Source organism: Polypterus senegalus, chromosome 1 (assembly GCF_016835505.1).
Source record: "Polypterus senegalus isolate Bchr_013 chromosome 1, ASM1683550v1, whole genome shotgun sequence".
NCBI classification, from domain to species: Eukaryota; Metazoa; Chordata; class Cladistia; order Polypteriformes; family Polypteridae; genus Polypterus; species Polypterus senegalus.
The window spans coordinates 165,079,476-165,317,518 of record NC_053154.1 but is presented as its reverse complement, the minus strand read 5'-3'; the positions used below and the strand labels follow the sequence as shown (position 1 = coordinate 165,317,518).

Here is a 238,043-nt window from a genome sequence, read left to right as displayed (position 1 = left end):
ACAGGCCTCCATTTTCAATTGCCCAGCTTAAACAAAACATTTCACTTTTCTCTGTGTTGCTCTGTGTTATGTTACATTCTGCTCCGCTCTTACCAGTTGAGTGTTGCCTATCCTCGCTACTTGCTTTGACTTTCCAGGTCAAGTGGAGGGCTCCATTTTAAAGCCCAACCTGAAAGTACTTCCAGTGCACAGTTTATTGCCTCCGGGAAGCACATCTAGGTCAGACAACACCACAATGGTCCTTGTGCTCTCTGTATTCGACCACTCACCCTACTGCGCTCCCCCAGAATCCGACAGGGCATCCCCATGGGTCCATAACTCCCATGCTGCCCTGAGGGTGCCCATACTGGTGCTCATTAGATAGAATGCTGCCACCTAGAGTACAGAGGGATGCTTTGCCCATAGCAGTCACTCAATATCCTGTCCTCCTAGACTCCCAAGCCAGTCCAGTGCATCCTTTTTTGACTGCAAGGAAACCGGCCACAGTGTGACTGCTGCTGCAGTGTCTTTCTGTAACTACATTCTGACCCAGAAGGGGAGTATTACAAATCTCTCGCTGACCTTCCCTAATCAAGGCCCACTTGCCAGGCAAAGGAGCTCGGTCCATCCTGGCTGGGATGCCGATCCGCCCTCATAATATATATATATATGCATATACACAAGGGTTGGCAAAATGTAGGTTTACAGTTGTCAGTGCGCAAAACACAGAGTTTATTCCTGTATCATTATTTATTTATTTATTATGGTATTTTTTATTTGTATTATTTGTCTTTTTCATATTATTAATGTGTGCTTAAATGTGTAGCAATCTTAACCTGCCTGTCTTTTCCATATGAACAACTGTAAATCTACTTTTGCCCATCCCTGTGCATATATATATATATATATATATATATATATAGATATATATAGATATATAGAGTACCTAATACAAATAGTACATGACACATGTTTTATCCTAATTCGGGCTCATCACCTTTGCTTCCTCTTGCCGGGATCGAACATCATGCATCACTGTCTGAAAGCCTCAGATGTTGTGTCAAGGTGGCTGGTTCGCTTACTTGACAGTGTGTAGGAACGGAGTATTATATACATAGGTCTGAATCTCAATCTGATTTATTGACTTGGTCACCTACCAGGTAATGCTTGTGGTGGGTCAGCCAATTGGCAAACATCTGCCACACCTTCTCCGTTAGAAGAAGCAGATCATAGGCATGTTATAGAATACCTATCTATAACATGCCTATGATCTGCTTTTCACAACTGTGAGGTCATGGCGAATGTGTGCTGACTGGCCAACCAACCACTGTAAAAATCCCAGGGTCCTAGGAACTATTGAAATCATCAGAAAATAAATTGAAAATCTGAGATGTCAGATAATTGAAAGGAACGAATACTGGGCGTCACTCTCCTAGGAGGTTTCATTTTGCTGGCGTGCTTGCCTCGCTTGTGTATTAGCGGCAGTAGGAAAAGTAAAAGGGATTTGTTGATATGTTCACCTTGCTTCTGTATTAGCGACTAAGCAAGTGACTCTTTGGAGATTTCATTTTGGCAACGTGCTCAGCTCGCTTGTGTATTAGTGGCTAAGCAAGTTTGTTTCCTTGGAGGTGGAGCCCATACCCCGATTCCACCTCTCACTTCCGGGCCGGACAGACAGACACCACACAAGGAATCACTGTCACTGACAATATCACTTCCTTTACTTCCCACAGCCCTGAGAAACCGCCCATGGAGGGAAACTGACTCCGCCCCATCCAGTCCCTCTGCCACTTCCCAGCATGGCACTTCTAATTCTAGATAGATATGGCCACTGAGGGAGGTTCCCACCCAAATACTGACTGATCAAGAGAGAATTGCAACACCCTAAGTTTGTTTTGCTTTGCTACATTTTACTTTTTTTATACCTTGTTGCATCTTTGAACACTTGTTTTTTTTCTGAACATTATATATATTAGGAGGGGTGGCGCCCCAACATTTCATCCTGTGGACTGTGAATTTTTTTGGTTGACTACACATATATATATATATACTGTAACAAGATGAGACTTCAGACATATAAAGGTTTGGGGTAGCCACCCGTGTAATATGTTCCTGGCTGCAAAAAGTAAAGAATTTATAAGTGAAAGGCAGTTTACAAGACTGAGTCCAAAACAGAAGTGAGCTCCAGAGGAAGGGAGTGAGATTTTATATGAAGTCCAGGGGAAGTGATGTCGTCCTCGGGCCCGGGACTGGAAGTGGCATGTCCTGAGTCGAGGCAGTGGTTCCTGGTGGGATTTCCTGGGAAAGGTCTGTAGGGAACTTAGAAAGAGCATTAGTGCAACCTGCCACCCCCGGGCAGATGTGTTACCATTATTCTCCAAGACCTTCAGCTGCCTCCTATTCATACTGTGTGACAATAGATAGATAGATACATAGATAGATAGATAGATACTTTACTATATATACATATATATATATGTTTGTGTATATATATATATATATATATATATATATATATATATATATATATATATATAAACTGCTCAAAAAATTAAAGGAACACTTTGAAAACACATCAGATCTCAATGGGAAAAAGAAATCCTCCTGGATATCTATACTGATATAGACTGGGTAATGTGTTAGGAACGAAAGGATGCCACATTGTTTGATGGAAATGAAAATGATCAACCTACAGAGCCCTGAATTCAAAGACGCCCCAAAAATCAGAGTGAAAAATTATGTGGCAGGCTAGTCCATTTTGCCAAAATTTAATTGCAGCAACTCAAAATTGTACGCAGCACTTTGTATGGCCCCTGTGTTCTTGTATACATGCCTGACAACATCGGTGCATGCTTCTAATGAGATGACAGATGGTGTTGTGGGGATCTCCTCCCAGATCTGGACCAGGGCATCACTGAGCTCCTGGACAGTCTGAGGTGCAACCTGGTGGCATTGGATGGACCAAAACATAATGTCCCAGAGGTGTTCTATTGGATTTAGGTCAGGAAAGTGTGGTGGCCAGTCAATGGTATCAATTCCTTCATCCTCCAGGAACTGCCTGCATACTCTCACCACATGAGGCCAGGAATTGTCGTGCACCAGGAGCCACTGTACCAGCATAGGGTCTGACAATGGGTCCAAGGATTTCATCCTGATACCTAATGGCAGCCAAGGTGCCTTTGTCAAGCCTGTAGCGGTCTGTGTGACCCTCCATGGATATGCCTCCCCAGACAATCATTAACCCACCACCAAACTGCTCATGCTGAATGATGTTACAGGCAGCATAATGTTCTCCATGGCTTCTCCAGACCCTTTCACTTCTGTCACGTGCTCAGGGTGAACCTGCTCTCATCTGTAAAAGCACAGGGCACCAGTGGTGCATCTGCCAATTCTGGTATTCTATGGCGAATGCCAATCAAGCTGCATGCTGCTGGGCAGTGAGCTCAGGGCCCATTAGAGGACATGGGGCCCTTGGGTCACCCTCATGAAGTCTTTCTGGTTGTTTGGTCAGAGACATTCACACCAGTGGCCTGCTGGAGGTCATTTTGTAGGGCTCTGGCAGTGCTCATCCTGTTCCTCCTTGCCCAAAGGAGCAGATACTGGTCCTGCTGATGGGTTATGGACCTTCTATGGCCCTCTCCAGCTCTCCTAGAGTAACTGCTTGTCTCCTAGAATCTCCTCCATGCCCTTGAGACTGTGCAGGAGACACAGCAAACCTTCTGGCAATGACACGTATTGATGTGCCATCCTGGAGAAGTTGGACTACCTGTGCAACCTCTGTAGGGTCCAGGTATCGCCTCATGCTACCAGTAGTGACACTGACTGTAGCCAAATGCAAAACTAGTGAAGAAACAGTCAGAAAAGATGAGGAGGGAAAATGTCAGTGGCCTCCACCTGTTAAACCATTCCTGTTTTGAGGGTCATCTCATTGTTGCCCCTCTAGTGCATCTGTTGTTAATTTCATTAACACCACAGCAGCTGAAACTGATTAACAACCCCTCTGCTACTTAACTGACCAGATTAATATCCCATAAGTTTCATTGACTTTATGCTATACTCTGATTAAAAAGTGTTCCTTTAATTCTTTTGAGCAGTATATATATATATATATATATATAAATTTTATATAGACCAGTTTAGACATATATACATATCTGTTCAGATGCATTTTGCCATAAATGCTGTGCATGTTGACATACTGTAGATACATCCTATTTTATATATAGATCAATTTAGAAATACACAATCAGTTTAACTACAGTAGAGCAGTCTGGATTTACAAGAATAAACATTGTGTTACATCTCAGTTTTATTTTTCATTGCTGGAACATATTTGACACTGTTCTATATATTTTACATACCTGTTGTGTGTGTTTTATTTTGAAAATCATTTTGGACTAGGTTGCTCATTTATTAAGCACTTTCTTTTTCTTTCATTATTTTAGCAACTGCATATATCCCTGTCTCACTGAGCTGCTGCATTCCACTACGGTTTGTTTCACCTGCCTCTCTCTGTGTCCTCTTTTCTGAAGCTGACTTTTGATATTCTCAAAAAAGATATGAAATTATATTTTAGGAGACATTACACAAGATGTGATTACACTGTACTTTAACTTTAGCTTACACATTCCCTTTTTAAAACTGATCTTTCTAACATTTAGTTTACTATTGCTCATTTGTATGCTAACAGAAAATCTAATCAATTTTTGATGGAAATGTTTTTCACTGCAAACTTCTTTATTAAGTGTTTTAGAAAACTAAAGTATAAAATTAGAATATGCAAGAAATGAATAACATGTACATATTGTCCAATTCAAATGGAAAAAAATATATTTTAAAAGGGCAAGTAGAATGTTCAAAGTGTTTGGCAGTTTTAGGGCAGTTTTAAAATAAATGATAACCATCAGCAGTGTTGGTTGTTTCAGATTGCCCATTTGGAGTTTGTTTACTGGCAGTAGAGTTTTATTATTAACTGCACAACAAACACAATTTCCACAAGCTGACCGTGGACTTTCAGCTAGAGACATAGGCTTTAAATTTAGCAAAGTATCAAAATGTTGTACTGGTTCATAGGTTTGTCACTTTGTTTACCCGTTAATGGGTAATGCCTATTGAGAGCATCTAAGAAAAGGCAGAAAATAACCCCACACAGGGCACCAGGCCACTATGAGGCATACAGTCCACATTTTGAGTTTGCAGTCATGCTGACTTGCAAATGGTTGGAAGTTTGGAGTAAACTGGAATAATCAAAGAATCCTTCAAATATTAACAGAGAGTAGCAGGACATGAAATAGAAGAGCAACAGCACTCTAACCACTGCATCACCATACCACTTGTGATTTTCTAAAATTTGAAACAGAAAATAATATATAACATTAACAGATTAGGACAACAGGGTACAATAGGAAATGAACAACACTTCATATTAAAAGTAGAAAATGGTTAGTCCACTTGAACACTCACTGCCTTCCTAGCTAGACTTTATGCTAAGCCACCACATTCAGAGTGGAGAGATGACGGTCAGCAGGTTTCATCTTCGCTTCCCTTTTCAGGCTTTACAGAATGTATTCTAAAATGCACCCTTGTTCACTAAATACAATTTGTTTACATGGTGGTTGTTGGCAGTGGGACTGTGGCCAGCATATTAAGGGCTGCCCCAACCAAACATTTACAGAATGATGTGTGTGTGTGTGTGTATTAGCTTAGCCACCTACTCAGATCTGAATCAATTCATATATCAGTGGCAGCAAAGCAAAGTCCACGGCACCTCACAGATAGGATTTTCTTTCTCTACAGTGTTTGTAGTGAGAAGTCAAGCAAAATGACACCTTTTATTGGCTAACTAAAAAGATCACAATATGCAAGCTTTCAAGGCAACTCGGGCCCCTTCTTCAGGCAAGATGTAAGAAGCGGGAACAAACCGGTAGTAACCCAAGCCAAGAAAGCCTGCACCTGTTTCTTGGTACTCGGACGGGCCATTCTAAGATGTCTTTAACTTTGGAGCTCTGTGGCGCACCTGTCCTTGTCCCACGAGGTAGCCTAAATATTTGGCCTCCTTTAATCCAAAAACACTTCCGGGGTTTATGCGGAGGCCGGCTTTAGCCAGTGTTCGGAGGACAGCTGCGACCTGCAGTAGATGCTCCTCCCAGGTGCCGGAATAGATGACAACGTCATCCAGGTAGGCGGCGCTATAGGACTGGTGGGCTCAGCACTCTATCTACCAGACGTTGGAAGGTCGCGGGCCCGTGCAGCCCAAATGGGAGGACCTTGTACTGCCAGTGCCCGCTAGGGGTGCTAAAGGCCGTTTTCTCCTTTGCGGATGCCGTTAAAGGAATTTGCCAATACCCTTTTGTCATGTCAAGGGTAGTCAGATATCGAGCCGTACCCAGCCGCTCAAGGAGGTCGCCAATGCGGGGCATGGGATAGGCATCGAACTTGGAGATCTGATTCAGACGTCTAAAGTCATTACAGAACCTCCAGGAGCCGTCTGGCTTGGAGACGAGGACAATAGGGCTGGACCAGGGACTATGGCTCTCTTCAATTATGTCCATGTCCAACATACGTTTCACCTCCAGTTCGACCTCTGCGCTTTGCCTCCGGAGTCGGTAGGGCCTCTCCCGGACGATTACCCGGGCTCCGTGACTATATCGTGCTCAATCAGCGGTCCGGCGGGTGACTCGCTCACTACCTCGGGGATGGCTCGGAGTGTTTGGGCTAACTCCTGCCGCTGCTTGGGGGTCAGCTCTTACGCCGAGGTTAAGGGCAGTTGTGCTTGTGAAAGGGAGAGTGACCTACGGGGCTGGGAGCTCCTCTCTATCTCTCAGGGCTTTAACAGGTTGACATGATAGATCCTCTCACTTTCGGTCGACGTTGGGCTGTTTCACCAAATAGTCGACGAGTCCTTTCTCTCCTTAACCTCGTAAGGCCCTTGCCAGTGGCGAGCAGCTTCGAGTGGGAGGTCGGGGCGAGCACCATAACTCGGTCCCCGGGCGGAACTCCCTGAGGGCGGAGTTGCGGTTGTAACACCGGCCTGCGCTGCTTGCGCACGAGTCACGTGCTCTTTTAGGAGGGGGCTGATCTTTGTGAGTCGGTCGCGCAGTTGCGCGACGTACTGCCACATATTAGAGGAGGGAAGAGCCTCGGCCTCCCAGCCTTCTTTTAGGATGTCGAGGATTCCCCGGGGTTGTCGCCCGTATAGTAATTCAAAAGGGGAGAAGCCGTAGAGGCCTGGGGTACCTCCCGGTAGGCAAAAGCACGGCGGGAGGAGCTGGTCCCAGTTCCTGCCGTCCGCGCTGACTACCTTGCGGAGCATCTGCTTAAGCGTCTGATTAAATCGCTCACCAACCCGTCAGTTTGCGGGTGATAGACTGGCGCTTTCAGGTGCTTTATCTGCAGTAATTTGGCCACCTCCTTGAGCGTATCCGAAGTGAAGGCGTACCCTGGTCCGTGAGGACCTCCTTGGGTATGCCCAGCGTGAAAACAAGTTAACCAGTTCCCGTGCGATGCTTTTAGTATTAGCGGAGCGCAGGGGAACCGCCTCTGGGTACCGGGTGGCATAGTCCACCATGACTAGGATATACTTGTGGCCACGGGTTGAGGGCTCCAGGGGTCCCACCCAAATCGACCCCTATCCTTTCAAAGGGATGTCCACGAGGGAATAGGGACTAGAGGAGCACGGTCCCTCCTAGGAATCTGGCGGGTCTGGCACTCCGGACAGGATTGACAGAACCGCGGACCTCCTCATTGATCCCAGGCCAGTAAAAGCGGGCTTAATCCTCTCCAGTGTTTTTCGCCCCAGGTGGGCCTAGGAGGTGAGCATGTGCCAACTCGCATATCTCCCGCCCGGAAGGTGCGCTGAATTAGCAACAACTTCCGCACCTCGCCCTCATGGGTAGCCACTTTCGGTACAACAGATCATTTCAAGGACAAAGAAGGGTTCCCGCGGTGTGGATCCGTCCGCTGTCGAGCTGTTAGGCAGAACAATCGCGTTCCGGGCAAAGCGCAGGGAGTCATCATTCCACTGCTCCCTCTTAAAGGAGGCCGGCGTGGACCGAAATTGATGGTCCAGGCGCGAGAGGGTCTTGGGGCCTGGGCCCGGGGAAGAGTTCCCTGGCTAGTCCCTTCTCCGGCGGAATCTTCGGGTCAAGGTCCGTAGCCACGGAAAGGTCCCCCGAGACACCAGCGCCCATAGGGGCTGCCCTTGTGCACGGCGTGGAGGCCGCGGGAGGGTTGCCTTTTCCCCTCATGACAAGATCCAACGAGGCCCCGGGAGCGGCGAATGGCTTACCGCTGATTCTTTTAGACCAGTCTTGTCCCAGGATCACTGGGAAGGGGGGGTCAGGTAACACAGCGACCGTCATTTGGATTGGTTCCCCCTTCCAGGTAAGATAGCAGTGAGCGGAACGATATGACCTAGTCCCCCCATGTACACAGGTAACCAACAAATGTTGCTTTAACCACTGTTGCGGTAAGACAAGCGGCGAGCAACAATGGTAATGTTGCTGCGGAATCAAACAAAGCCACCACGGCGTGCCCATTTAGCAACACCACTCCCGTATTCGACTCGCCAAGGGATGCGGCGGGTACAATACCTCTCCGTGATGTCCAGCTGCAGTCCATAGGCTCCGGGGTGTGTGATGGGGCAGTTTGGCAGCAGGTGGCGGTCTCGCCACACTTGAAACAGCGGCGGACCCGGCCTCTCTTTGGCTCTGGCTGGCGCTTCTGCAGCGCTGCCGAGGGGCTCGGGGTGGCCGCCCGTCCCTGCGGGTTCCAGCGAGCAGGCTTTTCTGACCCCCAAGTCGGAGGACCGCCAACTGACGCTCCAGGGCGCCGAGGAGGCCCGACATGTTTGATAGGCGTGCCCCCGGACCTGCTGGGCGAGGGAACTGGGCATTGCGTTGACCAGGCCTTCACAGGCCACCCGCTCGACGACTTTCCGCCCGTCGGGCTCTCTGGCGTAGCCAGCGGCCCATCTTGCCCCAGAACTTCGAGCGCCTGGGCGCGAAGGGCTTTTCGGGTCAAAGACCCAGTTCCGCCATTCGCCGCCTGCTGGCCCGGCTAATGCCGTAGCGGGCCAATATTTCGGGCTTGAGGAGGTCGTAATTAGCCTCCTCCTCAGGGAGGTCATAATAGGCCCATGCTGGTCCCTTTAGGTATGGCGCCAAGATGGACGCCCACTGGACCGCTGCCACTTTCGTTCGGGTGGCCGCCCTCTCAAACATGCCCAGGTAGGCATCGACGTCCTCGAAGGCCCCATCGGCACCATGGGAGGAGGCGGCTGCCTGGGCGGGTCTGGTCTCGCCCGTTGGGCTTCCACTAACCTGGCCTTCGTGGCCTCCAGCTCCCGGTTGGTAGCGGCTTGCGCTTGCTGCAGGGCCTGGAGCTGGGCGTTCATTCCCTGCAGCACGGTGTTCAGGTCCTGTCCCTCCGTCATTCCGGGATCTCTGAATCCTGCCGACTCGCCACTTGTAAGGACGAGAGAGACAGTAGCAAGGGTTGGGGTTTTCCGGCCCGTATATTGCAATCAAACAAAAACTGGTCAAATTATAAACAAACAGTTCATAATGCGCGCCGCCGACTCCTGGCGTCGCGGCCATTTTATTGGGGAGGAGCCGGAAGTGGAGGAATGTCGGGAAGGACCGCAAGGGAGGATGGGAAGGATGACGTCAGGGCAAGATGGCGGAGGAAGGGCGGAAGTATCGCACTGCGGTCATCCATGCCTATGGTGCAGGACGGTCTTTTTTCCTATGAGGAAGCAGAGGGAGAAAGTTAATACCCCACCATTCCCTGGCGAGTGGTTTCCCAGGTGCTGTCGAATCAATCCATGACCTCCTACTGCAGCGTGCGTGACAATATATATATATATATATATATATATATATATATATATATAAATAATTTAATATAGACCAGTTTAGACATATATACATATCTGTTCAGATGCATTTTGCCATAAATGCTGTGCATGTTGACATACTGTAGATACATCCTATTTTATATATAGATCAATTTAGAAATACACAATCAGTTTAACTACAGTAGAGCAGTCTGGATTTACAAGAATAAACATTGTGTTACATCTCAGTTTTATTTTTCATTGCTGGAACATATTTGACACTGTTCTATATATTTTACATACCTGTTGTGTGTGTTTTATTTTGAAAATCATTTTGGACTAGGTTGCTCGTTTATTAAGCACTTTCTTTTCTTTCATTATTTTAGCAACTGCATATATCCCTGTCTCACTGAGCTGCTGCATTCCACTACGGTTTGTTTCACCTGCCTCTCTCTCTGTGTCCTCTTTTCTGAAGCTGACTTTTGATATTCTTAAAAAGATATGAAATTATATTTTAGGAGACATTACACAAGATGTGATTACACTGTACTTTAACTTTAGCTTACACATTCCCTTTTTAAAACTGATCTTTCTAACATTTAGTTTACTATTGCTCATTTGTATGCTAACAGAAAATCTAATCAATTTTTGATGGAAATGTTTTTCACTGCAAACTTCTTTATTAAGTGTTTTAGAAAACTAAAGTATAAAATTAGAATATGCAAGAAATGATTAACATGTACATATTGTCCAATTCAAATGGAAAAATTATATTTTAAAAGGGCAAGTAGAATGTTCAAAGTGTTTGGCAGTTTTAGGGCAGTTTTAAAATAAATGATAACCATCAGCAGTGTTGGTTGTTTCAGATTGCCCATTTGGAGTTTGTTTACTGGCAGTAGAGTTTTATTATTAACTGCACAACAAACACAATTTCCACAAGCTGACCGTGGACTTTCAGCTAGAGACCTAGGCTTTAAATTTAGCAAAGTATCAAAATGTAGTACTGGTTCATAGGTTTGTCAATTTGTTTACCCGTTAATGGGTAATGCCTATTGAGAGCATCTAAGAAAAGGCAGAAAATAACCCCACACAGGGCACCAGGCCACTATGAGGCATACAGTCCACATTTTGAGTTTGCAGTCATGCTGACTTGCAAATGGTTGGAAGTTTGGAGTAAACTGGAATAATCAAACAATCCTTCAAATATTAACAGAGAGTAGCAGGACATGAAATAGAAGAGCAACAGCACTCTAACCACTGCATCACCATACCACTTGTGATTTTCTAAAATTTGAAACAGAAAATAATATATAACATTAACAGATTAGGACAACAGGGTACAATAGGAAATGAACAACACTTCATATTAAAAGTAGAAAATGGTTAGTCCACTTGAACACTCACTGCCTTCCTAGCTAGACTTTATGCTAAGCCACCACATTCAGAGTGGAGAGATGACGGTCAGCAGGTTTCATCTTCGCTTCCCTTTTCAGGCTTTACAGAATGTATTCTAAAATGCACCCTTGTTCACTAAATACAATTTGTTTACATGGTGGTTGTTGGCAGTGGGACTGTGGCCAGCATATTAAGGGCTGCCCCAACCAAACATTTACAGAATGATGTGTGTGTGTGTGTGTATTAGCTTAGCCACCTACTCAGATCTGAATCAATTCATATATCAGTGGCAGCAAAGCAAAGTCCACGGCACCTCACAGATAGGATTTTCTTTCTCTACAGTGTTTGTAGTGAGAAGTCAAGCAAAATGACACCTTTTATTGGCTAACTAAAAAGATCACAATATGCAAGCTTTCAAGGCAACTCGGGCCCCTTCTTCAGGCAAGATGTAATCATAAACAAACACACATATCATTCTGTAAATCCTTGGTAGGAACAGCCCTTAATATGCTGGCCCCTGTCCCACTGCCAACAACCACCATGTAAACAAATGGTATTTAGTGAACAAGGGCGCATTTTAGGACACATTCTACAAAGCCATGTCTACATTTATAATGGCTAACACGGTACAACACACTAGTACTACTCTACAGTGTTTGAAAGAAACAGACTATACAAGGGCATCACATCCTGTGTGTGATTATATAAAGTAACCTCTGCATTTATAACTGGCACCCTACAGAGTAAATATTTCAGAAATGTATTAAGAAAGCAAAAAAATGTACATTTGATTAGAGATGAAGACAGCTTTGTGAAATATGGCCACCGTCACCAGCTCCTCTCTGCCCAATGCCTTCTGCTTCACTTCCATTAGCTTTACATAAAGAACATTTGTGCAAGTGAGTGAAAACCGACAGGAGTAGAGCTATGACAATTTAATTACCTGGATTATCTGGTAAACATAATGATTACAGCATGAAACAAAAGACATTGTAAAACCAGCAAGCCCCTAAAGTCTTTTGTGTAACTTTATGAAGTGGAGATGTGCTGCATATTGTTACACAATGTTATGTGATTAAGTAAAGAAATATGTTACATTAAAAAAAGAAAATGGAAAATAAATCACAATAATCTTTTTTAAATAAAAATGCATGCACATTGTGAAGAGGTCTGTGTTTATAGCAGCCATTTTCTCAATAAACAGATTTTTTTTTACTTTATGATGACCATGTTGCCACTTGGAAAAAAAATAATTTAAACTTTCACATTGAAACTTTTCTACAGGAAATAATTTAGACGCGTCCCCAAGATAGATTTTCAATTTTTAATGGCATAATTCCTGGGCTGATATGAGCCAAAATTGTCTACAAAAATAGCTTTTTGGGTAAAAAAAATATGTTTTCCTTATGGAATGAAAATAAAATAAAATATAATCACTCATAATATTGTGGAAAAGACCATTTTGAAATTAAATTTCCCTACTACATAATGTGTGATATTTCACTATACACCTTAATAAAAGCATAAGTCTCTGTGTGGCTGTCCTGTTGCCATGTCTCTGTCATAACAAAAGATGGCACATCACAAATATTTTTACTAATAAAACGCATTACGTTTGTCATTCAAACAAATGGTGCTTCATAAACATTAGCACTGCTTTGATGAATCACATACCAAATGTGATGTACCAGAGAGATGTGCACTGCAAACATTAGCGCTGAGGCTGACTTAGATTTCAGCCCATCATAGTTGGGTAGCATAGCTATTTTTTATAATTTTTTAAATTCATTTTGTGATGCAAGGTAGTGTGCAGCATGGTAATGCAGTGGTTAGCACAGCCACCTCATACATACAGTATCATTAGTTTTAATCCTGTGCCTCATTTTTGTCTACATGAGTCAGGGAATCAGGTAAAGCAACTGACAATTCCTTATTGGCCCTGTGTATGTGTGTGCTGTGCGACGAACAGGCACCCTGTTCAAGATTGCTTTTCTGCCTTTCCTTAAAAGTGCAGCCAGGATCTCTGCCCACCCCGAAAATAACCTGCAACCCTGAAGTAGATTAAGATGTTTTAAGAATGAAGATGAAATTTGAACATTCTCCCCATGTCTGCATGGACTTTTTATATTATACTCTGAATATTGACTTATTGTTCTCTGAAATGTTTTGCTCCTCAATATCTCCAGCCTTTGGTCTCTCCATTTGTTCCTTCAAGAACTCGCTATTCTGCCTGTGCCTGTCTGCTAACTGTCACTCTTGCAATATGTGCCAAGACTGGATAATGCTTCTCTGTTCTTGTTTCAAAGCTGCGGAATGATCCCCCTTTGTCTTCTTGAACTGCAATTACTTTACTTGTGTTTAGGCATCTCTTGAAAACACACCTTTTAATTAAATATTTTGGAACTGCTTAGTGTCTCTTTTACATGATAGCTGTTGTTGTAATGATAAAGGGCCTCATGTATAACAATGCGTGCAGAATTCACACTACATGGTGTACGGACAAATCAGGAAATGTGTGTATGCACAAAAAAATCCAGATGCATAAAACTGTACATACGCCAAGTTCCATGCACTTCCCCTTTATATATCCCAATGATTGTGAAATTTAACATATGTACACACGCCTACAGCCCCAACAAGACTCCTCCCAGAATTTTGATTATTTGAAAATGCAAATCAATATAAATAGCCCCTTCCATTCAGTGCTTTGTTAAAAGACAATGGCAAAAGCATGTGAAAAAAGAAGACTTTCAGCAACTGCGAAGTGGAGGCAAGCAAAACTTTCTATTTGTTGGCTTAAGCAGTGGGATAAGTAAGAAAAGGAGGTTATGGAGTGATACAGCGTGGCATAGAACATTAGAATACTCTAGATGAGAATAGGCCATTCAGCCCAACAAAGCTCACCAGTTGTATCCACTTGTTTCCTCCAAGAAAACATCAAGTCGAGTTTTGAAAGTCCCTAACGTCTTACTGTCTACCACACTACTTGGTAGCTTATTCCAAGTGTCTATTGTTCTTTGTGTAAAGAAAAACGTCCTAATGTTTGTGCAAAATTTACCCTTAACAAGTTTCCAACTGTGTCCCCGTGTTCTTGATGAACTCATTTTAAAATAACAGTCTCGATCCACTGTACTAATTCCCTTCATAATTTTAAACACTTCAATCATGTCACCTCTTAATCTTCTTTTGCTTAAACTGTACAGGCTCAGCTCTTTTAATCTTTCCTCATAATTCAACCCCTGTAGCCCTGGAATCAGCCTAGTCGCTCTTCTCTGAACCTTTTCTAGTGCTGCTGTGTTCTTTTTGTAGCCTGGAGACCAAAACTGCACACAGTACTCAAGATAAGGCCTCACCAGTGCATTATAAAGGTTGAGCATAACCTCCTTGGACTTGTACTCCACAGATCGTGCTTTATATCCTAACATTGTTAGCCTTCTTAATGGCTTCTGAACACTGTTGGGAAGTTGATAGCTTAGAGTCCACTATGACTCCTAAATCCTTTTCATAAGGTGTACTCTCGATTTTCCAACTGCCCGTTGTGTATTCAAACCTAATATTTTTACTTCCTATGTGTAATACTTTACATTTACTGACATTAAATTTCATCTGCCACAAATCTGCCCAAGCATGTATGCTATCCAAGTCCTTCTGTAATGATATAACGGATTCCAAATTATCTGCTAATCCACCTATCTTGGTATCATCTGCAAACTTAACCAGCTTGTTACTTATATTCCTATCTAAATCATTTATATATATTAAAAATATCAGTAGCCCTAGCACTGACCCCTGTGAAACACCACTCATAACATCGGCCAGTTCTGATGAGGTTCCTTGCACCATCACCCTCTGCTTCCTGTGTCTGAGCCAATTCTGCACCCATCTAAAAACATCACCCTGAACTTCCACTTCTTTTAACTTGATGCCCAATCTCTCATGTGGCACCTTATCAAATGCTTTCTGAAAGTCCAGATAAATAATATCATAAGCTCCACTTTGATTGTATGCTTTTGTTGCAACCTCATAGAATTCCAACATGTTAGTAAAACACGACCTCCCTCTTCTGAACCCATGCTGACTGTTCAGAATAACTCCTGTCCTTGCCATGTGTTGCTCAATCTTATCCTTAATAATTCCGTCCATTCATTTTCCTGTGATGCATGTTAAGCTTACTGGCCTACAGTTGCTTGGATCTGCCGTCACCCTTTTTATATAGACACTTGAATGTTCGTTGCACAGTGCTCAAAATAAAAAAAAGAAATGGTCAGATATTATAGTCATCGTGAAAATGCGAGTCACAGTGCACCATCTGTTTATTCATTTTCAGACAATATCCAGATGATAATGGTGCTGCTGTGCCCAACACATCTTCAGGTGCTGGCTGTACACACACTTGTGCCTCAGAAACTGCTGAGTGACCATCTGGCTGTGTGCTGGCGGATGCTGTTCTGGAGTAACAAAATGCAATAGTGGATGTTGTAAGAGATGTAGCCAATGAACTAAGGAATATGAGGAATGTACTATGTGATATAGACCACAAATTAAATTAATTGCATAAAAAATAAATACTGCATCTGATTACCTGTTTTAACATTCTGCTAATTACATTCAAGTAAAGTTGTAATGCTGTTTCATTTGGCTGATCATTTGGTGGGTCAGGGTCAGATTCATTAAACTGCATTTCTTCAGGTATAGGCAAGCCACGATTGTATGCCACATTACGCAGCAGGCTACATGCTTGCACAATGCAACACACTTCCTGTGCACTATAGAGCAGCAAAATAATAGAAATGCTTTATATTTGCATAAGCAAATTAATTCTCTGAAGGCGCCTATATAGTGTAGTGTCGGCACCAAGTGCCACAACAGACAGATTCTCTGCTCTTTACATGGCTCTTTGAGATGACTTGCTATCCTTAAAGGGGCTGTTTCCCTTTTGCCACACTAGTTGGAAAAAATACCTGTGACTGTGCAGAGTTGCCGTTTTTATAGGCTCTCCTGCTATAGATGATGTAATACCAGCTTTTTTAATACCAGTTTATAGTAGTAATAATAGTAGTACTCCCTCTTGCTCATTTTTTCATCTTGTTTTCTGTTGCTTTTAATACTTCCATCCATCCATTATCTAATCCACTATATCCCAACTACAGGGTCACGGGGGTCTGCTGGAGTCAATCCCAGCCAACACAAGTAGCAAAGCAGGAAACAAACCCCAGGCAGGGCGTCAGCCCACCGCAGGGTGCACACACACTAAGCACAATTTAGAATCACCAATGATCCTAACTTGCATGTCTTTGGACTGTGGGAGGAAACCGGAGTGCCTGGAGGAAACCCACGCAAACACGGGGAGAACATACAAACTCCACACAGGGAGGACACAGGAAGCGAACCTGGGGCTCTTAACTGCGAGGCAGCAGCGCTACCACTGCACCGCCCAGGTAGAATATAATTATTTTAAAATTTGCATAGTGTTTATATAACTTTTTTTTTTCCTTTTGGCTGCTCCCGTTAGGGGTTGCCACAGTGGATCATCTTTTTCCATTTCTTCCTGTCCTCCGCATCTTTCTCTGTTACACCTCCCACCTGCCCGGGTCTCCTAACTGCGAGGCAGCAGTGCTACCCACTGCGCCACCATGCCACCCACTTTTAATACTTGCACCTTCTAATCACTCTTGGATGTATTATAACATACCTTGTAAGTCACCTTGGATAAAGGTGTCTAATTAGCAAATTTGTTTTAGACTCTTAAGTTAGCAGAGCATTAATGTGCATGCATGATTGAATTTGATCGATGTTGGACTGGTGCCCCGTCTAATGTTGATTTCCACCATATGCCTAATGCTATTGGTATTTGTAAGAACTGTGGCTCTTTTATGTATGACTGAATCCAGTTTTAAAGCACTACAAAAAAAGGCAACCCACTGTCTATGGTGGTTAATAATAATGGTGTGATCTGTCAATAATATGAAATTCAGCACTTAGGTCTAAGAAAACAAAGATTAATAATGCTGTTTAGATCAACATTAAGTCTTAGGTCATTTACCTCTTTGATCAAAGCCGTTTCTGTGCTATGATCAGACTTGAAATCCGTGCTCAGGGTTGCCAGGTCCCTAAAAAAATTATAGCCCAAGAACAGTTTAAAAACAGCGAATTTGCTCATAAAAACAGCCTAGTGTCTGTAGGACTAAATGGTTAGGTGCATATAACCGAAGCTCAGTGGGTGGGGAGAGGTTCCCCTCAGGGATATTTCAAGTGATAGAATAAGTACATAGGGTATACAGGTATACCATCACACAGTGTGGGGTGTTCTTCCTCTGAAATTTTTCAATGGTAAAGAACATATACAAGTGTAGATAGCAGGGGAAGGGTTACCCAATGGATAAAAGACATGATAAAAATGTGGTGGAGGGTGGAAAATAGCCGAAAATACCATATTTGATTTGTAAAAAAGTAGCCCAAAAAACACAACCCGTGAAAAGTCCATTTTTTATCGATGACGATCAAAAATAGTCCAGTTAAGCGAGAAAACCACAGACCTGGAAACACTGCCTGGCTTGCACTTTTTAAGAATAGTTTTTTTTTTTTTTTAACTCTAATAACCATTTAACTGCTGAAAACACTTTTTTTCTAGAATTCTGCTCAAAAAGGGAGGGAGGTAGGTAGAGATGAAAAATGTGAAACAGGACACAAAATGACAAAAAAGGGTACAAGGCCTCAGTAAAAGAAGAAAACGTAGCCCAAGACCTTCATTGGTCAGCATCAGAAACATGCCATACCCTAGGCAGGCTTAAACAAAAATTTCCTTTAAGAGACAGAAAGCCATTCACAAGCTTAAAGAACAAGATACATATTTATAAATAATGTATTCAAAAAATATAAAAAAAATTAAAAAAAGACAAACAACAATTCAACAACAAAAATCTAATAACAAGAAGCAATATTTAATAAACCAGGAAAGGCCAAAGCAAACAAAATCCACAAGAAAGCTCTCTACTTGATGGACTCGTGACAGAACCATCTGCTCAACCTCAATATAAAGGTTGAGGGTGGTCTTACAGTAGCAATGTCATGGTAGCTCCCCCCATGGGATTAGACCCACAAAACACAAGGAATAAATCCAATGTAAACACAGTATATGTAAATATTATCTAATAAAAAGACAGAGCAGTATTAACAAATTACATAAAGGCTAATGAAAAATAACTCAGTCAACAAAAATAACAATAAAATGGAAAATAAACATAAGCAGTTGAAGAATTCTTTGAAAAAGACTGCAGGAACTGGAAGAACATTTCTTGGAGTTTATTATATACGACCAACACCAGTTTCACTGCCATAATCTTTGACTGCCTCTTCATTTTGTATACAGTATTTCAACAGACTTACCAGGTACATATGCTGGATTTTTAAATTCATTCATCTCTTTTCTAGGCACACTTATCCATAGTAGGGGCGCAGGGCAGCTGAAGCCTAGCCCAGCAAACATTATATGTAAGGCAGAAATAATCTCTGGACAGGATGGAGGTTTATCTTGAAGACAACATTGTTATATGCATATGTAATATATATATGAATATGCAGTGCTCTGGGAGGTCCACGTTTTCACATTTTAATTTAGTTTATTTTTGTTTAGTGCTCTTCACTGAGTGTAGACTCAAGGTGCTGTAACAAGTCCACAGGTGGAATATATCCATCCATCCATTTTCCAACCCACTGAATCCGAACACAGGGTCACAGGGGTTTGCTGGTGCCAATCCCAGCCAACACAGGGCACAAGGAAGGAACCAATCCTGGGCAGGGTGCCAACCCACTGCAGGACACACACAAACACATCCACACACCAAGGCCAATTTAGAATTGCCAATCCACTTAACCGGCATGTCTTTGGACTGTGGGAGGAAACCGGAGCAAACCCACGCAGAGAACATGCAAACTCCACGCAGGGAGGATCTGGGAAGCAAACCTGGGCCTCCTAACTGCGAGGCAGCAGCGCTACCACTGCACCACCGTACCGCTCAGGTAGAATATAATTATTTTAAAAATTGTAGTGTTTATATTACTTTTTTTTTTTCCTTTTGGCTGCTCCCGTTAGGGGTTGCCACAGTGGATCATCTTTTTCCATTTCTTCCTGTCCTCCGCATCTTGCTCTGTTACACCTCCCACCTGCATGTTTTCTCTCACCACATCCATAAATCTCCTCTTAGGCCTTCCTCTTTTCCTCTTGCCAGACATCTCTACCGTAGCATCCTTTTCCCAGTATACCCAGCATCTCTCCTCTGCACATGTCCAAACCAATGCAATATCACCTCCCTGACTTTGTAACTAAACTGTCCAACCTGATATGACCCACTAATGTACTCATTCCTAACCCTGTCCATTTTCGTCACACTGAATGCAACTCTTTGCATCTTTAACTCTGCCACCTTCAGCTCTGTGTACTATTTTTTTGGTCAGTGCATCCTTCTCTTACCCATTTATAATAGTAGGTCTTACTACCATCCTTTAGACCTTCCCTTTCACTCTTGCTGATACCTGTCACAAATCACTCATGACACTCTTCTCCACCCATTCCATCCTGCCTGCCCTCTTTTTCACCTCTAACATTCCCCATTACTCTGTACTGTTGATCCTAGGTATTTAAACTCCTCCGCCGTTGCCAACTCGACTCCCTGCATCCTCACCATTCCACTGACCTTCCTCTCATCCACACACATTTATTCTGTCTTGTTCGTACTGATTTTCATTCCTCTATGCTCTAGAGCATATCTCCACTTATCTAGGGTCTCTGCAACCTGCTACAGATCACAATGTCATTAGCAAACATTACAGTCCACGGGGACTCCTGTCTAATCTCGTATCTCAACCTCACCATTTCAAATAATAAAGGGATCAGAGCTGATCCCTGATGCAATCCTACCTCCACCATGAATGCATCCATCACTCCTACAGCAGACCTCACCACTGTCACACTTCCTTCATACATAACCTGTACAACTCTTACATAATTCTTTTTCACTCCTGACTTCCTAATACAATACCGCAACTTCTCTCTAGGCACCCTGTCATATGCTTTTTCCAGGTCCACAAAGATGCAAAACATCTCCTTCTAGCTATTACTGTACTTCTCCATCAACACCTTTACAACATTACTCTTGACATACTGTTCCTTTAGGATAATCCCTACCCCATTTGTCCTACCATCCACACTATGATAGAACAATTTGAGCCCACCTCCAATCAACCTGGCTATACTCCCCTTCCATTCAGTCTCTTACATGCACAATATATCAACCTTCCTTCTCTATATCATATCGGCTAACTCTTTCCCCTTACCAGTCATACTGCCAACATTCAAAGTTCCTACCCTCAGTTCCACTCTTTACCTTCCTCCTCTCCTCCTGCCTCCGGACATGTCTCCCCCCTCTTCTCCTTCTTCGGCCAACAGTAACCCAATTTCCGCCAGCACTCTGTTGGCTAACAGTACTGGTGGTGGTCGTTGTTAACCCGGGCCTCGAACGATCCAGTATGGAAATCTGTATTGATGTCTTCATATTGATCTGGCAAACCACTGGATGCCCTTCCTGATGTAAACCTCCCCATTTACCCAGGCTTGGGATCGGCTTGAAGAAACACACTGATTTGTGCATACCCTGTGGCTGGGTTTAGTGTATATTTATAAAAATACAAATTAGTTTAAACACTTTGATAACCCAAATGGATTACTCACTGGTAAATAGTTCTGTTACCAAAAAGAAAACATAGGTGAAAGTGTGCACAGGCATAACAGGAGAAAAGAAGTACACAGTGCTACCACCACAGATATGGAGGAACATTTTTGGACAAAAATGAAATAAAGTACTCTGAAATGCGACAATAAATAAAGAAAAAGAGCATGAAATGTGAGTGTAAAATAAATAAATGTGTCACAATGTTTTTTGTTTTTAGTTTATTAATCACTACAGTCTGCCCTTTTGGCTTTAATGAGTGAAAGTGAGTTTTAAATTCAAGCCATATTGCATACTGCGTTTGGAGGAATATTGGGGACAAAATTAAAAATAAATAGCAACAAAAACACATTTATTTACATTATATATGCTCACATTTCATGCTCTTTGTTCCTTGACTGTCATATTTCATAGTATGTTTGTTTATTTGTATTGTTGTTTAATTTTGTCTTAATATTTCTCCATACACAGAAAAAATGATGAATTATTTTTTGTCAGCAAACACTGCTGTATGATATGTTGTGCTATATTAAATTTCTCATTCTAGTTTTAAGTCCTTACATAGTTTTGAATCCAATACAGGATAATTTGAAGGGAAACTTTTCGTTTCATGGCAAGACGGACTTTATGCCAGATTGAAAAATACATTACATTTGAAAGTGAACTCATTATTCATTTGTAAAAAGCTGCCAAAATGTATTTAAAAAATCAGGGATGATTAAAGTACAGTGACATCTGATCTAACAAAACAATGACAACTTTGAAAAAGAATGAAGCTGGAAAATATGAAAATAGCACAATAATGTTCAATAATACAAAACATTGCAAATAATATAATAGTGTCTAAAATAAAAAAGACTAAAATCTGGGAAATAAAAGTTTCACAAGGAACATACATGCAAAAATATAAATCTTTGTATTCCAAATGTATAATGTTATTAATAACAAGGGAACTAGAATTTGGAATGGGAAGTTTGTCACTACAAGCTTTGGTTCCTTATACTGTCATAAGGAAATAGTTGTATAGTGGAACTTTTCAAGAATTTCTGTACACAAAATTGTTAAAAGGATTCTGAGCCAGCCGGCTTATCTCTTGACAGTACAAGTAGGGGGAATAATAGAAGCCACTATCTCTCATCCTGGTGATCAGCTAATTGTCAATAACATAACCAGGATGAGTCAGTGTAATGAAGACACATAATAAGCAAAGGGTGGTGTAAACGTGCAAAGTGCCTTTATTTTCATAATCCCAAAAACGGCTCAGTGCTTTAATAAATAATCCCAATATTTTCATAAAAACAAGTGCACATCTGTGACAATTAAAAGTCAATCAATAAGTAAATCCAAGAATAAAAATTAGATTAAAACCCATGTATCTATTGGGTTCCTTTTTTTCCCTTCTTTCTCTTTTGCCAAGTCCAGCATGTCTTTCACTCTCTGCATCCCCAACTCACACATCAGGTATTCTCAGTTTGCAGACATCCACCTTCCGGCTCTCACCCCGATCACCTCCATTAGTGACTGCCATGATACTTAAAACTGGCCCTGCCTCTTCCACCATGTTTTCCTGGCATCTATTGGATCTCTAGGAAGAACTTCCCAGTTGACCTTGCTATCTCCAAACTAATTAGCAGAGTACAATCCAACCCTGGATAACCAGTTGCTTGCTCCCCCATTGGGTCACTGACTGCCTGCTACTTTACCATTGTGTTTTCCTCAAGATACCTCCAGTCTGTCTCCTTTTCTACTCTTTTCCTTTCACAATTTTTCTCTTTCATCTCTCATGTTCAGGCTCTCGTTTATACCTTGGTGGATGTGGCATTCTAATTATGACCTATGGAAAGTCATTGAGAAAATCGGAATCAACCACACCCTCGCATGCAAGTGTGACCAGCCCCAATATCTTCATTCAACTTCCCAGGGCCACACAAACATGCACAATCACACTGGCATCCCATCTTCCACCGGTTTCTGTAGGATTAACTTGTGTTTATATGCGTTATGCCGATTTTGGTCGCTTTTGAATCATTGGTTCTCATATTTGTTATTTTCTGCTAGTTTTGTAATTATGTACCATCTCTTAAAGTTTGCCATGTTCTTTGAGGTTGGTTCCCCAAGAAATGAGGCCACAGAAATCACAACTCCTGAGCACTCCTGTTGGCTAGTCAAAGCCCAGAGAAAAGGAGCTCAAGCAGCACTTTAATTGAAGCCTATTTTGGAATCTTTGTAAGTTTTGTTTAGCATTTTTCTTTTCATTTCTTTTTGCCTTTGGATTAGTGTATTGGATCTTGTTTGCTTTTAAGATGCCTTTTCAAGCATCTTCTTTCTGTTCCTTTGGTCACCTTGTATTGTATTCAGCTTGTTTGAAAAAAATATTACTCATTTATGAAGGATTCTAGTTGTCTTTTGATCACAATTTTGGGTTTTACTCAGTTTCTTCCTCTTGTGAGACATCTATGGAACATTAAGCATACTGTACTTTATAAAGTGTACAACCAGTTTCCTCATTTTTCGAGCCTAGTCAGGCCGAAGCCTAAAAGTAGTAGTTGGGGCTGTTAAGTATGGAGTGAGGCTATATATATTAACACCTACTCCAAGCCTAGCAACATTGAAATAAAAGTATAGGATTATTTCCCATAAGTAAGTTAGTTTTTTGGTATAGTTTAATATGAAAACATAAATATCATGATACAAATGATTTATGGTTGATTTACTGTTCAATGATGCATAAATAATCTATTGTGCTGTTTATCATACATGTATATTAGAGATCAAAATGATTCAAATTACACTTTGTGTTTCATTCCATGTTTTGTGCTTCCTCACACGCAGACTAAATGTAAATACTTCACTTAACAATATGAAAACAAAGAAACTGTGGAGTTTATTTGGGACATGGAGCAAAGAAGTCCCCCAGCAGCTGTTCTTCTTTTCAGATTCCCATGTGAGTAGTATTTATGCCATTGAGTGTGAACTCACACAAATATGGATCTAAAGTTTTATCTGGAAGGTATGATGTTGAGAGGACTCTTTATAGCATAAAAAAAATCACAAGAGCCTTGAGTTCAAGTGTCTATCAAAAAACAAAAGAAATGCCTCACCATTTAATAACCAAGCACTGCAGAACTAAAGTTTGAATTAAATGGTTTGGAGAGTCAATATACTGAAAATGAGTTTTTACTTATTAAATAATGAAAAATAATAAAATGGTAAAAAAAACATTACATTACCTTAAATCATACAAAAATATACACATTAAAATGAAATCACAAGCACCTCTCTCACAATAAAGTTATTCTCATTTCACAATATCTGTGCGACAGCACAATGATTAGCACTGGCAGTCACTATCTCTATAGAGACTGCAACATCGTCCCACGTCCACGTGGGTTGCCCTGCCACATCCTAAAGACATGGCAGTTAGGTTTGCCACCTTTAAGCGTGGCCAGCATGAGTGAGTGTAGGCAAGTGAACATACTTCTTGTGATATGCTAGCTGTCTACACATGGCTGGTTTCTGCCTTGTGCCTGACGCTCTAGAGCCTAGGACTGGACTATGAGGTTTAGAAAATGAATATGTGGATGAATGTTTGGAATTACCTTCTATTAATAACTATAGTCATCCAAAAATTACACTTATTTCAGATATCAACTGTGAAAAGTGTATTGCCCAGCTTGGTTTTTATTTTCATGAAAAAACTTTCAAACTGGAAGCTGTTTGTTGTAAGTCAGTGAACATGGATGACTACTCAATTTCATATAAAAAGACAAGTGATGCATGGAATGAACAATCACTTAACCATTACTCTTCAGTAAACAGACAGTAAAAATCAGTGTCTCTAATTAAGAAATCACTAGATCACCGGTTTCTTCAATGCCATGTAGGCAACTTAGTGGGTGTGCTCCAAACCTGATATGAGATCTCTCACAATATATATTGCATAGAGCTTTGCACTGTGAACTCTGTGCTGTGATGAGACATTCTTTATAAATATCATTCAGCTTCTGACTAGGTATTTTATATGTATTAGTGGCTGTTGGATTAATTTGGTTATTAGGAAATGCTTGGTGAATAATGAATGACAAGTATGAACTCTTTTATATTACGTAGATAATTGGGAAATGAGTTCCAGAGATACTCACGCTTCAGATATGATTTTCCTAACATATACCTCTTGTCATTGTTACTTTCCATAAATAGATTTCAGGTCCTTTTCATACTCTTGAAGTAAATAACGTTTACAATAATGACCGTGATACTCATTTCAGTCTTAATCAATGCAGCCTAATGATTGCAATTATTTGTTAATAAGTTTACATGAGGATGAACTTCTTCCCCCTGTGCTCTGTCCCTTTAAATTAAGTGAAATTTGTGGTGGCACATCTTCATTTGAGAGATGGTGGGAAATTAATCTCCATTGCACTGCTATTAATGAGTGATCAGCTGAGCAAAACTGAGGAGAAATGCAAAGCCAAAACAAGACTAGCTGCAGATTAGTTAAACTTGGTATTAATCTGAGACAACATTTAGACCTCAGGATGACCTCCTCTTAGTACTGTGCTACATACTTTAGTCTTGATCTGCTGCTAGTACTATACTATCTCAGGTAAACTGCCACTGAACCTTTGTATCATTATAAAATTAAATACACTTACATAAAATAAGCATTCATTGTGAAAAAAAGGCCTTATGAAATAAATTTCATGTTTTGTGTTTTACTAAGTTGACCTATAAGAGAAACAATATTTAAATTCCATGTTACTAGTGACAAAACATATGTGAGGTATCCAAAAAAATAAGGTACACACAGATTTACTTACAAATAACAGTGTAGGAGTCATATAAAAAGATGTAAAATATAAAGAACACCAAACATTATAAATTATGTCCATTGAATTGATTCTGCACATTCACCGCCTGGCAATCTCATCTGTTTGTAGCACAAAGATAAAACAAAGTTAACAATTACAAAAATGAGTAAGACACTAATAAAGCATTTCCAAACAAAATAAAATTGCTATACTGAAAACCAAACAAAATAAAGCTGTTTAAAAAAACTGAATTCAAAACAAAAACTAAAAAAACAAACAATAAACAAATACATACAAACATAAAATACATACAAATAAATAAACTGATTTTGGATTTAGAATAAAGAATGATATTCAGAGTTTTGGTCTTAAAAAGGTTTGTGCTTCCTGGTGCCATAACGTTTTATAGCATAAAAAAGAATGATATCATCAAATAACAATGCAGTAACATGACATGTGCCATATAACAGCAACACAAGGTATCAGGTACACACAATGGCAATAAATAACATGGTAGTGGAAAAAACAACAGTGAAATACATTCCAAGCAACAAAATCATGACAGGATAAGAATGCCTCCTTTTACAAAGGACGATACTGATTTTTGTTCTGTGTATGTATCCGAATGTGGATTGATCATGATAAAAACATGGTAATTATTTCATCTTCAATTATGTAGGCAAATATTTCTGTTTAACCTTTTCTCCCAAAAATACATTATAAAAAGTAGGTAACTAACCTATAAATCTATCCATGATCAAAATTTCAACATTGAGCAAATCCTCTGCAGGTAATTAACAATTGCATCAGTTCTGTGAAGTTAGTCCAATTTTTAACACTGTTTAAATTGAATTGATATTTAAAATTATATTAATAAACTTTCCTTTATATGACATATTTTATCCAACCTTTCTAGAGAAAAAAAAAAACATTTACACAGTCATTTTAACCCTAAAATGATATTATAGGGCATCTTATTAGAACACTGGTTGCTGGCCTAGAGAATCGGTCGTTATTTTCCTGCAGGCTATTGTAGTTTCCCTCAAAGGCCTGACTGTGCACACATTGCATAATGGAAAACTTTTGTGGCAATGTCAATTTTAAAAGCACAAAAAAAAAAAAAAAAAAAAATATGACTATATATGGTTGAAAAGTGTTCCTCGAAAGCATGAACAGTGCCAGGGTGGGCGGCCTGTGCCCATTCCACTTTTTGTAACTGGCCAACCCTGAATTGTAGCTTAGCTTTTTATCGTTTTTCTTTTAAAACAAACAAATAAACCTCCATCAATTAAAATAATAAATAATTATAAACTGCCAGTGTTACTTTATCACTAAAAAAGTTTATTTCTTTGCGATAGGTTTAGCAAAAATTTTTTTTGTTATTTGCATCTCAGATAAAGACACAGCGAAGTGAGTGGCTATTTAAACCCTTTGCTGCAATTGCGAAAGGTGACAGACCCAAAAAAATGGGAAAGGTTACCCTAGTAAACTGGAGCAAGCTGCGGTGCAAGCAAGGCACATGAGTGAGCCGGCAGAAGAAATTAAATTAAAAAATATAACAGTAACTGAATTTACTAGTGGTGTGGGTAGGTCCTGTTGAAGGGAAACGCAAACAAGGTAAGATGTTCATGATTGATGCTGCAACAGACAACTCTTTTAGGCTTTATTAGTGAGAATAAACTAACAGAACTGCAAAACCTCTTACAGCCTGATGTCAGCTCTGTCAAATGACAGTGACCCAGCAAAGGTAACGGATTTGTCTGATATTAATAAATCATCAACTCTAATCGGTAATAAAGTTTCCATCTTCTGTTAAGGCACACAGCTTTGTGATTCATTGTGGAAATATGTGGTTGGAATACAGGATATGGAAGGATGCAATTTGGGCATTTTGTGGATAATTTAATTGATGACAGATTCTCTTTTAGATTCAACAACTTGAAAACGCAAAAACCAGGCATACAACTCGGTCATTTGTATCATGTGATAGGCTGGTATCTTGAAGCTATCATCAAAGGGTAGGCACACTAAGGAGATGCGGTCGGATCAGCTGCTGTCTTGCTGGTGCGAGCTGCGTGCTCTGCTTGTTGCGTCAATTATTTAAAAGCCTGTACAGCAGCTGTCTTTTTGCCACTTCGCGTCAAGCTGCTTGTCGTTGTTTTAAAAGCTGGGAGCACATGAAGTGTGTCTGCCAAAAGCATTTCAACAACTGCTAGGTTAGATGTCCGTGAACTTCTTTTAAATTGTTTGTAAGTAGGGCTTCCTAAGGTTGTAATGTCTAATCTCGCGTGTCATCAAAATGTCTCTCTGAGATGATCAGGTCTCCTGTCACTTTGCGTCTCTCCCACTTGCGTTGTGAAGGGGGGAGCTGAACGCACACTAAGGATATGCAGACGAATCAGCTACTGGCTTTGTGCTGCTGCTGTCGAGGTGCGTGTTCTGCTTGTTGCGCTGCGTGTCGACCATTTAAAAGCCTGTACAGCAGATGTCCTTCTGTCTCACTGCCTTGTCTTCTGAGAAGATCACGTCTTGTCTCCCTGCTAAGATTTTATTTTATAATAGAGAGATATTTTTATTATTGTTAAATATACAACGTTAGGCCCATTTATGCCAAATTTTGGCCCACTCATTTATGCAATCCTGCCACTGCTACTGTCCAAAAGTGCAAGCTGGTACTATTGTTAACCTGGAAAATGGTGTGGCTACTTCTTTAGCAAGAGATCCACAAGACAAGCACCATTAATCACACTCAAGACTCAACATTAACAGTTGTTAGGCTTTCACTAGCAACCAGGTACAGGCAATTGGCAACAATTCCCGTTAGTGATGTAGTGGTTCTTAGGCAGTAGATTGGAAATGGCTGGATTTTACTTATTATGCAAAACTGGTAGACTGGTGTACCACTTGGCAATTGATTTTTGGTTTTATGAATAAAATAAAATGTAAATTGTAAAGTGTGCAAAGTTTGAAGTCAGAATGTTAAAAGTTTCCTTTAGATCTATGATAACATTCCTGTCATGTAATTAGAGTACAAATCCAGCTCAGAGACTAATGCGAAGGTCTGAAAAATCTCACTGAATGTGTGCCAACTATAAAATATCTGTCATGGAAGTCCATTAACACTGTTCTTAACCAAACTCTGGCAACTACTTTTAAAAGTTGATGTTGAGCCCTGACACTCAGTCAATATTCTGATTGCAAAATTCTCAGACAATGAAAGCATTCATTAAAAACAAATAACAGTGGGCCCTATTCAAAACAGATTAAAAATGAAATCATTATTGAACACATAACCTTCCTCAACAAGTTCCATGAGAAGGAGCATAACAAAGCACAAACCTCATAGCCCCCTCAAGCTCATGGGTCAAACTGTGACGGTGAAGCAATTACTTTGAGCACAATCATTTAAAAAAAAAATAGCCCTCTGTAACATTATGGTAACAACTAACCATTAACAATACTTGGAGAATTTTAACTGAAAATATAGAATTTAACCTCTTGAACGCTAACCAGCAGTATTTACATTCACAGTCAAATATATAAATAGTTTTAATAACACTGCCATGAAAACAGTTACACCCCATTCAATATTTCCTCCAAGGTAATTTTTTATACTAAATGCTTTCAGTTCTTTAAAATCTAATTTTAACTAAAGGTACATGAGGGAAAACATTATTTTATGCCATTGAAGAAATGTACAAACTAATCCATAACCTACTGATATTATATGGAAAAAAATAATTGTCCCTTACACTTAACAGCTGATTGCACCACACTAACTGCAATGATAGCAAACAGTTCTTTCACTTTGTTTCTGGGGAACTGTAGCTCAGTCCTTTTTGGAGAGCTAATTTAATCCAGAAACATTGGCCAATTTTTGAACATGAACTGGTTATTTAATTTCTTTTCATTGCATCTCTATAAGGTGTAGTTTTGGACTTTGACCAATGTAAAACTTTAATTTTGATTCTTTACAGCCATGACTTTGGGTTTTGTATTGTTGCATTGCTGCATGATCCAGGCTACACTTCAGGATCAGTGGCAACTCATGATCGGATGGCTGGACATTTTGGAAATTCTAACACAGGCCAGAACCCAGGATTCCTTTAACTACTGAAAGCCACACACATAATGAGGTGAAAAAAAATCTCCAAACGATCATATGAAATGTTTACTTTCGATTGTTCTTCCCTTTATACTTGACGTGATGTGTTCTTATATCATCCAGAAAGCTTGAGGATCACCAAGGTGCTTTCTGGCAAATTAGATTTTTCTTTGTCAGCAATGGCTTCTGAGTTGCTACACCCCCAATTATGTCCATTTAAGCTCAGTGTCTTACTAATTGAAAAGTTATGAACAAAGCTTGCAGTTCTAATTACTCTTTTGTGATATCGTAGTTATATCTGCCCTGTGCCCATGAAGAAATCATACTGTTAAGAGTCACTACTGTTTCAAGTGTTTTTCACGGCTTGCTGTAGTCCCAGGTAGTTATAAATGGATTTGTAACCATTTCTAAACCCACATACACAATCTCAACAAGTCTGTTAACTGATCACTTTAGGAATTTCCTCTGAACATAGTGCTATGTGTTTGACTCTCTGTGCAGGAAACTTGATTCTAATGGTAGGGGACAAAAGAACTGAGGTTTATATTGAACAGCCTGGCTGTGTTGAAGGAGTTGACTATAATTATTCATTCTAATGACATGACTTAATAAGGATGTATATGCTTTATTTATTTTTTTTACATTGTTTGAAAACTTTATTAGATAAATTAAATAAGTTATAAATACTGTTATATGACCTTTATCTAATATTAGATTTAGTTGAGGACCTGAAAACATCCATAGTGTCATTAAGTTTAAAGTACAGAAAGGAACACAGGAAGAGGACATACACTTTTTTACATCACGGTATGATACATCTGTAATCAGAAATCTATTTGCTGTTTTATATGAAACCAGATCAATTTAACCTTCTTAGCATTACAGCCTTGCTATTATTAGGCTACGAGAAGACCCCTTTACACTGTTGCCTGGGTAACACTTGGGCCTGACACTTGTGCAAAACATGCCTTTACCATTGCTCGAGTTACACTTGGCACTAACGCTATTGCCAATTTTACAGCTCAAATAATCCTCCGGTCTAATGGTTACGTAAGACATGTCTATACCATTGCCTGAATAACACTCGGGACTAACGTTTTTAGCACTGCTTTTACAGCCTGAGTGATGCTTGGGTCTAATGCTATGGAGGTTAAGCTACAAATGTACTATATCCTGGGCTTTCATTTAACAGCAAAAGGATCTATAAAGAAGGCTTTTATCTACATAGAAAAAAATATAATACAGTAATTCATTCCCTTTCCCCACATTAGGATTGATCAGTCTGTATTGCCTCTCTAATCGGGGCAACTTCTGCTTGAAGTTCACTACTTACTGTAAAAATGGTAAGGTCTGATCTCCAGTCCCACAGGTAGAAAAGTGGGAACAGTTTCTCTTCTGTATCAAAATCCATACCCACATAAGTATAGATGTGGGACCTGATTGCAGCATTATAAAAAGAAACTTGTCGTTCTTCATAATCCAAATAAACACCAACTATCTTTGGCACCTTAGTCACAAACAGCTCTGTTCGTTCTTCTGTTAGTGCTTTAACTAAATTGTTTTCATGCCATAGAACCCAGTAACCTAAGGCTGGAGTCATTTTCAGATTACCCTTTCTTTCTGCAGAGGCTTTAATGACTCCCAAAGCCCAGCCTCTGTTCTCACCCATATCCACCTGCCAGTAACATTGACCTGAAATGAAACCTTCTGATGCAACAGCACAACGCCGCTCATTAAATCTTTCTCTATTGTCAGGAACTTCTCTCCATTCTTCCCCACGTCTCATTCTTTTACAATCCTCTGATATGATGAATTTAGGATGAGCTGTGTCAGGATCCAAAATGATATCCACTAAAAATGAAAGAGGATGGGACAAAGAGGAGATATGCAAGAGTTAACACTTAAATAAAATGATGATTAGACTATATGAGGGCATGTGAAAGTGTCCATTGGCAATTCAGTTTGCCAAAGCCAAGCTCAAAGTACATTTTTTGTGATAAAATTTTTATTAAAACAAATGTTAAGAGCTTAAACATACATAACTAATTTTAGATTCTACAGATAAAAAGGTAGCATGCCTGAAAAAAGAAAATAAGTTGTCCGTTAGGGCAATTTTTTTTTTTGTTACTCAGTTACTAGCTGGCCGTCTTTAGCAATTGTCAGAGGTAAGGGAAATGATAGATAGAATTGTTAATACTTATCCAAACTTTATCATAGTCAATTATATTAAATGTGGATCTCCTGGGTAAATGTTAAATTGAATAAAAGCATACTTTTAACAGTCAACTCACAAACATGCCGTGTTTACACTAGAATCCCTGAAGCCTACGAAAAAAGTCGAAATCCCAGGTCACTTTAAATTCTTATCATACCTCTACATCAGTGTCTTTTGTTTTGCAAATTTGTCAATCAGCACAAGCAGCAAGCAGCTAGCTCTCCCACCCCCCCACCGATACAGGTGAACTTCTCCCCGCATAAGCCACTTTATCTGGGTGTGGGGTGCTTGGAGTTGTATAGGGTAAATAATATATTATTTGGAATACATACATTTCATGTGTGTTCCGTGTCTACAACAATCTGGGTAAATGTAGTATAACAGGAAATGTAAGGCAAAAAAATGCTGAACACATACCTATAATAGAAACTTTTTCCATTTTATAGTAATAATGACATGAAGTGTATAAATGTGTGAAGACTTTAGTCCGAATATCAAATAAACATGTGCAATTTTATTCAAGAATATAACCAAAGAAAAAAATATTCAATATTCATGCTGCTGTCAAATGCACCACCTCAAATGTCAATCGACAGAAAGTTGATATGTCTTCTTGAATGGTGCAGAGGCAAGCACTGCTGTCTTATGAGCAAAAGGTTGAGAGGTTGTTTTGAGTAGTGAGCTGCTATTATTATTACTATAATAAAAACATAAAGTGCATCCGGAAAGTATTCACAGCGCATCACTTTTTCCACATTGTTATGTTACAGCCTTATTCCAAAATGGATTAAATTCATTTTTTTCCTCAGAATTCTATACACAACACTCCATAATGACAACGTGAAAAAAGTTTACTTGAGATTTTTGCAAATTTATTAAAAATAAAAAAAATTGAGAAAGCACATGTACATAAGTATTCATAGCCTTTGCCATGAAGCTCAAAATTGAGCTCAGGGGCATCCTGTTTCCCCGATCATCCTTGAGATATTTCTGCAGCTTAATTGGAGTCCACCTGTGGTAAATTCAATTGATTGGACATGATTTGAAAAGGCAAACACCTGTCTATATAAGGTCCCACAGTTGACAGTTCATGTCAGAGCACAAACTAAGCATGAAGTCAAAGGAATTGTCTATAGACCTCCGAGACAAGATTGTCTCGAGGCACAAATCTGGGGAAGGTTACAGAAACATTTCTGCTGCTTTGAAGGTCCCAATGAGCACAGTGGCCTCCATCATCCATAAGTGGAAAAAATTCGAAACCACCTGGACTCTTCCTAGAGCTGGCCGGCCATCTAAACTGAGCAATCAGGGGGGAAAGGGCCTTAGTCAGGGAGGTGACCAAGAACCCGATGGTAACTCTGTCAGAGCTCCAGAGGTCCTCTTTGGAGAGAGGAGAACCTTCCAGAAGGACAACCATCTCTGCAGCAATCCACCAATCAGGCCTGTATGGTAGAGTGGCTAGACGGAAACCACTTCTTAGTAAAAGGCACATGGCAGCCCACCTGGAGTTTGCCAAAAGGCACCTGAAGGACTCTCAGACCATGAGAAACAAAATTCTCTGGTCTGATGAGAAAAAGATTGAACTCTTTGGTGTGAATGCCAGGCGTCACGTTTGGAGGAAACCAGGCACTGCTCATCATAAGGCCAATACCATCCCTACAGTGAAGCATGGTGGGTGGCAGCATCATGCTGTAGGGGTGTTTTTCAGCGGCAGGAACTGGGAGACTAGTCAGGAAAAAAGGAAAGATGACTGCAGCAATGTACAGAGACATCCTGGATGAAAACCTGCTCCAGAGTGCTCTTGACCTCAGACTGGGGCGACGGTTCATCTTTCAGCAGGACAACGACCCTAAGCACACAGCCAAGATATCAAAGGAGTGGCTTCAGGACAACTCTGTGAATGTCTTTGAGTGTCCCAGTCAGAGCCCAGACTTGAATCCGATTGAACATCTCTGGAGAGATCTTAAAGTGGCTGTACACCGACGATTCCGATCCATCCTGATGGAGGTTGAGAGCTGCTGCAAAGAGGAATGGGCGAAACTGGCAGAGGATAGGTGTGCCAAGCTTGTGGCATCATATTCAAAAAGACTTGAGGCTGTAATTGCTGCCAAAGGTGCATCGACAAAGTATTGAGCAAAGGCTGTGAATACTTGTGTGATTTCATGTCCCACAAGTCCCCCATTTCTAGATATATATATATATATATATATATACGCTTATTAGGTTCCGCGCCAATTTGCAAAAACCTCAAGTAAACTTTTTTCATGTTGTCATTATGGGGTGTTGTGTGTAGAATTCTGAGGAAAAAGTGAACTTAATTCATTTTGAAATAACATAACAAAATGTGGAAAATGTGATGTGCTGTGAATACTTTCTGGATGCACTGTACATTTCATTTGAGTCTGTAACACCCGGTGTAAATTTTGGCTACTTGTAAAAGTTAGCACTTTTTTATTATTCAGTTTTATTCTGTCAGTGCCATTCACATGGTACAACGAACTTGCCCCTCCCTCTCTGAGGTGATGACGTTTATCTCCATTCTTTTCACAAGAGCAGCGATGACCACAGTTGGTGTTGTGGTTGATGTCTGCTCAGAACTATTTGTTGAAAACAAGAAGCCTGTCTGCATTGTCAGTACCATGCACCATAATGCGGAGTACGTGCAAGATGAAAAGGAAAAAAAAAAAGTTCAAATGACATCCATCCATCCATCCTCTTCCACTTATCCGAGGTCGGGTCGCGGGGGCAGCAGCTTAAGCAGAGAGGCCCAGACTTCCCTCTCCCCGCCACTTCTTCCAGCTCTTCCGGAGAATCCCAAGCGTTCCCAGGCCAGCCGGAGACATAGTCCCTCCAGCGTGTCCTGGGTCTTCCCGGGCCTCCTCCGGTTGGACGTGCCGAACACCTCACCAGGGAGGCGTCCAGGAGGCATCCTGATCAGATGCCCGAGCCACCTCATCTGACTCCTCTCGATGCGGAGGAGCAGCGGCTCTACTCTGAGCCCCTCCCGGATGACTGAGCTTCTCACCCTATCTTTAAGGGAAAGCCCAGACACCCTGCGGAGGAAACTCATTTCAGCCGCTTGTATTCGCGATCTCGTTCTTTCAGTCACTACCCATAGCTCATGACCATAGGTGAAGGTAGGAGCGTAGATCGACTGGTAAATTGAGAGCTTTGCCTTATGGCTCAGCTCCTTTTTCACCACGACAGACCGATGCAGAGCCCGCATCACTGCGGACGCCGCACCGATCCGCCTGTCGATCTCACGCTCCATTCTTCCCTCACTCGTGAACAAGACTCCAAGATACTTGAACTCCTCCACTTGGGGCAGGATCTCTCCACCAACCCTGAGAGGGCAAATGACAACTCATGCTCAAGTGGTATAGCGTTTTCAAATAGTGACACTTTCATGAACGCATGTATGTGTGCATGCATCACTATGTGTAAATATGGCATAATTCAGCCTGAAATAGTGCATCACTTTCAAGATTAAAGTTGTCCAAAACTTACAAGGCCCAGTCCATAACATGAACGATAACAAAGTAATGGTCTTGCTAGTTGATATATTTTGTGATTTTTCTACATACAACTAGTCTTGGTGGGCAGCGCGGGAAAATTTCTTTATTTATCTCATAGTTTCAAACTCACAATTATTAGTAATACTTTAATTACATTATTTGAAGTAATTGGATGGGATAAAATAATGCAACTACAAATTCAGCATGATTTCCTATCCTGCACTGCCTGGGGGTCAATTTATTTTGACCATCGTTATCTTAATCGGAGACATCTTATATTACCTAAAAACTAGAGCTTATTTAGAATTTGTTGAGAATGTATTAATGTGGCTAAAATAAGCCTGTTGGGCCACTGAATCTGTTTAATGTTTCAATATACATGAGAAACTATTTTATAATGGGTCTTTTATTCAGATAGTTGGGGAAAGGGTGGCTTTAGGTCTTGATTATAATCTAATGCATTGTCCAACATGAAATGTTATATTTTAGATTTAATTGGATGTTGTTTCACATATTGTAATGTGAGAGGGAGGTAATTAAACCTTGGGGACTGAACATAAATTTAGGAGAAACACCAAGGACCACCAGTTGCCAATTAACCAGAAACCATACTAGTGCTTCTTGATGCTAGAACTGGCTGACCCATTAATCCAGGTCATAGAGACAATTGCCCACATTTATAAACCACCTTAGAATTATTCCAAGGAATTGTACTAAAAGTCTGACTTGATAAGAATTTGTCCTATGCCTGAGTAGAACATGAGAGATACCTATGAAGCGTAAGGAGGTGAAGTTCACACTTTAGAACAATGGAAGTCAAGATTTTACGGCACTCCAAGCTGTACTATAGTAGTCCGCACATTGCCCTCAAGATAGGTGGGGCTGGAGGAGTGATTCACTGAAAACTGGCAAGCAAGTATGCTGAGCTCTGCATTCCACAAACACCTGAAATATTTGCCACACTATAAGCCTGGAAAAGTTCAAGAAGGCAAGTGGAGACTCCAAGGACCTTGGATAAATAGAAGATAAGGAGGGCATTACAGACAGAGACACATCAAATGAGCCTGAAATATGATCAGGAACACTCGGAAGAGTAAATGCCTAATGACTAGTTTCAGTAAATGTTACTTAACAAGGAGTTTCCCCATAGCCATAACAGGAATGTGATTCTTCTCAAATTATGACTGTGGACCATTCATTGTTAAATAAATACTCCCATTATTGAGCTTAACTGTCATTTGGTGTGTGCTTCAGTTTTTCTGTTGCGGTGGTCATTACAATACAGTTTACATCCATGAAAAGCTGTGTGCTGATAGTGTGATATGGCTTGTAATACATGTATGTGTGTTCATTCATACTTGGGGCAGATATCTTTATGTGTGTGCCATCAATCACACAAAAAACTTCAGGAAAACCAGCAAAGTCTAAGAACGCAGCTTGCATTAATTAACATTACCTCATGGGGAGTGGTGTAAAAATTGACAAATCTGCAACTACTTGATGTATACAATTTGTTATGAATAATATTCCATCTTTGTCAAATCAACATCTTTTTACAGGTTCATTGTTTTCAGAGTTTCCAAAACATTCAGCCTTTACCAGAATGTGCAAGCCAATCTCTGCCTGAATGCCATCTTGTGGCAGATCCTTGCAAGTTACAAAAGCTCAAGAGCTCTCCTAAATCCTGGTAAAGTTAGGAGTAATTTCATAAATGAGGAAAACTGATAAAAATGTTATTACTCTTACTCCTAAGGGTAGGACCAAATTTGCATCACTTTGATTTATAAGCCAGTTAGTACTGTTTTCCTACTCTGAGATGTTTGATAAATACAGGCACAGGTAACAGAAAAAATATTAGAGATTAGAAGACAGATTTCACAAGATTTCAAATCGAAAGGCTAAACCCAACTTGATTTAGTGGTTCTTGAGTTTAGCTATGGGGACCATCTGTGGGTGGAGCTTTTCATTCTAAAAAATGTGTGTTTTTACTTTGCCTCCCACCTAAATAATCAAGCTAGCATTCACAGTTTCTATGTTGTGGTGTTATTTCATAAATTACAAAAATGTCTTTTTACATTATATATTGATATTTAGCAAACCCATAAATTTATTACTTGGAAATAATGTTAATATTGGTTGTTAAGATTTTAAATCATTATCACCAAGATTTTCATTCTACTTTTCTGTGTTATGATTACTTAGGCTGTTATTTATTAATAAGCATGATAGCTATAGCTAGCTGTAGCCTTTCAGTGTCATCTGCTTTGGTGTCTACTCAGCTAGTCATTAATTGTCTTTGATTAAGATTCTGTCACTGAATTCTATGTAAGTCATTATACATGAAGCCTCTGGTCCCTTTAAAGACTAGAGAAGAGGTGATCACAGTTTTTCAAGTGTTGTTTTCTTCTGCCTATCTAGTGAGTAGGGATTTAAGGAGCAAGACTGCTTAAATTTCTTATAAAAGGAAACTAAATAGAAAAGTAGTAAGTAATAGTTTTAGGTCTAATATTGTAATATAGAATTTAAAAGTGCAATTTTAACAAATGTTTAGAAAAGTAAAGTCAATCATATACACACCTGCAAATTTGCTGATCCATTTCCACTCTAAAATATGAAACAGAAAATGTTTTTGAAGTTAAGTATTCAATAACACTCAAAAAAAAAAAAAAAGAGTGAGCATACCTGATTTGCGGACAGATCTCACTTCATCTGAAAAATTAAGGAAAAATTTTTTTATTAACAAGCAATCTAAATTTAGTTATCTGCTTCTATCTAGGTGTTATCTAGGCATAAGGACTTCGGACCATGTGATATTTCAGTTTTTCTTTTTTAATAAATCTGCAACAATTTCAAAAATTCTTTTTTTTGTCTGTCAATATGGGGTGCTGTGTGTACATTAATGAGGAAAAAAATTAAATGATTTTAGCAAATGGCTGCAATATAACAAAGAGTGAAAAAATGAAGGGGGTCTGAATGCTTTCCGTACCCACTGTATATCATGATATAAATGAAATCACTGTTTCTGTCAAAGTTAAAGGTTCCTTTTTACTCCCAAGTGAAATGCAAAGATATAATGTTAATTTTGGTTTACATATTATTTATTTTCTGTCGGAAGTTGAACATGACAAAAGTACTGTAGAACATTAAATGACTGTATTTCAAATAAATAAAGTAGGTATGTATAACAAACTAAAATCTTACTTCTGACCAGTCAAAAAGTGTTACAGGAGAACACAAACATAATGCACAACTAAATTATTTGGTCAACAAAATAAAGAAGTCTCAATTATGACCAGTCAAAAGCTTTCAAGTTTCACTGAAGAACACACTAAATTTGTTGGTCACCTCCAAATAAAAAAAATTAAATCTTAATTCTAAAATTTTAAATATAAAACAAAAATCTTGAAACTTTCATATTCTGCAGGAGAACACAGGGTAAATTCTTTGGTCAATAAATAAAATAGGTATTAATACAAAATAAAGCCTCAAAAAAACTACCTCTATACTATAGTCTTTCCTTTGTATAGATTCAAACTGTTTTAAATGGTTGGGAAACAAACCAACAAATAAATAGACAAAAAACATTCTGTATACTGCACATCCACAGTACAAATTCAAGCAGCTTTCAAACGTAAACAAAGGAGAACATATACAAAACTGACATATTCACACAATTGTGGTCAGCTTATGCACCAAGGCAAAAAAAAAAAGAAAGGCACACAAAATCCACATTAGTACAGCACTTGCTTGGGTCTTAGACTGCAAAGTATTGCCCTGTGTGTGCTCTAAAGAATGACACTGCTTCAGGTGGTAAAAAAGATTAGTGGTATTACCTGTCTTTGTGAAAATATGGTTTTGACACAATCTACAGTGCACACTACTCTGCTTCTTGTTGGTCTTTAAATAGCCAAAATATCCCCACACTACTGAATTCTTTGGACAATACTTTTCAACAATGTCCTCATTTTTTGTGCTTTGGGCTGTGTCCTCTGGGGTGTCTTCTTTGGTAACGCTGATTTTTTCCAGTTTTCGTTAACATTTTCTGTATTAATTTTCTTTTTTATCTTGCTCCCACTCCTGATATACTGTTATTTAACCTGATGTGGTTGTAACTCCAGCCACAAGATTGTTTCAGCGTGGCACTATTCTCATTATCATTGGCTTTCTGTGTTGTCTTTCAAAATATGGATAGAATTGATCTATTGTCTTGTATCAACCATATTTCTATTGAGAAAAAATTATTTTGAGATAATTATCTTTATTGTTTTATTGCCCAGCCCTAATTTATAGATATTATTAACTGATGTGATTAATTTCTGTCTTATCTTGCTACAATGCATAAGTATACAGTTAGTGGAATATTCAAATGGCATTACTGTGCAATGAGCAAAAGCCTACACAACAATGTTACAACTATCCTATAAATACATATGTAATTTTGTTTTTGAATTATTAGATTTAAAATACAAAAATCAAACTAAGGCGCTATATAAATAAAATGTATTATTATTATTAAAATACTTAAGCTAATATTCTTCAGTGAACAGATACCATTGTTATTTATTGTATATGACTCTAAAACAGATGGTATTCCCATGGAGGCTGACAGCAAGATGGAAATACCATTTTCCCCTTTGTGCCAGCACTACACTTGCCTTATTCCGTAAACAGCGTAAACATCTTCTCAAGGCGTGATGCCATAAGCTCACAGGGTAACTGATGCAGATTTTAATTAATTGTATAAATGTCTATAGTTTCTTGACATTTGCATTATTAATACCTTTGCAAAAAATTTCTCAACAGTTTGAGCAAATGAGTTCAGATAATAATACCCAACGATGCATTGATATTTTGTCCTGGGTATGGCGTTAATCTACATCCAGCCCTGCAAGTAGGCCCTCCAACCTGCAGGGAAAAAACCTGGGGGTTGGTGATAGAATTGGTACTCTAGTCACCATAAAAAATCTCACACTGTTCCACTCCATCTGAACTAGTGTGGTGCTGAGAGTCACCCATTGCATGGCTGCACTTGGGTCCTAATCTGGGTTCCTGAGTTGATTTGTCATGTGGTGAGTGCGGCAATGCGCTGTATCAGCGCGTGCTCCTAACCTCCTCCTCCTCCATGGATATTACAAAAAATGTAAAATTAATTTTAAAAGAAAATAATCAAGTTATCATACCCAGTTCCTTGGAGAGATGACAAGCAAGATAGAAATTGGCTAAAAGAGGAAAAAGAATGGATATTTATTAGGGCTGGGAATTGACAAAAAAAATTAACTAATTAATCACATAAATGTATATAATTAATCATGATTAATCACATCTAACATTAAAACATGTAATCATAAAACTCGCAATTAAATAAATATACACTGAATCACAAAATTAATTCAGAACACAAAGGAATTAAAAAAATGGCACAGTTTAAATTTAAATAATGACTTTAAACCTAACCTTTTAACAAAATACTACTTGAGCAAGTACAACCTGAATTTGAAGTCAAACAGAATTCAATAAGAAAATGAGGCCAATACATTAATCCTCAGATTGGTACAGCATATGAGACACAGATGTGTCAAAGTAAAAAAAATGCTCAAAATGACAGCTGACTTTGAATTAATTGCTAAGACTGATTTATTTAAAATAATACGGATCACTTAAATGGGCATACATTGATTAAACCGTGGTGAAACTCCAAATAAACTATCCTCATTACCATCAATAATTTGATGATTATACTCTTCGCAAGCGTTTTTCAAGTGGTGCACCATGGAAACAACAGTGTAGTACCCCTGGGTCCAGACCTGAGAGACACACTCCTCAGGTAGATGAGACCTGTCTGAGGCAGACAGGACTACCTGGAGAAGTCGACATAAAACCAGCTCTGTGATCGCTGTTTTGCAGACGCAGCACTCAGAAAACACTTCAGCAGCCAGGAGATGTGTTGGGGGTCCATCTGCATGGGTGCGTATTCGCCAATGACTGTCATAGAGCCGAGGGTCTGTGGGCATACGAGTTGCCTCTGACCCCGGGTCAGTGAAGTGAGGCAGAGAGAGAACCGCCTGTATGTGAGGAAAGGGACGAAGCAGCTGGGAAATGTGTCCAAAGTGCTCACTAAGTGCTATGGCTGTGAACAGCAATCTCTGAGCTGCTTTTTTTGCTGTCCCCTATCCTGCCTCTTTGGACAGTTTAGCGCATCTAAGAGATTTAATGCTTTTTTGGTTGGTAGAATTGTGGTGTGCTTTGGGATTTTTTTGGGTTACAAAAATTGTGCCACCACAGAAAAAAGGTTGGAAAACACTGCTCTACCTACACGTTTGCTCCTGGCATGCTAAAAAGGATCTCTGCAGCTGCTATCTCGCTTAACTGGCATTGTGCATTACTTGGATGGTTATGCTGAATTCTTTGCATAAATTAGTGAAGATACTGCAATCTGGAATAATAGGTAGGGATAATCATTTCACTTCTATTTCTAGAATTTTGTCATTATATTAGGGCAGTCAGCACTGTAAGCTACCTGGCAGACCAGTGAGTTAAATACAGAGGTACTAGACCAGGGGTTTTGAATTAAAATTTAAAAAGATCTGATGAACAAACTTTTCTGTATCAAAGGTCCAAACCTCACATTTGTGCTATGATTCAGATCCTTACATACAGTATGTAGTCACTGAATGTCGATACCCCTCTCGCCACCTTATCATGGTGGAAGGGTTTGAGTGTCCCAATGATCCTAAGAGCTATGATGTCCGGGGCTTTAAGCCCCTGGTAGGGCCACCCAAGGCAAACTGGTCCTAGTTGAGGGATGAGACAAAGGGCGGTTCAGCAGACCTCCTATGATGAATAAAAAATTTGGATGGCATTTTCCTCTCGCCCAGACGCGGGTCACTGGGGCCCCCCTCTGGAGCCAGGTCTGGAGGTGGGGCTCGATGGCGAGCGCCTGGTGGCTGGGCCTGCACCCATGGGGTTTGGCCGGGCACAGCCTGAAGAGGCAATGTGGATCCCCCTTCCCATGGGCTCACTACCTATGGGAGGGGCCAAGGATGTCGTGTGCAGTGTGAATTGGGTGGTGGCCGAAGGCGAGGACCTTAGCGGTCCGATCCTCGGCTACAGAAGCTGGCTCTTGGGATGTGGAATGTAACCTCTCTCAAGGGGAAGGAGCCTGAGGTAGTGCGCGAGGTCGAGAGGTTCCGGCTACACATAGTCGGGCTCACCTTGATGCACAGCTTGGACTCTAGAACCAATCTTCTTGAGAGGGGCTGGACTCTCTACCACTCTGGAGTTGCCCCCGGTGAGAGGCGCCGAGCGGATGTGGGCATACTTATTGCCCCCTGACTTGGAGCCTGTACATTGGGGTTTATCCCGGTGGACAAGAGGGTAGCCTCCCTCAGCCTTTGGGTGGGGGGACGGGTCCTAACTGTTTGTGCATATGCGCCGAACAGCAGTTTGGAGTACCCACCCTTTTTGGAGTCCCTGGAGGGAGTGCTAAAGGGAATACCCTCTGGGGACTCCCTCGTACTGCTGGGAGACTTCAATGCTCACATGGGCAATGACAATGAGACTTGGAAGGCCGTGATTGGGAGGAATGGCCCCCCCGATCTCACCCGAGCGGCGGTTTGTTATTGGACTTCTGTGCTCCTCACGGATTGTCCATAATGAACACCATGTTCAAGCATAGGGGTGTTCATATGTGTACTTGGCACGAGGTCACCCTAGGCCTTAGTTCAATGATCGACTTTGTGGTCATATCGTCGGGCTTGCGGTCACATGTCTTGGACACTCGGGTGAAGAGAGGGGCGGAGCTGTCAACTGATCACCACCTGGTGGTGAATTGGCTTCGATGGTGGGGGAGGATGCCTGGTAGGCCCAAATGTGATGCGAGGGTCTGCTGGGAACGTCTGGCAAAGTCCCCTGTCAGAAGAAGCTTCAACCCCCACCTCCGGCAGAACTTCGACCACGTCCCGAGGAAGTTAGGGGACATCGAGTCCGAATGGGCCATGTTCCGTGCCTTTATTGATGAGGTGGCTGACTGGAGCTGTGGCTGTAAGGTGGTCAGTACCTGTCGTGGCGGCAATCCCCGAACCCGTTGGTGGACACCGACAGTGAGGAATGCCGTCAAGCTGAAGGAGGAGTCCTACTGGACCCTTTTGTCCTGTAGGACTCTGGAGGCAGTTAAAAAGCCAAGTGGAATGTGGCTTCGGTGGTTGCTGAGGCAAAAACTCGGGCATGGGAGGAGTTTGGGGAGGCCATAGAGAATGACTTTCGGACGGCTTCGAGGAGATTCTGGTCCACTGTCTGGCATCTCAGGAGGGGGGAAGCAATGCAGAGTCAACACTGTTTATGGTGGGGATGGTGTGCTGCTGACTTCGACTTGGAACGTTGTTGGTCGGTGGGGGGAGTACTTTGAAGACCTCCTCAATCCCACTAACATGCCTTCCAATGAGGAAGCAGAGCCTGGGGACTTGGAAGTGGGCTCCCCATCTCTGGGACTGAGGTCACTGAGGTGGTCAAAAAACTCCTTGGTGGCAGGGCCCTGGGGGTGGATGACATACGCCTGGAGTTCAAGGCTCTGGATGTTGTAGGACTGTCTTGGTTGACACATGTCTGCAACATCGCATGGACATCAGGGACAGTGCCTCTGGATTGACAGACTGGGGTGGTGGTCCCCTTCTTTAAGGGGGACCAGAGGGTGTTTTCCAACTACAGAGGGATCACACTCCTCAGCCTCCCTGTAAAAGTCTATTTGGGGGTTCTGGAGAGGAGGGTCCGTCGGATAGTCGAACCTTGGATTCAGGAGGAACAGTGCGGTTTTCGTCCTAGTCGTGGAACAGTGGACCAGCTCTACACCCTTAGCAGAGTCCTGGAGGGTGCATGGGAGTTTGCCCAACCAGTCTACATGTGTTTTGTGGACTTGGAAAAGGCGTTCGACCGTGTCCCTAGGGGAATCCTGTGGGCGGTGCTCCGGGTGTATGGGGTAAAGGACCCCCTGATAAGGGCTGTTCGGTCCCTGTACAACAGGTGTCAGAGCTTGGTTTGCATTGCCGACAGCAAGTCGAACCTGTTTCCAGTGAGAGTTGGACTCCGCCAGGGCTGCCCTTTGTCACCGATTCTGTTCATAACTTTTATGGACAGAATTTCTAGGCACAGCCAGGGTGTTAAGGTGGTCCGGTTTGGTGGACTCAGGATTGGGTCACTGCTTTTTCCAGATGATGTTGTCCTGTTTGCTTCATTAGGCCGTGATCTTCAGCTCTCTCTGAATCAGTTCGCAGCCGAGTGTGACACGGCTGGGATGGGAATCAGCACCTCCAAATCTGAGCCGGAAAAGGGTGGAGTGCCCTCTCAGGGTTGGAGGCGAGACCCTGCCCCAAGTGGAGGAGTTCAAGTATCTCGGGGTGTTGTTCACGAGTGAGGGAAGAATGGAGCGTGAGATCGACAGTAGGATTGGTGCAGCATCCGCAGTGATCCGGGCTGTGCATCGGTCTGTCATGGTGAAAAAGGAGCTGAGCCGTAAGGCAAAAATCCCAATTTACCAGTCAATCTATATTCCTACCCTCACCTATGGTCATGAGCTATGGGTAGTGACTGAAAGAACGAGGTCGCGAATACAAGCGGCTGAAAAGAATTTCCTCCGCAGGGTGTCTGGGCTTTCCCTTAAAGATAGGGTAAGAAGCTCAGTCATCCGGGAGGGGCTCAGAGTAGAGCCGCTGCTCGTCCGCATCGAGAGTCGTCAGATGAGGTGGCTCGGGCATCAGATCAGGATGCCTCCTGGACACCTCCCTGGTAAGGTGTTCCGGGAGGAGGCCCAGGGAAGACCCAGGACACGCTGGAGGGACTATGTCTCCCGGCTGGCCTGGGAATGCCTCAGGATTCTCCCGGAAAAGCTAGAAGTGGCCGGGGAGAAGTCTGGGCATCTCTGCTCAAGCTGCTGCCCCCGCGAACCGAACTCGGGAAAGCGGAAGAGGATGGATGGATGGATGAATGTCGAAATAAAAAAAAAAAAAATTAAAATTACCACAACATTTCAATAATATTTATTTTCAATTTTCAGTAAGGACTTCAAACAGGTGGACCCTTTGAATTTAATTGGCCTTGTACTTGTATGGAATACAAATAACTATCTTTTAAAATAACAAATAATAAAAAATACAGCTTAGCCAAAAGGTGAGGCTGTCAATTTACCAGTCAACCTACGTTCCTACCCTCACCTATGGCCATGAGCTTTGGGTAGTGACTGAAAGAGCAAGATCGCGGATACAAGCGGCCGAAATTAGTTTTCTCCGCAGGGTGGCTGAACTTTCCCTTAGGCTTCCCTGCTTAGACTGCTGTCCCGGCGACCCGACCTCGGATAAGCAGTGGATAATGGATGGATAATAAAAAAAAAAAAATAAGAGTGGACATATCACATTCACATTTCAAGTAAAAAAAAACAAAAAAAAAAAAAACAACCAACTGAATAAAAACAACTTTAATTGAACATTCATTTGCATGCTGCTGGGCTGTAAATGAATGTGAGAGGAATCTGGTGTATCTGTCATAGTGGGCTCTCAGATCGGTTATTTTACTTGCTCTAAATTCAGACTGCCACGGATGTACTTGCACAAATGATCAGTGGTTTCCCTTATAATGGCGCTTCACTTGCTACTTTTTACTAAAGCCACTGTTTCAGAACACATGAGACAAATTGGTTTTGAACTACCCACATGAAGAATGAACATTCATCTTTGAAAGTTCAGTTTTCTATGCCAACTTTTTTGGAACAAGTAATGCTCCCTGTTGCTCCTTTGTTTCTGTTATTTCCTTTTGCGGCATCTGCACGTTTTACCCATGCACTGTAACAATTGCTTTGATTCTCGCTCCATTGAGTGACAAAAACAGACGCACATACCTCGGGTGGGGGGACAGGACTTTAAATACTGCCAATGGCTCTGAAAAACAGAAGATTTATTGGCAGGCCACTGCTCCGAATGTTTCCAAAGCTGCGACTCCTACTGCTATAAATGTGAATGTGTGGATGGCTGGCTGGTTGCTAGGCATATCAGATATGAAGGGTTACAGGCGACTTCAGATTTACAGTGTACTGCATGTATGCATTTATTTGTTTTTGTGAAACAGAATCCCGCTGCAACATTTCATTTTAACATCCCCCTCAAAATGATCATTAAACTATTATAGTGTCCTTTTAGTAAATGACACATATTTGTAACAATAAATAACAAATAACTTGTTACTATAGTATTTTATTAAACTGTAACAGTTTAAAATAAAAGTTGTGTTTTGTGCACTTACTCACCAAAAAAGAATGAAAGTTTTTTTGAATATGGAGGTGCATGTAGCATAGTAGATACAATTTTAAAGTGCTTTGTGCATGGTAAAATTAAGGCAGCCGTGTAATAAAAGTCAGCAATTTCAGATTTGATTTCTAAACTGGGTAAACATTACCAACAAAACACTTTTTCTATGTGACAATATGAAGTTAAATGTTATCATTATCCCACAAAATAGAAAAGTATCTCAGTGTGCACTTATTTATTAAGTGTATATAATCTATTTGTTAATTTGTTCTTCTGTAAGGGTAAGATTTACATTTTTATATCATCCTTATTTATTACAGAGAATGTCTTTAATTGGAAAATTATTGTGTTTATTTATTGTTATTTATTATGTGTTAACTTCCTGCTTTTTTAATGCTAACTGGTATACTTCAGTCTAAAAGCTTCTAAATAAACATATCGCTTAATGACTGAAATAGTCTGGTACATTTTGCAGGTAAAATAAATATTTTGCTTACCTCTGTTGTCACATTTTTTTTCTTGTTCTAAAAAAAATAAAAAAATAAAAATGTCACACTTTAAAAGGATCATAAAAATCACCATTAAAAATGAGGAATTCAGCACTGTTCAATCAGTGTACTAAGATGTTAAATTAATTAGAGACTCTCTACTCTTGCACTGTGTTTATCAAGATATAAAATGTACTGTCTGTAAAAAGCTATATTTCTTTCTTGGGACAAATACAGTAACTACCTCTCTCTTTTCCACACATTTTTACTGTCGACAGTAATGATTCCACTTGGACTCTTGGGTCTATGCATACATCATTCTAACGCCAACCTCACTCTGTGTAATCTTTTCATTCCAAATACGCAGTTTGTAGTTAATTTAAGATGACTGCTAAAAGCACAGTCCAAGTAAACCTCCAGCACAGACCTATGTAACTAAATAGATAGACAGATAGATACAAGACTGTGGTGTTCTGCAGGCTTATCTGTTTTTCATATTAACCATTAAGGAGTTGTACCAATGTGTACAAGACATTAAAGATAGGATTTGTTGCGTGACCCATGACACTAATCTGCATCCATCCCTGCATGTAGGCCCTCTAACCTGCAGGGAAAAACTTGGGGGTTGGTGACAGAATTGGCACTCCAGCCACCATAAAAAATCCTCACACTGTTCCACTCCATCTGAACTAGTGTGGTGCTGAGGTATCACACATTGCATGGCTGCACTCGCGTCCTAATCTGAATCCGGAGTTGGTTTGTGGCGGGTGCAGCAATGCACTGTATCAGTGCGTGCTCCTAATCTCTCTCTACTGATAGCCTAGCACCAAAAAAGTGTTTTCTATATGTTAACTGTTAGCAACATTCTTCTTTTGTAGTTTAGTTTATTTAGTTAAAGACAATGTTTTCTGCTGTGCAAATATCAGCAACATCATCGTGCGGTACTATAATTTATTTTACATGTGGAAAATGAAACCGTAATGTCAATCTAATATGGTAAGGGTCACCCACTCAACCTACTGCAAGATGGAAAGAGAAGCTGCTGTGTGGATCAGGCAAAGAAAAGTGTCCTGTAACTCAGCTGACCAAGGCAGTTATAAATCTTATGGGAAATTCTACAAGTAGATAGAAGTGGATTAACTCCACTTAGCAGGCAGAATCTCGCAGGGAATTCTACAAGTAGATGACAGCAGATTAACCCTGCTTAGGAGGCAGCAACAAACCTATACTTCTCTATCCTTTTCACTTTAGAAAGCAAGAAAAATATGTTCCTATCTAAAGAAAAGCATTTCAAGCATACAGTGCTTGGCCCAGACAGCGATTTTTACTATTTTATTTTACAAAATTTGACTGGCCTAAATCTTAGCACTCCAAGTGAAAATTCTGGGTACTACTTACCCACAAGCTTATCAATATTTGCAGGGGGAAAAATGAATATGTTTAGAAAACACAAAGACAAAAAATGCTACCATTTCACCTATATTTATATTTTAGGAAAACTGAAAATAATAATGATTTCAAGATATGATTAACCACCCTGTCATTCTGCTGTGAAGTTCAATATTGTAGACTTAAGTCCCGAAGACTAGTGGTTTAATTCCTACCTGCTGTTGATTGTGTGACCATGAATGAGTCACTTATATGTAAACAGTGATACAATTGCCAGTCAGATGTCAAGTAATAACTGTCTATTAAATATATTTAAAACAAACTCTTGATGTTGATTTTGATATTCAGTAATATGCAACAATTAGCATGGGAAAAATTTGCTTAAAAATGATGGTTTTAGGCAGATGATGAACAGTGTCTGGTGGTTGGAGTTCTGCCCAAAGAGTTCAACTGTTGTCTCATTAGATCAGAGTACTCAAAACCCCCAAATCAACAAATTTGCCTAAGGCTGCAAAGCACCCACTTTCCGACTGCATATGTAGATCAATAACAAAAGCAAATTAACAATACCATCTTAATTGAAAATGCAAACATGCCATGACAAAATAATCACTGCATTTTAACATTTTGTATAGGGTGGTCCAGATCTAATTATGCTATAAAACTTATTAAGTTTATTACATAGAAAATCACCCAAAAAAATCGCAGACCACCGAGAAGTGTGCAAACTGACTACATTAAGCACGCCAAACTGGAATCATCCTCGCATAAATCAAAGTCATCCAGACGATCTGGATCTGCATAATTAGATCTGGTTCACCCTGTATATCCATAGACATACACTACTGAGCTCCTGAAACTTTAGCTTTTTATTTTCTTTAACACTAGAATTACCAGAGCCTACGAAAAAACTCGTAAATCCGTCCCACCTTAAATCGCTTCTTAAAATCGTTCACAGCTCTCCACCAGAGTCTTTTGTCATCTAAATGTGCTGATAAAATCAGGCTGCACACAGCCGGCTATTCCATCCCCCCACCGACTTAGAACGTGCACAAAATCGTGTGTTCTACAACATGCTGGCGGTGATCAACGCACATTTTAAAAAAAGAAAGAGACAAATATACGTGACGTTTTGAAGAAATCATTTTATGATACGATTTACCTTAATTTATTTACTTACTTCCTAAAGCCTAAGTCACAAGTAGTGTGCAGAGGGCATGCTCAAAAATGTGTGTAATGCCACGAAAAGTGCCTGCTGACACTTTAGTATGCAAGCAATGGTATGTGCATTCTTGCTCCGAAGTAGAAGGGAGCAGAGTTTACCTCTGTTACAGCGCGTCTATGTGAAAACAGCAGTGTCAGATGTGGGGGTGGGGTGTGTTTGGGCTCGTGAATGCGGCTGAGATAATAAAACTGACTAAAAAAAAAAACAAAGCTTACCTTTACAAGAATCATAAATTACACCGGCTGTTACAGACTGAAATCAAATGTATGTTTTTATTCTAAAATAGTAAGACCAAGAGCAGCTTACTTCTCAAAACTGAGTGGTGCAGGATCAAACTCGCGAACTTTTGATTCCCAGTCGGCAGCTGATTCTATTGCACCACAGAGGCAATCATTATAAATGGGCGTTTTATTTCATGTTAAGGCGGCTTTTTGTTTCTGCAGTTATATTTTTGAATATAAGCGCAATTGTTGTGTTAATTTGTAGCTTTTGTGAATTTATTTCTTTGATTCTTGGACTTCAGGCTTCATGCATTATATAGTTTATGCCAACATTTTGTCATCTACTAGTAGAATATAAAAAACGTTTCTGTTTTAACAATGTGTTTACACAGATTACTGTAGAAACGGAACAGACATGAAATGTGTGTGTTCCAAACAACAATCTATTATTTCCACTCTAAAACTCCACTTCACTCCCAGAAATCAATCAAGGCATGAGCTGGGAGAAGTTTGTGCACGTTCTAAGTCGGTGGGGGGATGGAATAGCCGGCTGCTTGCAGCCTGATTTTATCAGCACATTTAGATGACAAAAGACGCTGGTGGAGAGCTGTGAACGACTTTAAGAAGCGATTTAAGGTGGGGTGGATTTACGAGTTTTTTCGTAGGCTCTGGTAATTCTAGTGTTAAACATCAAGCATTTTGTTCAGTATCTTTTGCTCTCTCCCTTAAACCTCAGCAGCAGGTTAAAATGCATGGACTGGAGGAACTGGGTGTGGGTGTTTTAGGAAGAGACCCTGTGCCTTTGTAGCACAGGATTTCGCTGCTATTCACTACATACTATTTTAGGTTGAACCTAGATGCGTATTCTCATTTGAGAATCACATCTGACCCTGTAAGACTAATTAAAACAAACAGAATGTACCAGATCACAATTTGGAGCAATACAGGAAAAAGTATGAAGAATAATTTTCAGCTTTTTATTTTTTAATAATTTGAAAGCCTTTCAATGTCATGTTTTCAAGATAAAGTTTCTCCTTTTTAGATCCATTTATAATGTGACAGGCCCGGCCGGGACACCCCTGCTGCATATGTTTCTTGGTGGCAGCTTCCCAGGCCGACGGCGATTCCCCAACCTCCCACAGGGCTCCATGGGAGATGGAGTCCTCCACAGCCTGGTTGGGAGCTGGGGTGGCCGCTAGAGGGTGCTGCGTGGATTCCACAGCCTGGCTGGACAAATCGTCGGCCCCACCCGGAAGTGCAATTGAGACAAGGTGGTCAAGCACCTGGAACACTTCTGGGTGGGCTAAAAAGGGGCCAGCCACCACCACTCTGTGGCCAGAATTGGGAGAAAGAGGATAAGGTTGCCTGGGAGGAGTGGTGGTGCCAGAGGAAGAGCGTTTGGTTTGTGTTACTGTGCTTGGGACTGTGTTGTGGCTGGAGAGGTCACGGGGAAGACATACCCTCCAGCTGAAGAAAGAAATAAAAGTCTTTTGTTGAGTTTTACATGTGCCTCAGTGTCAAGTCTGTGTCGGGCGCTATATAGCGTCCATTTCACAATAAACATACTTAACTTTCTGCACTGTAAAGTGTGTATTCAACTGCAGAAATCATTAGTGTTTGTCAGGGGAAAGTGCAGAGTGTTCAGAGTCAAAAGGATTTTGTGGGTAAACCTCATTTAACAGGCAGCACAAGATCAATGGCAGGGGTGTGGGTAACTACATTCTATAAATGTGTGCGCTTGCATACAGAAACAGACAAACAAAAGAACAGAAACACAAACACACAGAGTAAATTATCCTGTCAATAGGCAATCAGCGCCAGTGTCTTATGACATGATGTCTCTCTATTATAAAAGGAAATCCTGAGACGGGAGTTTCTCATAGATAAATTTCAAGTCCTGTGTGACGAGACTTTTTGCCAAGAGATTTTGACAAGTTCTGCCCTCCTCTTAAACATTTACAACCATGCCCACGGTCCACTCATTTCTCATTTGTGTGAAGAAAAAAGCCAAACAAAATGACACCTTTTATTGGCTAACTAAAAAAATTACAATATGCAAGCTTTCGAGGCAACTCAGGCCCCTTCTTCAGGCAACGCAACCCGTTAACCTCAATCTTCAAGCGGACACAACAGGGGGTGAGTGTTGCCTGAAGAAGGGGCCTGATTTGTCACGAAAGCTTGCATATTGTAATCTTTTTAGTTAGCCAATAAAAGGTGTCATTTTGCTTGGCTTTTCTCTACATTCCTAATGGCTAACACGGTACAACATCCTAGTACTATACTCATTTGTGTGAATAATTGTTAAGACACAGTTCTTATGCTCTCAGCTCCAAGCAGGGTTGGAAATAAAAGGCAAAGAGTAGAAGACAAAGTAGAACGTCGTAAAGAGGTTCAAAAACGTTGGCGCGATAAACATGTAGAGCAGGTTTGAGATTATGAAAGTGATAAAATTCGAAAGTCTCAAAACTCATAGTAAAGATCGCATTAGCACTAACAAACGGAAATTATTACTCAGTGAAATAACAGAACAGCAAAAAGAGATGGACATAGGTGATATATGACAGAAGTATGTACAGTAAATATTGTTTGGCTTTAAACTTTAAGTCGGAGACTTGTATATTGTCTAATTCGTGTTGCCATCAGGGAAAAGTTGTGTTTATTCCCAATGAAGACATGTATCCACGAGAAATAAAATATTTGTTGTTTGGTGAAAGTGAAATCCACATATGCGAGCGGCAGAGACACAAAGTGGCTGGTTCATAGCACAGGCCAGGGGGTAGGTGAGCAAAGCAAGCAGGGAGCAAAGCCCCCTAGTAATTATAAAAATAATGTGGAAACTAGTGCCCCTGGCAATTTGCACCTTCAATTATGACATCTTAGATTGATTTTGTCCATCTACTTCCTCCATTCTCTTACATTCCCCCCCTTTTTTTATATGGGGTCGCTGTTTTTGACTAGACTTTGAAGTACTTGTGTATAAATTTTGGTGCAATTTTTACAGCTGGATGCCTTTCCCGATACCAACCCTCCCCATTTATTTGGGCATGGAACCATCCATTTCCAAACTCACCAACTCCAACTCAGTGTACCAAAGTTGTTTAAAGGTTCTTACTTGATACATTGTTAGAATTGCAGTAAATATGAGTGTTTCTTATACTGCGACTTACTAAAATTGTCTTGGTGAAATGAGTAAAATATGATGTACATACTTTTCATCTTTATCCATTCCAAGGTGATATACAGCACTGCAGCTAGAAATAAAACCAACACTGACAAGACTACCAGCAACCAGTAAGACACTCCAGGGTAGAATTCCTCTGCAAAAGAAATGCATTATTATAATCATTAAATGTAATGCTGTGCACATAAAGGTCAGACAAGGCACCAATGCAGCTCCTCAAATCCCATAAAATTTAAAATTAATCAAGATGCAGTGTGAAACTTAAGAGTATGGAAGGCTACTTATTAGTATTTATTAGATTTGGGGGGGGAAAAAAACAAGCCTATAGAAACTAATAATATGGATATTAACTAGTTCCTCAAAATTCTTAAATACTTTCTTTAAAGTATTTCAGTTTCTCTGTCATAAATCTTATCATGAACTATTTTTCTATACATGCTGTATGGCATTCTAGACATGAGTCCACTGCCCTTTCCCACTCAGCCTGCTCCAGCTTTACAATTGTCATTTGCCAGTAACAGAAATGTGATTTACTAGGATACTGTAAATGCTAAAAAAGTGTAACTGTCCCTGTACTTCTTAGCATTTTATTGTGCTGTTACATGGAAACAAGTTGTATTTATAGTAGGCCTTTCAGATTTTAACATTTCTGTGCTCAAATATTCATACTATTTGTGATGCAACCTTCTTAGTTATTAGGAGCTCTCTGATGCAAGCATGTTAATTTTTTTCTGTGCAGAGAATAATAACGCAGTCTCAAAACTGAAACATCATATTTTAGTTTCTAATTTTAATGAATCAAATAACTATGCATTTTTTTCATAAGTATATATGTTTACAAGAAATTATACAGTAGATTGCTACAAAATAGGCAAGAATGATTTGTAACCAAACCATGCAGGAGATTATTTGTAGACTCTTGACTATTTTGCATGACACTTTATGCAGGATACACAAGCTACAATTGTGAGTTTTTACATGTATAAAGGGGTTAAATTTTTTTGAGTTTCAAGACTATTCACAATTATTAGAATCAATGTAACATTGATGTATTAATAATATGTTTTAGGTGAAGTGCAGTACTGTTCTCATTTGCCCGTTCAAATACAGTACAGTATACTAATCTGATTTAACCAAAATGCTGAACAGTGTTATTTTAATTTGGGCAATGTACCCAAAGAAATAGTTTTGAATAACTTGTCACCACTTCATTTTTACCTTTTAAAACACCCTGTCACTCACAGCTGCAATTGCCAACCAGACTCCTTCGTTTTCAGTTTGTTCAGTGAGTCTGATAACGATGCTCTTAATTCTTGTATTTATTGTACATTTACTGTTTGTTTTCTACAGATGCTGTGCACAAAAACAATGAATATCAGGTTTGCTTTGTTTGCATATATAATGTACACTGTGTAATACAGTACCTACAAACAAACTTCGGCTGCTGAAGCAATTATGTTTATTTTAACGGTAAAATTAGGTGTTAATCATATTTTTCCAATTGCAACTAATGGCAATTGCATTTACAGAAAATTTTGAAAGTTTGACTTACCACTTGTATAGGTTTTTTTCAGTATCACAGTGTGCTCATAAAAATAGAAATGTTACTTATTCTATAATATACTAGATGTATAAAACAAAATTCTGCCGACAATATATTTTTGAGAGTAAAATACAGCTCCACAAATTTAGCAGTACATAGTTTGTTAGTTTTTTTACAGTATATAGTAAAAAAGTCAGTTTTTGTCAGCATACTAAAACTGATTTGATTTGTTTCAAACTTAGTTTTGTTAAACTTGAATTGCATGTATGAAATGTTATTTGATTTTAATAAAATGTTAATAAATACAAAAATAAAAAACTGCATAATTAAGGTATAGAGCTTATGAAAAAGCAGGCACACCTATTCGAAATATAATCTGTAAAACCCAATGCTAAATGAACTGTTCTCTATTAGTTTATCATTCATCCAAAATATAAAGTCTACTACTTATTCTTAAAAAAAAATTACTTTATGCGTAGAATGAAAAGTATAAAAGTTTGTACTCACTGGAAATGTGCATTTTGGATTCCCAGTCCTGACTTTGTATTCTGCCTCTGACCAAACACGAATAGACATTAAATTCTTTCTTTATAGCAATATAAGTGTTCACAGTTAAAAATCCATCTCGGTCCTCTTCCTCCTCCTCTTTGCCAGTAAAGTTTCTCAAGTATTGCATGTTTCTTCCATCTTGGTCCCTCCAGACAAATTCTGGTTTTGGATGCCACATTGTTGATCTGCACCCCAATATGTCTGAATCATTTTTCAGTGGAATCCAGAAGATTGTTGGTTGTGTCCCAAGTGCTGTTTTTGAAGGTGAAAAAAATCTTGTCAATTCATCACACTAAATTTCTTGATTTTTCAAAGCTATCTGCCAGTACTTTGCCTATCCAACATAGTTTATTACTAAGAAAATACCTGAAAGCTTTAATGGTACTACAAACATTCTGGGTGTCAAATCTACACTAAGCAAAATAACTGAGTTTATAACAAAAGTCTAGTAATCTCTGGGACCAAAAGAATCTGATACACTCATTACAAAACAAAACAACACAGAAGAGATACATATTGTGCATAGTTTACAATGCTTTTTCTTTCCACCTATTATTTTCTGTACAATGCTTGTAACATTTAATTCAATGCACTGGCTGTAAATGTGCAGCCTGTAAATGTCAATGGTATATGTAATAAAATAAAGTAAACTAGAATTTGGTGTATATTGCTTTTGATCTAAACTCTCTACAACTTTGTAACAATACAAAATCACAGATCAAAGCATTAAATTCAAATCTGATTGAAGCTACCATTTTTTATGTCAATTTAGATCAGGGGTATCCAATACGGTGATCGCGATCGACCAGTAGATTGGAAAGGTAGTGCAGGTAGATCACGTTGCATTCAAAAAAATATTTTTTTAAACGTTAGTCTATATACAGTGCATCTGGAAAGTATTCACAGCACATCACTTTTTCCACAAATTTGTTATGTCACAGCCTTATTCCAAAATGGATTAAATTCAATTTTTTCCTCAGAATTCTACACACAACACCCCATAATGACAACGTGAAAAAAGTTTACTTGAGATTTTTGCAAATTTATTAAAAATAAAAAAAATTGAGAAAGCACATAGAACTGTGGACTTGATGGAGCACTTGATGGACTGATTGAGTGCGTTTATAATTCTTAGGATGAAAGTGTTTCTGAACCGTGATGTCACTACAGGAAAGGCTCTGAAGCATTTGTCATTTAAGAGCAGTTCAATAGACAGTGTGCATGATGCTTTACACCGACAATTCTCATTCGGATGAGCTGTTATAGAGCTGTGATTCCACACTCGGATACAGTGGGATAAACTCTCTGATTGGTGCATTGAGAAGAACAACGGTAAAGCAGCTATGGTATTTGGAATAGTTTGGCAATTCTGTGGACCATTATATTGTTACAGGTAAATTACAATCAGATGCCGTAAACAAATAAACAATATGCGGTTAATTTCAGTGTACAGTAATCCCTCCTCGATTGCGGGGGTTGCGTTCCAGACCCCCCCGCAATAGGTGAAAATCCGTGAAGTAGAAACCATGTTTGTATGGTTATTTTTATATATTTTAAGCCTTTATAGACTCTCCCAAACTGTTTATAAATATTCCCCGCACAGTTATACAGCATAAACCCTTTGTATTCTCTTAGGTATTAGGAAAGATTCGTTGAAATTATGTATGTAAACACACCGTTTATATACAGTAAAACCTAAATATTATTTTAAAGATATCGAGTGTCTCCGATATTACATATGTTACAGCCAATACGATAGACAGGCCACCAGCAATAAATACGTACAATGCAAGAAAAATTGTATACAGTAAATGTGTGTACAGTGACACTAAACGTATGTACATGTACGAAGTACTGTAAGTAGAAAATTAATTATGGTTACTCACCAACAATGACTTGTCCGATAACGATGAGTTTAGTTTTACTGCACAACAAAGGAGAGCGTTACAGCTCTTCTAAAGGAGCCTGTTCAGGTGACTGTGTAGCACCGCCGTTGTTCTTCAATCCAAATCCCTAAAGCAGATTCCATCCAGACTACTGCCTTATTACACCCACTTACAACTCGTTTTGCACCCTGGTTAAAAGGACACTCCGGTCATAGATCTTATATTCCTTTCGTACTTTTTAAATAAAAAGAATCGTAGCCTCACTGATGCCGTAATGGCATCCTACAGCGGTGTAGCTTTTCCCTTCCTTCAACATATCCAAAACGTTTACCTTTTTGGCAATCGTTAACATCTTCTGTTGGCGCTTGGGCACGGCCCCTGAAGCAGTAGCAGGAGCAGATCGTTTTGGAGCCACAATGAAGGGCTTGACTATGCACAAAGATAAATACAAAAGAGCACAAAAGTTAACTCTTTACACAGCGAAACACATTGATGCTGAATGAGCGAGACAAGACTTCCTGGTTAACGCCGCAGAATCGAATTCAGCGCACCGTCGCTGAGCCATTCAGCACACAGGAACTTAACTGTGTGCTCCGATTGGTTAGTTTCTCAGCCATCCGCCAATAGCGTCCCTTGTATGAAATCAACTGGGCAAACCAACTGAGGAAGCATGTACAGGTAGTAAAAAGACCCATTGTCCGCAGAACCTGCGAAGAAGCGAAAAATCTGCGTTATATATTTAGATATGCTTACATATAAAAGCCGTGAAAGTCGAAGTGCGATATAGCGAGGGATTACTGTATTTGATAAATCCACGTCAGGGATGTGGATCTAAAAAAGAAAGGGAAACTACACATGAACAAAAGCATGCTGGGTGACATCTATTTGCAAAACTAAGCGGAGAACTTGCGTACGCCAAGCATTTAGCTGGCATGAAAATGTGCATGGCTTTATGCCAAGTTTAGGTTTTATACATCACAATTTGAGCATGGAAACAGGAGTATGCAACATTTTTGTGTGGATGCACTGTTTATACATGAGGCCCCTGGTGTATTCTAGATCTATTCTGGTAATTTCAATGATGAACTCAGACCGAGTTTCCCAGAGTATACCTCCAGAAACCTCTGGGGATGCATTGGTCTCCAGAAAATAATCAATGAATGAATTCTGTACAGTGCTCCTCAACTAATTACAGGGGGTTACGACACCAGCTACGAGAGGAGTGTGTAAGATACAGCAAGTTAAGCGCTATGATCAGAAGAGCGTGATGGGAGGCAACAATAAAAAATTGTCTATGAAGAAATAATTGATTCTTGAGTAACAATGACGAATTTGTGAGTATTATGCTTACAATAAGTATTATGCTCTTAGGTTAGGATTTAAAAACCTCCATGGGATCAAAAAGTAATTCATTTTGATCCATTAGAAACTGTGTAATTATTTTTGCATTATTAGATATTATATCCGCTGTAGCTGAAGAACTATCCAGGTGTGGATTTAAAACACAATTACAGTCTCTGGCCATTACAATCTTTTGAGTGTTCACATTTGGAAAAGATGCAAATACATTTTGGATGAAACCTCTATCATCAACATTAGGTTCATAAATATTTATCAAAATCACTTTAGTATTAAATAAATTGCCCATCACCACAACATATTGCCCTTCAGTATCACATATTACGTCTGATGCTACTAATGGGATAGTTTTGTGTATTAATATTTCCACACCTCTAGTTTTCCTTGTATAGTCAGAGTGAAATATTTTCCTAATCCAAACCCTTTGCAACCGAAACTGGTCCTTACTTATTATGTGAATCTCCTGTAAAAATACTATTTTGGCATTTAAACCTGTAAAGTGAGTGCATACTTTCTTTCCCTTTAATTCACGATTCAGACCTTTGACATTCCAGCTCACAAAGTTCAGTTTAGTCATAAAAACATTGCTTCAAAACTTTTGTTGACATTTTGCAGTCTTAAGTTAAGGTAGTACATTTTTACATATGATAGCTTTGACCCCGATTTCACATTTATGCTAGGTAGTATGGCTATGAAGCCTAGTGTTGTGTTGGCATTAATGGTTGTTGGAGTAGAATCGATAAATAAGAGATTGCAAAGCTTTCCTTCTCTCTCTTTCTGCCTGCAATGCCATGCCCAATTTTTGCCTCCCCAAGTGAGGCAGACCACACTTAACGCCGTCCTGGTCTTCTGACACATCAAGACAGACTAAGCACAGCCAGAGGTATCTTGAAAGTACAGTTCCAGTACAATAAACCTAGTGAATGATGTTAAACCGTTCCCATGGACACTGAGATGACATATGATAGTACATGCAATAAATCAAGGATATGAAGTGAAGAAAGAAAAAAAAAATGTAAATAAACTAGTTACTTTGTAGTTGCCCAAAAGTACATATATTAATTGAACTAGCAAAATACCCGCGCTTCACAGTGGAGAAGTAGTGTGTTAAAGAAGTTATGAAGAAGAAAAGGAAACATTTTAAAAATAACGCAACATGATTGTCAATGTAATTGTTTTGTCACTGTTGCTGTCATCAAGGATTTGATTATCATTATTTCTTTCAATCAGGTTCGTATTTGGAGGACGTGTTGTGTTCAAGTTACATTCCGTGTTTGTCAACCGTTGTATAGGTAACAGATTTCATTCATTGAAGTGTTCACTAACCAAATCGCTATGCGAGTATTGAGCAGCAGCATCTCTATTAAGTTGTGGATTTGCCTGCGAGTATTTAGCGACAGCTTGTCTATTGTGGATTTTTCTGTGAGTATTTGGCGGCAGCGTCACAAAGTTGTTTTTGTCTAGCTGCATCAGAAAATGTACCATGACGTCTGACACGCCACCTTTTTACTGTTTTCTCACAGCTTGGATTGCTGCTGTCATAATTGGTTTGAGTCTATATATATATATATATATATATATATATATATATATATATATATATATCACACACATATATACATATATGTGTATATATGTGTGCCTTTTGGGGGCCATCACGGTGGGTCTCGTGTAGACTGGAGAGATGGCCCTGCCATTAACCGGCCGGGATGGCACTGTCGGTCCTCCACTCCTGTGCATGTCTTCATAAATCAACCTCATAATCGTATAAGTGCAAAAGAAAGTGCGAAGCGCCTTAATATTAGTTTGCCGCGGTCTAGAAATGGGATCCCGTGTTTGCAGTTGTCTGGGCTATAGCTCAGAGGAAGGAGGAAAAAATTAAGTGTTTACTTTCACTTAAGGCAGAAGCGCAGTCAGTGTCTCAAAGGCCGGCACAGCTACACGTGCGCCGGCTGCTCGACTTTTATAGTATTTTTACAGGGTAGGAGACGCCATTTTTTTGCAGACACGTTCACGTGATCAAAAGTCTCCATGCTCTTTGGAGGTCTTGCTTGTTCTCTGCATACTGCGTTCATAGTCAGTTCATGTGAGCGACTCGGAGTACATGCATCGAAGCTTCTCAGCTGTGCTTGTGCTATCTCGTACGATCTCGCCATGTCCACAGCATTATTTAATGTTAGCTAAGACACGGCACTTAAGTTTACGTGGGAGACGTGACGATGAGTGACGGAACTCCGCCTCACACAGCGACCAAGCTGCAGGCTATGGCCAGTATATATGGACATAAGTAGGTTCCGGTTATGACCGTTACGTGTAGAATTTTGAAATGAAACCTGCCTAACTTTTGTAAGTAAGCTGTAAGGAATGAGCCTACCAAATTTCAGCCTTCTACCTACACAGGAAGTTGGAGAATTAGTGATGAGTGAGTGAGTGAGTCAGTGAGGGCTTTGCCTTTTATTAGTATAGAAGTAATGAAAAAGAAAAGGAAACATTTTGAAAATAACGTAACATGATTGTCAATGTAATTGTTTTGTCACTGTTATATATTATAATCTCACAGCAACACTCATCTATACTAATAAAAGGCAAAGCCGTCACTGACTGACTGTAGCACGAGCGTTAATTAGCGTCACACCTCACAACCTGCGTGCACCACGTTTTTGGCTCTAACGCCAGAAGTGCGGTGGACGCTGTAGAGGTAGGTTGCGGTTTCAGTTTCTCTCCCGATATTTTTTTTTTTTTTTTCATTTACTTTGTGTTAATTTATAATCGATTTAATGTATTATTTAATAGGCAGAGGGAAGAAGACGTCTATGTGACGCTCTATTTCTTTCTTTTTGTTTTGCAAAGGTATGCTATATAAATATATACAAACCGGATTCCAAAAAAGTTGGGACACTAAACAAATTGTGAATAAAAACTGAATGCAATGATGTGGAGATGGCAAATGTCAATATTTTATTTGTAATAGAATGTAGATGACAGATCAAACGTTTAATCCGTTTTATCATTTTAAAGGAAAAATATGTTGATTCAAAAATTTCATGGTGTCAACAAATCCCAAAAAAGTTGGGAAAGTAGCAATAAGAGGCTGGAAAAAGTAAATTTGAGCATAACGAAGAGCTGGAAGACCAATTAACACTAATTAGGTCAATGGGCAACATGATTGGGTATAAAAAGAGCTTCTCAGAGTGGCAGTGTCTCGCAGAAGCCAAGATGGGTAGAGAATCACCAATTCCCACAATGTTGCGCAGAAAGATAGTGGAGCAATATCAGAAAGGTGTTACCCAGCGAAAAATTGCAAAGACTTTGCATCTATCATCATCAACTGTGCATAACATCATCAGAAGATTCAGAGAATCTGGAACAATCTCTGTGCGTAAGGGTCAAGGCCGCAAAACCATACTGGATGCCCGTGATCTCCGGGCCCTTAAACGACACTGCACCACAAACAGGAATGCTACTGTAAAGAAAATCACAGAATGGGCTCAGGAATACTTCCAGAAACCATTGTCAGTGAACACAATCCACCGTGCCATCCGCCGTTGCCAGCTGAAACTCTACAGTGCAAAGAAGAAGCCATTTCTAAGCAAGATCCATAAGCTCAGGCGTTTTCACTGGGCCAGGGATCATTTAAAATGGAGTGTGGCAAAATGGAAGACTGTTCTGTGGTCAGACGAGTCACGATTCAAAATTCTTTTTGGAAATCTGGGACGCCATGTCATCCGGACCAAAGAGGACAAGGACAACCCAAGTTGTTATCAACGCTCAGTTCAGAAGCCTACATCTCTGATGGTATGGGGTTGCATGAGTGCGTGTGGCATGGGCAGCTTGCATGTCTGGAAAGGCACCATCAATGCAGAAAAATATATTCAGGTTCTAGAACATATGCTCCCATCCAGACGTCATCTCTTTCAGGGAAGACCCTGCATTTTTTAACAAGATAATGCCAGACCACATTCTGCATCAATCACAACATCATGGCTGCGTTAGAGGCCTGTATTAGACAAGAATGGGAGAGCATTCCTATTTCTAAACTTGAGAAACTGGTCTCCTCGGTCCCCAGACGTCTGTTGAGTGTTGTAAGAAGGGGAGATGCCACACAGTGGTGAAAATGGCCTTGTCCCAACTTTTTTGGGATTTGTTGACACCATGAAATTCTGAATCAACCTATTTTTCCCTTAAAATGATACATTTTCTCAGTTTAAACTTTTGTTCCGTGATTTATGTTCTATTCTGAATAAAATGTTAGAAGTTGGCACCTCCACATCATTGCATTCAGTATTTATTCACGATTTGTATAGTGTCCCAACTTTTTTGGAATCCGGTTTGTATATATATTTTTTCTTTTCATTTGTTAAGAATATATAATTATGAAATTAGGATTTTTTTTTTGGATAAAGCTATGTGTATTGTACGTGTATATATACAGGGAGTGCAGAATTATTAGGCAAGTTGTATTTTTGAGGATTAATTTTAATATGGAACAAACACAGTGCTATCAGTCAATCCAAAATGTTAATAAACCTGAAACCTGAATGTTTCACAACGGAAATGTGAGTGTGAACATCATCAGGGGAATACATATGTGCGCACAATTATTAGGCAACTATTAGTGTGCAGATTTATTATGCAACTAAAGGAAAAATGAAAATTTTCCCATCTCACTTGTTTATTTTCATCTGTTATAGCGAGAATAATAAACAAACACCTCAAAATTTACAAATAAACATCTTTGACATTTCAAAAAAAAATCAATCAATCAATGACCAATATAGCCACCCTTCTTTCCAATAACAGTCATAAGCCTTTCCATTCATGGAGTCTGTCAGTTTCTTGATCTGTGGACAATCAGCTTTTTGTGGAGCAGTGACTACAGCCTCCCAGACACTCTTCAGAGAGGTGGATTGTTTTTCTCCCCCGTAAATCTAGCGTTTAAGAAGTGCCCACAAGTTCTCGATAGGGTTTAGGTCAGATGAGGAAGGGGGGGCCATGTCATTATTCCTTCATCTTTAAGGCCTTTACTGGCTGGGCACGCAGTGAGAACTTCGATGCAAGTGATGGAGCATTGGCCTGCATAAAATCATGGTCTTTTCCTGTATCACTGTTTGAAGAAAGTGTCTTGAAAAACTGGCAGTAGGTTTGGGAGTTGATTTTGAGTTCATCTTCAATGCAAAAAGGTCCAACTAGCTCATCTTTAAAAATACCAGCTCATACCAGTACCCCACCTCCACGTTGGAGTGGAGCTCTGTGCCCATTACTGATCCACAGGTCCATCCATCTGGTCCATCAAGAGTCACTCTCATCGGTCCATAAAACCTTTGAAAAAAATCTGTCTTCAGATATTTCTTGGCCCAGTTTTGACGTTTCAACTTATGTTTCTTGTTCAGTGGTGGTTGGGTTTCAGCCCTCCTTACCTTGGCCATGTCTTTGAGCACTGAACACCTTGTACTTCTGGGCACTCCAGGTAGGTTGCAGCTCTGGAATATGAAAGTACTGGAGGATAATGGGTTCCTGGTAGCTTCACGTTTGATTCTTCTCAAATCTTTGGCAGCTAATTTGCGTCTTTTGTTCTCAACACGTTTCTTGCGACCCTGTTGACTATTTGCAACAAAATGTTTGATGGTTCTGTGATCACACACCAATATCTTAGCAATTCCAAAAGTGCTGCATCCCTCTGAAAGACTTTTTACAATTTTTGACTTTTCAGAGTCAGTTAAATCTCTTTTTGGCCCATTTTGCCTGAGGAAAACTAGCTGCCTAATAATTCTGCACACCTTGATATAGGGTGTTGATCTCCTTAGGCCACACCCTCCCTCATTACACAAATACACATCACCTGAAGTGCTTAAATCCAATAAGCATTCAAGTTAATACAGTTTGGAGTTGGAATATATGCATAAAAATGATGACATGGTCAAAATACTCACTTGCCTAATAATTGTGCACACAGTGTATTGTGGAGCCAACCCGGACACAGACAGGCGGACATGTTGTTACTCAACCACCACACGTTTATTTTCAATATTTACAAATAAGTTCACTGGTCACACAGACCCAAATAATGGTCACTAAGACCCAATAGTGCACAAAACACCCCAATATACTCAGTCCTGGCCACAAATGCCTCTCTTCGGGCCGCCTCCACACCTCCTCTGTGCTTCGTCCTGCCTCCTCCAGACTCCAGCGCTGAATGAATGGAGACGGCCCCTTTTATGCAGTCCCCGGATGAGCCCCAGGTGTTCCCGGCGTTCCTCCCTTGGCCACACCCCAGCGTGACGGAAGTGCCGGCTGTCCTCCCGGCAGCTCTCCGGGTGCCGTCCTAAATCTTCCCCCCAGCACTTCCTGGTGTGGCGGAAGTGCTGGGGTAACAGGTCCCAAGGCATTGGGGCCTCCTGGCGGTGACTCACGGGCCCCTACAGGGTGGAGCTTCCATGCCCTGTACCCATGGCCCCCAAAGCAACCAGGAAGGCAGCCCCCACGTGGTCCCAGATGGGCGCACACCCACTTCCGGTCTTCCAAAGCATCCCAGCCGGGTCATCGCCCCTGGAATCCACGACACTGCCCCACAGCCAGCAAAGACCACTCAGGAGGAGCGGCCCGTCCCGCAAGGGCAGCACACCCCCGAAGCGGGTCCTACTCCTGGGTCACCAAGGTCCGGCCCTGTTCTCAAAACAGGAATAGGGGCGGAGACGCCACCTGGACACCACCAATTGGTGTCCCCCTGTGCCTCGCACAGGTTGCGCTCTACCCTCTTACCGGCACCCCGGCGCCCACTCATTCGGCACCCCCTCCGAGGATTCCGCGCCCCTTTGGTAGGAGCCACTCGCACCCCCTCGCCAGCGGGGAGAACTTCCTGCAGGTGGCCCATCTCCTGAGGGCAGGTTCCCGACGAAGTGGGCCCTACTGCCAGTCCGGGGTCCGGTCCTACAAGAGATAGGAAACAAGGGGCAGAACCGCTGCCTAGACCACCCTCTCCCAGCGTCACCACATGCCACGCACTGGCAGCGTTCTCCCCTCCATCTGACACCCTGGCACTTGCCTGTTTCGTCACCCTCTCCGTGGGTTCCGTGTCCCTCCTGGAGAATCCAACGACGGGACCGCCTCCAGTCCGTTGATCCCCGCTGACTTGAAGGTTTCCGGCCAGCTGTCTGACGGGTGTACCCAGCACCATGTCCCTTACTGTCGGAGGAATCGGCACATAGCCTCTCATTCCCCCTTGCACTCTGTGACACCATGACGGTTTGAGACTCCTTATTAATAAGAAAGAGCCTCTTTCCCGTCTGCGTCCCTATAGTGCGACGCGAGACCGCAGCCGACTCAGGGCGGAGGGCGCTAGGACCCGGGCACTCAGCAGCCCGTGTCCAGGCAGCGTCCTCATCCTCACGAACTCCCCCCTCGCACAGCTCGTTGCGCCACAGCTATTGTCAGAGGGCTGCTTACTTGAAGCTGATCTTTGGCATCACAGCCATGTTCAGCAGACCCTCCTGCATGCTGTACGGAGTCGGCTGTACTCGCCGTTTCCGCCGTACCCCTCCGGCTGGAGATTCCAGCGTCGCGCCGTCCCGTTGTCGAACGAAACGCCTTTAGCGCTGCGAGCGCCTTCCTCTCCAGTACCAGCACTTCAGCCCGGATGGCACGTAGCATCTACAACAAAGACTGCTCTGCGGGCCGAAGGCATGCCTCCAGCTTCGTCAGAGCAGCCGGCAAAGACAGGCATTCAGCCGGCGCGGAACCTACCTGTTCGTCAGTCTCCGACGCCGACAACTTCCTGTGGGCCTCCTATTCTGGCCCAATCGGGACTCCCCTCTGCCCATGATGGACATACCTTGGGCCCGCCTCTCTACGGTCATTGGCGGGCACGCAAGACACACCGTCCAATCACTACCCACTTGTAAACACGCCGACGTGACATTACCTCAGGTCCATAAGTTTCCACAAGCTGACGATGGATCTCGGCCGCGGATTCGCGACGCAAAGTGAGGAACTTGATGACCGAACGAATCTCGCATCGGCGGTAGGTGGAGCAAACGGCCTCAGCAGAGGTTGACGAACTCGCTTGCTGTGATGACATTTCACAACTGACTGACGCGGTCCCGGGCTTATTTTGACCGTTAGGACCCCCCTACACACAGGTATGCCAACCTTCGAAAAAAAAAAAAAAAAAAAATGTTGTCAGGGATGCCAGGGGCCATGACCCGGCCGGGACGACAGAGGAAGGACCGGATGTGGGTCTGCACCCACCCTGGATCACGTGGGGGTTGCCTTCCGGGTTGCTCTGGGGGCCACGGGTACAGGGCATGGAAGCCCTACCCTGTAGGGGCCCGTAGTCACCGCCAGGAGGCGCCCCAATGCCTTGGGACCTGTTACCCCAGCACTTCCGCCACACCAGGAAGTGCTGGGGGGAAGATTTATGACGGCACCCGGAGAGCAGCCGGGAGGACAGCCAGCACTTCTGCCACGCTGGGGTGTGGCCAAGGGAGGAATGCCGGGAACACCTGGTGCTCATCCGGGACTTGTATAAAAGGGGCCGTCTCCCTTCATTCGAGGCTAGAGTCGGGTGGAAGGAGGACGAGGCAACAGGAGCTGTGGAGGCGGCCCGAAGACAAGGCATTGTGGCCAGAACTGTGACTGTTTTGGGGTTTGTGCACGTGACTGAGGTCTGAGTGACCATTGGCTGGGGTCTTAGTGAGGGCAGGGAAGCCGCCTACCAAATTTCGTGAAGATGGGGCCATGAATAAGAAAGTTCAACATGGCGGACGTTGTTGACCGTTATGCGTAGAATTTCGAAATGAAACCTGCCCAACTTTTGTAAGTAAGCTGTAAGGAATGAGCCTGCCAAATTTCAGCCTTCTACCTACATGGGAAGTTGGAGAATTAGTGACGTTTTGAAAATTCAATATGGCGGCCGACAGTGGCGTCATACCACCGAAATAAGTACGTACATCGGTTTTGGTTAGCGCAGGGAAGCCACCTACCAAATATCGTGAAGATGGGGTCAGCCTTTTACCTGCAAGGGAAATTGGAAAATTAGTGACGTTGGAAAGTTCAACATGGCGGACGTTGTCGACCGTTACGTGTAGAATTTCCAAATGAAACCTGCTTAACTTTTGTAGGTAAGCTGTAAGGAATAAGCCTGCCAAATTTCAGCCTTCTACCTACACGGGAAGTTGGAGAATTAGTGATGAGTCAGTCAGTCAGTCAGTGAGGGCTTTGCGTTTTATTAGTATAGATTACATTGGAATATTTTTCAATTAAAAAAGAAAAAAAAAAAAAAAGAAAGGGAAAGGTAGCCGAAAAGGAAAAAGAATGTATAGTTATGCCAAATGTCTCATTACAAATGGTCCATGTTGCAAGCTGCAAACAGAATCTTCTTTGCCTTGTCAGAACACGATAGAACTCATGATCATGTTTCAAAAGGATGTCAGGATCAGTCGGCTTAGCTCTTTTTCTGCTTCATTCAGAGAGCTAAAAAAATAAAACTGACTTTCAGTATTCACTTTTAATTTGTCAGGTTACAAGAGGCTGTATCGGATATCATCACTGTGTAGACGCAATTTAATACTGTAGTATGTGGCATGTTTAGCAGCTGTTGCAGGGGAGAAATCTGGGAAAACACAAATATGGTTATTTTCAAATATACAGTAATCTCCTCTTTCTGCCCGAGAAGGGACATATAAATTGTTTGGCCTATAGTTTTTTCAAAACGGATAAGGTTTCTTGATTTTGAGGCATTCCATCAATGTACAGTATACTGTAGGCTGTCGAGATCTCAGTGTCCGATTTGAAGTCCTCTGCAGTTTTAAGAGAATAGTTCAGCTATGAATTTCACTTTGTTAGGACTTTCCAAATGTTTCAGGGAGATCTTCAATTCTGATGTTGTTCCTTCTATATCTACCGTCCACCACAACCAGTTTGTCAGCAAGCACTTTGCAGTCTGATTTTACAACCTTAGCCTTTTCATCAGCGATGGATGTTAACTGTTCAACTATTTCAATGCGAGTCATAAACATTTGCTTAACATCTTCCAGATGAACAGTGGTTACTCTAATTTTATTCTCTAACTTACTCGTATTTCCCAGTATTTTTTCGTCAATTTTTCCTAGCATTTCTGTGAAGGAAACTTACTACTTAAAACATTTCACCAGGTTTTTAGATCTTGATGCTGTTTCTCACTCTTCTTGTTTAGGCCCATTATTTCCTTCTTTATATCATTTATGTCAAAGGTGTGAGGCAGTCATTTTTGTCAGGTTGAAAAGTGTGTTCCTGTCTTCTATGCACTTCTTTGGCAGATTATGGAGTCTGACTGAGGTTCATGCGGCTGACTGAGGTGGAGCATTAGCTGCGGTTGACTACAGGGATGAAATGAATCTTTCTTGCCTGCCTTGCTTGCAGTTTCACTCTTTCGCTTTTGGCTGTAAGTGATGCTGCAGCTTCAGGTCCTGGCAGATCAGTTCCTTCTCCCTTCTGTTTCAGGTCAGTCTCTGTGACCTTGAGGCCGGTCTTGACTTTGATTAAAGTTTATTCTTATCCTTTTTCTTTCTGAACCCTTTGTTTGCTGCTCATGTTTATTTATACTTGTGTATAATGTAAATACAGGACACCTCAGTATGACAGTATAGTATAGTATATATATTATATAAAAACAGAATTCAGCTCTAGCTGTCCATCTCACGCAAAAGATGAGACCAACTTTTGCTCTCTCTGTTCACTCATTATTCAACTTGCTTTATCTTGAAGAGGGTAACATGCAAAAACATATCCCAGGCATGTCTGACCAAATCAAATGAGCCAGACCTAAGATCGTACACCCACAGACAATCTTCCAGACGAATATTGCGAATATAAATGTTGGGTTTGGTGACCAAAAACAAAAAACCCAGAAACAAAAACTAAATACAGTGAGTGGTTATGCTGAACTATTGCTGTAGTTATTAATTGGTAGATACTTGGTCAGTTTTGCTCATATAAACATGACTGGATTAATTTAATGAACTGAAGTCTATATGAAAAGTAATACACTTGTACATGAAGCCACACTTCATATCTTCTGAGATTCACTCATCGCCACGTTACTAGGTACACCTGTTCAATTGCTTGTTAACACAAATATCTCATCAGCCAATTACATGGCAGCAACTCAATGCATTTAGACATTGTCAACACAACCTGCAGAAGTTCAAACAGTGCATCAGAATCGGGAAGAAAGGTGTTTTTAGTGACTTAAGTGGCATGGTTGTTAGTGCCAGACAGGCTGGTCTGAGTATTTTAGAAATTGCTGATTTACTGGGATTTTCATGCACAACCTTCTCTAGGATTTACAGAGAAAGGTCCAGAAAAGGAAAAATATACAGTGAATGGCAGTTCTTTTGGCAAAAATGCCTTGTTGTTGCAAGGTTCAGAAGAGAATGGCCATACTAGTTCAAGCTGATGGAAAGACAACAATAACTCAAATAACTACTTGTTATAACTGAGGTATGCAGAAGAGCGTCTCTGAATGCACACTGGACCTAAAACATAAAAGCATGGGTCCATCCTGCCTTGTATCGATGGGCCAGGGTGGTGGTGGTGTAATGGTGTGGGGATATTTTATTGGCACACTTTGGGCCCCTTAGTACCAACTGAGCATAGTTTAAATGCCACAGCCTACCTGAGTATTGTTGCTGACCATGTCCATCCTTTTATGACCACAGTGTACCCATCTTCTGATGACTATTTCCAGTAGGATAACATGCCATGTCACAAAGCTCAAATAATTTCAAACTGGTTTCTTGAACATGACAATGAGTTCACTGTACTCAAATGGCCTGAACAGTCACCAAAACTCAATCCAATACAGCACCTTTGGGGTGTTGTAGAACAGGAGATTTGCATCAACATACAGCCGGCTAATCTGCAGCAACAGCGTGACGCGGTCATATCAATATGGACCAAATCCCTGAGGAAAGTTTTCAGCACCTTGTTAAATCTGTGTGACGAAGAATTATGGCCGTTCTGAAGGCAAAAGGGAGTCCAACTCTGTACTAGCAAGGTGTACCTAATGAAGTGGCCAGTGAGTGTATGTTGTCAATTTAAAAAGTATTCAGCTCTTCAGAAGGAAAAAACTATTGAAATAATTGAAATATAGTAATAGGTAATTCTGGATGACTCCATTTCAAATCATTTTAAGCAACTTGATACAAAAGGTAATGTATCATTAATAAAATTATTTATTGATGAACTGTATAATGTACAGTTACATCTCTTAACGTCACATTTTTGAATAACACAGTAAAGCACTATAAATGAAGTACAAGGAATAGCAATGTATTTTTTTGTCAAGTATTAACACTCCCTAGGGGCAAAACTGCTAAATGCCAAGACCTACCTCCAACAATTAGTTCTATCTTTCCTTCATCGTACCATGATTTGTCCTCTGCAAAGCAAGAATATATTCCACTGTCCAGTATTTGGACATTTTCCAATCTCAGCGATAGATTTCCATGTTGTAGCTCTTTGCTGAATAGTTCAGTGCGACCTCTGTACTCTCGTGCCTGCCTTTCAGGCCAGTCCCTATGAAACTGATATAAGTGAACTGGTCTGTTAAAGCGCTCTTTGTACCACCGCACTTCCATGTTGACAGCACTCGCTGCTTCATAAATCTGGCATGGAAGCAACACATCCTCTCCAAGAAAAGAATGGATGGGCTGACTTGAACCAAAAATCTTCCTTTTACCTGAAAAGGGAAAAACAAAAGCAACATGAATGTATCCATTCTAAGTCAACTCAATAGTAGTAGTAGTGTATTAAAAGAGACAGATACTGAAAAATGGCCAATAGATAATACTATCTATGTTTATCTGTGGTCCAATTATAGAATCTCCCAAAAAATCTCTTTTTTAATGTGTACATTTTTAAATTATACTTAATTTTGTATAGACGCTTACACAGTGGATGCATTGGCATTACACAAATAATTTTTGACTCTTTTATTTGGACACAGAACATGACCAAACACACCCCACTTGAACAAATGAGCAAATCCAAAAAGCAATTAGTTTACCCATACCAGACAGACTGCCATCTAAAAGTTATTATATATATATATATATATATATATATATATATATATATATATATATATATATATATATATATATATATATATATATATATATATATATATATATATATATATATATATATATATATATATATATATATATAACACTTTACAGATCTTCATTGTAAAGGGTTTAAACAATGTTTTCCATGCATGTTCAATTAACCATAATCAATTAATTAACATGCACTTGTGGAATGGTCGTTAAGACCTTAACAGCTTACAGAAAGTAGGCATTTAAGGTCACAGTTCTAAAAATGCAGGACACTAAAGAGACTTGTGTACCGACTGTGAAAAACACCCAAAGAAAGATGCCCAGGGTCCCTGCTCATCTGCAGGGAGGCATGAGGACTGCTGATGTGGCTAGGGCAATAAATTGCCATGTCCGCACTGTGAGACGCCTAAGACAGCGCTACAGGGAGACAGGAAGGACAGCTGATCATCCTCGCAGAGGAAGACCACGTGTAACACGTGGTACATCCGAATATCACACCTGCGTGACAGGTACAGGATGGCCACAACAACTGCCCGAGTCACACCAGGAACACACAATCCCTCCATCAGTGCTCATACTGTCCGCAATAGGCTGAGAGAGGCTGGACTGAGGGCTTGTAGGCCTGTTGTAAGGCAGGTCCTTACCAGACATCACCAGCAACAACACCGCCTATGGGCACAAACCCACCTTCGCTGGACCAGACAGGAGTGGCAAAAAGTGCTCTTCACTGATGAGTCACGGTTTTGTCTCACCAGGGGTGATGGACAGATTCGTGTTTATCGTTGAAGGAATGAGCGTTACACCGAGGCCTGTACCCTGGAGCGGATCGATTTGGATCGATGGCTAGGGCCATTCCCCCCAGAAATGTCCAGAAACTTGCAGGTGCCTTGGTGGAAGAGTGGGGTAACATCTCACAGCAAGAACTGACAAATCTGGTCCAGTCCATGAGGAGGAGATGCACTGCAGTACTTCAAGCAGCTGGTGGCCACACCAGATACTGACTGGTACTTTTGATTTTGAGCCTCCCTTCATTCAGGGACACATTGTGAAACATTTTTAGTTTATGTCTTATGGGGTTTACTCTTTTAGTGTTCATACAAATATTTACACATTAAGTTTACTGAAAGTAAAAACAGTTGAAAGTCAGAGGATGTTTCTTTTTTTGCTGAGTGTATATATATATATATATATATATATATATATATATATATATATATATATATATATATATATATATATATATATATATATATATATATATATATATATATAGTAATCCCTCACTATATCGCTTTGACTTTCGGTTTCACTCTATCTAATTTTATATGAAAGCATAACTAAATATATAACGCTGGATTTTCCACTGCTTCGCTGGTTCTGGACAATGTGTCTTTTTACTTCCTGTACATGCTTCCTCAGTTGATTTCATACAAGGGACGCTATTGGCGGATGACTGAGAAGCTAACCAATCAGAGCACGCAGTTAAGTTCCTGCTTGCTGAATGCAGTGTTAACCAGGAAGTCTCGACTCGCTCATTCAGCATCAACGCGTGTTTCGCTGTGTAAAGAGTTGTGCTCTTTTGAGTTTATCTTTGTGCATAGTCAAGCCCTTCATTATGGCTCCCAAACGATCTGCTACTGCTTCAGGGGCTGTGCCTGCCGCAAACGGAAGATGTTAACGCATTGCGAAAAGGTAAACGTTTTGGATATGTTGAAGGCTACGATTCTTTTTATTTAAAAAGTAGGAAAGGAATACAGTGATCCCTTGCTGTATCGCGCTTTGACTTTCAGGGTTTTGCTCTATCATGATTTTATATGTAAGCATATGTAAATGTATATTATGGATTTTTCGCTGATTCATGATTTCGCGGACAATGGGTCTTTTAATTTATGGTACATGCTTCCTCAGTTTGTTTGCCCAGTTGATTTCATACAAGGGACGCTATTGGCGGATGGCTTAGAAGCTACCCAATCAGAGCACGTATTACATATTAACTAAAACTCCTCAATGCTATAAGATATGCCTCCTGCGCGGTACTCGATTGTTTGCTTGTCTCTGCCTCTATCTCACCCTCTCTGACATTCTCTGCGCCTGACGGAGGGGGTGTGAGCAGAGGTGCTGTTTGCACAGAAGCGGTTTGCCTAGTGGATACGGACGATCCTCTAAGAAATGCCGCTTTATCGAGGTGCGTCCAAAAGCACACATTGATTTTTTGATTGTTTGCTTTAATCTCGCGCTCTCTCTCTCTCTGACGTTCTCTGCGCTTGAAGGAGGAGATGTGAGCAGAGGGGCTTTTTGCACAGAGGCTGTTTGCTTAGAAGATACGGACGGCTCCTGTAAAAAATGCTGAAAGGCTACCTTCGCATTGATCCCTTCATTGCCGCTGCTTTATCGCGGTGCTTGCATACTTAAAAGCGCAACAGCCCTATTGATTTTTCATTGTTTACTTTACTCTCTCTCTGACATTCTCCGCTCTTTACGCCAAGACTTTGAAGAGGAAGATATGTTTGCATTCTTTTAATTGTGAGAAAGAACTGTCATCTCTGTCTTGTCATGGAGCACAGTTAAAACCTTTGACTAAATGGTGTTATTTCATGTCTAGAGGGCTCTAATAATGTTAAAAAACGTATTTAGAAGGTCGTAAACAGGTTTTCTATGCTCTAACTGCGAAAATATTAGATTTATAAATAAAAAATCCTACTTCGTGGAAATTCATTTATCTGTCTGGAGCGGATTAACCGCGATAAACAAGGGTTTACTGTATAACTGTCCGGAGAATATTTATAAACAGTGTGGGAGAGTTTCTAAGGGCTTAAAATATATAAAAATAATCATACAAACATATGGTTTCTACTTCGCGGATTTTCACCTATCGCGGGGGGCTCTGGAACGCAACCCCCGCGATCGAGGAGGGATTACTATATATATATTATAATATAGATATGACAACAACACTCATATCAATGACAAAACAATTACATTAACAATCATCTTACGTTATTTTTAAAATGTTTGCTTTTCTTTTTCAGAACTTCTTTAACACATTACTTCTCCGCTGCGAAGTGCGGGTATTCTGCCAGTATACTATCTATATATATCTCTACATATATTAGGGGTGGGACTCGATTAAAAAAATTAATCCAATTAATTAGAGGCTGTGTAAGAATTAATCTTGATTAATCGTATGTAATCGCACACGTAAATTTGCCCCAAATCGCAAATGTTTTTTTTTAATTTAAAACGGTTTTAGTGGGCTTACAGAATCAAATAATAGACATGGACATGAATATTGTAAACTGAAGCTGTTTTAATTTCTGAAAAAAAGCTTTTAAACTGCATTTGAATTCAAAACAGAAACAAAAATATCATCCCTGGTTAAAATTGGGCAGACTTAAAAATAAAGTGGTAGTTTAAGTACTTTAAGTACATTTTCAGAATAGTATTGTCTTTAAATAATAATAACCAAAATTTCAACATAAAGTGCAGTTTTTCTTCTTAAAAAAATAAGTCAGAAACATAAAAGGTAATTTGACCAGCTTACTCTTTAAACTCTGAGTAACATTAGCCAAAATTATTTTGTACATTAGGCTAAAACAGTGTGATCATTGAACATTTTGTAATTAGATGTATTTAGAATTACTAACGGTCACGGAAGTCCAATGATCCCCAGTAAGAGCCACAAAGTCCGCTTTCTGTAATGCATCTAATTTTGCTTGCTTTTCAGTGTGTACAAAACCATGCTTTTATCAAGGCTTCGCTGGTAGTCGAAATGATCAGTCGTAGGAACGCGCTTTATTCCGACTCTAACATTTTTGTAGCTGTGATGTGTGCATCAGTGTAATGGATGTACCAGGAAATCATGCATTGACAAAAGTTCCCGCTTGTTTGGAATTGAAAGTGTGATTAAATGCGTTATTTTTAACGCGCTATGGAGTACATGCATCAAGCTTCTCAGCTGTGCTTGTGCTAAGAAAGGGAAAATTTTAAAAATAACGTAACATGATTCTGCGTAACCTAATATTTTTCATACGCCCCAAACCAAGGAGATGCTAAGGTAAAATGAATCGGTAGCGCTACAGACATAGTCAGTACATCCCTCTCGGCGAAGACTCTACAATTAGCCACAGCGTGGCTTGTCTATGCTAAAGTATGTATTGTAGATCGGGTATATATATACATTTATATATATACCCGTATCGCAGTGGAGAAGTAGAAGTTATGAAAAGAAAAGGGAACATTTTAAAAATAACGTAACATGATTGTCAATATACAGTAATTGTTTTGTGAGTGTTATTGAATGTTGCTGTCATCAAGGATTTGATTATCATTATTTCTTTCAATCAGGCTCGTATTTGTAGGATGTGTTCAAGTTACATTCCGTGTTTGTCAATCGCTGTAAAGATAAGAGGTTTCATTCATCGATTAGTTCCTTACTGCATCAATAAACAGCTCGTCTTCCTTTTATCTGTGATGTGACAAACTGCATGCACGGGTTTTTTTACACTGTCTTCCTTTAGCAGGACATTCACTTTTTCCACCGTGTGCTTTGTTTCCGCAGTAGCTGCACTTATGAATATGATTGTATGTATAAGACGCCATATTTTTTGCTGCCTTCTCAATTGTGTAATTCGGTTTTGTTCAGCACTCTTTGGAACTGTTGCTTTTGTCTGTGCACTCGCCAGTTCACGTGAGCCGCTTGGTGTTCTTGCATCGAAGGTTCCCAGCTGTACTGGTGCCATCTCGTAATGTCAGCTAAGACCCGCACTTAAAAGTTTCTCTCGCAGTTTCAATGAGTTTGTGCCAAACACCACCCTGACCATCTCATCTTCCTCTGCATAAGCACAGTCCTTCACCCGTGAACATTTACCGGCAGTGTTTGTATTGGATTGCCGCTGATGGACGGCCTTATATGGGCAGGCACTAAATTACAAACGCTAGTGGCAGCCTGTCTATGAACTTAATTTAATATAAACTTACGGTTCACGCCGTGCTTTGTTTCCGCAGTAGCTGTACTTATGAATATGCTTGTATGCATCATTTGCTTCATAATGTTTTTCTGCCTTCTCAATTGTGAAATGGCGCTTTGTGCTCATCGCTGTTTGGAGTTCTTCCTTGTTCTCTATGTACTTACGTAGGAGGCGGATGATGTCACACTAAACTCCCCACGCCATCTCCAACTCAAGACTCCATTACATTATATGGGGAAAAATAGCTTCCAGTTATGACCCTTATGCGTAGAATTTCTTTTTAAATGAAACCTGCCCAACTTTTTATATATATATATATAAAAATATATACTAATAAAAGGCAGAACCCTCACTGACTCATCACTAATTCTCCAACTTCCCGTGGGTGGAAGGCTGAAATTTGGCAGGTTCATTCCTTACAGCTTCCTTACAAAAGTTGGGCAGGTTTTATATCGAAATTCTACGCGTAATGGTCATAACTGGAAGCAGTTTTCTCCATTTACTGTAATGGAGATGAGCTTCAACGCCGTGGGGCGAGTTTCGTGTGACATCATCACGCCTCCCACGTAATCACGCAGTACATAGAAAACCAGGAAGACCTCAAAAAGCGCTGAAGAAAACATGCATTATATAATTGAGAAGGCAGCGAAACAATAAGAAGCGGCGAGTGACATATACAACCATATTCATGAGTTCTGCTACTTGAAAACAAAGCACGATGTAAACCTACACTTTAAATTAAGTTCATAGACAGGCTGCGCTGGCGTTTGTAATTTAGTGCCTGCCCATATAAGGCCGTCCGTCAGCAGCAATCCAATAGCAAACTGCCACGGGTAAATATTCACGGGTGAAGGACTGTGTTTATGGAGAGGAAGATGAGATGGTCAGGGTGGTGTTTGACACAAACTCAGCGAAACTGCGAGAGAAGTTTTAAGTGCCAGGACTAAGGTAACATTAAATACAGCCATGGACATAGCACGAGATGGCACCAGCACAGCTGGGAACCTTCGATGCATGTACACCGAAGGCTCACGGAACTGGCGCAGTGCACAGATAAAAGGCAACAGTTCCAAAGAGCTGAACAAAACCGAATTACACAATTGAAAAGGCAGCAAAAATATGAAGCGCCTGATAAGCATATTCATAAATCCAGCTACTGCGAAACAAAGCACACGGTGGAAAAAGTCAATGTCCCGCTAAAGGAAGACAGTGTAAAAAAAAAACCGTGCATCAGTGTGTCAGGTCTCAGATAAAGAAGAAGACGAGCTGTTTATTGATGCAGTAAGAAACGAATCGATGAAAGAAACCTGTCATCTTTACAACGATTGACAAACACGGAATGTAACTTGAACACAACACATCCTACAAATAACCTGATTGAAAGAAATAATGATAATCAAATCCTTGATGACAGCAACACTCAGTAACACTCCCAAAACAAATACTGTATATTGACAGTCATGTTACGTTATTTTTAAAATGTTCCCTTTTCTAGCTTTTTTAACACACTACTTCTCCGCTGCAATCCGCGGGTGTATGTATGTATGTATATATATCCCGATCTACATATTCGAATAATGGATACTTTATTCGCCATCAATGATTGTTTTGGTAAAGCCATACTCAGTGTATTCATTAGATGAACGGTAAAAAAGTAAGAGCGAGGGGAGGATGCAGGCTGTAGTGCGCGTCAACTCTATCTGAATTGCGCGATCACATTTCAAAAATATATCTTTTCAAGTTCTATTTAGTCCATATTTGTCAAACTCAAGGGCCACGGGCCACATCCGACCAGCGTAATTATATCCGCCCCAGATCATTTTATATACTGTATTATTGTTATTAATGGCCCGGGTATATGAAGCGCTGGTACCACAATAAACTACAGATCCCATAATGCAGCGCTTCAGCTGTGAAGTGATTTCAAGTGAAGCTACTTTTATGGGAGACACAAATGCACCAGTGCAACTTGCCCCACTTTCCCCGTTGCCAAGTAATCTTGAACCAAGTCGTCACTACGGTGTTCCCAAATACGCACTTTGCTGATAAACTGAGCACTGAGTTTGCACGCGCTTTGGTGACTTTGAAGAACAAAAAAAGTCCGTCTACATGCGGCTCGAACCTTGTGCATGTTTGGTAGCACATATCTGTGTGAGAAGCTCTTCTCAGTGATAAAGACTAACAACACAGCACACAGGAGTCGCCTCACTGATGAGCACCTGCAATCCATCCTGAGAATCTCCACAACACAGAACCTCACACCAAACATAAACGAATTTGTTGCCAAAAAAAGATGCCAGGCGTCCAGCTCTAAAATGACATAAGAGCAAAGACAACTGAATGATTTGATTTGTTATTGCTGAAAGGAACACATTTTATTTATATTTCCAGGTTTTGTTATGCAGCATGTTCATATTTGAATTTGTATAATTTTGACAGGATATATTTTTATGGAGAGCAAAATCTTTTGGGATATTTAAAATCTAAGTTTATTTTTATATAAAATTACATAAGAGTAAAGAAATTTGAATGTTTGTTCTTTTAATGTTTACTTTATTTCTAACTTGTATAATTTAGACAGGATATATTTTTATGGAGAGCAAAATATTATAAGTTATTTAAGGTTTGAGTTGATTTATTCAGGAATAATATTCCTGTCTGTTTTTACCATTCCTACCAAAGATATTTCTGTCGACTAAATAAAAATTCCTTCCATTTAAAATTTAAATAGAACTTGAACAAATACGATAGTTCATAATATCCATGCAGACTTGCACGTAAGAGCGGGAGTCATCCGTTTTAACAAGCAGCGTATTGCACTGATACGAAATAGCTGTGTGTATATATATGTGTATATATTATATATATATATATATATATATATATATGTAAAACAGTTAAGCACGAACCAGGTACAAAAAAATTGTATTTTTAATTAAGCAATTTAAGAACCATCTACTTACTTTAACTTCTCCAATACAGAGTTGTGAAGACAGAAAATTCTTCATTTGTTCATGAGCAGGTATCAATCCTTAACGAAGAGTTAGTCAATCTAGGGGCCCACTCACTTACTCATGAAGGGCTGATTTAGTATAGCTACTTAATTTAACATTTGCATCCTTAGGACTGCAGTACATGGAAATGTGAGATCCATAAGAAGAATGTACAAACTGTACAAAGATGGGGAAACTCAACACCTGCAAACTGCTGTCAGTACTTGAAGAGATTTAAATCTGCAAAGTTTTGCATTTTGTATATTTGCAAATATTCTTTTTGACTTAAGAGAATTTTTAACACCTAATGAACAGTTTTTCATCCCATATCAGGAGTGAACAGCCCTGGTGCTATAGTTTGGGAGCGACTATATTTTTTGCTTTAACTGGATTCTCAATAAAAACTCAATTATTTATTTATGCATCCAATCTCCTGCAATAAAATATTAATAGCATGGATTTTATTTTTCTAAGATGAGTGCCCTAGTTTCTAAATACCTTATTAATGTCTTATTGAAAAACTCTAACCAGCTATGCTGGTCTGCAGAAATGAAATCTAAAATGTAAAAGACAGAATTAAAATGTAAAGGCTTTTAAAAAATATTTTATGTACAGTGAGAGAGATTTGACCATGCGAAGACTTCCAGTTCTTTAAAAATATTTGGTATGAAGTCGGACTAGCATTCTTTCTATTACAATGCATCCGGAAAGTATTCACAGCACATCACTTTTTCTACATTATTATGTTACAGCCTTATTTCAAAATGGATTAAATTTATTTTTTTTCCTCAGAATTCTATACACAACACCTCATAATGACAACGTGAAAAAAGTTTACTTGAGATTTTTGCAAATTTATTAAAAATAAAAAAATTGAGAAAGCACATGTACATAAGTATTCACAGCCTTTGCCATGAAGCTCAAATTGAGCTCAGGTGCATCCTGTTTCCCCTGATCATTCCCTTGAGATGTTTCTGCAGCTTAATTGGAGTCCACCTGTGGTAAATTCAGTTGATTGGACATGATTTGGAAAGGCACACACCTGTCTATATAAGGTCCCACAGTTGACAGTTCATGTCAGAGCACAAACCAAGCATGAAGTCAAAGGAATTGTCTGTAGACCTCCAAGACAGGATTGTCTCGAGGCACAAATCTGGGGAAGGTTACAGAAAAATTTCTGCTGCTTTGAAGGTCCCAATGAGCACAGTGGCCTCCATCATCCGTAAGTGGAAGAAGTTTGAAACCACCAGGACTCTTCCTAGAGCTGGCCGGCCATCTAAACTAAGCAATTGGGGGAGAAGGGCCTTAGTCAGGGAGGTGACCAAGAACCCGATGGTCACTCTGTCAGAGCTCCAGAGGTCCTCTGTGGAGAGAGGAGAACCTTCCAGAAGGACAACCATCTCTGCAGCAATCCACCAATCAGGCCTGTATGGAAGAGTGGCCAGACGGAAGCCACTCCTTAGTAAAAGGCACATGGCAGCCCGCCTGGAGTTTACCAAACAGCACCTGAAGGACTCTCCGACCATGAGAAACAAAATTCTCTGGTCTGATGAGACAAAGATTGAACTCTTTGGTGTGAATGCCAGGCGTCGCTCATCACCAGGCCAATACCATCCCTACAGTGAAGCATGGTGGTGGCAGCATCATGCTCTGGGGATGTTTTCCAGCGGCAGGAACTGGGAGACTAGTCAGGATAAAGGGAAAGGTGACTGCAGCAATATACAGAGACATCCTGGATGAAAACCTGCTCCAGAGCACTCTTGACCTCAGACTGGGGCGACAGTTCATCTTTCAGCAGGACAATGACCCTAACCACACAGCCAAGATATCAAAGGAATGGCTTCAGGACAACTCTGTGAATGTCTTTGAGTGGCCCAGCCAGAGCCCAGACTTGAATCTGATTGAACATCTCTGGAGAGATCTTAAAATGGCTGTGCACCGACGCTTCCCATCCAACCTGATGGAGCTTGAGAGGTGCTGCAAAGAGAAATGGGCGAAACTGGCCAAGGATAGGTGTGCCAAGCTTGTGGCATCATATTCAAAAAGACTTGAGGCTGTAATTGCTGCCAAAGGTGCATCGACAAAGTATTGAGCAAAGGCTGTGAATATTTATGTACATGCGATTTCTGTTTTTTTATTTTTAATAAATTTGCAAAAACCTCAAGTAAACTTTTTTCACATTGTCATTATGGGGTGTTGTGTGTAGAATTCGGAGGAAAAAAGAATTTAATCCATTTTGGAATAAGGCTGTAACAAAACAAAATGTGGAAAAAGTGATGCACTGTATGTTTACTGTATATGAGCTTAGCCTTATCTAGCCCCTATTGTGCATGTTGCCGTAGAACATAACAAGGCTTGTGTAAATGTGCATCTGATAACAACGGATACTTTGATATTTTCTTGTACAACATTCCATCCTTGTGACAGGACAAAGATGTTAGGTTTACATACAGCTCTAAGCATAGAACATCCCCATATTTGACTGTCTTTCTCTAGTCACAAGTCACAACCAAGATTTCTCTTGATACATGCACTAATAAACAGATGTTGATAGCAGTTCTTTTTTCTGCTCTAAAATGCAGAGAATAAAAGGTTATCTGTACTATACGGTACAAGATTCCTAAATGTTTGTTCTGCTAAGGAACTATATAAATAACATTTATTATTATTTTATTGTTATGAATGGATGGCAATTTCCACTTTCTCATACAGTTACTCAAACAAATATGATCATATAAACATTAATGTTGAACATTGTTCATAAACATAATTTAAAGAAGCCATTAGTTGCTAATAACAGCTCTTTATCCATAAAAGAATATAAAAATATGTAGAATTCTGGTCCAGATATATTGAAGAGCAAGCAGCTACGTTGACAAAGTAAACAAATAACTGTTTGGCTATTGTGTTAACTAAATGACTACATTGTATTAAACCCTCCCCACCACTCTTATGTATAAAGTCTTAGATGGAATCAAGTGATGTATACACTTAAACAACACAAATCCCCTCTCACCTTTCTGCGCAAAGACAACTGTTTGTGAACATATAATTAGTAAAAAAAACAGCCACACCATGGTCATTCTGCTCATTTTCCTGTGAAGTGAAATAAACAAAAAAAAAAATGTTAGTTAAAAGTTTTGTAAATGAAAGCAGAATTCATTAACAAAATTACTAAACTGAATGTTTATAATGACAGACGATACGACTACAAATTCCTTTCCTAATGTAGACATTTACATACCATGAAGTGTTCAAACAAACTGCCCAAGAGACAGTCAGGCTGTAAGACCACAAAAACAATGATAATAAAATCTAAAGCCCAGTGACAAGCTTTCTTCCAATTTTTATATTGTGTTTCTATAAAACACTAAAGTGAGCTGCTCAGCAACAATATGTTCTATTGATCTGTAAAGTTTGCTCTCATTATATTAGCTGTAACATGTTCTGTAAGAATTAGTAGTCTAGACAAAAGAAGCTATATTTTCTCTCTTATTAATTAGTACTTCAAAATACTGACGCAGTTATAAAATCTAAGACATTAGCCTTCTAAACACTACTTATAATGTAGCAACTGTCGTTTGTGTTGGGAAATGTATAAGATACTAAGCCTTGAACTTTGGTAATCTACAATAACACAAATGGCCCACCAAACATGCCCAAACAACAGAAAAAATAAAAATAAGAAAAGTGTGTAAAGAAAGAAAGAAACAAATACGCAGGACACTTACTAAATCGGAATCAGTTCATCAGTAGACATTAGACATACCTTTCCTACTGTATTTCTGATAACATTTTTATATTTACATATTAACTTAACATGTTTACATGTTAAACAGAACGTTTCTTCTTGATGAAATAAAAATTTGACTAATATTTCAGGGGATAAACAAGAACACTAAGGTTAAAAATGGATTTTCACCACATAAATTTATCTTTAAGAAAATTGTCTTTACACTAATGCCAGGTGGCTGAAAGGTGTCACAGAACAAAGTAATGTAAAGTGAAATGTGTTTTGCTAGTACAGATGAAAAATACACAAAGCTCCTTTTGTAATTGGCCCTTTAAAAGACTTGAACTATTCAAGAAGACTGACAGCCTGGGCTGTGGGATCATTGTGCTCATGGTAACTTGAGGACTTTATGGAAATAGTAAGATGAAATGGTTGATTAAAAATAATGGCTTACTTTCCTATGTATTACCCCCTTTACCTAGCCACTAGAAAAGCATTTGATTTCAGCCAGGTCAATGGTTTAAGTCTAAGGTTAATTTGTGTATAGTAAAATGATTTCCTCATAAAATTAATTGTAATTATAAATTACCTGATTTACATTTCTTAGTAAGACATGCCACAAATTAGTAGATGGTGGAGTCTTTTCTGACTTCGGAAAGCCAGGGTTAAAGGCGTTTAAAATCAATTACCTTTTCAAACTTTTTGAAAAGTAGAACAGTTATCAGCATTCATCATTTTTTTTCTGAATTGTTTAATACTAACCAGGGGAGTTGTCTTTAATTTGCACACAGGAAGAAGGAGATTCTGTGTACCACAGGTAGTGTTTCCTAATTAATCAACATAAATGATTGGACACTAATTTAATATATTGGAATTCACCAAATGACTTTGATCAACACACTTCAACCAGAGCATTCCAGTGAGGAATTCGCTTACTGTACTTGTGTCTTTTTGCAGCGGTAGAGGGTACTGATCATTAAAATCAGGGTATTGTGTTGTCTCAATGATTTATTAAATAACAATTATAAACAGATATCTCTATCTATCTATCTATATATATATATATATCTCTATATATCTCTCTATATATATCTATATCTCTATATCTATCTCAATCTATATCTATCTATCTATCTATCTCTCTCTCTATATATCTCTACCTACCTATCTACTGTATATATCTAATTCACTAAAGGCACACAAGACAGTGGCGCAAGTAAGACAAAGAGCCACGCCACCAACTGTAACCATCCCACCACGTCATGGGATACGCACGACAGAGCCACGCACGCCAACTGTAACGGTCCTTCCCGTCCAGCGTCGCTCTCGAGGCATGTGCACTGCCTGCTCAAGTGCCCGCACGCAACAACTCACCAAACACAGCCTTAGTCGCTTTGAACTGTGCAAAAGTCCACATGCACCTCTGAGCCACGTTGACTTTTCACCACATGCAAGACAGAAAGCCACGACCGCCAACTCACAGAGCCCCGCCCATGGGTTACGCACGAAAGAGCCACGAATGCCCACTCTAACCCTCCTCACACGTCATGGGGAACGCACTACAAGTCCCCCACCTGCCAACTCTCACCCTCCTCAGGCTTCCAACATCGCTCTCGAGGCATGCGCAAGCCCGCCCCCAAAACAGTGGCAAAGACACCTTGCTGGTATGACAACACTTAGTGTAATGTCCGGATCTGTTGATCTCTGATGGCCAATTAAGTGCTTTGCATGAAGTGCATATTGCGGTAGGGAGGCCAATGTTATGTTCTTGGACGGGAATGGCGGTATCTTCTTGAAAAGCAGCGGAAAACTGAATGTGATGACTGCATGGGGTTTGCGAGTTGACACTGAAAGGAACTGGAATGAGTTTGGAAGTGGTTTTTCTTAAGTAAAGTTCTGGAGAAGGCAGCCATTATGCAGTTAAATGACCACCTAAATAAACATGCTATTCTTGATAAATTTCAGTCGGGTCAAATCACAGCACAGAAACTGCACTCAAAGTAGTAAATGATTTGCAAGTGAACGCAGACAGAGGCCATTTATCTGTTCTCATCCTCTTAGATCTGAGTGCTGCATTTGACACCATTGATCATAATATTCTTAGAAATCACCTTAGTCAATGGGTGGGCCTCTCTGGCAGGGTCTTAAATTGGTTTGAATCCTACCTGACAGGGAGAAAATATTTTGTTAGTTGTGATAATTACAACTCGAAGACACATGATATCCGATATGATGTTCCACAAGGCTCTATCCTGGGTCCGCTGTTATTCTCAATCTACATGCTTCCGTTAGGTCAGATTATCTCAGGGCACAACGTGAACTATCACAGCTATGCTGATGACACACAGCTGTACTTATCAATAGCACCTGATGACTCCGACTCTCTTGATTCACTAATGCAATGTCCGACTTGTATCTCAGAATGGATGAATAGTAACTTTCTCAAGTTAAATAAAGAGAAAACTGAAATCTTCGGGATTAGCAATAATGGATACAATGAGGCTATTAGAAATAAACTGGATACATTAGGATTAAAAGTCAAGACGGAGGTAAAAAGCTTAAAGGTAATTGTTGACTGTAATCTGAATTTTAAATCGCATATTAATCAGATCACTAGGACAGCATTTTTTCACTTAAGAAACATAAGTAAAGTTAGACCCCTTATATCACTAAAAGATGCTGAGAAATTAGTTCACGCATTTTTTAGTCGACTAGATTACTTTAACGCACTCCTCTCAGGACTACCCAAGAAAGACATAAATCATTTGCAACTAGTGCAGAATGCAGCTGCTAGAATCCTAACTAGGAAAAGAAAATCTGAACACATTATTCCAGTTTTGAAGTCGCTACACTGGTTACCTGTGTCATTCAGGATTGACTTTAAAATTCTGCTTATGGTTTATAAAGCCTTAAATAATCTCGCCCCATCTTATATATCGGAATGTCTGACACCTTATATTCCAAATCGTAACCTCAGATCATCAAATGAGTGTCTCCTTAGAATTCCAAGAACAAAACTTAAGAAGTGGTGAGGCGGCCTTCTGCTGCTATGCACCTAAAATCTGGAATAGCCTGCCAATAGGAATTCGCCAGGCAAATACAGCAGAGCAGTTTAAAACACTGCTGAAAACACATTACTTTAACATGGCCTTTTTATAACTTCAATTAAACTTAATTTAACTTAATCCTGATACTCTGTATGTTCAATTTCCTCATAATAATTACTTATGGTGGCTCTAAAATCCGTACTGACCCCTACTCCCTTTTTCCGTTTCTTTTTCCGGTTTCTTTGTGGTGGTGGCCTGCACCACCTACTAAAAGCTTCATGATGCTCCCACAATGATGGATGGATTAAAAGGCAGAAGTCTACATGACCATCATCATCAAGTCCTTCCGTGAGAACCCTAAATCCAAAGAGGACTGTTTCATTTACAGTCATGTGAAAACATTAGGACACCCTTTGAAAGCATGTGGTTTTTGTAACATTTTTAATAAATGGTTATTTCATCTCCGTTTCAACAATACAGAGAGATTAAAGTAATCCAACTAAACAAAGAAAACTGAAGAAAAGTCTTTTCAAGATCTTCTGTAAATGTCATTCTACAAAAATGCCTATTCTAACTGAGGAAAAGATAGGACACCCTCACATGTATTCCCTCTTAAATTGGCTCAGATCTCACACAGGTATATCACACCAGGTGCACATAATTAGTAGATCGTTACTCTGCATGTTGAATGAGGCTTGCCCTATTTAAACCTCAGACATTTAGTTTGGTGTGCTCCTGACTGTTGAAGTGAGAGTGAGCACCATGGTGAGAACAAAAGAGCTGTCAGAGGACTTCAGAAAAAGATTGTAGCAGCCTATGAGTCTGGGAAGGGATTTAAAAGATCTCAAAGATTTTGAAATCAGCCATTCCACTGTCCGGAAGATAGTCTACAAGTGGAGGGCTTTCAAAACAACTGCCAACATGCCCAGGACTGGTCGCCCCAGCAAGTTCACCCCAAGAGCAGACCGCAAGATGCTAAAAGAGGTCTCCAAAACCCTAAAGTGTCATCTCGAGAACTACAGCAGGCTCTGGCTACTGTTGATGTAGAAGTACATGCCTCTACAATCAGAAAGAGACTGTACAAGTTTAACTTGCATGGGAGGTGTGCAAGGAGGAAACCTTTGCTTTCCAAGAGAAACATCGAGGCCAGACTGACATTTGCCAGAGATAAAGTTGACAAAGACCAGGACTTCTGGAATAATGTTCTTTGGACAGATGAGTCCAAAATTGAATTATTTGGACACAACAGCAGAGGACATGTTTGGCGTAAACCAAACACAGCATTCCAAGAAAAGAACCTCATACCAACTGTGAAGCATGGAGGTGGAAGTGTCATGGTTTGGGGCTGCTTTGCTGCAGCAGGACCTGGTCAGCTCACCATCATAGAATCCACGATGAATTCTACTGTGTATCAGAAGGTGCTTGAAGAACATGTGAGACCATCAGTTAGAAAATTAAAGCTGAAGCGAACTGGACCATGCAAAATGACAATGACCCAAAACATACTAGTAAATCAACCAAAGATTGGCTGAAAAGAAGAAATGGAGAGTCCTGGAATATGGATAATAAAGGCATAGAAGCTTTTGTAAAATTAAAGCTCAAGCTCATGGGGAGTGCTATGTAACCTTTTTTTAGGTCCAGTGATCAAGATCTTTGAAGTAAAAAAAGCGTTTGATCTTATTATGCATGTGGGGTGTGGTTTGGAAATTACTGTGGAGAGCTGAGGTTGATGTGAACAGCTTGACTGTTACCAGCATTCACCACAATGTACTGGAGAGTAAGACTATCAGAAAGCAGAGAGAAGAAGTAGTAGAAAGAAGCATTTGGGACACCATCACAATTTCTCTGGATGTATTCTATTGTTGAGCCTCCCAATGTTTCACAAATGCAAGCGTGCTAGATGTCCTTTAGGATTTCCTATTCCCATCATCCAGCCCACGCTTGTAAAGTAAGTCTGTTCTATGGATTTCCTGATGTAACCTTTTTAGGTATGCAGATTTATGCATAATTTGCTACCTTTCCTTACTTTTGACCCCATCAGATTCTAATTTGCCTTTTTAATTTCCTGTTAGATTGGCGTTTGCTATGACTATTAATAAGGCACAAGGACAAACTTTCACAAAAATATGCCTGTATCTTCCAAAACCTGTTTTCACTCACGGACAATTGTATGTTGCTCTCTCCAGAGTTTCAGCTTTTCATTCACTGACAGCTGTATCCTCAAACCCTCCCCATTTGAACAACTCTGTCTTTCAGGAAGTGCTCACTCATCAATAAATAATTATATGTGGCATATGCTGCGCCGTGGGCTGGCTAGTCCCATATAATACGCTTACTGAAGAATATGCTGCATCTCTCTCCTTTTCTCACTCACATATATTTCTCAAGTGCTTGGTAAAAAGTGTATGCATACTCTATATGTGATAATTTAAAGTTTACTTTTTGAAAGTATAATATCTACACGTAGTATGAGACTATTTACACAGCATAATACAGTATTAAGTGAACTATTTCTTCCTAATAACATGCAAATTGATTATTTCTCCAAAATACAAGCACCTCTATTTACAGTGTTGCTTAGAACCACTGCATATAACCTTAAGTGTTCCATTATATGTGCTTTTAAATTTACGTGCACATCTTTTTGTAAACATTTACTGAAGTGTTCAGGCCAATACAATGTGTAGTATACCAGTTTACAGTCACTGTAATTTTAGAAAATGAATTTCAGGCTTGCTTTAGTGGAGTATAACTTTGATTGTTTTGCTAGCTTCATCTGCAGCATTTGGTAACTTAAAACTGACCTGCAAATTCTTTTATTTATAGCTGTTAGTGAATTCTAATAAATCATTATTAAAATTAACTGCAATAATTACAGAAATACATATTTTAAAATAAGTATTGCAGTGCCCAGTAGTATGCAAAGTTTGGTTCCCACAAAGGTATAGCCCTATCAGGTATTTAGTTAAGTGATTATTACTGGCTCAGACACAGGCAAAGCTTTAAATGTGATTTTTTTTTTCATTCAGCAATCAATGTGTCAAGAATGGAGGGATCATTTGCTTCAGGTAAACAATTTAAATTAAGTATAATTTTGTACATGTAGCATTTGAATTAAAATACAGTATGTGTAGGTGAATGTTTAAAACTGCTAAAGGTGTGCATATGAAATGTGGAACAATTATGCAAATACTGTTTGAAATGGTGACTTTTGACTTCCACAAAGGCTGCATGGTGGCACAGTGGGTAGCACTGCTGCCTCACAGTTAGGAGGCCCGGGTTTGCTTCCTGGGTCCTCCCTACGTGGAGTCTGCATGTTCTCCCCGTGTCTGCGTGGATTTCCTCCGGCACTCCGGTTTCCTCTCACAGTCCAAAGACATGCAGGTTAGGTGCATTGGTGATTCTAAATTGTCCCTAGGGTGTGTGTGCACCCTGTCCGGGGTTTGTTTCCTGCCTTGTGCCCTGTGTTGGCTGGGATTGGCTCCAGCAGATACCCTGTAGTTAGGATATAGCGGATTGGATAATGGATGGATGGACTTCCACAAGTGACTATTATATTGCTAATTTCAGGTACTTACTTAAACATGGCTACCTGTAAACCTATAGACCGATTTGAAATGGATGTTACAGGAATGGCTCAAACACACAAAGGTGAATGTTTTGGAATGTCCATGTTAAAGCCCTGGGGGGTATTTTTTGTACGTGGATTACTTGTTTAGCCAGATGGAATTGTTGACGATTTGGCATGATCCTGGATGTGTCGGTTTTTTCGAAATTCTTGCTGGATGTGTTGTCTTAGCAGCACATCCAAATCCTCAAACCTGCTCGGAGCAGATTTGTTCTATGTAAACAAGGATTAGCTCACACACTTACCATAGATACTCGAGTATTAGTCGAGTGTATTTTTTAAGCCCAAAATTACGAAATTTGCTATGACCCGCGTACAAGTCGAGGGTAAAACGTGTTTTTTTTCATGGCCCATTGTCTTAAGAAGTATGGTCTTCTCACCGATACCTGCTACAGTTCGATTCCCCGGCATATCAAATGTCATTGGCGTTTAATCCATGTTACCAATGTTACTGAAATCAAAGTCATGCCTTTGTCTTTGCTTGATAATAAATTGAAAGGAACTGACCTTTTCTTCTAGATCTTTCGGCAGCTTCTGCGTGATTTTTGTTCGCTGATGAAGGCACAACCCATATCTGTTCATAAACCTCATACACCTGCCAGCCGATGCTTGAAATTCCAACAAAGGCTTATGTGGTGTTATGGGTCCACAGATCTCTTAGCAAAAGCCATTTTAGTTTTTAAATAATCACCGCGCTCGTGACTTAGCAAGCCGCAGGGCGATCAGCGGTGTGGCCGTTTCTCACCTAGTGCACAGGTGAGGGACTGCCCACATCCGTGATTGTTCCTGTGGCTAATGTGCTGCAGCTGCTATGTACTCTCTGCATATAATGAGAAGCGCGAGTCAGTTAGAGAGGAAGGAAAAACGGAGTAAAATAACCACACACACAAAAACCAAGGAAGAGAAAGAAAGACGGAGGGGGCTGGAGAAAGCAGGAGAGAGAAAGAGAGAGAGAGGGTTTGCGAGTGGGCGGGCGAGCGAACGAGCGCTCACAGGCGTGGAAGCCAAAACGGATTTAAAAACAAAAAACAAAACAAAAAAAAAAAAACACACACAAGGAAGAGAAAGAAAGACAGAGGGGGCTTGAGAAAGCAGGAGAGAGAGTGGGTTTGCGAGTGGGCGGGCGAGAGAGCGAATGAGTGCTCGCTGGCAGCTGTGTGGCAGCCTGGGTGCTAGGCTGGGTTTTTAAAGGATTGTTTTTCAATTTTATTGATTTTTAAACCTCCATGTTTGCTTTATGGATTTTTTATTTAATGAAGAGTTCTTTTGAATCACTGCACTGTTTACTTTGAACACTGATTTTGATTGACTGTTTTAAATAAAAGCACTGTGCCATTACCCAAATTCTATGGAAAATTGTGTTGCCCCGCAGATAAGTTGACACGGCTTTTTTGAATGAATTTTAAGGCATAAATGTTTCGACTTATACACAAGTATCTACGGTAATCAGTATCCATGCATGGAATTCATTCAGTCATGGCTTCACCGTTCATGAATGAGCGACCAATTGATATTGGTGCGCAAATTATAAGAACCGAATTTTATATAGAGAGGGTTTTGCGCGATCGGCAAGATCCTTTATTGCTCCCAAAGGAAATTCTTTTCAAAAAATACCGCTTTAGCCGAAGGGGAATATTGTACCACAGAGATTTAGTAGCACCTTATATTCAAAGTCAAACTAGGTGAAGTCGGGCTCTCACAGCCACACAGACAGTATGCATTGCTTTGAGGATTTTTGCAAATAGATTTTCCGCATTGCCTACAGTATATAAAGTGCTATCTAAAAGTGCAGTCTGCCAGGCAATTCGTAAAGTCTGTTTGGCTCTGAAATATTTCCTTTGGGTTTTGATAGTGTTTCCTGAACACCTGCGTGCGCAGACAATAAAAGAGCGGTTTCATGCCATTGCAGGTACACAGGCAAAACACCCACAGTTCCATAAAGAATCTCACAATCAGCCTAACATTCTCATTACCCAGGATTTCCAAATGTGATTGGGGCACATGGGACTGAGCAGAGTGGAGTTTGATCAAACATTATTTGGAAAATGCACCTCTCCTCCTGATGAATAATCAGACAAAGTGTCTTTATCAAATATTTGACCTTCGTCAATATCTCATTGGTCAGACACAAGTTCTAGGGATACAGTCATGGCCGAAATTATTAGCACCCCTGGAATTTTCCCAGAAAATGCACAATTTCTACCAGAAAATTGTTACAAGTACAAATGGTTTGGTATACAGTAATCCCTCCTCGATTGCGGGGATTGCGTTCCAGAACCCACCGCGATAGATGAAAATCCGCGAAGTAGAAACCATATGTTTGTATGGTTATTTTTATATTTTTTAAGCCCTTATAAACTCTCCCACACTGTTAACATTATTAGAGCCCCCTAGACATGAAATAACACCCTTTAGTCAAAAGTTTAAACTGCTCCATGACAAGACAGAGATGACAGTTCTTTCTCACAATTAGAAAATGCAAACATATCTTCCTCTTCAAGGAATGCGTGTCAGGAGCAGAGAATGTGAGTGAGAGAGAGAGAGAGAGAGAGAAAAGCAAACAATCAAAAAATCAATACGTGCTGTTGGGCTTTTTAAGTATGCCGAAGCACCGCGATAAAGCTGCATTTTTTAGAGGAGCGTCCGTATCCTCTAGGCAAACGGCCTCTATGCAAACAGCCCCTCTGCTCACACCCCCTCCGTCAGGCGCAGGTAATGTCACAGAGAGTGAGATAGACAGAGAAAAGCAAACAATCAAGCACCACGCGGGAAGCATATCGTATATCATTGAGGAGTTTTATTTAATACATAATACATGCTCTGATTGGGTAGCTTCTAAGCCATCCGCCAATAGAGTCCCTTGTATGAAATCAACTGGGCAAACAAACTGAGGAAGCGTGTACCATAAATTAAAAGACCCATTGTCCGCAGAAATCTGTAACCAGCTAAAAATCCGTGATATATATTTAGATATGCTTACATTTAAAATCCGCGATGGAGTGAAGCCGTGAAAGTCGAAGCGCGATATAGCGAGGGATCACTGTACACATGTTTATTTCCTTTATGTGCATTGGAACACAAAAAAAAAAAGAAAAAAGCCAAATCTGACATCATGTCACACAGAACTCCAAAAATGGGCTGGACAAAATTACTGGCACGTTTTCAAAATTGTGGGTAAATCGTTTTATTTCAAGCATATGATGCTCGTTTGAACTCGCCTGTGGCAAGAAACAGGTGCTGGCAATATAGCAACCACACCTGAAGCCAGTTAAAATGGAGAAAGGTTGACTCAACTTTTCTGTTGTGTGTCTGAGTGTGCCACACTAAGCATGGAAAACAGAAAGAAGAGCATAGAATTGTCTGAGGACTTCAGAACAAAAATTGTGGAAAAATATCAACAATCTCAAGGCTACAAGTCCATCTCCAGAGATCTTCATGTTCCTTTGTCCACTGTGCACAACATAATAAAAAAGTTCACAACACATGGCACTGTAGCTAATCTCCCTGGATGTGGACGGAAGAGAAAAATTGATAAAAGACTGCAACGAAGGATAGTCTGAATGGTGGATAAACAGCTCCAATCAACTTCAAAACATATTCAAGCTGTTCTGCAGACTCAGGGTGCAACAGTGTCAGCTCAAACTATCCGTCGACGTCTGAACGAAATGAAACACTATGGCAGGAGAGCCAGGAGGACCCCACTGCTGACACAGAAACATAAAAAAGCCAGACTGGAGTTTGCCAAAATGTACTTGAGGAAGCCAAAATCCTCCTGGGCGAACGTCTTGTGGGCAGATGAGACCAAGGTAGAGCTTTTTGGTAAAGCTGGTAAAGCTCATCATTCTACGGTTTACAGAAAACAGAAGGAGACCTACAAAGAAAAGAACAGTCAAACATGGTAAAGGTTCTAAGATATTTTGGGGATGTTTTGCTGCCTCTGGCACTAGATGCCTTGACTGTGTGCAAAGCATCATGAAATCTGAAGACTACCAAAAGATATTGGGGCGCAATGTAGGGCCCAGTGTCAGAGGTCATGGGTGTTCCAGCAGGACAATGACCCCAAACATACCTCTAAAACCACCCAGAAATGGTTGCAGACAAAGCACTGGAGAGTTCTGAAGTGGCCAGGAATGAGTCCGGATCTAAATCCGACTGAATACTTATGGAGAGAACTCAAAATTGTTGTTGGGAGAGGGCACCCTTCAAATCTGAGAGACATTGAGCAGTTTGCAAAAGAAGAGTGGTCGGAAATTCCAGTTGAGAGGTGTAACAAACTTGTTGATGGTTATAGGAAGCACTTGATTTCAGTTATTTTCTTCCCCCCCAAAGGGTGTGCAACCAGATATTAAGTTGAGGGTGCCAATAATTTTGTCCAGCCCGGTTTTTGAGTTTTGTGTGAAATGTCAGATTTGGCTTTTTTTCTTGGTTTTTTTTTTTGTGTTGTTCCAATGCACATAAAGGAATTAAACATGTGTATACAAAAACATTTGTAATAGCAACAATTTTGTAGGAGAAATGGTGCATTTTCTGGGAAAATTCCAGGAGTGCCGATAATTTCAGCCATGACTGTATGACATTCCCTGCAACTGCCCCAAAAGAGGGCTATATGGAACATACCTATGGCACACATTGAGGACAAATACATGCAATGACCAACCTTTACCTGAAATGAAGTGACCACTGCATCCTGCCACTGGTTCTGAGGAGGAGCTTCCCCCTGGAATGCCCTCAGAGACAGAGCGATGGGCATTTTGCTGGAGAGCCAACTCTTCTGCAGGGGTTAGGTCTAGACCGCGTGGACCTCCACCTGTTTTTTGCTTGTCTGCCTTCTTATTAGCTTTAAAAGTAATGTTTTTTTATATTATATATGATTCTTTATGTCAACAATTCTTTAAATAGTTATATACCAATATTTACCAGTTTGAAGTATATTCTTGTACTTCACTTTAACCTGTCCCCATGTTCTCCTTGTGCTCACGTTTGATCTGGAATTAAGACATATTAAATAATAATTAATCTGACACATAGGAAATGAAACACTGCATTAATTAAGTACAATGCACACTACTTAGCGTGTAATTTGTCAGCCACTTTTTGCCAGCTGTCTTTTCTAGTTTGGGCTGCTTTTGCAGCGTTACCCCTTGTGCATATTAAATCTTGAAATTCTTCATATCCTTCAAATAAAAAGGTCCTGCTCCACTTGTGTTATTAAAAAAAAAAGTGCCTGTTCTTTCGTCATTTTGTTACAGCCTATCAAAGACTTGCTGATCATGTTTTCTAGACTCAATATATACAGGCTTTTCAATCAGCACGGGCAAGCGAATTCATCTCGAATGATTAGATCCAGCTAGACTAATCTACTACACAGCTTTGCTTGAAAAACTGACATATCCCGGATGAGTTTCACCGACATTAACTCATTTAAGATGAGGCATCTGATCTCAGATGATTTAAGCGACGGATGGAAAATACCCCCCTGATCTTAACCCTATTGAGAATCTGTGGCACTATTTGGAAACTGCTGTCCAGAGGCGCCATCCCATCAACCTAGAGAAGCTCTATAAATTCTGCCAAGAAGAATGGAGAAGAATCACTCCTGAACAATGTGCAAAACTGGTACACTTACACCAAAAGAATCAAGGCTGTTATGGCAGCAAAGGAGTTCTCAACAAAGTATTAAATGTGTAGGGCTTGAATACTTATACTTACTTCAGTTAAATATCTACAGAAAATTGTTTATGTTGATTTTTGGAGACTAAATGGATAAAAAGGTGTACAAATATTTTGTCATGCTGAAAATTATAAATGACTTTCAAGGGGACTGCATACGTTTGTACACCACTGTATTAGTAAATATTTGTGTTTTTTTTTTAAAAAAACTTCAGAGCACTTAAGACATTTTTAGGTTTTTGTGCACTTTCTGAATGATTTCTAACAAGGGATGGAGTGCTTTCGATGGTTCCCTGGCTACTTAAAGAACCCATATTTTTTTCCTTCTTTTTATTAATTTTATTGCAATCCATACAATTCAATCAAGTTTTTACAAAAAGAAAAATTGAGTGAAGGACAAATCGATCCCCACCCCTGAGAGAGAGAGCGAGCAAGCCAAATGGTGTGAAATTTAAGGCTCGTAAACATGCCTAAATTAATAAATTCTCTGTGCTTTATGAGCTTATTTAAAAATATTACTGATTAGATCCTGCCATGTTTTGAAAAAAATCTATACGGATCCTCCGAGTATTTGATTTTTTCCAATTTCAAATAGTATAACACATCAGTTTCCCACTGACTTAAGAGGAGAGTTTGGGTTCTTCCAGTTTATCAGAATAAGTCTGCTTGCCAAAAGTGTAGTGAATGCAATCACAATTTGTTTGTGTCCAGAATAATGTTAATTTGGTGCAGGCCCAGAACATGTGACCCAGTGAGGCTGGGACTAGGTTGTAGCGTTCGCAGGTTGGATCATGCCATGGAAACATTTTGGAGAGTTTTAGTCGAGACAGATGTGCTCAATATATAATTTTGAGTTGTATAATTGTATGCTTTGTGCATATGGAGCTCAAGTGAATTCTCTGCATTGCTACTTTCCACTCCTTTTCTGATATATTAAATTGAGAGATCTTTTTCCGAGTGTCCTCTTAGATCTTTGAAAGGGAGGGAATGTAAAATGATTTTATATATTGTAGAGATAGTGTCTAAGTCCTTGAGATTGAGCAATATTTTTCCAGCATGGATGAGGGTGCAAAATGAGGAAAATCTGGAAGGTTCTGTTAAACAATTTCCTGATTTGAAGATAGTGAAAGAAATGTGTAGCTGGAATGTAATTATTTATAGGATGCAAAGACGTTTTCTGTATATATTAAAGAACCCATATAATGAACAGAGGACATGAATGGACTTCCCGACTGTGATAGTTTGTTTTCTTTCCTGTCCAGGACACTGCAATGGAAAGACAGTGGGGAATGTCTTTCAAAGCTGTATACATCCTTAAGCTGTTAGGTGGCAGCATCACTTAGCTGGATTACTTTTAACACACCTGCAGGGCAACCTGTGAATTGTAGTAATGTTAAACAGTAGTGCTGGGTTCCATGGGTGCTGCCGAAGGGAACTGCTGAGAATGGGTTTCCTTACTTAAAGGATTTCTCCTGAGCTGGAAGTGCTTCCAGGTCTAGTGTAAAAGGGGCCACCTCATCTGACTGAGAAAGTCTGAATTATAAGTAGTGAGGAAGAAAATTAAGGGAGAAGAAACAAGAAAAAAAAATATGTTTACTACTAGAAAAGTGTGTGTGTAAGTTACTTTTTTTAAAATAAACTCATGTATGAGCCAGGTACTTGTGTGGGTGTAGTGTCTAGGGTATGGAGCTCTGAGATACCCCCTACAGGTCACACTCTGTGACATTATAGCAACTTACTAAGTTATGTACAATTGATTCAACACCATGTTATACTTTACTCCAAATCAAGATTTTATATATACTATGTGTGCATATATATATATATAAATGTGTGCGTTTTGATTTGTCTTTTGTAGTGTTTACAATACAGTAATCCCTCAGTATATCGCGTTTCGACTTTCAAAGCTTCACTCTAGCACGGATTTTATATGTAAGTAGTGGTGCAACGGATCACTGTTGATCCGTGATCCAAATCGATTCCTGTCCACGGTTCGGTACGCACGTGATCCGAAGATCCGAAACAAAAAAAGTTCCACTGTATTGTGCGCGTGTCTCTCGTACACTCTCTCAACCTGTCTCACGCATTTTCGCTCGACTTTTGTCCGGTTTGCCGCTTCATACGCGTGGTCATGCACAGCGGTAGCAGTTTTAGCAGAGGAGCTCAACAAACTTCCAGCATCATTTAAAAAAAGTTTTAATCAATAATGTAACTTTCCCTGAAGCATCAATATGCAGCACCAACAGGAGCAGACACATCTCCTCAAAAGAAGTCAGCAATGGTGGAGCTTTTTGGCAAGACCTTTGCACAGAAGGACATGGTCAACACCTCACCTTGCCACAATGGCAAGACACCATCTTGCTGTGCCCGGCACTTCAGTGTCTAGCGAGAGGGTGTTCTCAAAAGCAGGGGACATAGTTACAGCAAAGAGATCTACACTTTCCCCAGAAAATGTAGACATCCGCATGTTTTTGAAAAAAATAATTGAAATTAAGCGCTCAGGTCTGCTTTGCTTTCTTCTTTTTTGATGATGTGGTCATAAACTAGTTTTTATTTCTCTCTCTATGTTCAAAGTAAGAAGCAATGATGCCTTAAATTGCATTTAACGTTGTTTTTTTATTGTGTCCACATAAAAGGAAATAGTTATCATGCCCTATATTGCACCTTAATTTGTATTTATATAATTAAGTGGAATGAGTCTTGAGTTGAATGTTGTTTAATGGGCAAAAAATACTTTACTAAATTAATGGAGAGTTAAATTTGTCGTCTTTTTTTTTTTTTGCTGATCCGAAAATTGATCCGTGACTTAAAACCGTGATCCGATCCGAACGGCGAGTTTTTTGATCCGTTGCACCACTATATGCAAGCATACCTAAATATAGAACGCTGATTTTTCGCTGGTTCTGCAGACAATGGGTCATTTTACTTCCGGTATATGCTTCCTCAGTTGGTTTGCCCAGTTGATTTCAAACAAAGGATGCTATTAGCGGATGGTTGAGAAACTAACCAATCAGAGCACGCAGTTAAGTTCTTGTGTGTTGACTGGCTCAGCGACGGAGCGCCGAATTCGATTCCGCGTCGTTAACCAGGAAGTCTCGTCTCGCTCATTCAGCATCAATGTGTTTTGCTGTGTAAAGAGTTAACTTTTGTGCTCTTTTGTGTATATCTTTGTGCGTAGTCAAGCCCTTCATTATGGCTCCAAAACGATCTGCTCCTCCTACTGCTTCAGGGGCCGTGCCCAAGTGCCAACGTAAGATGTTAACGATTGCCGAAAAGGTAAAAGTTTTGGATATGTTGAAGGAAGGGAAAAGCTACACCGCTGTAGGACTCCATTACGGTATCAATGAGTCCATGATTCTTTTTATTTAAAAAGGAGGAAAAGAATATAAGATCTACGGGTGCAGTGTCCTTTTAACCAGGGTGCAAGACAAGTTATAAGTGGACGTAATAAGGCAGTAGTACGGATGGAATCTGCTTTAGGGATTTGGATTGAAGCCTGCCGGAAGAAGAACAACGGCAGTGCTACACAGTCGCCTGAAGAGGCTCCTTTAGAAGGGCTGTAATGCTCTCCTTTGTTGTGCAGTAAAATTAAACTCGTTATCGGACAAGTTGTCGTGTCATTGTTGGCGAGTAACCATAATTAGTTTTCTACTTACAGTACTTAGTACATGCATGTACGTTTAGTGTCACTGTACACACATTTACTGTATACAATTTTTTTTGCATTGTATGTATTTATTGTTGGTGGCCTGTCTATCATAATGTCTGTAACATGATATTGAAGACGCTCAATATCTTTAAAATAATATTTAGGTTTTACTGTATATAAACAGTTTGTTTACATACATAATTTCAATGAATCTTATCTAATATCTAAGAGAATACAAAGGGATTATGCTGTATAACTCTGCGGGGAATATTTATAAACAGTGTGGGAGAGTTTATAAGGGCTTAAAATATATAAAAATAACCATACAAACATATGGTTTCTACTTCACGGATTTTCACCTATGGCGGGGGGTTCTGGAACGCAACCCCCATGACCGAGGAGGGATTACTGTATATGTTTCTGTTTATTCACGTTTTTCACGCCTGTAACAGTGTGTATGATATCTGCAGGCACTCGGTTTATAACATTAAACTACTGCACCAAATTGGTTAGACTGCTCACTAACTGGTTTAAATTAGTACACAACATTTCTCCCCATCACCATCTCCAAGATGCACATTGTTACAGCAGTTCTCTTATTTCTTGCACTCCATATCATTCTGGAACATCGGATAACTTTAAAACTGCTGTTCAGGTTTTATGTTTATAGACTAAGACAGCTTAGTGTTTAACAGTGTTGTACTAACAAAACTGCTCACCAAACTACAGCATTTGGGACTTAGCGCCACCTAGTACAATTAGATTTTGGACTTAATTAAAAAAAAAAGACCTCAGCTTTGCAGATTGCCGGCATCACATCCTTCATGCTGACCTTCAAAACTACCACTCCACAGGGTAGTGTGCTGAGCTCCCAGTATAAGTTTGTGTCCAGACACGGTGCCAAGTCCATCATTAAATGTGATAATGACACCAACATCCTGGGCCTGATCACCAATAGTGATGAAGTTGACTTGCACAAGAAAATCAAGGACCCAGTCATTGACTTCAGAAAGTGGATTAACACTGAAATTTACATTGGAGGGGATGCTGTGGAAATAGTGAATAAAATTTCCTTGGAGTAACCATCATTGATGAATTAAAGTGGGATCACTACTGGGTAACAGCAAGTACCTCCCTCATGCATACCTCTAGATGCCTGTGACTAACCCTTAACGATTGAAACAATACAACCCAGCCTATCAGCAAATGTTGAAATTTGAATGCATAATGAAGCTTATTTACTTCATTTAATGATTGTAGAAAAACATAAAATTACTGTATAAACAAAAGAACTTACAAAAATTGGCACTAGGCTGTCTAGGTGTAAACATGCATATTTATAAAGCACTTGATATGTATAAAGCATCTGAAATAATGCTACAGGAGACATGTAAATGCAAAGCACTGAAAGAGATTAAAATAACTTGCCTTGCATGGTGCTCCTTTGGCATTTGTTCAATTTGTTCAGGATTGTCTGTGACCAAGTTATTAACAGTGATCAAACTTCCCACGTGATTCCATCTGACAATGCATTTGGAATAGTTACTGCTTTGAACACATGCTGCCAAAAGGATGTGTTCATAAGCATGTGTTTGCATAAGTATGTTCATGTTAAGGAGCTCTCTGGTTCCATCTGCTGGTGAAAAGTGTGTAAAAACATTGAGAGAGCAGAAAAAAGCTTGCGTCTTTCAAGCTGTCAGTGCGGCACTAAGGGCACACTAAAAGTTAATGCAACTTACCAGTCAGTTGGCACTGTACAAGGGTGATCCTCTGTATACAGACCATTTTAAGCAGGTCTACAACTTTACTACACAACCGACTTCTGGGCTCTGACTGGACCAACCAACACACTGGACTCCCTCCCTTTTTTATACCATTCTTTTCTGAATATTTTCCTTTACAATGTGCCTCTCTATATCCTGCTCAGAACTACACTTTTCACTGAAATGACGCAAACTCATTGCACGATCCTACTAACACCACTTTCGATAGCAGATGTTGTGGTCTTTGAGTGATTAACTGTGCAGCCTTTCCACCAGAAATACCTTTCAGAGCTGATGCTAGAATGTTCATCGGCCTCACCTGTTCATAATAAACTTTAACATATTTTTGTAAGAATGAATATGTCTTCTTGCAAAATATATGCCTTCTTAAATGTTCTTTTTTGTAAGAAATTACATATGCCCAGCAAAATGTGTCAGACTTGTCAAAAATGTGAAAAGTTTGTAATATGCATGGGTTGGCAAGTTATTGCAAAACATTAATGCATCTCCTTTAAGTTTCCTGTTGGTTTCTGGGTGATGACCCTGATCAGCTTCTTCCTTGCTCAGTTATTTTTTCTCCTTTGTATTCACCACATTTAATTAACTCAAAAAGATGGTCTTCAGTATTAACTGATGGTATGAAATGATTTCCAAAGTCTTTTATATTAACCTCTACACCTGTACCATCCAATAAGAATTTCCATTTACATTGAGAATTATCAATTGATGGCCAATGCAGCCATGTGCAAGTTTGCACTTTAAAATTTGGCAAGAAATTATCTTCCATTTTTCTTTTTGCACCAAACAATGTCCTTTGAAACACACCATTTTATTTTTGCACTGAGAAAATGACCAGAATCCAGATGTAAATCAAACACTAAACTTTTAATAAGCATTGGCAAGCCTTCAAAAGGTGATAATTTGATTCCCCACTTTTGCAACACATTCCATGGGGTTACAAATTTTATTTTGATGTACAACAATATAGTTATTTAATATTCATGGATCCGACAAGAATGTCTTTATTAGAATTATAATCTAATAAATGTGCGTATTATAATTAAACTAGCTGAAATACCCAGCGTTGCAGGAAGGAAAGTGTTTTTTTTAAAAAAAACACTTTAAAAATGAATTAACAATGAAGACTCACTAATGTGCTTGTCTTGTATGCATGTTATCTCGGAACCAGCCAACTGTAACATGTGTTGCAAGTTTCATGAAAATCGCTCCAGCCGTTCGGAAGTGATACTGAAAGATGCATACATGTTTATTAAAAGCAGTTCTATGAATTTCTGGGTGTTTATGCGTGGATATTGCCAGCTCAACTCTGTTCATTTCAGAAATTTGTTGCTATAAATAACCAGGCCCGGTTCTAGAGACGAAGCCGCCATCGTGCCATTTAATTTCAGCCGCCCATCACCCTATAATACTTTAACTCATTTTCTAAACTAAATAATTATTCTCAATTTCCTTAATGTCAAAAAAAATAAAGAAAATTTCTTCGTAGGTAGAATAAAACGTGACTTATTTAACGAATCGGCGACAAGTTTAATTAATCTATCAGTAAAATTCCGAATATAAAGCGAGTGCCGATTATAGACTTAATTTTCTTGAAAAAGACCTCGCCTCATATTCTCACAAATACAAAATTTAGCAAAAGTCTATTTCTTCACATCACGCTAAAGTTAAGGAAAAATATTACAAGTTAATTTATATTAATACAGTCCCTTTATGCCAAACCGTATGAACTAGATATGTAATACTTTACCTCCCATTTTACAGGTAAAACGACTTCCAAAATTATATTTAAACTTGCGCTTTTAACAATATCAAAAAGATTGTAGAAACAACAACTGAACACTACAAAAACTTTTGATTGATGTGCTGCGTACCTGAGCTGTCACAATTCACGTGTTATGACTTGCCCGTTCTTCTTTGAAGCAAGTTACCGACATTCAACGTGAAAAGACGAGCCCCGCGCCGAGCCTGCGTTTTGTTGAGGGCGGCTATGTTCGGCCGCCTTCGTACATGAACCGTTTGCACGACCGGCAGAACCGGGCCAATACGTAACGACCACAAGTCTGTTCACTTCGGGATTTTTTGTGGATTTATAGCAACCACAAGTCTATTTACTTCATCATCTGATATTTTTGTATATCTAGTATAGTACTTACGTTTTCCTGTCTCATTTGAATTTCGCGGGCCAAGCGAAAAAAAAAATATACAAAAAAAAAAAAAAGTGCCACGAACATGACTTTTCCAACAGATTACGGACACATAAACCTAAAGTCAAGCCAAAAATTATGCAGTCTTGGTAAGCGACGACTAAAGGGAGAGAACTAGAGTTCGAAATTCTGTGAGTCATTGTGTTTTGCACCCGTGTATGTCTAATGCATGGAAACTAAAAGACGACAGGTGCATTGGATCCACAACATAAATATGATTATGTCCCACATAGGAATATCATCAGGACATCACAATTATAATAAAAGTAAAACCATACTTTTTTGAAATATTTTTAAAATGTAACAGTTAAAAAAGGAAAAGTAACACTCGCGTCCGCTCAGCTGCTACATGTACGGCATGTCATTCGGCGTACAAATGAACGCGGCACCTACCTGATCTGAAAACGTCGCTGTGCCAAGCCACGCTCAACACAAAGCGCAGACACCGGAGACTAGCCATGTGAACGTAAGTCAGTACAGTACTTCGTCTCCGCCTGATGTGATTTAGAAGATATAACTAACACAGGAATCGAATTTACCCTTAACAGAGGTCTTCAGGCTGTTGAAATTAACAAAATGTCATACGTGAGAGGCGTGGCTTATTAGTCTTTAGGCCAATCAGTAGGCTAGTGACGATATAATGATAGGTGCGTTTCTAGGAAAGACAGATGAACAGACCAATCAAATGTGCCGACCAATAAGACAGACGGCAATTGGAGATGGGGATGACTCGAGTCTCTTGGACAGTCCTTCTTTTAAACCACATCCTTTGGTTAATTTTACGTATATTTGTGCGCCGGACAAGGTAAAAAGTTACAGTAACGTGCATATTTGGTTCAAAATGACGGTGTAATTATGTGTGACACATTTAAATGGCAAAAGTCATCCATTCATGTTTTTGCTTTGCATCTGTGGTTTTAATTTGTAATGACCATTTAGTATGGACTGTTTTCAAATGTTAAGCCAAAACCGCATTTTACTTTGAAAGCTGTTTTCTTAATTACACTGTTTCCTTCTGGATAAGAAGACAATGATTTTAAACACCAGTAAGAATATCGAGCCCTCACTCTGCAACCGATTTCAAGTGGCCACCAGTCTATTTGGAGTCTACCATATCAGTAAAATAATATTGATGTTATGATAAATTTCTGTTTACGACTCAGTCGTGTAGCTTTTCTGGTATAAAACTAATTTCAGCAGTTAATTCTTGGTTTGAGAAGCTCTGTCTCTTCTCTTAGTGGCTTCTATTGCAGCATACAAGAGATTCCCATACCCATGTGCATAATGGACTGTTCTCAGACCTCCTGAAAAAACCTCAAGAACGTGAAGCCTTTCCCATTGCTCACGTGTGGTAATGACTTGTACCCTCTTAGCTGGTAGATAACTGCCCAGCCACAACCTCTTCTGTTGCTGTACATTAGCAACTTAAAGTAGTACTATGGTGATACAGATAGACTTTACACTGTACTTTCCATAAAAAAAAAACGAAAAAAAATTGCCAAATCTTTTAGTAGCTATGTGTATTGCAGTACCCTGTGCATTGCAATACTTCTTTTTAATTCACTGCCATGATTTTACACTCTTCTTGGCTGGAGTGCTGTGGTTTCCTCTCAGGGACTTATTCACCCTTGTGGTTAAATATTGATCACCATGGTTCCCTTTAGGTGACTCCTTCCCATTTTCACAGGATCTTAATCTCCACTATAACTTCTCAGCGGCATGTCCTGACCTTTTTATTGGCTGTATGCTGAATGCTAATCTGTTTTCTGCCAATGAACTGCAGTGTTTGTCAGATAGAAATTGTGTGGCCGGCTACCAAGTTGGCTAAATGATGTCCACCACTGCGACATTTCAATGACCAGTTTCCTTTTGATTCAAAACTTATTTCTTTATTCGTCTCAATATATCCCAAATCCTCCCTTCACTATTCCTTGATGTGTGACTCTGGAACACACTAGCTTCCAAGAATACATTATCAGACATTGTCTTTTTACTTGAGTTCATTTTTTGTCTTCTTTTTATTATATTCATAATGCCCAGGCTTTTCTGCTTTTTGTTTAGTAAATAAATCATAATTTTTTTTTAAAGTTTGTTAATAAATTGTAATGGGAGGGAAATAAAACAACAAAACTCGGAACTATTTTGCAAATAAAGAGGGATGAAATAGGGTATCCCCGTTACTCCATTTTCTGTGAAAAACTGAAAAAGTGCTGTTCTACTCTTTCATAAAAACAGCAATTGACATATTTTATTTGTTCAGTGGGGGTTTTCTAATCATATCTGGAAGAGTTTGGGTTCATCAGCATTTTCACTAGGTCAGTAGAACATATTATTCTCACCTGCTATGATTTTGAAAATCTGCAGTTATATGATAGTTCTTGTTGTCTGTTTTAAGTTTAGCATGCATGAAAATGAATTAATTTTCATGCATGCAAATCAGAAATTTATGTTGGCATTCCATATGAAGAGAGCAGAATGGAGGTTATGACAAGAAGAATAGTTGTGCAGTGCTTTGCACATATCTAATATCTTCTTGGTCTTTATGGTGTTGAAATGTACACAAATGTCAAGTTGTAAAACACTTCATCAGTAACCTTGTATTTCAAACCCATTATTTCCAATCTAACTTGTAGTATACAGTGTGTAACCAAATATGTTACCTCCATTAAAAGCTCAGAGAAAAGCGCCACCTGGTGGCAGTGCTATTTTTAACATCTATAGGTTAATATCTGCCAATCTATTTTCCCTTCTAGATTCCTCTGGTTTTATATGAGGGAGCACAAATGAGTCATTTGGATTTGGAGAGCAAGTAGGCAGCTGTGCAGGCTATCCAAACCAAAGTAATTGTGGAAATGCGGAGTACAAAGTCACCAAGGTAAAAACTAAGACTTTTTGTTTAATTATTTTTTAACTAATTTAACATTTTCTTTTTAACTTGACACTTCCATCTACTACATTACAAGCAATTATTTTAAAGCATAATAAAATCTTAATAACAAAGCTGCTGCTCCATAAATTGCAGGGTTTAGTTCTTGGCATGTTCACTGTTTGTGAGGCCATTCATCCCAGTATTCATATGGGTTTCTCCTAGTACTCCAATTTTCTCTCAGTACCATGAGTTTGGGTGTGTCCTACAGTGAGCTAGTGTCTTATGCAGGAATTGGCTCTGCTTTTAATGTGATGCTTTAAGGATGAGCTATGACTTGTCACAACACTTTACATGAAAAATGTTGGTTCAGATAATATATGAAAATTCTAATGAATATCCGTCTGGGACTGCAGATTTCTCATTCTGCATTGATGTCATACCATCTCAGAAAGCCTCAGAAATCTGTCCAGTTCCTCTGTACAAGGTGAAACAAGTTAAGGCATTTCTATTTTATTAAAAATAATTTGAGAAAGACCCTGTTTTCCAATTATTCAAATTTATGTGTATGATAGTTTCACATTTTAACATTCCTTTAATATATTGCAGCTTTCTTAGTGTTTTTCTTGCCTTTAATTTAAACTTAGTTATGTAACTGAATTGCTTGCCAGGATCCTATTATCAGTTTTTTTTGCATAGAGATTTTGCATATAAATGATCAAATCAGGGATATAAATAATTAATTCTTATTTTGTCCTCTTCACTAAAATTTAAGTATTACCTTAGGTGTTCTAGCTGATATTTCAAGGTCAACATTAGTTACTTAACAATCAGTCTAATACGTTAAGTTTGTTAATGCTGACTATATCTGAGGTACCTAAAGATAAAGAAAAGCCTTCTACCTAAAACATTGCTGCGATACTCAATAACACTATTTCCAAAAAAAGAATAGAATCCATTGTAAGGCAAATAATACAGGCCAGTTCCATTGCTGAACAATGGCTTTGTTGAAAGCTGTAGCTAAAAATGAAACGGTTCTTCCATGTATACTTTTTAAAAGATAAAAAATATTTTTTAAAAAAGTAAATTCTATCAATTCAACAAGAATTATTACCATAATATATTCACCTGTAACCATTGACTTGCTCTGAGGCCTTTCAAACTTTTGATACAGAAATAAGCCTTTGGGTTAGGAACTCCTTTTATACACATGGACTATACTATGATGTTATAGTCCAGAAACATCTATTAATATAAGTTCTGATTATTTTGCTATTGATTGAGAAACTAAGTAGAGCTAACCTTTATTGACAATGGTATTTAATATTGTGGTGAATCTGTCACTATTTGTATTATTAAACAATCATATATTCAAGGAATTATAAGGCATGTATTTCATGCAGATGATATGGTACTCTATATAATTTACTCATATTTATTCCAATTATCAAGTGTATTAATTATATTGAGGAATGCATTGAAATTTTGTGTTAACATTAACTTGAATAAGAGTATCATTTTCTCAGACAATATTTCTGCATTTCAGCCCCAGTTTGATTATTTAACTCTCTCACCATAGTATTGATATCTTGCAATACCAATTACAAAAACTGCATCTGTTGGAATATAATTTTTGTCGTCTGATGGAATGTGTCCTTTAGATATTCATTGATTGCTATTCATCGTCTTGCTTTAGCTGAGAATTTGATGTTCTTAAAATGAAAACTCTCCAAAAGTTTCCACAGGATGGTTTTTATATACATTAAACATTCTTCAAAAAAATCAGTTTTAGCTAGTGGGGGTATTGGAGGGGGCATGGTGGTACTTTATTTTTAACCGTAAACCTTTGTTTCTATTTACATGTATTTTAAGATTTTGGAGGGAAGCAGAAAAGAATGAAATTGCTCTGGCTTGTTGAAATTTAGAAAAAAAATCATGTTCCAGTTCTCTTTTTATATTCCAATTGTCTTTATATTTCAGCCATTTCTGAATTAATAGTACGCATGCATCTTTTGTACATTTAATCTTGCAGCTCTTCTATTATAGAAAGTCGAACAGTTTGTTTAAAGTTGCCTGCTAGGCTTGCCTAATCTTCCTTAATGAGAAACCATACTATCTTGTAATAGTGAAAATGCATGTAGTACTTTTTGCCCTCTTTCAAGTAATTCAAATGGATTCAGCAACTGATAAGACATAGTTCTCTATGCTGCTCACACTTATCTTGATAGTAGTTATCTAAACTGTCCTTCGGTCAAGTCCTTTACTGCAAAAATGCTTTTAGGAACCTATGTCGCTCAGTTATATATTTTGAGACCATCACTCACTCAGTTCATAGTGTCAGACAGTATTGGTGCCACTCTTCCAATACTTAACCCTTATCTACTTGCAGCAGTATTCAGAGTACTGCCTGATACAGTAGATCTGTAATATGTAGGGAAATATTTATTGTGATATGTGAGATATCTTGTACTATATGCTTGGCACCATATCCTAACCTATCAGAATGATTCCTTAGCCATGCTCTGTAACACAGCAGGAAATGAATATTTTACTATGTACAGAATTAGAAAAAAAAACTAATTTTCCACCTGAGGAATTGTCTAAAGCTGCTTTAGAATTTGACAAGAATTTATTAATGTTGTACTTAAGTAAGTGCACTTGGCCTGTGTTAACCTTTTTGATACTGCTGTTTGAGCAGCAATTAATGTTAAAGACGTTATTAATTATTGTATGCTCAGTTGCTCTGCTACATATCATCAATTTTAAGTAATATTATAAATTAAATAGTTGAGAAAAAAGAAAATCATGTCAGAATAATCTCCCCATCTATCTATTTTCTGATCTGCTTAATCCGTTTTAAGATCTCATCGGGACAGAGACCTACTTGAAAACAAAGCCACAGTCATCCCCAAGATGTGCAAATTATGTTGGTTAGGTACTCTACTCTGGCCCTGTTTCTGTCAGGCTGTATGCCATAGTTTGTTTCTGTTTTGTGCCCAGAGCTACTGAGATAACCAGTGGCTCCCCAATGAACCTTTAATTTTTGTAATAAGCACGTTCATGTTTTAGAATGGTGGATTCCTTATAGAGTCAAAACTGAAGTAAGCCATACCATCCTTATAAAACAAACACTAAATATTTAACATTGGGTAGCATAGTGGTACTGTGGTTAGCACTGCTGCTTTATAGTTGCAGAGTTGTTGAACCTACTTGTTCTCCATGTGTCTGCATGGGGCTGGCATTTATAACAGCTTGCTCCAATAAATGGGCCCATATGTGTGAGAATATTGTGTGGATTACTGGGCTCTGCAATAGGCGAACATGTTACCAATCTCTACTGGAAAAGGTACAGGCTGTCTGTGATCTGAATTGGATAAGTGAGTCAGAGGTTAATGGATATTAAAACTTTTATTGGCCATATGTTCTGCTAACAATTTTAAAGCATTAAAATATCTCTTTTAATCTTTCACTGAAGCAAAAGAGTAACTAATTGTGTGTTTAATTAAGATTTATATCATGTTTAAAGCAAGAATTAAGCTCTTCAGACTTATCTGTATGAATTTTGAAATCAAGGTCACAAACTCCTGATTCAAGGCTTAAATGAAATTTTTATGTATAAGAGGTTGAAATTATGACAACCTAAGGCTTAAAAAAACACTTGCATACACATTCACTAGAATTTACTCATGTCTATTGGCATTGAAAACATATTCATAATTTTAGATTTTGTGGGGAAGAAATGAAGCACATTAATCACAAACAGTATCTATTCAGTGCCTGATTGCAAAGCAAACCAAAACATTCTGATGCCCTTTACAAAAAAAAAAAGTTTAGTTTAACTACATTAATGCAAGTGTAAAGATTTTAATTAATGTTTTATTTGTTTGTTTGGGAAAAGCACAATTGGCCAGGCATGGCATTTTTTTTTATTCTCTCAATAAATAAGACACTAGTTTGGTTTTGTTGGGATTTTCTTTTTCTTTTGGTCCTTATATTGTTTTACTATAATTATGTATGGGAGAATCAGTATGTTTCAGATCTCCCATGCATTATTGCAGACTGGGACTTTTAAATTCTTTTAGATTTTTAAATTCTTAAATTCTAGCCTTGTTTGAGGATGAAGGAAGGGAAGGGAAACAGACAGCAAACTAGATTAATTTTGTTATGCCTACACTGTCATTTTGAGACTTTATATTAGACATGTTATTAGTGACAGGTTAAACATGAAACTTTCATTGAAATAGGAAAAATTAACAATGAGCTTGAAAATACAAAAAGTATAATATTGATCATTTATTACATTTTGTAAATTAGATTGTTAAAAGTCTTAGTTTTGAATCTTGACTAAAAAATGATAAATTTTGTCATTGACAGAATCCAGTCTGACAAGGTCATAGATGTTTGAAATGGTTCTCACACCATTCTAAGAAAAGCTTTTGCTAACCTCTGACAGTTTTGAGTTTAAAATTTCTCTCAATCCTTTTATAGCATTATGTGGAGTAATGATAAATGGAATATTATTCTACAAAAAAAATATTCATGTGCAGGGTAAATATACTATTTTCAAACCTGATTAATCCATGTGAGGGATGTAGAGAGCCAGGGTCTATTCTAGTATCACTGGGGGCAAGTCCTTCACAGATTCCATTCTCACTCGCACGCGCTCATATACACACACACACACACATACACCGACACTCAGACAAGTTTGAAAAGAGACAGATAATTTATCCAACATGTTGCATTGAATGTTTAGGAAAACCTAAGTACCTTGAGTAAAAGATACAGACACAGGAAGAACATGCTAACTCCATTTAAACAACAAATGGCACAAGATTCAAACCTAAAATGCAGAATCCTTGAAGCTACTGTATAAACCACCATTCTACCGTGACAGTGTTGGTCTAATTTAATCAAATGAAAGAGTGACATAACTCACTTTCTATAACACAATGGAGTATTGATATTTTTATTATATGAAACTAAAAAAACAACACATTTTCTTTGAGTAATGGTAAATAAGCATGCAATTCCTTTGCAAAAGTCACCTTAAAACATAGTAAATAAAAAAGCATATAGGAGGTGAGAAAGATGCCTCAAAAATAATGAAGATTCTGAGAAGCAGGCTTTAGGAGAACATGCTCAAGAGATGGAGTGCCAATTGAGAGATTCAGACACATGAGAAGAAAGGGTGCTTAAGGTAGGGCTAAAGAAATTAAATATTTTTAAATTATTCTATTACCTGTTTTCTACAGGTAGTGTGGCTAGTAATAATAATAATAATAAGACGTGTAATATTTCTTGCTTCATCCAGTATTTTTAATCTCAAATTATTTCATTGTGTTAATGAAACAAATCACTTAAACGGATGATCTGCCTCTGCCGTCTGGCCTCTGCTTTATAATTTACTTGCTATGTGTGATCTTCGGGATAAAAACTTAAAGATTGCCTTGTAGTTTTACTATTCTTGTGAACTTGGAGAGATGTTAACTAACTCTTAAGAACTGCCCAGCGCAGAGGACGTGGACCCACCTGTGCTTGCTGCCCTAATGGCTTTCGTAAGAAGACCCTGGCAATGCCATATTTTAACCATGTCACTGGCTTATGAGTACTATTAAACTTTGTCTCATGAAAATATCTCCAGACAGACAATGCTTTTAGTAAAAAGTTCAAGTCCTCTGTTGCTGAGGAGTTTCACTTGCACGTTGTTGAGTCATGGAATTTGCTTAGTTTTGACGTTGTATCTCTTCTTCTGTGTCATTAGCATGACGTTGTTGTTGCTCAGTGGCCTTTGCTATACACAGATCTTTCGTAGTGAGAACCGCGGCACTATCTAGTGGTTGTGGCTGAGCATGAGCAAAGCAGACTGCTTCATACACACATGGGTCTTTTGTTTATATGTCAAATTTTTATTCTGACTTTGCTTTTTTAATGAACTTTATGAAGATATTCACTGCAGTCATACCTTTTTTAGTAAAAAAATATGTTAATTAAATCTGTACACTTGTTTTGGCTTGATTTATTTAATAGTCTTAACATTTCAATTTTTTAAATGGTTTCTGATTTCTTTACTAGCAGCTAGTTAACAATGAGATTCTGATAACAAGGTGGCCAATAGTACAACTGCTGCCAATAGTGCAGATTTGCTGTTTATTTTTTGCCAGATGTCTTTATCTAAGACCATTCATTCTGAACCTTTTTCTTTAGCTTAGGATTGTGGGATCTTTACCTAAGGCCATCCGTCCTTCTTTTTTGTAACCTGTTTGTCCAGTTTTGCTTAATAGAGATTCAGTGCCTATTTTGGCAGCATTAGATGCAAGATACGGACTAACCCTATATTCATGAATTGTATAATAATATTGACACCATACACCTTTGTGCAGTGCTTTACAGTACGTACAGGATTACAGTTCAGGATCAAACTGGAAAACTCGGCATATCAGAATTACACCAAGTAAAAACAAATCGGCAATGTTTCTCCATGGAATAGGCTGACACAAGAGAAGTTAATACAATGTGTCCCAGAGTGTGTTTGAAGGAAGTGCTCTTCTATATTGTACTCTGCTTTTTCACATTCCTAAAATATGGAACTCTGTTTTTTTCACTTTCCTAAAGTACAAACTATTCATTTTGGAGCTCATATTGTTTAAAATAAATGAATGCATTTAATATAGTGCCTCCCTATCACATTTCACATTTTCAAGCAATTATAAAAGGTGCAAACAGTTTGCTGATAAAGATTAAAGCAGATTTTAAAATTCTGAAAAAGCTATCTTCATCTTAGCAACCAAATAGAGGAAAGACAGATATTGGAAATTATTGAGTCAAGGTGAATAGAACAATGGGAAATTACTGACAAAGACTTGAACAAAAGACATCTCCTAATCTGACATGTTTAATCAAAATTAAAATGTTAAACATGATATTTAAAAGAAAAAAGATGATCAGTAATTTCATGGCTTTGCCACTTTCCAAAAGAATAAAAGCCCTCGCATCATGGGTGTGAGCATTTACTCCATGGGCAGTTTGTCTGGAGAAACATTAACAGGTAAAGTGGCAAAGAGGTGAGAGAGTAGAGAGCTTGCTTCTTTATTTGCAAAGTTGATTGCCTGGGTTTCTGATAAAGCAACATATTTCTGTTTTCCTTATTTAATTATATATTTTGCTTTTTAGTGTCTGATGACTTGTACAACCTGGGAGAAATCTTGTCCATCTCAGCTTGGGTATGTCTCTGCAAAAAACAGAGGGATGCCCTTGACATCACGGCTGGTATTTGCTTCTTTGGTATGGCTGAACTGTGACCTCTAGGGATGAAGCAGAGTATCCTCGAGGAGTAATGAAATGGAGCTTGCTTGATTTAACAACCATTTCTTATTGTGGGTTTTCACACAGATGAATAATTCCTCAGGTTAGGAACATTTCTGATTCCATATTGTCCTACCATACTGTATTTTTCTCATTTATGTATCTCAGAAAGATGAGTCACTTCCAGGAAAATTGTGCCAATGAATTCCAAGTGTTAGTAGTCTGACTTTCATCTGGTGAATAGACAATAAGGCACAGTAAAGTAATAGGTGCACACGTTTCACTTTCTCTAGATTGCCTTCATTCATAAGGTTGCCTAAACATGTTCTTATTCTCCCTTGGTTCCTTTCTCTCTATGCTTGTGACAAAGATAAGTGCCACAGTTAGCATTTTCTTTTCACTCACTTGAAGACGTCTGCCTTTCTGCTATTAACTTCTCTTATTTTATATCTTATATAGCACTTCTGACCCTAAGAGACTTCTACAAGGGCAGATCAGCTGTTAAAGGAACACTTCTAGTTTCCCTGGAATGGACAGGTAAAACTAATGGTTTAATGTGATTTGTAAGATGTATCTATTTATATCATGTACAAATTAAGTTAATGCAGATAGTGTAGCGTTATGGCTAAGGCATAGAACAATGAGCCATAACATTGAAGGTTTATTTTCTGTTTCTGACTCATTGTGTGATCCTGAGTAATTCACTGGGTCAACCTGTGCTTCAGTTGTAAAAAATGGATGTAAGCAATTATAATGAATACAGTTCTTGTAAGCCAACTTGGACACAGTAGTCCTTTAGATTTTCATTAATGCTAATACAATTTGGAGGCATCACAGTTGCAATATGGCTACCAATACTGCCTCACAGATCCAATATCCTGAATTTGAAACACATACTGGATTGCTGTTTGTGTGGAATTTGCAGTTTCTGTCTGACTTTTTCTTCCTTATCCCAAAGATGTTAATCTTAGATGTATTGGCAATTCTAAATCGGCCTTTTGTGAGTGGACCCTGTGAATGCCTGGTGCACTCTCCAAAACTAGTGCGTGGCTAGTGTTTGATCATGCTGGACTAGGCTTTGGCTTCTGCCATCTGTAATTGGATTTAAAGAGTTTAAAATGATATCAAATTTATATGCATTTTGAAATATTTTAATGCAAGAGATATTAAAGTGAATATTACAATAATTTGTCTAGTTCTACAAGTTTATCATCGTACGTTGTATTACTTATGTTTAATTCAAATTTTCGTAGAAAAATGTACTTGGAAGTACAGTTACCTTACAATGATTGGTCTGGATTTCAGCAGCTGACTGGAGTGCCCTCTCTCTACCAAGGGTTTTACCTCCATCCAAAAACTTGACTGGCATCTTTATGTTGAACATGAATATTTGTTTTGTCCTAGTCAAGTTGTAACCATAGACGGTGTGGGTAGCAAGGCTGAGTGAGAGTAAAACAGTCACTACCTGATATAATACCCTCAAGTAAAGTTCCCTTTAGCTCAACTGGATGTGTTGCTGCTTCTGAATTGGAGCCCCAGGTTCATGGCCAGCTTTTCCTTGTGAGGACATAAAACACAGGAGGAGTGTGGCCCTCATTAATTCCTTATCAGTGACAACATATCACTATCTTTACCAGCATGGCATGGTGGTGGGGCTTGGATGATATTCCAGCCAGATTACCTGTGCAGGAACACTTCTCACCCCATTATCCAGAATTAACTCTGTTCTGTAGGTTTGTTGCATGTATCCTCCGTTAGCTTTGAGGTTAGATAGGGCACTAGTCTTCCTCCTGTCAGAGTCTTCTCACTCTAGTAGTTTCTGGTGTGCTACCTTGATCTTTGGGTTCAGAAAATGAATGACTGTAACTGAAATAGTTTAAAGCATTATTGTTGTTAAAAAAATTTGAAAAAATATCCATCTGTAATATCTTCCAGAAAGCCAAACAATGAAGGGACCCCAGCATTTGTCCAGCAAATTACTTTATTTTTACTAAACAAAATTACACAAGAACAGTATCTCTTACCCAGGCCTTATATAAGTAGACAAATCTGTTTGATACCACTTTGATTTCTTCACTGGTTTTATAGTTCAAAGTCCTTAAGGTAGCTTAGTTTCTTAACATTCCTTTGGGATTGACACATAGGCAGAGCTGTGCTTTGAGTGTCCATGTCACTTTTTCCACTCTCACTTGGTCCTTCCACATCCAAGACCACTGGGCTTATCCCCATGTCCAAAAAAAACATCTTTAATTCTTTAAAAATTCTTTAAATTCTAAACTCACAAAGAAAAAAACATTATCAGAAACTTGATTTCTGGCAGCTCCTGATTGCGGAAACATTTTTGCAAGCAGTCAATAGTAACAACTGCAGTGGAAGAAGATACAGGATGCACATCCATCCATTTTGAATGAGCATCTATGACCACCAGGAAAATGTGACCCATAAATTGACCTTCATAGTCAACATGCAGTCTCTGCCATGGTTTGCTAGGCAATTCCCTAAAATTCAGAAGAGCAATGGCTGGCGCACTCCTGTGTTCTAGAGACTTGGTACACGACTGAACTAGTGCTTCAATATTCCTGTCCAGATTTTACCACCAAAAATAACTTTTGTCCAGGGCCTGAATTTGTGATATACCTAGATGACATCGGTGTAACTAAGTCAGTTTGGAATAAAGACACGAGACACCCATAAAATACAACCATCTTGTATATTCAGTTCAGACTTCCTATTGACATATGGCACAGGATTGGGCCCTGCTCTGGCCAACCTTTTAAAATAAACTCCCTTACCCTTGCTAACACTGGATCTTTGCCTGTCCATCTGCGCACATCTGCTACTGATACCAGAGGTATATCGTCTTATCATCAGCACTCTGTCGTCTTGGTCTTTGGGTGGATGTGCTACAGACAAGGGAAAATTAATTAGTGCATCTGCATTTCCATGACCCTTACCAGGCTGGTGTATGATCTCATAATCGTAAGCTTGTAAGGTTACTACCCACCTCTAAAGGCTCAGTGAAACCATCTGTGGGACTGCCTTCATTTCATGAGAAAGGGCAAGAAGAGGTTTATGATCTGTGCAAATGGTGTATATCCTACCATAGATATGTTATCCCAAACATCACTGCTAGGCTCTCTACATCAAGCTGAGGATAGTTCCAATCAGCTGGTTTTAGACTTCTAGACATGAAACATATAGGTCTTTCTTGTCCATCAGGCATCCTGTGTGACAGGACAGCACCCACCCCATAAAATTATGCATCACAAGTCAAAATGAGGCCTTTCAGACTGTCATATTCTACCAGTACCTCAAAGGACTGAAGGAGATTTTTAGATTTTTTTCAAATGCAGCTTCCTGCTCTTTTCTCCCAAAACCATTTAACTTCTTTCTTCAACAGCTTATGTAATGGGACTAATAAAGTTGAAAGGTTTGGCAGATATCTATTATAATAGTGTAGTACCCCAAAATATGATTTCAGCTGAGTTACTCGAATTGGTGCTGGTGTCCTGTGAATAGCTTCTACTTTATTTGGAATTAGGTGAAGCCCTCTAGAATCCACTTGATTACTCAGAAACTCAACTTCTCCATTTACTTCTCTTTAGTCATAACCCTTCTCCTTCTAACATTCTAAATACTTCTCTCAGTGTTAGCAGATGCTCCTGATCATTACGACCCTTCACCAGGATATCGTCCAGATAAATGGCTACATGTTTAAGTCACTGCAGCAAACCCTCCATGATTTCTTGAAAAATTGTGGGACTGGAGGACACCTCAAAAGGTAGCTGATTTACTGAAATTAATCCTTTATGTATGTTGATGGTGACACATTTCTTCATCCAGAGTTATCTGTTGGTATGCATGACTTAGTTCAGCTTACTAAATTTCTCACCACTAGAAAGCTTTTCAAACAAATCCTCAATTTTTGGAATTGGATACTGCACTAGTTTGGACACCACATTGACATATTTTGTAGTCTCCACAGGTCACACAAACCCATCTTGCTTTAAAGCAGGAACTATTGGAGCAGCACATTCACAGAATTTTACAGGCTCAATGATATTTTCCTTAAGGAATACATCCAATTCAGCCTCCACCTTTTGCTTCACTGCAATAGGTTCTGGCCTTGCCTTAAAAAACCTGGTTGTTATTCACTTATCCACATAAATGTTTGCTGGCAACTCTTCTTTAAAAACAACCTCATTTTGTGTCAACACTTCATGAACTTTGTTTGTCTCACCGACAATCTGGTTTATTTTGCTCCAGTCTACATGTAATTCTTTAGTCCATCCACAGCCCAGCAGGTTTGGCCCTTTACCTGCCACCATTACTAGTGGTAACAGTTTAAGAAACTGACAACATTGAACAGTCACATTTGTAGCACCAAGTACATTAACCTTCTCTCCTGTATAGGTCTTCAGATGAAAGGAACACCTCCTTAATGCCGTCTCTTTTACACCAGCCCCTAATTTTGAATGCTCATCTCAAGTCATTATAGTTACACTACATCCACTGTTCACTTCAAAGACCATAGGAGCACTGTTAATTGTTAACATCAAGGTAAATGGTGCAATCTTTGGGATTTTTGATTTCCTTTAGATCAGGGGTCTCCAACACATCGCTCGTGAGCTACCGGTAGACCGCAACCCCTTTCCAAGTAGCTCGCCAAAGAGTTAATTAACCCTACATAAATTTGAAAACTTGATTAGTCAAATTTTCTTTCTGAAAAATCATATCGCGATCCTTTTAACACAAAATCACGATCCACAATCTGAATTGCAATCTCATTTCAATGTGGTATGCACTTGAGACTATCTGGACTCAAACTCATCAAGACCTAAGTAACACTTTATTTTAAGTATCAAACAAAGTTGAATTCAATTGTTCTCTCGTTCGCTAGCTAAGCAGAGCTAAGGAACATGTCCTGAAGCTGGCGAGTGAGTGAGGATGGCCCCTCCCCTCGGCCCATTGCGTGCATCTTGGATTTTCACAAATAAATTGGTACCGCAAGCGAACTATGATACATATCAAAGGGATACGAGTCGCAAAATCAACCCGGAATGTTCAAGCAAATTATAAAAAAAAAACTAATCTAAATCCGTTAAGTAGTTTTCTCGTGAAAAGCAGACAGACATACAGACAGAAAAACACTGGATTTTATATATTATATATTAGTAAACCTTCAAAATAATGTGCAGTTAAAGTCTCAACAGCATTCTCAGCATTTCTGAAGTTTAGTAAAGCCAGATAACTATAAAAATCTTCACCAAGCAGCTGTGAAAATGTCTGCTTTGTTTGGGTCTACATACCTCTGTGAGTCTGCCTTTTCTGACATGAATGCCATGAAATCAAGGTTCAGAACAAGACTGACAGATGAACATTTAAATGACTCCATAAGAGTGAACCTAAGTGGCTACACTCCACCATACACCTCCATGCAGTGCAAGTCATCTGACTAACTGAAAAACATATCACACATGCAGCTGGACATGTGAATACTCTTGTGAAGTGAAACAGTGACATGTAACAAAATGACAATTAAATAAGTAATATCTGTGTATTTGTAATTGCATTGTTTTGTTTTGACAGCATTAATGTTTTAATTCAATAGTGTGGGTTACACTAGAAAATGCATACAGACATACAAAATGCACTTGCAGGTGAACTAAATATTTTTTGTGATGTTTTAATGCAAAATGTGAGTTGTGGACACCAACATTTTGTAAATGTTCAGGCAAAACAAGCTTATTCAGTTTGTTTGGGTTGAAATAACCTATGAGAATAAACGTAAGAAAACATGAGTAGCTCTCGGCCAATTTTATTTTGTAAAAGTAGCACTCAAGGGAAAAAAGGTTGGAGACTCCTGCCTTAGATTATACATGGTAAATATATCCTCTGCATCACTGGAGTCTGTTTCAGTAACGTGGCATACTTTTTATTTTTCCTCTGTTTAGCTCTGCTTCTGTTTTAACCGTATCAACAGGCGATTAGGCCCTAATATAACCCTTCCTGCAACATTTGTGGCATTTTTCATTTAAGAAGCAGCATTCTGATGTCCTGTGTTCGCTTCCACATCTGTAACATGTTTTTAGATGGTTCCTACCCCACAATGACTGCTTTGAGACCAACTTGTACACTGCCAACTGATTTGTGCACTTTTCATAAGCCCCCTCACTTGCTTTTATATGTCCTTGCAAGTCCTGCACATCTTTTTTTGGCTGTTTCCATTGCTTATGCCACTTTTAAGGCTTTCCCAAAAGTTGATTCAAGCTCTGCTAACAAAAGACGTTAGATGCGATTGTCTTTGATGACACAAACCAGCCAGTCCCGTAGCATTTTAACTTATCCCCATAACTGCAATGTTGTGTAAGCTCACGAAGAATTGCCTCATTCTCGATTACACTTTCATTTGCCTTGTTCTTTGTGGAATTGAATCTAAACCTTTGTACAATTTCACTGGGCTTTGGGTTAAAATGATTTCTTAATAGTACTACTAATTCCTCATAGGTTGTATCACCTGGCTTTTCAGACCTTAGCAAACTCCCCAAACTTTCTACTTAGTTCAGCAGAATCACACGTTTCTTAGCTGCCCTCTGTTACAGTCATATGAAAAAGTTTGGGAACCCCTCATAATTCTTTGGATTTTTGTTTATCATTGGCTGAGCTTTCAAAGTAGCAACTTCCTTTTAATATATGACATGCCTTATGGAAACAGTAGTATTTCAGCAGTGACATTAAGTTTATTGGATTAAAATATGCAATATGCATCATAACAAAATTAGGTGCATAAATTTGGGTACCCCAACAGACATATTACATCAATACTTAGTTGAGCCTCCTTTTGCAAATATAACAGCCTCTAGTCACCTCCTATTGCCTTTGATGAGTGTCTGGATTCTGGATTGGGGTAGTTTTGACCCTTCTTCCATACAAAATCTCTCCAGTTCAGTTAAATTTGATGGCTGCTGAGCATAGACGGCCTGCTTCAAATCATCCTATAGAGTTTCGATGATATTCAAGTCAGGGGACTGTGACATCCATTCCAGAACATTGTACTTCTCCCTCTGCATGAATGCCTTTGTACATTTCGAACTGTGTTTTGGGTCATTGTCTTGGGATATCCAACCCCTGCGTAACATTGTGGCTGATGCTTGAACATTATCCTGAAGAATTTGTTGATATTGGGATGAATTCATCCGACCCTCGACTTCAACAAGGGCCCCAGTCCCTGAACTAGCCACACAGCCCCAAAGCATGATGGAACCTCCACCAAATTTGACACTAGGTAGCAGGTGTTTTTCTTGGAATGCGGTGTTCTTCTTCCGCCATGCAAAGCGCTTTTTGTTCTGACCAAATAACTCCAATTTTTGTCTCATCAGTCCAAAGCACTTTGTTCCAAAATGAATATGACTTGTCTAAATGAGCATTTGCATACAACAAGCGACTCTGTTTGTGGCATGAGTGCAGAAAGGGCTTCTTTCTCATCATCCTGCCATACAGATGTTCTTTGTGCAAATTGAGCTGAATTGTAGAATGATGTACAGATAAACCATCTGCAGCAAGATGTTCTTGCAGGTCTTTGGAGGCGATCTGTGGGTTGTCTGTAACCATTCTCACAATCCTGCGTATATGCCGCTCCTGTATTTTTCTTGGCCTGCCAGACCTGGGTTTAACAGCAACTGTGCCTGTGACCTTCCATTTCCTGATTCCATTCCTTACAGTTGAAACTGACAGTGTAAACCTCTGATATAGCTTTTTGTAGCCTTCCCTTAAACCATGATACTGAACAATCTTTGTTTTCAGATCTTTTGAGAGTTGCTTTGAGGATCCCATGCTGTCACTCTTCAGAGTAGAGTCAAAGGGAAGCATAACTTGCAATTGACCACCTTAAATACCTTTTTTCATAAATGGACACACCTGTCTATGAAGTTCAAGGCTTAACAAGCTAATCCAAGCAATTTGGTTTTGCAAGTAATCAGTATTGAGCAGTTACATGCATTCAGATCAGAAATATTACAAGAGGAACCACATTTTTGCACAGCCAGTTTTTCACATTTGATTTTATTTCATACAACTAATTACTGCTTCATTTACAGTGCATCTGGAAAGTATTCACAGCGCATCACTTTTTCCACATTTTGTTATGTTACAGCCTTATTCCAAAATGGATTAAATTCATTTTTTTCCTCAGAATTGTACACACAACACCCCATAATGACAATGTGAAAAACGTTTAATTGAGATTTTTGCAAATTTATTAAAAATAAAACAATTGAGAAAGCACATGTACAGAAGTATTCACAGCCTTTGCCATGAAGCTCAAAATTGAGCTCAGGTGCATCTTGTTTCCCCTGATCATCCTTGATGTTTCTGCAGTTTAATTGGAGTCCACTTATGGTAAATTCAGTTGATTGGACATGATTTGGAAAGGCACACACCTGTCTATATAAGGTCCCACAGTTGACAGTTCATGTTAGAGCACAAACCAAGCATGAAGTCAAAGGAATTGGCTGTAGACCTCAGAGACAGAATTGTCTCGAGGCACAAATCTGGGGAAGGTTACAGAAAAATTGCTGCTACTTTGAAGGTCCCAATTAGCACAGTGGCCTCCATCATCCGTAAGTGGAAGAAGTTTGAAACCACCGGGACTCTTCCTAGAGCTAGCTGGCCGGCCATCTAAACTGAGCGATTGGGGGAGAAGGGCCTTAGTCAGGGAGGTGACCAAGAACCCGATGGTCACTCTCTCAGAGCTCCAGACGTCCTCTGTGGAGAGAGGAGAACCTTCCAGAAGGACAACCATCTCTGAAGCAATCCACTATTCAGGCCTGTATGGTAGAGTGGCCAGACAGAAGCCACTCCTTAGTAAAAGGCACATGGCAGCCCGCCTGGAGTTTGCCAAACAGCACCTGAGGACTCTCAGACCATGAGAAATAAAAATCTTTGGTCTGATGAGACAAAGATTGAACTCTTTGATGTGAATGCCAGGCGTCACGTTTGGAGGAAACCAGGCACCGCTCATCACCAGGCCAATACCATCCCTACAGTGAAGCATGGTGGTGGCAGCATCATGCTGTGGGGATGTTTTTTAGCGGCAGGAACTGGCAGACTAGTCAGGATAAAGGGAAAGATGACTGCAGCAATGTACAGAGACATCCTGGATGAAAACCTGTCCCAGAGCGCTCTTGACCTCCGACTGGGGCGACGGTTCATCTTTCAGCAGGACAACGACCCTAAGCATACAGCCAAGATATCAAAGGAGTGGCTTCAGGACAACTCTGTGAATGTCCTTGAGTGGTCCAGCCAGAGCCCAGACGTTAATCCAATTGAACATCTCTGGAGAGATCTTCAAATGGCTGTGCACCAACGCTTCCCATCCAGCCTGATGGAGCTTGAGAGGTGCTGCAAAGAGGAATGGGTGAAACTGGCCAAGGATATGTGTGCCAAGCTTGTGACATCATATTCAAAAAGACTTGAGGATATAATTGCTGTCAAAGGTGCATCGACAAAGTATTGAGCAAAGGCTGCGAATACTTATGTACATGTGATTTCTCAGTTTTTTTTACTTTTAATAAATTTGCAAAAACCTCAAGTAAACTTTTTTTACATTGTCATTATGGGGTGTTGTGTGTAGAATTCTGAGGAAAAAAATGAATTTAATCCATTTTGGAATAAGGCTGTAACATAACAAAATGTGGAGAAAGTGATGCGCTGAGAATACTTTCCAGATGCACTGTAACATCTCTCTTCGGAAAATGCCCCAGTACTCAGATGTTCCTAGGAAATGAAAGACATACCACTGTTATCTTTTTTTGTTGAAAGTAGACTAAATTATTATGCAGGCTAAGAGGGGTTCCCAAACTTTTTCATATGACTGTATCTCTGTTGCTTCAAAAAAATGAGACAAAACTACACAATATTTCTCCCACATCTGACCATGACTATCAAAGAGTTATAGATTCTACCATTGCAGCCATGATGATGAATACCTCTATTTTTCCAGTTCTTCTGCTATCTTTTCAAAATGATTTTCCTTTAAATCCGATTTCCTCATCACCAATCCTCCAGAAAGTCAAATGATGAAGGGACACATGCAGGTTTCCAGCAAACAATTTTATTTTTATCATAACACAGCATCACTCCCAAACAATATCCAACCACATTGGAAGTTTTCCAGCGTGCCCAAAAAAACTTAAACTGACAATCCACCCCCCTCTCCCCAAATAATATAGAGCAAATCTAGACAATGATCTGTTATTACACCTACATTTGATTGTCCCCTAGTTACAGCCCTTTACAGTCCTCCTTAATAATACTACATCATCCATCATCAATACTATGGATATACTGTACATCCACTCAGATGCACTTATACCATGCACGTTTTTGTAATGTGAGAAGAAAACTGGACTACTCGGAGAAAAATGCAGGTACAGAGGAACCAGACTCTAACCAAATGGTGTCTGTGCTGGGAATTAAAAAACAGGACTTCATAACCATGAGACAGCAGTGCAGATCATTGCGCCACCTCAAAGGCAACTTTGTAAAATGAAAATAACTAAATTATAACAATGAATAAAGATTATATTCAAACTTACTTTAATCATAATTTGTTGCTCTTTTAGAAACTAAATGCCAAAGTTCGTTGAGCTTTCAATATACAGCAAAGTTCAAAAAGTAATATTTTCTTGCTGTTAGCCTGACCCGAGTGTACTATTCTGCAGTTGGCTATAAACTCAAACCCTTAGGGTGGACAATTTCAGAGCCATGCCAGAGAAAGGATGTGATAGTAAAATTGAATTAAAAAACCCATATGTTATACATTTGTAATTCACACTCATTTGATCACACTAAAAAAGTACAATTCTACAGAAGCTTAATTTTGGAAGCTTGTTCTCGCCACTCAACAAAATATTTTATTGTGTTATTTCATATGTATTGTAATCATATGTATTGCATTATTTCACAATAATTATTGTACAGTATAACTGTGCGAAAAATATTCATAAACGGTGTGGGAGAGTTTTTAAGGGCTTAAAATATATAAAAATAACCATAAAAACGTGGTTTCTACTTCGCGGATTTTCACCTATCGTGGGGAGTTCTGGAACGCAACCCCCGCGATCAAGGAGGGATTACTGTATAATTTCACAAGGTTCAAAGGTTTTTGTTTTAACCCAGTTGCTTAATTAGAAAACAGTCCTTGCCAATAGCAGGTCTTATTTAATATCATGACTTCTTAGTGTTTTAACTCTGCAATGTCAGATCATTCTTAAATTGTAGATTTTTCCCTTTCTAATGATATACAAATGATTTGAAGTCTGAAATGGATGAGTAATTTTAAGTTCTTCACTTTCTCTCCAGTTTTCTTCTGAGTGCTTTATTAAACCAAATAATACACAATGAATACACACAGATGTAAATACAGACAAGCTAAGTGAAGAACTGCTGGTTCCTTTGTCATTTGCATCTTATTGCTATTAAGGAGTAATTAAGAGCGGTGAATGCAGCTGTTCAAGACTAAAATAACAACTTAGGACTCAAAATCTTAACATGTGATTCAACTAAAATGAAGCAGAAAAATGTCACTTGAACAATAAGTGCTTTGTTAGTAATAAATGACTTCTCATGAAGCAATTGAGTTGGAACAAAAACCTGCAGCCACTGTGGCCCTCCAGGTCTTGCATTGCTCACCCCTGATTTAAAGGGACCAACTTCTTTTGTTTTCTCTTTTTGCATCAAACATTTCTTTAACAGTTCTCCCGCACCCCCCAAAACAAGCATCCTCTACATGTCCTCTCTACAGCACACTAATTAATCCCATTTACATGGCCTTTAGGACACACTGCCCTAGTGGTAATTTTCCAGACTGTTACACTGCCCCAGTTCCTAGCTCTTTGCCCCGGAGGACACTTCAAAATGTTGATAGCAAGCTGGCAATAGGACGATTTATCTAGGCCATCCAGGATGCATGGTGGCATCTGTAGAGAGTGATTTTTCTTTTCTGCCGTCTCCAGCGCCCTATCGTACTGTTCTTCCTGATTGACATCCTGGTTGCCTGGCACCTCAGTCCTTTCCTCAACACCTAATCTTCTCCGGTAAGGTGGCAAATGATCTTGATGCAGGAACACCCAACACTCCCTTGGTGACATCTGCACCCAGTACACCACCTAGCCCACGCCCTTGAGCACTTGGCATGGCCATACCCATGCACTGTCGAATTTTCGGAAGAGGTGGTTTTTTGGTTGGGAACTATACACCCACACTTGATCACTGGGACAGTATGTGTATCCCCTTGCTATGTTGTCTTAATGCCACTTTTCGGTTAGGCCTGCCTTGTGCAGATATTCCCGTGTGAATGTGTGGGCCCTGTCGATTTGGTCCTGAAGACGAGCATTTTCAGATCCAGACTGCTGCACTCCACTTTCCAGTGGCAAACCATTTTTGAGAGAAGCAGAGGTCCTCAATTTCCAGTTCATCCTTAACAGGGCACAGGTGCACTGCATAGACACCTGCACCAATGTTAGGCATGCCAGAAGAGCCAAATGCAGTTGCTGATCCTGGTTGTGTTGGTCCTTGTTGATCTACATAACCAACTGAGCAGATAAGGTACGGATGAACCACTCAGCCAAACTGTAGCTCTGGCGTTGGAGCCGAGTGCTGTGTGTTTTAAGCAGCAGACTGTACACACAATGAAAAATGGAACTTTCAAAATGAAAAATTCAAAATTGGAGCTTCAGCGGCAAGCCAAACCTACTAAACATGCTGTCAACGAGGTCATTAACCACGGTTTCTGTATCTTGATTAGGGATCGGGTATGCTTCCGGCCACTTGGAGAAATAGTCTACCCCAACAAGGATGTACTTATTACTCTGTTAAGAATGGCGTAAAGGCCCCTTTATGTCTATCCCGAACCATTCCATGGAAAGACCTACTTGGTACTGTTGGAGGGGGATAATTGATTGTCCAGTGGGCCCTTTGCGAGCTGTGCACATATTGCAGTGGCAACAGTGGTCTTTGGCATCTTGTCAGCACTGCCCCCAGTAAAACGTATGTCAGAGCTGTGTCATTGTCTTATTGACACCAAAGGGCCGAGACCCCACACCCCCATGCACAGACCTAAGGACATCAGCCTGCACCCTCTTTGGCACTAGCACCTGTCAAGTGGCTTCTCCTGTAGCAGGGGCTCGCCATCTTTTCATCAACACTCCATCCCAAATGGTCAAATTGTCCAGCTGTGCCCAGAGGTCCTTAACATTCAGACCCTCTGAGGCTACCTCCTCCCAACTAGATCTGCATTTCCCAGGCTCTAACTTTTCTTATTTTTGAGTCCTGGTACTGCCAAATCCCCCAATCGTGGACCAACTTTGTTCCACCTCCTTTGTCCTCCTCTCAGTCCTCCTGACGGGTGCAGCAGCCATAGTTCGTCTGAGAACACAGCCTGTGGGATAGTGCATCTGTGTTATGATGTCAAACCTCCAGGCGATGTTGTGATTTCAAACTGAAATGACTGTAGCCATTCCAGCCACCTTGCCACTTCCCCTCTGGCCAAAAGACATTAGCCACTACAAGGATGTTGGGTCACTGCGCATTGTAAATGTAGTCCCTTTTAAGTAGTGTCAGAAATGCCAGACTGCCTCTTTCCGTGAAACACAGTAATTTCATTCTTCTCTGCTTATGGCCAAGCTGAAGTAGGCAACTACTCGTTTTCCCTGGGAGTATGTTTATGACAGGTTGGACCCCAGTCCTACATCGTTGGCATCCATGTCTAGGAAAAATGGCAAGCCAATATATGAGCCTGGCACAAGGCTTCTTTCAGGGCTTGGAACACACATTGTTCTTCTGCTCCCCATGCAGTGGAAACGCTGAACTTTCTTTGTAAGCCAGTAGGGGCATGCAGCCACAGTAGCAAGCCCGGGAACAAACTGCCAGTAGTTGGATGACAATCTGAGGAATCCCCTAATTTGCTGTATGTTAACTGGTGTCAGCTAGTCCTGGAACGCTTGGGTCTTGCTTTATTCCATGGCCACATCATGTTGCAGCAATTTACACTTACCAGGGTGTAGTTTAAGTCCAGCCTCCTGCAATCTTGCTGGCACAGTCCAAAGGAAGTGCAAAGTTGTTTCAAATATGGGTCCATTTGCCATCACAATGTCCAGATATACCAGGCATCTGAAACAAAGGAAGGCCATCATGACAAAGTCCATTATCAGCTTGAAAGTTGCTAACGTGTTGCACAACCCAAATGAAAGCACTCAGAATTGCCCAAACCCACCCCTGGTCAAGAGTGCAGTTTTCTCTTTGGCTTCCAGGGTCAGCTCCACCTTCCAGTAACTACTTTTTAAATCTAGTGCTTCATCAATTCAGGGATGCACATATGAGTCTTTTCATGTAACTGCATTCAACCAGTGATAACACAATAATGCCATTCTCCTGACTTCTTTTTAATCAAAACAACAGGGGAGCACCAAGGAGAATCTAACAGTTTGATAATTCCATCATTCAACATGTCGAGTACCAGCCAATCTGCCTTGATCTGCCACACTAGGGGGATATGCCACTGAGGTTGTTTGATTAGACGTGCATCTCCTGTGTCAATGTGGTGGTGGATGAGGTGGGTTTGGTTGATGACCTTAGGGAAGGTTGTAAAACAGTCCAGTACTTCCATTAATCATTGTCACAGTGGTTCCATCAGTCATTGAGTTGCCAGGCGCAAAGGACAAAATTGGTGAAAATGCCTGGGCTGCCCACAACACCAGCAGATTGGGGGTGTAGCAAAGAAAGACAATGCTAAAACAAGCTTCAATCCCACTGGGGGAGTTCTTCCACTGGTCTCCCCTCCCAGGCACATCACATGGTCATGCAGTACCTGGCAACACATCCTTTCCTGCTCTCTCTTTCAACCCTCAGTATTGGTCAATTCTCTCTCACATACCAGTTTGAACTTGATGGCATTCTTGAGCACCTCTTCTAGAGTTGCGGGTCATGCAAGTTGTGCATGATGGCACAGTACTTTAGGCTCATGTCCACAGAGAAAGGCATCATGCATCAATTTGTCTCTGACCCTGCAGGGAAAATGTACATAGGCTCACCCCACATGCTCCTGTACTTTCATAGCAAAGTTCCCAGGTGCTGACCAGGCCACTGAGTTCATTCATACAGTTGCCTTTGCAATTCTAATGTAGTTTCTGTCTGCCCAAGCCAACACTCAATGGCCTTCAAAAGCTGTCCCAAGTCTATTAAATCCTCCTGTAGAACATTCTCAAGGACTTTCAAAACCTCCTCTTCCAATGCTGCCCACTGTAGCACCCCTGTTTCAACCAAACATCTGTTCATTTCCCTAGAAGATCTTGGTTCTTCATATTCGCCAACGGGTGGTTCTTTGCGTTGCAGTAACCACGTGGGGTGAATTCTTCATCAGCCATTATCGTGCCCTCTGAATCCTGCGACAGTGGTCTCAATGGGATGGTATCTCCCGCTTCTGACACCAGTGTAATGTCCATTTCCAGGTGGGAGAAATAAACCACACGAGCAAGTGGTTGTAGCAATCCAAAATAATTGTTTTATTGCTCTTATTTGAACTAGAAGACTACACACAAACGGTGCTCTAACAGAGAAGACAACCACGTGTCAACCATCCACAAAACTACTTCATCAACTTTTTTTTTCTCCTTTTGCATCAAACTCTTCTTTAAATTTCCTCCCAACCTACCCCAAGCATCCCAGTGACTGCTTTCTTCGAAAGTGGTTGATCAAGCGCCTCTGTCCCCTCTCCTCCACAGCAATCTGAATAACCCTATTTACATGGCTTTTAGGATACGCTACCTTGGTAGTAATTTTCCAAACAATATAATATGTACTAACTATATATAATATATACTAACTATATGTAATATATATACTTGCAATACTGGGATGCTTAAGTAATTGATACACAACCTTTAAAAGGTGACAGATAAAGAGAATTGTGTTTAAAAAGGCATTCTCATATTAATTAATGTATTATATACAGATGAGAAAACAGTGTGGGGCGTGCGTATAAGGACTGTCATGACTATTACGTCTACTGTGTAGATGTCTCAGTCTTAAATAAATATTGGTATATTTCTGGCAAATCAAAATCTTAATCACCTTTTATAACATATTTCAACTGTCGCTCCGAGATGCTTAACGCTGGATCAGGCGTGCCGCTTGTCGTTAGGGTGCGTGCTGCTCTTGGAAACGCAGCACCCAGCTGCACCCAGACGCGCCGCCATATCCATGGCAACCGCGTCTTAGTGGTGTACTGGTTCCCCCTGGTTTGAGCCCATAAGTGATGAATTTGTCATGGGATTCTGCATGAGTATATTCAATACCAGATATGTATTCCCTCTTCAGTTACTCGGCGGCGTAAGAATTCTATGCTGTCAGGTTGAGAGCGGAACTAAAAAGCAGTTGAGCATACGATTCCCATTCAACGCACAAAAGGAGCGCTTATACAGGTACGGTGATTTTTGTCTTCGCGTTTTTGATTTTCTTTCACATCGGTGATTCCTAGCGACTTTTCATGAGGCAAAGCTTGTTTCTTTTATATCAAATTACCTTTCTGCAGATTGTACGCTGCAGCCTATAGCCGGTTCTCCGCATCCACTTCCTGTGGTTCATTATTCACGTCTCACTTTCTTTCTCACTCATCAACAGAATATTCTCTGTCAGATACGCGTTTTCGTTTCCTACCTGGTGCCCCTCAGACCCCTGTTGTTTATCAATCTCCAGATCAGTTCCTTCACAGCTTTAGAGTTGGGGAGACTAGGGTTTCACATTTCTATAACTTTCTCTTTGAAATTAAAATATAAAGATTTCATTTGTTTTGTAACAGTCGTGTGCTGCTATCGGCACTTTCACCGAGTATTCGGATTTGGATGATCGCAGCTTGCGCTGCTTCCAGTGGAATTACACGATTTACTTCTTTAGCTTCTTCGTACTCACCTTGACACTGTTTTCTTTAACAGCGCAGTATACGTACAGCAAATGCTGACACACTTGTCGATTTACATGCAGTATTACTTTAGGAAAGATAAATAATTATGCAAATGTGACAAACTGATTTTTCGGATTCGCTAGCAACTGCTGGAAAACGTCCTTATATGGTTTAATAATCTGAGAGACCAGATGTGTAGTATACAGTGTATTATAGTCGGTTACTTAAACCCGTTTAAGAAAGGTAATCCATCAAACAATTCTTCATTTCGCTTAAGCTTACTAAGGATAACGGGGACCTAGAGCCTATCCTAATAACAATGGGCGCAAGGAAGGAAACGACCTGACAGTATCAACAATGCAGCATTTTGGGTTCGAATTTGGTCCTTTTCTCCCGGTGTCTAAGTTATTTTTTTAAATGGTGTTCCATTATTCCACCCACATCTCCAAAGTCATGTAGATTTGGATAATTGGTGATTTCAAATTGTCCATGTGCACGTTCAAATGTATGTACGTTTATGCATTCGTGATTTATACACGCATTTTGCAGGCTGCATGAGTGCTGACATAATACACTTCCTCTGTTTTTCAGTAAAATATTCCATCCGCTAGACTGACAGATGCAGTCATCTTTAATAGATTTACCGTTATCCCAGTGACAACTCTTCCACCTCCAGTGGCAGGCACTCCTGCTATCCCACTAGCCTTCCGTGAACAGCAGCTAGTGACGGGAGGGCAACGTTTGCGGCGGCGGCAGCAGCCCTTGCAGAACAAAGGTTATCGGAGCGTAAAGCGCGTGAACAAGAAACCTTTTTATCGTGTGGTATTAGTGACGGTTCTCAAGAAGTGGGCATATATAGCATGACAGGTACTGCTTCTAGTTATAGTGAAATATAACGAGAATTTTTATTTTGCTTAAACCATAAAACACGACTTCTGTATGTGCGTGATCTGACAAGACTGTTCAGCACCTTTTCAGTTCAGCTAATCTCCAGGACGCAAGACTGGTATACCAGACTCGGATGATCCCGTATAGGATTTCAATCTGTTCATAAGTGACGACATGTTACATGTATGTGACTTAGCCCAACAGACCTGCACAGCAGCGAATCTAGCAACACACACCAAGACTCAATTCAATGTTTCCTATGTGGTTTTATGTCAGCTGTGCAGTGTATGTGTGTGTGTGTTGTGTTTTTTTGTTTTTTTTTTGCACTTAATATATATTATATCAAGACGTAACTCAATACTGGTGGTCAACAAAACTTTACTGAAAATACGGAAAACAGATCATGAATGAAAATCATTTCAGTTAACTTCACAGATGTTTGCATTTTGTTATCAACATTAGTGAAAAACCCTTTTTGAAAACAGAACATTTATAAGACATTGATAGATTCTCTATGGTTTACTACACCAAAATAGACGTTTATGCTATAGAAAGGGACACTGAAACAATAAACGTGTCCAATTACTGAGGTGACATTATCTCGCATAATAGTCGAGGTTTATTGGTAGCCTGACATAATTGCCTAGAATCTTCAAATTGCTGCATAACAAAGCCAACTTTATTTTTAAATTTTATTGACAGTATTTTTATTTTTTGTTTCCTTAGTACCTGGTACAGTGAAAATAATTCAGTCCCATAATTATTTTTTAAAATAGTTTCCCCCTTTATCTCTCCTCCTCTCTCTTTCACTTTGTCTCAAAACAGATAGTTGAAATATCATACTTTTTTACATATTACATAGCATACTCTCTGCTGTTCTTGTGTTGTGCTTTGATTGTTATCAAATATCCTTGTAATGTATGACATGGCACACTCTGTTTATTTTTCTATGCTGCTCATCATCTCAGATCTGATTGTTTTTGTGACTATGTACACCTAGTCTCACACTGCCTGCTGTTTTTGTGTAGTGGCTATTCCAGTCTAGGCTACTTCTAAATCTCTGACATTACATACTATTTTGGTCTGTGAATCACAAGTAACAACTATATGTGGGGTATGAACAATAATTCAAGCCCTACAACCCCTGCCCCAGTGCAAGTGTGTGTGCATTAATGTGCCCTGTGTTGCCATGCCTAGGGCTTTGTAACTTATCTCCAGTTCTATAAAATTAGACTCCAAGTCTGAATTGCATTAAATGGATTTGAAAATGTTATATGCCATTACTTCAGCACAGACGCAAACACTGAGCACTTTATTTTTGTTTTAAATCTAGTGCCAGGCTGTACTGTATAGAATTAGTTTATCGCAACTTTCTATTAAGTCCCAGCCTTGAAATTTTACTTATTATGTGGATGCATGGCATTTTGTTAATTAAAAGAGTATTATTAAGAGTCACTGATTGCAACATAGATTTTCTGCTAGTCAGCAGGACATCAAATACAGGTGCCACTGAACATTTAGCTTTACTGCACCAGTCATTTACAAAACCAGGCCTGATCACCTTTTTAAGATACCCTACATCTCTGTGAGCAAGCCTCAATATGGTTGTTAGTTGTTACTTAGTATTTGATGCTAGAAGGTAATGCTGTGCAATGAAAAAGCCCCATTTGATCTCTTTCATTTTGTGAATTAGAACCTCTTGTTACCAGCCAGTGTCCTGTATGCATCACTTTTTCCTGAAAAGAAAGAGACAACCCCTGTTTACCAGCAGAGATCATGTGTATAATAGCTAATTTATATTTGCACATTTTCAGGTATGTTCAAAATGATTATATTCCTTTTATGCTTAATATTTTCAAATATATACTGTAAAATTCTAAATAAATACATTGAACATTTGAAAATATACTATAGTATGGGATGGGATGGAATTGAATTAAAGCATGGGAGTGAAATCTAGGGTGCTGGATTCAGAACACAGCACTTACCATTGTGCCACTATGGCCACCAATCCCTGTAATGCACTGGTACCCGGTACATGGATTGCTTCTAACTTGCCAAGTATTTAGCATTTGTGTTTCATGGGTTTTGGGTTTGCAAGGCTGTCTGGTCACTGTGTGGACTTTCTTCATGCCTTTCATGCCCATGTGGCTTTTATCCAGGTGCACTAGCTTCCTCAGTGCCCTTCTCCCACATGCAGATTAGTGTGATTGGTGGTCTGCCATGTGTCTATTTGGATAGAAATGTGAACATCCACAGGCTTGGTTCCTGTCTTGCACTGATTGATTAAAGGGTAGGTTCCAGTCTTTGTAACTCAGTTGTTTCAAAATTAAAATGTCAAGAATTATTTTATATATTGTCTAAAGGTGTTCACCTTTGTCTATTTTTGGTATTTATGCTTGGTAAGAAAACCCCTGTGGAAGAGTGAAGGTTGCAGGAAATGGACCTGAGGTGTTGGCATCTGTTTACCTGCTCCATTGTGTACTTTCAAAAACAAAGGCAGAGTCTCCCAGGGAACCTGAGACATTAATACTGTGTTATGTGGCTGAGACGCTAACTTACCTGCTGAACAACACATTGTGTGTTTCTTTCATGGGCCCATGTTTGAATTATAAGAATGAATTGTCAGGTAAGAATATGGATGTGACTGGTGCTATACATTAAAATTAAAGCTAGATTGAAACATAAATAAATGTCTCTTGAAAGGTAAATCAATAATTTCATCAACAAAAAAATTTCTTTTGTATTGATTTTTTTTGTTTTGTTTTGTAAAGCATCCTAGTATGTTGTAGTCTATAAGGTGCTATTTAAAATAAAGATTGAAATTAGTGAGAAGGATGGTTCTTTGGAAGGATTTCCTCACTTGCTGTTTACATTTTAAAGAGAGAAATAAATTATGCTTCGACTTGTAAGTGTTAAATTAGAATAAGTGATTAAAGTTTTTTGAAAACCTATAAGGAAATGTCAGAAAAGAAAGAAAAGATATGTTAAATACATTAGTAGCCTCAGGCATTTTATCGGTTGTTTTTTATTACAAGGCTTGACTGCTGTTTCTGTAAGGGAGACAAATGTATTCTGTTCATGAAGGAAGGGACAAAATTCACATTACCACTTATCTGTTAATTACTGTATAAACAGTAGTATTATAGGATGTAATGTCTGACTGAAATGTAGTAGACAGAGTTGCTATGTTGCTTTAAAAACAGTTGAAATGAAAATGCTATACGTTACTTGACATGTGTAATGTGAGTGGCCTACTGGCGCTGTGGAGACTGCTTCTGTTCTGCAGAACCAAAATTTCTTCTATATAGAGTCTGTGTGTTCTCATTATTTAATTTGTCCTGTTAATTTGTCCTTCTCTTCAAAGATGTTGTGCTAGATGGCTTTCATAGTTGCATCTAACTAGATGTATTATAAGTGTGTCCTACAATAAATGGATACCCCCATCATTTTTTTATTGTTCCAACTGCAGCTGAAATAGGCTCAAGTTCCTTGTGACCTGAACTGAATAAATTGGTGTTGGATGGGTTCATAGAAGAAATCCTGCAGTCATTTAAAATGCCCCATGAGTGGCATTAGTAAAAATTAGTATGTATTTGCAAAGTGTTTTATAGCATTTTATTTACAGATTTCCTTTCAATGACAGTCTAGTATGTATGATATGGGCTTTATAATATCATAAAGCTAATTGTGCCTGATGCTTGCGTTAATTCTATTTAAAGTGTCCTTAACTGATGTTTCAATTTAACAATACACACCAGTTTCCTGTAAGACCAGCTTATCATTTATCATATCAGCATGTTGTTTAACCATGTTGAGCCATGGGCAGGGCTTTGTTAACTTTGTAGTCAGCGTACAGGTAACCAAGCGTCTGTCCTACACACACAACACATCCTAAAGCTACCTGTGGATAGCATAGTGCCCTTAAGCAGAAGGTCCTTGGGAAACCTGCAGGTTGATTTTGAATTTTCTTCTGTACATCATTCAGGTCTCCTTCTTCTTTTTTATTTATATTTGTATTTGTTTATAGTTGATATAAATATGAGTTTTCTGATGTTGCTTTAGAATTTCAGTACAATAATTAATTGCGGACTATTAAACAAACCAAAGCAGTTCCATATCAAAAGCTTTTTTTTTTTAAATTCAGTGTTGAGTCAGTTATGTAATGTTACCTCTTCGTCTAAGTTTATACTGAAAGCCTTAAGTCACTGTACTTGTGCTTCATTAATTACACCATGAAGGCAGTAAGTAATTGCAATCTTTTGAGTTCAAAGGTCATGCTAGTAGGAATGCTAGGTATTTGAGGTATGAAATAATTCTGAAGTTGACTAAAAGTGGTTATTGGAGCTGGGTTATGGCAGATTAGTAAATATGTAAGAAAATATGGAATTGAATAAAATAAAAATGTAACTTTAGAATGTTAGCTTGATTTCTCCCTCTTAATTGGCCTTGTGTAAATGTACCCTGTGACAGCCAGGTGTCCCATCCAAGTTTGGCTCTTGCCTTTTGTGCTGAGTTCAGCTCCTATGGCCTATTTTTGGAAAGAGTTGAATCTTAATACATTAAATGAATAAATCACTGGATGGCTATCAATGGGCTTTAACATCAACAATGAGAAGTACTTTTTTGTTTTCTTTGTAGAACTTCACTTGTGCTTATGATACTGTACAGACAACTGAATTGCAATGTCCATTCAGGGAAATTGGTAAATAGTGGTAAAAAATAAAAAGGAATATTCTGGAAGGATGTTGTTTGGCTATGAAGACGTGTGACAACAGAATGTCTAAGTGGTTCATGTGCTGCATTCTAAAAGAGACACCTTAAAGTCTCCATAAGGTGTTTTGTAAATATATATATATATATTTTAGCCTTGGTTGGTATCTCATACTTAAATGGAGTCAGAAACTGAATGCATTTGTGAAAGTGTGTGAAAGAAGATTAATTTTTCAGACCAAAGAATTTAGGCATGCCTTCTGATGGGCCTACACCAGAGATGTTCTTATTCTGTCCTGGCAGGCTGTTCATATAGCTGCAGGTTTTTGTTCCAGGTGCCAGCAGCCCACCATACAATGAGGTCCCAGTTATTCCTGTGAATTTATCAATAAAATATTTGTAAATAAATGGAAGAGAAATAACTGAAAGCCAGAATTATTAATCATATCTGGGAAATAACAAACTACAGTATAGGAATAACTAACATAGCAGAATGAAATCAGTAACAAGCCAAAAATCTAATAACAAATTTAATTATGAAAAGAGAATTAAGAAACTGGATTGGAACAAAAACCTGAGTGATTATGTGGTTGCCACACCATGCTAAATAATATTTGGAGTCTGTATATTCCTTTAGTGTTTATGTAGTGTTTCTGATGTTTTCTTTTTCATACCAAATATGTGAAGGTTAGGCTGATTGGCAAAATGGAATTGAGTGTGATTTCAGATTTGTTCAATACTAGTCAGTGGTTGGTTCCTGCCATGCCTATGCTTGATGCTCCCATAGTAGACTTAGATAAATTTAGTCAATGAAAATGGTATCCTCTAGCTTATGAAAAAAACCCATTTTGGTTCAAATGTATTGTTTTTTTGAGTCAGATGGCCATACACCATGCATAAAAGACAAACATGCCTGTTAATTTAAAGGTAACCTTGCATTCATTGGTTGCTGGAATAAATGCATAAACAACAAACACCGCTACAAACATTACCATATACTTAATAAGAGACAGTGTTTATATATACAGTATTGAAGATACCCACCCATGTCTCAAGCACATATTGTTTTTATGCATCGTTATTTTGAAAGAAAAGGAAAAAATTATCTTGAGCACCATCTTACTGTATGGACTTGGAGCTGTAAGATGGGAGGAATGTGAAATCTGTTATCTGCTTTCCACTGAGGAAATTTTAGGTTTTGCAGCTTGTAGTTCAGAAAACATGGACAGTAGAGAGGTCATATATTTCATGATCCAACAGGAGCTACAGATCCTGCCTTGATACCTTCACCTGACTGACAATAACATTGACATTTCATTTCAAAGTGACAGAAAATACATTATGCATAGGAGAGTGGATTTAATTCACAGCCCACAGGTCTTGTTGGTCAAATTGGTCCTGTGTGGGCTAATATATATATGTAAATGTTCTGTGAGATCAAATGTTGCCCTATGCAGAGTTGGATAGTGCATTTGTGACCCTGTGATGGACAGATGGTTTTAGACTGTGAATGAACTGACATAAAAGAACTTCAATAACTTGAACATATATACTCATTTATTACATCTATATATCTTCCTCGGTATCTGTTAGAGATGTGGGACGTGCATTATATATTCATTTTGCTGATTAAAATTATAACAGACTGATTGATATTTATGGAAGCCACATTCAGGGTTGGTTATCACCTTATGCCTGACAACTCCTGCGTAAAATCCTTTCCATGACTGTAAAATTGGTGGATGGCTTTTGTGTTTAATTAGGTGTCAGTTTTATCTTAAATACCTTGCAAATCACAAGTATTTATTCTACACTTTATATTTTTTAACAATGAGAGCACCTGGCAGTTTAACAGCTCAGTGAGTGAAAGGTGGGGATTAAACATCCAGCTTTCTGGATTTCAGTCCATTTCCAAATCCAGTAGGCTACACTGTCTGTGTCCTTTTTTTATGTTTAATGGAGCTAACTGTCTGCTGACCAGGGTATCCAGGTTCATTCTTCCATTACCTACTATGTACTCACTGCTCTGCTGTCTTTTTTTAAATCCCAGGGTTCACATGTTCAGTGTGATCATTGCTGACACGAAATGCCAGTGCCATTGACTGTACCTCCCTTTTCTTTTTGTGTTCAGTCTTATTACAGAAACTCCTTCTACCCACTTCCTCTGATTCACCCCAAGATGCATGGTAAAGTTTCATCCAGGGTTCCGCACACCTCCTTCAGTATGATGGAGCAGCCTTTACTGACTTTTGGCTTCCGGGCACGACGGGATGGCATTGATTGGCGCCGATTCAGTGCTCTGGATGTGGAGCGTGTGGCGAGAGAGATGGATGTGCAAACTCTACAGGACTACTTGGACAGCGTAACCTTCTGTAATCTGGACTCCGAACGCTGTCCACATTGCCGCAACCCTCTGGACCCAGTGCTGCTTAAGGTGTTTCGCATGTCGCAGCTCACCACAGAATATCTCCTGTACAGTCAAGAGTACCTGAATGCCAAAGCAGCAGAGCAAGAAGAAAAGCTGGTACAGCTCATAGAAGAGCAGGAGCGTCAACAGCTGGAGATCTCCAAGCTGCAGAGTAAGCTGCAGGCTACCCGTCAAGAAAGCCACAATCGTAAGAAGATGATTGCCTCCCAGCAACTGCTTCTACAAGCTGGAGCCAATAACTATCATAAGGTACTACTCTCCAAATAGCGTGGTTTACACAATGTTTTTCTCCGTTACTTTTATCAATCAGGATCACAAGTGATGAGAGTGAATCTCTAGCTGAAAGCCTTGCAATGAGAGGAAAACCACCAAACCACATTTTCTTTATGATTATTTGAAATAATCCAACTATATCAATGTGGATTGCTGTGTGGGATTGCCTCTCTTAGGTTGAAATCCTGACCCCAGAAGAGACACCCTGCTCCAGACCAGTTTAAGTTAGTTAAGTGTGTGTGGTGCACGTGTGTTTGTGTGAGTGTTCTCCTGTGATGGACATGAGCCCTGCCCAAGTGTTTGTTCCTTTCCTAGTGCCCTGTGCTGTTTGTTCCTTTCCTAGTGCCCTGTGCTTGCTGGGATAGGCTGACTATGACTGGTTCTTGACTTTTGATTGTTGAAGCTGAGACAGGTTTTGGCTTCTCGTGACATCATTGTAGTAATAGTAAGAGTAGTAAAAGTAGTATTAGAATAAAATGAATATATAAATAGATATTGCCTTACAATCTTCCCATCTGTCCTCTATTAGTAAATGGTATTAAATATCGGTGGCACAGTAGTTGGTGTTGCTGTCTGTCACATTCATATACCAAGAATCCAGTTCTGGCTCAGTGATTAGTTGTTCTTCCATTGTTAACCTGTACATGAGTGAGTTATTTAATGCATTCCTGCTGATGATTCTGGAATAGGTCCCATCTCTCTGCTACTCTGTGATAGAAAAAATGAGTTCAGACAATGATTGGATGAATGGAATATCAAATCTCACAGATCATGTAGACATATACTGTACTTGGTGGAGTATAAAACTACAAATTCATCCATCCATTTATTGAATATATTTAACCTAATTTTAGGGGCACAACTTAAGGTAAAACCCAACATTGGATGGGTTACCTCTAAGAAAAGAAATTAATTCCTAACTTATTTGAAATATGTATTTTGAACTATGTTTTGAGCTCAATAATCAATTTCTCTTTAAAGTTTTTCTATTTGTGGCAATTCATTTTATTTCTAGATGTGTTTGTTTCATTTCCAGACTCCAGCCATCCATTCATCTATCTATCCAATTTCTATTCTGCCCAACTTTTTTAAGGTAGTGAGGAACTAGTGCCAACAATATTCTCAAAGCATGGAAAGTTTATAATTCCTTTCTTTGTTAGCAAGTCTTGATGACTACCTTTTCTAATGCATCTTAGTGTTTTCTGCTGTGCCCTTTTGCCTGTTTTCATATGTAAGGTTTATGCCCCTTAGCTGTATGACAATGATGTATGACTGTCCTATTACTTGTATAAGATACTCGCTCCTTCCTTTACACACATACATTTTATTTTTATATTATAAATGAAGTGTGTAATAAGTCTTCAGGCACCTTACTAAAAGGTCTCCCAGTGTTTCAAAAGTATTTGATGTTCTGCTTATTCTAGTGCCAGTTATGTGACAAGTGTTTCATGAGTTACTCATTCCTTCAAGGCCATATGGAACGAAGACATCCAGAGGTCACAAATGCAGGTAAGTGTTAAATTCAACAAAAAATGCCTTGTGAAGTACAAGAAATAATTTTCTTTCTTTCTCTGCCTATCATAGTATAGAGGAAGAGCATAGCCTATCATAGGGTGGCACTACTGACTTACACCTGAACAGGCTTGGTTTTAAATTCTGCCCAGTTCTTCATCTATATGAGTCTGCACTATCTGCTGATTTTACTGACCTGCCATTCAATAAGCAGGGTTTGAAAATGAAAACATTAAATACAGGATCTTGTATGCCTTCTAGTGCCTTCTAGAGGTTGAATACAATACAATACAGTTTATTTTTGTATAGCCCGAAATCACACAGGAAGTGCCGCAATGGGCTTTAACCGGCCCCGCCTCTTGACAGCCCCCCAGCCTTGACTCTCTGAGAAGACAAGGAAAAACTCCCAAAAAACCTTGTAGGGAAAAATAGAAGAAACCTTGGGAAAGGCAGTTCAAAGAGAGACCCCTTTCCAGGTAGGTTGGGCGTTCAGTGGGTGTCAAAAGAAGGGGGTCAATACAATACAATACATAGAACAGAACAAATCCTTAATACAGCATAATAATAAAAATTTTAGAAGTACAGAGCAGAATTTAACAGTAGATGATATCACATAATAAGATTTGGATATTTTTAGAGTCCTGGAGACCTCATCCATCAAGCTGCCTCCCCATTTGGCCATTCCACGGCTGAAACGTTGCTGGCCAGCCAATCCGATGAAAGGACCCCTTTTCCCATGATTCCTGTGATCCTCCATCAGGGATGACTTTACCATAGGCAGGCAAACAACTTGGCAGGTGGGCCGTGGCACCAATTGCCACATTTGAGTACCGAGAAAGAAACAGAATAGGTGAGGGTTAGTATTCAAATTATAACAATCATGTTACTTATGTTTTAGTGCTAATGACTTACAACAGAGATGCAGTATGTACAGTTAATCAGCAGCTCTAGTCAGGATATGCTAAACTGAAGTAGTGAGTCTTCAGCCGGGATTTAAAGGCTGAGACCAGAGGGGCATCTCTTATAGAAGCAGGAAGACCATTCCACAGTTTAGGGGCCCTGTAACTAAAAGCTCGACCTCCCACTGTTATTTTATTAATCCTTGGAATCCTAAGCAGACCGGCATCTTGAGATCTTAATGTGCTCAGGTTTGTAAGTCATGATAAGTTCAGACAAGTAAGCGGACCTTGGCCATTTAATGCTTTATATGTTAAAAGGAGGATTTTGAAATCTGCCCTAAATTTAACTGGGAGCCAGTGTAAGAATTTAAGAACTGGAGTTATGTGTTCATATTTTCTTGTTCTTGTAATAATTCTTGCAGCGCATTTTGGATTAACTGGAGGCTGTATAAAGAACAGTTTGAACCAGCCAGTGAACACCGCATTGCAGTAGTCAATCCTACTAGAGATAAATGCATGAATTAATTTCTCACAATCCTGTTTATTTAGAAAGCCCCTTAATTTCCTAACATTTTTAAGATGGAAGAAACATGTTTTGGACAACTTTGTAATATGTGCTTTAAATGACATGCTAGAATCAAAGATAACTCCTAGATTGCGGGCTGATTCAGTAAAATTAATTGGGATTCCAACTGAGTTAAATGATGACAAAATATTGCTGTGATCAGCGTCATTCCCTCCAACAATTAACATCTCTGTTTTATCTGTATTTAAAGACAAGTAGTTCTCATTCATCCATTCCTTTAATTCACTAACACAACTAATTAAAGACAACATCGGAGAAACTTCATTTGATTTAAATGAAAGGTATAACTGGGTGTCATCTGCATACAGTGAAAATTAACATTATGTTTCCTAATGAGAGATCCCAGTGGAAGCATGTAAAGTGAAAACAGTAAAGGTCCCAGTACTGAGCCCTGCGGACACCATATTGAACTTCTGTGTATAATGATGGAGTACTGTCAGCACATTTCTGTACATATTGGAATCGATTTGATAAATAAGAACTAAACCAAGCGAGCACAGGGCCTGTAAGCCCAACATCGTTTTCTAGCCTGTGCAGTAAAATAGAATGGTCAATGGTGTCAAATGCTGCACTTAAGTCCAACAACATAATTACAGTGGAGTTTCCTTCATCAGAGGATATCAGAATGTCATTTACAACCCGTGTTAGTGCGTTTCTGTACTATGACCAGTCGAAACCAGACTGGAATTTCTCAAATAAATTGTAATGCGTAAGGTGTGACTGAAGCTGACTGGCGACTACTTTTCTAGTATTTTAGAGAGAAATGGTAAATTTGAAATAGGCCTATAATTATTTAGTATGTGTGGGTCTAGGTCTGACTTTTTAAGTAAAGGTTTAATGACTGACACTTTTAGTGCATCAGGTATGTGCCATGCAGTAATGAACTATTGATAATGGTTAGAATAGGCTGCAAGAACATCCATTGCACTTTTTATTAGTTTTGTTGGCACTGGATCTAGGGAACAAGTAGTGGGCTTCATTTTAGTAATTAAAGTTAAGACTTCCTGCTCAGTTACAGGATTAAAATTACTAAAGTGCTGAATGCAATGTGGCAGGGTCTGCTAAGCTAGTATTTGGTTTGTACTGTGATGCTGAGATCTGGGATCTTATATTTTTAATTTTCTCATTGAAGAAGTTCATAAAGTCTGTACTGCTAATATCTGTTGGTATTTTGCACTGTTGATCTGAATTCCCATTTGTTAATTTAGCCACTGTTCTAAACAGTACCCGAGGATTTTTATTATTGCTATCTATTAATGTAGAATAGTATTCTGAGCGAGCTTTAAAGAGGGCTTTTTATATTTATTAACACTCTCTGTCCATGCAATTTGAAAGACATGTAGCTTTGTTGTTCTCCATCTGCGCCCCAGTTTTCACACTCTAATTTAAGAGCTCGAGTATTTTCATTAAACCAGGGAGAGTTTCTATGTGCTTTGATCACTTTTGTTTTAGGGGAGCCACTGTGTCCAGAGCATCTCTCAAGGTCACATTATAATGTGATGTTAGCTGATCTAAATTGTTTTCCACGTTTACATTTGATGTTAACTGATCTAAATGGTTTTCCACAATTACACTTGACTTACTCAAGGTATCTATAAATTTTGAAGCAGAATTACAATCTAGATGTCGCACTGTCTTAATCTGTGAGTGCGTTGGCATGGGCAGAACTAAATCAAATGTAAGTAAGAAGTGATCAGAAATAACTTAATTTAATGGAGTAATATTTAAATTTTGAATTTCAACTTTGTAAGTTATAATTAAATCTAATGTGTAGTTATGATTATGAGTTGGACCTTTGACAATCTGACAAAATCCTACTGAATTTAGCAAATAATTAAAACATTTGCTAAAAGTGTCAGTTTCCACATCATTAAAATCCCCCATCAGAACTACATGATCATACTGTCCTGCATTCAGACATAGAATGTAGCAGCATAGAACACACTCAGTTTTAACCTAAATATCTAGGATGGAAAATATTTATCTAGATTTTTGATTAAATATTGTAGGATGTAATGGGTAGAAATAGGTGGATATCATTAAAAAGAGCCCCGTATTTGTAGGGAGTATATGAGTTCAGTGTAGCTTTCATCAAACAGGGCTTGGCAACTGGTTACCAACAGCTGCATGGTTCTTCTTCCAGACAGACAAAAGAAAAGGCAAGTGGAGGAGTTGGAGGATGAGATCAAGGGTTTGAAAAGCCAGCAGTTGCTGAACCAAAAGAAGCAGGAGGCTGAGAAGGAGGCAGAAATTTTGCGGCAAAAGCAGGTAAGCTGACATCAATCATGTATTATAACAACCACAGTGTAAGGATGCCTTTAAAAGAATGCCACCAAAAGTAGTGTATAAAGTTGAGCTATACTCCACTTATAGTGAATTTCTGAATGGTTAAGGGGACCAGGCTGAGGGGGGTAGAAGTTCCTGCAGAAGAGATGGAAAAACTTAACTCCATTCTCTCTAGATGCCATGAGTATCCAGCTTAGTTCATCATACTCTAGATTGAAAGTGCATTCAATAATAAAAACCTCAGGTTGTCCTTCCTATGTCTCTGCTGAGTCTTTGGTTCTCCACACTTCTTTGGCTTGAGCCAAAGGAAAGTTGTTTGGGTGATGGTGACCAGGGTGGAGGCTTCCATGTGCACCACCTGCACAAGGCAAAGGCTCCTTCAATTTTCTGCCAGGGCTAATTTTCCAAGTAGCTGAATGTTGTAGTTGTATGGTGAAAGTAATAAAAAACACAAGCCAACAAGAATGCCTCGGTGCATATTTGTTCTTTGTTTTGATTGTGTATTTCACAGGAGCAGGAGGAGCAGCAGAGACAGGCTGAACTGGAGAGGAAGCGTTTTGAGCAGTGGAAAGAGGATGAAAGAAGAAAATTCCAACAGGAACTGAGTGATCTGAAGCAGCTCTTTCTCAAGGAGTTCCAGGGCATTAGCAACCAGAGCTCCTCCATAGAGGCGGTGGGTGAGAGGTGGGCTTGGGATTGCATCTAAAAATAGGTACCAGAAGTCTTTGAAGGATTTCAGCTTGATAGCAATCTGAGATTTCAGTTGCACACTTTGTGTTTTAGACTACATTTACAGATATGGCCAGAAAAGTGTCAAAGTAAAGAGAGCACATAAAACTTTCGAACAACTAAGGTGATTTGGCATCTTTTATACTAACAGGAGCTCTACTGCTTTCAGTGGAATTTAAAAGTTCAGTACTTGCATGATAATTTTTGATATTCACACTTTCTCTTTGTCTACCTGCCATTATATTCAAAGATATAAAAATATCTTTATGTAGATCTCAGAAGTCTACACATTGTGATAGAAGTATTGTTTTCTCTTGCTGTGATGGGTGAAATAAAGATATATCATGTCAGTTTTGTAAAAAAATATTTTTCCTATAAATGATACTTTTTTTATTTAAATGTTATTAATTAAAAGATTTTATATCCTTCTCAAACCTGCTTAATGCAAAGAAGATAAAGTCTGAAATTAATTGTTTTTATTTCAGCCTCTTTAAAAGCTGAACATTTCAAAAAAATGAGGTTTAGACTTTGAGATCCAGTGAATGGCAAGTTTATTAGATGTATCATTCAAACAAAGAGTTTATCCCCCATTTCTTCTCAGAAGAGTCTGCATGTACTGGAATAGAAACTTGACATAATTTTGTCATGTGATTCATGTTGACAGTTTGTCTCATAGTCGCTGTCAAATAGCTTTTTGGATTTCTGCTTTAAATAGCACATTTCTTTTCATCAGTCTGATGTTCTATTGGCTTAGAATCACGTGAAGGACAGGCACTAGCATAGGTTAACTATGTACTCATGTACCTGATTCCATTCTAGAAATTTCCCAGCCTTGACGCATACTGTGTTATGTATCTGACTGGCAACAATACTTAAAATATATATGTTGGGATTAAAATGATCGTGAGTGTATACTAATACTACATCATGAGTGTAAACTGATACTACTATTGCTGCTATTACTGCACTGATTTATTTGATGCCCACATTTGAAGACCCCTAAATGTTTAGTTTTTGTGATCCAATTTAAATGCGCATGTGATCCATAAGTACTTACCCTATCTTTTTTAAATAGCTTTACCTGCACATATGATGCTGTCTCTGATTAAGCAGTCTGTTGCATGGAAAGGACTGGATGACCTACAAAAGCTCCACTCTATGTTTATGACAGGTTGGGGTGTATTACATACAGTACTAACAATAGTAGAGGGCTACAATCATTTTAGAACACAAGTGTCAAACATAGGCCCTGGTGGATCTCACCAGTTGCAGGTTTTCATTCTAACTGCCTTCTTAATTAGCAGATACTGCTGCTAATTAAACAGACTTCTTTTCTGATAATTTAAGCATTATGACTTTTATGATTCAGAAACCGTAAGTGTTTTCAGCAGCAAATGAATAATGAGATGCAAAGCTGAGTAATGCAGCCAGTTAAGAACATACATTTGGATAATTTACTTGATTTAATGTACATTTCTGATCTCCTACAGTTCTTTGATTCTGAGTCGTTTTGTGCTTGATCTGAATATATTCTACACATATTAAATGTTTAAAGAACCTCATTAATTCTTTGTAGAATTTATGTGTGAATATAACTCATTATAGAACTGTGCAGGTGCTCCCTTGAGCTCAAAGAACCTTGCTTATATGAGTTAGACAAATGCATCAACAAAGAGCCACTGTTTCTTGAAACTGTTAGAGAACTCCATTTTTTTAGTTTTCAAACATTCTTTCTCATTCCTTTATTTTCACTATTCCAAAGCAGCTTCTTTCAAAGGCTTCACAATGGCTGACATTACAAGGCTGCACTCAAAACAAGTAACACTTTGTACTTCACAGAAAATCAAGGATCTACAAACCAGTAGCTGGCAGACATCTAACTTGGGAACACTACAGGATGACCAGGAGGATCGAGATCTCTGGGAAAGGGAGCTCAAGGAAGAGATGGAGCGTGAGGTGAGAGGCAAACAATTGACAATTTTTCCCAGTTTGCTTTTTCACATACATTATGGCCTATCACCGAGTAAAGAGCTTGCTCCAGTGTTGCACCTGATGCTGTTGGAATTTACTCCCCATAATACTACATTGCAATCAATGGGTTTTCGAAAATAAAGGAATGAGTGAATATACAATGAAAAGTAATATCTAGATTTAACAGATTGTTTTTGTATCTTAAATGACTCATGCTGCTCACTGGCACCCTATATCAGTCTGCACACATTTGAAAATGTGGTTATTCTTAGAGAACAAATCTTGTGAAAATGCAAAGGGAACCATGATTCTTAGCTTCTAAATACTTGTTTGAAAAATATAAAAAGTAATGAGATTATTTCTACAGCTGGTGACATAGCAGTTTAAAGTCTGTCCATTTTCACTATGAAAGCTTTAAAAAATTAAAACAAAAAAGGGGTTATCAGTGAGCCACACTCTGTAGATGTATGCTCAGCAGTTCAAACAACTATCCTTCTTATAGCCACAGCATGCAGTGTAAAAAAAGTTCCCTTTTACAGTATATCTGCCTGCTTCAGTAATGTAACTGCCTCCCACAGACAGTCTCTTACAGCCTACAGGTGCCACACCCAAATGGAGAGTTAGCCATTATCATCAATCCAGACCTTTGTATCAGCATATGCAGCCAAATGTATGTCTGACTCTAAAATACTCTACAATAAGACACATGATGTCTCAGAATGCTTTTCTTAACACATACAAGAGGCCATTCTGTGATGTTCCAGGATACATTTAAGACCATGTAAAAATGCATTTCTGATATCTCACAAGTAAATGAAATTCTGGATTTCTGTGCATTGAATGCAATCAGAACATTTAACAAAACATTAGACATTAAAGCAAACAAAAGGTAAGCCTGTCTTTCTGCTTCTTTTGGCTGCTCCTTTTTGGGGTTGCCACAGTGAATCATCTTCTTCCATATCTTTCTGTCCTCTGCATCTTGTTCTGTTACGCCAATCACCTGCATGTCCTCTCTCACCACATCCATAAACCTTCGCTTAGACCATCCTCTTTTCCTCTTCCCTGGCAGCTCTGTCCTTAGCATCCTTCTCCCAATATACTCAACATCTCTCCTCTGCACATGTCCAAACCAACAGAATCTGTTTCTAGTTGTCATGGTGTAATATTCTAAAACCCACTTAATTCAATAAAGCACAGGGGACATAACCAATAGAGAACTCACAGCCATTCTCAAGCTGCCTTATATTCCCCTGTGTGGGGAAAGAGAAGAAGCTATGCGCCAGATGAGGACTGTTCATGCCAAAGTCACAGAACTTCAGACAGACAAAGAGAGAAGCAGTTTGTTGAGTCTTTTCAAAGCATCTGAAGTGTGTTTGTGTCAAGTGAGGAGGATTGGTTTTGCTGATTGTGAACATATTAGAAAAGATTAACTCTTTTTAGTATGTTTCAGAATCTAATATGTTATTATTCTGTGGTTATCAAAATGTTTAGTCAGAATACACCACAGCTGTATTTAAATAACAAGAATATAAAATAAAACTAGATAGATAGATAGATACTTTATTACTCCCCAAGGGAAAAGTCGCATACTCCAGAAGAAACTAAGAAACTAAGAAAATTCATGAGTCAATATTAGTATTGTAATGATCTGAACAAGCTTAAGTTGAGGCATATTAGCTTATTGAGGTAGCTCAAACTGCACATTTTGGTAAACATAATTATTGATCTAAGGGGTTCAAAACATTGGTGGCATTAATTGTGATTATTACAATTATGTTTGGGGAGTTAGGTTAAAATAGGAGTAAAACCTTAGATTTGAAATGCATTTTGAGATATCAAAAACATAATTTTCTCTTAACCTTATGAGATCTCAAATTCATTTAATCTATGTACCAGAAAAAGTGTAAGCCTGTTTTATGTTTTGTTACTGTTTTATTTATTCCAACATTTTCTGGAACCAGTTGTAATAATAATTCCTGATCTGTAGCTGTAACTCCCGCCAGCCTCATCATATATTATAATGCAGGTGAGGAGCAAACACTGGAAGCCCTATTAGTATACAATTTAAACACTCTTTAGCAATCTCTCTCTCTCTTTTACTTCAGAAAACTAAATGGAAAAATAAGTTGAAAGAATCTCGCAGCAAACATATTCAAGACATCCAGGAGGTACAGTAAAAAACTGAATTTGTTTACAAAAAATATTTGTTCACAGTAGGTTATTTTTACATTTCAGTTATTCTATATGTGCTTAGGCTATCAAATGAATGGAGTACAGGCTCTTTATGAACTTGGAACTTTGCTTGCCAATTATGATTTTGCAAATCATAAGTCAAAACTGAGTAATCAATTCAGTGCTGTTGCTATTACACCAGTGAACATTGCTGGCATGGCCTCTCCAGACCATATTTTAGAAACTGTTGACCTGCCAGCTGAACCTGCCTCTCATAGTATAGTATACCTATTGACAGTGCAAACCTCACAGAGAAATTGGCTCATGCTATGATTAATTCAGCCTGCACTATCAGCCTGATTGCCAGCAGTTGAGAGGGAGATTGAAAGGACCTTAACTTGTTGCTGTTCATCAAAAACAGATGTTTGAAAAGTATATGTATTTAAGTGATAAGTAGTTTAATGTAACTAAGTAGCCATGCACAGAAAATGCTGCAGAAAAAAGAGCTGTTTAAGGACCTCAACACTACAGGTATATCATGTAAAAATGGAATTGACATGGCAGAGATAAAGATGCAGATATTTCTAATCAAGAAATTTGAAGTTAGCAGTAACTGACATAAAACACATCAGTTTAATTCAGATCTGTCCTATACTTTCACAGCTTTCAATATGAAAGTTTTTAAGTACCACAAGACTATATCATGTAAAAATGTAATTCATTTTACAAAGATGAAGGAGGTTCTTTTCGGAAAAGGGAACATGTAATTAACACTAATGGACTTTACAGATTTACCTTATACATTTACATATTGGTGTTTCATTTTATTTTGTGCTCCCATCTCTTCATGGTCTTGCATGAGCTCCACTAAATACTAAGATGTAATTCACACTTGTTCCTCCATGGAGAAACTTATCAATGTAAATCCTTTTGGCCATGTATGCTTCATTCTTACTAATGACTTCTGTCTATGTAATTCTGTGGGACTATGATTGGTTGAGGAGGATAGGTCTTTAAGTTGCTTGGCATTTTATGTAAAATTAATATTTTATCGTATTGAGTGAAAAAATAGGCAAATGGGTAGAATATATTAATATTTGAATGTGACTGCTGTTTGTAATTGTTTGGGTAGAGCCATTTTGCAGCTTTTATACTTGCAGCCAGATCATTTAAGATCAGTTGAGCAGACAACAGTTTGTTCTCCAACGTTTTAAAGTAAATTATTTCTTGTTTGGAGCATTGTAGTTTTATTTGTGTTATATACTGTATTCAGGGACAGAACATTAAAATAAATTTCTCAGTTAACACTTCTTAAAAAAATTCTTAACCATAAAGGCAAAGATAAATATTACAGACCCTTTTATCATATTCAGAACACAAAAAACATTGTCATGTAATGTGATGTATTTAAGCATTGAAATCTTTTTTCATTCATTATATTTAATCTTCTTTAGAAAAAAGAAAATTTTAGCAATAAGATTAAATATAACAACGGATGAGCCAGTCTGTGATATTGGAAAGGCAACCTAACAAACCATATTTAAGGTGTTTAAGCTATAGGGAAATTGATGGTTAAACAGCTTTGTTTAAACAGTTAAAACAAATAAACATGAAAATGTGATACTAACATTTCAGTAATGCTGCTTTGAATAAAGAAGATTTCAGAATGTTACATTGTGTAAATTATTATATTAACATAATGTTATCTTTTCTAAATTAGCTGCAATTAAACTATATGTTGCCTCATTCAGCTGGCAAGGGGTTGCAGTGAGCTAGATCACTTATTTGGCAGAATCAGGTTTAAGACATTAACCAGACCTGGAGCTAGATAATGTTTTGGCAGAAGCAGGAGTAAGGCATTACCCAAACCTTACAATGAATCTACCACAGGCCCGCACACATGCATAAATCTATACTGCTGACTACATCATAAAAGTAATAATTTCAGTTAACCCAAACTGCACATCATTGGTAAGTAGGAGGAAGCCAGAGTTCTGGGATAAAAACACTTGCAGTTACTATGACTAAGATGGAAACTGTACATGAGCAGTAATTTGAACCAAGACCCCAGAACCTATAGCTCAGCAGCATAACCAAGCCACAGTTGAAATGACGTGTTTAATATTATATGCAGTGGACATACTCTCATAGTCTTAGTATTTAAACCAAATCACTTTATTTAAATTGTTTCTTTTTATTTAGATTAAAAAAGAGAATGAACGGCTGCTGCAATCATTGTCTGCAGACCAAACTTCAGCATTCGAAATGCAGAAACTGCAAGAGAAAACACGAACACTCAAATCTAAAATTAAAGAGAAGGACAATCTCATCAGGAAACAAAATGAGAAGGTAAAGGTTTTGTAATACTGCAACATGTTTAGATGTCATACTGAAATAGTAGAAAGTGTCCTAGTTGCAAATTCCTCTAATTTCAACACGTCTAAATTCATCCAGGCCCTAGGTGTTTTTCCTAAGCCCACTGAGAATAAATGAGCCACACAGTGACCATGTAAAATGTAAGAAAGGGTCCTTCTGTCCCATATGCGATCATGAGTAGAGAATGGAACTGATGTTATTATCAAAGTTTGTCGAGACCTTTAGGAAGTTATCCAGCCCTGCTAACAATGTACATTTGGATGAGCAGCAGTCCTTTCTGTTTGGACATCTCTCACATTGAGAACTGCAGAACCTTCTATCCTTCTCTGAAGTAGTGAAACTTACTGTCTGGCAATTAAGAATTCAGAAATAATGCTGCTATTCATACATTTGTTTCACAGTTTGTTTTTTTATGAAGAGTTAGACTGTAATTAATTAGGAGATCTGGGTAATATATAAAACATTTAATTAATCCTTATTTTATATAGCATAGTTCACAAACAAAAACATGATAAAAGTTTTGAGATGTTATAGAACATATCAGTAATGCACCAACTGCTGGCTTAGATGAGTAGATAAAACATCATAGCCCTATATTCGTCACTGAAACAATATGTGGCCATACCCTATAGATAAACCCCAAAAAATGTATTTAAGTATTCATTTAATACAAGATTTTGGTAGCTATATGTAGAGTAGCAGTTTTCTGTAGAGGTGTCTGAGTACTAAAGACAGATAGATAAATTCCAGTTATTGACACTTATTAGTTTAAATAAAATGTATTTTAGCATTTTAAAATAATGCTTTACAATTGCCCTATATAAGATATTCAGATATTAACACATCAAATTTAGATTGTCTTCTACTTTTGCGCTTCTACAGTAAGTGAATGTAACATTTTGTTATCTTTCCCATTTTAGATTAAGACATTATCTTCAAGACCTGTAGCAGGTAAGTTCTCCTATACTTTTATATATATCGCTGTTCTTTGAAAAGTGCAAGTATAGGGTTGTCTATGTCTAACCTGCAAGCATATCTCTATATTTATGGGCAGAATTCATACATTTGCAAGGTGCACACAAGTGAATCTTCACTTTCTCTGTTAGTTCTTCTGACATGGCAATAAAGACCAGTTTTTCTGAACACACTTTCTCTAATAAACACAATTCAGTTTATTTATAACATATGTACAGTATAATCAAAGATGGACATATATAGTATGTGTACATGCTGATATCCATCAGTAAACAAACAACAAAGAATATAGAGGAAAACCTGTCTTGACTAAAGAATTGCCTAAGGTAACATTAATTTGAAATTGGTTGTTAAATGCTTTTGTAAGATGTATAGTCTAGCTGGTTGAATGAATAAATGTTTCTATAGTTTTTAAGTTTCTCAGTACCCCTTTTAGGATTGTCGTAATGAATGCCCCTATTTGAATGCAATTTAAATATATTTTTAAAAACAGTCCTATTCAGAGGCAATAACTGATGGTTGAATGAACAAGATTTTTTTTTCTGTCTCGCCAGATTTGTTATAATGTTGCTTTAGACTTAACATACAGTATTGCTGTATTTTACAAATCTGTTTTTGCACATTATTTTCATGATCAGGCTTTTGGTATTTTTGAATGGTTAGCTTGTATTGTCATTAATTAATCTTTCTTAAACACACCATAAACACAATGCAAGTTAGGACAGATCTTTCTTTACACCTGCAGTTATGCAAAGAACAGATCCTCTGATATCTTAGAAGCATCATTCTGCAGCTGAAGCTTTTAATGTTCTCACTTTGAACCTGAGAACACTAACCTACTGCTGTCCTACGCCAACACTATTAAATATCAATTGCAGCAAGCAATCCAAGTATAGTAGTAGCAGTAATAGTATTATTAATTTTGCCTCATGTGTAGATAATGAAGAGATTTACATTAGCAAATGTTAGAAAAAAAGATTGTTGAGTGTGCCTTGTGTTTCTTTGCCCTAGTGCTTTTCTTTCTCTTGACTTTTTGCACCATACTGTAGTTGTAAAAGGGAAAAGAGAGACTGAGTTTAGTTAGTGCTCGGCTGTATACTGCATTTAGTGTTTCCTATTTTTGCCACCATAAAATATGTCTACTTAGAGTTACTAATTATTCAACTCTTCAGCAAGATGGATGTGTTGCTTTCACATGCAATCTTTCCTGCTTATACACCTTATTGTCCTTTTGCGATGCTGAACTCTATGCAGCAGACACACCCAGCCCTGTTGCATGGAAACTTCTGCTACTGGAGTAGAAGGATCAATTCAGCCTATGGTTGTGGGCCACACCCTAGGGAATAAGGTTCTGCTGTGGAACAGAAGTTAAACCTCAAGTCTGTCTGTAAAATTATTTGGTATTTAATTTACTATCTTTTTTGTCTGTCTACAAATGTTTACATAGGGGGTATTCTGTCTGTAAGTTTAATTCATGTAGTGTTTTGTCTGTTTGTATGGAAATTTTATATACAATCCTGTCTCTCTGCCAGTAAATGTATTTGATATAGTGCCTTGTCTGGCTATCCATAAATTTATTTCATATAGTTTCTTGTCTGTCTCCAAATTCATTATGAATAACACCTTATTTGTATATAAACACAACAAACGACATCAAACACAGCCTGTTTGCCTTCAAATTCATTTTGAATATCTTTCTATTATTACATTTATTTATTTAGAGGCTGGTCTATTTTCATAATGTATTTTACAAAGTACCTTGCCTATTTGTTTGTCAATTTATTTTATATATTATGTCATCTTTTTTATCAATTTAATTTATGTATTGTGTTTATCTATGTATCTATCTATCTAGATATAAGCAAACAGTCTCCTGTAGAATCTCGACCCATCCAGGTGGCTTCCAGTAGTGTGCCAGCGACTGCCAGCCTATTAGGTCCTTATTTTGACATCGCTTTATATGGGCGAAAGTGGTTATCGAAATTACTATATATATATATATATATATATATATATATATATATATATATATATATATATATATATATATATATATATATATACACAGGCCTCATTCAATGTGTTTTCTTTATTTTCATGACCATTTACAGCACTCCATCACGCTCCTTTTTGGTCAAATAGCCCTTACACAGCCTGGAGGTGTGTTTGGGGTTATTATCCTGTTGAAAAATAAATGATCGTCCAACTAACCTGACTTCTGCACAACACAACTGCTGGTCCCAACCCCATTGATAAAGCAAGAAATTCCACTAAATAACCCTGATAAGGCACACCTGTGAAGTGAAAACCATTTCAGGTGACTACCTTTTGAAGCTCATCGAGAGAATGCCAAGAGTGTACAAAGCAGTAATCAGAGCAAAGGATGGCTATTTTGAAGAAACTAGAATATAAAACATGTTTTCAGTTATTTCACCTTTTTTGTTAAGAGCATAACTCCACATGTGTTCATTCATAGTTTTGATGCCTTCAGTGAGAATCTACCAATGTAAATGGTCATGAAAATAAAGAAAACACATTGAATGAGGAGGTGTGTCCAAACTTTTGGCCTGTACTGTATATATATATATACACACTAATACACTGATGTAAACATACTCTCTTTTCAGCAGAAGACGTATCAACAACATACTATTGTTTTCTGGTTTCATTTTCACCTGCTTTACTCCAACAAATCAGGGCCAGAACTTGTCTCAGGATGGAACCAAAGTTTGTAATTTTGTTAAAGAAAAGCTTATTGCTTTTCACTTAATTATTTATGGTAAATTATTGGTACTTATGAGTAGCAATGAAAATTTTGGAATGAGAAGATAATGGAGAATGTTAAATAAAAGATATTTTAACTTTACCTTGAATAAATCCTGGGGAGTGTTAATGAACTGTATTTAAAAATTCCAAACTTAGTTCTGGCCCTATTACTAATCATTCTTACATCCTTTTCTGTCAGGCCTGTTTGGTGATTGAAGTCTTTCTACTCTGTTTATTTTGAGAATGTATATAAATGTTACCTGGATGTTGCAGAATGGAGGCATGTGGGATCATGTCCTGGACTAAACTCCACTTAGTGCTAGTGATGGACTTGCAGTATACTACACTACACATATGTTAGCAGCATAGAATTTGTGTTATATAATAAATACATTTGGAATATTTTCACAGCTGCTGCACCAGTTGTAGATAAAATCTCCTCTGAAAGTGAAGAAGATGAAATGGAAGACGAAGAAGATGGAGGTGCATTTTTCATAATATCCATTACATTAATATTGTCATTGTTAGAATGAATGCGTAAAGTAATTTTAATTATATGGTGTACCCATATTTGTTTAGCTATCATCAGCAATCTCCTAGCAGTCACAAACTAGAGTATCAGTAGTTCTACTTTAGGTGGTTCTAGTGTAGCTAATAAATCTCTTCCAGTCTTTGGGCACTTTGTCAACTGCTCTGATGTACACTTTTGCTTAGTTACTGTTATGTAAAAGTGTTGTTTTGTACTTGTGTGACTTTAACTTGTCCAGACCCTTTGTAATAATTAAAATATACTGAGATAATCATGCAAATACAGGAAGAATGTGGAAACTGCACAGAGACCGTGTCCCTATTGTAACTCAATCCAAAAACATGTGAACTATGCAGTTATTCAATAAGCAATATTTCATCCATGTGTTATCTGCACACATATAAGCCAATTCTGGGTCTCTGGAGCCTAAACAGTACAAATTGTACATTCATTTATGCTGTATTCCTTGCAGCACAATGGTACATTGGCTATTGCTTTTGCCTTACAATCCTTGCCCGGTAACTATATGATCTTAATAATAATAATAATAATAATTACATTTATATAGTGCTTTTTCACTACTCAAAATACTTTGTATATTTCATAACTCAAAACATTTTATATAGGCAGAGAGGAACCACTAGTTACTCAGTGTTTAAGGGGTAAGAGGTATAGTTAGCCAATAAAGTGCAGGGGAAGATTAGGGCCAGAAAGACCAGTATATTGCCAGTTTAGCCAGGACATTGGGGTACACCCTACTCTTTTCAAAAAATACCCAGGGATCTTTTATGACCACAGACAGTCAGGACCACTGTTTTATGGCTCATCTGAAAGGCAGTGCCATTTTTACAACATGCCATCCCCATTGGTTGTCTATCATCAGGTGAATCTGAAGCGTTTTCCTAGGCATGTGCAGCAGGGGATGTCTTCAGTTCATCCATGAGTGAGCCTCAAGTTCCACATATTGATTTTAGAAATGTAGCACTCTTAAGGCAGGTTCATTGTTCCAAATGTAAATAACAGAATAAGAAAACACTTTTTGCTGATCATTACAAGACATGATATCAGCTTTCATTAACCTTCATTAAGGTTAATACTGCAGATATCAGTGATTAACTTTATGCATCTTTTAACATGAAACGCTCCATATAATTTTCACTATGAGTTAAATAGTGACTTAATGCTTAAATTATTATTATTTACTATTTTTCTTGAGTTGCCTGAAGCAGAAATACCCTATTGATTCTTTTTTCAATGAATATGCCTTTGGTTTATTAATGGACTAAATTGCAAAAAAGTTTAATTGTGTATGTATATGGACTAAATTGCAAAAAAGTTTAATTGTGTATGTATATGAGCTAAGCAGACGGTTATTTTTTTATTCCGATACCACAAAAATCACTTAACCATGTCAAACTGACCCTTGAAAATAGATGCATGTGTAAAGCTATTGATTTCCTTTGTAATGTCTTTAAGATATGAAATCCATAAAATCCAAACTCTTCATGGAAACTGGAGCAATGCTATTCATTTGAATTTGTCCATTGTTATTGAATAATTTCCCGTGTTCCCAATTACATTTTGTTTGTTGACTGAAAGTTTTGTATCTGTAGAAGGCTAGATTGTTTTTTCCCTCAAGAAAAGCCAAAGTTGTTAACAATTGACTATTGCAAAGGGAAGTGTAATACCAAAAAGGGCAAAGGAAATATTCCCTAAAAGCTGTATGCCACTTTCCTATAACTGAGCCCTAGTTTAGTTCTTGACATTATCAAAGTTTTTTATATGCATTTCCTTTTTTAAACAACGGAACTGGAAACTGTGAAGTACGGTGGCAATCTTGTAACTTTAACTCTCATGTCTGTGTTCCTCTCACAGGCCCTCCAGTCACTCTCAGCAGCCAGCAGAGACTGCAGCAGGCACTAATGAGGGACCCAGACTTGATTAAAAAGTGCAGACCCTTCAGTCTGGAGACATTAGAGGAGAGGCTGGAAAAACTGGGTGTGTCCAAGGTAGCCATTGATATCTGTAATTATCTTTGTTTTGTTCTTTGTTCTTCAACTCCTCCAGATTTATGAACTCTGTCTGTAATCCATAAATATTATTAAAAATATGATGCCACTTCCAGTATGTTTTTTTTTAATTTGGTGAATGATTGTAACTCAGAAACAGATGTGAGCCTGTAACTGTGTCAGTGCAGTACCATTATCGTACTCCTTGTGACTTGAATTTTACATCTTCTTGATTTACCTATGCATCTGCCATTTGATTAAATGCAAGAATGCACAGTTTTCTTTTACTGATGTGTTAACTGCTTTGAGGATTTTCTGTTCACACAGCATTGTTCACTCAAAGACATTATTAAAATATAAGCGTCTCCTTAAAAAAAAAAGCAAGTAAAACATTAACAAAATATGGAACCATACAAGGCAGGCACCATCTCCAAATGCCTTACCAAATTTCATTAAAATTATTTAAGTTAAAACTGCTAAGGTTATTGGTTATTGGTACCAACCCAACATTTCCATGGTTTTACATGCAATGGACTTGTACCTTATCAGTGATTGTCTTCTAACTTATTTCTGTTTCTGCAAAGACCGAATTTCCCCAAAATCCACCCTTCTACCACCAAATCTTAAACTTAAAAAACAGTTTAGAAAATTGAAATAGGAGGAACAAACACTGGCTACAGAACAAATTATTAAATACTCCAACCAGAACAACTTTCTACAGAGATTTACTTTGAATGCTCAGTACCTTACTTTTGTGTATCTTTTATGTTATTAGGTGTACAATTTAAGATCCTATTTTTTCTGAAAATGGTCTGTTTTTACAACTTTGTTTTTTGCTGTTTTTTGATATGGCAGAATGACATGAGCATAAAACACCTTTACGCTTTTGTTGTTTTTCTTTGCCAGGGGACCACAGGAATCTCTAAGCAGAGCTTTAAGAGCTTAACTGCCGCCATTGACACCCAAAGGCAGATGAAACCAAAGCAGTTTCAGACCATTCGAGAAGAGCTAAACCAGAAGGTTACAGAGAAAGCTCGGAATTTGCAGGGACATGCAGGCAGCTCTGTATCAGCTGTCAAAGGTAAGGAAATGTTTGCATCATGCACTGTAATGCACAGTCAAATAGGGAGAAACCTGAATATGTGTTAACCTTGTAGCATAATTGGTATCTTATTTTACATGTTGTCCTGACTGTTCATGTTATATACCCAGTTTGCAATCACAAATGCTTGAGGAGTGTTTAAGAGTTCAAGAAGAGTGAGAATGGGCTTAATCATCTGTTAATTGATGAATACTTAAATAAAAATATTTAAGAACTGTGAAGAGATCTGTAAGGAATTGTAAATGTTACCTTATTAAATTGGGTCAAGAGTTTACTCCATGAAAAATGAAAATCCCTGATAGTGAAATAAGGTTAAGAACAAAAAGCCCTATCCCTATGTGACCCTGTATTTTTCTTTTCCATTTTTGAGGTCAAACTTGTCATGGTCTTGGTGAGTGAAATAAATCAGTGTTATGAAGCATGTAATATCTTTCTGTTATAAAAGGAAATCCTACGAGGAGACATTCTCTGAGATTATTTAAATTCATGCGAGACAAGACTTTATGCAAAGAGATTTTGAAAAGTCTTACCCTCCTCTCAAACATTTATAACCACGCACACAGTACAATCATTTCTCATTTGTTTTGAATGCTATTGTCAGACACAGTACATATGTTCTCCTATAAATTTTTACGTTTTACACATTTATATTCGTTTATGAAAGTACTCAGTTTTATCCTTAAAAGAAGCTTTTCTGGACAGTATTTTTAGACATACACTCTATTTGTTTCCTTCGATGTGGTCCTTTTATGGGCAATAATTTTATGCATTCAAGATGACATGTCAAAGACTACAGTAAGTAAAGAAGAAAGGGCAATGCATCAAAAGAGGCCCAAAAGCATTGGAGGGAAAATAATAAGTAAGTGCAAATTTGTAAAATAAGGAAAGTAATAATCAGCCCGAACAAGTGAAATTGAAAACCTAGCATGTCCAAGCGAGGTTGAAAATAAAACAAACAGTAGAAGACAAAGTAGAACATTGTAAATAGGTTCAAAAATGTTTGCGCTAAAACACATGCAGAGCAGGTTAGAGATTATGAATGTACTAGTCTCAAAAATAATAGTAAAGATCGCATGAGCACTAACAAATGGAAATTATAATTCAGTGAAATAACAGAACAGCAAAAAGAGATTGAATATATAGACATAGGTGATATGACAGAAGTATTTAGATATTGTTCAGCTTTAAAGTTTATGTCGGAGACTTGTAGATCATCTAATTGTGTTGTTATCAGAGAAAGTAGTGTTTCTTCCAAATGAAGAAACACTACTTGGCGATCTGTAGAAATAAAAGATTTGTTGTTTGGTGAAAGTGAAATCCACATACGCTGAAGGCAGAGACACTAAGTGGCTGGCACATAGCAGACGGGGTTTGAGCTTGCTGAGCAGGGGACAAAGCCCCCTAGTTTTGATAAAATGCTGTCAGACATTTGGTAAATTAGGTTATATTGAGTGATTCCTTTGCGAGCTTAGAGTGTACTGTACAAGGCTTACAGAAATCAGACCCCAGACCTTCACAGTCATTTTTATTTTAATTAGCTAGATTATGGATTATTAGGTTTCTTTTTCACACAATAAGAGATATTTGTGTTGACTGCATAGAACATAAAATATTAAAATATGCAAAAAAAGACATAACGATATTGAATGTATGGTAAGGAAGTAATTGAAATCATCGCTAAATATCAACTGGCAATGTCTTCTATACTTTTCATAGTAAATATATTTTGAGACAGCAGAGCCATCAGCAGAGAAATCAGGTTACAATTTTGCACTAGTAGACAAATGGTTTTTAAATCCTGTCAACATTAGGCCAGTACAATCTGCACAGAACCAGCATGTAGAAGAAATTTTTAAAATCTCTAAATGGCAAAGCAAAATACCAGTGACCAAGTTACAGTAAAATTCTTGCACTTATGCTGCACACTCATAAATATATGAATGTTGGAAAAAAAGGAGCTACTGGAAGATTAGCTGAAGTACTTATATTTTGACAGTTGTTGTTCAGTTGAAATACAGTATGAGCTTAGACATATACAGTATGTCAATGTAATGTCAATGGTGTTTTATGCTAAGAACTTCATGTGACCAATTCCTAAGTGTCACATGCACTGAGAAAGGAAGGTGCTATGCACTCATCATTACTATTCTTAATGTGGAGCCTATTGAAACAAAACAAATTGCAACCACCAACATTCTTCTACAGAAAATGACTGCTAAATATTACATACTTTCCAATGATCACTAAGCATGTTTAGTAAATGATGTACTGTATATGCTTAATGCACCTCACATATGTATTAAACATTGGAGTAGAATATCTTTTAAAAGTGTTACCCTAGTGTATGCTTTTGGATAACAGGGCACTGTACTATAATATTTATCTACACAATTAACTGTGATTTGTTTTTATAATTTATACTAAATTTTAAATACCCTTCCATTTTCCAACCTGCTGAATCCAAACACAGGGTCACGGGGGTCTGCTGGAGCCAATCCCAGCAACCAATCCTGGTCAGGGTGCCAACCCACCGCAGGACACACACACAAAGCACACACTAGGGCCAATTTAGAATCGCCAATCCACCTAACCGGCATGTCTTTGGACTGTGGGAGGAAACCAAACCCACGCAGACACGTGGGAGTACATGCAATCTCCACGCAGGGAAGACCCAGGAAGCGAACCCGGGTCTCCCAACTGCGAGACAGCAGCGCTAACACTGCGCCACCGTGCCACCCAATTTGAAATACCTCCCGAGGTTAAATATAAACTTGTTCCCTTGGGTTTTTATACATTTAAGGAAGAGTTCCTGTATACATAGAGGAGAGAGGGGGTTAGGAGCACACACTGATGCAGTGCATTGCTACACCCACCACATGACAAACCAACTCAGGATCCCAGATTAGGACCTGAGTGCGGCCATGCAACGGGTGACACCTCAGCACCACACTAGTTCAGATGGAATGGAGATTTTTTATGGTGGCTGGAGTGCCAATTCTGCACTGTATACATGTAACTCCATAATTTTGGGGATATAGTTTTTGCAACATAATGAAGCTGTTTTGCCTCATGTCTTTGTGACTGAACAGCTCCTTTAAAGGTGATCATATATACTGTAGCATTGTCTCTTATTTATAAAGAGATTTGCTGATGCCATTACACCAAAAACTTGCATTGCACACATGTATCTACACATGTAGAAGCAAGATAAAGTCACTGCAGATGAGATTTAAGGCAGGAACTTTAACAGTGCATACTCAGTTCTTGACCAATATTTGAACCATTCCACTGTGATATGCTGAGATCATTCACTTACTGAGCCAGAGGCCATTTTGCCTTTTACTACACTACTTCATGATTCCAGATCATGACTTCCAACTGCAAAAATATTTGCATCCAGTTTCATTTTATTTGGACACTGTGAACATAGCCAATCATTTGTACTTTGTAACAACCCCCTTTGAATAAATAAAATAGGTATGTTTTTTAGATAGTAAAAGTATTTCAATTTAGAAATAATTTAAAAAGTACAGTTTATAGAAAAATCTACTCAAGTACAGTAATACATGTTGTCACAAAACGAGACAAAGACAGAAAAGGTTTGGGGCAGCCACCCATGTAATTTGGTATCCTGGCTGCAACTTCGCTTTTCTTTTAAATACCAGCACTGAAGTGCTTACAACAGAGTCCAAAACAAGACTGACACAGAAGGGAAAAGGGAAGGCTTTTAAAGTGGGAGACAGGAAGTGAGGTCATAAGGGTCGGGCACGTGTTCATTGTTCATTGGTTTAGTCCCGGATGTGACATCAGGGGGGCCGGAGCTGGCAAGGTCTGTCTCCATTGGCTCGGTCCCAGAAGTGACGCCCAGAGAGACAGGTGGAACCTCCCGGGTTAGGTCTACAGGGAAGTGAGAAAGAGAGTTAGTGCGCTCTGCCACATCCCGCATGGCTCAGAACTGCCTTCACTCGAGCCCTTTAGCTGCCTCCCATGCGCGGCAGTGACAAGGCCCCTCAGCCCAGACCTGCCGGGTCGGGCGACCTTAACCGAGAGGTCGAACCCGAGAGAGCATCGGCGCTGGCATGGAGAGCACCCGACGATGAACGAGCGAAAACTTGTACGGCTGCAGGTCAAGAAACCACCGGGTGACCCGCTGGATTCGACTCCTTGTGCAGGGCCATCCACTGTAGAGGTGCATGGTCCGTGACAAGGGTGAACTCACGCCCAACAGGTAGTACCTCAGCTGAGTGATCGCCCATTTAATCGCCAGAGCCTCCCTCTCCACCGCATACCTGGTCTCCCGTCCAACAGTTTCCGCTCAGGAACATGACGGGTGTTCACACCATCGACACTTTGGCTCAGCACGGCTCCCAGGCCTGTGTCCGCGTCCGCCTGGAGGATGAAAGGCAAAGAAAAGTTAGGTGCCATCAAAATAGGTGCGGACGTAAGGGCCTTCTTCAAGTCACCAAATGCAGTGTCTGTTTTGCAGTCCATACCACAATGTTCGGGCCCTCTTCTTTGTTAAATCAGTCAAGGGCCGCTTCTCAAAACCGGGTACAAACCGGCGGTAGTACCCGCTAACCCGAAAGGCTTGGACCTGCCGCTTGGTTCATGGACGGGCCATTTCAGAATGGCATCAATTTTGGAGCACTGTGGCCTTACGGTACCCACCCACCAGGTAGCCTAAATATTTGGCCTCGCTTAATCCAAAGAAACATTTCTTGGGATTAATCCGAGCCCGCCTCACCAAGTGTCCGTAATACCGCTTGGACATGCTGTAGGTGTTCCTTCCATGTGCTGGAATAGATGACCACGCCATCTAGGTAGGCAGCACTGTATGAGTTATGAGGTCAAGCACTTTGTCCACCAGACGCTGAAAGGTTGCTGGAGCCCCGTAACCCAAATGGAAGGACACGATACTGCCAGTGTCCGCTAGGGGTACTAAACGCGTTTTTCCTTCGGAGTCCGTTAAAGGAACCTGCCAGTACCCTTTGTCATGTCAAGTGTGGTCAGGTATTGAGCCTGTCCAAGCCTCTCGAGGAGGTCGCCCACGCGGCATTGGATAGGCATCAAATTGGGAGACTTGGTTGCCGACGGAAGTCATTGCAGAACCTCCAACTCCGCCAGGCTTACCGACGAGCACAATGGGGCTGGACCAGGGACTATAACTCCTCAATTACACCTAGTTCCAGCATGCGCTTGATCTCAAGCTCCACTTCAGCCTTTTTGCCTCGGGAAGACGTACGGGCGTTCTCGGACAACAACCCCGGCTCTGTCACAATGTTGTGCTCAATCAGAGAGGTCCTTCCGGGTGTTCACTGACTACCTCTCAACGGTCCGGATAACTGTTTCCAGCTCCTGCCGCTGCCTGGGTCTCAAGTCTGCGCCAAAGTTAAGGTCGTGTGTGTGAGCGAAGAGTGAGCGGGCTGGCCGGAGGAGGGATCGGGTCCCTGTCCTTCCACGGTTTCAGCAGGTTCACATGATATACCCGCTCCTTTCCGACGCATTGGGTTGACTCACCAAATAGTCGACCAGTCCCTTCCTCTCCTTAACTTCAGAGGGGCCCTGCCAGTGGGCAAGCAACTTAGAGTGGGAGGTAGGCACTAGGACCATGACCCGATCTCCGGGTGGAACTCCCAAGAGACGTGCCGCGTTGTAGTAGCGAACCTGTGCTGCTTGAGCCTCCTCCATGTGACTTTTAAGGACAGGCCGAATCTTTCCAAATCTATCGCAGAACTGCGCGATATACTCCAGTATGTTAGTGGTGGGAAGAGCCTCTTCTTCCCAGCCTTTTCAAAATATCCAATATGCCCCGAGGTTGTCGCCCATACAGTAGTTCAAAGGGGGAGAACCCCGTGGAGGCTTGTGGGACTTCCCGATAGGCAAAAAGGACGAGGGGGAGGAGCTGATCCCAGTTCCTTCCATCCTCGCTGACCACCTTACGTAGCATTTGCTTGAGAGTTTGATTAAACCTCTCTACTAATCCGTCGGTTTGAGGATGATACACCGAGGTTTTTAAATGCTTTATTTTCAGTAATCTGGCAGTCTCCTTGAACGCTCTCCGAGGTGAAGGGGTCCCCTGGTCTGTCAAGACTTCTTTGGGGATCCCCACGCCAATACCCCTAGTAATTCCCGTGCGATGGCTTTAGAGGTAGCTGAGCGCAACGGAACAGCTTCGGGTATCGTAGCATAATCCACGAGGACTAAAATGTACTTGTGTCCTCGGCTGAGGGCTCTAGAGGTCCCACCAGGTCGACCCGATTCTGTGGAAGGGAACGCCAATCAAGGGAATAGGAACAAGAGGAGCACGGTCCCTCCTAGGAATCTGTCGCAGTTGACACTCCGGCAGGAAGCGCAAAAGCACGTAACCTCCTCATTAATTCCTGGCCAGTAAAACGGAGCTTGATCCGCTCCAGAGTTTTTCGGTGCCCAGGTGGCCACCTAGGAGGTGGGCGTGTGCTAGCTCGCAGACCTGCCGCCGGAAGGTACGCGGCACTAGCAGCAGCCTCGCCTCCCTGCCCGCCATGCATTGCTACACGGTAAAGGAGGTCATTATCTAACACAAAGTAGGGGCCCTGTGGCATCGACTGACTAGTGCGCTGGCCATTGACAAGGACCACTGCATTTTTTACAAACTTCAGGGAGTCGTCATTCCATTGCTCCCTTTGAAAGAAGCCGGCGCTTTTAAATTGAAACCGCAACACGGAGAGAGGGTCAGCGCCGACCTCAATGGGCGTGGTTTCTCCGCCCGCCGCGCTGGTGGATGACGGTCAGCCTGCGACGCCCGGAGTTGCCACGCCAGCCAGGACGGCTGCTTCACCTCTCTGCCGGCTGATTACACGGCGTGGAGGCAGCTTGAGACGGTTCATCTCCGCCCATAACGAGGCCCAACTTAACCCCGGGAGTGGTATGTGTCTCACCGCTTTAATGTCAGACCAGTCCCGCCCTAGTATCACCGGGTGTGGAGGATCAGGAAGGATTGCCACGGTTACTTTCTGGACTGATCCTCCGTAGCTAATGACACAAGCGGCGGTGCTGTACCAGCGGTTTCCCGTGGACACAGGTTATACTGGTCTTGAATTTTAGCCATTGTCGCGTAGCACAAACGGCGGGCAACAATGGAAATGTTGCTGCCGGAATCGAGCAGAGCGAAGTTTTAAACCCGCTAACATCACCACGCCTGTATGCGGGACCGCCAACGGGTTTGTCAGAGCAACAGCTCCTTTAAATCTATTCCTCCTGCTAGCTTTTATAAGGTTGCCCCCCTACCCAAAACTTGCATTGACAGGAACTAGAAGGGAAAATCACGCTGATTGATAAGGACGGTTCTAACTCCAGAGAGGCATACTCAGTTCTTGACCAATATTTGAACCATTCCACTGTGATATGCTGAGATCATTCACTTACTGAGCCAGAGGCCATTTTGCCTTTTACTACACTACTTCATGATTCCAGATCATGACTTCCAACTGCAAAAATATTTGCATCCAGTTTCATTTTATTTGGACACTGTGAACATAGCCAATCATTTGTACTTTGTAACAACCCCCTTTGAATAAATAAAATAGGTATGTTTTTTAGATAGTAAAAGTATTTCAATTTAGAAATAATTTAAAAAGTACAGTTTATAGAAAAATCTACTCAAGTACAGTAATACATGTAAATGTTATTCCTTACTTTCCATCACTGGTTTTGGCATTATTTTATCTTATACAGTATGACATGGTTCAGTTCAGTTAAGATTATCCTCAGTTAATAAATGCTGTATATCTACTTGCCCAATGCTTCAGGAGCCATCTCTTCCTTTTGGAAATCTTGGGACATTGTAATTTTCCGTACAAATCAGTACACTTTCACTTCCTCCCTCCTCAATGGGATTTCTAATTATTCCTACTTTTAAGTTTAGTGTAGATAAAGGAATCCCTGATGTGTGTAATCTGTGGATAGCAAATTTTTCTCAGAATGTATTTATTATTTTTCAGGAAAAACGAAGAAGCAAAAGTCTCGGCAGATTTCAACTGAAAGAAAAGCATCACAGCGGACTCCAGCTCGACTCATTCAATCAACGGGACCCCAGCCTGCTCCAAGACACATAGCTGTGCGTATGTCGGGAAAGAAAGAAGGCCCACAGAATAGGTAAGCATGGCTTGTTGTTTGAATGCAAACATACTTCCTTATAACTGGATATCCATACAATTGACTGCTTGCCAAGTCTCTAATGTATGTTAAGTGAGGAGCTCAAATGTCATTGATGTATGGTACCAGTGTTTGGAAGCCTGACTGAATATTTAATATCACTGGTTTTATATTCATCTTATGGTTTGGTAACTCTGTGTTACATGATACCTTTAATAAGTATGCTTATAAAGTACTATCATTTTTTGATTAGTTTTCATATGAAATAGTGCTACAAAATAGTTTATTAAGCCATTCAAATAACTACTGTACATCCCAAAATTATTCTAAACAGATGCAACAATTTGCTGTGAGAGTAATATATTTGGGGTAGCACCTCTCACTAAGAGTATACTGTATACAAATATATAATGTTGCATGATGTGGCTATAAAAAGTTCATCCACTTCAATTATGTTGCAGTAAGGAATCTTTATATATTCAATTGTGGTTTTAGCTTTGATCATCACAAAAACAGCAATAATGTCAAAGTTAGAACAGATGCCTGTAAACGAATTGGAATCAAAATAACACTCCATAATATTAAACATCTTGTTAGATGACAACTTGGCCACAACTGAAGTTGTAAGATATGAGATATTCTGGAGATATTTCTACAATCTTTATACATCTAACCAGTACAATGTTTAAAAATTCACCTTTGCAAAATTGCTTCGCTTCCTCATTATGTTTTGAGCACCCTTTTTAGCAACAATTCTCAACTCTTGCCATGTACAGTATTTTCAGTTACAGTGAGCAGGATTGAAGTTTACACTTTAACCTGAACTAATGTAGAAGGTTGATATTTTGTTTTTTAAACAGATAGCAAATAAACATTTTTTTCAATTTCAGCCATAATTCTGACCTATGCTGAAAAGATGCCATTCAAGAATTTTCTTGTATGTATACATATTGATAAGTGAATTGATATGTGCAAAATTTAATATGTAGTGAAACTCAGTGTTTAGCTTCACAAAAAAGTTTGTGAAACAAATTGTGTTTCACTATCAGTGAAATTCGTGCAATTGAGACAAACGTCCTTCTGGAAACATTTTACATGCATAAATTCGAATTCTGTCCATTATTTTAGTATTCAAATAAAGATCTCTAGACTCAAAAAAAAATCACTAGACTCACTTCCTATCACATATAGACATTTTGTTGAGCTGACAGCCATGTTCTGTAGTATGATCTTTTAGTATGAGGAAAATGGGGCACTCAGAGAAAACCCACATGGAAATCAGGAGAACATTTCAACCTCAACATAGGGAGCACCTGTGATGTAAACCCTTGTCTCTTTTTTGCAAGGCAGCAGTGCTACCACAGAGCCTTTATTCCACTTTCATATGATTCCCTCTTTCCCAATTATAACGACAATCTTGCACATCACAATCCTAAAGATGCATCAGGAACAGAAAAGAAACTCAAACCACATGGTGCTTGGATAGTGCATACCCTCAACCTCTTCTGAAGTAATCAAGAAACAAATAAGGACAGTTGCTAAGCAATTATTATTTTATGCAGCATATCATATTTCTGAAAAATGTAAGGTGCACCTATTTGGTGATGTGACCAAAGGGCATAAATCAAATTGATTTCACTGTGATGATTTGTGTCATGGTACGAGGGATAGACAAAAGTTCAAAGAAAAGTTGGGGTGCCAACCCAACCACCATATTTAATAAGAATTAAAAAAAAAGACTTTCCTATCAAAATAAACAGGTGCTCGATGTTGAAAAAACAAAGTAAAGAAATAAGTAATCACTACTGATGTTCTTCGCTACAGTCTGTCTATAGAGCTATGTTTTGCAGTATATTTAGGTCTAGAAAGAAAAACCATGTTCCAGGAGTGGCCACCTTTATATCATCCAGACCAGAACAAGCCCTCAAGGGATGTCTTAGAGCAACAAAAGGTAAAGACAAGACAGTTAGTCACAGCGCACCATCTCATCTCATCGAGAGGTATTGCATATCTGAGTTGAACCAATATGGTGTTTCACAGACATGCATGTGTGACACATGAATTATCCAGCTGCAAAAAACAGCACAGATTAGCACTGAAGTGTGCACAAAACTTTAGAGAACAACAATGTTCCTTTTTTTCCCACTCAAAAACAAAAACTTTAAAACCTTCAAAAATCTTTTCTTAGTAAGTTTGTTGTGAAATTGCTTGCAAAATTAATTTTTGTGAAACTTTGTGTGAATCAAAACTTGACTATTTTGCTCATCACTATTAACTTATCTGTCTAGTAATATCTGATCCTCTGTTGCTAATGATTAGTGATATGTTATCATGTTCACACACCATTTGTGTCACAAACAATTAATAAAATTATGCAATGCTAGTGTCTGGTCTGTCTTGACTGGCATCAGATCATCATGATATGCTCTGACATTATCAATATCTGACAGAATACAACAATATGGAATTAAATGCTAAGTAAACTGAGTGCCTTGCAACATTTCACTGCTCTGGAAAAGGTTTGGCTATGAAGTGCCTAAATTGGAACAGTGACACCTCAAGTTTAGATTTGAATGGCTTTGAGATGAATAAGGATACACCATAATAATATGAAAAGAATTTGCAAACTACATTCATCTAACAACTCAAACACAAGACTCAGGGACCACCCAAACAATTGAAAAAACAATTTTTTACTTATAATAATATTGTTTTCTCTACCAGAACTATGTGTTTCTTTTAAATGTGGCATCATGCTGCTAGCTTCTTTACCATCAAGTGCAAGTAGCACATGTAAGGCTTCCTAGTTGGCTTTTTTCAATTTAGTGCTGTCAGGAAGTTCTCCTAAACAGTGGATGAATATAAAATGCCTTTCAGCCCCATTGTGATCAGTTTAATTTATTGTGCTTCATACACTAATATGGATATGATTTCTATCTTTTTTTGAATTGGTGCTACTTTTAATGAAGCAAATGGTACTGGGCTTCCTTTGGTGGCTTATGTTGTATAGCCTTGACTTGGAAAAGCTCAAATTGGAAGTATGAAAAAGTCAGTCCTTATTTTAAAGTCAAGAATGATGGGCTATAGCCTTCTGAGCTGAGAAGTTCAGTCTGCCCGTGAGCACCCACTCAAGTGAAAACCTAAAACAGTACAGTACACAACAGAACCAGAATCAGGCTTGCATTACATTTTTAGGACTAGGAAAAAAAAAAGTAAAATTCGAAACCAGGAAGACAAAAAGTATGAACATCAAAAGCAAAATGCAAGACTAATATTAAGATAAAAAACTCAGGACTGTAAAACAGGAGATTCAAAAACTAAATATTGTTTCTAAAATATGTAAAAGTGTGATTATACTAGAGCCTGTTTACACTGGTCATACTGAAAGAACATAAATGCTTATACAATTAGTTATTTCACCTAGATTTATCATGATGATACAATTTTTTTTGTTAATGTTTCAAAATTACAGTAGATTTAAGATTCCTTATAACATTATTATGTGAAAATGTCTAATTTGGAATGAATGCTAACATCATTCTGTTCTGAAACTACAATGTGATGGATGCTATAAAATTCACAATTACACCTCTGCTGTGTCAAAACCTATGCTGCAACAGAGGGGGTCATTATGAATTTTGTTGCATATTAAAATCTGGTGGTAGTACTTTCTTCAAATGAAGGTTGATTGAGTGAGTATTATTATTCAACCATCAATTTTCTGACCCACTTTTTCAATTCAGGGTTGTGAGACACCGAAGCCTGTCCCATCCACAGTGGGTTCAAGGCAGAAACCTGCCTGGGAAGGGACACCAGTCCATCAAAGGACATACACGAAAACATCCACGCAGATCAGTGCAGTTTAGAGTTGTCAGTCAACCTGTCAGCACATGTGCTGTCTGCAAGAGGATGGCCACGAAAATTGGAAGAACACGGCGTCTCCAAACAGAAGCCTCTTTTTCCTGGAAGTGAATATGGGGTCGAAGCACTGTAAGGCACCATAGCTACTTAATGATCCACCGAGAATATTATCAGAGAAAAACAATATAATGTATGTGCTGGCAAAATTTGTTTGTTATGAAATTTCTCTATGATTTCATTACCATGTGCCTCTCTCCAGCTTACACTGGAAGTGCCGAACCCTTTTCTTGTGCAAGAAAATGCATGTGAGCCAGCATTTCAGATGTGAAGTGGGCCAGCATAGTCTGGTTTTAGCTGTGCATTACTCTACTTGTGGAAATCCATTTTCTGTAGATATCTTGCATGTAGACAGAAGTTCTTTATATGGTACACATTTTGTTTAACATTTTACCACTAAATCTCCTTTTTAAGCTTTGTATGTAGTAGTTTTCCAGTCATTATTTGCATGGCATAAGGATTCTTAAAGAAACATGAGGTGAGAATAAGTGGAAAACACCAAAGATATGAAATATTGGATATGCTTCTGTTACATTCTTTCCAAAATCGTAAGTACTGAGCATCAGTTAACAGCATTATCCAACACTAGATAAGCAAAACTACACTGGTACCATAGATGTGATAAGTGTGGATCATTCACTGAGCTTTTCTAAAGCTTGCCAGCCATCTCAATGGAGTGGATTGCTCTGTTTCTGCAGCACCACTCCCTTCAGCTCAGAAGATGAGTCAGTAGGAGACAGCGCTTATGTCACTAGCCATGGGCCTAAGGACTCCCACCCTGTGAAGGTACTGCAGTCAAGCCCCAGGAAGACTCAGCCTGCGGTGACCGCAGCAAACGAGGAGGACGACGAAGATTGGTCTGACACAGACATCTCGTCTGAGCCAGCCAGCCCTAGCATGGGCGTCACTAAGTTTCCTGGATCACAAAGTCTCGGCTCAACTGGTAAAATGCTACGAAAGAGAATTCCCCCTTCTTTCCTCCTTTCTAATTTTTTACTGTGTGCTTTGTTGGGTGCAGTTTCTGGATCTCTGGGCCATTTTCCTTGTTTATCATGGGATAAATTCTGGTATTGTCAAAAGCGTGTTAATAACGCATTTAGAAAAACTAATATTATATAATTATATTTTAAAACGTAATCAATTTCAGCCAACATTGGTAATTACATCATTGGGGTTTATTATAGGAAATAATAGATACTTTTTAATAGTTTAATTTGATATATCAATTTAAAAATATGCATTTTTGAAAATTTGACACCCCCATGCTTGAATACAAGTACTAATTCTACTGTTTCGAAACTGTCTAGTCAAAAAGCAGACAAATATGAACTTTATGTTATTCCAGGCTTGCTCCACATTCGCTTACCACCATGTTTTGATGAGCCAGTCTTATAATGCAGCCAATATGTGGATATGCATCTGGCAAAATATCGTCTTCTCCGTATTTGGCAAAACACCAGGATGACCTTAGGGTTTATATCACTTTCAAAGAAATAATGGGCTGTCTTTCTCACCAGTGAGAAATTGCACAGGCTGTCACTCCTCTCTGTCTCACAAAGAAGACGTGGCATTATGCTGTCTGTTCTTCCTCACTTTCCCATGTGGTTTTAATTCTCATTTTTTCCGTCACGTTTAAGCAGAAATAACTCTCATCACTCAGACACTATTCTAACCTGAAACTTATCCATGTATAACACTTTTGGGGATATTAAAATGGGTCTTAGAAGAAGAAGACAGTTGATTATGATTTGAGATCTCTATCAAGCCCAGTTAATTCAATTTTGACATCACTAATTAACCTAACTTTTACAACATTAGAATGTAGGATGAAGTTTAGAATATATGGAGACGCCCCTATGCAGATATTAGAGAATATGCAAACTCCACTTAGAAAGTATTCAGGCTAAGAGTCAAATACAGGGATCAGGAGCCATGAGACAGCAGCACTTACCGCAGTATCACTGTCCTGTAAATTTGTGATCTCAGCAGTGCTTATTGGCAAAAATTTTCAGAGTCCTTCAAGGCGCAATTCAGATAAAGCTGATTGCATGAGTGAAATGTACCACTCAGCTAACTTGTTAAGAAGTACTGTAGAATGATGTTCTGTACTCTCATGATTACCTGGTCATTTTTAAACTGAATATATGGAGAGACATCTTATACTTTTGATAGCAGTCTAAGAATTCAATACATTTTAATAATAAAAAAAAAACTCTATTATGCAGAAAAATAATACTATCACATCAGTGTTATGAGGGTCAAAGTTATGGTATGAGGGCTATATCTCGCTCCTTACCCTAAATTTATCTCATTTAATGCTTCAACAAATACCCTGAGAACTAAAAAATGCATTCTTTTAAGCCCTGTAATTTTATCACCAGCTTTGATCTATCTATCTATCTATCTATCTATCTATCTATCTATCTATCTATCTATCTATCTATCTATCTATCTATCTATCTATCTATCTATCTATCTATCATGAATAACTCTGCCTTGCTTGCACTACTTTTGAAAAATCAAATTTTTCTGGTTCCTGATCTTTAAATCCTGTATTGTTAACTATGATTTCTTCTCTTGCATTTTGGTTTTGACAACAGTATTTTTGATTTTCTAATAATGATCCAAGCCTGTATTTTTCACTATCATTACAAAGCCCCTCTGTGAGAGCCATTTTCCTAGTTCTATAAAATTCCTGAATATTTTACTAGATGATAATGCATAAAATATGGGAGGTTCCTATAACCCCCGTGAATAGAATTGTGTTGGTATTTTCCTGTCATTTTCTAATAGCTTTGAGTGAACACTGTTCTCCAGTTAGTGTCTAGCCTTGCCTTGTGTAAGGTAAAGAGGTATACGGTTTTTAACCATGTTCGTGTTTGTGCTCGTGATCTAGCTTGCGCACGTGACCGTGCCTGAGCACATGTCTATGTGCCAACGGCCTACGGACCTTTTGAGTGTGAAGTAACTCATAAAATAGCACTTCTATTTAAGTGTTGAACCTTATGCTTAAGGCACACAGAAGAAGAAATTAAGAACCTTTAAGTATAGAAAGAAATAAAGAACATTTAAGTATAGAAATAACTGAAGTTTCTCAAGAAAAGCTAAGTTTATAGAACTTTTTTTTTGCGTTTATTCTACGTGTGTAACTATTTTTCCTTTTATTCTTGTGTGGATTATTTGCCTTTAACTTTCACTAAATATTTTAAAACGAACTTTTGGACTGTGAGATTTCTTTGACACGGGTCTTACCTGTGCCTGACTTCGCCTTATGCATCGGTGGCTACACCCTCTATCCTACTGCAGACCCTTCTAAACCCAACATGAAACAATATTCTGAAGATTGCCTGTCTACAACCACTCTGCATTTCTGAAAGTGTTGACTTTCTGAGATTTTTAGTTTCAAATATTTAGCAAAAAACATAATAGAGCAAAAGCACTCATAATAATTTCTACTTTTTTCTCCAAGGATCTCTGGTCCAAACACTAACAAAGAGCGTAGAAAGACAGTTAAACAACCCAGGAAAGAAGCCCATCGGTGGAGTTAAATTGATCCCTGCCCAGTCAACCACTTCTCCAAAGTCCAGCACAACTACGAAACCTCTGCAGGTAAGTTTGCTCTATGGCAGCATTTCAGGGCAAAATGGCTGTTTTCAGACTGTGAGTAAAACTTCTGAATTTCCAAGGAACTGCTGGAGAACATCTCACATTTCCAGCTGCTATAGACTGAGACCTTATCAAACCAAGTACACAAAAGTACACTATGGTATGGAGCTACTTTACTTGTTTCACAACTAGTCAGGTTCTGCTCATACCACAGCTCTCTACAAACTGCCCTGATGATAGATTATGCTTGCTCTCTTTATTGGTGGTCTGTTTTTTTTTTTAATCATAGGTAATAGATATGGAGAGTGATCTAGAGCTGTCACCCATTGAGGAGCTAACACCCGAAATCCCCAAGCCTAAGGAGTCTAAAATGCATGGGAGCACAGATTCTACTGCTTCACGTGTGACAAGTGTGTGGAGCTCTTCTGCCAGTCGAGGAGATGGCTGGTGAGATCATCCAAGTGTCATATGTATCACTTTTAGAGTGCCAAAAAAACACAGAAACAACCCCATTGGCATCTTTGAAACACTGAAGTTGGTGAAGGTGGGTGCTAGTTCAAAAAATGTTTGAGGAAGATCCTGGAAAAAACCTGATAGCTTATGGTTCTACTGCATACAAGGTCTGCAATTTGATAAAGCAAACAAAAGCCCCATTTAATCCAAGTAGCAATGTTTTCAATATTCCTGTTTATAGGAGCTCCTTGGTGCTGAAACTCAATTAAGTGTGCAAATCAGGGCAAACTCCGATTTGGGCTCAAATGTGGAGTTCTTGGTGCTTCCACAAAGTCAGAACTCATTTTATTTTGTTTAACTATTCATCAAGGAGACTGCTAATGATATTTTGAGCTGTATGGCAAAACTTTCAAAGCTTATCATCCCAAGCATTTTGAATCTCTTGAAAATGTATGCCAACTACTCATATGCATGGAAGATGGGACCTTATTTATCATTACAGCTTCTTCTATAATACTTTTATTAATTTGAAATTTGGGATTAAGCAGAATTGAAGTTGTATGTCCTGTACATATTGTGTCATTTTCATTTATGTTTGCTAAAAAATGTGGCTTGCAAGGATTCTGAAACCATCACTGACACACACTCCCTTTTTTTATTTTTGCTAAACAAAGTATTGATTGTATGTCATTTTCCACACCACTCATTTCATGTTGCAGTTAAATTTATAGATTAGGGGAAAAAAAACTAAAAGTTTATTAAAACTAAATCATTTTTGATTTTTAAATTTGAATGTCATGACCAGTGAATGCACATCATCCAGTATATAACTTAATTGACACCGTCACAGAACTGGAAAAAATAGACGCTGGACCACAGAGAATGAGGGCAAGATGTGTCATAAAGGAAACACCTAAGTAGGACTGTTTGGGCCCATTTTAATAAGGTGTGGCAAGTTCTTGTTTCCTACATACCTTTCACACCATTTCTACGAGCCCCTGGTAGGAATCGTCCATTCTTAATTCTTTGCAGTGTAAGGGTTCCGCTAATTGTGACAACTTGGTGGTCCATATACCTGTTATTGCCTGGCCACACTATTTAAATGGCTTGGTAATCCTGAATGCTTCTGTGCTGACCAGCTTCTCATACCATTAGCAAGTGTTCAGGACTGTCTGCTTGTGGCACAGTTTATAGGTGGGAATATGTAGAGGCTGGCTTCTGCGCATCAGGGTCTTCTTATGATGCATTCAGGGGATACTGATTGGAGTCTTCTTATTTACCTGCCCCTCCATCATTTGCCACCAGATCACCCGGCTTTGCTTTGTTTTTTAAAAAAGTATGCACCAAGTTCATATGAAACTTAGTGTGAGGGTAAATATATGTAAATGTCTGTTGTGAAGCGTCTTAGCACGTGTTGAGTTACCATTCAATATAATGTGAAGTACAATTGAAAAAGTATTTTTATGGTTTATAATTAGGTTTGTGTTTATATTAATATATATTTTGCAAATTTTCTTTTTTATATTTTTTAATTGTAAAAATAAAAGTTTTGCAGTTATGTAAAATATATATCATTTTTATATAAAATTTCAAATGTTATTTTCTAATTTATATTTAATTTATTTTGCAAATGATCTTTTATAAAATAAATTATGAGGTACATCAGTCTACAGATCCTTTCATGGCAACTACAGAAACTGCACAAAAGTCTTCCCATGTGTGGAGCGTCACAATACAGTGTCCAGTTCCCAGGCCTGTACTTTACAAGCCAGCCACTTTTGGTACTCTCTTTTTCACTTTGTTTCAAGAAGCAAACACATCTCCCATCACTGTGGTGTACTCTTGCTAATCCATACTAGTTCAGAACAGAGGGGAAGTGAACAACAAGCACTGGTCTCTGGCGAAAAATTAAAAAAAAATCTGATGTTTAGACATTTCTGGTATTTGGTACACTTTATTAATCCCTGAGGGAATACTGTCTTTTTGTGTAACCTTTGGTTGATGTTATCTTGCAGGGAACCATAGTGTTTCTGAGGGTCAAAAAACACAATGTATTGTGAGTGCCAGCCAGAGGAGTTAAATTTTAAGGTTTTTATTTTGTAAATTTACCCTTGGAAAGAAAGGATGTGTGTATGTGGGCATCCATGTGTTTGCAAAAGTGTCCATTAGCATCATGGAAACATATTCAGGCTTGCTAAATTTAAATGCAGAATGTTTCTGTGGAGTACTTAGCATTGTATACTGAGGTATCTGCATCTCATTTTCAGTGGCTAAAAGATGGGTGGAAAAATAACACATTGAATATCACTATTTTAACGATAAAACTGCTAGCAATAATTGTTATAATGCAATAAATGTCAACAAAAATCGTAATGAATTTCCCAATAATATATTTTAAATATTTTTATAATGAGCTGTTCAAATTCCTGATTTCTGTATGTATGCTTGTTTGTGACTGTAAGGAAAACGAGAATGTTGCCCATGTTTCATATAAATAGCATTTTATTTGGGTAAAGGGATAAAATAAATGTATGATATGTAATATGACAAGTAATGAGTGAATGATTTCAAAATAGCATTGTTTCTGATCAGGTCTGATAGTTTTTTTGTTTTACTGTAATCTGATGAAGGATGCACTTGGCCTTGCTGAACTGCTCATTTTTATCGGTGATCAGGTATCTCCCTTGTTTAGATGCTCCACTCATTGTACATCTGCATATGTAGCGCTGCATGTCATGTAATATGTGAAGGCTCACATATTTACTATTTTGAAGCTACATAATAAAACAAATGCAATAGATATGCAGTGTTCGTGGTGGATAAATAAGGTGTCAATCATTCAGGGTACCTGACCTGATTTGATCCTTAATTCTTAGTCAACTTACCCCTCCACTGGATTTAAAAGTGATGTACAACACTGGAGCTTGGTGAAAGGATGAAAAAGATGCTTCATGTAAGGAAAAAGGCGAGCACTAAAAATGCACAATAAAGAAAATTTTGGATTATGACCAAACTAAATCTCACAATCTGATTTGTTCTTGGAAGATTTCTTTGCATCAACCTTCTTCTAACTTCATATTGAATAAAGCCTTTTCAACAGGCCTGGACAGGTTGCATCTGGGAAAGCTACAAATAACTTTATATTACAGCAATGATGTACTGTAATTAAAATATGAAAGCACACAGAGTGTATTGAAAAATCAGCTATGTATGTTCAGAGACTGGACTTGTTTTGCGGTCACTTTTATGAAATTTCTGTATTGTGTTCATTGTGTTACCGGCCAAATCAAAGCTTAAGTAAGATTTTACTGCATTGTATGTCCCTATCTAGTTTAATTTGGAGGGGGAGAAAAACATAATGTCTTCTGCATACACTCCAATAAATCACTGAACAAACACCTTATGCCTTGGGAGTAATTTCATTCCAGTTTTCACTTCTAGTGGCAGTGTTTCCAAAAGCAGTGAGCTTAACTTTCTGATTTGTAATTCTATATATAAGGACTGTGCTTCTCTATTAATTATATTCATCCATCCATCCATCCATCCTCTTCCGCTTATCCGAGTTCAGGTTGCGGGGGCAGCAGCTTAAGCAGAGAAGCCCAGACTTCCCTCTCCCCGGCCACTTCTTCCAGCTCTTCCGGGAGAATCCCAAGGCGTTCCCAGGCCAGCCGGGAGACATAGTCCCTCCAGCGTGTCCTGGGTCTTCCCCGGGGCCTCCTCCCGGTTGGACGTGCCCGGAACACCTCACCAGGGAGGCGTCCAGGAGGCATCCTGATCAGATGCCCGAGCCACCTCATCTGACTCCTCTCGATGCGGAGGAGCAGCGGCTCTACTCTGAGCCCATCCCGGATGACTGAGCTTCTCACCCTGTCTTTAAGGGAAAGCCCAGACACCCTGCGGAGGAAACTCATTTCAGCCGCTTGTATTCGCGATCTCGTTCTTTCGGTCACTACCCATAGCTCATGACCATAGGTGAGGGTAGGAACGTAGATCGACTGGTAAATTGAGAGCTTTGCCTTACAGCTCAGCTCCTTTTTCACCACGACAGACCGATGCAGAGCCCGCATCACTGCGGACGCTGCACCGATCCGCCTGTCGATCTCACGCTCCATTCTTCCCTCACTCATGAACAAGACCCCGAGATACTTGAACTCCTCCACTTGGGGCAGGATCTCTCCCCCAACCCTGAGAGGGCACTCCACCCTTTTCCGGCTGAGGACCATGCTCTTGGATTTGGAGGTGCTGATTCTCATCCCAGCCGCTTCACACTCAGCTGCGAACCGATCCAGAGAGAGGTGAAGATCACGGCCTGATGAAGCAAACAGGAAAATATCATCTGCAAAAAGCAGTGACCCAATCCTGACTCCACCAAACCGGACCCCTTCAACACCCTGGCTGCGCCTAGAAATTCTGTCCATAAAAGTTATGAACAGAATCGGTGACAAAGGGCAGCCCTGGCGGAGTCCAACTCTCACTGGAAACGGGCTCGACTTACTGCCGGCAATGCGGACCAAGCTCTGATACCGGTTGTACAGAGACCGAACAGCTCTTATCAGGGGGTCCGGTACCCCATACTCCCGGAGCACCCCCCACAGGATTCCCCGAGGGACACGGTCGAATGCCTTTCCAAGTCCACAAAACACATGTAGACCGGTCGGGCAAACTCCCATGCACCCTCCAGGACTCTGCTAAGGGTGAAGAGCTGGTCCACTGTTCCGCGACCAGGACGGAAACCACACTGTTCCTCCTGAATCCGAGGTTCGACTATCCGACGGACCCTCCTCTCCAGAACCCCCGAATAGACTTTTCCAGGGAGGCTGAGGAGTTATTAATTATATCGCTCTCTTATATAAGTGTGTAATATTTTCTTGCATGTTATTTATTGATTATTATTATCTAATTTTAAATTGCTTTTTAACTATTACTTTGACATCTTGTAAAGCATATGAAAGTGTGCTATCGAGGTAAATGTTATTGTCTGTAGTGTAAAAGGAGGACTGGAATTCTAGCTTATGAAGTCAGAGATAAAATGACAATAACAAATTTCTAGCACTTTGTAATTTCATAGGTGACTGCTCACTCATGACCAAGTGTGTTACGTGTACCATAATTCCATAATTCTGCTACGTGTAAAGAGTACTTTGAAACTCTTGAAGTGTAATGGCCAATCTGTTAGTTGCTTCAGTTTTAGCATGCCTGCTGACATTTTCCTAGGCCTTCACCCCATTATTGGCATTCAGGATTCCACATAGCTGCTTTTTCTGGGTATTTGTTCAGACCAGCATGCTGGAGAATTGCCCACTTTCAGTCAAATGGATTGACATTAATTTTAAAATGCAAATCCTAAGAAAAATTTAAACAGGACAGCTACAGGTGCCTTGCTAAGTATAAAGAATTAGTAATATGCATAATAAAAATTATACTGATTCATAAAATGTGCTATGTCTGTATAAGACATTACAATTACAATGGAATTTATTTATTTCTGCTATAAAAGGCTGCCATTGGCACACACCTTATAGACATTATTGAAATTCAGTATTTGCAATAGAATTGTCTTGAAAAAAGTGAAAAAATGATAAAAGCATGGCTCATATGCAAGAATGAACAGTCAGGTATTGTTATATTATGGACATAAGACCCAAGAATTCTAAGGAGGCTCTGTCAATTAAATAAACTGACCTTTGTTTTAACCCTTCCTTTCAGTCTCATTTTCAACAAACTTAGAAGGTGTCATTGTTGTCCTCTTTGTAATGGTCTTCAAGTAGCTTTCTTCCTGGAATGTAGTAACTGTTCTAAGATCTTGCCTGTTGATTCCCTCCATGATCATTCAGGTCTCCATGTGACACACCTCTAAGCTTACTTTTTTTTCCTTCCTACCTCCATCCATGCCTCTGAACCCATTGCCCACCTCACATACAGTAGCTGTGAGGAATTACAGTCATGTGGAACAGCTCACTATCCATACATTTCCTTAATGGGCCTTTTGCTCAGCAGATATATGACCATTGTAATTTGTCCCTTGTCTGATTTTCACACACTCTGATGCCTAAAATGTGCTGAAGGAAATCATATCCGTTTACTTTGCCCCGCTTCAATACCTCTTTTGTTTTTGCTGCCCTTTCTATCTTTATTGTTTTAAGTTTGGTACCAAATTCATGATGGGATATTGAAGTGTCTGAATTTGTTCAGATGGAGAAAATACTCATTCACTGCTTATTTCTCAATCAGTGTTTTAGGTTTCTTTAGAACTGGGGGAATGAAAGGTCTGTTAAAGGAGGTAAATATATACAGTTGTTCAACATTAAAAGGTCATGAAAAATTGAAAATAACAGTGTTTTTACTTTTGTTTAATTTACAACAGTCATACATTTTCAAAAGGTAATACAAAATAAGCTTGTACAGATATGGAAAGAGTAATGCATCCTTGCTGCCAATGTCTAGCATAATTCTTCAGAGAGAAAGAGAGATCTGCAACTCCATGACAGTCTGTTATTATCCAACAAGAACACAGAAATATGAAAGTTTAGAATTACACTGTACACTGAGTGAACATGAGGCAACTACAGTACATGCCTTCTCTTTACAGTCCAAAACCAATGCATTCACTCTGTAAACTCAAGAGTCTAGGAAATTTCTACAATTTTTGTATACAGTAATGATTTGTATCAAAGCTAGACGAGCTGGCTAGTATCTCTTAAAAAGAAAAGCACTAAAGACACTGGCTTAAAAAGGCAGACCAAGTAAATCACTTCAACACCCACTACAGCAGAGATACACAACTGTCACAGCAGCCTGAGATCTGACTTGCAGGTGCTGTTTTAACACATTTGGTGACTGTCAGCTTTTCAAAGCCATCTTTTTTCATCCCATAATACCTAATGTATTTTTTATGCATAAGTCATGTCCACTGAGAAAACTCTTCAGTAGAGTGAAAATATGTAAGAGCAGCAACTAAGAACTGCACTTAGGAGATGATGGGCATGAAGGTTACTCATTTGGAGACATATTTACAAATGGCAATATGACAAAGTTGTTCCAGTCTCTAGTGAGATAGGATCCTGAAGCAAGCTATGATGATAGATAGATCTATCTATCTATCTATCTATCTATCTATCTATCTATCTATCTATCTATCTATCTATCTATCTATCTATCTATCTATCTATCTATGATTCATGATTAAGTGGTAGACATTGATAGATAGGTATGCAAAACAGTTTATTAACTAACAGATACCAAAGACTTTATAATAAATAGTCATGCAATGGAGGGTATGCCATCCATAATTGGTTCCTGCAACTCACACAGTATTTCTGGATAGGCTCCAATGTCCCAAAACCCTGAATTAAATGAAGCAGGTTTAGAAGTGAATTGTCTCCTTAGCTAACATATGTTGAAAATTATTTCAGCTAACATTGCCAATTGAATTCTCCTCTAACTTGGTAGAAAAATGGATGGGTGGGGAAACAGAAAGATAGAAGATTGTGGGTCCTGCTAACATGACGTACTAAAGCACACCAGAAATATTTTTTCTCTCTCCAAACTGAAAGCAGGGCCTGTCCTTGTTTGCCTCCAGCTTTCCTATTCATAGCAAATGGGATTTGATGGCAGTGCACTGGTGACAGGAACACCATTCACAATATTTGTGTAACTCTGAAGCTTTTACACTTTTTTCTTGTTGCCTTATTTTTAGCCTGTGTTTCCAAACCATCATCTCTCAGGATTACTGCTATTAAAAAAGAATAAAGAATCCATGAAGTTTAAGTATTTTCTAGTGTACAGCTCAATATTCTGTATTCAGTTCTATAGTATACAGCAGTAGCAACAGCAAATCTTAAATAAAAAAATGTAAAAAAACAGATTTTACTTTAAATGAATGTAATTGTGACCTCCACATGTGGGTACACAACGTTAGAGCAATTTGCAACTTTACAGTGAAACAGCAGTACACAAAAAAGCAAGTCTATCAAAGTCCCGGATTCCTTCCAGTTAATCTGCCAGTTGCACTCACCACTGTGGTGGCCACAGTGTCAGACTAGTCAGTGTAAAGAGCACATTACTGATATCTGGTTGTGCCATTTTAGATAGCAAGTGCCTGATGTATTGGTTGCCAGGACATTGGGGCTCCATGTTTCTGACTACATTGGATTTATGGACCTGCATTTGTATTTTTAACATTATTATTCATTAGTTACAATGTATTTAGCTAATGCTTTTATTATAAGTAAATTATAACTCGCCATATTCCAATTTTTTGTATAACTGGATGTTTGCAGCTATTACAACTTTTAAAAAGGTAAAAGGACCCATCATTTCAAGTTTAAGTATTTTCTTATTTACAGATCAAAACTGGATGCTTGCACTTAAAATGCCTTATTCAGGGTTGTATAATACCCCACTTCTGGGGCCTAAATTGTCATCTGTTTGGTTTATAGTTGAACACCTTCATCACTAACACTCCTTAGATTAGATTAAATTGGATTGCATCTTTATTGTCACATACACTGCAGGATCATAGTACAGTTCTTGCACCGCATTTGTTTTTTGTCTTTAAATAGTCCACTCTGACAACACATACACATGTTTAGTCTTTTCAAGGCTTGTTTCAATCCAGTGAGTTAAAAAGTTTTCTATTTATACTAATTAGAATCAGAATTTTGTCCAAAGGTTGTTTCATACCATTTATAAACCTCATTATTAAGGTACCAAATGGAATAATTTGTTTAGCCCATCAGATAAAATTATAGAAACTCAATAACAAGTCCTGTTATTTAAAGTTAAGCCTTTTGTCACTTCATTTGGGCGACATAGACCTAGCAGAATTTGCAGGAGACATACTGAGTAATAAATCCACAAAAATACAGGTAAAGATTGCAAAATTGAGTAATGTGGAGCAGTTGAATGAGCATCACTGGCCGGGCAGCAACACTATCCCAGCCTATGCATATATGCCTTTGTGGTAAACAACCCATTTCAAATCTATGAACTATCAGCTAGCCTCCCTGGGGCAGCATACCAAATGTACGGCTTTGGTTCTTCTCTATTACATTGTAACTATTATGATCTTTGAAAAGATGCTATGAAAAAATCTACAAAATACCTGTAGGGATGAAAGCTGGCAAGAGTATGACAAGACAATGACTCAAAATGTTCATATTACTCTACAACATTTTGCTGGAAGAGAAGGGAAAAGCAAGTGATTTTTTGTCTACAGAAGAGAGTTATAAGAAGTGAGAAGCATAATGAGAAGTAACTGAGCAATTGAACAAGCTGCCCAAGACATAATGTAACATAAGGTGCCAGGCTCATCATGTAGGCATTCCATTTTTGTTTCTGCATAGAACATTACATGTGAGGTGGCTGCCAGCCTTTTCCAGTGCAGGCTATAATATAATAAACCAAAGGATAGAAATGGCACAAGCAGAATCAATGCTTACTTAAGTGTGTCTTTGTTGCTGTCATCAGTGAATGTGCTGAAACTGGCAGTAACTCATTTTAAAAAAACCCTGAAACCCACCTCCCCGAATAAGTCTTGTCTGAACTTCAGAAACCATTTAAACATAATCAAACTTGGCAGGGTTGGACTGCCTGCCTGCATCGCTCGAGGCCATGTTCTTCTTGTAGTCATTTTCATTGTAGGTTCCACCCGATTTGTAAATGGTGTTGTGTGTGGGAGCTTTGTAGGAAACTGCATTGTATCTGTGAAAGCAAAGCAAAAAATGATGATGTCATCAAGCTGCTAAGGTACACCAAAGAGTGATAGTAACGAGACCTGTCATTAAAGCCCCTTAAAAACAGCTACATCTGAGAGTCACACACATTAAAAAGTGACAAGCTTATGATGGTAGCTTAAATTAATCAATTTAGGATAGAACAAAAGAAGAAGAATACTCATGGGAAAGTGAAAGAGAGAGAAAGTCAGTATGAGGAAATACGCAAATAATTGAATAAAAAATGATAAACTTAGTACAAGTGAGTAGAAATGGTGAAATCAACAAATGAGAAACTAATGGTGTGATTGAATGCATGAGTGGAGTATGATGGGGTTGATGAAGAGGTATTCAAACATGAGATTGAAGACAAAGCTTGATACAGTGGGTATGGAAAGTATTCAGACCCCCTTCAATTTTTCACTCTTTTTTATATTGCAGCCATTTGCTAAAATCATTTAAATAATTTTTTTTCCTCATTAATGTACACACAGCACCCCATATTGACAGACAAAAAAAGAATTTTTGAAATTTTTGCAGATTTATTAAAAAAGAAAATATCACATGGTCCTAAGTATTCAGACCCTTTGCTGTGACACTCATATATTTAACTCGGGTGCTTTCCATTTCTGATCATCCTTGAGATCACCTTCATTTGAGTCCAGCTGTGTTTGATTATACTGATTGGACTTGATTAGGAAAGCCACACACCTGTCTATATAAGACCTTACAGCTCACAATGCATGTCAGAGCAAATGAGAATCATGAGGTCAAAGGAACTGCCTGAAGAGCTCAGAGACAGAATTGTGGCAAGGCACAGATCTGGCCAAGGTTACAAAAAAATTTCTGCTGCACTTAAGGTTCCCAAGAGCACAGTGGCCTCCATAATCCTTAAATGGAAGACGTTTGGGATGACCAGAACCCTTCCTAGAGCTGGCCGTCCGGCCAACCTGAGCTACCGGGGGAGAAGAGCTTTGGTGAGAGAGGTAAAGAAGAACCCAAAGATCACTTTGGCTGAGCTCCAGAGATGCAGACAGGAGATGGGAGAAAGTTGTAGAAAGTCAACCATCACTGCAGCCCTCCACCAGTCAGGGCTTTATGGCAGAGTGGCCTGTTGGAAGCCTCTCCTCAGTGCAAGACACATGACAGCCCGCATTGAGTTTGCTAAAAGACACCTGAAGGACTCTGAGATGGTGAGAAATAAGATTCTCTGGTCTGATGAGACCAAGATAGAACTTTTTGGCCTTAATTCTAAGCGGTATGTGTGGAGACAACCAGGCACTGCTCATCACTTGTCCAATACAGTCCCCACAGTGAAGCATGGCGGTGGCAGCATCATGCTGTGGGGTGGTTTTTCAGCTGCAGGGACAGGATGACTGGTTGCAATCGAGGGAAAGATGAATGCGGCCAAGTACAGGGATATCCTGGACAAAAACCTTCTCCAGAGTGCTAAGGACCTCAGACTGGGCCGAAGGTTTACCTTCCAACAAGACAATGACCCTAAGCATACAGCTAAAATAACAAAGGAGTGGCTTCACAACAACTCTGTGACTGTTCTTGAATGGCCCAGCCAGAGCCCTGACTTAAACCCAATTGAGCATCTCTGGAGAGACCTAAAAATGGCTGTCCACCAACGTTTACCATTCAACCTGACAGAACTGGAGAGGATCTGCAAGGAGGAATGGCAGAAGATCCCCAAATCCAGGTTTGAAAAACTTGTTGCATCTTTCCCAAGAAGACTCATGGCTGTATTAGCTCAAAAGGGTGTGTGGAGGATGGCCGGTTGTTTATCCCGGCCAATACCCCCAAGCCACCAGGTGGAGCCCTCCTTGCAGCATGGAGGTGCCCAGAAGGGCAGCATGGACAATGGAGTTTTTATGCACAGCCCTGCTGGATGCCATTGGGGCCACAATAGGGAGCTGCAGGGAGGACCGAAGATTTCTTCATGCCCTATGACCCGGAAGTTCATCATAGGAAGAGCGACGGGCTTCCGGGTTGAAGAAAAGAACTTTTACCTGACCTGGAAGTGATTGAGAATCACATGGACTGGGGATTAGGAACACTTCCGGGTCAGGAGATATAAAAGGACTGTGGGAGCTCCCAGACGGCAAGCTGAGCTGGGTGGAAGGGTGGCAACGCGTCTGGGAGCTGGAGGATTGTATTTGTGATTATTGTAATTAGTATATGAGTATTGTGGTGGAGAGTGTGCTTTGTACACTGTGGCGATTGAATAAAGTCAAGGATTGGACTTTTACCTGGTGTCTGGAATCGTGGACAGGGGTTCAAGGGAGCGAGGGCGCCCCCTATCTACCACAGGGTGCTTCTATTAAATACTGAGCAAAGGGTCTGAATACTTAGGACCGTGTGATATTTCAGTTTTTCTTTTTTAATAAATCTGCAACAATTTCAAAAATTCTTCTTTTTGTCTGTCAATATGGGGTGCTGTGTGTACATCTATGAGAGAAAAAAATAATTTAAATGATTTTAGCAAATGGCTGCAATATAACAAAGAGTGAAAAATTGAAGGGGGTCTGAATACTTTCCATACCCACTGTAGGATTATGAGTAAGACAGAGAAAATAATTACATGAGTGAGTAAGTATGTGAATGAGAAAAACAGAATGGATAGCAAATTAATGAGTGCAAGAGCGAATGAAAAGTTAAGCAAGAAGAAGGGATGGTTGGAATTAGGTGAGTAAGTAAATAAGGGGAAGAAATGCATAGCTCAGTACATGAACAAAAGGAATAGTGAGTGAGCATGAAGAAAGAAGTAAATGAGAGAATACTTAATGAGTGCATGAGTGTGAGGATGAATGAATGAATAATGAGCGTGAAGAAATGAATCAATAAGTATGTGAGCGAGTTAGTAAATAACTAGGTGACGGCTGTGAATGAGAAACTTTGCTTGAGTGAGTGAGGATAATGAAATGAGTGAGTGAATTCAAGAATGAATAAGTGAGTGCTTTACCTGCTTAAGTAAGCGTCTACAAAGGAAGAGAAGGGAGAAGATGACGAACAAATGAAGGAGTGAGAGAAAGTAAGTGCATGAGTGTGCAAACATAGGGATGTACAGCAGGGAATATTGAATTAGTGAATGTGGGAATGGATGTGTGAGTGACTATGAAAATGAATTATGTAAGTGAGGGAGTAAATTACTAGGTAAGTGATTAACTAACTCGTGAGTGTATGGGTGAATGAAAATGTGAATCTGAGTGATTATAAGAAAAAAAAACATGAGTAAAGGAGTGAGTAAATGATAGAACAAATTAAGGAGTACAGTACAGGCCTAAATGAAAAACTAAACAAACAGGATTTGTTGTTGGATTAGAGAGCAAGTGAGTGACTGTATGAGTAAGTGTAAGAAAATGAGTGACGGAGTGCATGAGTAAATGCACTATTGAGAAGGCATTACTAAGTGGGAACGCATCTGAAAGAGTAAGGGAGCATGAAGAAATGTGTGAGTTAATTGAATGTGAGAATGTATGAGGTAAGTGATAACAAGATTGAGTGAGTAAGGACGGACGTGTAAGCACATGGGTGAGTCTGTGAGTAAGGCAATGAGTGAGTCATTTAGTAGCCAACAAGTGACTGAATGATGGAAATGATGGAGAGGAATGTGAAGGGAGTGTGATGGCTTGGCTTGTGCAAATTTCATGAGGAAATGAGTAAATAGATGAGTAGTGGATTAATTGATTCATTCATGGTGCAGGCCCGCCGCCAGAAATATTTGGGCCCCAGACAACTGGGTACTTGTGGGCCCCTCTGCATTCCTCCAGGTCCCCACATGCCAAAACCTTCAAATACGTATACAAAATGATCGAAATGTAGTTTATCCAACAGCGAAAATACTGCATTTATGAATATCATACTTGATGAGTTAAGCCTTCTCGCACATCAAAGTTTGACTGCGAGAAGGAAAGCCAGTGCTAACGGAAGCTCGTAGCGGAATTGAAACAATACATTAATGAGATAGGCCTATGTATTATCTAACGTGTAACGGTACAATTATACCAATGCAATGAATAGGAGTAACATCTGAACATTTTAATATATACTAACGGTTAGGGTTATCTACATGGTGTACAATCAGTATGGTAACTTGCTGTATCAAATTTCAAAGTTTTCAAAAAATTTGGGTGATCCAGAATCTTTAGTGATACACACAAAACCAATGCACACTCGTCACTGCTTTAAAAGCAACAATAAACACCCAAGCAAATGAATTATCAAACTAAGGAGACGGACTTCTGCTACACCATACATGTCAACATCCACGATAGTGCACAACAATATCGCTGTTGTCTGAGACAGAACAGCGCCTGTGTGTGTGAAACGGAACTATTCAATTACAGCGGTAAGTCAATCCATTATCCACATACCCTGTACAACAAACATACTAATAGCACAATATCTACTTGCGTGGAGCGCGTGGCTATCAAAACTTTCACTTGTATTGTTGTAAGCTAAATGATTTAACTTTTCTATTACATGTAACTTGAATAATTGTCCGAATATATATCTATGCGCACAACATCAGCATAAAAAAATCAAGCGTGAAGGGGCCCGATTCCGTTAGGGCCTTGGACCAGAGTCCCGTTTGTCCCCCTCCGGTGGCAGGCCTGCATGGAAAGAGTGATATTGAATGGCATGACAGAGCTTCAGCAGGAAGAATGTGTTTCAGGAAGTCAACTTTGCAAAATTTCTCAAAATGTCCACATAAACTTGCCTTGTCTTCTCAGGCATCATTGCTTTGCAGGCGACGCACATCATGATGCCCCCGACAAGGAGCAGTCCTCCTCCTACCCATCCCACAAAGAGGGCGGGGCCAAAAGTGTATCTGAAAGACCACAGAAGGTATCTTGTTAGTATATGGGTGTAATTGCTAAAATGCACTTTGTTGAAAAACTTAATACTTAATTAAATATTCTCTTTACACTCAAGTGCCACTGGTGTCCTTTCTACAAAAGGTAATATTTTTTAGGAGTCATCCATCATTTCTTTTGAAGTCTCTTCTTCTAGCATAGTGTAGTAGGGCATTGGGGTCTATTTTGGCAGCAACAGGTACAAATATGGGGCACACTCACTATTTTAGAATCAAGCTAGCAATATGACATTGGACTGTGAACATAAAAGCATAAGAACATAAAAGATCTGACAAACGAGAGGAGACCAATCAGCCTATTGAGCCCATTTGTTTAGCTAATAGCTAAGATGTCCCAATACCTCATCCAGATTCTTCTTAAAGGCTGTCAAGGTTTCTGCTTCAACTGCATGACTCTGTAGTTTGTTCCATAGTTCCACAACTCCTTGCACAAAGTAGTGCTTCCTGGCTTCAAATTTAAATGATCTTCTCTGTGCAAGAAATCAAGGGTCTCCAAAGGAACATCATATCAGCACTGGGAGAATGTACAATTCCATAAGATTGTCAAACACCTGGGAATTACTGCTTTTCATTTGGCTGATAGCTTTTGTTTAAGGCTGCTTAGAAAATCTGAGCTACAGTTGGTTGCATTTTGTTTTTGTTTTTCAATTGGAGTACAGGTAGGTGAAGTGACTTGCTCATGGTCAGACAGCATCATTAATGAGATTTGAACCCACAACTTCAGGGTTTGATGTCCAAAGCCTTAACCACTATAACACACTAGGAATCAACCTGGGGTGCAGGTACTCTGATATGGCAAATGTACTCCCTATTCCATTATACCACTCTTGTAAAAAATAATATCGCTTCATATGGAGACAATATGCAGGAACTGTATTTGTGAGAGGAAAATCTCACACCCTTTTATCAACTTTTAAACCCAAAGCATGAACCAACTATACTTATCCTTGCCAAGTGGTTGCTTTTTTAAAAATGTTAGAATGGACAGATAATATTCATTGTGCTTTGCAGCAACTGAAAAGAATACCAGGTTACATTACAACAAATTTCCTACATTTTAACAATTTACCTTTCAACTGACTAGTTCTCTTTGAGAATGTTTCAAGAAATAACACAGCCAAGGTGTGCAAGGACTGATGGAACTCACCGGGTTTGGAGAGAACCCATGTTGATGCTTACAGTCTGAATGACAAAGTTGTTCACAATGGAGTTAGCATATACTGAGACACCAGCAATGGCACAGACACCTGTAACAGAGAGAAGTAGAGTTTAATGGACCAATGAGGAGTACAGCATCCACCCCACTTTGTTCATTTTGGAAAGTTGCAGGATATTTCTTCTATTTCTAATGTTGCTACGCTGATTTATTTGTGTATTCATGATTACTGTAGTTGTGTTGAGACTTCATCTATCATCATGATATATAAGAATTTATTGAAATGCACAAGTTCAATAATAACCCATTATCAAGACACTCTACTACACCTTCTACTTAGCTCTTTATGTAACAGCTCATCCCAAAAAATATCTAAAAGAAAAGACTGCAAAATTAAATTATTACTCTTGTAAGCACACATGCATGGCTTGGTTTTGACCATCACAAAAGCCCACTGGTGAATCTTATCGCACATATTTAGGCAGGGAATCAATTGCCGTTAATCTCTTCCATTGGAAATGTCAGTCTTGGCACATTTATTGTCAAATATTTGAAAGTGTTTTTATTACCAAAGATCTCAAATCAGAAATCACTTAGCAAATAGTTTAATGAGTACAGGGCAGAGTCATGGAATAATGGACAGATTAACAGCCAGGCATACGTGAAAATGAGCTTTAAAAGATAGTTCTGTAAACAAATTCCACCTACATGCTGTAAAGTGCCTTTTAAATTAAACTGTAGTGACACATGTAAAAAATTAGCTTTGTTTTCGTCAAAACAAATTTTTTGCCAGTAAGTTCCTTTTTTGCACTCAATGTTTTTGATAGGCTCTGCAATCCATGACTCTCAACAGGATTAAGCAAGTTTAAAGATGCTATTATATATGTATAATATTCAATATGAGCATATGCTGTCTGAAAAATATCAATTTCAGTTCTATTTAACCAACCTATATATATATATATATATATATATATATATATATATATATATATATATATATATATATATATATATACTCATGCATGTGCATTGGAGGATATCCTTCCAGACTCTTTTGAGATATGTAGTAACACTCTGGGACAAGAGGGGGAGCTCTTGCTAACATTGCCATCTCTTGTTTTCTCTATAGTGCTCAGAAACTGCCCAGTGTTAACTGACTTCACTCCACTGTCTATAAAAGCCCACACTTCCTTGAAGAAGGTATCATTTTGACAAGAGTTGCTTGCCAAATAGAGCTCCTCAATAAAATGACCTAAATTGTGGCTAACCTGCCGATTACTTTTGATTAATTTTTCATCCCTGATATTTGTAGGGCAAGTACACCGAAGAGCAATTATTTTGGTTATATTATTGGACATTAAACAGGATGACCCTGTTGGCATCCCAAATTTTCCCTTTTTTTTAGAACTGTCATTCTTGTCACTGGCCACAATATACATGTATATATTATATATTTGTGTATATAAAATGAATGTATTTAATCTAAGTAAAACATATTTAAAAAGTATAAATATACCAAATAAATTATGCATGCAAACATTGCATTTTTTACAACTATTATTATTATTATTTTATTAGTAGTAGTAGAAGTAGTAGTAATATTAAGCATGTATAAGTAGAAAAATTTTATAATGGAAACCTCACTGGTAGCTATTAATAGTCACTGTATGAATGAATATGAATAGATGTGTGTGGTGTGCTCTGTAAATATTTTGGTGTCCATTCTACAGTTGGTTCCAATGATGCCAGGGTACTCCTCAGCTCTGAAATTGATAAAGTAATAATTTGTGGGTAGATGAATTAATGTATGGATACTGCTTATAACAGTTGTAAAATACCAATTATGTAAAACAGTGAAGTTTTTAAATAGTATATATATACTGTATATATATATATATATATATATATATATATATATATATATATATATATATGTATATGATATGTATATATATATATATGTGTATGCCTCTTCTGAAGAAAAAATCACTTTATTTGGACATGTGCACTATGGTACAGGGCACAGTTAAACTAAGGCAACTAGTGTCACTTATTGTACCAACCAAGGATTGCCAATTAATATATTTTGTAATACATTTTGTAATAAATTCACAATTTTGCTTTATATAAACTTGAAACAGTAAGCAGTATGAAGAGCCAATCTTTACTGTAAGTGCATGAGAAATGTAATGAATCTGCAGTTCAAAGAACTGGAAAGTAACTCTGTAGGATGAGAATTATGTATATTAAGGTTCCACTTCTCAAATGAAGACCAACCTGCCACAGCAAACATGATTCCTGATGTCAGAGTGAGGTTTGCTTTTGCTTTGTCTTCCATGTTTCCTATTTTGATGCACTTCAGAGCAAAAATAGACACTAATATACCAATGGTGGCTAGCACGATGCCCACAATCATCAATGCTCTGCATGCCTGCACAAGTGCTGAGGAAAGAAAAAACACGAAGGACACATTATTAATTATTAATATCAAAACTGTAGCCACTCTGAATGCTTATCAGTAATCCAAACCAAATTTTCCCTTATTTTACTGGAAGCAGAGGATGATGGCCTGGATATGGGGATGTGATCAAAATTTCCAATAACACAGTGCCCTAAGGAAGAAATGATGACCTGCATTTTAATCACACTAATTCAGACTAGGAGGGTAGAAATCAAAATTAATCAGACTGTTAGCTGTTAGTTTCTTTGCAATTCAAACCCAATTATTTATTTTCTGCTGATTTAGACAAAAAGAAACAGGTAATGGCTATGAATTCCACGGTTTAAGAACAAAAATAACTATGAGTTGTTTTGAATCTTAACAGGTAAGTGAACTAAAAATAAACCAAAAGTATGGCTAATTGCTAGCAGTAATCAACTTCGAATTAAGAAACTAATTGGAATAAAAACCTGTGGCTACCTTGACCCCCCAATACCATTTTTATACTCTTAAAATTAAACAGATTATCTGAAAAGAGACAGGTACTTCCAAAAAGTAAAAACGCAGAAAGTTCGCAATTGTCATCCAAAAAGGGAATTAAGAAACAAAAAAAAAAAATCAGAAACATTTTTACATAAACAAACAACAGCTGTGTGAGGATTTGCTGTCACCTTGGGATTTATTTACATTTCTGTAGTATCCGATTTGTGTGAAACAGTATGGGACCCTAATTGGAATCTCACGGAAATGGATAGACGGTAGTTGAATTCTGACACTTTGGTGGTCTATACCATTTTTTGATCTAAGCATGTTTTTTACCTTTTACGTTCCAGTTGGGTGCTCTAGATCCAGGTACTCCAGCCACTGTTTTGGTTACGTTCATGGCCCATTTTTTTTATAGTTTTCTTATTTATTGTAATCTAATTTCTATAATTTTGGTTTGTAAGGAAGGAATTAAAAATCATTTAAAAGGTTGTTTTATTTATTTACTTATATTATTTTTTGCAATTGCCAGTAGCACGTTTTTCTTAATGTTATTTAATTCATCAATTGTATTTGAATTTTCCCAATTATTTATCTCACTTGTAGATTTTCATGTAATTAAAACTATCTCACGTAACTATTATTAATGTACTAATTGTATATTAATTATTTTAATTACTGTGAAAGATTTTAATGACTTTGATGCATTTGAACAATTGCTCCAAACTAAAATCCCTAAGATAAAATGTTACAATATTATATACCTGAAAACCTGTTTTCTGCCAGGCCAATCCAACAAAAATCCAAAGAAATGGCTCCGGTTGAACAAATGAATGACCAAAAAACATGATTATATAAGGGAAATCATGTTAAAAACACACTTACCAGGTAACTGTAGAATGGTGTAGAATGGGCGACATTGTGTAATGCCTGACATTTGTCCTACACAACTGTACCAAAGGCCCTGATAGGTATACACTGAAGTCACCAGTTTGGAATAGCGATCTTCTACCTGCCAGTCATCCATTGCCGTAGCTATAATAATCATTGAAAACCCCACTATCGCTGTAATAAATCCCAACGACTGCAACAAGTTAATAGCCATTTTTTTAGAATTCGTTTCCGTGTATTTCTTTAGCTACAACACCTTCTTCTTGGCAAAGACGAAAATGTACTCCTTTCATTTGCTTATCAGTGATCCTGTGAGCCTCGGATGAAGGGACTGAAACTTGTGTGATTGCATAACATTTCTGTTTCACATTTTCACGGTTTCAGGAATCAATACCCATGACAGCAACATTTGCTTGTTATCAGGAACATGAAGAATGGGAGGTTTTCACAAGCGTTGTTTGTTCAGAGTTTCGTTATTTGTGTAATACTTTCTATTCAGCTAAGCCCTGGTGAGAGCTGTGCCAAAAAAATAAAACAAACATCCACCAAGTTTAGAAAATATAACTGGCTGTGGCAATGCCAGAAACATCCATCTTGTCAAAACCAAACTTTTTCTATGTGAGAGGAAAAACAACTTTCTTTAAAATGAGGATAATGGCCTACAATATGACAAAACATATAGTAGTAATCTTTACGGAGACCTAAACCAATGATCTATTAAAAACGAATCGACTAAACTAATATATAAACTACATTCGTTCAATGCCTGTTCTTTTCAGACATATACATCTTGATCCTTTAATTTAAGGGATAGTTCATACTGCAAATTCTTGATTCCCGAACACACATTATTTTCATCATGCAAACTTGAACTTAAAAACAGGCCTCAAAACCTGACCCTTAGCAATATGGAAGCATTCATATCTGTGTGGCTTGAGAGGTTTCTTTGGTCTTATCATTCCCATAATTATAATATAAAAAGCTATAAATTTTACCAGCTGTTTTGGTTTGCACACCTATAAACCTTCAGACATCATTGATTAATTTTGAAATAAAATTTGAGCTATCGCAGAACAAATTCAGCTTTCAGTTTACTCTGGCTCGATGAACTTGATATAACTGTATGTTTCTAAACTGTCACAGCAAGTGGAATTTAGTAGATAATAATTATGGCAACACTAGCAGAACATGGCATCTCCAAATAGAATTTAACCACACCTCGGTGAGAGTCGAAGGGTTCTTGATGCACCACCATGACATTCTCCTCTCTGTCAAGCATAATGTTCAAAATTTCAATTGAAGTAAAACTGGCTCTCATTTTGCATTTACACTTTATTTACTTTTTAAAAACTTGACTCTTTCCCTCTCCTATATTGATACTCGTTTTGTTATTAGTTTTATCAGATTGTGTCTGGTATTTGATTAGATCGTTCACTAAGTTTGTTACATTAAATTCTATTTTGATATCAGATATTTTGCAGGCTTTTCTCAGGGATTTAGTATTTCCTCTGGGACTTGCACTGGACATCATGCATGCTGAAAAAGGCAACATGTGAAAAAGGATAGATAGATAGATAGATAGATAGATAGATAGATAGATAGATAGATAGATAGATAGATAGATAGATAGATAGATAGATAGATAGATAGATAGATAGACCTAAAATTGTCATTACTGACCTACCATATTCTTGTCTTAATCTGCCCATTCAGTCTTCTTTTCTGTCATTTTAACAAGTATGCTTTGACCTAAGATTTCATTAAACCTTTACTTCCATTCAAATATTTGTATTTGTTGCAGTTTCCTAAATTTAACACAGTTAACTAAGATTCTTCATAGGTTGGTATATTTTGTTTGAAAGGCATTAATAGCATTTATCAGATCATTGAACAATTTTTTATGTCTTTTGCATACAAAAATCTAACATTGTCTTAGAACGATAGAGCGACTTCCCATGAGTTAATGCATTTTGCTCCCAAGAGGCTAATCAAAATGCTTTGCTCAAAGATCATCATATTGGTTTGGTCTTTCAAACAAAAAAAAAGATACATTTTTTTCTCCTTGGGCTTACTTCCTCACTTCATAGGCAGCCATGTTAAGTTAACTGGTGATTTTTACCTGGCCCGTAGTTCAATTGCATGTTAATGTGCACAATGGATTGTCCTCCATCAATGATTAGCTTCTACCATGCCCCTAATTGAATACGTGGGTTTAAAGAAAGGTGGAGAGCATAAAAAGTTTTAGTTTAAAGGCATTATGGCCTTTTCCTGATGATCTCTGTATTATCAAGAGAAAAATATTCAAATTTAAATAAAAAGATAAGAATTTGCTAATAAACTAATGTTTCTTGTAACAAAGAGATGTAAACATTTTAGTTGATTTATTGGATTAAAAAATATTAAAAAAATGAGTATATTAAGGAGAAAGTAGTCACATTTGTTTAAACTATTTTAATAATGTTATTTTAAATATGCTTTTTAAACATTTTCAATATTTTTCATGCAAAAACAAATAAATATTCTAACAGATGTTCTCAATTTGTTTTTACCAATTTGTATGCCAGGGAAATGCAATTACTTCTAAACAGAAATTATATAAATATATACATATTTATTTAAATACGTAGTACTTCCTATTGTAATATCTTTTATCACAGTACTATAAGAAAAATTTAGGGTGGTGTTCAGAACTCATACTTTGACACCTTGTGGTGATCACATGAACTTGCCAATAGCTACTGTATAAACATATTTGGGAGAAGCCAGCTTCCATTTTACTGCTACTTGAATGGTCGGTGAGGTCACAAACTCTAACATTGCCGTTCATCATCATCTACCACCTCAACTCCACTTTTTCGTTCAATCAAATCATTGAAACGGGGCTTTTTAATTTTAAAAATATACGTTGCTCATTAACACATCACGCTGAATATCAGCTGATTTTACACGCAGATAGCAAAGTTTTGAGATGTCGTTAGCAGTCAGCTCTGAACTGTTGCTTTTTCTGTAATGCAGATGTATAGCCGCTTACACGATTGGGATTTGGCAAGGCCTACAGTCATTGATCTGACCCTGATCACAATTTTTTACTTTATTTTTGTGATATCATCATTAAGTATAGGTTTCCTTGATCATCTTCAAATGAAATAGTAACCAGTTGTACAAGATGGCTTGATTCTCTTACCTGGAAGTCCCATGATAGTGAAGAAAGGCCGACAATCAGTGAAGCCCGATGACTCGGTGACACATGAACGCCACAGGCCCATGGAGCTGACGACTGATGTTACCGGATTGTCATATAAGTCCTGAACTTTCCATTGGTCCATTGCGGTGGAGGCAATGATTCCTGCGATACCCAGGAATCCTAGGAAAAATCCCATCGTTTGACACAGGGTGGCCGTCATGCTTGCAGCGGGGGAACCACAATGCCCGTTGAAACAGAAGTGACTTGATACAGCAAATGGTCGCTCACTTATTTGCACACGTCACGTTGCTGGCAGAAAGTACTTATCAAGTTGGCCCGCCTGTTTGACTTTCAGTGTTTCACTCAGATAATTCTGTATCTGCAGAGGCTCAGGTGCTGGCATGTTTTTTTGCTTTCTACATTATTTGCTCTGTGGCTTTGTGTGATTCAAGCTTGTTCACAAGAGGGAGGGGAAAAGTGAATAATAAAGAATTAAATGATTGACTTCAATGATGTAGACTGTAGAAACTTCCAACTGACCGTAGGCTGTCAGCTGAAGGTCCAGAGTTCATGTGTTTTTGTCTAAATGTTTCTCAAATTTCAAGGGAACTGCCCTTTGTAGAATAAAACTCAAGAAATAGTTTCCTGATTTATGATTCAAGTTTGTTCACAGTAGGGAGGGAAAAAGTGGATAATAAAGAATTAAATGATCGCCTTCAATGATGTAGATGGTAGAAACTTCCAAATAACTGTAGGCTGTTAGCTCCAGAGTTCATGTCTTTTGGTCAGAATGTTTCTCAAATTGCAATGGCACTTATTTTTGTAGAACACAAAAATCCAAGAAGTAATTTTCCGGTTTGATTTAAAAAAAGGGAAGTCTGGGATCTCTTCATGACCCCGAGTTTTGGTGTAATTAACTTAAGCCAAAGGTGTCAAACCTCTTAGTGTGCTTAATATGAAAGGGCAGTTTTACAAAGCAAAGACCTAACCCTGACAAATTAGGGGACATATGCCCCAAATGATCAATAAATGTGTGCCACACCAAAGGGGATTTTGGAAAATGGGTTGATCGCCTCTCTGTCTCTATTCCTGTCTAAACAGGTCACCTCTCCTCAAGATACTGCATAACCAGATGGCATTGTGCCTATGCTGCTACGACATGGGTACTACAGCAGTTGCCTAACATCAATGGGGCACATGGAAAGTATGCGTTGGCTGCTAATGAGCAAAAGCTTTTATAGGATTATTACAGATTTATTTTATTTCCATTTTCAGCTCTTGATCACAATGTTTATTGTACCTGGAAGCACCATATATTTTCATCAATTTCCTAATCCCTTTTAATTGAATTTACTCTTTACCTCTTCATATTTACACATCTTTCTCATGCTACTTGTTGTTAATTTTGTCACCTATTATTCTTACTCCTCCTTGTATATGTCTGCTTTTCTTTTTGTGTTTACTGCTTTTTAGTTTTACCGTATTGACCATGATGGTTCAGTAGTTGACATTGGTGCCTCATGAGTCCAGATGACTAGCTTTAAATCTTGGCTTTGGTAGTTTCTGTCTGTGTGCAAGTTCTTGTTGTGTCTGTGTGGATTTTCATTTGAGATTTTAGGTTTTCCTCCCAAACAAACATATGGTAACTGGAAATTTCCCAGTATGGCTGAGGCATTTATGTTGATGGACTGGCCTCCCATCTAGGGCTGGTTCCTGCTTTATGGATTCTGACCGTCTATAATCCTGGATTAGATACAGCTTGTACAGATAATGGATGTATTGATCATTTTGTATATTTGACATTATGGTGTAATTGTGTTTGGTCTCTAAATTGTCTGCTGATGATTATTGTTAATGATGCTATATAAAAAAAGTTAATTGATTCACTTTGTAACAATGTATGGTGTACTCTGTACAGTGGTTTTTACAAGTAAATTATGCTATAAAATAAAGATTTATTCATTTTTCCATCCACACCTGACCATTAATGCTGCAAAAATAATTATAAGTTAGGTGGTAACAACAGTAGAAATAAAAAATCAATAAATTGAAAATGGGCAGGTGCGATGCTCACCTGTGTTCTCACTTTGAACAAATGCCCTACCATTTTTGACAAATGCAAGCTTTAAAGTAATCTTATCTGCATCTCTCACAAAGGCTGCACCCTTCATTCAGGTGCTAAAACAGTTTTCAGTTCACCTTAGTCAAATTACAGAATTTAGGTGAGCTTAGAGAAGATGAGAGTTTAGCATCAATTTGGCGGCAAGAAACAGTGGGAACTTCAGTCTTTTCCATCACAATGTGCACATATTAGATCTGTTGGCATGGACTCTGGGCCCCAGCGTAGAGGAAATGTCACTGTGGGCTGGCACCCCAATTAGATAATAATCAATTAGATTATAGTCTTAGGATCTTTTAATGAAATGAGCAGAGAGCAAGTCTGATTTTAGGTGATCAAGCTCTGCCTAGCAATAACTGGGCTTATCAAAACGGCAAGAAGGCCAAATATTATCTGAGAAGCTGATTAACTGATGTGTTTGCGCAGCTTTCAGAGAGCTTTGCCCGGCTAAGCTTTCTGTTTTGCTAAGCACCTGGTACCTGCCGCTCTGCAAACAGTGTAGACATATGGGGAAACAAAGCCTGTGGTCTCAACCGCCCTTTGGTTTTCAGAACAGGCTCAGGAGGATGGTGTCAGAATGGACTAGTCATACTGAGAGTCAGCATGCAGATGGAGGAAGCCATGTTCCATTACAACAGCAGGAATGGGGATGGTGTCTTCATTTACTCAGACAGTAATACCAATTTATCAATAAGATTTAATGCACCCTATACTTCAATGCTGTTTTTAAGTTTTCTTCCTCATATAATGATTCAGTTTTATTGGGCAAAATTAAGTCATCATGTAGAATGTTTACTGTTTTAAAAAAGATTCTCAAATTGCATTCTAGTGCCGCCACAGTTTAGGACCCTATAGCTTTTTATACAAAGTATCGCACTGTAAGAAGAAGATCCCATCAACATGTTTTAGTGATATTTTAGCATCTACTGGCACTTAGCACTGTTTGGCCTGTTTCAGTTTATTTAAGTGTTCTTCCTTTTACAAGACCAGCACAGTATGTACTGTTACAAATACATTATAAGTAAAATAGGATATGCATTATAAACATCTTCCTGAGCACAAAAACACATATGCAGATATCTTCATATTGTACACACTGTATATACTACCTCCTCTGGTGTCCCCAGGCTTTCTCGATCATAGTTTATCACCTGACATGCTGCATGTTAATTAGCATATGCAAATGAGACTTTTACTGTACTCTGCGCATGTGACAATAATGACCCTATAAACGTACAGCTATCTTCACTTGTTAGGACTATGCAAAATGTCTGGCCAATATGTCCCACCATCATGGTGCCCTGAGATTTTTTAAACCCTGCACCATAAAGATTTGTGACTGCCTACTCTAAGCCAACCTCCCTGTTGCCATCAGACTCTCTAGTCCCCAGTGACAGCATAGCCCTAAATAGCTGGTTCCCTAAACTGATTGCTGCCATTCTAAACACCTGTTCACAGGATGCCACCTCCAGTGCATCAATAAGATTCTCTCACACACTCAGAACTGGAGTACTGAGATGGTTGGCCATTACCCTTCCATATGTTTTCAGTTTTAGCGTTGTGAGGAGCTATAACCTACCTACCACCTAAACTAAAGGAATTGAGAAGTTATTGAAGAAATGGAAGGGCACTGTTAGGTACACTCTTCACCCATCCACACTGACACCCAAATCCATCAGTATATTTTCCCAAATGGTTTACTCCATTACAGCATTTTGGAAATTTGGAAATCTCAGAAGTATCCCAAAATTGAATAGGTTATCATGTACTCACCTACATAGGGTCGAATTAGTGACACCAGGCAGTTTAACAGTAAGTCTTAGGAAAGTGGGCGCTAGGTGACCTCAGAGTAGAAGAGAACTTGGAGTCCACCAGACTCATTTAGCTGTCATATTAGGTCATTTTGGCTACAGAACTGGAATACTCAGGGAAAACCAACAGTCATGGGAAAAACGTGAAGTCTCCAGACAAATAGTAATACAGAGGTGGCATGAACCCAGTCTTTTAGAGCCATGAGGCAACAGCACTTACCACTGTGTTGCTACACATTCATGCATGCTGGGGTGACTTAGCCTTCTTAATTAGATGAAATTGTATGTTTTGTGGATGTTTGGAGTACATATTCATTGTCCATATTCAGAGAATGAAATGAAATATGTAATCACAGGAAATGCACAATTCTGCAACTTCTTCCAGTCGTCAGATCTCAGAAAAAATGTAATTAATTTTAAAGGATAAACTTAAGGATACCACAAACATATATATGCATTTGCTGCACAAAATTGAAATGTAAGTGATTTCTATAAGTTTAAAAGGGAAAACTTAAACACATCAAATATACTCGTCCCTTTTTCAGGACTGTGTATTTCAACAATAATGTTTTAAAAATCCAAATAACTTTACAGATCTTCATTGTAAAGTGTTTAAACAATGTTTTCCATGCATGTTCAATTAACCATAATCAATTAATTAACATGCACCTGTGGAATGGTCGTTAAGACCTTAACAGCTTACAGAAAGTAGGCATTTAAGGTCACAGTTCTAAAAACGCAGGACACTAAAGAGACTTGTCTACCGACTGTGAAAAACACCCAAAGAAAGATGCCCAGGGTCCCTGCTCATCTGCATGAACGTGCATTAAGCATGCTGCAGGGAGGCATGAGGACTGCTGATGTGGCTAGGGCAATAAATTGCCATGTCCGCACTGTGAGACGCCTAAGACAGCGCTACAGGGAGACAGGAAGAACAGCTGATTATCCTCGCAGTGGAAGAGCCCGGATCTCAATCCCATTGAGCACGTCTGGGATCTGTTGGATCGCAGGGTGAGGGCTAGGGCCATTCCCCCCAGAAATGTCCAGGAACTTGCAGGTGCCTTGGTGGAAGAGTGGGGTAACATCTCACAGCAAGAACTGACAAATCTGGTCCAGTCCATGAGGAGGAGTACTTCAAGCAGCTGGTGGCCACACCAGATACTGACTGGTACTTTTGATTTTGAGCCTCCCTTCATTCAGGGACACATTGTGAAACATTTTTAGTTTATGTCTTATGGTGTTGACTCTTTTAGTGTTCATACAAATATTTACACATTAAGTTTACTGAAAGTAAAAACAGTTGAAAGTCAGAGGACGTTTCTTTTTTTGCCGAGTATATGTTCATTTTGCAAGCCAAGACCATTGTCAAATACCGATCTGCACCTTTTATGCTTTTAATCAATGTTTGTGACAACAAAAGGGATATGGAAATACTAATTTTACCACATATTCCTGGTACTATTTTTCTCTTGGTAAGAATATGTTCTCTATTCACTTGTGCAAATTCTCACGTAAATATGGAAGTCAATCAAAACAAAAGCAACCATGTGGCTCTAAAAGTTTACTGTGATTTGGTCTGTCAGGAGGAAACCACCCATTTTGGTGAAACTCTGTAGCACAGGCAGACTATCACGCATGACTGGTCTTCTTTTAAAATAACATTGGTGCTCAAAAATGACATGTATAAACTATTTTGCAAAGTGGATCAATACTCAACAACCACCTTGGCTTTAAAAATACATGTATTTGGTAAGTTTTTAAGCTTTTATTCTGTGCTCCTTAGACTCTAATGTGAAGCAAAATGTTTTTTTAAATCTATACTTTAGAACACAATTTTGCATGAGAGATGCATATATAACAGTAAAGAAATAACTTTGACTTGACAAATACCAAACTTAACCTTTAAGTAAAAGTGAACATTATTGAACTGGGAAATTCAGGTGGTGCCAAGATTTATGATTTGACCACCTGAGTTGGCAAGAAAGAAGCCAACACTGAAGCCACCAGTCACTACACTGAGATGATTTATCCATCAGTTATGGGAAATTGCTTCGGTTTACACTTCATCTAGCTGGGCCAGGAAATCAAAGCAAACTGAAGGAAAACACTAATGATGATAATCTTCTAAGCTCTATGCGTAAAAGTGCCCATTTTTGCAAAGGTAAACAACAAACAAGACCAACAAGAGAAAAATTAGACTGCTGAAACTGTTATAGTTAAGCGTGTGGGGCTTCATGCACCCCTAAACTCACACACTCAATAGGGGTCTTCAAGCACTTAAGTGGGTTATTGAAAGAGCAAAAGCAGCTGCTCATTCCCAATGACATGTTGAGCTTTTGGATGCCCCTGTAGTGGATGGGTGAGTGCTGCTGCCTTCTGAGTGGGTCCAACATTCTAGGCTTGAATCTCATTCCTTACTCATACTCTTGCTGAGTCTGCACACTCTTCACTGTCTTAATGAGTTTTCCTCCCATATTTCCAAAATTGTGCTGGTTAGGTTATTTGGTGATTCCCAAATGGGCATGTATGGATGTGTGCTTGAGCAAGGTTGTGGGGTCCAGCAGCTGTGGGCCATCTGTTGGTGAAGAATGATTCACAGATCTTGACTTTGCTGACGATGCTGTGATCTTCGTGGAGTCAATGGAGGCTCCGACTAGGGCACTTGAGAGACTGAGTGAGGAGTCGGAGTGTCTGGGATTGCGAATGTCCTGGATAAAAACCAAGATCCAGGCCTTTAATAACCTCTTGGGCACAGCCATCAGCAGTGTGTCTGTTTGCGGGAGAGCGTGTTGACCTTGTTGAGAGGTTTACTTACCTTGGCAGTGACATTCATGTCTCTGGTGACTCTTCCTGTGCAGTCAGTAGATGGATTGGGAGAGCATGGGGGGTCATAAGATCGCAGGAAAAGGGTTTGCGGCGCTCCCAATATCTATGCAAAAGGACGAAGGTCCAAGTCTTTAGAGTCCTGGTGCTTTCTGTCTTGCTATATGGTTTTTGAGACATGGATGCTATCCAGTGACCTGAGACGAAGACTGGACTCCTTTGGTACTGTGTCCCTCCAGAAAATCCTTGGGTACCATTGGTTTGACTTTGTGTCGAATGGGCAGTTGCTCATGGAGTCTCGAATGAGGCACATTACCAGCATTGTGAGGGAACGTCAGCTACGGCACTACGGCCATGTGGCGCGTTTCCCTGAGGGTGATCCAGCTCGTAAGATCCTCATTGTTGGGGACCTGAGCGGCTGGACCAGGCCAAGGGGTCGCCCACGTAACACCTGGTTGCAGCAGATAGAGGGTCATTTCTGGAGGGTGGGACTGGACCGCCTGTCTGTCTGGGGGGGTTGCAAACCGGGATCCTGAGTTGTTTCGCTGTGTAGTCAATACCAGTGCATGCTCCCCAACTTGATTTGACTTGATGAGCTGAATAGTGTCTTGATTCCTCTCATCAAACAAATATCTCTGTGCTCTAATTCTTTAAAAAATCTTAATGGCACTGGGTAATCTTTTTATATATATTAAATATATTATTATTATTTAAATATAAAATATCACTGTCTGTTTAACAAAAAAACAAAACACATTATAATGGGAAATATTTTGCATTTCCCCCTATGACTGTTTGGGTTGTATTCCCATTTTCCTTCTACATTCCAAAGATGTTTGAATCCTACATGACTGACTGACAATGTCCTGCCTCATATCCATGGTTGATTCCTGCTTTGCATCCCAACATTTTTTGATAGGCTTTGACTCTCAAAATCCCTGAATTTGAATTACAGGTCCAATTAATGGATGGCTAAGCTTTTATGATAAAAATAATGTACTACTACTAATAAGACTTCAGAATAGAGCTTAATTATTTTATTTTCTTTAGAGCAGTACAACACACTTAATTTCTGCAGAAGCAATATATATATATAATATATTTTTTCCATGCTAAAAACATCTACCTACATCAAACCCCATTGTGAAAATTAAATAATCTAGCAGACAAATTATGAGGGGGTAGCTTCTAGGGGGACATAGTTGTTTCAGCACCCATTCACTTTGTAGAGGGTATCAGCTCCATTTATGATCAATTGTGTGCCACTGAGTGGCTTGTAAAACAGGATGTTGAATAACCAGGATGTAGATGCACAGTTAAATAAAGGCTATTCACCATTGCCATCATTCATTAAAAATAAAGTGGACAACATATACAGGACTGAAGTACCTTCTCTTTGCTTTAATCTGAATTTCTCACACCTGTGTCACCTTTCGTGAGGAAACCCTAGCTCTAGATTCCATCTCCTCAAGCCACCTGCCCACACTGAATCTGAATAGAGAGTGGCACAGTAGCTTCCTGGCTGTCAGAAATACTGCGCCTGTGATCATTTATGTCTCAGAATGGATTAGTGGAGAAAAAGAGAAGCACACAGCTTACCCTCAGCTATTTTTGCTCTCCCCACCTCCATTGTCATCTTAGCACTTTGACTGGGGTCACTTCTGATTGATCACTAGACTCTGATATTGTGTGCACAGCAGCCATATTCCTGGTGCTTTTTGGAAAAGATTTTGTATTGTCATAATAAATAATAATAATTATAATACAGCAAAATATATAAGGTGCTCTATAAAGACTATGTCATGAGTGCTTGAGTATATGGCCTACTTGCTTGTCTTGCCTTTTCTTCACTTATAAAATCTTTGTGTTGTGTCTACAAAATGATTGTGATTGTGCAAAACATTGCATTACCTTTTAGTGGAAACATTGGTTTGAATTGTGTTTTAAAAGACCCTATAAAAAGTGAAATTTGACTGATTAACCGATTGATCCATGGATTGATTGATTGCACCTAAAGGGCAAGACTGAAAATACATCTTGAATGAAATAGATTCAGCATGTTCTGCAGTTATTTGTGTCGTAATGTCTGGTTCCAGGTGACATGGTGGTGCAGTGGGTAGCGCTGCTGCCTCGCAGTTAGAAGACCCAGGTTTGCTTCCTGGGTCCTCCCTGTGTGGAGTTTGCATGTTTTCCCCGTGTCTGTGTTGGTTTCCTTTGGTTGCTCTGCTTTCCTTCCAAAGACTTACAGGTTAGGTGCATTGGTGATTCTAAATTGGGATTGGCTCCAGCAGATCCTCGTGACCCTGTGTTAGGATATAACGGGTTGGATAATGGATGGATGGATTTGAAATACATTGTGGTACACTATAAAATTAAACTACTGTGAAGTAAATTTATTAATTTTATAAAACCTCTTGCTCATATGCAGAGTCATGTGGAGCTTATCCCAAAAGAATTATTGTAAGGGTAAAACCAACACTGAATGGAGAAGCATGTCTGTCTCAGGCAACACTCATACTGGATCAGTTGAAAGTCCCCACTTAACCACACTTTTTACAGATGTGGGAGCAAAACTCACATATAGAATGTGTAAACTCCTTACAAACTATTGTCATTCTAGGATCTGAACCGGGGTGGCACGGTGGCACGGTGGCGCAGCGGTAGCGCTGCTGCCTCGCAGTTAGGTGACCTGGGTTCACTTCCCGGGTCCTCCCTGCGTGGAGTTTGTATGTTCTTCCTGTGTCTGCGTGGGTTTCCTCTGGGCGTTCCGGTGTCCTCCCACAGTCCAAAGACATGCAGGTTAGGTGGACTGGCAATTCTAAATTGGCCCTAGTGTGTGCTTGGTGTGTGGGTGTGTTTGTGTGTGTCCTGCGGTGGGTTGGCACCCTGCCCAGGATTGGTTCCTGCCCTGTGTTGGCTGGGATTGGCTCCAGCAGACCCCTGTGTTTGGATTCAGTGGATTGGAAAATGGATGGATGGATCTGAACCCAGTCTCCTGAAGACAGCAGTGAGCCCCCAACAAATATATCCATTTCCTTAACTAACTTAATCCAGTTCAGTGTCATTGGGAGCTCAGCAAAAAAACAGCTCTGGAGGTGGAACCAGTTCATAGAATGGAAAATTTCTCCTGGGTTGGTTTAGAGTTATCAGTTAAACTAATAGGCATGTCTTGGTAATTTCCAAAGAAAATCAGAATATCCAGAGAAAACCCCACATATACAATTTAACTATTTCACATAGAAAATGAGGGCGGCACAGTGGTAGCGCTGCTACCTCGCAGTAAGGAGACCTGTGTTCGCTTCCTGGGTCCTCCCTGCATGGAGTTTGTATGTTCTCCCCGTGTCTACGTGGGTTTCCTCCTACAGTCCAAAGACATGCAGGTCAGGTGCATTGGCGATCCTAAATTATCCCTAGTGTGTGCTTGGTGTGTTTGTGTGTGCCCTGTGGTGGGCTGGCACCCTGCCCGGGATTTGTTCCTGCCATGTGCCCTGTGTTGGCTGGGATTGACTCCAGCAGACCCCCATGGCCCTGTAGTTAGGATATAGCGGGTTGGATAATGGATGGATGGATGGACATAGAAAATATAAAATGAATCAGGTCCCCCGATGGTGTCAAGTAGCTGTGACGGCCATTTTGTCACACCCATAAGATATAATATAGTATTTTAATATATAACATAACAATAAACATTCTCACACTCATTTAGTGCAATTGTGGGTCACAGAAGTTTGGAGTCTTTCCACACAGTGGAAATCAGAAGGCAAGAATACACCAAAAGTAACCAGTGTTAAATGAACATGTAAATTGTATGCATGAAAATAATGTTTCAATATATACATTTGTAAAGGTAACTCCAGTTAAATTAACCCTGGTGATTTTGCTGTCATCCAATTCCAGTTGGGACATTACTCCATTACAGAATGCACTCTTGCCCACACTTGCTTGGTGACAACTTAGGACTTCCACGTAACCTAAACATGTATGTCTGTGGGATGAGGAAGGAAAAGTTGGTTATCTGGAGAAGAATCCTCACATAGGGACTCAAGTAGAATATTTAGATTCCACACAGACATTGACAGGTTGCAGTACTGAAACAAAGAATGCTAGATTCATACCAATTTCCTGTTGGGCTTTCCACATGAAATATAGTTGTCTTAAAATGATTTCTTGTAAGTACATCTAAAAGGTAATTTGGGGTAGGTACCCTCTAACATATAATAACTTAAGTGTCTTAGTGCTTTCTAGATGCTGATCTGAAGAACAATGAATCCCACCGTTCCCCCGTTCCCTCTGTTTAAACTGATGCATAGAACTTAAAGACCAGCTCTCTTTATCCTGGAAGTTAACTAAAGTAAAATGTGGCAATAACTAGGATTTTTTTCCCACACATTGAACCCCAAACATCAGGATCTAGTCCGCTGAGGGCTCCATCACCTACTAACCCCATTCCCAACAAAGCTCAGGTAGAACAAAATAGTGCACTATACTGAAGGAACCCTTGCCCATGGACACCCACCAAATATCACAGAAAATCTGCTCAAGTAATACAGGGAAGTGCTGCCTGACAAAGTCTCTAGTCCATGTCCATGGTCATCACAGTTCACAAACAGTTTAAGAGACATAACACTCTGGACCAAATGAAAAAAACATTTACTTTGTGAGAAAATGTGAGTTGAGGCAGGAGCCCAATGTCATTCAGAGATCAGTGAACTGAAGTTACTAAGCTACTGTGTTCAAAGCTGACAAGCATCACCAATTACATCCTCATCTAAGCATCTGGCACACGGTCCCCCTTTAAGCCATTTTGATTCATTTAGAAAAGACGTAAAGCACCATACCTGGCAGCCCCAAGATGGTCATGTAAGGTCTGCATTCGGTGTAACCAGAGCTCCCTGTTTCACACGTCTGCCAGAGTCCTTTGGTATTGTACACTGCCGCCACGGGGTCATTCTCCAAGTCCTGGGTGCTCCATGAGTTCATGACTGTGGCAGCAATGATGGCAACTGCACCCAAGAAGGAGACAAAGAAACCGGCAATCTGGCACATACTGCTATTTGGACTGGTAATCACACTTTTTATATGGTAAATTCCTCTTGACTTGCCAGCACTTATTGTTATCTTCTTCTTCTTCCTGAGAAATTATACAAAGTGAGAACCGTCTGTGTGCCAATGGAGTTAAGCAGGCACTGCAGTGACCTCCCACGCTGCTCTGGGCTCCTGGACACACCCCTTGGTATTTAATGATAATTCTTTGAAATGGAACGGTCGCCGTTAAAGCTTACGTTTGCCTCCAGATAATGTCTGGCTGCTTAGATGTAGAAGTTCATTTACAAAGAGATAAGAAATGTAAAGAGGAGCTGTGAGGAAGCCCAGCTTTGCTTGCCAGTTGGGCACTACTCTTAGATATTTGGACCTTGGCTCCTACTTCATTACCTGACTGAATTCATTTAAATTTGAGTTTGGTGGATTATTTGAGCAAGAGATGTCCATCCATCCATCCATTCATTATCCAACCCGCTCTATTCTAACTACAGGGTCACGGGGGTTCGCTGGAGCCAATCCCAACTAACACAGGGTGCAAGGCAGGAAATAAACCCTGGGCAGGGCACCAGCCCACCGCAGGGCGCGCACACACCCACAGATGTGTTCAGCATTATTTGCTTCCATTTCATATGGGGATTTCACAGAATAAGTGATACCATGAAAAAACACATACGTACTGAAGATGGAAATGTAACAGAAAACCAAAAAGTCAAAGAGACAAAGAAATGTTTTACAAATGGAAAGACTTTAGAGGCTCAGGTGATGCACAAATGTGGAAAGTATGGGAATTTCCCCAAGAACAGTCAATCAAACAGCTTTTGATGTTCCAGTTTTAATTCTGATAAGGATTCTTAATTTTTTATGAATTAGAGTGTAATGAATGGATGGCATGCCAGTTGACTGCAACAGGTGCACAAACACATCCTGGTAATGGAACTTCAGATCAAATCATTACACACAGTACTCATGGGAACAAAGGGAGGAGGGTAACCCTATAGTTCATCATCATCTAATTGTTCTACGTGAAGCCTGTAAACCATAAGGACCGATTTAGATCATTTATGTTAGATAGAATGCCCAGTGGGGGCTGGGTGGTCTCGTGGCCTCGGAACCCCTGCAGATTTTTTTTTCTCCAGCCCTCTGGAGTTTTTTTTTGTGTTTTCTGTCCTCCCTGGCCATCAGACTGTTCTTTATTCTTTGTTACTTAGTATTACCTAATCTTATTTTTATATTTTTCTTTTTTTTCTTCATCTTGTAAAGCACTTTGAGCTACATCATTTGTATGAAAACGTGCTACATAAATAAATGTTGTTGTTGGAGTTGTTATAGTATTCACTGAAATTCAGTGTCAGGCCCTTCCTCTTAAATGACTCTGCTATGAGAAAATCTGTCAGAAGTACACATCTCCAGAAATCATAGCTATAAGGAACATTGATGTCTTAATTTGATGCTCATTTTTTATTTTTTTAATGGTTCCTCAGTCTCCAAATTAAATTTACACATCAATTTTGGGGCTATTGACTACAATTGTTTCATTTATTTTTTTGTTTCAATGCTTCTTTTCATATGTTATTATTATTTGTTTTGTTATACCACTAAGCCATTCTGTACTTTTTTGGCACTGGTATTTTGGGACTTTAGTGTTGACAGTTACTATGTGGTTGTAAGAGGTGACATCAGAAGTCAGAAATGGTGTCACAACCATAGGTCAAGAGCTATCAAGGTCATCTAAGTGTTTCATTTTACTTCATGATAACATTTTCTGGAAGTGAATTACTTAACAATCTATACTAATAAAAGGCAAAGCCCTCACTGACTCACTCACTCACTGACTCACTCACTCACTGACTCATCACTAATTCTCCAACTTCCCGTGTAGGTAGAAGGCTGAAATTTGGCAGGCTCATTCCTTACAGCTTCCTTACAAAAGTTGGGCAGGTTTCATTTCGAAATTCTATGCGTAATGGTCATAAATGGAAGCTATTTTTCTCCATATACTGTAATGGAGTTGAGCTCGAAAGCCATGGGGGGCGGAGTTTCGTGTGACATCATCACGCCTCCCACGTAATCACGTGAACTGACTGTCAACGCAGTACATAGAAAACCAGGAAGAGCTCCAAAAAGCGCTGAAGAAAACATGCATTATATAATTGAGAAGACAGCGAAACAATAAGAAGCAAGCGAGTGACATATACAACCATATCCATGAGTTCTGCTACTTCGGAAACAAAGCACGTTGTAAACCTAAAGTTTAAATTAAGTTCATAGACAGGCTGCCGCTGGCATTTGTCATGCCCATGGATAATGCGGGATACAAGTTTAATGAGAGGACGCAGGATATAAACGAGAGTTTTGATCACTTTGTAACTAAGTTAAAATTGCAGGTCAAGGGCTGTGCTTATGCAAATTCTGAGAGACTGTCTTTGTGGGGGGGATTGACAGTTAAGGCGGGTGGGGGAGTCACGTCATCATCTTCCCTCCCATTCACCTCATTTCGCTCTGAGCTGAGCTTCGCAGCTAACGCAGTCTTGAGGAACCAACTTTGTGACGCTGCCACCAGATACTCACAGAAAAATCCACAAGTTAATACACTCGCTGTCTCTAGAGTTTCTCCACACTGAATCCTCTAGGCACTACTTACAAAAGGTCACATTGACAATCGTTACGTTATTTTTAAAGTGTTTCCTTTTCTTAGCACAAGCACAGCTTAGAAGTTTTGATGCATGTGCTCCATAACGTGTTAAAAAATAATGCATTTAATCACACTTTGCATTCCAAACAAAGGGGAACTTCTCTCAATGCATTATTTCCTGGTACACCGATTACATTGATCAGCGCTTCCCGATTCATTTTACCCTCGCACCCCCATTTCAATTCAGATGCCTCCAATTTCCAGTAAGGCTCTGCTGCGCGATGACAAGTAATAAGTCTCAGGGACAGACCCTACAAAACAATGCCATTGATTTCAGGCAAGATTGCTTTTCTTCTGGACAACTATACGTTGCATTCTCAAGAGTGAGCTCACGCAGCTTCGTCATATTACAACCGGAGTGCAGCCAGAAACTTTTAAGTGCTGGGTCTTAGCTAACATTAAATTAAGCCGTGGACATCGCAACATCACACAAGAGAGCAGCTCACGTGAACTTACTGAATGCAGTACGAGTGATCACTTCCATGCATCAAACCCGTTCAAAAAACGCATTACACAATTGACAAGGTGATGGCTTTATATGGTGTTCGTTTATAAAGCAGCGGAGAAGCTGTGTGAAGGCAACTACACAAAAAAACAGCAGAGCGCCACACTCTGAATGTATTCCTGGCATCACCGTTATACCCTCTGATCTCCCATTTGAATTGAAATGCCTCAAATTTCCAGTAAGGCTCTGCTTCGCGATGACAATTAATAAGTCTCAGGGACACACCCTACAAAAGGTTGCCATTGATTTGAGGCAACATTGCTTTCCACCTGGACAAAACTCTACGTTGTATTCTTAAAAGTAATATATATATATATATATATATATATATATATATATATATGTGACATGTGGCCGGCTTATCATCCCGGCCAATACCCCCAGGCCGCCAGATGGAGCCCTCCCTGCAGTATGGAGGTGCCCCGAAGTCCAGCAGGGAATCATGGACGATGTAGTTTTTATCCTCAGCCCTGCTGGATACCTCAGGGGCCACAAGAGGGTGCTGCAGGAAGGACCGAAGACTCATTTGTGCCCTATGACCCGGAAGTTCCTCATAGGAAGAGCAATGGGCTTCCGGGTTGAAGAGAAGAACTTTTACCTGACCCTGAAGTGATTGAGGATCACATGGACTGGGGATTGAGAACACTTTCGGGTCAGGGAATATAAAAGGACTGTGGGAGCTCCCAGACGGCGAGTTGACCTGGGTGGAAGGGTGGCAACACGTCTGGGAGCTGGAGGATTGGTTTATTTTAGGAGTAGTGATTATTGTATGAGTATTGTGGAGGAGAGGGTGCTTTGTGCACTGTGGCATTTAAATAAAGTCAGAATTTGGACTTTTATCTGGTGTCTGGAGTCGTGGACAGGGGTTCAAGGGAGCGAGAGCGCCCCCTATCTGCCACAATATATATATATATATACACACCGATCTACATACTGTCAAATAAACGAACCACACACCCTAGCGCAACATGAGAGGCTTCGCCTTTAGCACTGACGTCTGAGGTTCGATTTGCGAGAGTGGCTACAGTGAGTGTGTACGCCTGATGAGCCCAGAATTAGGGCGGAGCACGTGCCACATACTGTTTGCATTATTTGACAGTAAAACTATTTCAATATATTCAATATATATATATCAGCGCTTCCCGATTCATTTTACCCTCGCACCCCCTTGGTTTGGGAAGAAGTATGAAAAAATATGAGATTAACGCAGAAAAACAGATCACCAATTGAAGCTTTATGAATAATGGATACTTTATTCACCATCAATAATTGTTTTGGTAAAGCCATACTCAGTGTAATCCTCCTTCCATGTTATAATTTTTCCGCGACTACCCATGTTTAAATATTTGGTAAAAAAGTAAGAGAGAAGCGAGGGTGACTTATTCAGGCAGGCAGGCGACAGCTCAATAGCTCGAATTTGGATATAAGTAGGTTCTATTTAGTCGCCAGAAATATCTTTGGTAGGAATGGAAGTTGAATTTAGTCTTTAAATTTCTATGGTGAAGAAAAATTAATGCAACGATGATTAAATTTAACTTTCATTCCTACTAAACATATTTCTGTCGACCTAATAAAAATTACTTATATTTAAAATTTAAATAGAACTTGAACAGATACGATAGTTCATAATACCCATGCAGCACTAAGTGCACGTAAGAGCGGGAGTCATCCGTTTTAACAAGCAGTGTATTGCACTGATACGAAATAGCCTGCCCATTTAATTATTTAGGAATGGATAGATAAATTAAGATTTTGTACAAATGATGTTTTTAATTTTTCTTCCTCAATGGATTCTGGCACCCCAGCAACAGCTGCTCGCACCCCAAAGGAGATATATATATATATATATATATATATAGATAGATAGATAGATAGATAGATAGATATAGATATAGATATAGATATACATATTACATATATACTGTAGATAGATAGATATACAGCTAGATAGACAGATATATACATAGATAGATATAGATATATGGATTATATAGATAGATAGATATATACATATAGATAGATAGATAGATATAGGTGTATGTATATGTGTGTGTGTATATATGTAGATATGTATGTATGTATATATATATATATATATATATATATATATATATATATATATATATGCCAGCAACACTCATGACAATGACAACACAATTACATTGTCAATCATGTTACGTTATTATTAAAATGTTTCCTTTTCTTTTTCATTACTTCTTTAACACACTACTTCTCCGCTCCAAAGTGCGGGTATTTTGCTATACTGTATATGTATATGTATATGTGTATATGTATATATATGCATATATATGTATATGTATATATATGTGTGTGTATGTGTGTGTGTCTGTGTCTATATATATGATATATGACAGCAACACTCATATAGATAGATAGATAGATAGATAGATAGATAGATAGATAGATAGATAGATAGATAGATAGATAGATAGATAGATAGAGGTGTATGTATATGTGTGTGTGTATATATGTAGATATGTATGTATGTATGTCATGACAATGACAAAACAATTACATTAACAATCATCTTACGTTATTTTTAAAATGTTTCCTTTTCTATTTCATAACTTCTTTAACACACTACTTCTCCGCTGCGAAGCGCGGGTATTCTGCTAGTATTTTAATAAAAATACATGTGCTTGGGACATAGTGAGCATACAACTGGATGACTCCATAAGAGGATTATGTGACACAAGTAACATGAGATTTTTTTCATGAAGTTTTTGATGTTGTTTGCTGTTGTCTAATATTGGTTACCCTTGACTTTTATTATACTAGCTGCATGTGACCTTAAGGACAAAAAACAACCAGAAGACTCCCTAGAGGTTTTATTATATTCATGAACTTGGAGAGGCATCAGCTAACTCCTAAGAATGACACTGTGTAGAGGACGTGGATTCACCTGTGTTTGATGCCCTACTGGTTTTTGTAAGTAGGTACTGGCAATATCATATCTTAGCCATATTGCTGGAATATGAGTCCTATTAACCTTTATCTTGAGAAAATACCTCCAGATAGACAATGTTTTTAGTGAAACCTTCAAGTGTTGCCCTCCGTTGCTGACGTGTTTCGCAATGCTTGCTAAGATACTGAGAAAATGTATTCAGAGGGATGTCTTTGGTTATTTAAAATCTATTGGGCTATATAACTTACATGGAAGATATACATTATGTTTGATTAGGTGTTTCTGGTAATAGTATTTTCCCATAGCCTGCATCACACTCCAGTCCAGGTGGTGCTCGTAATGCACAATATTCTGGTTTCCCAACTACTAGTAAAAGGAAGAAGAAAGAAAAAATGCTTTTGAACAGGAGTCAATTTTATATGGGCTCAAGTGTACTGAAGGTCAACATGCTTGTGGAAGCAAAGTAGGAGGTTTGGATCAAATTAAAGCAAAAGATTTTGTGTTGGTCAGTCCAATCTACAATGTAAATAAATCATATTTATACCCCATATAGCCATGTCCACCCTGTGACATGAGGGGGTTTTTATATTAACATTGTCTTCTCCTTTCTCCTCCACAGTCAGGAAGAGATGCTCAACGAGAATGCCTAACCTCACCAAACCATCCACAGACCATCCTGCAAGCTCCCTGAAGGTGACATCAGATGTTTGAACACAGCTCTGACTGCTTTCTTGCCTCACTAGACAGAGACAGACAATGCTATTTTTTGTTTTGAGTCATTTTGACGACTATTTTTTCAGTTCTAATTGATTAAAGGGGTTACCAGGCAGGTACCCCAATCTTTGTTGGTTGTTTCCTGCAGTCTGCTTTCCAGGCCACACTTACAAAGCTTATAAATAAATATCACACTGCGATCAAGAATAAAAATGCTTATAAAATATTTCATGAACTGATATTGTAATCAATCATATTAAACAGTGGTGCAACTAAAGTAAAAGCAGTAAGGGAGTGAACCAGTTATAAAACAAGTGGATTATTAAAAATGACCTATTACAGCTAAAAGAAATAAGATAACATTTTTAACTTCAAAGTAACAACAGTGTTTTCTTTTACACATGCAATTAGCAAGTCCTTGTCTGGTGTCTTGATTATCACAATAATCCATCCATTTTCCAACCCACAGTCATGGGGGTCTGCTGGAGCCAATCCCAGCCAACACAGGAACCAATCCCGGGCAGGGTGCCAACCCACCGCAGGACACACCCACACACCAAGCACACACTAGGGCCAATTTAGAATCGCCAATCCACCTAACCTGCATGTCTTTGGATTGTGGGAGGAAACCCACGCAGACACGGGGAGAACATGCAAACTCCACGCAGGGAGGACCCGGGAAGCGAACCTAGGTCTCCTTACTGCGAGGCAGCAGCTACCACTGCGCCACCATGCCGCCCTATCACAATAATTAAATATTATAATAATTTTTACTATAAGGTGCTTTTTAAACAGCCACAATGTGATTACTGGTTGTTTATTTCACCACTTTGAACACTGCTGAGTAAAGATTACTAAAAACAGATTTGGAGGATGCAAGAAAAAAGTTTCCGATCAAATATAATGCAAAGCAATGTGTGAACAACAGCAGATTTTCAACATTTGAGAATTATGAGGATTAATTATGAAGCGTCCTATTCCCACTTGCAGCAAAGAGTAGCAGGCGACATTTGAAAATGATTGATATCGTGATTTTACGGCGGTCAAGCTGCAAATCGGAGAAGGGTGAGTGAGAACAACAGCAGATTTTAAACATTCTGTCTGAACCTTTCTAATTGTATTGCATAGTAAGTTTAGGCAGAGTGTAAAATATGTGATTTCACTTTTTGTTAGAAACAAAGAAGTTAACAGTTTATCTAGCCATTCAGAATCCTGTCTTTCCCCTCTAGCCTACGTGTATAGTGAAATTCTTAACTGCATGTACTAACCAGCATATAACACGTCAGCAGTCCCAGTGCCACAATAATAATTCTTGTTACATTAAGCTGAACACCACCAGACAAATTTAATTGCAAGTTTCTCAGTTTTTTTTCTAATCCCTGCCCCTTTTCTCCTGGTAAAGACTGCTGTAGCAAACTATATGATTCAGTACACTGCCAGAAATGATGATCCTTGAGCCATGCTTTAGCCATTCTATGACGTTCCAGGTTATGTTTGTCGTCTGTTAAAGGCATTCTGTGGTCCCCTCCTTGTTGGTCATGCCTGCTATGTCTATGTCCTTATGGTATCATTTAAAAAATGAATCTATTTCTGGAAGACGGGCACTGGTGAGCTCTTTATTCAGTCAGAGACAAAATTGGGGTTAACTTAGCTTTCTCTATAAAGAGGTTGGTCAGTGTACTACAGTTTGAATTACTGCAATGACATTACAATTACCGATGTAACTATCATATTGCTACTTCATTTACATACAGTATATGTTTCTAAATAATATGTAAATGTTCTGAAGGTAAGCATTCCACTGCACATAATATTCAAGGAAACCAATGCAGCTTTCCCATAAACTTGCCTGATTTGTTTTGTACTGCACGTGAGAAGCAACCAACTGCAGAACCCCACCACAAGTCTATACCAGCTGTTTCACAGCGAAAGTGACATCACCTCATGTCTGTACTATACACTAATGACACTGACCCCTAACCTTAACTTACCCCTAATCTTAACTGTTTATATTACCCATGCTAACCCCTAACCTTAGTAATACTTACCCCTAACATAAGGTGACCCCTAATTTTAACTGTTTATGTTAACCACACTAACCCCTAATGTTAACTTAGCCCCTTGATGACGTATGGTTCTGCGGCACTTGCGGCTCTGCAGTTAGATATTATTGCTGCATATGTACACTATTTCCATGCAGGCATAGAGTACATTGAATTTTATGATGACATCAGAGGTGTGTGTTATGTTTACAACTTTACATGCTAGTTCATTTAATTTCAGAATAGTGTTGAGGTTGATTTTGTCTTTATTAACAAACAGAGTCTGCGTTTTACATTGAATGATACTACTTCTCCGCTTTACAGCATATAGAAAGAATGTGAATAATGCAGAGAATTTCATTGTGGCTTAATGAAGAGCAAAACGAACCTCAATGTGAGCTCTATAATTAATTGTATGACAGCTACTTTAATATCTTTGTTATTTGCAATGTACAGCCTCTTAATCAAAGACCATATATGAAATTAGATTTATAGAGACAAAAAAGTTGTCAATATTCAATTAAATAAAAATGCTGTAAGTGCCATGTGCCATAAAATGTAAGGCCATATACCAAGATGCATTTTGAAAATGTAGAATTTTTTTGTTTTAATGTATTTTATATTGAATGCTCTGAACATTACAAGAGTGTTTGATATAATGTAGCACTGCACTGCGCTGCCAATGTTGACCTAAAGCAGTGCTTCTCAATTATTTTCTGTCATGCCCCCCCTAGGAAGAAGAAAACATCTCGCGCCCCCCGCGTGACTATAAATAGTATCATTTGTCTATAAAATTGTTATAAGTACACCTCTGCATAACACTGTATCCTTATTAACGTATAAGAGAATAAAAAAAGAAAGAAATATGGACCAATTTACAACAAAGAATAGCTTTATTAAATGTAACAGAAAAGATTTAAAGTGCATTCTAAATTCAAAAAAAATTGAAAAGAAAAATAAAAAAGCATGTTCCCCGAGGTCAAACGCGCCCCCCTTGATGGAGCCCAGGGGGGGCGCGCCCCACTATTTGAGAAGCACTGACCTAAAGGATTCATGCTCATTTCATGCTCTTTTAGATTATTCGCTATCATTAAAAGGACCTTTAGCTTTATCCACAATATGTTCGTAAATATGTGTGACTTTGACAGGCTCGTCATTTTATAGGCTCCAAATGTGTCTGGCACTGATGCAGCTAATTTGCTTGCTACTCATACTGATAGACTCTCATCTCATGCAACATGTTAGCGCTGTTACAATAGCATGGACATCATGTCCAGAATGTTGACATTTCTTTTTATACACAGAAAAAAAGAAAAACATGAACATAGAATATTGAATACCAATAATAATGAAATTAGTTAAAGTTGAAAAGCCTTAACAAAGTTAATGATTTGCTTAATTTTTTTATTTTGTTGGAGTCACACAAGTGTTGTTAAGTAATTTAATACATTAGTGTTTAAACGATATAAATGATGGAATTCAGCTAGAATTACAATTAAATTAATCACATTGTAATGAGAAAGACATGTTTCAAGTGCTCACAGACTAAGAGAAGGGTCAAACCTACTGTAACTGGACAAGCCATATATAAAAAGAGCTTTTGAGAGCATGGTGAGAGGAGATGTGGATAGAGAATTTATATTGGACCACTCAGAGGTGTGCTTCTGCTACTACAATTCATCAGCCTGAGTATGTGGCTGCTGGGGAAGGATCCTGGCTTTGGATCAGTTCATGGAGTTGGGGGGGAAAGTGTGGCAGATAGTGTTGTCACTAACCCCACCTGTGCAGAGTCAGGCCAAGCTGGTGGTGTGTATGTGCAGGCACAGGATGAGGCAGCTGGGAGCTCATGGAACCACAGAACATTGAAGTGACATTGCAAATAGGAAGGCTATGGGTTTGGCCACGAAAGAGCCTACAACCACCAATGCTGTCAGAATGCTAATTCCATTCCTCTGTCTCTCACAGCTCTGGGTCTTTACAGTACCGGTATATTGTTCGTCTGAGCTAAAGTTTAACAACTTTAAACAGGGATCTTAACATGATCTATCCAAAAGTAGCTAACAAATGCACAATGAAAAAAATAAGTGTTCAGTGTTCGGTAGCCCCTTTAGAGAACGAGCAAGCATCACTTACATCAAGGAGCTTACATAGTTTTTTATTTACCTGGTAGTATGTATGCAATATTCCAAACAGCAATTCTCAATAAACAAAATAAAATGGGTCAGTTTCTCGAGCGGTCTTTAGTAACAGTATATGTCAATATTAGCAGAATTTTACAAAGCTCTGGAAGGGAAAAGAAAAAGTCAGATGTTGCAAAATATGCTGCAAGACTGTGGCTAATGTGTTCTGAGATTTTAAAGGTACTGAGGGCAGAGGTATTGATGTAAAGTTCTACTTAATAATCACGGCGCTGAAGAATGGCAACGTGTTGCATGTTGATTATGACATGCAAGTAAGGACTTCATTGTAGTTTTCAAAATAAAAGTTTGTCATGAACACACAGAGGTTTTCACAGCTTATGCTAAATGTATTAGTGGAAATATACAATTTAAACAGGATTGACAGGATACACTACAAGAAGAGTTATGCCCTGTTCCTAAAACACAGTCCTAGAGAGTCCAAGAGAGTTTTTTCAATCTCCGTCGTATGCTGCAGTCAGCTTTTAATGACGATTTCAAGTGCATACTCAAGTGTCAAGCTCATGTGCTCAGATCTTTTTCTTAAATTTGTGCTATCAAACCCTGAACAACAGTGGTAATCTGGTGCACAGCAACTGCAGCTGCCTGCCCTTCAAGAGCACTGGATTTGCTTCCCATTTGCTTTTCATTTCACATTCTGCATTTTTAATGTCACTTTCAGGCCAAAACATTTTCCTCATTCAACACTGTCAACGTTTAGTGTTCATTTCATGCCTTCACTTTCTCTTTATTCAACCTACTCACTTTCTATTCTTCATTTCACTCTTGGCATTTTAATCTTCATTTCAAGCCATCACCAATCTCACCTAAAAAGAATGCATTACCATTTGCCTTTCTATTCTTATTGCTTGCTGTGTGGCTCACCTCACCCACCCATTAATAGTTGTTTATGCCTCCAATACATCATTGGAATATCGAGTAGTCCTGATACAAGGGAGCAAGCAACATCTCAGTAAACTACTGCTTTGGTTTTCAGCTTGAAGATGCAATACATTTAGTAGACTGTTCTTCGGATTAGGCTGTTCAGCTGAAACACAGGCCATCCTTCCCATTAAAGGGGAAAAGCATTTGAATTAATTGAACGATTCCACTATCAACCTGAGCCACCCAGTGGCAAAACCATCTGGTGTGTCATTTTACTTTTCACACATGAATCAACAGATCATACAAGAATAAAGACAAAAAACAAAACAAAGCAAAAAAAACGCTCAATGTATTTATTTATTTTTGCACACTATTTGTACAGGTGAATCCTGGGCTGAGATTTTGAGCCAGCAGTTCAGTCCTTCATGCACAATGACAGGAGATTTCCTTTTCAGTTTATCTCATGATCAATCAGATGTTAACAAGTCAAAAACCCCACCTACTCGACATTCGACTCCCGGATGCAGTGATACCCTTCTCCGATTTGCAGCTCGACTGCCGTAAAATCATGATGTCAATCATTTTCAAATGTGGCCTCCTACACTTTGCCACAAGTGGGAATAGGATGCTTCACAATTAATTAATTTATTAATAGGTAAGACAAATTGTTTTCCTAGTCAGACTTCTAGTGCCATTCCTAGGTGTAATTTAGTGATGCTTGATAAATATGGACACAAATTTCCACTGCTGGTATCTGCAGTTTTATTGTTTCTTGTTTAGAAGACTCTAATTTTATCAATCACATCATAGGGCAAAATAACACTAACATCAAGAAAATACATACACTGTATCTACAGTAAAATAATTCAGAAAGTTGAGATCCTTGATGAGGGATCAATAAATGCAATTGTTTATTGCAGTGTTTGGGAGATGTGGGGCACTCTTGAGCCATTTCCAAAGCCAGATGATACTAAAAGAGTAAGTAAAAGAGGCATTTGCTGACAATAATAATAATAAATAGAATAGTCTAGTGGAAGGAGAGGTACAAGGAAAAACATAGAATAATAAAACAGTGCTTCACAGTGCTCTGAGCCATATTTAAAATGGTTTGTTTCTGATGAAAGAAAAAAAAATATAATGTAGGAGAACAAAGGAGAGTTGGGATTCTAAGTGGGAGAAGCCTTGTTTAATGGTTGGTTTGATTGAGGAGAGGAAAGTTTAAGCCTTCAGACAACACCGGTGTAGCCATCAGTAAAAATGAATCACAAAATCTGTCCATGAGGTCAGTATGACATTTTCTGAGTGTTATTAAGCCTGCTGGAGAGAAACAGAAATGAGAAAAAAATTTTATTACATATAATAGGAACATATAAATACCAAAATGTCAACATAAATACACTAGGAAAGGTATGTCTAGTGTCCACTGCTCTACTGATGCAATACAATATTTATCCTACAGTTTTGAAACAGTCACCATCACAAAGTCTGATATTCGAACCACGATTGAAGCAGAGTGTTTCCTTGCACATTTTTCTTAGAATATGTTTTGTTGTTACTTGTGCATGATATGAATGTCATTCCCTGGATTGACACCACCCATTGTACTATGGTAAGTTTACTGACTAGCACATTTCCCCAAACATGAACAATGACATTTGCTGCATTGTGAATAGTGCTTTAGAGGGCTAAAATATTTCTTATTCTTCTACTTGATGTCAGTCATTTTACTCTTTTGCTACAAAGCTACTGCACCTCACTGCAATCTAAGACTATCGATATCAGCGGTTGATGACCAATTCACATTGCCTTCGCAGTCGCCTGATTCAACTAATGGTTCAGTTTCAGTGTGTTCTGAAACCAGCTTTACAGCTTTTCATTTACATGCTAGTGTGTGTTTGGTTGAACGTTCCACCACAACACTGAATATTCATAAGTTACAATAGTGTGGCAAAATGTACATAAACATTCTTGCAGCATGATATTATTTTACGCATGGGGTGGCAACAAAATACTATCCAAAGCATTATCTGGGTTTAAGCCTTTACATCTGACTATAACAACTTTACCCAAGAGGCACACTGGCTTAACATTTTTTACTGAGAATTCCGAGCCTGAGAGACATTTGAGGTTAACATCAGGGAAGTTAAATCAGAGCCCCATAAGAATGGCAAAGCAATCAGTGCTGATCAGTGAATATTGGTAGGGTAGCTGCCGATTTGTTTGGCTTTCACTACCTACCATGCAAGTATTTTCTCATGTCCACTTCTTAGTTCTTCTCTATGTTCTGTTTTGTCTTTTTATCACCACTAACCATAACCTTACACTCCGCTTAATGCTCTGAAGATTGAGAAGAAACTTTTATCATCTGTCCTAGAATTACTTTTTGGATGCTGTTCAGGCCTCCACTAGAAATCTCTCTGGGGACACTAGATGTGACTGCAGTCTTGTATCCTGGAATCCACTTAACCCTAATCCATGAATGAGGGGGTCTTCAAGACCCCCAGTCGCAGATTTTCAAATTCTTTCCCTTTCAAGGTAATACGACGGCCATGAAATTTTCTGACTTTTCATTTTGTGTTGTCTTGAAAAATGTGCTGAAATCCGCTTCTTAATAGCTTAGTGCAAATAAGTGCTACTGTAGCACAAAGTAGTTGGGGGTCTCTGAGACCCCCCCATTCATGGAAACATTACCATTTTTGCTTCATTTTATATTTTATATTTGAATTTTCTATTTAAATTTGTATTTTCTTTGGTTTAGATTTTCTTAGTCCTGCCTGAGACATTGCTGGTGTATTGTTTGTTGAGGAGCAAGTCCATTTGATATGCTTATGAACAATGAGTCAACGACCAACAAAGAAATTCAATGCAAGTGAAATAATAGTGAAATAATGAAGGAGTTGTCGGATTTCGATACATCAGACAACTCAAACGAGGTGGACAATGATGATGGAAGTGACACTGTGTCAAGTGATGAGGAAACAAAAATTGATAATGAAACAGCCCCATGGAAATGCAGCAAATGTAGCTAAGAGGCAATGCTGTCACATGTGCCCAAGGGCAAAGGAGAGAAAGGCCGGTTGCTCCCTCTGCAAACTTCCGATTTGCCAGGAACATTCAGAGCGTTCCCTTGTGTGTCTGGCCTGCAAACAAGTTGAAGTTGAGGCAGATTCTGATTGACTGTTCTGTATGCGAATCAGACGTGTAACTGACGTCTTGATTTAGTGCTACTACGACTGCATTTTATATGATTTGGTGAACACTGAACACGCATTACTATTACAAAGGTAACATGTAAACCATTGAAAATTTACATCACATTTACTCCATTTCAGAGGTAATAAAAAATTCTGAAGTTTTTGTATTGCTTTTTAGGCAGATTTAACCAATTTAAAATGGTTTGCAAGAAACCCCATTCATGGAAACGTTATAAAAATGGCATTCATGGATAGGGGTTAAAGGGTCAGGCCTCGTGCCAACTAATTTGTGTTGTGCAGGATACAGGGCCGTATTAACACATGGGCACACTGGGCAGTTGCCCGGGGGCCCCACAAACATAGGGGCCCCATGCTAATCTATGTATGTTGTGACTTGCTGAGTGGTTGTGTAGGTAGGGCCCCCAGTGCACTGCTTTGACCAGGGGCTTATAATGCTGTTAAGATGGCCCTGGTAGGATATGTTGGATCTTTTTTGGCACATACTAAACCTTCCCTTAACCTAGTACTCTAGGTGATAGTGCTTCTGAAGCACCCTACATAACTAAGACTTACAGTATAGTGGTCTATATCGATAACATGACCCATTTGGTGGAGGATCAAAAAACATTATTAAATAATATGAAAACTGCCCTCTGGTGTCTCTGAGGTACAAACCACTACTCCTCTCAAGACACATGTCATCCCTAACTTTGAAGATACCCTTACTGATTTGCTCTTTGGGGGCAACTTGCATTATTAAAGGAAATTTCTCTCCCTGCTGGTGGCAGCCCGCTATCACTATCAATGCCATATGTGTTGCACAATTAGCCAGGTCATGTTATGGTCCAACTCTTGTCCTGTAAAGCATAGCGCTGATTGCAATCCTGTTTCCAACTTGGCTGTCAGTGAAGGTGGGATAATCAGACACAGATATTTTGGACAGTTCATTTTCTCCACTTAATAGTAGTAATGGGGTCATTCACTCTGGTTCTTTTTTTTTCTTTCTCTTTTAATGATTTACTTGATGATATAAAGCAGCCAAATAGGATTTAATAGGATTTTAAAAGGCCTGCAGAGGAATTGAGCTATTACGGATCAGTCAAAATTGTAGTCTCTGCAACATGAAAAGGTCAAAAAATAAAAAAACAAAAAGGGCAACCAAGAAAGATGAGTTCCAATTTAAGATTAAAAAATCATAGTAAAGGTTCAAAAACTCTTACTATAGTTAAAGTCACTAATCTCTCAGGGGAATTTTTCCAAAATTAAGGTAATGCAAGGATCATGTACTGCATATACTTGTCATGTTGATATCACATGCCATGACACTGGGTCACATGATCCAAAATGGCCATTAAAGCCACAACCAAGATGGCCGCCAAAACAAAAACAGCCTTAGATTGCAATCAAAGTATAACAGTAAAAAATAATAAGAAATTTGGATGCTCGCCAAATAAAACTCAAAATCTTGACCCCTTTCTATCTCTTCTTCAGTCTGTCCCACCTACTTCTTCAGTTGATGAATGTTCAGGGGTGTCTGCTGGGATGGGATGAGATGGAGCTTAAATTTACTTGTGAAGTTATGTTTGCCTCTATTAGGGGAGACAGCAAACAGGCATATTAGGCATCTGGTGTGAGACTCCTCCTTTCCAAGTGCATTGAACTTTTTGCCTATAAAACAGACTGATCATCACATTTACTGCAATTAATACGAATATGAAGATCTTCAGAATAAATGGTACTTTAAAATCAGGCATGGGGCAACCACTAAGTGGGACACAATTGAGCTGCCCTGGCGAGCACAGGTTTGGAATGAAAGCATTGTCATGAATCTGCATTATACTTTGATTCCTTTTTTGCAGCTATAATTTGTGTATTTTTTAATATGTATTTATTTTACCACTACCACTTACATCACCACAATCCCATGCTGTATTGTGATTTTGGATGTTTGCCACCATAATAGGACAGTTTTTATAGCCACAGCTATATTTTGATGTTGCTATGACTGTTACATGTCATGTGCCATGGCACTCATATGATAATTTGATTTATCTTGTTCCATCTATAAAAGATAGGTATCCTGTATCATAGTGCTGGATCTGATCAAAACAAACTAAACTTTGTGATAGAATGGTGTGGGGAATATTTTTAGTTAGTTTAGGTTCTTCAGCTTCTATCATCATATAAGACCTTTTTTTCCGGTTAATGTTCTGGTCATGGTGTCTGGGTTTTCTTTAATCTTATCTGATATTTGACATTTTAAACTGACCTCTGACTATGTCCTTGTCTGTTACCTAAATGTGGTTTCCATTTAAATATCTTTCAGTCTCAGGAACATAATTCCAAAACAAATCTTATCAAGTACTGTATATTCTCAGTGAGACTGTGGAAAAACCTAAGGAAGGTCAGTGATGGCATATGTGATGTTTACAAAGTTAATGCTGCTGGACCACATATGATACAACAGGCCAGTGTCTCACAGGTACAGAGTGATATAAGAATGAGTCCTTGGCCCAGTGCTTTCCTCTATTTATATTCTTCCACTTGGTGACATCATTTGTAAAAATTATGCTCGTTTTCATTTTTACACTGACAATACACAGCTACATACAGTATACAATACAATACGATTTATTTTTGTATAGCCCACAATCACACAAGAAGTGCCGCAATGGGCTTTAACAGGCCCTCCCTCTTGACAGCCCCCCAGCCTTGACTCTCTGAGAAGACAAGGAAAAACTCCCAAAAAAAAACCCTTGTAGGGAAAAAATGGAAGAAACCTTGGGAAAGGCAGTTCAAAGAGAGACCCCTTTCCAGGTAGGTTGGGTGTACAGTGGGTGTCAAAAAGAAGGGGGTCAATACAATATAATACACAGAAAAGAACAAATCCTCAATACAGTATAAAAATAAAAATTTTACAAGTACGGAGCAAAATTTAACAGTAGATGATATCACATAATATGATTTGGATTTGTTTAGAGTCCTGGAGACCTCAGCCATCAAGCTGCCTCCCCCATTTGGCCATTCCACAGCTGAAACAGTGCTGGGCCAGCCAATCCGATGAAAGGACCCCTACCCAGATTCCTGCGATCCTCCATCAGGGATGACTTTACCTTAAGCAGGCAAAACAACTTGGCAAGTGGCGTGGCACCAAGTGCCACATTTGAGTACCGAGAAGAGAAACAGAATAGGTGAGGGTTAGTAACAAATTATAACTATCATGTTACTTATGTTTTAGTGCTAATGACTAACAACAGAGATGCAGTCTGTACAGTTAAACAGCAGCTCTAGTCAGGATATGCTAAACTTAAGTAGTGAGTCCTCAGCCGGGATTTAAAAGCTGAGACCGAAGGGGCATCTCTTAAAATAGCAGGCAGACCATTCCACAGTTTAGGGGCCCTGTAACTAAAAGCTCAACCTCCCACTGTTATTTTATTAATCCTTGGAATCATAAGCAGACCGGCATCTTGAGATCTTAATGTGCGCTCTGGTTTGTAAGTCATGATAAGTTCAGACAAGTAAGCGGACCTTGGCCATTTAATGCTTTATATGTTAAAAGGAGGATTTTGAAATCTGCCCTAAACTTAACTGGGAGCCAGTGTAAGGATTTAAGAACTGGAGTTATGTGTTTGTATTTTCTTGTTCTTGTAATAATTCTTGCAGCCGCATTTTGGATTAACTAGAGGCTGTATAAAGAACAGTTTGAACACCCAGTGAACACCGCATTGCAGTAGTCAAATCCTACTAGAAATAAATGCATGAATTAATTTCTCAGAATCCTGTTTATTTAGAAAGCGCCTTAATTTCCTAACATTTTTAAGATGGAGGAAACACGATTTGGACAACTTTGTAATATGCGCTTTAAATGACATGCTAGAGTCAAAGATAACTTCTAGATTGTGGGCTGATTCAGTAAAATGAATGGTGATTCCAACTGAGTTAAATGATAACAAAATATTGTTGTGATCGGCGTCATTCCCTCCAACAATTAACATCTCTGTTTTATCTGTATTTAAAGACAAGTAGTTCTCATCCATCCACTCCTTTAATTCACTAACACGACTAATTAAAGACAACATCTGAGAAACTTCATTTGATCTAAATGAAAGGTATAACTGGGTGTCATCTGCATACGAGTGAAAATTAACATTATGTTTCCTAATGATAGATCCCAGTGGAAGCATGTAAAGTGAAAACAGTAAAGGTTCCAGTACTGAGCCCTGGGACACCATATCTCACTTCTGTGTATAATGATGGAGTGCTGTCAGCACATTTCTGTACATATTGAGATCGATTTGATAAATAGGAACTAAACCAAGTGAGCACGGTGCCTGTAAGCCCAACATCATTTTCTAGCCTGTGCAGTAAAATAGAATGGTCAACGGTGTCAAATGCTGCACTTAAGTCCAACAACATAATTACAGTGGAGTTTCCTCCAGAATGTCATTTACAACCCGCGTTAGTTCAGTTTCTGCACTATGACCATGCGGAAGCCAGAATTTCTCAAATAAATTGTAATGCATAAGGAGTGACTGAATTTAAATGGCAACTACTTTTTCTAGTATTTTAGAGAGAAAGGGTAAATTTGAAATAGGCCTATAATTATTTAGTATGTGTGGGTTTAGGTCTGACTTTTTAAGTAATGGTTTAATGACTGACACTTTTAGTGCATCAGGTATTGTGCCATGCAATAATGAACTATTGATAATGTTTACAATAGGCGCTGCAAGAATATCCATTGCACTTTTTGCTAGTTTGTTGGCACTGGATCTAGGGAACAAGTAGTGGCTTTCATTTTAGAAATTAAAGTTAAGACTTCATGCTCAGTTGCAGGATTAAAATTACTAAAGTGCTGAATGCAATGTGAGGCAGGGTCTGCTAAGCTAGTATGTGGTTTGTACTGTGATGCTGAGATCTGGGATCTTATATTTTTAATTTTCTCATTGAAGAAGTTCATAAAGTCTGTACTGCTAATATCTGTTGGTATTTTGCACTGTAGATCTGAATTCCCATTTGTTAATTTAGCAACTGTTCTAAACAGTACCCAAGGATTTTTATTATTGCTATCTATTATTGTTAAATATTATTCTGAGCGAGCTTTAAAGAGAGCTTTTTATATTTTTAACACTCTCTGTCCGTGCAGTTTGACAGACATGTAGCTTTGTTGTTCTCCATCTGGTGTGTGGCTGGATGATAAATTGGACTGGACTGCCAATACTGATGCTGTAAGAAAGGACAGAGCCGACTATACTTCCTTAGAAGCCTGGCGTCCTTCAACATCTGTAATAAGATGCTGCAGATGTTCTATCAGAGGGTTGTGGTGATCACCCTCTTCTACGCGGTGGAGTGCTGGGGAGGCAGCATAAAGAAGAGTGATGCCTCACGCCTGAACAAACTGGTGAGGAAGGCATGCTTTATTGTAGGCATGGAGCTGGACAGTTTGACATCCGTGGCAGAGCAACGGAGGGCAGGCTCCTATCAGTAATGGAAAATCCACTGCATCCACTAAACAGGATCATCTCCAGACATAGGAGCAGCTTCAGTGACAGACTGCTGCTGTTACTGTCCTGCTCCACTGACAGACTGAAGAGATCGTTCCTCCCCCACACTATGTGACTCTTCAATTCCTCCCGGTGATGGGGGGTAAAAGTTAATATTATACATAATTCTTGTCTGTCTGTTATACCTTCAGTGTTATCACTCTTTAATTTAATATTGTTCTTTATTAGTATGCTGCTAGAGAATGTGAATTTCCCCTTGGGATTAATAAAGTATCTATCTATCTATCTATCTATCTATCTATCTATCTATCTATCTATCTATCTATCTATCTATCTAACTGCACTCCAGTTTTCGACACTCTAATTTAAGAGCTCAAGTGTTTTCATTAAACCAGGGAGAGTTTCTATGTGCTTTGATTATTTTTGTTTTAAAGGGAGCCACTGCGTCCAGAGCATCTCTCAAGGTCACATTATAATATACCAACTCCTGAATTTAGAGGTATGTTTGATAGAAATTAAAAAATGGATAAACTTTATGTTCTCAAATTCTGATAAAACAGAGTTATTGGTTGTTAGAGCACCCAAATATTAACAATTGTGTGAGCTTGAGTTTTAATAAATAGTATTTCTGAAATCTTGGAGTGATATTTCATACTTGTCTCACATTCCAGTCTTATATTAAGGCTATTACCAAGGCAGCACTTTGTCATGTTAGTAATATTTCAAAAATCCAATCTATTCTTTGTATGACACTGAAAAATCAGTGCATGCATTTGTTTCATCGATACTTGATTATTGTAATGGCCTTTTTTTCGGTCTTCCTAGTTGTGCTGCTTAGAATCCTTCAGCTTTTTCAGAAACCTGCAGCTAGAATCCTGATTAATAAAACAAAATCATATACAGTAAATCCCACTCTAGCTTCTCTTCAGTGGTTACCAGTACAAACTAGAGCTGATTTAAAAATTGTTATTTTTAATTTATAAGGCCATGCATGGATTTGCACCACCTTAAATAGCTGAGCCAGTTATATTCTGCACTCTGATACGCTCTTTTTGCTCTCTTGATGCTAGTCTCTTGGTCATTTCCCAATTTAAGAACAAAATCAGTTGGTCACAGAGCATTTGCCTACTGTTCACCTCGAAGTGTTTGATATATTTAAATCGAGACTTAAAACTTACCTTTACTCCCTTTATTACATAGTATATAATTAGGTCTATTATCTTTGAAATATTCCCTAAATATTTAAATTATTTTATTATTTACTGGCAATACCTAAACATAGTGTTTTTAAAGTAAAATTGTATTATTTCTTCAAATTGATGTTATTTTATTTTAATCTGAGTTTTTTACTAGCTGATTGTATATGTTGTCCCATGTATTATTTTTATTTGTACAGTGTATTAGGACCACACTGCATGGTGATGTGTACTTTAAATAAAGTTGATGTATTGGTTGATGATTGATTGATGAGGAATGCTTGCAAGTATTGTAATATAGTCAATTAATTTGTTTGCAATTTATTATAAAATTGTCAAATATATGTATTTCAATTAACCAGATTGCCTTCAACAGCCCTGTTATTCAAGAAACAAATGAATGTGTTGTAATGACCCAAATCCACCACTCATGGGCACTTCTTCAGTTCTTCAGTAACCTCGTCAACTGAAATTTTTCCCAAGCATGGGATCTTTGAGGACTCTGAAACTGTTAGCAATCTGAGAAATGAAGAGCTAGGCTGTAGAATGGACAGAAGAGAACAGTCCAGACAACCTTGTGATTGTTTTCTGTGATTTCAGACTTGAGTCTGGTCATGCATTGTCTTGTTGCAGAAGGATTTAAGCAACACAACATAAACCCTTCTGTGATTTTTAAAGAGTCCGAATGTACAGTTTTAAGTGGGCAGTTTGATCATTTTGTGTAATGTCTACCATAATCACCCATTTTGCATTCCAAGAGTGACCTTAACTTTTCCTGCTGAAGGAGTAACTATAAATTCTTTTCCATAGGAGAAATTGGGCGATGTCACCCGTGAGTATTGTAAAATACTTGTTAGAATACTTGAACCTAGAATAAGACCAGGAAAGCTCAGGTGAAATAAAAAAGGTGATTTATTTATCAAACAAATGATGTACTTATGCAACAAAGTGTACTTTTGAACCTGTTGAATACAAATGAATACCCTTGACTTAACTGTGGAATAGCTGGTCAACTTTCCCACTCCAAGAACCAAACAATGGTTCTTTGCTTACCTTCTCTCAAACACCTCTGACCTCTGTTGCTCTTTCCAGGTGAACTCTTTCCTCTTACCTCACCCACCGCCTTCCACTCCTAGCTCACCAGAACTATAGTTTATGGCCTCTTTTATGTCTGGTTCTAGTAGTAACCTGTTATTGCCTATCCAGAGCTTCCTGTGGTGTTTCCAAGTATTTGGGCTAGTCTGTTGGCCCATTGATACTGAAAAGGCTGAAGACTGGATGCCAGATCTATCTTTATAGCTGTAGTTGTCAATCCAGAGCTTCCCCTCTTGGCCTATTAATAATAAAAAGGCTGAAGACCTCATCAAACACCTTTTCATGGATGACCTTTTCTTCTGCATTCCACAATTACATGAATGAAGAAAATATGACTTATTGTCGTGCAATTCCTGCTGTCCTTCTATTGTTACTTTGCCATTGAATTGGTATTTGCCTTGTTTTCTTTTGTCAACCTTCCCAGGACATGTCAATGCTGTACACGTAGGATGCTCTCAACTGTATGCTAATTTGGGACTTAACTACTTGTCTTTTGGTGTCAAGTCACCTGACATCTCCAGTGATGATCCATGACAAACTTTCACTCTTGGCCACATAACAGAAGAACAGTTTTGAATACAACTCTTTTCTCACATGTTTCTTGCACTTTTGAATAGAGTAAGACAAGTTGAACATTTCAAATTAACCACAGAATGCATTGTACACATGTCCTGTTTATTTTGACTAGACTATAGAAGGTGTTGGGAAATTTTTGTGCAATCCTTATATCATAGAGCTTATTTTTATTCACCTTTCCTGTTTGTATGTGATGAATCATCGTCTGCAGAGAGTAAACTCATTTTCCAATGTTACACTGTTGATCACATTCAGCAAACTAATGACAATGTGCTGATGCAAAAGTGCACCTTGCCAAATTCTACATGACACACGGAGGTCTTAATTCATTAGGAGATCCTCTAATCTAATTTTCTGATTTCCACTCCAATAGAAATTAGAAAGAGTGACCCATTTCTACAAAACTCAACTGTTGGAGCAACTATACTTTGCTTTCTTCTGGTTATTATAATTTTGCTGGATGATGGCCTAGCAGAGTATAAGTAATGGATGAGTCATTGAGTGATGTAGAGAAATAGTAACTATAGAAAAAGGTATGAAGTGATTAGTAGAAACAAAGTCACTTGTCTAGTGCGATGGATAACCCTGTTAACCTGCCTTTTCTTCATCCATAATCATGATATCTAACATGCCTGTCTGCTCTGTCTTTATGGTCAGCTGAGCTCTCACCTCCATTTAACTATAAAAGTATTTTTGACTACTTTCTGTTTATATCCCCCCAACCCCCACCCCAGTGGTATAACTGGGTGGTGACTCTTAATACTTCTGTTGACTAAAGAAGGGTGAGGCTTTTAAGGACCTCGGTTTATCGAACATTATCTTTTAGTCAACAAAAAGTATGCTTATCAGTTCTGTCTGAGGTCACGGTGAAACTACTCTGTTTCTGCAGGTGAACTAAAATGGCCACCTTATTTCACTTCATGTTATTCAGACCTGTTACAGGATCCTCAAAGATTTTGACTTCCAGCACATAAATCTGGTTGTTTCTCTGACTTAATTATTTGCTAATTTGATTCTGTATATTTCTCTAAAATATATAACTGAAAATTTACTTGCATGAAAAATCCCCTTATTTTCAAAAATGAGGAGTGGGAGAAAGACCATCTAAACAAAGGGTAGCTTGCTTTCCACCCACAATTCCACTTCTATATCTTCCCAAAAATTAAGTGTACTTTATCTTGTGGAGATCCTTATTGTGACCTATTGTGTGTGGGGCTATGCTGGGGAATCTGTGATGGACTGGTGCCCCATCCAGAAGTTGTGCTGCCTTGTACCTAATGGTTTCTAGGATTGGCTCCAGCTTCCCTTCAACCTGCTGTGAATAAGCAGGTTTAGAAAATGGATGGTTGAATGGATATGCTGGGGAAGTGTAAGAGCAGATCTCATTAGCTTTATGGCAGATGATCACACACTTAAAAGATGTGCATATTGTTTATAGTATATACAGTATATGATGAAAAGCTCAGTCCATATTTTATGATTTAACACCATCTCTACGTGCAGAAACTTTCAGTGCTTTAGCCTTTATGAGAGTGAAGGTTCAGGCGATAAATCAGTGGAACTGAAGGATGATAATTTTGGTTACTGGCAAACATGGTGGAATAGTGAGTAGTGCTGCTGCTTCATAGACCCAGCATATTTGTTTGAATCCATCACTCGGTTGTTACCTGTGTGGTGTTTTCCATATTATTTTCATGTCTATGTGGGTTTTTCTCCAACATTCCAATAGACTTGATGGTTCCAAATTGACACCTCTGTGGCACCAGTTAAATGGTAGAAATAGGCCTATCCTCACAACTTTGTTCATTGGCCCATTATGTTTTGAAGTTTAGAACAATTTTTTTTTTTTTTTTACAAATGAAAAATTAGCCCATACTGCATGCATGAATTTGAATATACAGTACATCTTCCTTTTCATCCAAATTTCAAATAATTATAAACCTACACATCAAAACTTCCAGTGTGAAATTAACTCTTTTAGTGACAAAGTAGCTCTTAAAAGTATTTATAATGTGTATATACGGATATCTTTTTTAAGGCGTGAGTCTACCTAAGGTTTAGAAAATAAGATTGATTATACTTTGTACCAATCATACCAGTCATAGGTGTACAAAACATGTGACATCAACAGGAGACTCTTAACTTGTAACTAACTTAATTTAGTGGTTGTGTATGTCCTGTTGGAGAAGAACAGGAATAAGTCAAGGTAAATGTTAACAATGTCTCAACAAACAATCCTTAAAGTTTGAAAACATTCTTAGAGTTTGATGTCGGCACAAAAAATTTTGGTGATTCCCCAATGGTAAGTAAAAACTCTGCTGCTAGCGGTGCCAACTTTCCCTGAAGAGGCTCACAGTTTTCTAGTTCAACAAATAGAGTATGTGGCTGGAACAGAGGATATCAATAGATGGACAGATCCATGTAAAGATTCAGAGATTGGATACGCATGCATCGGCTATGTTCAAAACAAGTCAAGTCAAGTAAAACCTGTATCGTAGCACTTTGTAAATGCACAATTTACAAGGAATGCCAAAAATGGTAATCCATCTGTTAATTGTTACATAAAGTTACTTGTTTAAATTATAATGAATATTTTTTGGGAGTTTGTGCCTTGCGGTTGGATGGTATCTCATGCGCAGAGGCAGATTCCCTATGAAACTAATAAAGCTTAAGCTTCAGGGCCCCTAATGCTGGAGTGGCCCCAGAATCAACTTTAGTCCTCATTACTTAATAATTTCAGGTGTCAACTGTAAAAAAAAATATTAATAATACAGTTTAATTTGATAAAAGAATAATAATTAAAATAAAAAATAATATTAATAATACAATTTAATTTGATAAAAAATAATAGTTAAAATAAAAATAAAAAAGTTATAAAGTATCATGTAGGCCAACCGTAAGCACAGAAAAGTTCAAATTGCTTCATTCTAAATATATTTAATATAAAATAACTATAAATAATTTAAAACATTATTAACATTTATGAGAGGAATTAACATTTTTATTTAAATTATTTATCTTTGGCTAGCTGTAATCGAAAAAAAATGAAAGCATATTGCATTGCTTGTGATTACTGTAAAGGGCAACATTTTTGTAACTTTTCATTTATTTCTCATAGGTGTCTAAAATAAAAGATTGACTCTGGTCTTTTCTATGTTTAATTTCACCATTCAATGATGCATCATGTATGTATATAACATTTCCCCAATTTTCATCCCTCCATAACTTGAAAACTAAAAGGCATAAGACATTTTCATTCACAATGGTGACTTTAATGTGTGAGATAATCTAGTACAGCGGTCCTCAAACTTTCGTATTTCGCGCACCCCCTTTTCTAACTGGAATAATTCCACGCCCCCTGCATAATATAAGATAGATGAGAATAACCCATGATACAACTAAAGGTATGATACTCATGCGGTGTCACAGTATCATTTTTACTTCCATAAGATTTGCATGTGTTCGGCTAACTTCGATGAAATATTTGCAATTTATTTTTTTTAAAGTGCTTTAATAACTGTTAAAATGCCTTGTGTGGTTTTTGGTAGTAATTCTAATCCCAAAAACAAAGAATAAATTATTTATTCTTATTTAATTATTTTTTTATGTAAAGAAATGATTAAATATGTTTTAATTTTTAAAAATCTCGTAAACAAGGACACCGATGAAGTCAATCTGCACGAAGCGAACGTATTTTCGTCCGACAACTGTTATACCGCTGTTAGTTGTATCATGAAAATAACCCGATACGCAGTAAATTATTTAACTCAATTTGGCAATTTTGGCTATGCTGCTAATGTGGTGCAGTCGCACCGAATTATCACCTGATCTACTGTTACCCGAATGTTCGCGACAGATACTGATGCGTCTCGAACTTTCTGGATTGAAAATATGCGACTATAAAAGCATCAGCAATGGCGCCAATTGTCATTTAGTCATTAGATCTATGCCTTAGAAATGTTTTATTTTAATTTTAGTTATAATGCATTTGTTGTGATTGTATGCTTGCAAATTTAAATTTGAAATAAAAATGTAAAAAATTCATTTTGATGTCTTGTTCATTTATTCGACGCACTCCTTGTACAGCTTCTGCCTCAGTTTGAGAACCACTGATCTAGTAGAACAATTTAAGTCAAAATCTGAGATCTAGTGGTTAATTTTTTTTAAAAATTATGTTCATCTGTCCTGGAACAACCCCACTGAAGAAGATAACAGTGGTTATCCAGACCTCATTGGTGGCAGCAAAGGGGCCCCTATAAAATGTCACACTTCATGGTCCCAAAAATTAAGGTCTGCCTTTGCTCATGTGTATCAGTTAGCTTAATTTCACCATTTGTAAGTGTATATAAAATACTGTAAACAAAAATAATTTAAATGAGAAAAAACAGTTATATCATTTACGTTGATATGACTTTAGGTCTAGTTGTGACAAATTTAGGCCCACCCTTTTATGCCATCCTGGTACTGCTGCTGATTTGTGTGTGTGTGTGTGTGTGTGTGGTGGCCCCTGTTGATGTTGGACTCTGTAGATTCTGGTCACCTGAGACTCTGAATTGGATTAAGCAGGCCTGAAAATAAGGTGATTATGGGTTAGTTCTTCCTATTTGTTGGTGTTTCAATATGGAACACTGGGACCTTGAACAAGAATTGAATCATTATGAGCTATGAGAGTAGATTTGAGCAATTAGGAGAGATTAAAGAATTGAACCTTTTCAGTTAGAGCAAATGCCAATGAAAAGGTGACATGATTGAAGTGTTTAAAATTATGAAGAATTGGTACAGTGGATTGAGGCTGTTATTTTAAAATGAGTTCAACAAGAACACAGGGACACAATTGGAAACTTGTCAAAAGTAAATTTTGTACATTAGAAAATATTTCTTCATACAGAGAAGTGTGGTCGAGAGTGGGCACTTTAAACCCAACTTGATGTTATTTTGTAGAATCTAGGTGAATAGGATTGTTGAACATTTTAGGAATACAGTATAAGCTGAATGTGACATTTTACTTTTGTGCCTTCTGCCATTGCTTATGCGGTGGGCTAAACAAGCCCTTATCAGG

The 238,043-nt window shown here is 39.0% G+C and overlaps 3 protein-coding genes and 1 long non-coding RNA gene across 12 annotated transcripts; 2 read left to right on the top strand and 2 right to left on the bottom strand.

The window, feature by feature from the left end:
- Nucleotides 1–29,636: 29,636 nt before the first annotated feature.
- LOC120534433 (butyrophilin subfamily 2 member A2-like) lies at nt 29,637–104,067 on the bottom strand. 4 transcript variants are annotated; one of them, XM_039762024.1, is made up of 10 exons: nt 103,875–104,067; nt 82,783–82,862; nt 71,077–71,424; nt 55,423–55,716; nt 53,401–53,508; nt 47,366–47,392; nt 40,761–40,799; nt 38,263–38,289; nt 38,158–38,184; nt 29,637–31,701 (listed from the first exon to the last, which is right to left on the bottom strand). In XM_039762024.1, exons 2-10 carry the CDS (start codon nt 82,856–82,858, stop codon nt 31,118–31,120), a joined length of 1,530 nt encoding a protein of 509 aa, XP_039617958.1. In that variant the 5' UTR covers nt 82,859–82,862; nt 103,875–104,067; the 3' UTR covers nt 29,637–31,117. The 4 variants fall into 4 exon arrangements, with proteins under 4 accessions (XP_039617958.1, XP_039617949.1, XP_039617942.1 ...); XM_039762015.1 differs by lacking the exon at nt 103,875–104,067 and adding an exon at nt 95,092–95,136; XM_039762008.1 differs by lacking the exon at nt 103,875–104,067 and adding an exon at nt 94,838–94,875.
- A 133-nt stretch (nt 104,068–104,200) lies between these two features.
- On the top strand, nt 104,201–113,606 carry LOC120518602. The gene is made up of 3 exons (XR_005631260.1): nt 104,201–104,286; nt 106,235–106,356; nt 113,521–113,606. It is a non-coding gene; the product is annotated as an uncharacterized LOC120518602 (long non-coding RNA).
- A 61-nt stretch (nt 113,607–113,667) lies between these two features.
- On the top strand, nt 113,668–176,408 carry dzip1l (DAZ interacting zinc finger protein 1-like). Of its 6 annotated transcripts, XM_039761968.1 has the most exons (18): nt 113,668–113,755; nt 114,112–114,189; nt 138,342–138,887; nt 140,336–140,420; nt 144,052–144,176; nt 144,706–144,867; nt 146,763–146,879; nt 149,000–149,062; nt 151,269–151,415; nt 152,363–152,393; nt 154,273–154,353; nt 155,595–155,666; nt 157,588–157,721; nt 158,628–158,802; nt 166,803–166,956; nt 171,573–171,817; nt 174,344–174,483; nt 174,770–176,408. In XM_039761968.1, exons 3-18 carry the CDS (start codon nt 138,390–138,392, stop codon nt 174,929–174,931), a joined length of 2,391 nt encoding a protein of 796 aa, XP_039617902.1. In that variant the 5' UTR covers nt 113,668–113,755; nt 114,112–114,189; nt 138,342–138,389; the 3' UTR covers nt 174,932–176,408. The 6 variants fall into 6 exon arrangements, with proteins under 6 accessions (XP_039617902.1, XP_039617920.1, XP_039617911.1 ...); XM_039761986.1 differs by lacking the exons at nt 113,668–113,755; nt 114,112–114,189 and adding an exon at nt 117,368–117,433; XM_039761977.1 differs by lacking the exons at nt 113,668–113,755; nt 114,112–114,189 and adding an exon at nt 130,014–130,130.
- A 4,847-nt stretch (nt 176,409–181,255) lies between these two features.
- On the bottom strand, nt 181,256–197,962 carry LOC120534392 (claudin-18-like). Its single transcript, XM_039761947.1, has 5 exons — nt 197,686–197,962; nt 192,965–193,129; nt 190,676–190,775; nt 189,373–189,483; nt 181,256–184,635 (listed from the first exon to the last, which is right to left on the bottom strand). The coding sequence occupies exons 1-5, from the start codon at nt 197,903–197,905 to the stop codon at nt 184,491–184,493; spliced, it is 741 nt and encodes a 246-aa protein (XP_039617881.1). The 5' UTR covers nt 197,906–197,962; the 3' UTR covers nt 181,256–184,490.
- Nucleotides 197,963–238,043: the final 40,081 nt, after the last annotated feature.

Excerpts from the sequence above, each read along its gene's own strand:
- LOC120534433 (XM_039762008.1), bottom strand. The coding sequence starts at position 94,860 with ATGCAGTGGTCACTTCATTTCAG. Across the intron at positions 53,509-55,422 it reads ATCCAAAATGCACATTTCCA|AGGAATTCTACCCTGGAGTG; the intron begins GTGAGTACAAAC and ends TTTCTTTTGCAG. Across the intron at positions 47,393-53,400 it reads GGAATGGATAAAGATGAAAA|AACAAGAAAAAAAATGTGAC; the intron begins GTATGTACATCA and ends TATTTTTTTTAG.
- dzip1l (XM_039761958.1), top strand. Across the intron at positions 151,416-152,362 it reads TCAGGAAACAAAATGAGAAG|ATTAAGACATTATCTTCAAG; the intron begins GTAAAGGTTTTG and ends TTCCCATTTTAG. Across the intron at positions 171,818-174,343 it reads ACAAAGTCTCGGCTCAACTG|GATCTCTGGTCCAAACACTA; the intron begins GTAAAATGCTAC and ends TTTTTCTCCAAG.
- LOC120534392 (XM_039761947.1), bottom strand. The coding sequence starts at position 197,905 with ATGACGGCCACCCTGTGTCAAACGATGGGATTTTTCCTAGGATTCCTG. Across the intron at positions 190,776-192,964 it reads AATCATGTTTGCTGTGGCAG|GTGTCTGTGCCATTGCTGGT; the intron begins GTTGGTCTTCAT and ends TCTCTGTTACAG. Across the intron at positions 184,636-189,372 it reads ATGATGCCTGAGAAGACAAG|ATACAATGCAGTTTCCTACA; the intron begins GCAAGTTTATGT and ends TTGCTTTCACAG.